Below are 288358 nucleotides of genomic sequence, written 5' to 3' on the forward strand. Positions count from 1 at the left end.
TTAATTTTATGTTAATAAATAAAGTTGCCCTGGGGTCAGAGCTATTAGAGCCATAGTAAGAGCGTGGTGGTTAGAAGAGCTAGGTAGATTTCTGTGTGTTCAGGGATACAGCCAGTATTGGAGACATACGCCTTTAAGACCTGGAGGGCGGTACTTACAGGCAGTGATGAGGCAGTCATGTGGTTGGGTTTACAACCAATGAGAAGGCAGAACAGAAAGATTATTTAAACAGGGACACAGGAAGTACCTCCCTCTCTCGGGGAAGCTAGGAGCACTGCAGGAGGTAAGATTTTATCTCTGAGCTCTGACCTCTCGGCTTTTCTCTTTTACCTTGGCTCTGTGTTTCTTATTTTAAAAAGACGATTGGTTACATCAACATCTCCCTGGCTTGTGTTGATCTAGTACTTGTCACACATTCATTTTACTTTTTCTGCTTTCCCTGAGTCCAGAATTTTCTAGCCTTTGTGAGTACCTGCATGTGGACATTGTATTGAATGTTGAATGTATGTTTCATTGGAAAAGTCACCTTTTCCCTTAGGACTCCAGTAGGGTGGTTTGAGTGTCCAGAATGAGAACTGAGGAGATGAGAGCTGAGGATGGGCTCCATGTTGGGACATCTGCTCTGTTCCCTTCTAGTAACAGTCTTGTCAGGTGTTTAGTCTTCCTCTGCCTGTTTGTGAGTTTTGGGGATAGTTTCTTTTTCTTTTGGGTATTTTCTTCATGCTGGATATTAAATTATCATTGCTCATTAGAGTTTTATGGGGATTAGAATAATAAATATAGGAATCCTATCACATTTACAGCAGAGGTTGACACCATGAAAGTCTCAACTTGAGTTTGGTGGGGTTATTGCAGTGAGACGAAATCAGCTGCTGACGGCCTTGCATTCATGCCACAAGTGCTTAAGCTCACTCTTTGTATGTACTACACATGGTTTGAGCAATCTAGATGTCCTCTCTTTACCCAACTCCATGCAGTAGCTGCACAAACAGGTAGCATAGTCCAGCTTCATTCTCCAAGCTCAACTCGCTTCAGATCTATGGCTTCACTCCGTCTTTTCCTTTTGTCAGACTCTAGTCAGAAAGCCCTATATTCAGGATCATAGGCCTTATGGATTCTTTGAGACTTCTCCTCAGAGCTGACCCAGAGACAGAGAGAGACAGAGAGAGAGACACACACACACAGAGAGAGACAGACAGCACAAACAGACACAGACAGACAGACAGACACAGACAGAGAGATAGTCAGAGGCAGACAGACACACACAGAGATAGATAGAGAGACAGAGAGAGAGAGTAAGGAAGAAGAAGAAGAGGAGGGAGAGTTTCAGAACTTAGATCATGACTGCGAAAAGAGGGAAGGAGGAGGAGGAGGAGGAGAGGAGAAAAAACCCCTCTCATTTTGCAGTTTGATATAAGGCTGCACTCAAGTGCCTTGCGATTAAGGCTGTCAGTTGAAACTCCATTCCTGTTATGTAGCAGTCTGCTTACCAAAGCTAGACCTCCGCTGGAAAGAGCCTGGCATGGTGACTTAGGACCCCTAAGCATGCAAAGAACAGGACTCTGGAGGAAGTAAAGAGAACAAGTGGTGACCTGTAAAAAGAAGAAAACAACTGGAGAGGTGGCTCAGAAGTTAGGAGCACTGGCTGCTCTTCCTGAGGTTCTGGGTTCAGTTCCCAGCACCCACATAGGGGCCCGTGACCGTCTGTAACTCCAGTTTCAGAGCATCTGATGCCCTCGTCTGGCCTCTGCAGGCACACGGCACACATGTACACAGACATACACTTAGGCGAAATATCCATACACATAAAATAAAATAAAACAACAGGCAAATAAACATCTCAAATTACTGTCAGGCACAACTAATCCAAATTTGCAAATTCTTAAATTATGTGAAGAAAAGATAAAATTTAAGGGAAAAATAGACATAGCATCTGATTTTAATACATCGTTCAGTGTGGCTGATCTTGACAGTGATCATTTTTTTATAATACTGTGAAGATTATATAAAATTACGGGCTGGTTCGAAAAATAAAAAAGACAATGCATAATAAGGATTAGAAAGAGGAATGGAATGACTCTATTCATCTATTGTTATTGCTAGATCAACCATACAATCTATTAATTTATCAGAACTTTAGTACTTATGTGAGTGCTCATGTGTGTGCAGGTGCACTGTGTGTGTTGGTGCATGTGTGTAAATGTGTATGTAGAAGTAAGAGGACAACTTTGATTGTTGTGATGGTTTAAATGAGAATGGATGCCATAGGCTCATATGTTTGGATGCTTGGTTCTCAGTTGGTTAGACTGTTTTGGAAGGATTAGGGGTTGTGGCCTTGTTAGAGGAAGTGTGTCACTGGGTTGGCTTTAAGGTTTCAAAAGCCCACACAATTTCCTGTTAGCTTTCTCTACCTGTGTTTATGGATTAGGATGTAAACTCCCAGCTATTATTCTAACATCATGTCTGTCTTCTTGTTGCCATGTTTCTGGCATGATGGCCATGGATTCACCCTCTGAAACTGCAAGCAAGTCCCCAATAAACTCTTTATTTTATAAATTGCTTTGCCCATGGTGTCTTTATAGCAGTAAAGAAAGTAACTAAAACAATTGTGATTCCTCAGATATCATCACATATGTTGAAAGAACTTGTGTGTGTGTGTGTGTGTGTGTGTGTGTGTGTGTGTGTGTGTGTGTAGGCTTTCTCCACAGCCCAATTTATTTGAATTTTATATAGAGTTAATACACAATAGAATTGTTTGTCTGTAAGCAAAAGATAGATAATTCAAAAAGCACATCCCCAAAAGTATATTTAAAAGGGAAAACAATAAAACATTTAGGCATAAATATAATAAAAATATTTATAAGAAAATGACACAAAAACGCATAGAAACTGTGTCTAGACTGGTCATAGGCTCTAGGGAAGAGCCTACCTCTGTTATTCTGCTAAATGCACATAGCATGAAACCGACTCCTAATGACTTACTACATCTATAGATCAATACATCTCTCATCCCACATCAGAGAAGCACAGGTCATGGAGGAATGCTGCTTACTGACTTGTACCCTATGGCTTGTTCAACTTCCCTTCTTATACAACCAAGGATTTATTGCCCAAGAGTGGCACTGCCCACAGTGGGTTGGGCCATCCCATGTCAACCATTAATCAAGAAAATTCCTCCCAGACATGCCAACAGGCCAATTGACTCTGATGGAGTCAATTTCTCAGTCGAGGTTTCCTCTTTCTAGACGACCCTAATTTGTGTCGCGTTGACAAAAACTAACCTGTACAGATAGTTAATGTAGAAACTCATGGCTGGTCAAAGTGCTGAGAGAAGTGATTGCTGACTGCACGACCCTCAACAAAACATCCATCTTACTCCTTTCAAAGGTTAGCAACCATGGCAGCAAACGAGAAATAAAGAGTGTAAGAACCATAAAATGGGGAGCAGAGCTGTGAAACATTGTCTTATAAGTCTGACGAATCTGCCGAACTCATGAACACACAGAGATTACCTGTCCAAGACTGGACCATCAACATCCAGTCATGAATGAGGGTGTGGCTCACAGGTCAGATCTCCTCCCAGGAGGGCTATTGGCAGTTGATGACAGCTGGAAGCAGAAAGGGCTGTCATCGTCCTCCAAGGTCTGTCCATAGATGAGTTAGCCAGGCTCTAGTGGACAGCTGCACACCCCTACTATGTGGACATGCCTGGTTAAAATCGGTGGGTTAAAAACTTAAAATAAAACAAGGCAAAAAGATATGATAGCTGGAGGGGAAAACTGTTGGGAAGAATGAAGGGCTTGATGTAGGAGAAGAATAAGAGAAAATGGGTGTTGAATGGAACCAGAATGTCTTATGTGCAAGTATGAAATTATCAAAGAATAAACAAATGAAAACAAGTAAATGAACAAAAACTAAGTCATAAAAAGTAATACGTGGTGTCCTGTGCTTGTAATCCTGGTTCAGAGATGGCAGAGACAAGCAGACTCCAGAGGGTCTCTGGCCAGCCTGTCTGGAATAATCAGTGAGTTTCAAGCCAGTGAACCAGTGAAAGACCTTGTTCTCCAAAAAACAATGTGGACATTTCCTGAAGAACCACATCTGAGTTGGACCTTTGGCCTCCACAAGCACATTTACATAAGTGCACGTGTGCCTTCCTCCTCTCTCTCACACACACACTTCTAAAACAACTGTCAACGAGCCTGATTCTCCATCTATTTTGTGTGCTTTGCTAGTCTGTATTTTATATTTTCATTCTTTCACATGCTGTTTATTCAGAGCCATTATATTGTGAATAGTGATCTGAAGATCCCCACTGAAGAGCTGTTCTGTAGTTCGCTACAGCCATACAACTCCTTACCATGTCACACAGGATAATAAACTGTCTTTTGGGGCACTGAGACTATTACTGCTGAGTTGTTACTGACTAAGGTGTCTAGACAGGTCCTAGACCCTGGGGAGAACCGTCTACTACTTATTCTGATAAATGATGCAGTATTTAAAAACTCCTAATATCTTACTGTTATACCCATAGATCATGCACATCTCAACGTTCCTCAGAGACGTTTCTTTTAGCAGTACATGGTGATTAACACAGAGACCAACAACTGGTTAATGTGCAGGGAATAAGAGACTGCACAGCACGGAGTCCTAAATGAGACATTTATGTGACTCTTCCTCTTTCCACAACTCAGGGTTAGTCACAGAAGAAGACAGAGTGTGAAGTCATCCAGAGGAGGTGGATGACTACAACAAAACTGTTTTCCAGACATGTAGTGTATGACAAATTGCTAAACTGTCTTATTAATAAAAAAAAATCCAGAGCCAGATTGGGGTGAAAACTGAGATCAGAGGATTAGGGAAAGTCACAGCCAACCTCACCTCACCAACTCCTCAGCCTCCAGAGAGAACTACTTCCTGTATACTCACACCTGTATCCTTTCTGTCCCTGCCATCTCACTTCCTTTCTCTGCCCAGCTGCATCACTTTCTCTTTCTGCCCAGCTCTGTCACTTCCTATCTGTCTATACAGATCTCCAGACCTTCATGGTTAGATAGTGTTGGAATTTAAAGGCATATGCCACCATGCCTGGCTCTGTTTCCAGTGCGGCCTTGAACTCACAGAGATCCTGATGAATCTCTGCCTCCCAAATGCTAGGATTAAAGGCATGTGCTATCACTGCCTAGCTTCTATGTTTAATATAGTGGCTGGCTTTTTCCTCTGATATCCATGCAAGCTTTATTTATTAGAGCACAAATAAAACATCACCACAACATAGGGTAGTTGTATGTACTAACTCACAATGGTTTGATGGTACATACAAAATCTATGACAAATCCCAGCATGGAAGGGTGATGTGGCCATACAGTCCTACCCCTACAGGAGGATCTACTGGCAAATTATGGCTTGTGTGTGTGTGTGAAAGAGAATTCATTTTCTTCAAAGTAGTGGCACTTGAGAGGTTACCCATGCTCCAGGTGATACCCATGGGCATACTGGCAGTGCTGACAGTGGAATAAACAGAAAAACAAAAATCAAATGCATGAAGCTGGCAAGAAAATACAGTAGGGAGAGTGAGTGAGGAATTGGAGGGGAGAGAATACCATGGGTTGGATGCAACCAAAACATATATGTGTGTGTGTGTGTGTGTGTGTGTGTGTGTGTGTGTGTGTGTATACAAAAACTTCAGCAATAAAAAAAGACATTCGAATGTCTTCTGTTGCCATCCCTTTGTTCCAAATATTCTGGTTCTGCATGTTCTTTCTAACTGATCTCTCTCTCTCTCTCTCTCTCTCTCTCTCTCTCTCTCTCTCTCTCTCTCTCTCTGCTTACTCTTCGTTCTTTATTTCTCTGCTTTTGGTACTGGCACTGACTTTGAATACGACTTTATGACTAGTCTCATGAGATGAGCACAGCGATGTGTTCCCTCTACTCTTTTTAATTGCATCATTTTGGGGGTTTGAGATTTCAATAGCATTGACTTTAACTGAACTCTTTATCATGTGGCATTAACATTCTTAAAGATAATTGCTTTGCCTAATTCCAGTTGAAGAAAAGTAGCAAATTCAGAGGACTCTTAAGATAGTTACATTGGCTCAGCTTTTCAATGCACACGGGAAGCTAGTCCATTTGCTTGTGACAGGTGAGTCCTGAGCAGTTTATCAATTCCAGACAGGAAGGGCCAACAAGGGACACCACATCTTTTCCAGCTTGGTGATCCAGTGATTTTATTGGGGTTACTTCCAGGAGCATGAGTGACCTAAAGGTGTGGCTGAAGAGTCACACTCAGGGCAATTGTTCTCTCTCATATAACCTTGGGAGGCCAACTCCAGTCTCCTTGTCGTGTCTCCCATAACTGGGTAAGTCTAGTGAAGATCTTGGGAGGACTTTATGAGGGTCTTCTCAGTTCTCCAAACTTCACCCTTCTGTTCTCTCCATAAAGGGATGATAATAGTTCTGATCTTGAGTGTGTCAGGTGGTGACCACAGGTACTTCTGCTTCCAGATATCAATGGTTGTGTCCAAAGCAGAGAAAACAGCTTCATTACATGCTCTCTGGTGTAAGTAAAACTAGGCAAACACATCAGCACATTAGACAATGCAAAGAACAAAGACACACTAATGCAGATAAATTTGAGTTGTAAAGCCAATCATCACAGCCAGGAAGCAGTACAGAGCCAAAGCCGTGGCTGGTTGCAGGGTCTATCCTGGGTCCTCTGAGCACCAGTCTGTTTTTTTTTTTTTTTTTTTTTTTTCTGTGTGTGATTATAAAGGATGCAGAATGTCATATGTCCCCAAGCAGTGGTACTTCCAGGACTGCACAGGCCAGTAGTTCCCAGGCTTACTGACTGGTAACAGGAGCCATGCTGCTTATTCAGGGAACAACTCGATCTCATGAGTTTCCAGATGTCTTCCAATGTCCTGATCTTTAAAGCTTGAACACCCAGATGCTGGTATGTGCTGTCACTGAGAGAGGCAACCAGATCCAATCCTCCAGACTGACCTTTCAGGGGTACAGAGAGCCTTACTTAAAAGATAGATGTGGGGGTGGAGGTGGGGCTGAAGCTCTGTATGGTGGCTCACACCTGTGATCTCAGTACTTGAGTGTGTACGGAGGGGTGGGGCATGATTAGTCAGGAGGATCACCAAGAATTTAAGACCTAGCTGGATTTCAGGTCAGACTTAGCTATAGAGTGAGAGTATCTCAAAATAGAAAAAAGAACAACCAAAACCAACCAACCAACCAGGCATACAACAGAGCAACTTGATATAAAAACTATGCAAGTTGTCATAGTTTGGGTAAATATCTTTTAGGCCTGTCACAGAGGGAGAATGGAGGATGATGAACCTAGCAGAGGGAATATAATTTGCACCAATCAAAAGCCAGTAACCTGATGGCTCAAATGGAACCCTCTAGTCCATCATTTGGAGAGGAGTGCAAGCCCAGCCAGTGGACCAAAGGAATATAGAGCCTTCATGGGCCCAAAAACTGTAAGGAAAAAAAAATCTCTTTGGTCCTTTTCAGAACATCTCCAGAGAAACATACAGACTTGCATAAACACCAATTTTACACTATCCAATATGAAACCTGTTGCTTTTCATGAAATAAAGTCTGCTGCTCAGCAAATATAATTGCTTAATTTTAATCCTGTTGCTTTGCTTTCTCTTCATTCAAGGGCCTCTGACAGCTTGATGGGTTTTTGTAGAATTAGGATCAAGTGAGGCCACTAAATTAATTGAAAGGGCTGTTTCAGACCACATGTTTCTCAGCAGTCTTGGAGGTATGAGCATGTCAGGTAGTTGACTGGATTTAATTTGCCTCATTTCTTGACACCAAACCATCAATCACTGGTTGGAAATAGAGGGGAAATATATCATTTAAGGAGAAACCAAGTAAAGACACAGCTCGTGGTTTCTGGTGTGATTTCTTTTCTCTAGTGCTTAAAACAAGCCGTCAACCCAAGGGAAGCAGAAGTTCCAAGGAACATTATCAACAGCTTAGTCAAAACTCACCATGATGGCCTCTGTCTGAGTACAGTGAAATACCTTCCTCAGCATTTACAACCAGTACTGGAGAGTATTTGAGTATCTCTCACATATGCATTGATGGAGACCATTAGGAAATAAATATGAATGATGTCAGAGAGGCAGAGATATAGCAGTTACTAGGGACCAAAAGTCAGTTCTGCCATCCAGGCTGGACGGGCTTTCTCTTCCCATAGGACATGAACAGAGGCAGACACACTGGCTTTTCCAAGTGCCAGCAGTGCTGGTCCAGGAAGTGAGAGAATGTGAGCCAATTAGCTAAAGAATAATAGAAAGAAGAGAATGGCAGGGAGAGACAGTACCTGAGTGACTGATGCTTGAATTCGCCGATGTTTCACTGACATAGCACAGACTCCAGTGATACATTTCAAGGAAGAAAATGAAGGCATTGGTAAGTTCTCTCCTTCCTCCACTTCTGAGTTCTGTAGAGGACATGTTGGTTTTTAGAGGAACAGGGACTGGAACATGGATGGTGAACAATAAATGCTGGTTAAAGGAATAAAAGGAAGACTTCTCGGGGCTTGGGCTCTAGCTCAGATGGTAGAGTGCTGGCCGAGCATGCAAGAAGCCTTGGGTTTGATCACCGGCACCAAGCACCACCAAGCACCATCATTCCCAGAACTTGGGAGGTGAAGGCAGAGAAAGCACCAGAAGTTCAAGGTTGTCCTCAGCTACAAAGAGAACTTAGGCTAACTGGGACTACTTGACCTTGTCTCAAAAATTAATTAAAAAACAAAACAAAACAAAAACCCAGATTATTTCTTTAAGTAAAGCTAACATTCCAGCCACATATTCAAAAGCTCTACCTTCTGCTTGTTGGTAAAGTACACCCTGAAGATTTTGTCTGTCTTCTCTCCTTTCCACAAAGGTCACTTATACTTGCTATGTTTAACAATCACTAAAAACTGAAACTTGAAAACATACATTTGCAGGTAATAATTCTTTTATAGGCTGAGAATTGCTGTCTGAATTTAGACCATGGGGATTGTGGGACAGGGGTAGTCTTTGTGCTGCGGTTCCTAGGGTCTTCAAAGGGTAAATTCCTGAAAGCATTTCATACACATAATGCCTCATCACAGAGCTCAAGGACATGCTTCAGAGAGAGCACCATTAGGCGACACCTGAGATGATGCCACAACACCTTCAGGACAGGGTTCATTCCAAACAATGAAGAAGGAGTCCAGTTGAAAATGATCAGAACAAGAAATTAATGAGAATCTCATTTTTTAATGGATTTATTGTATGACATATAAAATAAAAGTGCTATCAGAAATGTATAATTCAGTGACAATTGTACTCGATCTTTATTGTATAAACATTGGTTCCAATAATTAAAATACCACCATATTCCTTTGCTTCTCTCCTGTCAAGTTGTCAATAACTTTGATTCTATTATATCCCACTGATGACTCATGAGATTTTAACTTGTGATTTTTTTAAAATGTGTTTTGTTTTCTTACTGAGTAAGATATTTCTCTACATGATATTTAGGCAGCTAGGCATTCTATTGCAATAATACAGATATAACAAAGTCATAAAATAGTAGTTCTTTGAGCAATAGAAAGGCTAAGTCTTGAAGTACAAAAAAAAGTAACAACAACAAATATCCTTCCTTTGGTGATGTTGGAGATATCAGTCATGCTATGACCTAAACTGCCTATCCAGTTTCCAGGGACATGAGAGTCAGTAGGGAGGCTGTTTTAGGAGCCCTGACATGGTACGAGGTAGAAGAAGTGGACATTGTAATTGGCAAATTGAGTTCATACTAAGACAATAGCATAGGTAGATCTGCTTTGTCTCATGTGCACATATTCTGCCTTTAGTGTTCAAAGCATGTGCATGTGTTGGAGGAGAATACCTCCTACTCTCTAGGAGTCATCTTAAAAATAGGTGATGATGTAATGATAAGGCTATTTATAGAAATCAGGAAGTGCCTCTCATAAAGATATTTTAAGAAAGAAAACAAATGTTCCCTTGACATGTTAAGTCTGAGTAGAAAATAGCGATTTGGAAGGGGACATTGGTAGACTGATGAGGCATGAATACTAATGGGACATACATTAGCATATTAGGAAATGTCTGCAGGGGACTAATTCTAGAAGAAAATGTCATAGAGTTACTTTCCTTGGCGATCCGCTCTGAATACAATTGAATTTCCAAGACACTACTCATGAGGCAACCAAACATGGCGCTAAAGGGGGAGTAGAAAGCTAGGCACAGTGGTGCATGCCCACAATCCCAGCGGTGGCAGCCAAGCCAGGATTGTTGAAAGTCCAAGGCCAATCTGGTCTATGTAAGAGTTCCAGGCCAGCCAGGGTTACAGAGTAAGACTCAGCTAAACAGGAGTAAACAAACCAAACCAAACCGAACCCCAGTGACAGATAAATGGTGTGTTAGGCAAATCCGGCCTTTTGTTGCATTATAGCATTTATCTTTCATATATCTTAAAACAAAACAACAAAAAACAAGAAGACCTGGGTCCAACCCCTGGAACTCAGAGAAAGGTAAAAGGAGAGGACCAAGTTCCCAAATGTGTTCTCTGAGCTTCAAACAAGGGTGGTGGCATGTGCTGCAGACAACAGCAAAAACAGCAAAGACTGTGAGAGAGGAACAATTTCAAACCACACAAGTACCAAAGCAAAGCTACCAAAACCCCCCCACATAGTTATAGAATATGGTCATTCAAAATCAGGATGCATTCACTGTCTCTAAACAAATGAAGATATGTGAGTTACATGACAAAGCATTAAAGAAAAACTATCTCAAAGATATGTAATGAAAAAGAGAGACAGGACAAACCAAAGTCCAGAGAAACAATATATACAAACCAAGTGATAAAATTACAAATATAAAGAAAGCATTTTTTAAAGAACTAAACAAAGATTCTGTATGACAAAAAATAACTAAAGAATTCAGTGAAAGTTTTCATCATGAAGCTTAAGAAGAGAAAAATTTAGCTAACTTGAGAATAGGTTCTTAATTGATGAGCAAAATTAAAAAAAAGCGAGAAAATTGGAAGAAATATACATGGCACGTTAAAAGCATCAATAGGTATGTGTTATGGGAGTCTTTAAAGGAAATGATAGAAAGTAACAAAAAGCTCATTTTAAAATAACAATGCCTTCAAACATCTAAGTCTGAGCAGGAAATGTGCACCATACTTCTTGACACCAAAAGCAGTTATCATCAAATTGTCAAATGTCAAAGATAGCAAAGATTAAAAGCAGCCATAGGGAAATAATTCTTTATATCCAGCAGGGTCCAGGTGGAACCAGCAGACTTCTCAATTAAGTCCCCCAAACAAAACACAATACAAGTGAAAAGCTAAGTCATTATGCAATGATTACTTCTCAGTAACAGAGAACAAGAATAAGTCTGTGGAAACATTAGTTATGAAAAGTAAATGATGATAGGACGGCAGGGGACAACACCAACCCAAACCAGGAGACAGAGTTCCTCAGCTTCCGGCAATTGCTTGCTAGAACTCTGAGACCAAATTAAAACCACTAAGTAGATAGCAGAAATGAAAACTATAATAAAAGAATACTATAGGACAGAAGTGTGTGTGTGTGTGTGTGTGTGTGTGTGTGTGTATGTGTATGTATACATATACTCTTCCATAAACAGCAGGTTATACACTGTTACAGAGATATAAAATACTTTCCAGCATGTATGAAATGACCAAAAGGAATCTTTTAGCAAACTTAAGGATGTTAAAGTCATCCTGTATCTTCATCATCATGGAGGTTGACAACAATCACAGAAGGAAAAGCTGATGTCTGTGTGGATATTATACATTGTACCTTTGAACAGGTAGGTCAGAGAAGAAATCAAAAGAGAACTAGAAAATAACTCAAGACAAGGATAGAAACACAACATATCAAAACTTATGTGATATAGTAAAAACAGAACAACACTAAAGATGACAAGCTATAGTAGAGAATACAAACAAAGATCTCAAGTAAACAACTTTTCACCTCAGAGGACCAGAAACAAAAAATGCAGTCCACATTTCACAAGGTAGTAAATGATGAAGATTAAAGCAGAATAAGCAAAACAGAGCAGAGGAAGAATGGAAAATTAATGAAAACTTCACACTTTTTGGAAAAAGGTTTAAAAATCAGCAAACGTTTTGCTTGACAAGAAAAAAAGGAGGAATATTTAAGTAAATATAACTAGAATTAAAAGGGACATTGCAATCAGTGTCTCACAAAAAGGAACACAGGAAACACATATATGATACATGTGATAATCTAGGATACTTGGATGAGTCGGTAGGAATATATAATCTTCCAGGACTGAATTGGGGAAGTACAGAAATTCTTTACAGAGTAATGATGATTAACAAGATGAATCCCATAGTCAAAAGTTTCCCATCAAAGCAGAGTCCAGGACCAATGGCTTTATGGTTCAAATGTACCCAAACATCTTCCATTATTACATTTAGTCAGCAATTTTATTTTCTGAAAGTCATTGTGTGAGTTTAAGCAGCGTGTGTGTGTGTGTGTGTGTGTGTGTGTGTGTGTGTGTGTGTGTGTGTAGGGGTGTGTGTGTGTGTGTGTGTGTGTGTAGGTGTGTGTGTGTGTATGTGTGTATGTGTGTGTGTGTGTATGTGTGTGTGTGTGTGTGTGTGTGTGTGTGTGTGTGTGTGTGTGTGTGTAGGTGTGTATGTATGTATAAAAGATAGAATGGCTCTGGTTTAAATTTTGGCCAAATGCTCTGAGCTATGTGTATAACTTGAACAGTAGAAGGAAAAGAAATCTATGTTCTCAACTAAAACTACTAAACTAAATTAAAATTCTGCAATTGGTATTTTAGAAGTGGGAACAGTTCTTGGTTTATTTCAGGAATGCCATTTCACCCTGACAGCAGAGCTAGATAGAGATAATGCAAGAAAAGTGACACCACAGGAAAAAATACTCCCAATGAACCTAAATCAAAATTCTCAACTATATGGCAGCAAAGAGAACCCAGCAGTGCATTCAAAAGTTTGGATACCATGACTAAATTACCTTTTCATGGAATGCAATGATGGTTCATCATATAAAACAATGCATCGAGAGATGCAGAAAAATTATTTTATAAAATTCAAATCCTTTTGTCAAAAAACCTCTAAACTAGGTTTAGAAAGTAGTACTTCATTATTTCATTTTTTTAATCTAGTAAATAGGCCTCTTAACATCCCCAAAATAACCTTTACAGAATAATGGGTGACAATCCCAACATTCGGGTGACTGAGGTACCAGGATCATGAAAATCAGGCCAACCTGGCTGAATGATGGGATCTTGTTTCATAAACCAAACAGAACAAAAGAAGAGCATGGGACAAAATGAGTTCTCCATTAAAACCTGGCAGAGAGGAGATGCCAGTAAGGACTGAAACCAGCCAACTCAGAAAACAAGCTGTAGACAGATTATTTATCCACTGAAATGTCAGCTGGAGAACATAAATTATATGTCTGTTTTAAAACAAACTTTTGTAGTGTTTTAAGATGTGAAGAGAGAAATTAATTCTTTAACAAGGAATAATATATAATGAATATGACAGGTATTTTGGTACAGGTGTGTGGAGGATTTCCATAAATTAAGACCTGGGAGATAGCTCAGTCAGTAAAGAGCTTGTCACACAAACATGGGGACCAGAGTTTAGACCTCCAGCATCCAGGCCAGAGACTGAGCTTCAAGGCAGTGTGTCTATTGCCTGACTGCTAGGTGTTGTGACAAAGTCAGAAGATCATTGAAGGTCATTGGTTGATCATCCTAGTCAACCAGTGAGCTCCAGGTTCAATGAGAGACGCTGTTTCCAGAAAAGGTGGAGAACAATCAAAAGAGACACCAGACATTGACCTCTGGCCTCTACACTTATGAGCACAAATGTGTACATGCATGTGCTTGCACACCATGCAAACACATACATATACCACACATATCTACACACACCAAAAAAAGAAGATATTTTTGTAATGTAAAGATATATCTCCATAATAATATAAAAAATGGTAAAAAAAAAAACAAAAACAAAAACTAAAACAACAACAACAACAAAAATAAAAACAGAGTGAATTACCTAAGGACCAGAAGGAAGTAAGAAGAAGTTTCTAAGGAAGTTGTATCAACTGCAATGGTTAAAATCTGAGAAAGATTAAGCATCATCTGAGGCAGAACAGAAAAACAAAACATTCATTTACTCTGGAAATTACCAGAGTGATATACATACACAGAGCTTGTAAGCCACAGGAATTTAAGCCACAAAAACTCATACTAACAAATCCCAGAGACTCTAGATCTGGATAAAGACAAAGAAACCCACATCTAGATATTTGATTGTGGATCAGCACAAACTCAATACAAGGAGAAGGCACCAGCAGCGGGTAAAAACAGTACGATTGTCTGAAGGTGGAAGAAAAGACAGCTAGTTTTTAAGCAGCAAAAATAGAAACTCAAAAACTGTCAGGAATGTCACGGAAGTGCTGAAAGAAGCCTTAAGTTGTTTAAAGAGCCTAAGATAAAGATGTGTCAGGAAAACAAAAATGAGTTTTCTTGGCAGACATCTTCATTAAAAAGCCTGCAGAATGAAAGAATCTCTAAGTGACTCCATGGTGCCAAAAGAATAAGGAGCAAAAGGAATCATGGGTAAATGTTAATAAGCCCTGGCAGTCAAGAGGGATGGTTTTAATATCTAATTTACAAGAGTAAAAAAATTCAAAAAGTATAGATTTTAATGTCTAACCCATATATTAGCTAAGAATAGCACAAGATAAAAGATGGAAGGCAGTGTGGAGGTAAAGTGTCTGGTGTTCTTGCATTGTTTGAGAAGAGTGTAGGAAAGGGATTTGAACATTTTTGAAGTCATAGGCTGTAGATTTTCAAAAGCGAATGCTGAAGGACTGCACCGCATATTTAAACTTTTGAACCCATTGAGGAAGGAACGTGGCAAAAGAAACCTCCATGAATTTAAAAAGATAAGAAACTATAAGAAATTGAAGAAAAAATTTAAAAAGGAAAAGGTGGGTACTCCTGTTGCCCCAGTAATAATAATCTCCTAAAGGGACCCGTTAAGGTGTTTAGATGGTCAGATTAAATGAGAATGCATTTCTATAGGCAGTATAGGGAAACACAATTGAGTTGTAAGCCAACAACCAAAACACTGTAGAAAAATAAAGGGAGATGTCACCTAGAGGGGGGCGATGGACTAAATGATCCTGGCATGTGTGCACTTCATGATACGCTAATTTTAGCACACAGGAGGTGAACATGGGAGGATCAGGAATTCAAAGTCATTCTCAGCTACATAGGAAGTTTGAAGCCAGGCTAAGGTAAAGATATGTCTCACATAAGGAAAGGATGGGCTGGGAATGCAGCTTGGTAGAGTGCTTGCCTAGCAAATGAGCACAAAGCCTCAGGTTCAATTCCCAGTAGGCATAAACTGTGCATGGTCATGCACACATGTAATATTAGCTTGTGAGGTAGTGACATGATGATCAGGAGTTCATAGTCATCCTTGGCTATGTAGGAAACTTAAAGAGATAGAGATACCAGAGACACTGTCTTAAAAAGAAAGAAAGAAAGAAAGAAAGAAAGAAAGAAAGAAAGAAAGAAAGAAAGAAAGAAAGAAAGAAGGAAGGAAGGAAGGAAGGAAGGAAGGAAGGAAGGAAGGAAGGAAAGAAAGAAAGAAAGAAAGAAAGAAAGAAAGAAAGAAAGAAAGAAAAAGAAAAGTCAAGCTGCATCATTGTGATAATTAGGAATTCACCAAATACAGCCAGTTTTGTTGTGGGATATTTGATTATACTGTATGAAGATATTGTCCTTTTTCACCTGCCTAAGGCACTTTCTGATTGGTTAAATAAAGAGCTATATGGCTAATAGGTAGGCAGGAAAGGATAGGTGGGACTTCCAGAGAGAGGGAGAAACTCAGGGCAGAGGATTCTGAGAAGTAGAGATTCGCCAGCCAGACATGGAGGAAGTGGGACATACTGCACTGAGGAAAGGCAACAAGAAACAGCACCAATATCCCTCAAACAATTCTCTGAAATAGAAAGAGAACAGATGTGTCCACACTCATCTACAATGCCAAATCTAGAAAAAGAGCAAAAAGCGAAAGCTATGAATATAAGTGCAAGAAACCTGAATTCATAACCCTAGAAAACTTACACTGTGATCAAGTTGATTTCATTCTGTGCATGCAAGGTTGGTTCAACATAATTTACTCAATAAACACCATACATGAAGAGGAGATTCAATAAACATGATACAATACATAAAGCAAAGGTAGAAATCACATGATAACTCTAACAACACTAAAGGACCCTTCTTCCTTCCTGTCTCACAGGAACATGCACAGCCACCATTAGGGAAAATTCCTAACCCCACTTAAAACTGAAGGCAAATGTTACAGCTTGAAGCCTGTCAGTCCCTGTGTGCTTTAAGGTGCCTTTTGTATAACTCTTTTTATTCAGTTTGTGAGTCTGTATATTTCTTGTACTGTGTGGGTGTGTCACAGTGTCAAGTTTTGTCTGATTTGTTCTTCCAAGTTCAGAATTTGACTTGGTCCCTAACATATAAACTAGCTCAATGATATGAATTCACAGAAGAACATATATATGACCTTATCAAAATCAGTCACATTTTGGTCTTATCAGAGTCACCATGCTTCCTAATGCTTGAATATGACTCTCTTGCAATGACAGGAAGTGGTTGTTCCTTGTTTTGTATCTTGTAGGCCACCTTCATGAAGGTTAGCCAGCTCATCTTGGTAAACACTCACAACAGAAGGGATGTGATCATATCACATAATAACTGAACCCCAGTGCATCTCTTAGAGACCTGCCAGTCAGGGAGGAGTCATAGGATGAAGCTTCAAGCTCCAGACAGTCTGACAGATGTAGACTCTTGTCTGCCTGTCACACTGGAGTCAAGGGCCTTGGGGTCTTGGCTGTGAGTCCTGCTGACTGATGTTCCTGCAATCAGCCCTACGGGCACCTGCTCAGATGTTTCATTCCAGGGCACATACAATACAACCGCACTTGGTTCTGAGATTGCATTCCATGTTTTCTTTATTTCTTTACAACAGTTGCAAACCTTTTATAGCTCTGAGTGTAAGGTTGTGGGAATTCAAAGCTGGCACTGTCTAAGTCAGGCATAAGCCCTGGAATGCGGTAGGCCATTTCTGAGGAGCTCTAGAGTTCTCTGGCATGAATCATTTGGTTGTTAAAGGCCCCATCCCTCTCAGGGGTGTATTTTCAGCTCTATCAGATACACTGACTCAGTCATCACTTTCTACATCTTTCTCAGCTTCCAAATTTAACTACAATGGCATTTTAACTCTCCATTATCCATCAAGTTTGTAAAGGAATTAAGAGCAGTGGCAACTACCTGCAATGTTTGGAGGGGTCTCTTGGAGACACCCCCCCCCGCCACCCAACAAACCTAAAGGAGGTACAACATGCTGGGCACTAGGCCTTTTGTTTGACAGCCAATGGCTTTGGGGGGACACTAACTCCCTATGGGGTAACTCTAATTAACTATATTTTTATCTATGTACTAACTAATAAAAAGTGCATAGTACAAGCCCTTCGCCAAATCCAAGTACTCAATGAAAGGTCGCTAATAAACCCTGGGTCACACAGGCTAATTTGTTTGCCATGATCTGCACAGCAAATTACACTTAGTGCGTCACATGATCACATTTGCTTTTAACAAAACACTCCAAACAGACACCAGACAAGGAAATTTCACTGAAAAATGTAAGACTGTGTCTGCTACTGAAACAACAAAATGCTACCCAGTAACCATTTACTCACCTCATTTTATGTTTTAAACTGAGCTGCTCAAATTTGAGCAATGCTCACAGAGAGCAATGCTCACAGAGAGAGCAATACCCTTTTATTTAGAGTGAGGGATTTCAGGGGCTCCTCTGAAAATATAAGGTATTGGGAATTCCATAAATGCCATCACAAAGACACTAAATGCAGCAGCAGCGATACTCAGCAGCCACTCTGGAAGATCTCTACAGGTTGTAAATAGGACTTACTATCCATGGGCTGCTGCTTAGACACATGATAAAATCTGTTGCCATGAATGGTTCCAATGTTACACTTTCTTTCCCATATGGAAAGCAAACAAAAACAAAACAACCATGGTTTTGTATAGAATAGTATTAATGACTCTAAAATGAACGCTAGGCAGTGGCAGCATTATCAGGCAAGAAAATGATAGAAATATCTATATTTCTCAGAAAGCTTATAAAATAGTAGCTTCCAGAGTTCATAGATTATTTATCCTCCCAACCCCGAGTTTACACTCCCGTCTGCTCTCCATTGCTTTACACATCCACCCAGCCCTTGCCCTTTGCCTTACCATCCATTCCCTAGTTAAGTCTCCTATAGCTCTTCCTGTCTCTACTTCCTTAGCCTTGAGATCACAGGCACATGCATGAACACCTGGTTTTAAAATTTTTTTTCTTTTATTTTTGAGATTATAATTACATTTCTCCCTTCCCTTTCCTACCTCCAAACCTACCCATATTCCTTTCCTTGTTCTCTTTCTAATTCATGTCTTTTTTATTAACTATTGTTATATATATATTTTTTCCCTCATTAACTATTGTTTATTATATATATATATATATATATATATATATATATATATATATATATATATATATATATATTTCCCTAAATACATAAATACAACCTGATCAGTCTGTGCAATGTTACTTAGATGCATATTTTCAGAGCTGACCATTTGACCCTGGATAGACAATAGGTGGATTCTTCCCCGGGGACGACTTTGTTTCATGCTGTCAGCGTTCCTTAGTTGCTTGAAATTCTTTTTGTAGGCCTGAGACTCACAACTGCCCCTTTACTAAACCAGTGTACTTCCAAGCATCTGGCTTTTTCTCATGGCTCCTGAGGATCATGCCTGTGCGGCAAGCACTTTCCTCACGGAGCTGCCTCTTCAACCCCATGTTAAATATTTCAATTCTCTTTTTGCCTCCTTTCTTGTTCCTGCTCATCCTCCCCTTCCTTCCTGCCCTTTTCTTCTTATAATACCTTGGCATGATTATAATAAAAACCTGATTGTGCAAAGAAGTTACTTAAGTCAACTTAAACCTAAAATCTATAAAGAGGCAGAGTGGTTTTAGCTGTTGTATCCTTGTGTTCTAAATGAAATGCTCCTCTAAGATGACTCTTTTCTTTCCTGTTCTTCTTACAGATCCCCAAATGTCTTTATCAAAAAGGATCACAGTGTGTTTCTATTTGAGGTTGTTGCTTCTTAGGGTGCACAGCTTTTACAGAACAGGCAGCTTATAATAGTTAGCAACAAGAAAGCCCAATATAGTTTCACTCTGGTTTGTGAAGAAAACCAAAGATGGCATGTACCATTTTCTTGGGAAAGAGAAATCACCGTGTTTTGGTTTCACTGTTTCTATGATACAGTCTAGTCTAATACCTTGATTTCGTTGGAAAGGCAAGGATTCTCACATTCCTGATTCTTTCTTTCATATCATACAATGGAGTGCACTGGTAGCCCAGCCTTCAGCAGCACTTCACAGACTTACTGATCTCTTTGGCAAGATGATGTAATAATTGTCTACATGAGTATACATCCAATGAAACAGGGGAAATGGAACATTCTCTGTCAACCTCGTTCTAATCAGTTTATTTAACATATATATGCATATATACATATATACAACATTTCAATACATATGCACATACATAAAATTTTATGTATGTCTACGAGTGCATGTAGGGAGAAAAATAGAGACAAAGTAATAAAAATAGTAACCAGGCATGATGGCACCTTTAATTCCAGCACTCTGGAGGCAGAGACAGGAAGATCTCTGTGAGTTCAGGGCTAGTCTGGTCTACATAGCAAGTCCCAGGAAGCAAGGTCTAGATAATGAAACTCTGTCTCAGAATTAAAACTGTAATGAACTGAGATGAACACCTATGAGAATATATATATTCATTGTCTCCCAAAATTTCACATATATAACCAAAATTAACCATGATTTTTATCAACATGACAAAAAAAAAAAACCTTATAGGAAATATCCCATTTATCTTCACAAGGACAGGGGGTAACACGGTAGACCTAAGGCAAACACACTGCTGTTGTCTTGTGTTCAGATGCGAACACTGCATAGAAGACAGCATTAGGTGGCTCATCTGAATATATAATGCAATATGTGCCTGTCTGAACTCTACGATCCAAATGTGCTCAGGAATTAAAGTCACCTCTTGTTCTCCTGATGCTGTCAAATGCCTATCACTCTTTTATTTTTAATGGGAGTGGGGAGAACTTAGTAGAAGGTATAATTTCAAACATTAAAACAGTCTATAACATTAGCTTGTGTGTGTGTGTGTGTGTGTGTGTGTGTGTGTGTGTGTGTGTGTGTGTGTGGTATTCAGGGGGCATACGATATTAAATCATGCTTCACATCATAAAAGTGTGTACTTGTAAAATCAGCCTTAGGGTATTTGAGCAAGAGATATGAGCAGCATTTTTTTTTATGTCTCAAAAGCAAACTTGTGGACAAGAGGATAACAAGGGTAAATCTTTTATGAATTCTGATATTCTTCCTCTGGATCATAAATGGAGTCTGCACTTTATAAACAGACCATGGCCTGTTTAGGCATTTATTTCTGTGCCTCTCATATTATCTGAGGTAGAAAACAGGCAGGAGAACTGCCCTTCCAAAGACCCTAACTAGAGGAGCTGGTGGCATGCACTGCAGGACCCAGAGCCATCGATGACACGGACTCCAGGTGCAGCAGAGCACAAAGGCTTTTGTTTGGGGTAGAGAAATAAAAATGGCCGTGGACGCAGAGTACAAAGGCAGGCCAGACTGGGACTGGGGAGCATTTGAAGGATTTTCTAAGTTTAGGAAAGGAACAAATCCAGGAGTTTTTCCATGAACAAGAGACAACCACCCCACTGCAGGGTTCCTTCAAAGAACAGGACCTAGGACAGGTAACAAGAGGACTATTCAGTGTAGATAGAAAGAATAGAGTGTAGAACCATGGCTGTGGCCTCGGAATCTGAGATCAAAATCCCCCATGATCAAGATTTGCACAGGTATAACTTCACCTGAGCTCTTCTCCTAAATAAAATTGTTAACAGCAGGATTCTGTCACTTGCCTAGTAAAGATGGAGGCTCCTGTTCATTCTTTCTTTTTGGTGCATGTACATTTGTAAATGAAGCTGTTCATACGCATGTGCACTCCTGTGCATATGGAGGTCATAGGGCAACTTCAGGTATCATTCCTTTGGATACTGCTAATGAGCCCCAGAAGTCTGCTTGTCTCTGCCTCCCTAGTGATGGGGTTGTAAGTGCCTTACTGGGCCTGTTTTTTTTTTCTTTTAATGTGGATGCCCAGAACTTATAAACGAGACTAAGATCTTCTAGAAGAGGAGCCATGAAGGACCTCAGACCTACTTTAGGTAACTTGATAAAGTGAAGGAATATGATGTTTTTCATAACTGAGATTGTGAAGCAAAATGTGTGGCAATGATAATATTTATTTTGCACCTAAGCAAATCTTCTGGAGTCATACTGAATTAGATACTTTTACTGAGGAGTTTTCAATGTGATAGAAGATTAAACTATCACACAAGAGTTACTAGGCCATTCATAAAACAGAAGTCAGTCCAAAGAAACATATGGTAAGGTGGGAATCAGTGAAGGGAAGTGATATGAAATGGATTTTGGAAAAGAACTAAATGAAGGCCAAATTCCATCTTGAGAATAAGAAGTACAAACCTGAGGGAAGCTGAAGATGATGAAGAATAGTTCATATAGGTGAGTATGTGGGCACTATCTTGAAAGACAGAAACTCAGCCCTTTAAAGATATTCTTAATACTGACCATGTCTCTGAGATGCTAAAGATAGACCAGCCATGCTCAGACAAAGCTCTTTACCATGCCTGGCCTTTTCCATCATCTGAAAATTGGGACTAGATACTCTTTTTAAAAGTCCCTGTCTAAAATGGATGGAACTAGAAAATATCATCCTGAGTGAGGTAACCCAAACCCAGAAAGACAGTTATGGTATGTACTCACTCATTGGTGGATTCTAGATATAAAATGAACAATCAGACCACAACCCATAGAACCATAGAGGCTATATATATATAGCATGGAGGTCCGTAGGACGACTGTGGCATATAATAAATTTCAGTTTTACTCAATTATTGAAAAATAAATAGCCAAATGAATGGAAACACATGAACTATGAACCAAAGACTGAGGGGCTCCCAGCTGGATCAGGCCCTCTGAATAGGTGAGACAGTTGATTGGCTTGATCAGTTTGGGAGGCAACTAGGCAGTGGGTCCAAGTCCTGTGCTCATTCCATGAGTTGGCTGTTTGAAACCAGGAACTTATGCAGGGACACTTGGCTCAGTCTGGGAGGAAGGGACTGGACCTCCCTGGACTGAGTCTACCAAGTCGATCACAGTCCTCGGGGGAGGACTTGTCCTGGAGGAGATGGGAATGGAGGGTGGGCTGGGGGTAAGGGGAGGGCGTGGGAGGGGGGAGAATAGGGGAACCCATGGCTGATATGTAGAACTGAATGGTATTGTAAAATAAAAAATATATATCACAAAAAAAAAAAAAAAGTCCCTGTCTACATGTGAAGGATCTGAACAAAGCTGTTAAATGTCTCAGGTAATGCAGGCTGGTGAGCGATCCTCCTGGGTCTGAGGGCCACCAGATTTGTCACTTAGCAGGACTCAGATGTGAATTATCAACCTTCACAGCAGTGTGATGAAGCTGAGGACAGCAAGACGATCTGGATGGCCCATTAGCATAAATACTCTACCCATGGCTTTCAGAGCCACCCTACAACAAGGATGGGGAGTCTTTATGCTCTTCTATTTCCCTAGCCCTCAGTGAACTCAGTAGCAATTGGAAGCCTATAAGAAACAAGAATCATTAGTTCTAACTCGATGCCTCTTCTCAGTCTTTTTGATGGAATCTGCTGGTTCTATGATGGAAGAGCAAAAGATGAAACATCAGCGTTATTTTTCCTGTCATTCACACTCAAAGTAATATAACTATTGGGGAAATAAGTATATGTAGTTACTAAGAGAAGTCCCTTAAAAAAGATAACGTGCTTAAGACATCAGGAGAAATAGAGTGAGTGAGACCTTTAGTCCTAAATGTTACCTATGAGCACATGGGCAAGGCACATGAAAAAAATCACTTCTTATTGCAAGTAAATCTTAACCAAAGTGGGCTGTTGCAGGTGATGATAGAGAGAGGACCCTGAAAAAACCCTTCTGCATTTCCATTTCTTTTCATTATGAAGTCTACCAATCTAAAGTCAGACACAAGTCCTCCAGGCTTAAAGCTTGTGCAGGGATAGGAGAAATGCTTGGTCTGGAGGAATAAGTAAGACCAGGCTGTAAATCACCTTGAGTGCCAGTTTTAAAAGTTGGTGATTTCTTTGATGGGGAAACAGCTTGAAGGATACAAGCAAGATAGTGGAAGTTTAGGACAGTAAAGTAAAGATGGGGAATGCTCCTTAGAAAGAATTTTCTTCAAGTTAGTATGGGAATAGGTGGCAGACCAGGGGAGTGTCTCTGAGTATCTGAAAGATGCAGAGAGTCTGACCATGGCAGAGACAGTGGCAATGGAAAAGAAGAGGTGTGGATTTCCAGAGATGATTGGGCTTTGACTGGCAGGTTGACAAGAAAGGATGTGTGAGAGTTAACTACAATGTTTCAACCTGCCACTCTGGGTGAACATCACCAGTAGAGAGAGGGTCATAAGAAATGAATAAGTATCTCAAAATAACAGCCATTGTATTACTTAGCATTTTTCTCATTGTGACTAAATCCCTGACAGGAATTAACTACAGAGGGAAAAGCCTATTTTGACTCACAGTCCATCATGGCAGGGAAGACAGGGAGTAGGAGCATGAGGCAGCCGGTCACATTGTGTCTGCAGGCAGAAAGCAGGGATAGCAGATAGGAAGTGTGTCCTGGACACAAAACCTCAAGGACAGCCTCTCCTCTCCCCCTCCCGCCCCCTCCCACGCTGTGACTCATTTCCTCCTCTACCTCTTACAGGTTCTACAATGTTCCAAAAGAGTGTCACCAGACACATGATTCTATGAGGAACATTTGACATCACACCCACCCTCCATCAAATGATCATTGGGTGCTAGCCAATGGATAAGTCATTTACAAGCTTACTTTAGTTCTCACAACAAGCTGGAAGGGGGTGAATCGAGCCTAAGTTTTACAGATAAAGGAATGAAATATGAGTAAGCTTGACTACCTTTCCTGAGGTCCTGTAGGTAGAGGCTTCAAACACAGAATTGCTGATTTTAATGGAGTTTTAATGTGAACACCAAAGAGTTATTTTGTTGAAAGTGTGGCTGATTCCTGACTTGTTATACCTGCTGCCCATTCATCTACTCACCTGTCACTCGGCAACAATTACTGAAAACACGTGACGTATGAACAAACTCTCTTATTCAGTCTGTCTCCCAGCTAGGGAAACTAGGTTCCTGCTCCATTGTGATTATTTTGCCTGAGGTTTATATTCATTAATGTGCTTCCCACTCTGGCCTGGAGGTCTATTACAAAGATAGGCTAGCTATTTCTAATAATAGTACAGGCTGAACAATCCTAACCTGAAAATTGAGATCAGCATTACACTCAAATTGCAGACCAATAAAGATTTTGAGTTTGAGGATTAGGAATGTTCATCTACAAACATCTATAACAAATATTTCAGAAATACAAAAGGCTGAAATTGGAAACAGTTATGGCTCTAAACATTTCAGATATGAGGTATTTAGCTGGTAAGAATAGAAGCAATTGTGACCAAAATAGACACCCAAAGACTTCTATGTTGGCTTGTGCTTAAAATTCCACACTTAAACTGAAAAATTATAGAAATTCAATCTTCTGGTCCAGAAATGGACATCAGAGTGAGGTTTTGTGCCTCTGAGAACCACGTACTAGATAGGACATGTCCACTACTCTTGAATGTATGTGTGATTGCATGCAGGGGTGTCTTTCACACACAGTTCCATTTTCAAGAGCATCTGGGCAAGAGTATCAGCAGGAGAAGATAAGACCTCACAGCTCCCACAGTCCACTATTCCATTTCACTGTCCTCTTCCTGAAACTACACCTCACTGTGACCATGTCTCACCAAAGGAAGAAGAGAGAGTGCTTTAAATTCTCAAAAAGTTGCATGTGGGTATCAATATAAAACCATATCTCTCACACCAAGAGGTGGGTAGACAGTTTATTCTGGAATCAAATATGAGGGACCATGGCCTAGGGACACTATTTTTGGTTTTTCCAATTCCATATTCCATTGTGAAAGTTATTAAATGAGGTTTTATTAGGTACAGAACAGAGAAAGTAGTTGGTCAAGGCATTTACCAAACCCATTAGTGCAGGTCACAGGTAGATGGTTACAGTGAAATGGAGAAAACTACTACAGGTGCTTCATGCTTTTGTACTGGTAGCCACTGATGGCCACTAAGACCAAATTTTAAAGTTTTGATAGCCACAAGAATGTTAGATCAGACATTGGTGTGGACAACAAATAGCTCTCACAGGTTCTAAAGTTGCTCATGATAATTTATCTGTGTTCTGCAATGTTTTAATTCAACATTATCTTGAATTTAGTCATTTGACCTTGTAGAATCTTTAATACAGGTTCAACCTGTCTGTCTTTCTCCCTCTCCCCCTTCCTCTCTCCTTCCCTCCCTTTCTTCATTCCTCTCTCCTTCCCTCCCTTTCTTCATTCCTTTTTTCCTTCCTTCCTTCCTTCCTTCCTTCCTTCCTTCCTTCCTTCCTTCCTTCCTTCCTTCCTTCCTTCCTTCCTTCCTTCCTTCCTGTCTTTCCCATTTGGGAACTTTAGTTCTCATGGGCTAAAAATGAGAAGCTCTGGCCTAAGTGTGAACCCCATAAAAGAGTAGAGTAATCTCTACAGCTTACCTGTAACTCAGGTAGCATGATAAATATTGATTAAACATATTTTCAAGTTGAACAAGATTGAGATTATAACTGGAATTCTCTGAATGTTTTTCAACTATGTGCCTTTGGGTTGGTATGAGGTTGTCAAGATGGCATGGGATAGACACCACACAGAGTGAATCCCTAGCCTGTTTGGGCCGCGACACAGCTCACGATTATTACTGATGGCAACAACCTCAACATAACCTGTTATGTCTGCTCTGTGTGATATTTTGAGGTTATAAATGAATAGTGGCTTGGCACTTCACAGAGGAAGAACTTCTGAAGGCTTTATCTCATGCCCTGGATGGAAAAATGCTTTTATCTCACAAGTCTGCCTGAATTCATGTTCCCATGGTAACACATCCTGAGATGAAAGGCTGTAACAAAAGAGTAAAAACATCTGGCCTAACATCTGGCCTTGCACAGAAAATAAATACACGACTTTAACTATACATATGTGCGTGTAGATTCATTGATCTGCGCACCCACCTGGACACCTTCCTTGCTTCCCTCCTCCTTCTCCTGAAGTTGTATATTCCTGAATTTTGCACTGTTGACCTTCATGACCATGACCCCTCCATTCATCCACCCATTCAATGAGCTTCTTTCAAGTGTCTCTTTGAAGCTTGTTAAATTTGCTTCTGGTGCCTGTCTTTTTAATTCTCCTCTCAAATAGCCTCCAAACCTGGAGGTCCTTGACCTTGCTCTTTCTGTTGACTCTAAAGTGGTACCTGCAGATAGGTGAGCTCCCGATAATGAGTTTTAGCTTAACGATTCCCCAGTTAATCAGACAGCCAGTCCATCTCATGGTTCCTGTAGGAATTCTTCACCCAGATGACTGAAGTTTAGTGCATGTGAAGCTCAGAGCTGGACTGTTTCAGATGGGTGTGGCTTGCATGCTATGATCTTGGAAAGCCCCACTTATGTGGTGAATGGGGATGATGATTCGCTTTAACAAGGTACTCTGAAAACCAAATGGTTCATAGCCTGATCACCTCTTAAAGGTTTCACTTCCTAATAGCATTATAATTATAGCTAAATTTCAGTCTCATTTTAGAGGGAAAATGTTCTCTCTGTACGTACCTGTCTATCCTCATGCCATGTTAAGATGCAGGGTTAAAGCTCTCAATGAATGCCACTGCCATGTTCTTGCCCCATAAATCAAATAAACTTCCACCATTTATTAAAGAAAAAAATATAGCTTGGGAATTAGTGACCTTTGTTTCTGGAGGTGGCAAACTAGGCAAATGCTCTTTCTGAAGACAATTAGAGTCTCTGGAAATGAAGCCTACTTGGAGATATCAAATTGATATCAATGTTAAGAAGTATTACCAGAAAAGAATACCGAGAGAAAGAAGAAACTGAGAGAGGAAAACACTGTTATTCCAGGCTTTCTCCCCAAAGTCTCGTGCAGAAATCAAAAGGGAACCAGACACAATACCGTCACAAGCTTGTAATCCCATACTCGGGAGGCAGAGGCAGGAGAAGGACTGGCTGCAAGCTTGAAGCCAGTCTTGGCTGCATAGAAAGTTCTGGGTCAGCCAGAGCTACAGAGAGAGAGAGGGGGGGGAGAGAGAGGGGGAGAGAGAGAGAGAGAGAGAGAGAGAGAGAGAGAGAGAGAGAGAGAGAGAGAGAGAGAGAGAGACTCACAGGATGGACTTTATCCATTTGTAAGTTCTTTTAAGCAAATTTGTAGCTGTGTTGAACTAGCTGGGTTATCTGCTGTGTGACTGAGAAGTTTGGGGCCAGATTGTTGAGTTTCTGCTCTGCTTTATGAAACTACAGAAAGGACAGTCCTAGTGTCCCTAGGGAGAGTTGTAGCAGACTAGGCTTTTACAAACTTAAGATGATTTTTAAGACAGGGATGGGGTAAAACCTAGCTCTGCCCTGGAGCTCCTAAAGATAACTGAGTAACATATCTTTGGCCATTTCTTTTCTGCATTTCTTTCCTTGGAATCATGGTGCACTGAATACAGAGATTGTGGCTGTAGCTTGTTGAAATGTGGGCCAGTGAACGTGTGAATGAGCAAGAGTTCCTTGGGGTGAATTTTGGACTATATATGAGTCGTTTCTTTTTCCATCTCTGTTTTCCCCTTCCTTTGAAAATGAAGCTAGGTAAAATGCAGAAGGTTTGGCAAAATGGACTAATGGAAGGCCAGGTTTTAGGTTGACCAGTCCCAGGCTATATAAGCATTAAGTGATAGAAACATTAGTTGTGAGTTTCCTTGCTGGTAGAATGCCTTCTTTGCTAATTCTGGAAAGACAGAGAGAAAAATCTTATTATAGGATTTACAAAATTATCTCATATTTTAAGGCAAGATTTTAATAGCCTAAAATGCTTTACATTGATGAATAAAATAATTCTAAGTGGTATCTATTAAAATTTTGTTTGATTATCAGTATGGGTTTGTTTAGCAGAAATATTCTTTACAGAGAAGCAATGCATATTGACTTTTATTAAATCTGTGACAGATAAAATGATGGATATGTATTTATATATATATATATGTATAATATATATGTGTGCTTGTTAAAGGCTTTCGTTAAATTTCCTTTTCAAAATAAAAGTTGAGTTGCTTTTTTGTTGCTGTGATAACATATCATGACCAAGACAACTTATAGAAGAAAGAATTTATTGGGCTTAAGGTTCTGAAGGGGTAAGAGTTGATCATGGCGGGGAATCACTACAGGAACCAGAAGCTGAGAGATCACATCAGGAAGCAGAGATGAAACTGGCAGTTGGGTAAAGTTTTAAAGTCTCAGTTCTCACTCCGCTGACATACCTGCCCCAGCAAGGATGCACCTCTCCATGACCACCAACAGCACTGCCAACAGGGGACCAAGTTTTCAAGTGCTTGAGCCCATGGGGGCCATTTTCACACAAATCACCATACCTGTTATTTTGAGGCTCTATGTTAGTTTACTCTGTGTACAATAAGGAGGCCTATTTCATTAAGTCTTACCAAAAAGAGAGAAACTAATGTCTTACACTGAAGGAGTGCTTCAAACTTTAAAATGAACTTTTATTCAATGGTCAAAAAATCTCTAAGCTGCTAGGCAAACAGTTTTTTTTTTCTTAAGGAATTGCTTCTATATAGACATACTTTTGTGTTATTTCTAGACCTTGATCTAGTCCCAAATGGAACTCACACACCTTGTTAATGTTAAAATGGGATAATTTTACTATTGGCTTATTCACTAATATATTCAATTGTAGAATTAAGTATCTTTATATCTAAATACATAAGCAGGCACCAGGTTTCTTTTGTCATACCTTACTTAGTCTTATTCATCGGGAATTTGGAAATGGACTCAATTAAGAACCCTCAAGGGTTATTTTTTTGATATTTAAGAAAGGAAAATTAAAACAGAAGGCAGGTCTGGCATGGCTGCCTGCAGCTGGACATTCTTCTGGATCAGGAGGAATATAATTGGTCAGTCAGTCCTCAGAGACCCCAGCTATGCCCTGGTCAGTTGGGCTGCTTGGCTCCACTGCCCTGAACACGCAACCTGTGTTGTTAGCTCCCTTCAGCCTGGCCGGGGCGGGGGGGGGGGAGTGGGGGGCGACAAACTGTTATCTCCCTCAAGCTGGTGGGGGTCTTGACAGCTGCTGAGTGAAAAAGGTAGGAGATCATTTATTTAATAAATTAAATTAAACAGCTAGGGTCAACATAAAAAGTATTATAAAGAGCTTGGGAAAAGGGGTGTTTTTCAGAGAGAGCTAATTTCAAGTGTAAGAGATTCTAGCCTGCATGCCCCCAAATTTTTTAAATATCAAATGCAAGCACTATAGGTGTTTACCAACATGCTTTGTTTGCTTTTATATTCTGTCCTCAATTATCAGAAATTTTAGATAATAGTTTTGAATTCTTCCTCTTCAACTTAACAACTTGACAACTTGCCTGGATAAAATTTGTGATTTATGGCTTTCCTACCTTGTAACCCTGACAGTGTCTATCTTGGGACATTCCTGTTCTTACACATGCAACTGGCATCGTAGTGACTGCTTCTGTGGCTTGGGTGCATTGGGTTTTCATTCACAGACTGGTTAGAAGTTGTACTCACATACAGCAAACCACTAAGGCTTTTGTTCTCAGCTAAGTGATCTATTTGCTTGTAGGTCTGGGATCACATTCAAATTTCAGGTCATTTCCAGTCCTCCCTGGCTTCCTATATCTACCCAGTACAAGGTAATGTGAACTAAAGATCCTAAGAGAAGCTGTGGTCCATTGGATCTTCTATAAATGTTGATAGATGAGAACACTAGATTGTAGAGATGTTGGAATGTTGCAGGCCCAGAACCTAATTACAATTATCTTGAGCTACCTTGGTACCTTGAGCTTCGTTGCTCACCTTTGTGTGTGACTGAACACCCTGTGGTTATCAGGTAGAATGCCCAAATGTATATTGAAAGATCAGTGAGAAAGACAACCAGACAAGGCGGTAGCTACTTCAGACAGTTTAGGCCTTTATTTGGGAAAAGCCTACAGAGTGGATGTAGGGGGTTGCTTGGAGAGCTCCACAGAGTTGGCTCAGGACATACCTAGAAATCAAGTTCTCAGCTCAAGGGAGATTTATTATCCTGGAGAGCAAGCATATGCACAGGGCCAGCAGGTGGAGATGGGGGGTAGGGGGTGCCTCTGGATCTGGCAAAGGCAGACAGCAAGCAGCAGGTGTTTTGTTTTGTTTTGTTTTGTTGCAAGAGTGGGTTTTTAAGGAGAAAGGGGGAAGTCTGTGCTAGGGTGAGTTGGTAGTCCTGATTGGGCAGGTTAGCCAGTGTAGCCAAATAACGAATTTTGTTTGCTGGATCTTGGTGTTTAGTCTCAGGAATAAGTCAGTGACCAAATAAGGGAATGGGCCTTTGTGGCTAGCTTTAGGAATGTAATCTAACATGTAATGGGTCTTTCTTTATATCACTAGCTTTCAAATAATGACATGGAGACTTTTTATTAATTAGGAAGTTTGGCCTTAGCTTAGGCTTGTTCCCAACTAGCTCTTAAAACTTAAATTAACCCATTTATATTAATCTATGCTCTGCCATGTGGCTTGTTACCTCTCCTCAGTAATGTACATCTGATTTTCTCAGAGTCTGGCTGGTGAATCTCCTGCCTCAGATTCTTTCCCAGAAATCTTGCTTATCCTCTCCTGCCTAGCTGTTGGCCATTCTGCTCTTTATTAAACCAATCAGGCAGGTGAGGTAAAATGGAGATACATCATCACACAGTACACCAAAAGATGATCCCAACATTAACATTTTAGCAAGGGAGAGGGAAGGGGGTGGGCAAGACCTGTCTTCAATGCTTGGACCTGTTAGAGAGCCCTTCATTCCCACCTTTTTGTTTTATTATTGGGTTGCTGGGTATTGGGTAAGTGGGTATCCTTCTCCCTGGCTGCTTCTGCTGACATTTTGCTTCTAATAATACAATTCTGATTTTGGTTCTCTTTTCTTTTCCTTTTGTTTAGCCTGGATAAGAGATTGTCTATCATATTTATCTTTTCAAAGAACCTATTCTACTTCCTTGATCCTTTTCAAAGTCTGTTTCCTTGCACTTTTCTTATTGATTATTGTTATCTTGGCCATGTTTCATTAATTGATACTTTGGTTTTTTATTATTTCTCTCCATCTACTGGTTTGATCCTATAATACAAGAACATGAAATTGGCCCTTTTCAAATATTTTCTGTACATTCTTTCATCTCCAAACAGAATTGTGTAGCTGGAACAATATGCCAATTATAATTTGATTTTCTGAACTAGACACAAATCACGAATTTCTCCCTCCCTCCCTCTCTCTCTCTCTCTCTCTCTCTCTCTCTCTCTCTCTCTCTCTCTCTCTCTGTGTGTGTGTGTGTGTGTGTGTGTGTGTGTGTGTGTGTGTGTGTGTGTCTTTCTCTATTTATCTCATTTTTTGAGATAGAGTCTCTCACTCAACTTGGAACTTGTTGATTTAGACAGACTAGTGAGCCACTCTGACATCCCCCAACCCCAGGCACCAGGATTATAAGAATGTGCTGTTCCATCCAGTGTTTTACAGAGGTGCTAGAAATCTGCACTCAGGGCCTCCTGCTTTCACATCAAGAACTTTACCCACTGAGCTGTCTTCCCATCCCTAGACCAGAAATCTTATGAAAAAAAATGTAGGGAATAATTTGACAACTGCCTTCCCTGCCACTCATGTGTGTCTTAGCATGTTACTTAGCCTCCCCCTGCCATGTCTACCTCTAGTTCCCAAGACCCAAGACCATGCCAGTCATGTATTAAACAATATCAACCTTGGAGATGTAGAAGAAAACCAGTGTATTTTTTGCTGACATTCCACAGAGCAGTAGTTGGAGCAGGGCTCAAGAAGGTAGTTCTCCTGTCTACAAAGTTGACTGAGTTCAAGAAAGTGTCTACATTTAGCCAAAAGCTCAGATTGGACCAGAATGCCCCAGATGGGCTCTGTCATTCAAGGTCTCTGCAAATGTTCTAAAACTTATTCCAGCTTGCCTTTCCTCAGACACGGGAGCAAATCTCCAAAGAAGAGGGAGCAGAAACTGCCTGAATTCATAGGGCCTGCCTCAGAAGTTCTGGACTGTCACTTCTTTCTAATGATCAAAGAAAGACAGAATGCTATAGCCCTTCTTTAAAAGGTGGCATTTACATCAGGATAAAAGAGATTTATTCTAAACTGTCTGGAGATTTTTCTATTTAAATATATACTCTAGAAGTATTGCCTTCATGAATCACTGTTGGCACACTTCCAAACAAAGTGCAAGTCTTTATCCTCAGGTTGTGTCCCAAGTTAATCTATTCATAGTATATTAATTTCCTAGGGCTTCTATAGCAACACAACACAAACTTGGCTGTTTATAAAAACATCACTTTATTCTCTAATAGTCTAGAGGCAGGAAATCTAGTCTCAAGCTGTTAGAAGATTAGCACTAAGGCTCTAAGGGAGAAGGTGTTTCATAATTGCCTTGAAATTCCTCAGCTGACAGACACATCTCTCCAAATTCTTCTCCATGTTCACATAGCTGTGTCCCCTCATCTCTGAATTTATACATCCTCCATTGGTTGGAGACACAGTCTTGTTAGACTGCAGTCTATCCTAATGACTTCATCTCATTTGGTACAAAGATGCTATTTCCAAGTTAGGGTCACATTCTGAGGTCTAGGAGTTATAATAATTTTTTTGGGGAGATCATAATTCAACTTGTTATGTATGTGACCAACGGATGTGGCATTAGGATGTGAGTATCATCTACATCTAAAAATGTTCTTGAACATGCACCCACCATGATCGCATTTTTTTTTCTTCTTTATAAAGTTGGTCTTCAGAATCAGGATTTAGGGATCTCATATCACATTTCAGATCATTTAGCTTGGTGCTAAACAAATTAGAAATACCTGGTTCTACCTCTCAAGTGCTTAGAAATTAGAAAGGAAAAATGTGCGGAGGTAGTTGTTTCTGATCAAGTGACTTCTGAGTTCCTATGTAACAAGAAGAATGGATCTGCCCAACCCTCACTGCAGAGATACATAAATGCACACTTGTAAAATTCTCCATTTTCTTGATTGATGATTAACGTAGGCTGGCCCAGCTCACTGTGATGGGTGCAACCTCTGGGCTGGTAGTCCTGAGTGCTACAAGAGGGCAGAGTGAGAAAGCCATGGGAATGGGGGTCAAGTCAGTAAGGAGCACTCATCCATGGTCTCTGTGTCAACTCATGTCTGCAGGTTCCTGTTCTGCTAGAGTTTCTGCCCTCACTGCTATTGATGATGGACTGTGAGATATGGAAGTGGGAGTGATATTAACCCTTTCCTCCCCAAAGTTGCTTATGGTCATGGTGTTTCATCACAGGACTAGAAACCCTAACTAGGACATTTTCTGAGATTATATCTCTCACTGGCCTACAACTCCCTAAGTAGGTGAAGTTGGCTGGCCAGCAAGCCCAAAAGATCCACCTCAGCCTGGCTCTCCATTTTTGGGGTTGCAAATGTGTGCCACCACATCTAGCTTTTCCACGTGGCTTTTGGGGGATTGGAGCATGTCCTGATGCTTCTATGACAAGTACTTTGCAGACTGAGCTGTCTTTCTGGCACCATAATGTCATATTTTTTAATTGGTACCATCAGCCTTTTTCTTTTTTCTTTTTTTTAATTAAGAGATCTTTCTATTCATTTTACATATCAACCACGAATTCCCCTGTCCTCCATCCTCCCACCCCCAGCCTTCCCCCCAACTCACTCCCCATTCCTACTTCCTCCAAGGCACTGTCTCCCCTGGGGAATCTGCAGACCCTGGTTCATTCAGTTGAGGCAGGTCTAAGCCCCTCCTCCCTGCACCAAGGCTGAGTAAAGTGTCTCACCATAGGCACTAGGTTCCAAAAAGCCAGCTCATGCACTAAGGACAGGTCCCGGTCTCACTGCCTGGGGGCCCCCTAAACAGTTCAATCTAAACAACTGTCTCACCTATCCAGAGGGCCTAGTCCAGTACTATGGGGGCTCCTCAGCTATTGGTTGACAGTTCATGTGTTTCCACTAGTTTGGCTAGTTGTCTCTGTACATTTTCCAATCATGGTCTCAATAACTCTTGCTCATAGAATCCCTCCTCTCTCTCATTGATTGGACTCCTGGAGCTCCGCCTGGGACTTGGCCATGGATCTCTGCATCCGTTTCCATCAGTCACTGGATGAGGGTTCTATCATGACAGTTAGGGTGTTTGGCCATCCGATCACCAGAGCAGGTCAGCGCAGGCACCCTCTCGACCTTTGCCAGTAGTCTATAGGTTTGCAAGCAAATGGATGGAACTAGAAAATAACATCATGAGTGAGATCACGCAGACTCAGAAGGACAAACATGGTATGTACTCACTCATAAGTGGATACCAGATGTAAAGCAAAAGATAACCAGACTGTACCTCACAGCTCCAGGGAGGCTAGCTAGTAAAGAGGACCCTAGGAAAGACAGAGGGATCAGCCAGCGATGGAGAAATGGATGAGATCTACATGAGCAGTAGATCTCATCACTGGGGGTGAGAGGGTGTAATGGAGGGCAAGGGTTGGGGGAAAGAGAGCTTCGGGGATCAGGAGGTCCTAGCTGGATCAGGAACAGAGTGGGAAAACAAGGAAAGAGTAACATGATAAATGAAGACACCATGGGAATAAGAAGAAGCTGAGTGCTAGCGAGGTCCCCAGGAATCCACAAAGATGACTCCACCATCAACCTTTCTTTTTTTTTGTTTTTTTTGAGACAGGGTTTCTCTGTGTAGCTTTGCGCCTTTCCTAGGACTCACTTGGTAGCCCAGGCTGGCCTCGAACTCACAGAGATCCGCCTGGCTCTGCCTCCCAAGTGCTGGGATTAAAGGCGTGCGCCACCACCGCCCGGCCAACCTTTTTCTTAAGAGTATAAAATCTACTTATTTTATTATTGATTCAATACTGATTTAAGAATCGCTTTTGTAAGAGCCTGTTAGTTTGAAAATATACAAAGACAAAAGCACAATCCTTGAATTATTAAACAGAATCTCTTGAGAATTAATAATTTAGTACATTTTCCAGTAGAAGGTGTTCCATTAGTACTCGAAAGATCTGAGTTTAGCCTGAGCCAATTTGACATTCAAATGGTCTGATATTTAGAAATTCCAGCTGTTTATCTTGACAAGTATGTATGTGAAAACACACACTGTTTAAAGTGATATAGTTATTTTCTGGTCTCCACAGACTTATTTCCCCATGCCACAACATATTAAAATGAGCTCAATGACCTTGGAGAAACAGCTATCCTCAAATCAGGCATTTGCACACTGATGAACCTCAATAAAATCAATTATGACCAGGCACTCGTTAATTCCAATGCCATTTGTAAATGTGTTCTTTTTTAAATTTTTTTTTTAAAAAATGTGTCCTTTTATTTCCATTTGAACAACAACATGACCTCTTCTTAATTACCTCCTAGTGGCTTAGAGTACAGAATAGGAGGTCATGTTTATTAAGAGTGGAAAGATGAAAGTGCCAGGTTCACCATCTCAGGCTTTTAGGTCCAGACTTACTGCAACTGGGAAAGGTGTACTGGGGAAAACCATGGTCTGAAGAAATAGGGTAGAACAAGGTTAATGTTCTTGACTTACTCCTGGAAGTGGTTCCCTAAGGTTCATTGAGGTAATCTCTGCAACATTTCCCTCCACAAGATCTGGCAAAGGTGGAAAGAATGAGGCTTTCAGTTGGATAGCCTGAGTAATTGGTGCATAACTGATTTTCCTGAGGTTGAGGATACATCGACCTATTTTGCAAGGCTGTAGTAGCAGGAGAAAAAAGTTGTACTTTTTCTAAGGAGGCAAGGTTTCAAATGTGGGCCTGAATCTTTTGAGCAGCGGTGAATGTTGATGAAGAATTTAGCTTGGCTCAGAGTGTTCTAGTCCTTATCTTGGGTAGAGACAGCACTTCCAAGGTCCCAAGGAGATGCACACTAGTCACTAGTTCCCAGAAAGCCTTGATCTCCTAACTTCATTCCTCACTCTTAGGGCATAGGAAGCATGTTTTTAAGACAATTTTTCAAGGCAGCATACAGAAAATCAGTTAATTCCATCCTGAAAACTCATCCAGGTCTCTTGTCCCTTGTCAGTAGCTCTCACTGCTGACTCCAAACACGTTTTATTATCACTGATTAGAACTGCCGTCCATCCCCGAGGTCTCAAAAGGCATTGAGGAAACCATATTTGGTGGCTGTCATATGTGAGACAGCAGATGTAAATATTGCCTTTACTTTGCATCCTTTTCAGGCTAGGCCATTGCACCTTGCTCTTCCTGTCCCTTCTGAATTCATTTATGCCTCTCTGTTTATTGTTAGCACCCAGACTCTCTGTGAGGGCAAGTGGAGCAAACAATAATTCCCAGACACGTATGAAATTATTGTGAGAAAGAGAATCTAGGTCACTTTCCTTGCTGTTCTAGTTTGGTTTCTGTCACTGTGATAAAATGCTGACCAAAAACATTGGAAGTGAAGTGTTCATTACATATTGCAGTTTACAGTTAGTTCATCCTTGAGTGAAGTTGGGACAAGAACTGAAGTACAAACTATGAATTCTGCTTACTGGCTTCCCCATGACTTACTCAATTTGCTTTCTTTGTAACCCAGGACTACCTGCCCAGGGGTGCCATTGAACACAGTGGACTGAGCCCTTGATATCAATTATCCATCAAGACATGCCTACATGCCAGTCAATGGAGAAAATTCCATAAGGGAAGTTGCCTCTTTCCAGGTGACTTCACTTTATGTCAAATTGACAAAAACTATCCACATGTCCACCTTTGTCCACAGCAGTAGTGTTTTGTTATTATTTTTTATTACATTTATTGATTTACTTGTGTGGCAGACAAAGGCTAACTTTCTGGATCTGTTCTCTTCCACCACGTAGGTCCTGGGCATTGAACTCAGGACCTCAGTCTTGGCTGCAAGAGTCTTTTATCTTCCTGCTTCAGGAATGGTGTTTTGTCACTGAAAAATGATACAAGGCCACTAAATGACAGGAAAAAGATACTGACATTGTTAAGAACAATACTACCAATATATGCTGGTTGCTATTAAATTTGAGGCATTTATAGGCTCCCAAACAAGGGTGATTGCTTAGACCTAACCTTTGATTACAGTATCGTTAGAAAAATAGGCTCATAAAACCATCACCAGTTGAGAGCTGAGAGTAAAGCAGCCTGCATCCTATGTCTGTGGGTGGAATCATACTGAGTCACACTCTATGTCTCTCAGAATCTTCTAGTTGAAGACCTTTTGATCAGTGTGTATGTGTGTGTGGGGAGGAGGGTTGTGTGCATGAATGGGGTGTATGTGTGCCATGATACACACTGAAGCCAGAGGACAAGCTCAGCTGTTTGTTCTCATCTTCTAATTCATTCTGAAATAGGACTCCCTGTTGTTTTTGCTTTGTATGCCAGGCTAGTTATCTTGAGCGCTTCTGGAAGACTCTCTTGACTCCATCCTCCATTGTGGCATAGGAGCTCTGGGATTACATGCTCTGCATCTGGATTTCCATGGCCTCTGAGGATCTGAACTTGGGTCCTCAAGGTTTCATGGGAAGATCTTTATCCACTGAGCTGTCTCCTCAGCTCCTCCATAGTTATTTCTGAGTCATCCAATCCATAGCCATTCTCTCTCTGAGTAAAAAAGAGAATCATTTCTTCTAAGCACATTTTTCAGTGTCTTGGAGACATAAGTGTACTCCCTACCCATCTTCCTGATGTCAATATATACCTCTTGGCATGGTCCATATAACTGTCAATCTCCAATGTTATATAACTTCACTGTTAACAATCCAGTGTTCTAACTGTAGGAAGCAACCATGGTTTTCTGATAATCCATACATTTTTTTGTAACTTTGATATGGTATTTTTAAACAATCTAGTTCAAAATCGGGTTAACCTATTTATTAACCTTTATCCTAAAAGAACTTACCATCAAAGACTGTATCTCAATTATCATGTTACATTTGACACCTATTGATGCCTTGAACTTGATCAAAATCAGCTATATCCATGGCGTTGCTCTTAGCAATATTCATTCTTTATTCTAGGCAGACACAATATGAGCCTTCCTATATCTTCATTCAGGTGCAACACACGATTGCTGGGATGGTCTTTCTGTATGCTGTGAATATAGGTTGCTATGTATGGTAAATGTCCTTGGGATTCTGATGATAGTTTCAATATACCTGGGAATGGACTTAGATTCTGACATTTTGGAATAACTAGTGCTGAGCACCATGCCTGGCAACATAGAATTATCTTAGTGAGGGCAGAGGATCACTGTTGTTCTATACCTGCTGCTACAAGTGACAGAAACTAGTTCCAAGATAGAGTCTCAGCCTGCAACTGCTGCCTTAGTAACTAAAAGTATATCAGAGTGTGGTCATGCCAGAAACCAAAGCTGTATGCTGATTTTAAGTTAATTAACCAATTAATTGATTTTTATTTTTGTGTACATGATTGTGTAGTGTTTGTGAATGCCTGTGTGTTCATATGTATGTATGCCAGTGATGCGTACACGCATACGTGTGTGTGTGTGTTTGTACATTTAGGCCAAAGGTCAAAGTTGGATGTCTTTTCTATCATTCTCTATTTTATTTTCTGAGACAAGGCTGTTCATTGAACATGACTTCCTCAAGACTAACTAGTGAGCTGCTGCGGATGTCTTTCTGTATGCTGTTAATGTGTTGCTCTGATTGGTTGGCCAGTAGCCAGGCAGGAAGTGTAGTATAGGCAGAATAAGCAGAGGAGAATTCTGGGAAGTGAAAGGCTGAGTCAGGAGACACTGCCAGCTGCTGCCACCATGAGAAGTAAGATGTAAAGTACCAGTAAGCCACAAGCCACATGGCAACATATAGATTAATAGAAATAGGTTAATTTAAGATATAAGAACTAGATAGCAAGAAGTCTGCCACAGCCATACACTTTATAAGTAATATAAGTCTCTGTGTGTTTACTTGGATCTGAGTGGCTACAGGTCCGAGCAGGACTGGAGAAAACTCCAGCTACAGTGAGCATCAGGGATATTCTGGCCCCTGTCTGCCCCTTGTCCCCAGGAGGAGGCTCATACAAGCAGCCATCATGCCCAACATTTTACATGGGTACTGGGGATCCAAACTCAGTTCCAGATGCTGTGTGTCAGGCACTTCATGATTGAGCCATCTCCCCAGCCCACTCTTCCTTTAGAAACAATAAAGACAAGGCACATTCAGATTGGCTCTGACTGAGACACAAGGGAAAAAAATCATACCTTATATACCTAAAGATACAAGATTAGTTAATTCAAGAAAGATACAAGATTAGTTAATTCAAGTCCCCAAAGAGCCCTACTGTCCTCTTGTTATGTTCGTGAGATGCAATTATCTTGCCAAGGAAGTGTTGATTATCATTGACTTGGACTAGAAAAGTGGGGTGGAGAGAGCAGGGGACACACAAAGGCTGCCAAGGTTCAAATGCAGCAAAGGCTATATTGACATACATCTTGCAATCCAGTAAGAGCAAGACAGGTATCTGCTAAACACACTAATTTATAAAGTACATCTTGTCTGACACAGAAGAATTTTCCAGGGCTTTAAAGACATGCATGGCTTCACTCAAGAACACAGAAATAAAATGAAAATTTCAATTTTGGGTGAGTGGCTTGTTTGTTCAGGCTCACAAAGTCCATTTTCTCCCCTGAGTGACCCTTTTTACAAGTAGAATCATCCCATGTTCCAGTGCAACTACCTAAATTGAATATGTGTAACTCACAGACATGGTTACATAGCAGAGACAGAAGTAGTGACTTTATCATCATTATAGGTGCTCAGCCTCCCCCACCAAGCATCCAGAGCTCATTTTTTTCTCATCAAGAAATAAAATTACTGACCACCTGTGAAACCGAAGTGTAAGGTATAAAAACTGAAGGGAGTGTAAAATATAGCTTGCAGGCATTCAAAAACAAGGTTTTCTAAATTTCACTAGCTGGGCTGCTCCCTTGTCATGCACTTGTTCTGCACACCTATGGCAGGGCCATGTTTCCAAGGCACCGTTCAGATTTATATGGTATAGGTCAGAAGTTGTTTTCCATTTTGTCTCACTGGGAGTGAATTGCAAAAATAGGATTTGAACTGGCTCCTAGGGAACTGGTTGGATTTGGGTGTGATGGGGTCATGGCAGTGATAATTCAAGGAAAGGGATACAGTGTGAACAGACAGGACAGGATGAATTTGGGAAACAGTGAGTAACCCTCCACTGTGGAGCCATAGAGTCCCACTAGTCAAGCTAATGCTATAAAAGATACAGGTGTAGTGATTTGCTTTCAGATATGTTTTAATGAGTGTGTGTGTGTGTGTGTGTGTGTGTGTGTGTGTGTGTGTGAGAGAGAGAGAGACAGAGAGACAGAGAGAGACAGAGACAGAGACAGAGAGACAGAGACAGAGTGTGAGCAAGTGCAGAGGGGTTCACTATTAATATGGAGAGAGATGATAGACAAAGATGATAAATATAGATAGATGAAAGATATATAGTTGATAAAAATAGCTGGTGGGCTGATGATAGATTTATGAAATATGAGATATGAGATGATATACAGGCAGATTATAGGTAGATGAGATAGACATAGGTGATATATCATAGCTAAGAAAATGACAGATACATAGACAGACAGACAGACAGACAGAGAGATGGAGAGGCAGACAGCTGAATTTAAAGCAGAAGGGGGGTGTGAGAAGGGCAAAAGGAAGAAGATGAAAATGAGGGATATTAGTTATTTTTCTGTTGTTGTGATGAAATGCCATGACCAAAAGCAACTTGTAGAATAGTTTATTGTGGCTTATAGCTCTGGAAGGCTATAATCCACAGTAGCTGGAAAGATGTGACACAGCATCAGGAGCAGGAAGCTGACTGGTCACATTTTCATCCTCACACATGAAGCAGAGTGAACAGAAAGTAGGTCCAGGCTATAAACACTCAAAAGCCAGTGATATTTCCTCCAACAATGCCATGTGTCCTGAAGGTTCCAATATCTTCTCAAATAGCATTACCAATTGGGGACCAAGTGTTCAAATCTATGGGCCTATGAGGGACGTTTCTCATTCAAACCACTACAGGAAGGGGGCAAATGATGCTTTAAAAGAGTTTAGGATTACATATATGCCCCTTTGCCTTTATCTGACTCTGACTTCTTCAGGTGACATAGGTAGTCAGGGTTATTAGAAATTTAGGATTATGTTGTTGGGGAAAAAAGACATTTTTGCATAATTTTCTTCCATAATTTCTAGTCAGTCTACCTTTGTAAATGCTTCAGAGTAAAGAGGGGGAAATATTGCAATACAGTAGAAAACATCATCCAATGTCATTTAATATACATGGATCTCAATCAAGTATTAGGGTTCTTGTAGAGGTTCTATCAACCAACAGCTCAGGATCACTCTGACCCCAACATCTTCTAAAGTTCTTTCTTTCTAAAGTCATAGCACATATCTGTGTCCATCTTCATTAACATCCAACTTTACCAACATCTTCTCCATTCTTGGTTTGACCAGCAGCAACTATGGTGGTCTTTCTGGCTGTGACAGTTAATACTGTCAACTCGATGGGAGTAGAGGCACCTAGGAGATACACTTCTGGTCATGTCTTTAGAATTTTCTAGGTTAGGTTAGTTGAGGTGAGAAGACTAACCCTAGATGTGGGTGGCATCATTGCATGAGATGGAATTCTGGACTGAATAAGAAAGAGAAAATGAGCCCAGCACAAGCATCCATCTCTCTCTGCTTCCTGATTGTGGATGCCATGTGGCCAGCCACCTTGTGCTCCTGATGGACTATATTCTTGCACTGTGAGACACAACAAGCCCATCCTTCTTTTACATGCTTTTGTCGGAATTTTTGTTACAACAAGAGGAATAGCAACCACTTCAGTGGCACACTTGGTGTTATCTACAGCCATTGATTCTCTTATACCTCTCACTGGATATTTGATTTCTTGATCTTTTCAGAACTGGCTTTCACCCCATAAAAGTCCCCTACTGGCATTGATATGATAGTAAGGAAATAGTCTTAAGAGATCTATGTCCATATGGATGATACTTTTGGTGAATGAACAAATCCCCGAATATAATATGTTATAAAATTTAGGAGCCACAGATAATTTAATAGAACTTTAGTTTCATAGGGTTGCTATTGGTGAAATTATTAAGGTCACTCCAAGTAGTTAAAAGGATATTTATTTAATGGCGTAATTTACAATTTAAGGGATAGGTAGGTTGCGGGGTCTGGAAAAGGTGTATTGCAGTCCAGCAGTGTTCTCTGGAGCTCTGCTTGGTCCACCTCCACCGTTCAGGGTCCTGGAACAGAGAGGGCACTGGCCCATCCTGATCTCGGGTCTCCAGGCGCCTCCCCTGGCCCCGCCTCATAGGCGTGACAGTTGCCAAAGTCTCAATGGGGGTTGGAACTTCCAGATCAAAGCTGGAATGGCTACCCACTACAGGTTGCCATTTCAAATGATCATAATACTCCTTCTGTGCACTTGCTAGAACCCTGTGTTAGTTACTGTTCTAGTCCCACACAGAGGCACGATGACCAAGGCACCTCTTATAAAAGAAAGTATTTAGTTGGGGGCTTGCTTACAGTTTTAAAAGGTTAGTCCATGACCATCAGGGTGGGAAGCAGACAGGCATGGCACTGGAGTAGTGACTGAGAGCTTTCTATCTTGCTGTTCAGGCAGGAGAGAGAGAAGGGGGGAGATTGGGCCTGGCAAAGGCTTTTGAAACCTAAAAGTCTACCCCCAGCAACACACTTTCTCCAACAAGTCCACACCTCATAGTCCTTTTAACACTTCTCAAATAGTTCCACTCCCTGGTGACTAAACATTCAAATATATTAGCCTATGGGGTCATCTTCATTCACAAACCTGGATGTCTCAAATCAGGGTATGTACAGGACATCCTTCCCTTCAGTTTCTAAAGGAAGGTTCTTTCTGTCTATTCCAGGGTGTGGAATCCTGAACCAGCTTGTAGAAACATTGCTTGGTTGCTCTACCTTTCTTCATAGTATCATATTACCAGCATACATTTGCTTGTCCTTTTCTAATAAGAATGCTTACATTAAAAACAACATTCTCATCTTGTTCTTTACATGAATTACTTATGCAGAAGTCATATTTTAAAATACAGCCACATCCTGAAGTTCTGGATAGATAATGACTTCTACAGGATACTACATATTCAGTGCAGTGCTCTGTTTAAAGGATTGGATCAATTATAGGATATGTGGGTCCAAAAGAAAACACCGGACCCAATGATTTTAATTCTAAATGATATCACATATTTAAGGAAAACAACATGATGCCATTTCTCTATAAATTCATCCAGAAAACATGGTCAGAGAGAAAATTTCCCAACTTATCCTATGAAGCCAGCCAATAAAGATGTTACATGAAAACTACAGACAAGTAGTTGTCACTGAAATGGATTCACCTGCTCATAATATAACATAACATTAGAAAATCAAATACAATAGGGTACACAAAAATTGTATACTGCTCTTAAACTTTGTTCAAGTATGTAATACTGGTTCAACATTTGAAGCTAATTGATGTAAACATCTCATCAACAATCTAAATAAGGAAAATCATAATATCACATTGAATGATGAAGAAAAACATTTTACAAAATTTAACAATTAATTTGTGAGAATGTTCTGAACTTTAAAATGAACTTGTACAATAATTTCTACAGCTGATGTTTTTATTGGTGGGAAGGAAATCTATATATTACCTATGATTAAGAATAATTCCACAATAGTTTTCCATTACACCAATTCCAAATGTGAACTCTCATGTAGTGTGATAAAATAAGCAAAGAAAGGAAATGTGCAACTACCAGAAATGAATACATGCAATCATATTTCCTTACAGATAGCATGATAATCTATTCCAGAAACTCAAACAAAAAGTCACTCCTGTAACTAATCAGCAAACATAGAAAGGTTGTAGGCTCTAAGGCAAATGCACAAAGTTCTTTGCTTCTCTACATAATAGGGACTATCAAGATTTGAAATGTACAGTATAAATGCCACTTACAACAGCATCACAAAATGACATGATTAGATATTAGCCCATCCGAATAGACTCAGGGTCTTTATGCATCAAACTGCAAACACTGTGAAAAGCAATCAAGGAAGATCTAAATGAACTGAGAGCTAGTCTGTGGTTTAGGGCTAGGAAAATGGTGTCACTTCTTCTAAAGTTGTCCTATAGGTTCAAAATAATTCCAATTAAAATTCCACAAATCTATTTTGTGAGTAATGAAAAGATCATGGAGTTAGACTAGTGCTTCCTAGGCAAACACATTGGGGTGGGCTCAGTTCAGATCCCCAGAACACCTGTAAAATTTGGGTGTGTTGAGATGTGTCTGTAACCCCAGTGTTGCAGGTAAGAGACAAGTGAATCCCAGGGGGCTCATTGGCTGGTAAGCTTAGGCAAATCAGTTAACTCCTAATTTCATGACAGACCCTGTATCAAAGAATAAGATGAGAGTGAGTGAGGAAGACACCTGATGACATGGGCATCCACACAAGCCTACATAAGCCAGCACACCTGCACACACACACACACACACACACACACACACACACACACACACACACACACGCTGGGTAGGATCTTATTTTTGAGAGGATGCATGACCATAAAAACACTGAAAGGTTTGAAAAGTCCTTTCAAAAGTAAATAAAGTAAAAGACAAAGCATGAACATCATCAAAATGAGTAGGGTTTTTTAGGTTTCTTTATTATGATATTTTATGGTGTCTCTCACAGTCCACTGAATAGCTTTAGTGGTCTTTGTTGTGGTTTGAATGAGAAATGTCCCAGATAGACTTGTATGTTTGCACACTTGGCCCCCAATCAGTGGCACAGTTGGGAAATTCATGGAAACTTCAGTAGGTGGAGCCTTGTTGCAGGAAATATGTCACTGGGGGTGGGCTTTGAGAGTGTATATATAGCCTTGCCCCACTTCCTGTGTGTGGATTAACAAGGGGTCAGCCAGCCTCCTGTTCTTGTTGCCATGCTTGCCTAGCTGGTTGCCATGGCTTCACCACCATGATGGACTCCATCCTGCTGGAACTGTCAGAGTAAACAAACCCTTTTTTGCCCTAAGTTTCTTTATGTCAGGTGTTTAATCACAACAACAGAGAAATGGCTAACACAACTTAAAAAACATTTCTTTTGTTCTTCCCTTGGTGTTCCTTTCCTCCTTACAAATTCTCCCAGGTATTCCTTACCCCTGGCTCTCTTTCAAGTTCATGGCCTCTTTGCCTTTAATTATTGTTTTTCACCTAAATACATAAATAGGACATGCTCAGTCTCTGTAATGTCACTTGTGTGTATGTGTTTCAGCTTTCATACTCACTCTGACCTCACTTCACACCTTTATCAACACTGGTCTTTTACTTACAACAGTCTTACTTAGTAGCAGTTGTAGGTAGAATATTTTGTCAGGACTGCTGTCTCGCCAATAACCACACAGAGACTTCTTATTAATTACAAATGTTCGGTCAATAGCTTAGGCTTGTTACTAACTAGCTCTTACAACTTGAATTAATTTTTTATTTAGGTACTACCACATGGCTTGGTACCTTTTCTGAGCATGTCAAATTTATCTCCTGCTTCCTCCGAGTCTTTTGGCAACTCTGCACTCCATCTTCCTAGCATTCTCTCAGTCTGGCTCTCTTACCTAACCACTTCCTGTCTAGCTATTGGCCAGTTGACTCTTAATTAAACCAATGTGAGCAACACACCTTCACGGTGTACAAAAGGGTTATTCCACAGCAAGCAATGAAGGAATCAAGATTTCCTATTAATACCAAATAAGAATGCTTCATTTTCTTCTATCCACTTGTTCATCATTTTTACATCCAGCCTTCCCAAGAGAACATAAAAATTCAGAGAAATTGTTAACATCTCTCTTAGTATTCATTACACAACATTTAGATCATTTTTGTGTATGTCTATACATGACTCTTTTTTTTTTTTTTTTTTACGATACTGGGGCTAAAACCCAAACTTCATACATGCTTGTCAGGTGCTCTTTCATTGAGCTACATCCCTATTCTTTTTTCCTAGAGAACTTTTAATATTTTTGTGTGTATATATGAATGCATCTGTGAGTACATGCACATATATTAAGTGCGAAGGTCAAAGGACTACCTAGAAGAGATACTTTTTTCTCTCCTTCTACTGTGTATGTTCCAGTGACCAGACTCAGGCCATCAGGCTTGGCAACAAGCATTGCTACTTCCTGACCCATCTCACCACACCTACATGCCCATTCTTTTTGTTTTATAAAATTTATGTATTTTTATTTCATGTGTATGAGTGGTTTGCCTGAAATGTGTGTGTGTGTGTGTGTGTGTGTGTGTGTGTGTGTGTGTGTGTGTGTGTGCATTGCATACATACCTGCTGCCTGCACAGGTCAGAAGAAACCATAAGACTTCCTAGAACTGGAGTAACAGACAATTGTGATAGATGGTTTAGATGGTAGGACTTGAAACTGGGTCTTCTGCAAAAGGACAAATGCTCTTAACCTCTGAGCCATCTCTCTAGCCCCATTTCTACACCAAAGACTGACTCATCTTTGTCTTTTATAAATCCTTGTAAAAATTCATTGTACCATTTGCAAATCCTTAAAAAGGTAAGTTATTTGATAGAGTCCATGCTCATTGTATGATGGAAAAGAAAAAAAACCCACACAGTTCAATTCCATTAAATTATTCAGACAGTCTCACTTGTATCTTAATTTCTAAGCCCATATGATAGCTAGACCCTGTGAGATTAATTTTACATGAGCGAGGCAATTGATGTCAAAGGAGGGGGAAAAAATCAACATGGACTTCACTTCTGATTTTGACACATGTATTTTTCTTGGGCCTGTGGGCATCAAAGCCTCCCTGGCAAGCTTTGATGCTCCACTTCCTCACTAATGAAGATCTTCAAACTCTGCTTGTTCACACATCCAATCTCTCTCAGAAGATGTGAACAAATGTCAATTGCTTTTTCTCCCAGTTCGTCACGCAAGATGTCTGACAGCATACGGTTTTAATGAACACCACGTGAGCTCCTGGGCCCAGGATCTCGGCTCTCTCCCTTTCTTGGCTCAGGGCCCAAATGAACATTGCCTGGATGGTGTGGATACAACAGAGCCTGTTGAGCAGATGTAATCACAGTCTACCCTCCATTTAGCAGTCAATCAATTTAGCTGACACCAAATCCTCTGGGCTAGATGTGCATGGAGGTGTGAGCATTCTTGACTGTCTGTGAAATTCCTTATCATATTGATCTGTTTTTCTAAACACATACAGGGCTTATGTTCCTGAGTTCACCACACAAATCTTCTGAAAAGTCCCACTACATATGAAAATCAAAGTCCATTTCATTCTGAATTTGCATTTTTCTGGGTAACAAGAAACACAAACTCAATCCCGTTGGTGGTTTCCATTTTCTGGGAATATTGTTGGGAATTATATGCATTTTCATGGGTTGGTAGTTTGGGTTGGTAGTGGGGCTGGGAGAGTTTTGTCTTCGATATAAAGTCATTTTATAAGGCTCTTAAATGCCCTTTGGAACTCAGGAATCACCTGTCAAATATGAATAGCTTCTCTTTGATTCCTCTCAAATGCACATCTATTGAGGTGACTCACAACTAGGGAGCTCTACATATTATGATTTATTAAGTTGGATGTAAAATAAAAATGAAGAGTAAAGCCTTGGTTCTAATTGATTAAGAATTTCATAGTGTGTGTGTGTGTGTGTGTGTGTGTGTGTGTGTGTGTGTGTGTGTGTGTAGAGATCGTTAAGAGTTCTTGCTGTGACATCATAGGGACTGATTGCCTACATAATAAGCTGAGTAATTTACTAATGCCTATTATTCCAGCTCTGAAGGACACAGTGCCCTTTTCTCTTTTCCCATAGGCACACAGGCACAGGCACCTCTCCACACACTTTCACATACACTCACACAAACAAAGACACACGTGAATAATTAAAAATTCTTTTTTTTAGAAAATAATTTCATAATGGGAAAGTTGGGGATATGACTTAGTGTATAAAGCATTTGATGTACAAGTATAAGGACCAGAGTCTGGATCCTCAGAACCCACTTAAATGTTTAGCAAACAGAGGGGTATCCCATTGAAAGAACCAAGCAGACACCATAACAGGTTGCTCAGTCTTCTCTCAGAGATCAGGCCTCAAGTTCAGTTTCCTGAGACTTGAGCAAGCAGTTTCTGGGGGGGCTATGACATAGTTCTTGCAGTAGCTCCCTTTCAGTACTCTGACTATTCAAAATTCTGTCAGTTATTTACTGTCTGGGACCCCTCACCAACTTAGAGCTATGTTCATGGGTCAATGTGAATGTGTGAGGCCAGCCAGCCTCCATGGCAGCTCAAGGACAAAGCCTGGGACTTGTCCAGGCCTGCTCAAAAATGATAACTGTAACCCCCAACCAGTAAATTCAAAGGTTACATACCCTCACCAAAACATATGATTCAAAGGCTTGTGCCACCCTGTTTGTGGTTTTTCCCTTTAAAAACCCCTCACCCCGAGAGCTCAGGGCCATCATCCTTCACCTGGCTAGCCAGTGTGTTGGACACCGACCAAACCTGGGCTTGCTTGTTATCAATAAACCCCTGTATGTTTTGCATCGGATATTGGCTCTGTGGTGGTTTTGCTTGGGAGTCACGAGATGTAGGCACAACATCATCTCTCATTCCAGTACCCAGGACGTAGAGATGGGGTGCATGGCCTACTTCTGGTCTGGGTGAGTCAGCTAGCAGTAGGTTCAAGGGAGAGACCCTGCCTCAATATACAAGGTGGGGAGTGACTGAAGAAGATATGTAACATCAACCTCTGGCCTCTACACCCATGCATACACCCTCACACAGGTGTTCCCCCACACATGTGAGCAGGCACACACATGCATGCATGTAACCCACACATACAATTGAAAAATAAATGCATAGAAATAAAAATACACAAACTAGAAGGAGTTTCATGATGAGAATGGTGTCTCTTTAAACTTAATGCAGCTCCATTTATACCCAGGACCGTGGACAGATTGTGTGACCTGGAAGTCTGCCCTGTGACTTCTCTGCTCACTGACAGTGTTCCTGTGAACCCCGAGAGTCTGTTCTCCATGGAAACTTGTCTCTGCAAACTATAAGATTAATGAGCTTGTCAACAATCAGTTGGTTGGGGGGGGGTCTTTTTCTATATCTAGATTGATATCATGGATAGGCAATGAGCCCTTGCAGTGCTGGGGCCTGCCATCTTTTGCTTCCCCCCATGTTTGGCAACAGTGAGATGCAGCAGCCATAGGCAGGTGGGAGCAGCGACAAAAGGCAGATCTAATGCCGCAGTCCTTGTGCAGGCCTGAGGTACTGGGACTCTTGGCTCTCTGCTGTGGCCAGTGTCACAGCTCTCAGCCTGAGGTCTGGGACCCCTTGGCTCTGATGACTTGGCAGCTTTCTGGAACTCCTCTGAGGATCAGGCCCTTCAGCTTCTCTTCTCTTGTTCTTACTGCCTTTTATTAACATCAGTATCTTGCTGTCTCTCCTAGCCTCTGCTTCTTTTTGCCCTGTCTTCTTGCCCTGACTGTTTTTTCAATGAACTCTGTTGGCCAACATTGTGTCTTTGGGGTGGGAAGGTGCTGCATTAGGAAACTGTGGTCTGAGTCCAGGCTTCATTGCTGCTTAGGAGCCAAGGTACCAGGTAGGCCTCAAGAATTGATGTGGTGATATTGTGTCCCACAAAATATTGTGCACCCTAATAAACTTATTTGGGGTCAGAGAACAGAAAAGCCACTAGATAAACATAGAGGCCAGAGAATGGTGGCACTCACGCCTTTAATCCTAGCCTTCTGGAGGCAGAGATCCATCCAGATCTCTGTGAGTTCAAAGCCACACTGGAAACAGCCAGGCATGGTGACACACGCCTTTAATCCCAGGAAGTGATGGCAGGAAGCAGAAAGGTATATAAAGCATGAGGACCAGGAACTAGAATCTGGTTAAGCTTTTAAGCTTTTAGCAGCAGTTCAGCTGAAATTCATTCCAGATGAGGAGTCAAAGGCTTCCAGTCTGAGGAAACAGGGTCAGCTGAGAAGTCGGCAAGGTGAGGTAGCTGTGGCTTGTTCTGCTTCTCTGATCTTCCAGCGTTCACCCCAATACCTGGCTCCGGGTTTGTTTTTATTAATAAGACTGTTTAGCAATTCACATTACAAATTGAGACTTGTGTAGGAGCACAAGACATCTGAGTCACCTATGGGTAGGTGGGGCCAGTGGGTAAATGGAAGAGATCAGTAGGCAGTTTATGGCTGTCACTCCACATTAGTAGGCAGGGTCAGTGCTGTGAGTGTGAATGGTAGGAGGGTCTATGGCCTTGAACACTTCTTGATCAGTAAAGCACTGTTGCTGATGCTCTGTGCTGGGATGTGCAACAAGTAGGGCTGTCAGAGAACCCAGAGTTCTGGAAAAGAAGCCATGCCGTTGTAATATGAGGGGGTCACAGCCCATGGGGTTTGCTGTGGAGACAGCAAGGCATGGGCATGAAAAACTCCATGCTGCTGAGCTTACTCCTTATGACGACTCCGGGTCTGCCCTTTGGGGCATAGGTGGTGCTAAAGAGACCCTCAGATGTTACTCTTCCTTCACCACAACAGCTGCAGCTAATAGTGTTAAGTGCTTTGCCCACACTACTGAAATATGAAAGCATAAAACGATGTGGGAGAAGCTTGTATGGGTCCTACTGTAACCCAGGGGGAATGACACAGGAAAGTGCCTCTATCCAGCCTGAGCTGGGGTTTGGGGGCCAACCACAGCCTTGCCAATTAGCACTAGTCACAAAGTCACTCCACAGGGGCAGTGCTCTTCTCTCTCTCTCTCTCTCTCTCTCTCTCTCTCTCTCTCTCTCTCTCTCTCTCTCTCTGTGTGTCTTTCTTTGGGTAACCAGGTAATGATTCAATGAGGCTCTGACTGCTGGTTAAATCTCTGTTTAAAACTGTTTCACACAGCCTTGCTTATGAGTGGACCTTCAGGATCATTGTATGGCTCTCTCATGGAATGTTCTAGAAGAGTAGTCCAACTGACTGTTAAATTCATAGTGTTTGACTCAAGGCATCCCAGGCAGCAATGACTGCTAATTAAGGGGTCAAATTGCTCTATCCCCGAGTCTTTGCTTGTTTTGAAGAAAATGCACACCAGAAGTCATGCTTATGCTATAACTAAAAAATACTTACCATAAACACTAGCAGTGACTTTAACAACCTTTTAAACAATGCTTAACATCAGCATGATGCCCAGGGAAAGATGACTCCTCTCATCTTTCCAAGCTAGAGATTTCTTTCCAGGCCATATGGACAGTTCTTCCTTTCTAGTCTCCGATAGTATCTGCACCTGCCTCCCACCTCCAGGACCATCTGTCATTTTGTCTTGTCAGGGGATATTGAGATGAATACTCCAAACTTTGTTCTGGATCTTAGGATTTTGCTGTTCAGAATGAGCACTGTCATGGGGAGGCATCACCTAAGAGCTTGCTAGAAATGAAGGTAGGTCCCTGTGTCCCAGACAGGTCCATTGAATCAGAATCCACCTTGTCACTAACTCAACACACCATGAAGGCTTCTTAGAGTATAGTGAGGTGGGTAACTAGAATCCATTGTGATGTCAAGACTAGAGAGAATGAAAATTAACCAGTAATGAGGTAACAGGAAGGCTGGGCGGTGGTGGCACATGCCTTTAATCCCAGCACTTGGGAGGCAGAGGCAGGCAGATTTTTGTGAGTTTGTGGCCAGCCTGGTCTACAGAGCAAGCTCCAGGAAAGGTGCAAAGCTACACAGAGAAACCCTGTCTCAAAATAAATAAATAAATAAATAAATAAATAAATAAATAAATAAATAAATAAATAAGGTAACAGGAAAATGGAGCAGAGCTGCAAATTGAAAATTTAGGAGGCCAAGATGATGACCTCAATGAAGGGAAGCTATTGTGGAGGTGGTGGGATGATGGCTCCATGGTTGTCTTGCAGCAGTCTTCTCATCCAGCCTTGCAGTGCAGCAGCAGGTGTTAATTTCGAAGATGGGTAGAGAAAGACCACTGACCCAAATCATCATAACCAAATTACTTTAAGCAAGCTTTGTTATTCATATACATGGGCTGCCTCCCTCTAAGGCAGGGTTTGAGAGCTTGGGGGTAGGGGGTTTCCAAATGGGGGATTTGGCAGGCAAATTAGGCAGGGTTAAGAGGAGCAGAATATAAGCAGAACAAGTTGGTCGTAATGGGCCCAAAACAAGAGGTGAGCCTGGTTGCAGGATAAGCATAATAAAGCAGTCATAACAAGGTAGTCATGGGTGGTTGTATAACCTTTTGAAACAAAGGTAGCGTTGCAAGATGGTTATCAAAATTTGAAACAGACATGGTTGTCATTTCCTGAAATGGACAGTACAGAACTATATGTAGCTAAGGTTACAGGTGGGGCATAGCCCAATCCTTGAGAAACAGAGGTTTAATCATAAACAGGAAAGAGTCTAGTTTGTCTTTATTATAAGATGGCTTTTAAGCCTAAAATAGAGGCAGGGTGGTTCATCACAGGTACCACTTTTGCATGAGTCTGAAGAGAAGACAAGGTTTAAATTTTGTGTTAAAAGCTCCAACAACTTTGAAAACTTTAGAAAGACTTAATCAAATAAAACGAGGGAGTTATCACTCATGAGAAGCTTTGTAATAAATGTTTGAGGTAAGAATTCAAAAGATAGAATATTTGAAAAGAGTTGAGTTGAAGTCAATTTTTTTTTGAGATGGGGGTCCCATGTAGTTCAGGTTAACCTTGAACTTACTAAACAGCCAAAAGCTGACCTGGAATTTCTAGTCCTGCTCTCCTTACCTCTGCCCCCCAAGTGTTGAGATTAAAAGTATGCACTGCCATATGTGATTTATGCAGTACTGGGGAATGAACCCAGAGCTCCAGCATGCTAGACAAGTGCTCTCTACAAAGCCAGCCCAAGAGTTGAATCTTAACCTCATCTCCTGAACCCTGATTATATGGCATCCTTTGCCGTTGGTGTTCTCATTCATCAAAACCTAACCCAAACTACTGCCACATGTGGGAGTTCCTGCAAACTCTACTGCTGGTGGAGAAATGAGCCATGAGAGGCAAGAAGGAAACCAGGCTCGGCAGGACTTAGGTAACCGGGTTGGTTCAAACTTTAGGAGTCTGCTCCCAAGCAGTTTAGTTTTGACATAGTTAAGGACAATATAACTTTGGGGGAAAAAGTTTCCTTGGGACAGTTATCACAACAAAGTTTTTAAATCTCTTTAGCCAAGCACCTGTAACCTCTTCCATTAGAATGGGCTCTATTGACTGAGAAACAATGCTCAGGATAAGGGTCTAGAAATGATGGCTTTGCAATAAGCATAATAGTAAATTCTTTTGCAAAGTACATGGGACCTCTTTCATAAGAAAGGATTCTAATGCCTGAGAAACAATGCTCAGGAGTCCGGGGGGGATTTGGTGAAGCCTGGCTCTACAGAATAGAAAGGATCACCTATTAACAGCATCCACTCAAGCCATCAATGAGATGAAATGGTCAGTGTGCTGGCTAATTTTGGTTGTCAACTTGACTACATGTTGAATCAACCAGAACCCAAGCAATGAAGCACACTTGTGTGAGATTTTCTTGACTGTTAAGAGGCACCACGACCAAGACAATTCTTATAAAGATAACTGAAGGCTTGCTTACAGTTTTAGAGGGTTAGTTAGTGATCATCCCGACAGGAAGCAGACAGGCATGGCACTGGAGCTTTATATATTGACCAGCAGGTTTCAGGGAGAGAGAGAGAGAGAGAGAGAGAGAGAGAGAGAGAGAGAGAGAGAGAGAGAGAGAGAGAGAGAGAGACTGAACCTTGAATAGGCTTTTGAAACCTTGAGGCCCACCACCAGCAACCCACCTCTGCCATACCTCATAACCAATCCAAACAGTTCATCACCTGGGGACTAGGCATGCAAACATATGACACTACAGGGGTGTGGGGTGGGCCGTCATCCTCATTCAAACCACCACCGATCATGTGAGGTGGGAAGACCCGCTAAATCTGGGCCACATCTTCTAGGGTCAGGCCATATATAAGAACATAGAAAGAAGAAGTTTTTGCTTTTGCCTGCTTGCCCTCACTCTTGCTGGCAAGTTTATCTGTCCTGATGGTGAGGCATTCCTTTGTTGGTGTTAGACTTACTTCTTTGGGATTCCAATGTGTAATGAAGACCAACAGCTCTTTAGGAATTCCCTGGGACTCCAGAACCATATTGGTACTGCTGAGACATACAGTCTCATAGACTTAACAACTCCCATATTCTTGGCCTTTCCACTAGGAAACAGCCATTGTTGGGCTACCTGGACCACAGCCTGTAAGCCATTCTAATTTAATATTTTATATATACATATATTTACACACACACACACATATATATATACATATATACACATACATACATATAAACACACATACACACACACACATATATATACATACATACATATGCACACAAACACACACACACACACACACACACACACACACACACACACACACACACACACATTCTGTCAGTTCTGTTCCTTTAGTGAACCCTAAAGTTAGTATCTGCAGAGAGCTCTGGGTTCCCTGGTTAAACATCAGTACAGTGTTCACAAAGGCTGTGATTATTCTCATCCCCATATCCAGTCCACACATTTAATTCTGTAGTTCATTCTACCAAGAAATGAAGACTGTTTTCCTATGTTCAGAGTCTGGCCTGGGCCCTGCCTTTTTCTATGGCAGACAGAATGTGCTAGATAGGACACTGAGGGCTGCTGCCTGTCCTGAGCCTTCCTCTTTGTGAATCCTGAGTTGTTACTGGGATAATAAGCCAGAGGGCTTCCTCTCTGAAGATGAAGATGCACATGGAGCAGCCACAGTCCACCCCAGTTCAGATCACTTGGGCCATCAGCCATTCAGGGGACCCAGCAGCTGCTCATGCAGATCCATGAGCTGGCCTGACTGATAGCACCTGGAGTGCAGCTGAGTTCTAGCCACACAGCTTGTGTTAGTGCTGTTCTGTTGCTTTGATAACATGTCTAGACAAAAGGCAGCTCAGGGAGAACGGGTTTGTTTTAGCTCACTGTTCTAGGTGACAGTCTATTATTGAGGGAAGTTAAGGTGAGGAGAATTTGAAGCACCTTGTCACAGTCACACCTAAGAGCAGAGAGGAACAATGCCTTGGTGCTTACTGCTTAGCCAGCTTTCTCTTAGTCAACTCAAAACCTCAAAGCAGGGAATGGTGCTGTCACTTTCTCTTAAGTTGGTCTTCCCACATCAACAGAGGCAATAAAGACAAACCTTCTGGGTCATTCCCACAGGCCAACCTGATCTAGACAACCTCCCACAGAGATTCTCTTCCAGGCTGATTCTAGGTTTTGTCAAGTTGACAAAACAGATCTGCCTGGAACCCAAACACTCATAAAACCTTTAAATGAGTCTTCATTAGCTTTTAATGAGCTTCCTCACTGTGTTGATAATTTCAGCTTGTTTGGAAACACCTAGTGCTGGTGCTCCACTTACTACTGACTCTTTTCATCCTATTCTAGTACCAGGTTCCCATGCAGAACATCTGCGTGCCTGTCTCCTGGGCTACTCTGCTCTGCCATCAGCTTCTTGCCTACCCCTTCAATTCTCTTTTCTCCTCTCTCTCTCTCTGACTTCACCAATTCCGTCTTTTCCCAAATATCTCTTTCTACCCATCCAATAGCTCTCAAGTGCAGATATTATATTCTGTTTCAATTCTTGACATCCATTTAATTTTTGTTCCAGGGCCCAGACTTCAGGGAATAGTCTTCACCTTGCCAGCCCCTTAAACAATCTACATTAGGCCAGTGACTCTGCTACAGCCCTTTGAGGGATGTGCAGGGGCAGGGGAGGGTGTCGTTGCCTAGATTGTTTACTTTGGCCATTGTAAACTTATCTATCAACACCTGTATATTAATTGTCTTTGGACTGACTTTTTCTCAATGTAATTTTTTTTCTTCTTTGCATCTCTTAGGATTTTTAATTTTTAAGCTGGCATTTTCAATTAAAAGTGTAGAGACTATTTCATTTCTTTTTCTCTCTGAGAGGATGTGGGACAAATTCATTTTGGAATGAATGAATACTGAGAGAGAGCACAGGACATCAGCATTCCAGTCAGACTCTCCTTAGGAGCCTTCCAAACCTACCCTCAAGGCATCTCAGCTAAAATGAGCCACTCTCCACATCTTGTGAGGTATGAGAATTTACAGTTTAATTATTTCTGAGGACTCGGGAAACTACCAAATGTAGGAAGGAGAGCTACACTGTGCTCAAGACCAACATCTTTCCGAGATAAGAAGATCTGAGCTCCAAATTGATTAACTTCCTTGGAATTGTGGAAATGGTACAGAAATGTCCAATTAACTTCACCAGTGGACATTTGGCGTCAGCAAGGGAAATGATCCAGACATCAGAGAAGCAGAGAAGGAACGTTTTTGGGTTAGAGGGCAGACTGGTCATTTATGTAGTGAGAGGATATGTGTTTTTCTTCCTTTCTTTTTTAAAAGCCAAACAAAGAAATGCTTCAAACTGTATATTAATTTTTCAGAAAATCCTTCATATGGCTCATTGGATTTGAGTTTGTGTTGTTTCCTATGATGTGTTTTATCTAGGTTGTAAAACTTGTATTGATAAATGTTAAAAAATATTATTTACAACAACAATAAACTAAAGTTGACATGTTCATGGATTTGTGATAACTGGTCATAAAGTTCCAACAGTACACCAATGAAGAGAAGGTTCTGGGAAGTCCAGCATTCACCTTATCAAATAAACCAGATCCTAAATTGAAAAGAAATATCACAGCGCGCGCACACACACACACACACACACACACACACACACACACACACACAGTTTTCTTTCTTAAATACAATTCTGCCTTAACCTGTTTTGCTTAAACATTCAAATACCAAAAGAAGTAGCCACTATCAGAAGCAGCATTTCTTCTAAAATAGGCAAAAATAAAATGATATGAAATAAAGTAAAAGTTGGGAGTGTCCATGGGTGAACCATCAGATCCCAACACCTTCTTCTTTTTAATCAACTATCCTGTTTACAAGAAGAGAAGTAGGCCATTTCTCAGAGCAGTCCACCATATTGAGGGGCAGGGGGCAAGGAAAAGCAATCTGTTTTGCTATGTGTATGTTAAAATACTGCACATGGGGTAACCAAGAGACGTTGCCTCCTGCAGAATTCCCTCAGGTCCCAACCAGCAACTGTCTCTGTTCTCATACTCTAGAAGGAGAATTCACACCAGTGCCAGGAAGTAATCAAGCTTTATTTCTGGCAGATGAGAAACCAATTACAGGGGACCCTCTAGAGCAGAGAATGGACAAAGCTAGGCCGCAGAAGCAAAGGGCTGCCTCTAGGGTCTGGACTCTTCTTCATCTACTATTTATCTCATCCCTGCCTTCCCTGGAGTAATCTGGGGTGTTCTCCTTACCAGACTAGGTGGAGGCTTTCTCAGACACTGTCTATACTGACAGTTCAGGTTGCTAGAGTGTTATATGTCTGCCAAAACGCTGTGGACAAAGGTTTAGCTGCCCATGAAGTGGGAAGTTGTTGGGGAAACACTTAAGAGGTTGAGATCCATGAGATCAAGGGCAGCCTGGGCTCCAGAGGGAGACCCTGTATCTAACAGAAGAGAAGGGCGGAGATGAGAGAGGAAAGAAGGGAGGGAAGGAGGAATGGAAGGAGAAAGGGAAGGGAAGGAGGGAGGGAGGGAGGAAGACAAGGAGGGCTGAACCACCAAGGTTGGGAAAGAACTGTTTAGAAAGAATTCAACCATCTGGATTTTGTAAAATTATTACTTTCACGTTCATTTCATGTTACTTTTTAACTTTCATATTTGTTTAACTCTTCTGTATATTAAAAAGCTCTCTGTATTCTTCATTCTTATCTCCTCAGGATTAATCACTGGCCTGGTATTCAATACTTATTCTCTCCATGCATATTTTAGTGCATATTTTAAAATATGTGCTATGTATCAATATTTATGAGCCATTTGTAGAGTTACTCTGAATGTTTTCAAATTTATACAAGTATCACATTTTAAATATTCATCTTCTAGTTGCGTGTTTCATCACAGACTCAGGTTTTTTTTGATAGTTTTCTGTGCTAGTTGCAATCGCAGCTTCTAGAAATCATTACTGTCTAATTGTATTTCATTGTGTGACTGTATTAATTTACCCATTTTCCTGCTAGGTGGCATTTAGGTTGGCTCATTCCCCCATTAAACATTCTTGCAAGCATGCTGCTACTCCCTCTTGCAAAATTCAATCAAGAAACTTTCCTGTAGGTGGGGTTGGCACATTTGGGTTGTGCTTATTTTGAACTTCATAAGTTATTGCCGTCTTTTCCCAAAGGGTAGTTCTAATTTATACCCCACCAATTCTGAATGATCCTCTATCATCTAGCATCCCCACCCAAAGTTTGTGTTGCCCAAATTATTTGTGGCTAATGTAAAGATCTGTCATTGAAAATTTGTCCTCTCCCTCAATATTGGTGACACCCCTCATCATATGGTTTCAGAGTCCTTTACAAGTCATGCTGAAATTTAATCTATGTAACCATGCTGACAGCTAGAGGTCCTCAGAGGTGGCAGCTCATAGGGACACAGCCCTAGGGCTTCATACTGTCACCCCAAGAGTGAGCTGCTTATCTCAGGAATGGGCTTGTAGTAAGGACTAGCCCTCCTTCCCTCTCTCCTGCCCACTCTCAGAACATGGATTGCATGCCTCCACAAGTCCATGACAGCAAGAAGACCCTTTTGTTGATTTGCCAATATCCTTTACATATGTTAATAGATATACTACATATATGAGCATTTGTGTGTATGTACATGTGTACATGCCGTAGCTCCTAATCACAATCTTCTTTTTATACCTTGCCATGGTGATATTTTATAAAGGAATTTTAAACTTCATGGTGATCAAAATTTATTAAATTTTTTTGTTTTACTCCTATCCTGTGTGTTCTCTAGAAAACTCAATATATACCCTGGGGTCATGAGTATAACATTTTATTGCTCTCCTGACACTTCATGGCTTTGCTTTTTTCATTTACAATTTACTCCACCTCAAGGTCATTTCCCGATACTTTATTTTTCACAGGGAATTTTTCAATATTGTTTCATTCCTTTGGGTAGGTAGTTTTATTTCTACAGTTTGAACTGAAACATTTTCATATGCATCTATTTCTAGATACTGTGGTTTATTTGTTTGGTTATATTACTTTGTTAATGTGTTGATACTGTGAAGCTTGTGTGTGTGTGTGTGTGTGTGTGTGTGTGTGTGTGTGTGTGTGTGTGTACATGAATGCTTCTAAGGATCAAACCAGAACTTTGCACATGTTAGGTCAATGCTCTACCAATAAGCTACACTCCACCCCTACCATATGATCTTAGAAAGTGTCTTTTATATTTAATAAAATAATTTCTTCCTCCCGTTTCTAAAAATTAATTTTCTTTGCTGATGACAATTTCTTATAAAGGTGAGGATACACTTTTAGAGTTTCTTGACAACACATCTCAAGTTATGATTTCAGCTATGCAGGCTCCAGCTGCTGCAATAAATATCAGTTACCAGTATCTGATATTTAAAATCTGAATATTCTGTGTCTGTGGCTATGCTTGACTTTTCATTTATTTTTAAGTATTGTTAACATTTCTTTTTCCATCAATTCCATCATAATTAAGATATTTTATTAACCTGTTCATTTAGCCCCAGTTTATCTTAAGAGACAGAAAAGATCCACTCTTCACTGAAGTTTGGCATTTCCTTTTACATATTATAGAGTCATGGTGTTCAAGTAGCTCTCTACCCTGGCATGTGTCTCCCAGAATTTGCTGTAGTGAAGTGTATTTATGTGACTGGTCCTCAGCAGTATAAGAAAGACTCAGAGACCATGATGATTGGCACGAAGAAGGAGGAAATTCACTTTACTGTGAGAGGGAGTCAATAGAGGAGGAATCAGGTAAGGGAATGGCTAGTTGGCATGGGTATGTTACAGAAGACCTGCAAAAGATACCTTCCATGGGCAGATCCTGGGGTGAGATATCACAGTGGCTAATGAAGATCATCATCATCAAGGTTGGGCTATTGAGAAGATATCACCATCAAAAGACCATCAGTGGCTGGCAGATGGCAGGATCAGTAGAGAGCTAGGTGTATCAGTGAACAAACTTAAGAATAGTGGTACTCTAGGATGATAGTACCAAGTGATGGTGCTTAGCTCCCAGAAGTTAATGGCCATAGGTGCTGCTGTGACAGGTATATGGGGGAGGCCCAGGACATTGTCTGATGGGAGACTTGAAAATGGTCATTAGAACATGATGTCTCTTGGAGAAAAATGGGTAGACCAACTAATATACCATTAGAAACAGCAAGAGTGTTCTAACGTTTGTCTTGTGGTTCTCCTTCATCCTCTGACTCTGAGATGAAATAGCTCTGTGATTCCTTCATTCCTTCTGATTAATCTTCATAGATAACTGTTCTCAAATAAACTACCAGGAAGTTCATTTTTCTTCCCAAGGAAGTGGCATTCTTCTCTCTAGTGCACATAAGCTGTATGTGGCTCATCATTTTTCCCTTTTGCTTTGGCTGCTGGGAAGTCTGGTGTTGGTGTTTGTTCTTAACAATTATCATAGCATTCCTCAACAAGAAAATTTTAATTTAGTTTATTTTTCATTCTAGGATTACCGTTAATGTTCATTTCTCTTAAGATGTATTTTTATTATGTGTGCATGAAGCAGGAACTGGAACAGATACATTGTAAAGGGAAGCTGCCGACTGGCTTGCTCCTCACGACTTGCTCAGCCTGCTTTCTTACACAACCCAGGACCACTTGCTCAGGGTGGCATCACCCATGGTGCTCTGGGTCCTCCCACATCAATCATTAATGAAGAAAATGCCCAAAAGACTTGCTAACAGGCCCAGCTGATGGAGGAATTTTCTCCATTGGTATTACCTTGTCTTAGATGACTATAGAATGTATCCATTGCCAAAATAACAAAACAAAGAACCGAAACTAACTAGCACAGTGCATGTGAAGATCTAGGATACTTAGGATTTCAGCTGTTGGGGAAAGGATGTGACAAAGAGAGATATGAAGGAATAGGTGTGTGTGTGCCTCTCCTCCATGTAGCAAGGAACAGTCAACAGTGACTAAAACAAATACATCACTACTGCCTATGAGAGCATTTAAATGAGATTGCACATAGACATAGTAGCCAATCAAAGTAGATATTATGTAAGACAACATGAATGCTCATGCTACATATTAGTGTTCATATGTATGCAGTCATGCCAGTGTATTCTACCATACCACCAATGCATAAATGCATAAATGCAGGCTCCACATCACCTTTTGCCTTTTCCTAGCATGGTCTGAAAGCTTTAGATTTTGCATTGAAAGCATAGATCATAGACATCTGAGTCTTCCAGAGACTAGTTGAGTGCTCCCTGATGTGACCAATCCCTGTGATTATTACATCAGGGAAGGAATGATGTTGTCTGAGTCAGGTAAATCTCCAAGGCAGATGACATTCAGGCCGCTAAGGCAATCAATCATAAAATGATCTTCTGGCAGACTCAGCTGCCAGGGTTTTCATCTATTTCCACTTAAACAACTGCTTTAAAAGCATCTCACTGTGTCTCCCTTAGGAAATTATTTCGTTGTATAATTGCCCTTGCTTCAAGTGAAATTTTCTTAATGTCCAATTTGAATGGCCTATTTTTTCAGTCTCAGGCCATTGCTCTCTATTACATTACTATTAAGCACCTTTAGTAATTCCTATTCCTTTTGGAGAGGGTGAAATTGGCTCCCACATCTCATTTGCAAATGTGGCCTCATGCTTCCAGACAAAAAATGGACAACATGGGAGAGTAACAGGGGATCATGCAGTCTTTGAGAAAGGCAGGTGATTTTCTTGCTTCTGAGTTTTCACCCACTTTTGAAAGCAATTTGTGGCAGTGCTGCAGAGAGCCAAGAGTATGCCTTGCACATGGCCTTTTTCTGAGTGTGCTGGAACAGCAAGGCAAACACCCTGAGCCTGTGTTAACCTCCACTCGTGTCCTTCGATGAAGGGAGGAAATGCAGCTCCAGGAACAGACCTGCCTACTGCTTTGCTTTCCCAGGGTGCAGGAGGACCAGCTGCAAAGGGAAACCAGAAACTAAGGTGGAGGGAGATGGGGAGTCTTTGGGCAGCACCATGGCAACCAAAGCTTGAGGACTTCAAAGCTTTTCCACATTCAAATTCTTCTGAGGCACACAGATTAAGCTGAATGTCACTTTGTCTTTTACACGTGTATAGATCTGTCACTTTGGGACACTTGAATGGTGTGTTGGAAGTAGAAACATGATTCTGAACTTAATAGCAAGCTGCCTTCTTTGCTATCTATCTATCTATCTATCTATCTATCTATCTATCTATCTATCTATCTATCCATCCATCCATCCATCCATCCATCCATCCATCCATCCATCCATCCATCCATCTATCTATCTATCTATCTATCTATCTATCTATTTATCTATTTTTTTGTGTGTAGTGTATATGAATGTGTGTAGTGCTTGTGTAGGTGCACTTGCCTGTATAGGAGGTCATGTGGATACCAGAGATTAACACTGGTATTTTCCTCAATTGCTTCTTTGTCTTTCGTTTTTGGACAGGGGTTCTCAGTGAGCCTGCAGTTCACTATTTAGGATAGTCTGGCCAGCTAGCAACCCTCAGCATCCTTTTGTTTCTTCCTCATTGCTTTGGAGTTAGAGGCACACACATGCTGTCATGCTTGACTTTGACATGGGAGTTGGGGATGCGAACTCAGGTCTTCATACTTCTGCAGCAAATGCTCTGCTCACTGAGATGTTTCCTCAGTCCCTCGCTACCTTACTCTTAGTTTTAGGACCTTTGTGAACCTGGCTCCCAGTTTCTCCCTCCCCATGTTCTCTGTGTTCTCAGTGTCTAAATGCCATCCCATCCCTACATGCACCCTCAGAAACTGAAAGGATGAGGCCTCCAGATGAAATAAGAAAATGTCACTTCTTGAAGGAGGTACAGTTCAGGAGTACAGGGCTTTCCCATTATGTGCAAGGCCCTGGGTTTGTGGTTCTTAGTACTGACAGTAAATAATAAACAAATAAAATGAATGAATAAGAGAATGAATTAACAAATTAATTAATTAATTAATAAACAAAGAAATAAAATGTGGTTCTGTTCTCAACCCAAGTAGCCTAGGCCTGTGCACAATCCATCTATGCATTCTTTAAGCACCCTATGAATCTGGGTTTGTTCCTAAGCTGCATGGCAGATGCAAATAAAATCCCCTCCTGATTGACAACTCCTGTCGGTTCCAAGTCTGACCTCTTTTCATCCTGAAGAGTAAAATTCAATAAAGACTTACAAAACAAATCAAGTAGCAAATGTAAACATCAGGGCCTTCTCCGTGCTGCTGTCCTCAGGGCTACTGGCGCATTGTCTCAGAGGGGTCCTCACAGAGCCCAGGAGAGTGATGAAGACGGCTTTGAGGAGGGATCTTCCTCTCCAAAAGGTGACCATCAGCTCTCCCACCTCCATGCAAGTCAATGCCAAAGAGCAACAGGGCACCAGCTCTTAGGGTTACGATTTTTGCCACTGATGACACATAAATAGTGGCAAGTCTTTCTATAGAAATTATTAGAGGTTTGGGACCTGGCTAGAAGTTGGTAGAGATTTAAATTGGAAACAAACATTAATAATAAGAACTATTGGAAAAGAATGCCAAACCTCTAGCAAAATAGCCCCTCCCAGTCGAGAAGGGTGTTAGGGGGTGAGGAGAGAGTGAAATGAAGCAAAAAGCTCTGATCTTACGTGGAAGAAGTTGTACCCATAGGAGTAAAGAGGCAAAATCCTGAGCCATGATGGGTAAGTGTTCTCATCATTTTCCAATACAGGATCACAGGAAGTAGCTGTCAGATTTCATTGTGTATCAGTAATAATCAAATTGTGCTGGAGGCTCCACAGCCTCCCATGATGTCTCCAGTACTGGCTCAGGCTGTCTCAGACTCTGACAACTTATGTTCTCTTTGCTCTGATATGCAGCCTAAGGTAGATTTTCTGTTGCAGTTCCCTCTGGGTCAGATGTGCTCTTTCCCATCTTGAATGAGAACAGCTGGAATCACAGGTATGGCAAGCTGGAGAGATCAGTCCTATCAACATTCCCATCGTGGAGGGGGTCAATGCCTTTGAGTCACCCACTCTCCTGTAAGTCACAGCAATAAACTCACTGGGTCATTAAGCTGGACTTGGATTGAATCTTTTCCATGGTCTGTCAGGGCTCTGGGCTCTGTTGGTGAACAGATATTGCTTTGTGTCTCTCTATGAAAAGTCAAGCAATTGTAGGGCATTTTCATGGGCTGATTCAGAAGGCTTCCAAGCCTGGAGATGAAATGCATTCTGGGTTGTTCCTTGATACCAGTAGTAGCCATGGCACAAAGGAAGACCTTAGCTGTTTATGTTCATCTGTGGTTTCTGAATGAAGACACCTTTCAAATGTATCCCTTCTTATCTTTGGAGGCATATATTCTTTTAGGAACCATGGGTGGTATTGTATTGCTTAGTGTTGGGAGATCTTGCTAAGGTGCCTGTTACCTGTTTATTCTGCCTGCCAGTCTTGGTCAGTCCAGCCAGAACCACTCTCCATTTCCCAGGATGCTCAGTTTTGCTCAGTCACCTCCCACTCCAAACACCCTAAATCTTATTTCATGTTTTCTTGTGTTTCCTTTCTCTACAGGCATTCCTCTAAGCTGGGCTTATGACACATCCACACCCATCTCTGCAAACCCAAATGCTACATGGTACAGGCTCATAGAACCACAGCTAAATAACTTGTCCCTTTCTTTGAATTGCTATTTTTATGTTATTCTTTGGATGAGTCCCATAGCTAATGTATTTTTATTTACTGAAACACTGGCACAATTTATTCTAAAGCTTTACAAGCTTCTTAAAGGTAGGGGCTCCATGAGCAGTAGCTCATGGTATTGAAATTATGGAGTAGCATCCCAGTTAGCTTTCTATTGCCATTACCAATACCATGACCAAAAGCAGTCTGGAAAGGATTTTTTTGCTTATACTTCCACATCACAGTCCATCTTTGAGGGAAGTAAGGGCCAGACTTCCAGCTGGAACCTAGAGGCAAAAACTGAAACCGAAACTTTGGAGGAACACTGCTTACTAGACTGCTCCTCATGGCTTGCTCAGCCTGTTTTCTTATAGCAGCCAGGACTACCTGCCCAGGGCTTGCACTAAGCAAAGTGAGCTGATATCTATCTCATATCAATCATTAACGAAGAATATTCTCCATAGAGAACTGGCCCATAGGCCAAGCTGATAGACATATTTCCTCAGTTTAGGACTCCCCTTTCCAGATAATTCTAGCTTGTGCCAAGTTGACAAAAGCTGACCAGGGCAGTGAGGATGCAGTAAGAACATGGTGAATAAATTGTAACATAAATCTCTGTCATTGCATTTGATCACATAGTGGGGGGAAGACTCATCAGAGACAACTATATTCATACACGTTATATATCTATGTGACCACGCACTCATAGATATAAATGTAGAGATAAAGTCCTTCAACATTAGGAATTCAAAAGTGACGATTCAGAAATATGACATTACAACATTTCCCTCCAGATTCATACTCCATCCTATGGTGCAAATGCAGCAACACCAAAAGCTGTCAGAAGTGGGTCATGGTTTTGCATTTAGACATAGAACATTGTTTCTACTGAAATTAAAGCAAGTTCTAAATAGGTTATTATTTTAGGATTTTCACATATGTAATATATGAATAGTATATATGCAAATATATAATAATAGATACAAATACGAATGATTTATCTCTATCTGAAACTATCTATACTTACCCATACATACATACATACATACATACATACATACATACATATGCAAGGTCTCACTATGTAGATTAGGTTGGACTTGAAGTCAGAGATCTGCTTGCCTCTGCCTCCTCCAGTGCTGGGTGTGAGCCACCATGCTGACTTGTAATGCACACACACACACACACACACACACACACACACACACACTTCTTTTAAAGGGAGGCCAGAAGAGAGCATGAGATTCCCTGGGATCAGAGTTACTGATGGTTGTGAGCTGCCATGTGGACTCTGGGACCTAAAACCAGATCCTCTGGAAGAGCAGCAGGCATGCTTAACTGCCGAGACATCTTTCCAGTTCCTTCCTATGTATTTTCTTAACTAGTTCCTCATAAAAGTAGTCTTTTGATAGAGTCTGTGACTGAAGGTGACTTTTTGGCAAATTTATGGAAATTATGGCTGCCTTTTGGAAATTCTTAGTATAAGTTAATATATTAAAGGTTTTCAGAAACCATGTAGCTTTAACAATATTAATTCACCTTTACTCCTTCCTCTCTCTAATTGCCCTAGACACTACCACATAACAGCTCTAAGTAGCGTGGAGCAAAAAAAAAAAAAATGTTCTGGGCTCAAGGAGATGCTCAGTGGTTGAAACATTTCCTGCACCAGTGTGAGGACCTGGGTTTTGGTCCACAGCACCCACACGGAGCTATATGTGGTGTTGCACATGTGTAATTGAGTCACTTGGACAGTTAGACCGCAAGGGTGGAGGTGGGCACAGGAGAGTGCTCAGGAGCTCTCAGGTCAGCTAGCCTGCCACTCTCAGCAAGGAGCTGGAGACCCGGGCTTGATACATAAGGCGAGGCCTGGCCCCTGAGGTTGCCCTCTGATCCCCACACATGTACCACAGTGCAAGTGCCCGTTTTATTATTTTAGAATTTATATAGATGTATGAGATTGGGTTGGGCTTGAACTCAGAGATCTGCTTGCTTCTGTCTCCACCAGTGCTTGGTTTGAGCCAACATGCGTCACTTGTTAAAACTGGGAGCATGTATGCATGCCCCTACCTCAAACATCACATGTACACAGATTAAAAAAAAACTGCTCAAGGAAAATATTTTAAGAAATAAGAAACTTACAATCTGCTTATTTAAAATATTGTGTCTACTACATTTTGAGAATCCCCAAAGATCTATTTAGCTTTACTTTGAAGGTGAGGCATTTCCAGTATTAACTTTGGTTTGTAAATGATCAAGGCATCTATGATATAAGTGCCAGGGAACAGGTGAATGGTGAAGCTGCAAACCGTATACACCTCATGGACCTGTGTGTGGTACGGATGGAGGAGGAGGGTGGAGTGCCCACATATCCATCACAATTTTACTGTTGTCAAAAGTGGGTTCAGAATCTAAATACACCCTCTATGAAAGCTCAAAACTCCATTTCTGTTGCTTCCCCCTCACTGTATTTGATTTTTCTAAGTCATTCTTTTAAAAATGTGTTTTTCACAAAGGACTAGCATTTTTAATGGTGATTTACAGCTCTATTTCAGTCTTCAAATTATATTCACAGTTATGTAATCTTATTTCTGTATTGCTGGCACACTCTCTCCTGCCCCACCTCATATCCTGCAGAAATATTAAAACAACAGCACCATAATATGCTCGTCAGAACATTTACTACCAACTATCAGAGCATAGTCAAGACAAAACCCACAAATGTAAGGCAAAGCACCTCAATGTGGTTGTGCTCCTGTTTTAAATGGTCCTGAATAACTAGGATGTAATCAACCATGTGATGAAAGTTTGCATAAGTCATCAGTGAGTCCTTTTACATTCACATAGAGGTGTAGGAGATCATTAGAGATGCCTTTAATTATCTATCCATGTGCTTATTTTTCTAAGTATCTGTATATTAATATCTCCACCTAAAACTTATAAACTGAATAATCTATAATTAAAATGTGATGATGATAAAATTATTAACCAAGCTGAAAAACATTTTGAATGTTCTCTTGACAATAAATTAGACTCTGAATATGCTTTACTTACAAAATCATTATCCTACATAGCCGATTTAAATATTCTAATGCAGGAAAATAGAGGCAAGGCATGGAGATACATCAAATTTAATGCCAGCAAAGAAGGCAGAAGCAGAGACAGAGGCAGGTAGAGCTCTGTGAGTTTGAGGCCAGCTGGTCTGCATAGTGAGTTCAAGGACAGCCAGAGCTACATAATAAAACTTGTCTCAAAAATAAAATTAGTGAAGACAGGAGGAAAGAATGTTTGGCATTAAACAATATTATAAAAAGAATAAATACAAAACCTGTCTATACTATTAGCATGTATAAGGTTTAAATCCACAGAACCACAGAGTCTCAGCAATTCTAAGAACCATAAAACAAAGGCCCAAATTTCCTAGAGTTGTATGGAATGAAGGTAAACATTCAGATTTTGGTAATGAAGGTAAAGATTCAGAATGAAGGTAAAAATTCAAATTTCCTAGAGTTGTATTGAATGAAGGTAAAAACCCAGAATGAGAGCATTGACATTTAGGATCAATGTGCAGGTCTGAAGGTTAAAGGAGATGTGTTTGCAAAATGAATCTGGGCTGGTGAGATGTTCAGATGTAAAGGTGGCTTGCTATCAAGGTGGGGGAGCTGAGGTCCATCCCCGGAACCCCCATGGTAGAAAGGGGGAAATGGCTCCTGCAAGAAGGTATGCTGTGGCTTTCACATGTGCACCATAGCATGTGTGTGCATGCGTGTATACACACACACACACATACACATACACACACACACACACACACACTCACACAGAGTAAATAAATAAATTTAATTAAAAAATGAATCCACATTGGTCAAGACCCTCCTTCCGTTAGGAAAAGAGATTAGCTGGGAAAATGTACTGTCCTCAGTGTGGTTATAGGTTCAAATAGCTCAATTTATATATATATAAATATAAAAAACACTTTCATGGTCAGGGATTAGCTTGATGAAAAAATAAGTAGACCCAGATATGGAAAAATGGAACAGACTTCATGATGAGTAAAATTAATTAGAATATCACAAAAGCTCCCTTTGAAAGGAAAAAGAAAACAACAATAGACAGAAAGAAATGGTAATCTTCTAAGTAGGGTTTTTAAGTGCTTCACTCTACCCACAGCTAAACAACATGAAAATGGAAAACCCAATGTAGAAAATGTGATCAAATAAAAACCAATGAGAATTTTCCTGATACCATTCCTATAACTCATTTTTTGGGCAGGAAATATAAACCATGAAACAATTATTATACAGTGGTATTAAGATGAAAGCTATGAGGTTTTATTCCCTCAAATAAACATTTTCCCAAGGGTCAATCCTCTGAGTCCAGAGTTCAGTTATTATTTTTGAAATGTTATCCTAACTCAATTGTTACCTCAAACCCCATAGGGAATTACACATTGATACAACATTAGCCATCTTGTATCTATATGCAGATGTTCTAGCCTTTGTGATTAAATCATTGCTACTGCTATGTACATTCTTTTTCAGTTACTAAGACAAATGTCAGCACCTTGGAGTTGTTGGCTTGCTGTCGAAACCAGTGGTAGTTTGGAGTGCACGGTCTAGTGGCTCTTCTATATTACTATAAACACATTGATCTTCCAGGTACATGGTCCAACTCCAGGAAAAACAGAACAAGACTAGGTGTAGAGTAGGCATTCTTACTAACATTTAGAATTTCCTAGTAGGTACAGTATATCTATACACCTCCAACATTCCTTTAATTAATTAAAAGTAATGATATGAATATCATCTTATATTCAAAACCCTTATAATAATCTCAAGATGAGGGACTATTGTTGGTAGGTAAAGTGTTTGCTGGTAGCATCTCTTGGAGAGACATCATTCAGCTGTACATGCCTGGGAGCCACTTTTTGCATTCAGCATTCATGAGATGATGCCCAGAAAGGACAATAATGACACTAATAAGACACAAGCTGATACTGAATGTTCAGGTGTAAATGAAACTTCTATATCATTCCTCTCAAAGCACAGTGAACACTACAGAGGAAGAGATGCAAGAATGGAAGAGTTGGAGTGTCCTGAGCACTGTCTTCCAGTCATAAAAGTGGGGCACAAATGATGCCACAGAAGCGATGATTACCTGCACAAAATGGGGCCTGTTGACATCCTATCACAGGAGAGGGAGGCTTATGAAACCCCGCCCCACCCCAGGAACTGTAGGAAGTTAATGGTTGATGGGAGGATGACTTTCCCCCTAGATGAGTAATGCATGCTCCTGTAAACAGTCCCCTCCCTATCTTTGCTTCTGTAAGAAGCTCTGATGAAACCCATTGATCCATTAAAAACAAACAAACAAGCAAGCAAAAAGTGCCATGGAAGTAGTGGAGCTGATTTAGAAGAGAGAGGGTATGAGAGTGTGAGGAATCACTGAGGTTAAACGCGATCAAACTGCATTCTCTACAAGTATGAAAATGTTACCATCAAGTTCAGTCTGTATAATTGACATCTGCTAATAAAAACATTCAACAAACAAGCAAATAGCATATTGAAAGAGACTGAAACAAACTGGTGGTAAAAACATGACCTTCCTCCACAAGGTCAAATAAGCTTTTATTTTGATTAAACACTACATACCATATATATCCATTTAAAAAAGAAAACTCTATAGTGTATATAAATTATTCCTTCCATTCCTTAGCTCTTTTCTTTTCCATTACAGCTTTGGTACAGTGTGATTTAGTTTATATATTTTTAAATACTTTAGCATCACAAACTCAACACAAAGTACAAAACTAATCCGAATCAGGGATATTGTAATCTACACAGTGGTATTCAGTGGTAGGAGAAAATCTTACCTTGATGAACTCATGTCACTAGCTAAGCTAGAAAGGCATACCTAGCAGACATGACAGAAATATGCACCATTAACCAGCTAATGTGTGTATTAGTCTTTGATTAGTTTGTACAGAACACCAGCAGCAATCATTTGAGTGTTGAGTGAATACAGAAGTCCTTGGCCAGTCGCCCTAGTCTCCTCTTCCTGTGAAGGCCATGAGTTAACATCTGATGAAGTGGACCACAGGCAGCCTGAGTTCTCAGAACTTGACCTGCCAACTCGCGTTGCTCATGCTTGCACAGTTTGTCCTGCAGCTAGCAGACATGACAGGGACCGTGCTGGAAGGGCAGTGTGGACCCATCAACCTTAGGTTGTTCTGAGGGCTTGGCGGCGTGACGTTACAGTACACAGGCATTCCGGTGGCTGGGAGTGACCCTTGGCCTGCCTGATTGGGCAGCATGATTGGCGGTTGGTATGTCTGCTGGGGCACTGCTTGAGAACCTTGGGTCATTGGCACCTGTGCAAGACACAAGCAACAACAAAAAAAGCTTCTTTGATGTCTTCAATGAAGGGTATGATGTCATAAATATTACTCAAGTGTTGGAGTTGGACATAACAGGTCCCTAATCCTATACTTACCATTTATCAGCTTTTTCACTTGGAGAAAGTCATTTGCCCTGCCTGACTGTACAACTTCTGATATTGTTGCATGGCGTCATGGCTTATGAATCATTGTGCTACATTTACAGGTATCCCAGGATGCAGGTCGCCTCTGGGCCATAGGTTACACATGCATGGATATCATTTGGATAAGTTCATCTCTGTCAACGAACCAAAGACCCACTGGAAGTATGGCAGAGACAGATCCCAAGATGCAGCAGATGTTTAGGTTCATGGACTCTGAGAGTCTCATTCCCTTCTCCCTCTCCTCCCATCTTCTGTCTTCTTCCTTTGCCCCAGGACAGCATCTGGATGCTCCTCTAGCTTTCTCTTAGTATGGAAACCATGCCCCTTTCTGGTTTCATGAGAAGTAGCTTAGAGCCTACTTTAGTAAGGAGAGGGTTTTGTCCAGGTAGATGGGTTGAGCTAGTTTCTTTAAAGCTAGAAGCACCCAGTACAGCTAAATTGAATGACTGAATCATTTTACTCACTCCTCATTTCTTCTTCTAGAAGGCTTCAGGTTACAAACTATGAAAGCATACATGATATGTGTTAAAGACTCAAATTGCTCTGATCTGGAGAATGGAACTGTGCCTGCATTATTGAGCTTCAAATGCATCTGAGATGCCATTTAAAAATCCATGATCACTTGAAACTATGGTAGAATAAAGTTTACTTGAGTGAATACAAAATATATTTGGTTTGCTACCAAGTATCATTTCAATAGAGTGCTCCAAGGGTCTTCCTGTGTAGAATATTAAAGCATTTTCTTTTATGAATAGAAAGTATATATGGAAGTAAATTCAGCATAGCATTTAAAAGCCCAGACATTTGGAATGGCACCTGAACACTATTTTCTCCTTCTAGTTCTCAATTCAAAGTCAACTAATGGTTGGGTGGGTCAAGCATCCATGGCCCTACTAACCACCTAACACAAGGAACTTCCTATAGTGTTTACTTGGAAAAATGTGGATTTGTGGCTGGGCTTTCCCTGTTGCTGGCACAAACCTGGTAAGAAGACATGGTTGGATAGGAGACCATCACACCCTGCACTGGGGCTCCTTGCTGGCTGCTCAACACACCCTGGCTGTGAGGTGACTGCTGCACTCCCATCAGGCCTTGGAAACCCTGCTGACCAGACAAGACTGGCTGGTAGCCTGTAAAGGAAAGAAAAAAAAAAGATCCTTCTGAATGGATTGTAAGAAGTTATAACAGAGAAAAACTGTGGCAATGCTTTGGGTGTGAGCACTTGTTTCAAAGTGATTCTCAGACGTCTCAGTCTCCATGCTGTGAATATGCTCTCCAGGTGTTTGCTTCCTAAGAATGAAAAGTTTTCTAAAAGGAATATTGAAGTATAGGCAATATTATGGTTTCAAAAGGTCTACTGACATTTCCATTGCTACATAAAACAGTCCAATAAAAATCTTCTGATATTTCTATTGTTACAAAGAATGGTCTAATGAAAATCCTCTGACATTTCAACTGCTGCATAGGATGCTAAAAAATATCTGACATTTCTATTGTTACACAGAATGGACTAAAGAAAAGTTGGTATTTCTACTGTCACACAGACTCATCCAATGAACATATGTGACTATGATTAATTCTTCACTACACAGAGGCCTCTTTTGACATCATAAATTATAGCTTTCATGTTTGGCTTCCTCAGTGGTCTCAATAATTTCAGATGATTACAGATGTTTTAGTTTAAATGACTGCTTTACTTATTTTCCCACTCTCCTGAACTAGCTTTATGTATGCAGGGACCACAAAACAGTTTATTTACATAGTATGGATTCTGCTTGGCCATGTCCTAGTGAACAAGATGACTCCCTATGCTGAGTAATTAAATATCCACTGGGGGAAATGTGTCAGCAGGAGAAAAGCGTTTTTTATTCTGTTCAACAATTAGCTCCTAAGAGAACATTCCAGTTAAATACTCAATAAATAGTCATGAACATATATTAGATAGTATAGAATACAGTATTTTTAAAATTTACACATTTTTATTCATTTGTTGGTTGGCCTCCTTTTCTTTCTTTTTCTGAAGTGATAGAGCAGATTTGATTCATTTATTTTTGTCCTCAAAACAAGCAGTTTAAAATGCATTGTAAAAATATATTGATAACTGTTCTTATAAATGTCAAAGAAAGTTACGACTTAGATAAGATGATACAGTAGTAAATAAACACTTCAGCCCCTGCTGTAAAACAAGGTGTGTCCAGAGCTTATATAATATACTGCTCGGAGAAATTGAGGAGAAGAGAAGGGAATCTTGCCACAGACACTGAGATAAGTTGTACAACCTGAGTCTAAAAATGCAACAACAATACAGGATGTGCACATTGTTAATAAACACCACATATTGAGTAGTTGTGAAAGCTGTGACTTCATAGTGAGGAAAAAGAAAGTGGTAGCTCTTCACAGAAGAAAACACTTGGCTGGATAAATATACCTCTTCATTGATATCAGAAATATCCTGGAAACATAGTCACAGAGAGTTACTGAGCTGTGTTCTCCAAGTCAGTTTGGAGCAAGTTGCTAGTATGGAAGGCAGCAGGTAGCAAGTCTGGGGACGGGCTAAGTGTGGAGGTCTGGCCAGTGGCTACAATTAGAGGCTGGAATCGGTGTCTAGTCTAAAGCTACCTTCTAACCTGTCTTGTATGTACTTTCAGGTTTTATTCCCATTGCACAGCCTGCTCACTATTACAAAGGTTTTTAATTTATTAGGTTATTTTAAATTCTTGTAAGGACACCTCATATAACCAATATAATTAAAGGCAATGGCTGCCTTTCTGCTCTGTCCTCACCACAATGCATGCTCAAAGCTCTCCTTAAAGTGCTCAGAGTCCCATGTAAGCCTCAGAGTCCCATGTAAGCCTCAGAGTCCCATATAAGTCGAGTTAGCATCTTGAAGGGCTCACAGCTATAGTGTGTGTAGTTTAAAGGCAAACCCACCTGACTTGGGTTAAGAAATACCACAAAGGCCTTGCCATTGTTAACACTACTTCTCAAAATGTTTTGGATGTAGAGGTGCTTGAATACATTTTCTTTTAAATGGTTTCTGTTGGTTGTTAGCATCTGCACTCTCCATTCTAATCCATACATTCATCCACCATGAAATTTCCATCACGAGGTTGGCAGGGGGAGGCAGGTGACTTAGCAAAGCACTTGCCTTGTAAGCATAAGGACCTGAGTTCAGTCCATAGAACTATTGTTTAAAACACACGAATCTGGCTGTGATGACACATGCTTGTAATCTCGGTGTTAGGGAGGCAGAGAAAGGCAGAGCCTAGGTGTTGCTGCCTTTCCAGCCTAGTCTAAGGGGTGATTTCCAGGCCAGTGAGGGATCCTAAATTAGAAAGAAAAGTGGTAACACCTGAAGAATCACACCCAAAGTTGTTTTTGTTCTCTCTACACACACACTCACACACACACACACACACACACACACACACACACACACACACACACACACACACACAGAAAGAGAGAGAGAGAGAGAGAGAGAGAGAGAGGAGAGAGAGAGAGAGAGAGAGAGAGAGAGAGAGAGAGAGAGAATCCACATACACAAAAGAAACGTATATCCTGAAAAGAAAATCTGAGACTATTTCACCATTTCATCTAAGTTCTTTGTAGCACGCACTGTTATGCACATAAGAAAATAACTTGATATGGTTGTGGGAGAGTTACAATCAATTACGAGCTGAATTCTCTCTTACCATTTGTTTTTGTAACAGAGAGCAGCAGGCAATGTGAACTCACTGTCAAGGTCACACCACTGGGAGTATTATAAGAGAAGAGTATTTATGCCTGAAACCTGAGGGCAATCTTTTAATATTTGGGATCTCAATGGATCTTTTACTGACTTCATGTAGCTGCTAGATCAGTGGTTCTCAACCTGTGGGTCATGACCCCTTTTGGGTATTGAACAACCCTTTCATAAGGGTAGCCTAAGACCATTGGAAAATACAGACATTTACATTACGATTCACAACAGTAGCAAAATTACAGTTATGAAGTAGCAATGAAAATAATTTTCTGGTTGGTGGTCACCACAACATGAGGAACTGTATTAAAGGGTCGCAGCATTGGGAAGGTTGAGAACCGCTGCTCTAGACAAATCAAATAAAAAATGAAGACGAAAGGAGAAGCAAAGAAGAGGTGAAGAGAGTAAGGGCGAAGGTGGCCTGATGTCTGAAGCTCATTTGCATATTTGCTGATGGAACACTCATCCTTCCATGGAGTCATTGTGTTAACAAAGTGGTATGGCTGAGAAGAAACTCATGTACCAGCACAATATCTAAACCAAACTAAGGTGAAGGAGAAAGAATAGAAGTATAAAGATGTTGAGAGAGAGAGAGAGAGAGAGAGAGAGAGACAGAGACAGAGACAGAGAGAGACAGAGACAGAGACAGAGAGACAGAGAAACGGAATTCCTTTGTAGAAAAATAAAGGCAATATTCAAGGCCAGGCAAAGCATGTGGGAACTGAGTTGCCTCATCTCCATGTAGGGCACAGCCTGCTGCAGAGCAATACATCCTTTCTGAGTGCCCAGGTGCAGGGACACACAGCCTCTCCCTCCCCAGGCCTCATCCCAGGGTTATTTGTGAGAGTTAGCATTTGGTTATGCAGAGCAATATGCTACCAGCTCTGCACCAGGACCCCACAGTAAACACACGCAAGGCAAATAAGGATTTATGAGGGGAGGGGGTGAATAGTCTTCAATTTCAAGATGAAAACTGAAGTGTAAGGGAGGCTCAATTTATATTCATGAATCCCATTCGTTTCTCAATTCCCTCTCCAGGCAAGAAATTTACATCTGGAATGGTTTAATTGGAGGTACCCATTTCTTTAAATTACGCCAGGGAAGGTGGGCTACAGAGGGGTCCCTGAGACAGGAGGCTGCTGGGAATGTGAGCTGAGCTCCCGTGCAGATGCAGAGAACTAAAAATAACATAGTGGTGACCCAAGAATGAACCAGCAGCTTCTGCCTGGGACAGCCTTTGTCTGAGGCAGAGATGGCACAGCCCCTGGCAGCCTGCTTATCTTGCCTGCTCAAATGAAAAATGTGTTCCAGTTTGTCAATTGGTAGCTGTGAAATGATCACTCTTTCATATTTATTGAGGATTAGTCAGCTATAATACATCTTACAAAATAGAAAAAAGCAACACCCTGCTGCCTGATGGGCTTGCTCAGGAAATGATGAAGACATTAGCTGTTTTTATTATTTTGTACTCAGTCAAGATTGATTCAATTTTCAAGTCACGTGTGCCATTTATTTTTCTGAAAGTGAAAAGGTTAAGGGTGGATGGATGCCTCCTGGCCACTAAAGAATCAACTCTACTAAGTGGAGACTTTACAGAATGTACAATGTCTAGTCCTTGTAAATCTGAGAAAGTCAGGCTTAAAGTACATGAAAGGTTGAATGCTGTGGGTAGTTTGAGGGACTTGGTTAATAGTCAATCAACAACAAAAGTTTGTCCTGATGCAATACAATGAAAACTCAGAATGTAAACCAATCTACGTGATAAATTGTTGCCACTGCTATTTTAACTCTAATTTAAAGGATCTGCTCCAGATAACACTTGGGAAAGACTGAGATGGCAACAGAAGCCATCAATTGGGGATTTCGGGTAAGCCTGCGCTGTTGGCTGTGGAAACTGAAAACCAGGGAGAGTGGCAAGAGAATGGATTTCTCACAAAGTTAGTTCTGGTTATCTTAACCTAACCGAGCAGTGTGATTTACATGTTAAGCTATTAGTGAAGCATTCTTAATGTGGTAGATGTCTTTTTCTACTACTAGTTAACAGTCTGTGCAATATAATGATTTTTCCTATCTGGGGTGATAGCTCAGCAAGTAGAGTGTTTGCCATGCAAGTGTGAGGACCAGGGTTCTGATCCCCAGAACCTACATAAATGCTGGGTAGGTGGTATTCTGCCTATAATTTCAGCATTGGGAAGGTAGACACAGGGCATCCCTGGAGCAAACTGGCTACTGAGACTAGCCATATCAATGAGCTCTGGGTTCAACTGAGAGGCCCTGCCTCAATGAATTGAGTAGAGATCAATTGAAAAAGACTGGCAATGTTGACCTTAGGCCTCTACATGTACACACACATAGACCTATACTCACACACATACTCATGCACATATACCACACAGTTATCCAGAGGAGCCAAGGTACATATATCGTGCATTCCCAAAGAATTACCTCTGGAATAGCTTGCTTCTGGATTCAAACTCTGCTCTTTCGTCTAAGGTATAAGGTAGGATCATGGCAGTTTCTGATTATGGCAGAGCTGGTTAGGAACATGAAGACTGATTGCTGATCCAGAACTGGCCCCTTCTTTTGTAAGTTACCATTATCTGCTGGTTTTTGGCTGTGATGGACTCTTCTAAGTCTTCCTGTGCTTAGAAATCATCCATGGTAAGCCAGCCTTACATGTTGATCACACACCTGGCTCAGACCCAGTGTGAATTAAGTGCTTTTGCATGATGCTGCAGAATGCAGAGAAGTAGTAACTATCATGAAACGCCTTTTATGGAAAATGATAGCTTTAAAGGGTGCAGTGAATCATTAAAGAGTCAAAGCTACTAGAAGAGACAACTAGAATTTATGCCACGCTTCTGACCCTGTAGCCTCTTGCTTTCTCTCTCTCTCTCGATGGAAATGCTATTTATTACACAGGCTTCCCCCTCTCTTGTACCTAATATAATCTCTCTCATGTGGCAGGTATTCAATGACCATTTAGTACATTAATTGTTTTCTCAATAGTTAAAATGGTTAGATGAAGAGGTGAAGAAATATGGCCCACAGTTTCTGAACAAGATCCTCTTCGTATGAAAGAAAGAAAATCAAAGCTGAAACATGATTGCCTCATGAAAGCCAACTCTTACCCCTTATAAGTGCCCTGAAGGACAGTTGTACAGATGATGGGAGAGCGGGTGGACCCTCAGGGTGTAGAACGAGGTTGGCTTACTCTCTGAAAACCTTGGAAGAGCAGGCAGGCCCATCTTCAGTTTCACTCTCTTGCACCCTTACCCTGACCAAAAGGAGTTTATAGAGCCAAGTTCTGTCCACCACTGAGGGGAAACTGAGGCAGAAACTCAGCAGCTAGTCACATAACACTCACAGTCAGAGCAAAGAGAAGTGAATGTGCCCATGCTGCCTGCTTGCTTTCTGCTTATGCTTAACTAGCTTTTGCATTCTTAACAGCCCATGAAAGGATACTGCCCATATTTAGGATGGGTCTACCTACATCAGGTAACAGTCAAGATGATCTCTCACAGACTCCCCACAGGCCGAACTGATCTAGGCATTCCTCAGTTGAGGCCCTCTTCTTAGGGAATTTTAGGTTGTGTCAAGTGGACAGTTCAGACAATCCCAGATAGCTCAATTCTATGTGATATCAACTCAGTCAGAACTCTCCTGCACAACTGGCTGACTCTGTGAAGAGCGCTTGGCTGTTGGAGATGGAGGCAGTATTCATAGTATACCATAGTGTACTATATAACATTCATAATATATTCATAGTATATTCATCTGGAAAGCAATCCAGGACCTCACAGGAAGGGCTGGGAAAAACAAAAGTCTCCCTATCCCAGGCCACTTGAAGAGCTCTGTGTTTGGAGCACATGCCGTTGTTATGTGTTCTCACTGGGTGGATACTGTGTGTTCCTTGGTTTCATTTCCCTGCAGTGGCTACCTCTCTAGGACATGAAGCTCTTGCCAACTTCAGCAACCTCAGCCTTTGTTGTTGCAGGGCTGTGGAGGAGGAGCGCAGGTATGGAGCTTTATATTGCAGCATCGCAATATAAAGTGGACTACCACCTTATGCTTCAGAGAGCAGCCTTTGGCACTTCACTGACAGACATCTCCACCTACATCCTGCAAGGAGGTCAGCAGCCCTGAGCTTCCCCCATGCACCTGATTTCACTGTTTTTGATGGCTCTGTACAACTCCAACACAAGCTCCAGATGGATGATCCCCAGTCTAGCAAGCTAGTCCAAGTGAAAAGCAAGGTTTGAGTTTCTCTAAGACATTTTGCTCCATGCCAGGCTGGTAGTGCACATGATTCAAAGCCCGTGCCTGGCCTTTAAGACAAGGAAGCAGAGTATACAAGACTGCCTTTTTCTTTTTTGTTGTGGAAGCCCATTAGGAGCGGTTTCTTCTTTGATGGAAATGCCCTCTTTCACCTTACTTATTGGTAGTCTCTGCATCCATTCCCTTCTTTTCCCTTGATATTTATTATTTAGTGGCTTTAATTCCTCAGGAAGGGGGGGGGCCTTGGCCTGGGAGGAGCCTGCATGGGAATGTGCGATGCTCAGCACACTCCTGCGCAGACCCACCCGTCCTAATGACTTTGAAGGGAGCCATGACAGGTCTAAGTGGAGCCAGACTTCCTGAAGAGTTGCTTCTCTCCTCACTTGCTCCTTTCCTCATTAGCTTTCATCCTTCACAGTGAGTAATTCTTAAAAGCCTCTTTACTGTCCCCCGAGAACAACCATGCACAGGTCATTGTCTGATGGCAGCACACATCAGAGGAGCCGTCCTATTACTGCCAGCCCGGGGGCCTCCTCACTGCAATTACACCACCCTGATCCGCGTTATCGCAAATACAAAGCTGCCTTCCTTTCTCTCTTTCCTTTCCTTTCTTTCTTTCTTTCTTTCTTTTTTTTTAAAATCAGGGCAAACATGAGAGACATTGTTAAATGACTAGAGGAGTGGATCATGTGCGGAATTTCAATGAAGGCTCTGAGGGAAGCAGAGCTGAATCCCATTTTAAATGGAAGAGGCTGTCATATTATTGAAGTAATTCTCTGAACTTTCCTGGCCCAGAGTGCTGTGCTGACAGCCGAAGATCTCCAACAATCTGGAGGGAGGAAGGCTGCCTGCAAGGCTCACCAACGTTTTACTTTCTTAATGAGGGTAGGGGCTCAGAGGACAACCTGGCATTCCTGTACCTCACCTGGCCCCGTTAATTTTATGATGCTGCAAACTCACCTGGTGGGTAGCAGGGCACTGAGCCAGACAGAAGGAGCATTTCCCCTAAACAAGCTGGAAGCAGGGCAAAGAGGGAGATGGAGGAGGCTATGGTGACTGTCTCTTGGTGCCTATTTCCACAGATTTAATCTATTTCACCAGGAGGCTGCAAGCCATGAAGTCAGCATTAGCAACCTTCTGCATGGCTACAGGGTGTAAGAGTGTAACCAAGCCTGGCCAGCCACCTCAAGATAATTATTGCAGTTGCAGGTTCAATCGTAGATAGCTATCTATGACTACAACTGAGAGACCTTTTCATAGGCAGCAGATAATGTCTCAAAAGTACCCTGTGGGGCTAAGAAGATGGCTCCGTTGATAAAGCTTTTTGTTCGCAAGTGTGAGAATCAGAGCTCAGATCCCCAGAACCCACATATAACCTGATATCCCAGCATTTAGGATTTGGAGGCAGGGAATTCTCTAGGCAAGCTGGCTAGTAAAGTCTACAGAAGCTACAGTCTCTGTGAGGGACCCTGCTTCAGCAGATAAAAGGGAAAAACAACCAAGAACGAAACTTGCCATCAATGTCCAGTCTCTACGTGCACATACACACACACACACACACACACACACACACACACACACACACACACACACACACACATGAACACATATACATACATACACAGGGACATCATTTGTGTGGAAGCACATATGCAAAAAAAAAAGGCCCCTTTGATATAAGGAATCTTTGTACATTGTTATTTGCAAGCAATCAAACAGACCATCTTGTTCATTTCCAGACTAGTAGGACTTGGTCCCAAATGCTGAACTTAGATTTAGCAATAACATTGGTTTAGTGTTACTGGGCAGCCCCAGCAATGAGCAAGGGTAGAGACAATTATGATATGAGCTAACGTAGAGCTGGCACTAATCAGAGAGGGGACACAGAGACACACTCAGGGAGTGTCTGATCAGGAACAGTCATCTGTGAGATCCATCATTGTTGTATGCTTGAGGAACACAGAAAAGGACTAACCGGCTTCATTTTAATCCTAATTACCAGCGGTCTTTAGGAAGTTCCCCCACCCACCCTGCCCCCTCTATCTTTCATATGCTGGTGATTGACTAAACACCTGGCCTTGAGCTTGCTAGGCAAGTGCTTTGCCACTGAACTAAATCCTCACTCCCAGCTGGAAAGCATCTGTGTGTTCAAGAAAGGGAAATCCCTGTGGACCACACTTGCCAATTTCTGTGGTGCAAATATTCTCACAGTTGCTGGTTTTAAACTACAAAGGCCTTAGAAACCAATTGGCACAATTTCTGATTATTTAAAAGATTATTATTTCTGAGCATATATACATATATTTGTATATGCATGCATGTCTGCATTCGTGGGTGGGGGATACATGTGCACAGCACACCTTATGTGTGTGAGCATGTGTGTGATGGATAGAGGACAACTTCAAGAGTAGTTCCTCAGGATCCATCCACCTTATATTTGAGGTAGGATTTTTCAAAGACCTGAAGTTCCTGAATAAGGCCACTCTGGTTGGCCACTGAATTCCTGGGATCTACTGATTTCTCTCTCCCCATGACTGCGATACCAAGCCTATGCTAAGACATCTGGCTTTCTGATCTGGGTTCTGGAAGCTTGAACTTGGGTCCCCATGCTTATGGAGTGAGCACTTTTTGAGCTCATGTGTCTCTTCAGCTGTACGGTCCCTTGTGTTTTAACAGTGGCTCTTTAAGCTGACAGGAGATACCCCTGGCTCATCCCTAAGCTAATAGTGAGTGTCCAGCAATCTCATCTGCCCTTCACTTTAATTTCTGCTCTTTTTATCTTCCTTCCTCAAATGTGTTCTTTGTTCTTTGCCATTTAACAACTGAGTGACCATAACAGCCATCCCAGGGCTTCTGTGCAGGCTGGAGGAGGCACTAATCAGACAGGGCAAGTGGGAAAGGGGAAAGGAAGACAAGTGGGAGCATGTCTTAGGCTCTGGGGAGCACGGAGGAAGAAACTGCTCTTTCAGGCATTTTTACTTCAAGCAGGGTGTGGGGACGGAAGGCAGTGAATGGAAGGCTTTCAGGTGATTCGTTGACAAGCCCTGATACATGGAGGCTTAAAACTGTTCCACTGGAAGGTCCTTCTCATCTGAATTTTTTCTCCAGACTTGACTCAGAACCTATAGGTATGTAGAGTCAGTACACCAAACATCTATTGATAACAAATCATAAATATAATTCTTTAAAATTATTCATTATGTAAACAACTTTAATGTGGATTACAGATGAGAGAAAACTTGCATATTGATGATATGGAGTGCTTGTTTATGAAAACAATTGAAAGATATTCTAATGCCATACCTGTAACCTGAGGAATGACAACAGAAAAACATTCAAAGTCTTTGTTTTCCATAATTAAAGCATCATATTTATAAAAAAAGCCAAAAACATTTTATATTTCGGCAAAACACTGCCACTCATAACATGCCATGGTCTAGAATTGGAGCCAAAGTGTAGCAGTGTGATTGGTGTTGGATGGGGTGATGGTGTTCACAGTGTGAAGTATAAATGTCATCCATTGACAAGCAAGGCTGCAGTGAAGTTGTGTGAGGCAACATGGGTGAGCATGCTCAGGAAACTCTTGGATTCACTCCATAGTTGATGTTGAGTTCACTTTTGTCCTCATGCACTCATCATTTTATTGCTGCTCATTATTTTCACAACCCACCCTCACAGTCACTCATGTGATGACATGATCCACAACTTAAGAAGCTTCCAATAGGAAGATGAGGAGATAATGCTAATGGTATGAGATGGGAAGAATCAGGATCCACATATGCAAAGGCCAGAGACGTGAGAGTAAGTTCAAAGGTAGTAAGATGGGGGCAGGGAGAGTAGAAGACGACAGAAGCGGAATCAGGATCAAACTGTAGGGTCTTAAATACTATCCTACAAAATGAGATGTAGCGCTGGAAGATCTGATCAGCTGCAAAGTGGTCATGCAGATACAAATGGAGTGATGGAATGATGGGCAGTTTTGTAAAGATACTCCCGAATTCATCAAAGATGCAGAGGTGAAGGTTGGGAGTCTGGGGACAACAACAACAGCCCAAGAGAAACAATGAAGACACAAGCTGAGCCAGGGTAGTGGTGGTAGGATAAGGGGCACATCCAAGAGATATTTAGAATGCCAGCTGTTGTAACCTACCATCCAGGGCAGAAAGCACATAGAGAAGGAATCCCAGCCCTAGAGTACATAAGGCTTGGCAGCTCCTTAGTTGGAGGCACAAGAAGGACCAGTGCATATTAGTTATCAGTAAACAAATGAGCAAAAGGCTCCAAAGTCATTTGTCATGCGACATAGATTCGGAAGTCACTAGGACACGACTGCTCTTGGAGATACTACATTTATGAGTCACTGCCACCCGAAACAGCAATTGAAATGACCTATAAGTCGTGGTCATACTCAAGCATTGAGTTGTGGAAATGAAAACTCAATAGAAGTGTGAGGAGAGGTAGAAAAGCTAGAGAACCAGAAGAGACTGAAATCCAGAAAGCAGAGCAGGAAGGGGGTGTGAGGACAGAGAACAGGGAAATGAAGAGAGCTGCAGAGCTACCATGAAAGAGAAGTGCCAAGCCTGAGTTCAGCAAATCTAGTGACCTGGATGGAAACAAAGGCAGCAGAAGACAACTGTTCCCATGAGAAGAATCGCAGTGAGGTCAAGTACAGGGCAGAGGGCCAGGCAGAGCTAGACACCAGGGCTTGTTTGGACTTTGAAGGTTTATTTTCCATGCTTTTGAAACATGGGATAAAGGTAAGGGTCTTTATATTTTGAAAAGGGGATACATGGGAAATGGTTAAAAATCAAGGAGAGAGTAGAATAGACCACACTCTTCTACGGGCTCTCTGTGATTACTGCACACTGAGGGCTCTATACAACCAAGAAGGTTGGGGGCTGGCAATAGAGAACCTTCATTTTTCTCTCTGAATGATCTGAACTCTCAGTCTCATCCTGTTACTATTATGGATCTCATTCAATCATGCAGGAGCTTTCCTGGTTCGTCCTTCTCTGCCAGGTTGGGTGAAGACACTAGACAACTCAAAAAGCTCACAAGGGGCACAAAACAGTGCTGCATGATAATTCTGGGAAGCCAACATAAAGCACCCAAGACAAGCCCTTGCAAGAATATGATGGAAAGGATGCTTTTTGTCTAATTTGGGGATATGATGAGTGTTCTTTGATTCATATGAAACTGAGATAACTTCCCAAATATTGGGCAGAGATCAACGAGAAGGTCAATTTTCAGATGAACTCTTCATTCAAAATCAATTGACAGGGCTTTTGACTTAATGGGACATTCTATAATTGCTATGAAGTTGGATAGTCCAGTTAATTTCCAAACAGAAACTGTAGAAAGAACTGGGAATATGTTTTCAGTTATGGCACAGACATTTTCTTTGAGTATGTATATGCAAAATACCCCATGCAAACTAGGATCTAGTTTCTTCTCATTTTTTTTTTGTCACGGTTCAGGGTGATAATTTTTTTCCCCACAGGTTCTGGAAGGTTTAACTCAGGTATGGCAAGCACTTTACCTCCTGAACTCTTTCCCCAAGCCAAGGCTAAACATTTTTAAAGTTGTCATTACAGTTACAGATGGGAACATGACTTCCGATTCCTCATGATTTTGTAATTACATCCGTATCCCAATAGACAGGACCCCAAAGCAAATGCTTCTGGACACCAGATGATGTCATACACTCAAACAATAGTCAGGAGACAACTTTTATTCTTCTGTATAACCACCTAACTCATAACCATCATTAATAGAACAGCAGTAACTGAGATCTTTCATCCTTCGGATGAGGAAGTGTTGTTTACAAATGTCGAGTTTTTATTTGGATCAAGGCAATCATCAGAAACCCACAGACTTGCTCACACATATACAAATTAGTTTGTCTTGGGCTGGTGAGATGGATCAGAGGGTAAATACACTTGCCATATAAGCTTGATGACTTGAGTTTGGTCCCTGGAGCCCAAAGTGGAAGGCGAGAACCATCAGATGAGTGTTGACCTCTGACCTCCATTCATGCATTGTAGCATGCAAGCACCAGCAACAAGCACACCCCCCCCCCCCCGCAGGACCTCTCTACTGCATACTGAGCAGCCTCCCTTTTTAATGGCCTGCTCCAGGGTAGGGAGAGAAACTGTTCTGATCAGTCACTTGTTAACTCTTGCTGTCACCCCAAGGCATTCAAGGCTAACACCAGCCTTCCATCATGGTTAAAAGTGATTTATAAGCTTCCAGCTGGAGCTTCTAAAGATGGCTGCAAGCTCATTGCCTGAAGTTTTCTTTTAGATCGCAGAGTACTTTCTCCACAAAGCACAGGCAGATCTATCAAATTTGAGGATAATAGAGGCAGCGTATCGGTCCAGATTCTTGCTCCATCAGCCTAGTGCAGCAATACAAACATGGGAGCGGGCAGCAGAAGCCGGCCCCTGCCTGATGGTCCATGACTCCACACCCAAAGGTATTCAGGTGAGGTTTACTGTGCTGGGCCCATCCATCCAGAGGCTTGAGACTGACTTCTCAAAGCAGTTCTTCATTTACTACCCAAGCCAGGCTCCCCATTTTGCTTCTGCCTCTCCTGGCTAGAACACTGCTTCACTTGAGTCAGTGGTCTGCAGGCTGGCCTATCTCTGTAGAACCTCAAATGCCTATTGAAGGGCAAACTGCAAAGCGCTGGACCTTAGTGATTCTAATACAGTCAGGTCATGGTACAGCCTGAAATGCGGTTTTTCAGAAGTTTATGTTGATCTTCAGATCTCATTGTGAGGGTTGGGGAAGATAGTTCAAAAACGCTGGCCCCACAAATGCAAGGACCCAAGTTTGAGGCCCCAAACCTACATTAAAAATGCTGAGCATGCTGGCCTGAGTTTGTAATCCCCATGCTGGGGCAATGTATACAGCAGGATGTCTGGGGCTCACTGGCCAGCCAGTCAAAGTGATTGTTGGGTTCCACACCAATGAGAGATCCTGCCTCCAAGGCATTTGATGGTGTTCATGACACCCAGGTTGTTCTCTGGCCTCTACATACATCTACATCTATGAACACTCATGTGCCTTAAAAAGAGAGAAAGAAGCAAAGAGATCTGATTTTGATATTCACTGAACCTTCGTGTAGTATATAGTTAGTAATTATCTGGGCTGAGAAAACAGTTAAGTTCCAATGCACACTTTTGCCTTGAATTCCTACTATTTATTACTTTTCTGAAAACAAAACAAAACAACCAAACAAACAGAACAGCTCAGTTCTCTCTAATTGTATCCCTTCTCTTTAATTTCATTTCACTTAATTGTAAAATAGGCCCAGTCTTTGTGTTGAGGAGATTGGGGTAGACTTACAGCCCTATTGTGAGGCAGGGGCCAATGGTGAACAGCAGTCAGTGGTCAACATACACCACTGCCTTGCTTTCCTTTCTGTATTCCCACTGTGCGTGGTCTTGAACCACTTTTTCACTTCCTTGGAGAAATATTCCTTCTTCCCAGGGATATGTTGGCCTTCTTAACAAAGAACTATATCCTTCCCTCCCTGCCTGGCCTTGCTTCTTCATTTAACATGATGGTTTACTGTTAATTGTCAACTTGACAGAATCAAGAATGACCTGGGAGATGGTCCTCTGGGCATGCCTGTTGGGTATTGGTTTTATTGCATTAATTAAGGTGGGAAAACTACCCACTGTGGGAAGCATCATTCCCTGGTTGGGAACCTGAATTGTGGAAGTTATTTGCCATCAGAAAATCTGAGGTGATCATATTGTAGGTGAGCAGAAGCCACACTTGGATATACTCTATGGGGGAAATTAAGCATTCTCCTTTCTGTATCCTGGTTGATGTGTATTCATGTGCCTTACCGCCCTCACTGGCTTACACAGTTTATGAAGTAGGCATGGTCATTTTTCTCATTTCACAGGAAATAAAAATGATGCAGATTAGGATGCTAAGGTCATGAAGAGATGAGTGGAGGACTCTACTAACAGTGACTTATTTCTCTCACCTCTGCACCCTGCCAGCCAACTGAAAGGCTAGAACAAAGTGAGAGCTGGAGGAAGGGCTGCCTGTGAGAACGAGCAGCATGCCACTACAAGAAGCTCTGCTGCCTTTCACTGTTCCTCTGCCCTTTGACCTCTGTCAGGGCATGCCCTAAACTAGCATGATTTACCTAGAAGAAGCCACATGGCAAAGTAAGCTGAGAGAGGCACTCCGTGAGGTTAGGGTAGAAGGAGGTATTGGGAAATGGGGTAACCACCACACTTGTTCCCTTCAGAAAGCACAAAAATGCCACATGGGGAAGTGTTTTCCAAGCTACTGGCCAGTCTGTACAAATGAAGATATTTAAAGTGAGTTGGGTCACACTTCTAATAGCATACCGTGTTTGCTTTCTTTTCTTTTTTTTTTTTAAATTAAAGATTAATTCATTTTATGTTGTGGGTGTTTTGCTTGTCTGTCTGTCTGTGTATCACATGCATGCCGATGCCCATAGAGGCTGGAAGTTGGATCCCCTGGAACTGGATGTATGGACAGTTTTGAGCCCCCATATGGGTGCTGGGAATTGAACCTGGGTTCTGCACTGTAACAAGTGCTCTTCACCTCTGAGCTCTCTCTCCGCACACTATTTCTTGGTTTTATAGACCTTTCCCTTTCTCAAAATCCATCATTTTTAATATCCAATAATATGTCAGACTGCACTTAGCATGACCGCTTCAGCAATTAAATAAATGTTAACTCTCAAATTTATGTGTCATTAGGCGTTAGGGTAGAATATTTGACTCCTTGCCCTAGAGCCTGCCTCTCCCTCTGGAAATGGCAACATTGGTAGAGAACTGACAAAAACATAGGGAGCATTATTAAGTAATGTCACTGTCTAAATATCCTAGGGGAAAGAGAAAAGAATATATTATGATTCAACTCAAGTTGCACCACTTGTTTTGTTAAATTTGACATTTTCTTTCACTTGCCGCAGAAGCAGAGGGCTGAGCAAATGTTAGCAGTGGGCGAGGTAAAGAAAGAATGGATCATGGTCTCTCTTTCTGCCAGCCTCCACCCATTCTTTCATTTCTGTATCTCTGCCTAAGAAGATGTTCTGTAACTTAGTCTTAAGCTTATAATACATTTAGCCAAAATTTGTTCCTTGTTTACTTATCTACTGGTGCTCGGGCTGGACGCCAGAGTCATGTGCTAAGCATGCTCTACCACCAGATTGCACTTCCAGTCCTGATTAACCACCAGCAAGGTGAGACTGTATGAAAGAACACTTGCATGCAGCGTGTTGACTCTGTCATCCAAGATAACGTGTTTACCATTGGAAAAAGTCACAGACTCCATAATTGGACAGGGGCTGCATGCCAGCACTTCTGCCCACTGCTTCACAATTCACAAGTTTTTTTTTTTTTTTCCCCTATAAACCAGAAGCAAATGATTCCCCAACCTCTACTTCCTGGGGCTTTCGTGAAACTCATGGTAGAATGCAGAGTACAGTAATTTCCTCAACACATGGCATTTACTCCACAGTGATGGGCCTTATCAAACGAATCTGTGGAGGTGCTTTTACTCACTGCATAATTACACTTTTAGTGAGAATCAAACTGAATATTGGGAGTATCCAGTGGGGGACCTCATCTTCCAAAAACAAACCAACCAACAAAAATCCTGTAAGTGTTCCTTCTAGCTTCCAGCATCCAGGTTTCAGCCCACAAAAACTCCATGGGACACCGAGCAGTGCCAACAGAAGGAAGGGGCTGTGACAGATTCAATGAATGTGCTGCTTTGCTTATGAATTATAAAGAACTTGTTAATCTCTAGGAGCCAAAGCAGCTTGGGTGGTGAACACTGGCTAAGCCTTTAGGTCATTGGGGAACAGAAGAACAAATTGGTTCTAGTTGGGAGCAGCCAGCCAGTGGGAATCACTTAGACTCGTTCAGCCCAGGCACCAAGTGCTGGTATAGACCCCATTTCTGGGCTGCGGTGTCATAACAACCAACTTCTGGGTTCCAAACAGGGTCAGGTTACCAGTATCAGCAAAGACCCAGAGAACTGGAGATTTCTTGCCAGCATAGACGAGACGAGACCAATCCAGTTTTCTGTCTTTTGTTTCCTAACCAGAGCTTGCCCATCCTATAGTTCTGCTTTTCCACAGCAAAGTGTTCTGGGAGAGGTGAAGCCACCTCACTTAGAGCCTTCTTAGGGAGGCCAGCTGGATTATTCAATGGGTCAAATGTTTGCAGTAGAGACTTCTCACAAGTTCATGGGTAGCTAGTCTGGCATAGTCAGTGGAAAACAAACAAGCAAACAAAACCAAAAGGGGATCCTAAGATGAAAGACGAAGACTGATGTATGAGGTCATCACCTGATCTCCACACATGCACACATGCCATGGTATGCCCACATTCACACATTAAATCACAGAGAGAGAGAGAGGGGGGGGGAGAGGGAGAGGGAGAGGGAGAGGGAGAGGGAGAGAGAGAGAGAGAGAGAGAGAGAGAGAGAGAGAGAGAGGGAGAGGGAGAGGGAGAGGGAGAGGGAGAGAGAGAGAGGGAGGGAGGGAGGGAGGGAGGGAGGGAGGGAGGGAGGGAGGGAGAGGGAGGGAGGGAGGGAGGGAGGGAGGGAGAGGGAGGGAGGGAGGGAGAGAGAGGGGGAGAGAGAGAGAGAGAGACTCTCAGATCTCAAAGATGATGAGCAGACTCCAGATGCAAGCAGATCAGACATCTTAAATATGTCCCTGGTGTCCAATTCAATGGAATCCCTCTCATCACTTCCAACACCCTCTCCTCAGCTTTTCCGGCAGCTGTGCTGGCCAAGGAGCCATCTCCAGCTTCTGCAATGCTTCTTGTCACTTAGCTTGCCAGAGAACTGGGTCAAGGTCAGACTTTCACTTCACAAGTCATTCCTATTCTAGTCCCTTTGTAAAGTTTTGTGTGAGAGGAATAATTAATCTTTAAAGAAAACATAATATTTTCAATTAACATGTTGTACATTCTCTTTTATTCTACTTGCAAATGCAGCATTAAATAATACTCATTATCTGCATGAACCAGATTTACTTTTTCACATCTAGCAAATGATCTGTGATGTTTTAATTTACTTATTTTTTTTAAAAAGTATCATGAAGCCTGAGCAGATATATTTTGAAATGTTGGCCTTGGGAACAGATGAATAATAAATGAAAATAAAGAACTTCGAAGAATAAAAATATGATTTTTTAAAAATCAGTTTTCTTGAGACATGATTTCACTATTTTCTTGGCTACTCTGAAATTCACTATGTGGCCCAGACTGGCCTTGAATTCACCCTGGTCCATGTACTTCAGTCTCCTGAGTGCTGGGATAAGAGCTGGAAGGGACAATACCAGCCCAAAACAAGGCACTTGGAAATGCTGTGCTCTGTGCATTAGAAAAGCCAACGGGTTGATTCTGATGGATTTGTGTTTTGTTCCTAATTCATAAGCGAAGATAAAAGGATCCATGCTGCTCAGTGCACTGTTCATGCCGCATTATGACTTAGAGACAGCCTTCACTCCTGCTAAAGAGAAGCCACATGGTTGTGTTACTGTTTTCCTCTCCTGAACTTCTTAAACATTTCTTTAATATTAATCATTATCCTCTGGTTTAATACATTAACAGATACATTACATAAAAGGGAGATTAGAATCTACATATCTTGGTTCTGGAGCTTTATTTAAATGACAGGTACATTTTTATAGAGTATCCCACATGTCCCTGTTAATGCTGATACTTTAATGTAATTATCAGTAGGCCCCTCCCCCCACCTCCCACCCCCGCCTTGGGGCTGGGAAGATGACTCGAAGTTTGCTGCTCTTGCAAACTCTTGCAAACTGAGGACCCAGATTCAGTTCCCAGCAACCAGATTGACAGTCCACAGCCACCCATAACACGAGTTCCAGGGATCCAATGCTCTCTTCTGGTCTCAAAGAGCACCAGGCACACATGTGGTACACAGACATACATGTAGGCAAACACACACACACACACACACACACACACACACACACACACACACACACAAAATAAAAATACGTCTTTTAAAACAGATTTGCAACTGTGTATAGTTCAGAGAATAAATTACAGTTACTATATAGCATGTAGACGCATCACACACACATGAATATACTTGCACATGCAAGTATATTTACATATATGCATACATATGCTTATATGAATATGATAAAAAATTCATTGAAACGTTATTCATTTGTGATTTTCATAAGTTACATTACAGTATTTGCTTCCCTTTATCCACTTATTTATTTGTGTTTCTGAGATGCAATCTCATTACACAGTCTAGACCAGTGGTTCTCAACCTGTGGGTCATGACCCCACAGGGGTTGCATATTAGATATTTATATTGCAATTTATAACAGTAACAAAATTACAGTAGAGATGAAATAATCTTATGGTTGGGGTCATCACAGCATGTATTAAAGGGTCACAGCATTAGAAAGGTTGAGAACCACTGGCCTACACTGATCTCATGATCCTTCTGCCTCAGCCAAGATTGCCATCATGTGACACTAGACTAAGCTCTCTTTCTATCTTTACTTTATTTAGTATGCCAAACAATATGTGGTGGGGGGAGATGGCTCAGTGGCTAAAATGTTTGCTGTGCCAGTAGGAGGACCTGCCTCTGAATCTCCTAAGCCTACCTACGAGCTAGGCGAACTAGGTAGTGCATGTCCTGTGAAGAGATGGAAGATGGAGACTGGAGGCCCCACAGACGCCTGTGGGGCAGCTAGTCTGTGCACCGGGCAGCAAACAACCCATTTCAAACAAGGTAGAAGATGAGGAGCAACAGCAGGAGTTATCCTTTGACCACTAGTGTGTGGCCTGGCAAGTGTGCATCTGTACTCACACTCAGGAATGTGTGTGCGCATACAGCATGCACATACACACGTACACACACTCACATATACATAGACACATTCAAACACACATATACACACACATACCCACATACAAATACACTTATGCACACACATACACACACTCACTCTTATACATACACACACATAAACACACACACTCACACACACACACACATGCACACATACACATGTACATGTTTGGTGGCTGATTAGGTGGCAAACAGTGCCAAGAAGGTTAAGTGGTTGAGTCAGTGCTGGCTCATCTGACTTCCATTTACTGGGCTGCTCACTAAGAACACATCTTCAAAGACAACGTTCTTGACTGTATGACGTTATACTAATTTAATGTGTTAATCCCCTTTAAATTGAACAGAAATTCTCAGCAAGCCTTAAGCATGGGACTGGTAATCACTGCCCAGTTTTCTCACTAATCTTTGAAAGAGAAGAATAGAGTAGTTAAACAACAGGTACCAGTGAGAAAGGGCAGAGCCTTGACATTGAATACTTAAGGAGGCACGTGGGGTGTCAGTGAGCTGTGGGAAGTGTCACCTTTCTCTATCAGTTGCACTCTGGATCCTATGCATGACGTTCCCCTGGCTTTGAGAACCCCACAAGTTCAGGTGTCAAAGTTGGAATGCAGAACATCTAATCTAAAAGGAAAGATGAGCAGTCCACATTTTGTACCTTTCAAATGTAGCATAATTCTTTTTTGAAAATTGTTATTTTAAACTGTTTTTTTATTTTATTGTTTACTGTACATACATAGAGAGAGGAGGCCACCTGGAGGCCACCTGACTTGGGGACTGGGAATACAACTTAGTTCCTCTGCAAGAGCAGTGCATGTCTTAATCACTGAGCCACCTCTCCAGCCCTTCGTTTAATCTTTCACAATCTCATTCATATGCATAGACTGCTCTTTGCCGTCTTTATCCTGTCTTACCATCACCCTCTCCCACCAGACCCCTTCTTCCCAAGTCATCCTACTTCCATGCTTATTTTTGTTGTGCTCTTTTGCATTTAACTGGCATTGCCTGCATAAGCAAGAGTGGTGTTTGTTTAAGGTTATTATTTATAACCTTAAATAAATTTATAATGAAGGTTATTATTTATAACCTTTAACTGCCTATAGCTCCTTAGGGAGGGGTGGGGACTTATGGCTCCCTCTCCTACCCGTGATGAATTATTGACTTGACTTGGCCCGAGTCTTGGGCAGGTCTCATACATGTAGCTACTGTGGCTGTGAGTTCTTGGATGCAGCAGCCATGTGAGGGGAAAGTAACATAATCCAATGGAGACTCCCACATCTAAATTTGAGCCCTTGCAAAATTCTTAGTGTTAGAATGGAGTGGGAAAGAGAGCATGAGGAGGAAGTGAGGAAAAAGAGTAAGGGATGGAGGTAAGGAGGGAGCCAAGGAGAACAGGAATACATTTGCAACCATGAAGAGCAACTCACTGTTACCAAAACGAGTTTTGGTATCTATGAGATTCAGGAGCAATAATAAATAAAGTGGATTAAATGTACATGGGGAGTTATCCTGAGAGAAAAATGTCTCAAAATACAAAATACATCACTTGACATTTTTTTCACATTTAGTAACATTTTCCGGCGTGTTTTTATTTTATTTTTTTAGAACTATCCCTTCTCCTAGAAGTCACTGTTATTAAATCTATAAGCACTTTTCCAGGAATGCTTTCTCTCTTCCTGAAGCTGCATTTACAAAGAATACATAATTGAGCAGTTAGGCTTTTATAGATTGCCATCAATCTGACCTACAGTGGAGACAGGATGCACACCCTGCCTTATGCCTGAAATCTTGGCTCTCAGGAAGTGGACACAGGAGGATTGGGATTTCAAGGCTAGTCTCAATTGCATAGAGAGTTTGATGCCATCTGGGCTATACATATTTTACTGGAGACATCAGAATCTTGAGCTAGACTTCTGCTTAGGGAACTGGGGGAATGGTCCAGTGGGTAAGAGAGTTTGCTTTGTCAAGCATGAGGACCTGGGTTCAGGTCCTTAGCACCCATTTAAAGCCAGACATGGCTGCATGTGCCTGTAACTTCATCACAGAAGAGTAGAGTATGTTCTGAAAGTTCCTTGGCCAGTTAGCCTCCCCCAAAAGTTGCACTTCCAGTCTAGTGAGAGACCCTGCCTCCAGGGAACAGCCTGGAGGGCCACAGAGGATATCCTGATCTAGCCTACCAGTGTGAGCACAAGCACTTACATATGGACACCACATATACATATACCATGTAACACTCAACATAGAGCGCGTGCGCGCACACACACACACACACACACACACACACACACACACACACACAAATTAACAAGAACATCTGTTTCACAGATACTGCCTTGGCAATGACTTGAGACAACACAAAGCTGCCTGTGTCCACATCTGAATAGATGTAGCCACAGACGAAGCATAATTACCTGTGTTTTTATCTTACTAAAACACATATAGTGGCTTCTTTTGAGAATCAAATTTTAATTAAGGAAAGCTGGTATTTCTGCAGGTGAGGCCCCTTGGAAGGCTCAGAAGATGAAATTTCATCAACAGCAACTCCTCAGTGGCCTGGCATTATTAACAGGACCGTGATGACGGTGGGGCAGTTTAAAAACAAATGCTGGCAGCAACAGCTTCCCCGCTGAGTAAGTGCAGCTACCTGACACTCAAGAGCCACCCACCATGGTGTGTCTAATGGTGTCCACCAGGACGCAAGCATCTCATGAACTGGCTGAAGCTTGTTGGGGGTTGGACGGCAAGCATAATTACTGTCTTTGGTTTGGTGGGTTTTTTTGTTTGTTTGTTTGTTTACCTTTTGAAGGCCCAAACTGTCCTTATGGGAGATAACATGTTAAAGACTCAGCCTTCCAAACAGATAACTTTCCTATCCTGAGGCAATGACTTACCACACTAGGCCAAATCTTTATTTCCATGATCTATACTCAGACAATTGATGGCCCCAATCTGATAGGGTCTGGTGAGAATCAACTAAGGTGGCACCCTTACCTGTACTATCAGCTATATGGAAAGTGCTTAATTTGCTTAGGATGTTTTAATTCTTTTTTAATGTGCTTCAGGGTTTGTCTACATGTATGTATGCACATGACATGCATGTACTACTTACAGATGCCAACAGAAGGCATATGATCCCCTGAAACTGGATTTACAGGTGGTTATGAGAGGTCACATGGGGGCTGAGAACAAACCCTGGGTCCTCTACAAGAGCAGCAAGTGCTCTTAACCCTGGAGCTGTTTCTTCATCCCTGCTAGATTTCTTCCCCCCCATGCTTTGAAACTAGGAATTTGATTGCAGCTAAGAGTGTACCATGGTCTGGCTCCATTCTGACTAATAGGTCTTATCTTTGAGGGGTTTGCTCCTTAGTTTGGTTTTACAGTGTCTCTCCCAGACTGCACTCAAACTGGTGATCCTCCTGTCTCTGCCTCCAGCTACCACCACAGCCAGTTGAGGGGATTTTCAAGGTACCATTTCAGTATCCCTAATAGTAAGCAGTGCTATGCTCATGGTGAGGACATGCCAAGAAAGCCAGAATCCTGTCTTAGCTAGCTTCAATAAAACCTCACATATTTATGAAGGGCAGATTGCTGTAGGCAAAACAATCGCAAACTAATTGATGCCAGCCTCAGTCACAGCACTCAAGTACTAGGAGGTCAGCCTACCAAGGTCCTGGCATGTGCCCTGCACCCTGAGACTGCTATCAATTCAGTAGTTTAGGAAAAGCCCGGACTGCTGTTTTCAGGTACCCAAAGATCTTTAATTAGCATGCATGTGGGAAGCCTGTGAGTGCTCTGTAGAAGATTGCCCACAGTAAACCGAATAACAAGAGGGGATTATTTCCTGGAGAGTGGGTGCACTGGACTAATACAAACACACTCTGGCTTTTGATTTTTTTTTTTTTTTGAGACAGTGGCTCTATAGCCAAGCCTGACATCAAACATCTGGCAATCCTCCTGCCTCAGCAACTGAGTGTTGTGGTTATAGGTTAGCATGGTTTTATAAAAGGCATGATATCAGTGATATGGTGAACTCTTTAATGGCCATGCAGGAAGGTGATGAATCCCCTATGAGTGAAGATATGCACCAAACTGCTGAAATTGCATCATTGAGCTGGCCACTCAGCAAATACCTGTCAACTGGAGTGTCATCTCACACCTGACTTAGGGGTATGTCTCTGTGTGGGTCTTTTTGGTAGATTTCCTCACCATCAATGGGATATAAATCCAAGTACCTGGGCCATGAATCAGTTTGGGATCATTTCTGATTAGAACTTCATAAAGTCCAAGCACAATAGCTTGGACAATTAGTTACTAATAAATTAGAATAGATTTCTTAGACTCTTAGAAGTCATTTTCCACTTAAGAATCTTTTTTTTTTGCTTACATCTAGGAATATATGCTGACATTTGATACATCAACAGATGCCCACCCCTTCCTTAATGCTAAAACTTAAACTTGTCAAATTCATCAAAGATCCCATTTGTGAATGGGAATAGATGACAGCCACCACCAAAACAAGGACTTTAATAATGATTTAAATAACATATACATTTGTTACCTACCTGAACAAAATTTGATATTAAGTCATTTTAAAAATGACATATCATGACATATTTTTTTCCTGATATAAACTGGATTTTCTTGGAATTTATTAAAGTTCATCTATATCAGTATCATTCATCAGATAAAAAACAAAGCAAAAAACTTTGATCTGAACTATATATAGCCTGGAGGAGATTAAAACATGTTTTACTAGTATTTGGCTATCTAATCATTTTTAGAAGTTTCTTGACCCTAATTTCCTTCCCATGTGGCTTCTTATTCCTGTTCCCTTTCTGTTTACCCATACCTGCCAAGTAGAATAAGACTGGCATAGAGCAGATGAATATAAATGTTTTTCCTTGCATAACAACAGTGTCCACAAATGAAGCAGAGTCCCTTCCTGAGCAGTAACTTCTTATCAAAGAGCAGAACCAGGTTGTAGCAGGTGGAGGGGGCAGAAGACGCCAGCATGCCTCTGAGCCAAGAAAACTGAACTGAAGGCCAGGGTAGGAAGAACTGCCATCCTCATGCCTCAGTTTCCTAACTTTGAAAATAATTTACAGCCCTATAATGTTACCAGACATCTTGGGGAGTACCAGTAGAATCACCATATATTATTGAGGAAATCAAGGGTCCTTCTGGAATTCTTAGTCTTGTTAATAAGGAAATTTAGGAATGAACTCAAAATGAAGCTCAAAGACAATTTTATTAATTTAAAAGAAATCCCCCTTCCCGCTCTAGGGCAGGCAAGCTGTAAATCTCAACACTCTCCAGAGGAGAAAGATGGTGGAGACAAAGAACCAAGCCTTTTGAGTTAAGTTTACACAGAGGTCAGCTACATGGGGGACAAGCAGCCACATGGTAGGGAGAGGAACTTTAGAGAAAGTAAAGAAGCCTAAAATATCTTAGACACAAGCCAGCATCCCAAATAAAAAGACAGAAGAGGAAAAAAACTGAAAAGTTATGTCTTTTTATTAGGACTCAGAAAAGACTGAATAGAACCTTTTGGTGACTCTTGAGCCACTGCATTGAGGGTAGAGATTCTGGATAGGAAAAGCATATTATCTCATTAAAGGGATACTTATTCCTCTCATCTCCTTAGCATGGCTTAATGTGAGCCTACTTTCCTGAGGGATGATCCCCTGATTAGGTGATTGACTGGTCCAACTGGATTAACTCTTAGGGGAGACAATGGTATACCTCCACCTAGGGGTGGATCCCAGTCTTTACTGTGACATTAAGAGAAAGTAAATGCTTAGTTTGGGCTATGCTAGGAAGCAAAGCATGAAATATTTAACTTGTATCCCAGATGAGTCATTTTTAGATGAGTGGTTTGTAACCCACTACATAGTCAAGAAGCTTTGTAGCCACTTTCAGATCTGCCTGGGGTTCTGATAAGTTTTACTAACTGGGGCAGCATGGGAACTTTGAGTGGTAAGTCATCAAAGCTTAGAATTTAAAACCTCTTCCTTGGGGTCTGCTGTGGGATGTTCTGTATGCTCTGAATGTGTTGCTCTGATTGGCTAATAAATAAAGTGCTGATTGGCCAGTAGCCAGGCAGGAAGTATAGGCAGGACAAAGAGAAAGGAGAATTCTGGGAAGTGAAAGGCAGAGGCAAGGAGATATTGCCAGCTGCCGCCATAACAAACAACATGTAAGATACTGGTAAGCCATGAGCTACGTGGCAAGGTATAGATTTATAGAAATAGGTTAATTTAAGATGTAAGATCTAGTTAGCAAGAAGCCTGAGCCATGAAGCCAAACAGTTTAAATAATATAAGCATCTGTGTGTTTATTTGGATCTGAGTGGCTGTGGGCCCAGGCAGGACTGGAGATTTCCCCAGCCACAGAGGTCACATTTCCAAGCATTCTCAAAAAACCTGTATGATTTTACTTTTGTGGTTAGAAGCCAATGTTTAATGTTTTTGAGTCAAACCACCATATATCCTTCTAGACAATTACTCAACTCTTACATTGTGCTTCTAGATCTAACTGCCTTTCTGTTTCTTAACAAGGCTTAGCTACAGGAATGTTCTCTTCTTGCTTGTAGCAAAGAGAGTTGGCCCAAAACTACAACAAGGAACCTGAAAGGATACATAGAGATAGTCTCAGCACCACCAGACCGTGACTACGAAGAAGAAAGTGACAGTCTGACAGCTGTCACTTATGTTAATGAGGGAAGGCATGAGGCCAGCCACAGAGTATGTGTGTCAGGGAAGGGTTTCTTCAAGATTATTGATCATTGTGGAGAAAAGGCTGTGACTCAAAGATCAGAATGCAAACAAGTCCCCAGTACAAAGCTGGTCCATACAACACCCCCAAACAAAAACCTTAAAGAGCAGAGCAGCAGAATGGCAAGAACAAGCAAACAAGTTACAATATGACATCCCAGAGCTGCTTTCATTTACATGCCAGGAATTACACGATGGGGAACTACATACACTTACAGCTTACCCAAATCAATCCAGTGCTCACTACAAATGAAGATTCCAGCAGTTTTTTTTTTCATGCCGTAGGTGGTTCTGCTGCTCATGATATGTTTGTTGCTCAGTGAAGTATACTATGTAAGTTTATTTATATTCTCCATTGATCTAAAAGGTGAATTCTTTTATTAACCACTCAGCCTTCTTCCGGTCCCAATTATCATTTCCCTCTATCTTCCATTTGGCTTAGAAGATATTGACATGCAAGAAACAAATTTTGTTATTTTATCCCTTTGGAATTTTACTTATAATATGTGATATTACTAAATCTTCAATAAACTTTCTTTCAAAATGAATTTAGGATTGGAAAATGCCATGCCAACAAAGTACATGCCAACAATTTGACAATAAGTAGTGTTTAATGATAAAAACTTTTTTGTAATAATACTATAATTTGTTTTTCACAAAAGGGCCACATGTACTGCCTCTAAATGATAACCATATTCGTCATGCCCAGTTAAACACTTACAAAATGTAGAACTCAGTATGCCCAAAAAACATTATTAGCAAAATAGTCATCCCTAGAAGTGTTAGGGATTGAACCTTGGGCATTCACAGCAAGCACTCTACCACTAATCTGCACCTTCAGCCCCTAAAGCCAAGTTTTGGATGGGATTCCTAATTGAAGACCATAATCCTCTATGAAGTAACCTCATTATTTTCAGTATATAGTTGTCACCCTTTACCCACAGGCTCCCTTTTTGTAGTTTCCATAGTTTCAATCATCCACAGTTAATTAAAATTCAAAACTGTTAAATGGAACAGTCCCAGGAATACATAATTCATGCATTTTAAGCTGAGTGGAGAGACACAGACTTACACTTCTGCATCCTGTCCCATGTCCAGCATGTCTGTCCGTCTCTTAGCTGAGTTCCTGTTGATCAGATCTAGTATTGTGGGGAATGGTGGTTCAGGATCTGTGATCAAGTGCTCTAGCTTTCTTTCTGTTGCTGTGATAAAATGCTGATGAAAACCAACTTGGGGAGCAAAGAGGTTACATACAGTTCATTACCTAGGAAGATAGGACAGGCACTCAGGCAGGATAGGATCTTGAAGCAGAAACCATGAAAGAATGCTGCTTATTATATTGTTGCAAGATTCATGTTCACCTACCCTTCAAGTATAACCTGAGACTCCCTGCTTAGGAATGGTACCACCTACAGTGGGCTTGGCCTTTCAGAATAAATTTAGCAAGCAAGAAATGGCTATAGGCCAATCTGATGGAGACAATTCCTCACTTGAGGTTCCCTCTCCCCATATGTCAAGTTGACAACCAAGATTACCATGACAGCCAGTGACCTGCATTTGACTAAGACATGTCCTCAAATGTAAGAGCAGTGAAGCCTGAGATTTAGACACACCAAACAGAAGCCATGGAGTGCTTCTTCCACATGAAATGAGCAAAGATCTAGACCCAATAAGAAAAGACAGTCATTATGCTGACATTGCTAAGATGTGTGTAAAAGGACTCTTCCATCCATGCTACTCTTAGAAAGGAAAAGGAAGCCCTTGCTGATTATACTGCACACCTCAACCTGCAGAAGGTACCCACTAGGATGCACAGCAAGTGCTTACTAGGAGGGGAAAGACATGATATCTGTGGGTGAGAGACATAAATAGAAGACATGTTCCTGTTACAAGCGCCTTGGGAGAAAGCATTTAGCTTAGAGAAGACTCCATCCAGAGGTCCCTGAAATGAGTGACAGCAATCCCTTTAGTGCGATGAAGCCATTCTGCACAGATTCAGAAAGAGGTTTTCAACTACTCACACTATAAAAATGGTTGCATAGGGTTTGTCTGTTGATGAAGCTGATGCTATGTTTCTGGCTGAGGTGATATGTTTAGCTAATTTACACATTAAGCTCTGTCACGGGTATGGGTCTAAGGCAGGGATACCAATTCTATGGGGTGAAGAATGATTTTGTCTATCTACTAGACATATTGCAATGAATCCTGCAAAGGTGGGCATAGGACATTCCTCTTTCTTCTCTTTCTTGCAAAGATAAATTCCTATTAAAATTAATGACACTACCATGAACTAAAATCAGTCCCCCCTTTCTCTCAATAGATATAAAATAGTGGTAATCCAAAAATAATTGGTTTATTGGGCAATGCCATGCTTTGTTATTTGTAATTAAAAACTGAAAACAATAATTCTTAATGTTTGGGATAGTTTTTTTATATTGAATAATTTCTAGAAAACAGGAAGTCAGCCCCTCCTCCTCATGGACAGGGACAGAAAAACAAGCAAGGTGAGGATTTGGGGAAAAGAGGAGATACAGCAGAAAAAGGTGGGGGGGTTCTCCATTTTCAGAACCTGTAGAGTCTGCATCCCCATCTCCACTGCACATCCCTGCTCCATCCTTCTAACCGCAGCATGCACACATGAGCACACACACACACACACACACACACACACACACACACACACACACACACCACCACCACCACCACCACCACCACCACCACCACCCTGCAGTCTGCAGGAGTGTGAGCTCTGTTTGACTTAGACCTCAGAGATAGAAGGCAGCTGAAAGAGCCAGAAACTCTCCAAAGAAGCAGAAGAAATGGGAAGACAGAAGTCACAGGACAATCCTGATTGTCCATGGAGCTGTGGTGCTGGCATTCATTGTCTAGCCATTTAAAGGTAAAAGCAGCACCCTGTCGGTCTCGAGGAATCCTGAGATGAGGCAGGGGAAGGCTTGTGAGGCTCTGAAGTTCTTCATAATGGTCACTGAGTGTTTTGATGTAAGAATAAACAACCACTGTATATTAAGATGTGTCAAGACCTGAAATTCTGTCAGGCCACATGAGTCCATCTCATTAATAAATGTAGAAAGAATTCGAAGTAATTCAAAACATATTATGACTGGAAATACTCTTATTTCTCCATCTCTTTCTGTTTCTGCCAATCTGTCTCTCTATCTCTTCCTCTCTCTCTGATTCTCCTTCTACTTCTACGTCTCTGTGTCTCTTGTTGTCTCTGTCTCTCTGTCTCTGTTACTCTCTATCTGTCTCTATTTCTCTGTCTCTCTATTTCTCTCTCTCTGCAGTGGTGGGGATTGATCTCAGGAGATAATGCATGCCAGTCAAGTCTCTAGCACTCTAGTCTCTTACACCGAGTGGCGTCTTCAGTAGTATAAAATAAACAAAACAAAAACAACAAAGACCAAACCAACAGAGCAAATGGCTTCAGAACAGATACAGCTGTTGCTCATTCTAAAAGCTAGTTTCTTTCATTTTCTCACAGTGAGCTATTGGTGCAATTACAGGCAAAAACACTTTCTTATCACGTACAAAGTGATGGCAGATTAGTTTACAGATACCAAGCAGCTTCCCAGTCAATCCAATAAAAAGAACAGACTTTATTGTCCATCATCCTGAATAGAGTCCCCAAACAATATCAAAAGTAGATTGCATTTTCCTTATTGGGAAGCTCAGACACTGTGTTGTTATGTAATACATTTATCTTCCCAATCAGTGATCTCAAAGATTCAAATCAGATGCATTCTGAATCTAAGTGTGGTGAATGGGAAAGGACTGAGAAATTCAGAGATGGTTCTAGATAACATCATGGGAAATAATTTGATTCTATAACTTGATTGATTGCAAAAGTTGTCTAACAGAACTGACAAGGGGTAAAAATATATTAAACCACAGTTTTCCAATCTCTCAACATAGCATATCTAAGTGAATTGTGTGTGTGTATACGCACACACACATACTCGTGCATGTGGTTACTAGGAGCTGATGATGGGTGCCTTCCTCAATCACTCTCCATTTTTTTTTCTGAGACAGGGTCTCTCACTGCACCCAGAGCTTAGTTGGCCAGTGAACATGAAGGATCCACTTGTCTCCACCTCCCCAGGGCCAGGGTTACAGGTATGCATGCCATATCTCACTCCTTATGTTGGTGGTAGGGATCTGATCCTAGATCCTCGCAGAAGGCAGAGCTCCAGAGAAGAACAGAGCTACTTCCCCATTTTCTAAGGGGAATGCTCCATGCTTCGTCCTCCTTGTTGGCTGTTTCCACAGAAACACTGGGGCAGTAAAGAGCCAGACAAAATTTAACCCCAGTTACAGGCATTTAATGTTCACATCACCATGGTAATAATAAAGAAACAAAATACTGCTATAAAACAAGCAGAATAAAGTGTTCTCTTCCTTCATTGACTCGGACATTATCTTTGGTGTACATTCTTCTGTGTTAAAAATACATACATCGTGAGCTTCTTAATTTCATTTTAGGAAATGGGTTATGATGCATTATAATTTACACAAATAAAAGTCTTGGAGAGCTTGTGTCTCCAAAGCATGAAGATAACTTATTGTCCTGCCAAATGATAAAGCTGCTTACACTGGCAGCAGTGATTTATTGAAGCAATTCAAACACACTTGGAAAGTATATTAGCTTTGCCTCTGCCCACAAAGGGCACATTTGAGTGGGGTAGGACACTCCTATGATAAATTACAGAGTAGAACCCCAAGTGAAAGCAATTGGCACATCGATGGCCTGGAGGCTCAAAATTCCAACAAGAATATATGTTCCATGGTGATCCCGCACAGGCAGAGACATCTAGGGCAGGCCAGGAAACAAATTAGTGCCTGATTGTGATTGTTTGATTTCATGACAGTGATGCTTCCTCTGCAATGGCAAAACTGCTCTTGTTTCCAGCCTTAACGAGACTGGCACCTCTGACAGTATTCAACATTATCTGAAGGCTACTATAACCCCAGCTAGTATACATATACATGTTAGTTCCAGGTGAAAACTTGGCAGAGCCATGGCTACATCTTATCCAGTGGATAAAACCTCAAAACATCTTCTTCAAAATATAGTTAAAACTCTAGTTCTATGACTAAACATTTAAATGACCATAAGTTAAATTTTTATTATCATTTTGTTTTTATATATATATATGTGTGTGTGTGTATGTTCATTTGTCTTCACAAATATGCAGCCAGATACTCATGTGTGAAGGTATGCGTGCTTATGTACATGCATGCTTGTGGAGGCCAAAAGTTAGTTCATAATGTGTTTCTAAGGTACCACCCATCTCTACCTTGCCACTTTTGATTTTTAAACATGGTCTCTCACTGGCCTGGAAATAAGCAAGCTAGGACTCTTGGCTGAGGAATCTACTACCCGAGTGTTGGGATTACAAATGTGTGCTTACATGCCTGGCTTTTTTTTTTTTTTAATGTGGGCTTTTGGGATAGATCTTAGGACCTTATGCTTTTTTGTCAGTGGATATTTATTTTTATAAGTAGGAAAGAGGGCCTTGGAAGGGGAGGTCTTCAGAATCCCTCTTTTTCTCTTCAACAGATGTTCTGGGGCATTTGGGGTTTCATTATTCTCTAGGCATTTCGCTCTCTATGTCAAGCACTATGTGCCAACAATTTAACTAAGCAATTCACTTGCATTATTGCATTTAAGCGCTGATGAGAGAATCTTAGGATCATCTCCTTTATGTGTAAGAACACTGAGGCAGAGTGAGATTAATTTCTTCAAGGTCACACTGTTGTACATGGCACAGGTTTGATCTCAGGTAATCTAATACCTTTGTTCTTAGCTTAACTATTCCATTACATAGGGTAAATAATTTATGTGTAGTAATTATTGAGGCCAACCTATCTAAAGGACATATTTTTGTCTTTCTCATTTTTTTATCTCAGTAGGAGGTAACTACTTACTTGCAATTTAATTTAATAAGCGTTGAAAGCACTTTGCTGAATTTGTACATTTGCATGTAACCTCTTTGCTTCTTGGAATGGTTGAATTTTGTTCCTTGGCAAGAAAGCATGAGTGAAGTTATATCCCAACTATACTCAACCAACAAGTTTTCCCCACTGACTTCAGTACACAGATGCCTGCTTTTGTGATAAACAAAAGAAGATCCAGTTAAGTGCATGTTACAGCACATCATACTGCCCCATGCCTTCTGCTCATAGCTAAACTTCCTAGCTATCACTCAGAACCTACCTCAGACACAGGTCTAACAGGCTTTGCCATGGCTCTCTCAACCCAAATTACAGTAGAAAGAAAGAGACAGATGGGAGATGATCCTGCTTGAGCATTTGACATCTGGACAGATGTAAACCAAGAAAAAAAAAAAAGAGTAGAGCATCAGGAAGGATTGGCGACTGACTTCTGAGCACAGAACAGGCCAAGTGGCAGAAGAAAGAGATGCCACAAGGATGCATGAGTGGGTAGCGTGGGTGCTTGTGCATGGGCACAGGTACCTGTGGGTGATGACTGCAAGTTTCAACTTTAAAGCTGACTCTTCTCCATTTGGAAGAAGCTCTTTGTTCTTTGAACATGCCGTGGAATCCTAGCCCATCTGACAGGATTCTTGGAGGAGTGGTGGGAATAGCTTCAGTTGTGGAATGACCCCTGGGGCTCTCTCTGCAACCATCATTGGATTCCTGCCTGGCACTATTTGGGGCTCAGTATAAAACTGGTGTTATGTTTTCATTTGGAAATAACACCCTCAGAAACAGGGGCCTGATGTGAACTTTTTACTTGGTGGGTGCACACCTTCAGGGGCCAGTCGCCATAGTTCTGACAGCTCTAGTCTTTCTTGGCTCTGAGCCTTAGAAATCCATTTTCCCATAGGTTTCTTTTGCTATCATCTAAGAATAAAGAACTTGATTGGTTCTTAAATCTACTGAGATTATTTTTCACTTGGGGTATAAAAATATGCCTCTTAAAGGTTGGGTAAGGAAAAAAAAAGCATCAGAGTGGAACCCAGCTTTGCTGCCCCCCTCGTTGAGGGTCCTCCACCAAGGAACCCAACCCAAGAAGCAGATGTGACAGGCAGTTCTTGGACTTCCTGCTGTGGTGATGCTGTATAAGGAAGTGCCCGGGAAGACTCGATAACTTATGAATGACTTGCATCTCAATAACACAAGCCTGCTACCAGGTCTCACTTCTTACTTACTTTGTACTTTGCTTCTACCGGACTGCCCACCTTCCTAGCCACCAATGTCTTTGAACACACTCCTAAAGCAAGAAGACAAATCAACATTTGCTGTATCAGATGATATTCTTGGCAACCCAAAGACGCTGTTGAAAGCGTGGGTGAAAATTCATGCTCAGTTTGATCCCCATGGCGTTCCTTTCAATGGGGGTTCCCTTTGAACATTTGAAAGGAAACAAAAATCAGAAGACTTTTCAAAGTCGATTTCCTTTAGGCCAGTGGTTCTTAAATATTAATGCCATATTAATTGCTGAAGAATGCATTTTAGAGAAACTGTGACCAGTGTGAGTTTTAGAATCCATTAATTTAAAGAGAAAGGAAGCTTTCGAAAAGAGTGAAATAATGCATCTGTCCCACCCAAACTAAATCATTTTTGGTTAGACACTGGTAATTGGGGGAATTTGGGATTCCCCAAATCCCCATTTGTTAATATTTCTCATAATCCTTCCACACACCAGTCTGAAAGCAGATGCAATGTTTTGAGGAGCAGTTATTTAGGAACCATCAGATAACATTTTTCTTATAGCTAATTTCTTTAATCATTGATGGACATGGGGTTACTGTAGTGGGGTTAGGGGAGTGAGGCTGTGTGTGTAAGCCTTCAGCTGGCTTGTTTGCCTTGCTCTGAAGGTCAGAGGACAACTTCTGGGGTTAGTCCTCACCTACTTTGAGACAGGAACTCTTGTTTGCTACTGTGTAAGACAGGGTACCTGACTCTCAGGCTTCTGGGTATTTTTTTTCTCTGTCTCCCATCTCACTGGAGGAGAACTGGGATTACAGATGAACTCTATCATTGCTGTCTTTATGTGGCTTCTCGGGATCTGAACAAGTCCTCATAGTCGTATGGCATGCACTTTACCAGCTGAGTTCTCTTCCCAGCCCTCTAATTTATTTGTTTGTTTGCTGGCACTGTGGATTGCAGCCAGAGCATTGCACATGCTAGGTGAACATTTTACTACTGAGCTCCATGCCCAGCTATGCCTTGGCTAATTGGTATTCCATTAATGGGCTCTGCCAGAGAATGAGTCTCCTGTCTGTAGGGTGGTGACACGCTCTTTCATTTCAAAGTCTTCATAGTTTTAATTTGATTCCACAAGGTCTCCAAATTCTTCCACGTACATAATATAGTTCCAGTCAATCATGAAGTTCATATCAAGTTCCTTTAGGACTAGCAGACATATAACTCCCAGCTGGTGTGTCTTTCTACTTCCTGCTTCTACTCCCACGCCTGTTAGCTCCTCAATAAAGCCATCTGTCGTGATTCCTCAGAGGCTCAGCCTCCCCACAGGCTTTCCAAATCCAACCCAGGCTTCTGCTACAAATATAACAGAAACAGCCACATGGCAGCTGTCCCTTTACAAGTGCTGCCTGTCACTCAGAGGCAAATGGAAAGAATTCAAGTAGACAAGTCTTTAGAACAATGCCACAAACCCTCGGGGCTGGAAGCTGAGGCAGGAGGATAGCTCTTGGTGATGCTGGGAGCTGGCATTACTAAACGACATAATTTATACCCAGTTACTGTCATGCAAGCCAATAATAAGGAGCAAAGGGAGGGGGCTTGGAGTCTTGTTATCCTGCTTCTCATAGTCTCTTTGACAAACCCTGACTTAGTATCTTTTTTTGTAGGCTTCTGAAATCTGCAGTATACAAGCTTGAAAGCAATTTAAAAAAACAAACAAACATCTAATTACTGAGGTGGAAGGTGATTCTTACAGTATTGCAGTGTTACTGACTAGGAGGGTACATGGACTCACTCTTTCTATTTGGTTAATTTAAGTTGTTGACATTTTAATCCAAAGAACAAGTGCTTGTTGACTACATTGGAAGGATACTTGGCCAAAATACATTGGTTTTCTACACTGAGTATCTTTCTTCATTCATAAAAAATGGGCCCACAGCAGCAAGTCGAGATACTCTGGAAGACACCAAATCTGACAGTAGACTCCGAGCCATGGCCTTGGAGCCTCAGAGTCTGAGAAAATAAATTTCAATTGTTTAATCCACATGCAAAGAAAGGTGGGGATGAGGAGAGAAAGAAAGAGAGGAAATGGCGATAACTAATTCTTTTTTTCATCTCTTTTTGTACTGAGAAGTTCATCCTGCAAAAGAGGCAATAGGTGTCAGCAAGCTCAAAGTCCTACAGTTCAACCTGAGCAGGTGGTAATTCCACCGAAGGGAGGGGGAGTGGGTTTATCACCTGTCTTAGTTAGGTCTTTTAATGCTGTGAAGAGACACCATGACCATGGCAACTCTTATAAATGAAAACATTTAATTGAGGGGGTTTGGTTATAGTTTCAGTGGTTCAGTCTATTATCATTACGGTGAGAGCATGGTGGCATGCAGGGCAGACTTGGTGCTAGAGTTGAGAGTCCTACATCTTGACTCAGAGGCAACAGGAAGTCTACTGACTCACTAGATGGTATCCTGAGCATAGGAAACCTCAAAGCCCACCCTGACAGTGACACATTTTTCTCCAACAAGGCCACACCCACTCCAAGGAAGCCACACCTTCTAATAGTGCCATTCCCTATGAGATTGTGGGGGCCAAATACATTCAAACTACTACATTCCACTCTTTGGTCCCCATAACCCCCCATAACAATATTATAATGAAAAGTGCATTTAATCCAACTCTAAAAGTCCCCTTAGTCTATTGCAGTCTCAACAGTGTTTAAAAGTCCAAAGTTCAAAGTCTCTTCTGAGATTCATGCAATCTCTTATTTATAATACCATATAAAATCAAATGAAAAAATAGATCACATACTTCCAACAATATAATGGCATAGAATCTACATTACCTTTCCAAAATGTAGGGAAGGGAGCATGGTGAGGAAATACTGGACCAAAGCAAGACAGAAAGCCAGCTGGGTAGACTCCAAAGTTTGCATTGAAATGCTCTTCAGGTCTCCAACTCTGTTCAGCTTTGTTGACTGCAGCACACTTCTCTCTCTTGGCCTGGTTTTAGTCCCTGTTAACAGCTCTCCATGGCAGGTATCCCGTGACTCTGGCATCTCTAACATCTTGGGGTCTCCAACACAATCCAGGCTTCAACTTCACAGCTCATGCAATGGCCTCTCTACTCAGCCTCCCTTCAGGGACACCCCTGACGTATGCCTGGCCCCAGTGCCATTCCTTAGGCACAGAGAAAATTCCATAACCTGTTTCTTCTGTCCTTAACTCTAAAACCAGAACCACGTGGCTGAAGCTGCCAAGTTCTGCTTCTTGCTGGGGCTGGAACATGGCCCCCTTGTTCAATTACATCGTCACCAGCTTTCTGTTTTCCACCTCACCACCTAAGCTTGGCTGTTATTGAACTTGCCCTGTAGACCAGACTGGCCTCAGTGTCAGAGATCCACCAGCCTCTGCTTTCCCAGTGCTGAGATTAAAGGTGTGTGTACCACCTCACCTTGCTCTAAGCCTTTCTTAAATTCCTTTTCACAAGTTGGACACTTAGCTGGATGACATCTGCTTGCCTCTGCCTCCTGAGTGCTGGGACTAAAGGTGTGCACCATCACACACAGCTCAAAGCTTTTCTTTAGTTTCTTTTCATTATAAATCTTCATTAAAGTTATCACCAAAGACCATAGGACAGAGTCTATACTAGGCTGTTTTGAGATTTTACTAGGCTGTTTTGAGATTTCTTCTGCCAATGAAATTAATCCAAAATTCTTCACTTTAACCTTGGGCTAACTTGTCAGACAAGGGCAAAAAGCTGTCACTTCCTTCACCAAAATATCATAAGAATGGTCTCTAGGCAACATACTAAGATTCTCCTCTGAAACCTCTTGAGGCGGCACCACAGTTCATCTGATCACACTCAGCACCACTGTCTCCCATGTTCCTACATGTATGGCCCATTAAGCAATGCTTAAAGCATTCCATTGCTTTTCTAAGCCAAAGTCCATTATCACTCCAAACAAAAGCATGGTCAGGCCTATCACAGCAATACCCACTCTTGGTACCAACTTCTGTCTTAGATTTTTATTGCCATGAAGAGACACCATGATCATGGCAACTCCTATAAATGAAAACATTTAATTGAGGGGGCTCACTTACAGTTTCAGAAGTTTAGTAGTTTATCATCATGGTGGGCAGTATGCAGACAGACTTGATGCTGGAGCTGAGAGTCTTACATTTTGACTCAGAGGCAAAAGAAAGTTGACTGACCTACTAGATAGTATCCTGAGCATAGGAAAACTCAAAGCCCCTCCTGACAGTGACACATTTTCTCCAGCAAGGCCATACCCACTCCAAGGAAGCCACACCTTCTAATAGTGTCACTTCCTATAAGCTTATGGAAGCCAAATACATTCAAGCTACCATACCACCTCCTTCTGTAACTGACAGGCTCCTCAGTGGGGTACCAGAGAAGTCAACAGCCTTGTGTGCACATCTTCTGAGGAAGGAAGCATTCAGTAAGAGGGATCAATATGCTGGAATGAAGTTGAACTTTAGCTCCAAATGATGTGGGTTTATTGATTTCCTGGTGTTCCCTGGGAGTTGAGCACTTGAGATCACTCCATTGATCTGCAAACTTGCTGTGTAGAATTGAAATTCAGTAGGTTCACCTTCTAAGAACGTTCCATGTCTATGTTTTCTATGTTTGTCTTACTGTATTTTATCTTTTTTTTTAACCATGTCTCCTGTATCCCAGGCTGACCTTAAACTCTCCACATAGCCAAGGATAGCCTCAAACTTCTGATTCCCCTGCCTCCACCTCTTGAGTGCCAGGATTATTGTATATCCACCATGCCTGGTTTATATGATGTTGGGGTTTGAACTCTGGATCTCACGCATGCAAAGCAAGCATTCTTCCAATAGAGCTACATTCCTAGAACCATATCTTGTCATTTTTAATAGGGAGAGACAAATGTGTAGAGCCCATTTAGAAGCATGCTTAATAAGTATGTTGTGAGCATTGGCAAATTAATTCATTATTTCCATAGCAGTCATCAAACATGCCACTGTATCCTGTCAGAGTCAAAAACATCTTTTATACAAATTTCAGGGTCTGAAAATAAATGTAAAAACAAATTTTATCTATCATTTAAAAGCAATCCATCTGGGCCATCACATTTAGATTTGTGCACACACAAACTTCACTGAGTCCAGTTTTTTCTCTATCTACTTAAACACTATAAAAGCCAAAGGCATTGATGAAAAATGCCAATTCCACCACTGACCTGTTTTCATCAAGGAACAAAGCAGAATCAGGGATGTGTAGGAGAGTCTTTCAGTTAGTGGCTAAGCCAAGGACCATGTAAGCAAGGGAAGTGTTGAGCTTGCTGAACAGAAGGGCATTATGAGGAGGTAGGCACACGTTTCTGTGCGCGCACGTGTGTGTACATTTCTGTGCCAAGAAAACCACCTTCCTGTAGCAGATGCACAGAGGCACTTGGAGTAGTGTGAGCATTGCAAATGCTACCATCCTAACAATAAAATGATTTTAAAAACAATAGCTTTTGACAGAACTAGAAAATTACCCTGTAACTTCCATGGAGTCCTCCCTGTCTGAGGGAGGCACCAATGACAACATTTTATGAAATATTTGCTCAAACTGGAAGCTGAAGAATCATAAACAAAATATTTCCAAGCTCAAGTATCTTCATACTGTGTGTAGTGGTATAAGAAACCAAAGGCCACCTGGAGAAGCATCTTACAGCAGGATTGCTTTCACTCCTTAAGATTATTGTGTGGAAGTCTGTGGAAGGTGGGGGGGTTCCCTTGAGTGGTCCTCATCTGAACAAGACCTTCCTGGACCACAAGTCAGAAAGACTATCACTAATCCTGCCAATAAAAGTATGCCAGCATCATAAATGGATTCAAAACCTTCCTATTTGTCACTAGTGCAAAAACAAAATATTGCTGATATTCACATATGGTCCTTGTGCTCTGCAACACTGTCAACTTATGCTTACTAGTTCCAGAAATTTATTTGTAGATTGCTTTGAATTTTTTTGCACAAACCTTGGTGGAATCATCAAATACAGTTTCATCTATTAAGTAGCTGAGTCAGAAACATTGGAAGAGTCAGTGCACATAAAGTATAAAATGTTGAGCAAAGAAATGCTGTATCAACAAGAAGTGACACATATCCATAATTAAATGACACAATCTATTGTTAAAAGCAGGTTCCGATCTATGGCATGCACACAGGCTCAAAGGCAGAAAGGAAGAGACAAGAAGTCCACAGCTCTGTTAAGACAGAGGTTTCTGTCCTTTACTAAAAGTGTTCTTTCTTCCTCACAATGTATAAAATGTTCTGTCCATCAACCAAAACACTACAGACAGTACCATCTGGCTCATCTCTCTCTCCTAATTCTTGCACAGTTTTAAGGGATACAGAGGTCTTATAATTTGCTTTTTGTCTTTGTATTGCTCTTCCTGACTCATCTCTACACACTCGAGGTTCAGGACAGCCAGGGCTGAACCTTTGTTTAGCAGGCAGAACTATCCGATCTCAGATAGGGTCTCCTTCTCACATCACTGGAGAAGAATCAAGCACTCAGAACTCAGAGGCCTGTCCTCTCACATGGCTGCACAGACTTTGAAGACTAGTTTAATGGCATGCCTTTAGAATTGGATTTCCTTAGGTAAGAAAAGAGAATGAAAAACCACATGGAAGCCAGGTTGCCCTGCCATGGGCATTCTTACCATGCTGCAAGACTTGGGCCTCTCTGAAGCACTGTGAATTTTGCAAAGTGGTTAGGGCTATACTCTGCCCCCTTCCTTCTGTACTTACTTTTTATTCCCAGAACAGTTATGATGTTATGGCTTATAACTCACATCTTTTATGAGCCGTGGATTGTTCTCTTTGGCTCATCTGCATCTCCCTAGGTCCAGGACAGCAAAGCTGAGGTTTTTCTAATGAGCAGAAACCAATGGCTCATAAAATGTTCCATGGTGCTAGAACAAAGAACTTAAAAAAAAAAAAAGCAAAGAGGTAGGAATATTTTGAAGCACTTTAAAAATCCATTTTTAATGGATCTCTAGGAACCTTTAAGGAAAATGTTTTGGAAGCCAAGGACAATGTGTCATCAGGACACGACTGACTGATGGGAATCTTTGGGCATCATAGTCATCCCTGAGGCCCCTGCAGAAGCCATGGAGAAAACCTTTTGAGGCTTCTGGTATCAAGCTTAAATGTGGAGGCTGTACAGGTTACCTTCCCCCCCCCCCCCCCCCGTGGGCAGGCAGGTAAGGGCTCTGGGTATGAACAATTCAGTTGGAACAATTCTCTTCTAGTGACCATATGGCCTGGGGCTCACCAGCTAAAGAGGGTGTGTGAGATAAGGTGTTTCTGTCAGTGACATACATGCAATTCTGTGGTCTCCCTGGGTGACAGTGACTGATAACTGTCTCTGCTGGTGTGGAAAGACAGCTATTCCACTTCCAACCTGGAAGGACTGGTTAACACTTGGGTGCCATTCTAATGGTCGAGAAGGAGCAAGCTGGGATGTGATAAATGAAGCGGGTCCTTTCTCACTGGTTTTGCTGAGGTGACATTTGTGTCCCTGCAGGGCACACTCACTACAGTGCACACTCCTCTGCAGTGCACACTCACCTGCCACCTCTGAAGACAGTGGGATGAAAAGCATTTTAAAGAAATGCATCTTTCAGAACTACTTAATTCTAAGGAACAGTCCTTTACATCTAGTGATTTGCATACTTGATACTCAAAGTGGGAAGACCCCCCATAATTTTAAGCAAAGTGAATTCAGTGGAAATGACAAACATAACCCTCTCCCCCAGATCTAACAGTTTTGTCATGGGTACCTGACACCTCTGAATGTAGGAGGAAAGATAAAACTCACCCCCCACATTTCATAACTGTGGCTCTCTAAATACAGTCACAAACACAAGGGCCACCTTTCAGCTGGCTCTAGGGATGGCCAGGCACTCAGAGCCAGTGTGAGAGAGCAGAATTCTCAAAGGGAGGGAGAGTATGCGGGCTCCAAAGGCACGTAGTCAAACGAGAGAGAGAGAGAGAGAGAGAGAGAGAGAGAGAGAGAGAGAGAGAGAGAGAGAGAGAGAGAGAGAGAGAGAGAGAGAGAGAGAGAGAGAGAGAGAGAGAGAGAGAGAGAGAGAGAGAGAGAGAGAGAGAGGAGATGATTAAGACATAATACAGAGAGTGTCTAGAGTTTCCAGTGAAAATCTTGCCTAATATAAAAAAGAGAGAGCGAAACTCTGGTGAACTGGTGCAGGTTTGGGTCGGGGAGGAAGTGATGATTATGAGGGATTTTTTTTTTGTTTGTTTGTTTGTTTGTTTTTGAGACAGGGTTTCTCTTGTGTAGCTTTGCGCCTTTCCTGGAACTCACTTGGTAGCCCAGGCTGGCCTCGAACTCACAGAGAGCCGCCTGCCTCTGCCTCCCGAGTGCTGGGATTAAAGGCGTGCGGCACCACCGCCCGGCTTATGAGGGATTTTTAAAAAGCTGTTTTGAGAGACCCTTGGGACTGAAAGTTCATAATGTAGGTAGTAACAGAGCCAAAGACATGGGCAAGAAACTGCCAAGAATCTAATAGGAGGAGGAAAAAGAAATAAACAGTCAGGCTGCACATGCTCAGAATAGCTTGTTTTCTCTTAAGTTCTTTCATTAAAGGCGTTAGTAAACCGGGTTCTTCAAACAAACACATGTCTACAAAGCCTTCAGAACTCACGCTAAAACACGTTTATTTTTCCCTTGCTGCATTTCCTTTCTTGTCGCCACAGCTCCTCCTGCCTTTGTTTCAAGAAGCTGCTGCTCTGCATTTTCTGTTGTGTAATTAAAAAGCAGAAACTGCATGGTTTGTCATCCTGTGCCCCCCCTACACACATACATATACCACACTCATGCACACAACACACACTCATATACACATACCACACTCACACACTCATATACACACATCACATACCACACTCACACACATAGCACACACACACACTAATATACACACATCACACTCACATACACATCACACATCACACACACACACACACACACACACACACACACACACACACACACACACACACACACAAATCAGGAAAACATCACCACACCCATGATAGGAAATGCTTAACAAATGAAAATATAGCATCTGAAAGATAAGACAAAGGCAGAGGGCTAAAACGGTTGTCACTTACCCAACAAAGTCCTTTCACTATAAACTCCTATTAGGGTACTGGGAACCCAGACATTTACATGTGGAAGCATGTAGGATTTTTTCATGCCTAAAAATAGCGATCCCTGTCATCAGCTCTGAGACCTGTTAACCTGTGCCCTATTCCCAATGTGATACTTCTCAACCCCATTCCTGCGAATCTAATAATTAGGGCAACTAATGAAAGAAACATGGGGATATTTCCATAGAAACCTTTCCAAACTATTATTTTTCGAACAGTATGATCCACAAGGATTTATCCATGTGACTCCCATGGCTGTTAATAGAAATCAGACAGACCATTAAACCCTCATGTTATTCTCTTGTCACTTATCTTTCTGCTTCTGATAGCACAAGGCAGGCACAAAAATCACACAGCATGTCCCCAGGGCTGTCAGGTGTGACAGCCTTCACATTGTTTCTCTGAGTGATTGTGAACATACTATTTTCTCAAATTAAATATATAATATGTATATACATAGATATAAATTGAGTTTTGAAAATTAAAATGTATAGAGATTATAGATAAAATAATTAAATAAATTCTGTTTAGAACCATCAAATCCCAGGGAGAGAAAATCAAAACAGGAAAATAAAATCCCAATGCCTGTACATCAAAGTATCATTTTCTTTGTCTTTTTCCTGTGTGTGTGCGCATGCGTGCACGCATACAAGGAGGCCCAAGGTTGACTTGGTGTATCTTCTTCGATTGTTTTCTGCCTTATTTTTGAGGCATGGTCTCTCACTGAGACTGAACCTCACCACTTTGTCTAGCCTGGCTGAACAGTGAGCCCCAGAGATTCTCCCATGGCAGGCTTTTTATGTGGGTTCTGGGGGTTGAATCTAGGTCAGCATGCATGGTAAGCATTGTATGACCATGCCAACTCGATAACTCCATAAATGATTGTATCTTGTTTATCACACCAGATCACACCCCCCTTCTGCTACTCTGTAGATCCCTCTTCTCTCTCTCCATTTCCATCCAACCCCAGGAGCAGAAAGCCCAGATATGAAATGCAATGAGTAAACAGAATGAGGAAAGAGATTTATTTAAAGGCAAAACCTTTCCTGAATGACATTGGCACCAGCTGCTAAATAAGTTAGATGGAACATACAGGATTTCTTGTCAGCCCTGGTTTAAGTAAGCACATAGATTCCATGATGATGTAATTTTCCCCAATTGCAAATGTGCTTCAGAACATTAGTGAGGCAGTAACAGTCTTATTAGGGCTGATAATACTAACAGTATGCCATTACAGTAGAATAACACACCTCAAGGAAGAGACCAATAAAGCTAAACACATCCTTATTTATAGAGCTTGCATGCAGGCCTATTGGGAAGGGGACTGTGGCTTTGGTCTATTTTCAAACATACTCATGCAACAGGTCATTGGATGTTCTTGCCAGAATTGCTACTAAGATGGTCCCATCCATTGTTCTCTTTCCCAAAGAACACAGAGTGATTGGAGGAGGAATGAGGGACCATGCAGTGACTGGATGGGTTCTCAAGACCCGGTCCACTTTCTATTGTCTCAACACTCCAAATTACTGCTCCATATTTTTTAGTTTCCTCAGTCTCCAGGCACTGCACCCCTGAAAAGGTCAGACGTTTAACAATGTGTGTATTTGCTTGTTGAAGGGAACTGATTTGCTCAGCTGTCATTCTTTTCCATTCAACAACATTTAATTACAGCGATGATCTTGTTATATCTGAATTGAATGGCTGAGTTGTTTTTAAATATTCATACTTTCTCCACCCACCCCACCCCCGACCAATCCCTCTGTAAGACACACGTACTCCCTGTACACACTAAAATGAACACAGATACACATAAGTGCTGCTATGCCTAATCTAATGGGCTATCTTTAAACTGGTATTTCCGACAGGCTGACTACCTCCTACTCTGCAATTCTTCCCTGAAGAACTCATTGCACACCAGTGGCTCCTCAGATGTGGGGCGGAGGTGTAATCTTTGAGATGTCCCCAAACTTCAGAGTGCCACCTGGAGATTTCTGTGTTATTCTATTATCATATTATTAGCTAGCAAGATCAACAGAATACGCATTCCCCGGCCTGGTTCTCCCTTCCCTCAAAATTTCTCTCGAGTCTGTTATTGACACAAGCCTAAGTCACATCTCCAAGGCACTGGGGATGTTATCCTACTCTCATTGGCTCCTCTCATCGCTTGTCTGCCTTCAGTGGTTTCCAGTTCACAGATTCAGGGACTTGGTCATACACAAGCCTGCATGGTTTTGGAAAGCTACATTTGATTTTCAGTCTGAAAGTACTGAAGTCTCAGGAGCTTCCCACCATCTCAGACCAGGAGGACTGCACTGGGCAGAAAGCTGATCTAGGCTCAGTGTCTTCACTGAGCACCATCAAATGTTCATGCTCTGCTTCTGTGCATACTAGTCCTGTGTCCTGATGACTCTTAGGCAGTGTGAATGGGAAAGTCCAAGGGAAATTTATCTCAAATTCAAGGAGGCTGAGGTAGAAAGATCGAGAGTTTAAGGCCAGGCCAGGCTATAGAGTGAGACTCAGCCAAGGGAGGAAGGGGGGGAGGTAAAGAAGGCCTTCACCATTGTCTTTGCAAGGGATTCCAATCCAACCTAAAGGAGTATTATTTATTCAACATAAAGTCTTAAAAACAAAGCAGAAATGCAGTAAATAAACACAAGGAATTCCAACAAATCTGCTTGGGTTTTGGAGTACAATATATTTTCTCCCTTTTAAAAAATTATTTGACAATTTCATACATTTTCTGAGCTTTGAATCTCCTATCCTCCTCACTCATCCCCCCCTGAGCTTTTTCTTCCCAGAAAGGCCCCTCCTATGTTGATATCTTTAAAAAATACATTTATTTATATTTTATGTGTATCCCTGCATGTGTGTATGTGCACCATGTGCATGAGGTTCCCACACAGGCCAGAAGAGGGCATCAGATCCCCTGGTACTGGAGTTGACAAGGGTTATATGGCACCATGTGGGTGCTGGGGATGGAGCCTAGGTCCTCTCCAAAAACACTAAGTACTCTTAACCTCTGAGACATCTCTCCAGCTCATTTTTCTTAACCTACTGAAACTGGTTATGGTTGTTTATATAAGTATAAGCCTAAGTGGGGAGATATTTACTGGATTTACCTTCATGTTTTACATCTTAACTATAATTTGAAAAAAAAAAGGCATTTTCATAGACAGATCTCAATCTGCAGGGTAGTTTTGGCCTCCAGAAAAGTCATTCAGCAAATAGTTGGTGATAAGGAAAGTGCACAAAGCAAATTTAAATATAAAATAAATTTACAGAACAGAGGTGAGAGCATGTGAGATGACTCACACCTAGAATTCAGCATTTGGGAGATGGAGACAAAAAGATTAGGAATTTATAATCATCTTCAGCTGTAGAGTGAGTTTGGAATCAGCCTAGGCTATAAATAATGTCTATCAATACTTCACATCTAAGGCTAGGGAGCATCAAGGAAAGTGAGGCATGAAAAGATATAAGAGCTAATGAATGAGGTGAAGGTCTGTAGGACCCTGTATAAAAACAAAATAAAAACCAGGCAGGCAGTATCTCCCAAGGGAGAAAGCTCAAGGGCTAAAAACATATAGTGCTTTTGTAGATGACACAGGTTCAGTCCCCAGCGTTCACATCAGGGAACTCAAAATAACACCCTTTACTGGCCTCCATAGAGAGCTGCTGTCACATGCAACATACTCCACACAGACAGATAATTAAAAATAACAAAAATAAACCTGAAAAAAAGAATCATTTCCATAGCTGTCAAAATCCAAGGGGAATCACCTGCAGTGGTTATTAACATAATCTAGGAATCTCTCAGGTTTTTGGGTTTTTTTTTTTTTTTTTTTTTTTTTTTCTCTTTCTGCTCTGCAACCAGGAAAGCCTGTGTTTCATCGAATGCAAGAATATAGGCTTTCCTGGTCTACTAGGTGGGCAGAACTGTGGACTGTCTGTTGTTGTCAGCTTTATTATTTTATCTAACCCTGAAGCATATGACTGCCATTAACCAACAGTGTGTAAAAGCCTATGACAGACTAGAGACTTGTTTTGCTAAGTGTTCATTCTGTCGGACTACCTTTTAAATATTTATGGTTGTGCCCATGGATTTGGGTTCCCCTTAGCTTCTGTTGGGGAAGCTTCTTTTTGCAGTAGACAGTATTTACTGTAGCAGCTCATAACAGTTGAAAGTACTGAGATTAAATCTCTGTAAGTACTCAGCTGTAGATCAATTATGTCTTTTAATACTTCCCGTTCGAGGCTCAGGGAGCACTGTGGAAGGAGTGGAAAGATGTGAGTGTTAATGACTGAGGTGGAGAGCTGTGCAATGCTGATTCCTGGGCATGGTGTGGCTGATTGACACATAAGTTCATAGCAGCAATGGGTGTCTGCAAAAGACCTGAACATGGCAATATGGATGGGCCCCGCAAAGGGTGAAGCACTATTAGCAGTCGACAGCTGAGGGAGCAGGGTCTCTCTCCTTTGGGGATGCCCATTGTTGATGGCCCCATACCTATTAGTATACGAGTATCAATTGGTTTCAGGGCTTCATGAATAAAAACAACAAAGATATTAACTTGGGAAGAACATGGGTATGAGGGAGAAAGGTGTTGGTGGTTGGATATGATCAAAATATGCTGTATAATTATTTTCAAAAGTCTGACACACATACAGAGAGTGAGACAGAGAGGGACAGAGAGACAGACAGAGACACACACAGAGAGAAAAAGAGACTAGTTTAAAAGAACTGCTCTCTCAAACCTCGCTGACCAGAGCCTTTCCCTTCCAGACTCCCTGGAATGTTCTCATGTTCTTTTTGAAGGGAATGAAGCACATCTCATTTGTTTGGGAAAGAAACCAGTTGACAGCAAGTCCTGTGTACCTTGAAGGCTTCTCCCCTGTGCTTGGATGCTGAGGATATAGGGTAGCCCTCCCCTGGAGGTTTATTTCAGATCTGTAGGAAGTTTTATGCCTGGTGTGATTCCACCTTTCAGGAACTGTCAGAACTAGCAAACACAACGCTAAGAAACACGAAACATGTGGGAGAGAGCACAACAGCAAAACAAGCCGGCAAGATCCAGATGTCATCTGTAGAACGTGGTACCTAAACATTGGCTATCCAGTTTCCCCGAGAGTTCACAGAGCATCATCAAGGCAGAGTATGGCAAACATAGCAAAGCCACCCCAAAATTCTAGCAGAACCAGAATCACACAAAATCTCCACCAAACTGTAATAGAATCAACCTACAACCAATAGCAGAAAGTCATGAAGGAACTCCAAACCCTTGCCATTAAATAATGACACAAAATAATGCATGGGTCAAAGAGGCAACACTAAAGAAACTTTAAAAATTTGTACAAGGCTAGAGGTACAGTTGGCTGATTAAATGCTTGTCTAGTATTCACAGGATCCTGGGTTTGATCCCAACAACATGCAAAAAGACTGAAACCAAATCAAACCATGAAAATGAAAATATAACTTATGAAAACAGGAACACAGAGGTAGTGCTTCACTGTGAGGGGAGCAGAGTACCTCATGCTTATAGTAAAAAGAATGAAATGTACCTAATTAGTTGAGTCTCCTGTCTCAAGAAAACAGAAAACAACATCAGAACAAACCTGGCATGAGCAGAGCAAAGAAACAGAGAGAGCAGAAATTGAAATGGTAAAATAATAGAGAAAGAAATCAATGGAACGATGACAAGTTCGGTAAATTTGGTAAACATAGAAAGAATATTCAAAAATAAAGAGAGGAGTTGGGAATGAGCAGAGCTATGAGAACAGTGAGAATGAGAGTGAGGATATAGCTCAGGGCTAGAGAGCTTGCTCAGCATGCTCATGACCCTGGATTCAATCCCTACTGCTGCAAACTATAATAATAATAATAATAATAATAATAATAATAATAATAATAATAATAATAATAATAGAATACAAATAACAATGTCAATTTTATGTTCCTGAATTCCATAGCTTTCAAGAAATGAGCTGATTCCTTGAGAATAAACTTCCCAAGTTCAAAATCAAGTGTGTAAAGTCTGAGTAGTTTGACAATCTGAGTGACCTTCTAATCACAAACAAATACAATTACAGAGCTGGAGAGATGACGCAGGAGTTAAGAGCACTTGCTGATCTTGCAGAGGACCTGGGTTTGGTTCCCAGAACCCACATCAGAGACTCACAACCACTCCAGCTTCGGGGATCTGACATCCTCTTATGGCGTCTGTGTGCACACACAATACACATACATACACTCAGGCATGCACACATATACATAAAATTTTTAAAAGAGATACAACTTGTAATTTAAATGCTCTGGAATTTCTCATAAAATTATTAGGAAAAGATAATGAAATGAGTTTTGAACCTGTAGACTGAGTTGACTTCACAGCAGAATTCTGTCAACATTTGAAGAAAACATAACACCAAACTCACACAGTCTCCTCAAAACAAACAAACAAACAAAGCCCCAAGCAAAGAAATAAACAAACAACAACAAAAACAGATGAGGAGGTTCAGTTCTCAATTCCTTTTAGCAGGTCAATGCTCCTCAAATGCCAAACTCAGATTCTTTTCAAATGCCCATTTTCAAACATGCACAAAACATATAATATTCCCATATGAGAGAGTCTATAATAAAGGTTTATAATTTCCAATATAAATAACTGTGAGATCCAAATGTCATTTGGCAAATACCCGCTTTGTCTTCTCCAAAACTGCTCACTATCCCTGGTCTGCATTTATCATAATGACCAGCCTGAGATTCTTCATAGTGCCTATCAACAGGGCAAAATGAGGGAAATAACCAAGAATAATCTTGTCCCCAGTGTGACTAATATCTGTGCACTCAGAGTCCTGCTCAGTCAGTTGTAAGGACTCCAGTTCTCTCTATAAGAATTCATTGCCTGTGTTAGGGAGATAACCCAGTGCAGAACACACCTGCCAGGCAAGCATTGGAACCAGAGTTCTGATCCCCAATTCTCCAGTAAATGCCATATAGGCCTGCCTGTAATTTCAGCATTGGCAGGTGGGGTCCAAAAGATGCTGGCTAGTAAGATTAGCCATATCTGAGAATAAGGCAAAAGAGTGATGAAGGATTCCCAACATCAACCTTGAGTCACTGCTTGCCACATGCACCTACACACCAGTTTGCCCACACACATGCATATGTGCACATATGAACACATGCATGTATGATACATACACATACACACACATAAATGGAAAAAGATAAAACAAATCACTACATGGAGTTTTATGGCCTAGGGAAGACATAGTAACTGTCAGGAGGATCCAAGAATGTGGAAGGGAGAGAGATGATTTTATTACAATTAAATACATATGAGTGGCAGAGTATCCGGAAGCAGAATGGGGATGAATCTCACTGGCCTTAATGAACCAAAATGTTCCATTATGCGAGTGCCCAGAAGACAGGAGGAAGGGTGAGGGAGAATGTCTGTAGAGCGGCCCTGGGTCAGAATCAGTCCAGAGTTTTCCTCCAAGATGGTGGGGGTGCGATGGGCGATGAGAGTCAGGGTGGCATTTCACAGCTCCTCCAGAAAACACAGCTGCCACAAACCATCTAAAGCAGTGGTTCTCAACCCTCCTAATGCTGGGACCCTTTAATACAGATCCTTGTGCGGTGTTTGATCACCAACCATAAAACTATAAATTATTTCATTGTCACTTTGTAACTAGTTTTGCTACTGTTAGGAATCATAATGTAAATATCTGATATGCAGGATACCTGATATGTGACCCCTGTGAAGGGGACACTCGACCCACAGGTTGAGAACTGCTGGTCTAAAGGTACTATGTCCAAATAATAGGATTGTTCCCACAAATAAACCAGCCACAGCAGGTGCGGCTCTGCTGGCTTCACGGGGCTCAGAATGCAGGACACACACGCTTCATCACAGAACAGCTGTGGGAGGCTCTGTGAGTCTGAGCTAACATCTGGCTGCCCCAGTCCACAGTACATTCAGCCTTGCAGGAAGCGCTGCTGCGATTATAGACCAGGTGTCAGGGGCAACCAATCATCAAACCTAGGAGCACAAAGATCTCGTTCTGCATCTGTGTGTTGTTGGTGGCCTTTTTGGGGACTACACCATTTTTGAATCATTTCCCTCTTCTTGCCTCTCACTCTCAGACCACAGTTACTGTCACCCATGCCCTGGATACCTAGAACCTGCCTGTCACCACTCTGAACATGAACTTTGCATTGGATTTGCTCTTTATTACACAGGGTCACCATCTCTCCTTAAAGATGGCATATCCATGGTGCTATTGGAAACCTGGGACAAGTCAAAGGCACCAGGTTACCAAGTTATGTGGTTAAAGACCATCTCCATGTATCTTCTAGAGATGCAGGAGCGAATTCTACATCTCTCAATATTCCCACTAGGCCTTACAAAAAAATGAAAAAGCTACAGCGACTTTCTCCTATGCTGTCAGTCATCAGAGCAGACAGTGGAGAAGAGGCACAGCCAAGGCATGACCAGTCACTGTTATAAACCTAATTCTGGGGCCCTGTTAGCACAGCACCTGACTCCCTGCCACCGGGACACAGACCCAAACTCTGCATTCAGCAGATTCCAACACGGTTGTAGCCACAATCCCTTTCTACCATGACACCCTATCATGGGACTAATATAATTTTTTAGAATCTGAAAGCCACACACTGACACCATGTTAGATAAACACGAGATCAATAGAATTAATGACCTGCATTGTGCCTCATCCAGATACATCCCTGACCCAAAGGCAACCTTCCCTGTGGTACCTTCTGAACTAAGCTCTGGGTGATTAAAGATAACTATGTGTGAATATGTGTTCTCACCTGAGGGAAAGTGCAGTGTGTGTGTAAGTGCCCATCCACGCACATGTGGAGGCTGGAGAACATCTTTTTTATTCCTCAGGTGCCATACACCTTGGTTTTTGAGACAGGGTCTCTCATTGGCTTGGTGTTTGCTGAGTAGACTACGCTGGCTGGCTAGTGAGCCTCCTGCATCTACCTGTCTCTATCTCTGCCTCTCCTGGGCTGGGATTACAAACTCAAGTCATCACACTACTTTCTTTATTTTTGACCTGGGTTCTGGGGATCAAATTCAGGTCCTTATGCTTGTATGGCAAGTATTTTAACAACCGAGCTTTCTCACAGCCCTAAAACATAATTTTAAACTAAACATTAGGAGACATTAGGAGACATTGATGGGAGAGTTCAGCATGCAAATGCACTGTCCTGCAGGATTGAGCAGGACAGACAGCACAGTCCCTACGTAACACTGGAGATTTCCTGGCAATTGCAAAATGCATGATCCAAGGCTTTCCCTTAAAAATAACTTCAAACTCTTTGGTTTTTACTTCTACAGAAGTACAAGGCCACTCAGAGGTCCCAAAGGAATACAGCATTTAAACAAAACCTGGCGGTTGTAGATTCCTCTAAGTTCTCTTCAAAGACTTTAAATAGGTCATAACATGAACTTAAGAACACATAGCCGTCCAAGGTGCAGAAGAGTTCTGTCTCCGAAAGCCGTAACATCATCAACATTGGAGATCTTGGGATGTTTGTGCCTGTGACTAATCCTTGTCAAGGATTATGAAGTTTGTTTTTTTTTTTTTAGCTTATAAAATGGCACATATCTTATCCATGTCACCCACACGTGTCTGTACGTATTACATATTTGTGTACCCATTTATCCAGTGCAGAAATCAGATCTCAGAGCAGGCATTCATGGAGCGAGGGAGCGCCACAGCAGGGGCCCTGCGCTTTAGTGTGACCTACTTACAGAGGCAGAGTCTCCAAGCAGGCATCCTCAGCATGACAATTAGCAGTTTCCCCCTGCAGTTTGGTCAGCAGGAATGACACAGAATTCTGCCTAGTGGCAATCCCCTCAGCCCTGCCAGGCGCCTGCTGCTCTCTGGATCACGGCCTTCCTTAGGCGTGCGACACAGCAGGGAAAGAGACCGGTTCACTGTGAGACCTGCTACTCACTCTCTTACAGTGCATCGGCCCCCCTTCCCGCTGCACAGTGGCTGCCGGGGCTCTGGGTGGCAGGCATGTGGCCATGGAGTCAGAGTTTCCGTCAACGCATGCTGCATACATAGTCAGGAGCTTTCTTCTAAAGACGGTGCTGAGTTTTAGGACAGTATCAAAACACCCTAATTTGGCTCGTTGAGAACTAGGGAAATACTCTCTTTAGATTGAAAAGGAAGCAAGAATGCACAGGCTGGGAAGATAGGGAAGCACTTGTCTTGCTGCTTGAAAATAAACTCAGAGGATGTAAGAATAGCTTGTGGGGAGTAACTGCGCATGCATCGGCAGGCATACACCTTGTCTCCTTCTCGTACCTGTTAATTTCCCACACAGTGAATCAATTGCTTTGTTAGCTTCCCTGGGTAGGAAAAACATGTGGCTTAAATTGTCTCTTTTGGGTACTCATCCAATGAGTACATCTATGAAATTCACCATCAAAAATAACCAAGCCAGAGAACAGAAAGGAAACAGATTTCACGTACCTGCCTGCTGTGCTGTCTGTGGTATTTGCTGACTCCGCTGAGCGCTGTACTGGACTGAGGCCAGGGGTCGGTACTGCTGTGTGGTTGAGGTAGGGTACTGACCAGATGGATAGTAATATACAGACATCTGTGGGAAGTGATGAGAGGAAAAGCAGAGATGAGAGCTGTGCACTGGAAACATATTTTTATCATAAAACCTACTTCTGCTATACAGTGTTATTTAATTGCGGCAGATGGTAAAGGTGGGCCATCATCTTCCTCTTTCACACCTGTTTCCATGTGCAGGCCCTTTCTCCCATGATGGGAGACAGCTTCTGTCTATGCTCTGGAAGCTGAGGAAACTCCATGACCTGCTTTGATCCTTGCCAAGAGGCAGACGTAAAGTCTGGGATTCCTAAGCCTGAACTTCAAGGAGGCTTGCAATCTGGCTGCTGGAGGAGAGATGTAGCCACCAGGGAAACACATATCTAACCTGCAGCAGGAAGAGGCCAGAGACTCCCCACTACTGGTGACCCTCAGTCTCTAGGGAATAGAAATGAGCTTCTTGGGAGGAGTCCTGGCCACTTGATGACTGTGTCATGAGCAGCAAAAGGCCACTTGATGTCTAGCAAAGGCTTCAAAGAGTGATTTACATAAAGCCCTTCTCAAAATATGCAGCATATATAACACAAATGGAACTTGTGTTAAGATATTGTTTATGTATCTTCTGCAAACTGATTTTTGGTAGTGGGCATTGAACTTAGGTCTCCATGCTTGCCAAGTAAGAGCCCTAGCAATCACCTAGCTATATCCCGGGCATCTTATAGGTGTGTATGTATACATACATGTTCATGTGTGTGAGCACGGGTGTAGAGGCCAGAGGTCAGCCTTAGGTGTCATTCCTTAGGCACTATTCATCTTTTTTGAGACAAGAGTCTCATTGACCTGAAACTCGCTGATTCATCGAGAGTGGCTGGCAAGAGGAATCCAGGGAACCTACCTCTCTCCACTTGCCCAGCTCTGAGATTCCAAAGTGAGTCACTATGTCTGGCTTTTTAATGTGGGTTTAGGGGATCAAACGCAGGCCTTCATGCTTGCATGGTAAGTGTTTTACTGACTGACTGATCTCCCCTGCTGTCCTCAGAGATCTTTATACTTTTCATTTTGAGAGAGTCTTAAATTAAGTTGCCCAGTCTTGGTTTCATTCTGTAGCCCGAACAGGCCTTGAATTCACAATTTTCCTGCCTTATTCCCTCAGAGGGTGGGGATATAGGTCTGTAACCCTAAGCCTGTCTACCTTCCGTACACCATTTAATGCCTGATAGCTAGTGGAAACATCCTAAATCTCCCCATTGGGATCAAATGTTCTCTGATATAGAAGACTTCTTTGCCTACCTATTAATGCTATGTAATGCTGTTTTCTTATGGATTTCAGCTAACCCCTTCTATCCCCAGGCCTTTGGCTTTTCTCTTATCATCTTCCTTAAAGGGAGAACAGTGGCCGACCACTTTACACCCAAGAGTTTACAAGCTGTGTATGTAGAATAAGATTATGAGCCAGATGGATCTCTGTGAGTTCGAGGCCAGCCTGGTCTACAGAGAGAGGTCAGGACAGGCTCCAAAACTACACAGAGAAACCCTGTCTTGGAAAACAACAACAACAACAACAACAAAAATGTTATGAACCAGTTGTTTCTTATCTCTGATGTTTATGGCTATTTTATTTTCTGATATGCTTATGGCAATGAGATATCAATTTTCCATCTTTGTGCTAGAGTGTGTCATATGTCCCCTATCTTTATCCCAGGGTAGAAGAAAAGAAAACACTGTAGGGCTGTGGTTCTGGAATGTCATGGAATCAACATGAAATTTATTCTCACTTTCTAGTATTGTAGATGACCAAAGGAAGGGGCTGGAAGAGCCTGGAACTATTCTGCCTCAGTGACCAAGCCACAATCAGCAACTTACTAATTGCGTGCATTGTGCATGGTGATTTAGTCTCTCTCTCTCTCTCTCTCTCTCTCTCTCTCTCTCTCTCTCTCTCTCTCTCTCTCTCCTCCTCCTCCTCCTCCTCCTCCTGCTCCTGCTCCTCCTCCTGCTCCTCCTTCTCCTCCCAGTCCTGCTCCTCCATCTATCCATCCACCACCCCCTCTGTGTGGGAGTATGGTAGTCGTGGTGGTGGGATGTATGTGGATGTGTGTGTGTGCACATGTGAATGGGAGTACCTGTGTATATGTGGAGACCAGAGTATGATGTTGGGTGTCTTCTTCAGCAGCTCCTTATTTTTTAAAAAGATATTTATTTTGCTCTTTGTATATGAGCATTTTGCCTGCATATGCACACCATGTTCGTGTCTTGTATCTGTGGAGATCAGAAGGGGGCATCACATCTCCTGGAAGTGGGATTGTGAATAGTGGTGAACCACCACGTGGGAGCTGGTAATGGAACCTGGGTCCTCTGCAGAAGCAGCAGGTGCTCTTAACCAGTGAGCCATTTCTCTAGTCCCTCCACCTTACTTTGACACAGGGTCTCTCACTAAACCCCAAGGTCAACAACTCGTATAAGTTGGGTAGCCAGTAAAGTCTAGGGATCCACTTGTTCCTGCCCTTGGCCTTTCCCCAGTTACTGTGTGACAGATCGCATAGCCACACCCATCTTTTACAGGTGATGGTAACCCCAACCAGGTCTTCACGCTGCCATGGCAAGCATGCTGTGAACTAAGCCATCTCCACAGCTGTTTGCTCTTTTTTATAAGGTAATTCAAAACAATAAAAACCTTAGGAATTCCTGAGAAAACTGATGCAGTTAAAAGTCACTGTCACATGTTACATATTACATAAATGCCCCACGATATTAAGAACAAGGGCAACACTATCTAACATATCCATCAGCATTGTACGTACCCATCTGTTGTTCTTCCATTTTTGTTTCTTTAGAAAAAAGATTGTGTTGTTTAAATATAAGCTCATGAATACAATTTCCATTCTTTAAAAACACTTATTATTACTGTGTATACATAAGTATGTTGTGTTTGCGGGAAAGTGGAGATAGATATGGGCATCTGCATGCCATGGCATGATGTGGAGACAAGAAGACAACTTGTGAGAGTCAGTTCTTCTCTCCCAGCATGTGAGTCTCCAGATCAAACTCAGTCTGGCTTGGTGGAAAGAACTTTTACCCCTTGAGCTATCTCGCCAGCCCGTGATATCTATTCTGTAGTCTTCTAGCATTCAATATGAAACAAAAACATTTTCAGAGATAAAGGGTAGAGTTCAAATGCTTGAAACATTCCCAATGAACACTCATAATCTGAAAATCGTTGAACTTCACATGTGTAATTTTTAGGAGCTACTCCTTTTTGGTTGTTGTTGTTTTTCCTCTCCCTCTTCTTATTCTCTGAACCTAGTGGAAGTTTGGACGGCTGTACCTAGCACTTCTCCATGGTGGGCAGATCATTGCTTACTTCTTAGGAATGGTGACATCAAACACGAGAAGCTAATGAGCACTTGGCCCCTCCTGATCCCTTCATTCTTGCAGAAGGAAAGTGAACTGAGCCCAGAGAAATATTTTGAAAGACCAGTATGAAAGTTTTGAAGGGAGAAAGGAATAAAGATGGCCTCAAGGGGTATAAATGTACATTTTGAACTGACCCGATTAAGATGTGGGGAATCCAAAAGTGGATAAAAATAGGAAAGAAATACATCTTAGGAAGAAGTGACCAGGAGTAACAAATTCTTCTTCCATGTCTGGTCCTTAGGTTGCTTTTAGCCTCACTCCTACATCTTGCTGAATCCTTCTGGTGGCATTAAGAAAGCATATACAGCCGGGCGGTGGTGGCGCACGCCTTTAATCCCAGCACTCAGGAGGCAGAGCCAGGCGGATCTCTGTGAGTTCGAGGCCAGCCTGGGCTACCAAGTGAGTCCCAGGAGAGGCGCAAAGCTACACAGAGAAACCCTGTCTCGAAAAACCAAAAAAAAAAAAAAAAAAAAAAAAAAAAAAAAAAAAAAAAAAAAAGAAAGCATATACAAGCCATAGGAAACAAACATTCAAAAGCTGTCCTCTGAAGAAACTGAACACATTTCCATAAACATCTGTAGACTGACTTGCTTGAATTCTCCCCAGTGTTGCGCAGTTGGCTAGCTAGACTTTAAAATATACCTCGGAAGTCACTATGGGTTGTGACCTACATCTCTATCTATGGGTCTGTTTGTTCCCGATAATAAAGCTTGAAATATTTAATTTATTAGTAAAATAATTAATATATTAATGAAATCATTTCTCCTATTACTTAAAATTGTTTTAAACATCACTCTAAATCCCACTAGGGAAGAAATATTCCTGAGATGGTGACTGGAGGTGCACTGTTAATTAACCACTCAAAATGAACAACTGAGGGAAAATCATTTTCTGGTGTAGGATTTTGTGTGGCTTGAAGAGAAAATAATTTATTCAAGACGTGAAGGCAGCGGAACAAACGGCACCACGGTGACATGCACTTTAAACAGCACCTCCCAGGCTATACTTCATAATTAGGACGGAAGCTGGTTGGGATGTGTATGCCTTGAAAATGGACCAGAAAATGCTGGTGTGCATTTTCCATCTTGACAGTAATCACTTCCAATATTCTGTAAGGGATACCCAGGAGAGCCCCAGAGATGTTTGGGGCTGAAAAGGAACATGTAATCAGTCTTAGAGAAGACAGTAAAAAGCAGTGATCTGTGGTGTCTTACATGCTCCAGTCAATTAAATATGATTAATGGCTACCTGTGAGATTGGGTATGGGCTCTGCCTCCCCTGGGGAAGAGGAAAGGACAGTGGGTATTGGCTTTCCTCTGTCCTTTGTACTCACAGAGACAGGCCTGTCTGCCGCTGAGATCCAGAAGATGGGTATGAATTGATGAGAAGGGAAAACAAATTTCTTGAGCAGCAAGGGAGAGAATTTAAAGTGTCCTGGTTCAGGATATTCCCTTCCTGGCTTCCCCCATGTAAACGACACCACATAGAACCCAATGTTCTCTCTCTCTCTCTCTCTCTCTCTCTCTCTCTCTCTCTGTGTGTGTGTGTGTGTGTGTGTGTGTGTGTGTGTGTGTATATACACATATACATGTAGAGGCCAGGAGCCAACTTCAAGTATCAGTTCTCAGGAGTCATCCAACTTACCTTTTTTGAGGTAGGGTCTCTAACTGGCCTGGAACTGGCTGATCTGTCTAGACTGGCTTGTTAGTAGGCCCCAGGGTTACACCTGCTTCTGCCTACTCAGGCCTGGAATTACAAGTGTGCCCCACCACACTCGTCTTTTTAATGTGGCTTCTGGGGATTGAACTCGGGTCCTCATCCTTGTGCATAAAGCCCTATTCTAAGTGAGCCATCTCCCTAACCCGAGTCAATTCTTTCCATGGCCTTAGGCCAGCAGAATGGGAAATGGGTCATCTCTGGGTTACACCCTCTGTGAGGTTCATTTGACCCACTTTCTGGACCCCAGGACTGCCTGTCTGGTGAGGTGGACAAAATATATTGGTGATGGTGACATTAGTCACCAAGATGGTAGGACAAGTGACAGATGTCAAAGGGCCACAAGCCATCTGTGGTGAAGAAGGGAAGGAGAGCCCACACCTACCTGTGCAGGTGCAGGCTGCTGTACAAATCCCTGGGGAGAGGGTGGGGCCTGAAGGACCTGCTGGGAGATCGGAGGGCCAGAGTCCGAGAAGCCCCCTGTGGAGAGCTGCTGGCCTGCAGAAGTAATGACGTAGCTGGGTGGCTGAGCTGGCTGTGGCATGAGGGAGCCGGGGTAGACTGTAGCAGAGGGAGGTTCAGGGGTGTCTCCGGAGGACTGCCTGCTCATGCTCAGCTGGCTGAACTGTGCGGCCACCTCTTCTCTCTGTGACCCAGGGAAATAAAGGAGCCGCTGGTGAGGTAAACTGAACCTGGCCGTGAGGAAAGCAAACTGGGACAGTCACACACTCACACTTGAGAGAAGAGGAAGGAGGAGGAAGCACACACTGAAAAAAAGAAACAAAAGAATTCCTCAGTCAGACATAACAAGAAAAATCATGCAAGAAATCAAGCTTTGTTCAGCTGGAGAGTCCAGAGATGGGAAGCAATTTGGCCAGAATCTTCTTCCTTCAATGGAAGGAAATTATTCCTTTATCCCTGAGGGGTCGGGCTCCAAAGAGGGGGCACTGCAGTGAGGGCTGGTCTGGCTGTCAGCTGGTCTCCCAGCGGCAAGCCTGGATCTGCCTGCTTGAGAGAAGACAAGCCCTCCTTCCGGAATGGGAATGGGATCCACATACCCATCTCACAGAACCTAACCTGATACATATGGACGTGTGCTGTCTCCACAAGGACTCACTGCTAGTCAGGGCAACATGTAAGGGAAATAGGGGCTGGGTTCCTAGGGAGACCAGCATCAGGAGCTGAGGGTAATGATGGCTGTATCCTGACTCAGAGTTTTAGATGACTCTGACAACTTGACAGCAAGATCGTATAACCTGTTTGCTAATGACCTCAAACTCTAAGGACAATGTAGGTGTGCTTAGCTAGTAAACTGTGTGTGTGTGTGTGTGTGTGTGTGTGTGTGTGTGTGTGTGTCCATGTTCATGTATGGCTATGGGTGCACATGTGTACATATGCATGAGAAATCAGAGGTCAATATTGGGTGTCTTTGTCTGACATACCTCCAGCTTATGATTTGAGACAGGGTCTCTTACTGAACCTGGAGCTTACCAGTTTGGCTAGACTGGCTGTCTAGGAAGCCAAAAGGGTCTTCCTAATTTTTGTCTTCACAGCGCCGGGCCTACAGGTACTCATCACATGCCTACCTTGCTGTATGGGTCTTGAGTATTTGGACTTGGTTCCTCATGCTCAGCAAGAATTTTACTGACTGGGTTGTTTCCACAGTAAACTTTAAAAAAGGGTATCAGATTGCAGAAGCATTTAACTTAGGGAAAACAGGTGAAAAAATAAAGAAAGTTGCTTGGAGGGAAGGACTGTCAGTCAGGCATGAGACATTTACACCTACTCAATGACTTCACAGTCAGCCCAGGCCATGCATCCAGTGTCATCTATAGCTGAACAGGAAAACCGCAGAACCCATGAAAATTCTGTGTGTGCACGTGTGTGTGTGTGGGTGTGCACGTGTGTGTGTGTGTGCACGTGTGTGTGCGTTATGCATATGATACAGTACCAGGGGGAAGTGCTGTGTTGGCGACACAGGCAGGAGATGCTGGGCAGGGAAAGAGACCGCTGGATACTGCACAGACTGAGAAGACGGCTGCAGGCCCTGGACAGACTGGAGGGAAGAAAACACTGGTCAGGAGACAGGAGAGTGCGGGCCAATAATGACACACTTAACAGCTTCTTTAGGATCACTCATTGCAGAGAGGCAAATCAACCACACAGGCAAGCCTAAGGCTATGTATGCCAGAGCCGGGTAGCCTTGGTCTCCAGGAAGCTCAAGAAAGCACGCCTTTACAAAATCAGTGCTGGGCACTTGATGTGTGTTAGATGCTCTGGACCTACATACCTTGTTCAAGGACTAAGAAGTAAAAGCATATAAAAAGGAGGCTCACCCAGGGAGCCTGCTCAGAACACCAGGTTCTGTTGTGCCTCCCTAGGGAAGGAGGCATCTCGGTACCTTTCTCAGGAGCCCAGGGATGAGAATCCAGGTCATTTGCAACTTGGCTGATCTGCTCTTCTCACTGAGGAAGAGCTCAGCACTGATTCTACAGACATGAACATTTGATCTGTGATGGGTAGGAATGAATTAACTCAAAGTCCAGGAAGGGATTATAAATTGCATCTGTAGCTTTACATCGGACCTAAAACACTGTCCATTCATTTTCCCTAGTACCTACTCTCACTCAGTAGACACTTGAACTGGGTATAAGCTCATAATATTGTGTCAACCAATGATTGTACTCTGGAAGATTTTCCCCCCAAAGCCTGATGGGTAGTGAGTCTCCACAAGACATCCTGTCTCCAAGATGGATTGCTGACCTGACGCCTAGGCAGCTCTCATCTTCCATCCCTTCTTCTCCCTCCTTCCAGCCAGCTCCTCACCTGAGTGACCAGTGGCCCTGCCATCTGGGGCTGTGATGGCTGGACCTGCTGCTGAGGCTGAGGTGATGGCTGCTGTGGGGGCTGCTGGGGCTGCCCACCAACAGTGCCACGCAGCGTCTGCTGACTTCCAGGAGGATTATATATTGCAGGAGTTCCATCCGGGTTCACAAAGGGCTGACCTGAAATGAAGCCGTACAGAGCCTGGCTCAGATGAGTGTCTCACTGCTTTTCCTGCAGATAAAAAAGCACTCTCCTAGACACCATTTTCTCTGCAGGAAAAAAAAAAAAAGCACTCTCCTAGATCTCTGAAAATACCCTAAAGTGAAAGAGTGTGCAATAGGAACTCAAGACATGGACCCTGCTCCAAGGACAATGAGTTACTGCTTGTGACCCAAACTAGTTTGAACTGGATGACTGGGTGAGAATGTAGTAATTTAAGAAGCCACAAATAAATTCACCTCATTCAGGGAGATTTGGCAAGGTAAGGAAAGTGTGGAAAGTGGAAGCCAGTAGAAAGCAGTCTTCATGCAGCTCCAGGGTTTGCCCCTGTGTCTCACAGCCATCAGGGAGATAATTTACACTGAGCAACAGCAGCTACTTTCCAGTTACACAACTCTGACTACATCCAGTCACAAGCTATCTGCCAAAACACTGATTTTGCTTCTTTCTACTCGGTCTGGCCACCGAACAAGAATTATTACAGTCCCACAAATGCATACACAAAGCAAGGGAATAAAACGATTCATCACTCACTTCTCTAAGCACACACAACCTGAGGTTCTTTGTTATTTTACTTAATTAGTCAATGAACAAGTTTCCCCATAGCATTTTCTTACATGCTTAGCTTTGACCGATCCCTCATCTCTCTTATGCTCATCCCCACTGTACCCTCCTATCCCCCTTAATCCCACCTCTAGTTACAAATTACATGCATTGTATTACCTCACCCACCTCCCTCTCTTAAAATATCATTTCTCACATCTCATGGGTCCTTTTCAGTTGCCAGACATCTACCCACACTTACTCCCACATAGATATGTACATATTACAAGTGAAAGCCAGGTCCACATGAGAGAAAATATGCAGCATTTATCCTTCTAAGCCTGGGGCTTTACTTAATATACTTTTTCCCTGTTCCATCCATTTTCCTATAGATTTTGTAATTTTGTTTTTCTTTATAAAGTTTTATACTTCTAAAGTGATGTGGTCCTAGCCTGGGAGACACAGTGTTACGACTTGTGACCAAAACTATCTCAGGCTGGATCCAAGCTCACAGAACCATCTTTTGAGATAATGGCATGTTCACTGTGATGGTGTTGGTTGCTTAGTGACTGTGTGGCTTTGAAGCTTAGGAGGCTCACAAGAAGGACATGGAAGTGAGAGTCATGCTGTGGAGAGTGGAAGGCAGGAGTTGAGAGAATGGGACATGACAGGTAAAGAGAGAACACATTTCCAGTGTGGCAGGCAGGAGCCTTGCACACAGATCTGTCAACAGCCCTGTGGATATGCGTTCTCATTTCCACCTCAGCAGAAATAAAGTTGGACTCAGAGAGACCAGGCAACTTATTTGGCAAAATCAACAACAACAACAACAACAACAAATAAACAGTAAGGGAAAAAGCCCTCAGGAGGTGCCTCTGAGTAGTGAAACTCCAAATCAGTTTACCTTCCCAATGTAACTGACTTATCAGAGTATACATGAAGTGTTCACAGCACAACCTGAACCATGACTGTAACAGTGAGAACTGAAAGACATCGCCAATGCACGAGCATCCAGGCAGGGAAGGTGGAAGCCATGGCAGCTGTACTGTCATGCAGGGTCACAGCAACATTGGCAAAACAGGAGGGGAAAGAAATGGTACAGGAGGAAAGCGACTGCTTCCCTTTCCCATACCCTTGCAGCCCCGTGGGGAAGAGAGAGCTGAGGTGTATGCTTCTCTATGAGATGGACTCAGAAGCACACTGCAAAAACCTAAGAAAAATGCCTAAAGGGAGAAAGACGCCCTGGACAAGTGCTGTGCTCTGGAGAGAAGCCCTCCCCACTGGGTGTTGGCAGACAGTGTGAGGAGAAAGTTGAGCTCCCCTGTAGCACATATCCCAAACCTGAGTCTGTGCATTTTACTGAGTACACAAGGCTTTCGGGAGCATGCTTATTCAGAACTAGAAGCATCATATACAGGAACCCTGCCTTGACAGTCTTACTCATATATAGGCAGAATAAGCTAGGATTGGCAGTCTCATGGGAGAGAATTTAGCCAACAAGAAGTGAGCAGGAGAGAGAGCAAGATAGATAGGAGAGGGGAGATAAAATTTAAAAACTGACTCAGAGGAAGCAGAGTATTCCAGGTGGGGAGTATACACATGACCCCCATAAGACAATGTACTGTTATGAAATAGGAGCAAACAAATTAACTTGGAAACTTGAATCATGGCATATTAACAAGTATACCTTGCAGGACTAAGGAAGTTATGACAGTAGTCTCATAATGAAACCACTGACTGCTACAGAGAATAAACCAGGAGTACACTCACAGAAAACATGCTGATTAAGTTGAGTGATTTCTTTTTGGGTTTGGAACAATGGGACATAGAATCTGTCCAAATTTCTGAATGCTAGGATTATAGAAATGCACCACCAGACTCACCTAACATTTTTTTAAGTTCTTAATGTTCCAGGAATCTGATTTTGTTGTGGAATATTTGTACACTGTATGAAGATGTATTACTGTGATTGGTGTAATAAAAAGCTGAATGGTCAATAGCTAGGCAGGAGGTATAGGCAGAACTTCCAGGCAGAGGGAGAAACTGGGAGGAAGAATCTAGGTGTGCAATTTCATCAGCAGAATCAGAGTAAATCAGATGTGCCTTACTAGCAAGAGGCAACCAAGCCACGTGTCAGAATGTAGATTACAAAAATGTATGTGTTAATTAAGTTATAAGAGCTTATTGGGGAAAAGTCTATGTTAAGACCAAGCCTTCATATCAATAAGTCTCCAGGTCATTACTTATGGGCTGAAGGTCCAAAGACAGTCTGCCAAGAAGGCTTACTGCATGATTCTTACTATTTCCATTTAGTTTTAGCTACATTTTGTTATTTGTTATGAATTTTTTTCTTAAAAACTAAGTTTTTTTTTCTAGATTCTAGACATGTAATCAATCCATTGTTCTCCAAAGCCAGCAATCTGGAAAAGGCTAAAAAATTACTTCAGTTTAAAAACATGTCTATCAGACTTTTGAGTGTTCTCACTCAGTTTTCTTGTAACCCCAATGCTGGGGAGGTGGAGTCAGGAGGATTCCTGGGGCTCCCTGGACAATGAGTTTAGGCCAGTCAGGTGAGCCTCAGGCCAATGAATGACCTTGTTTCAAAAAGGAAATGAATAGCCACTGAGGAAATATGCTTGCTGTTTACCTATGGTCTCATAGGACACACACACACACACACACACACACACACACACACACACACACACACTCACCCCCCCCACATTCACCCACACACATGGACCTACACCTGCACAAACATGTGTACCTATATGAACACTTACCCAAAGTACATATATATGAACATACACTAGCTCTCTCACACACACAGGTGAATGGATCCTTTTTTTATGACCTAGCTTTTAGCCACCATGTCTGAGACATATGAAAATCTACCTATAATTCCAGTTAGCATATGACCCCAAATGCTCAGATGTCCTTTGTGATAGATAAACTCTACAATCTCGGCTTAAAATGTGATCAGCGCACCATGGTGCAAAGAAAGAGAAGGCTCAGAATAGCTGCCTACGAGAGTCCTAATGATCCCTGAGATAGAGATGCCTGGGCCCAAGGGCAGGAGAAGTAAAGCACCAGTTCGGTGCCCACCCAGGAAAGGGGGCAGAGCTGAGGGAAAGCCACTGTGGTTGCCAGAGAAGAGAACCAAAGAAACTTCCCAAAGACACCTGGGCCAGACGGCTGTCGGCTTTCAAGTCAGGCGACAGTAACTCCTCTGTGTCTGACGAATTCCATCAATCTAGATACCAAAATTACACTGATACAAGCAATTAGTTTGAGTGACAGCTGCTGCAGACTGCAGGGGAAAGAAAAGCCCGGCTGGGCCTGAGCTTATTCAGTCTGATAGAAGCGACGGGGGCAGAAGCCTCAGGAGCAGGCCCAGTGGGCCACAGCATGCACATTGGGCACAGGGAGGAAATGCTTGATGTCGGAGATCGGCTGGAGTGCCTTTAGTTCAAAGCAGGGGAAGAGAAAGGGACTGGATGTAAAATACACATTTCTTTCAACCACATAATATCAGCAAGTTTTCCACAGTCCGCATCAACATATCAGCTACCATTTCAATATTAGGTAATTATTGGATAATTACATAAGGCAGAACACTTTGTTATTATTGCAGGAAAGCAAAAAATAAAAAAATACATTTAAAATAACTGACTATAGGGCAGTGAGCTGGCTCAGCAGGTAAAGGTTCTTGCCACCAAGCCTGATGATCTGAGTTCAGTCCTAAGGATCCCCACAGTGGAGGGAGAGACCTGACTCCCACGGGTTTTCCTCTGCCCTCCATAGGCACTGTGTGCCATACTTGTGTCCCCGAGTAAGTGTCAGGAAGTAAAACAACTGCAAATGCCCCTCCCTAGAAAGAGTTATAAATATCTTAGTAACAAGGGAACAAACACAAGGAAAGTCACATAAGAGAGAAAACTGTCATCAGCTCTTGAAACCAAGGCACGTCTGCTCTCCACTTCAAAGAACGGTAATGGGGCAGCTTTCGTTTTCCTACTGTGTAGAAGGCTATGTATGCAAATGTTGACAAATCCTGTAGGTAAGGATTAACTCAGCCCTTACAAGACATCTTGACAGACAGTGCACCAACATTTCAGGGCATGTTTGAGAACAATGCAGGAGCACTTTGGATAAACAGAAGCTGGGAATCCTGGTGAAATTCTAGGATTGTAGAAGCCCAGGAGGAGCATCTGAAAGAGGGTACTAAGAGCTTCTCCAGAGTGAGGACCTCCCCAAATGCTGCGCCCTTACACAGTCGTGGTTTTGCACACGATGAAGAGAAAGCAGTGTGACAACACATCAGCTGGAGTGTGAGTGAGGCTGCCTGTGGGTGTTTTCAGATCGCAGTGAAGCTTCTGCTAGACACACCCAAAGGAAGCTGGGGTCCAGGACAGCTGAAGGAAGATCACGGCAAAGATTCTGGACTTGCCTGGCAGAGACAGTCACTTTGTGGCTGCCCACTCATCTAGGTCCCTGAAAACAGCCAGGAGGAATCAAAAGGGCCCGAGTGAGGCCGAATGAAAGACGTCTGTGGTCAAGACAAAATTCAAATCTCTGGGGGCTCTGGGGGAGGGTTCAGTAGGTAAGAGTGCTTGCCAAACAAGTGTGAGGACATGAATTTGAACCCCTAGCACCCATTCAAAAAGCTGGGGTGGTTGCATGTTTGCATTTACATCAGTACTTTGGGAGGTAGAGACAGGAGGATTGCAGCAGCTTGCTGGCCCCTAGTCTAACCACAAGCTCAGGGAGAGAGAATGTCTCAAGGGAAAAAAGTGGAGATCAATAGAGTAGACATCTGACATCCCCCTCTGGCTTCTGTCCACCTGTGGGTACACACACCACACACATGTACCCTCCCACACACATACCACCTTGTACTCCCATATACACAGGAAATTCCTCTATAGCTGTGGCTGTCCTTGGGGAGCCAAAGGAACACACTGGAGAGTTCTTAGTATGCCTTATGTCTAAGACATGGCAAAAGTTTAGTCATTTATACAAGCAAAGGATGTTCTACTCTGTTTCATGCAGTAGACACATGAGTAGGACACACATGTACCACACATCCATCAGCAAATCAGACAATAACTTGTAGGAGTCAGTTCCTTCCCTTTGTATGAGTTCTAAGGATGAAACTCAGATGGTCAGGCTTGGAAGCAGGCACTTTTGCCCATTGACCCAATCTTGCAAGCTCAGCCAATTCTAATTTCATACATGGAGCACATTCTTAAATATATGGCATTGGGTGGGAAATCACTCTACTATCTAGATAAACACATGTGATGGCTGGTAGATATTATTTCACCAGTAACCATCCAGTACTTGTATTGTACCTAGAAGTCTGTCACTCATTCTAGGGATTTAAGAATTAATTAAATAAAAGTACAATCTTTCCCCCACAATCTGATTTCAAATATGCTAACAAGGGAACTTGCCAAGGGCATGGGAAACAAGGTACCATTGGTGCTTAACATGAAAATACTTGTGCCATGTGCTTGGGAAGGCATGAAGAGAGATTTCTCGCCCATGGTGACAGCAGCAAAGGATCGGTTTCAGCCCAGAAGACATGGAGTACAGTAGAGGCCATGAAAGAATCATATGGTATGTATTATTTATGTACTTACAGGCACACATATACATACCACCGAAAGGTGTGCAGTATGTATTACATACTTTAAACACATGCATGTATTTTGCTTTTATTAGTTTTCATGTGTATGTGTGCATGTGTGTGTGTGTGTGTACATGTGCCTACATGTGTATATGTGTGTGTGTGCCCACAGAAGTCAGAGATGTCAGATCCTGTGGAGGCAGATTTACAGATGTTTGTAAGTAACCTGACTTGAGTGCTAGAAACCAAACTTGAGTAGTCTGCAGGAGCAATGAGTGCTTCTAACCACTGAGCCATCTCCCCAACCCCGCATGTACATGTTTTCAATCAATGGAACTGAAGGCACTCTAGAAAGAAGAGATATAATTTCTTTTTTTTTATGTGTATGTGGTATGTGCATACTTATGTTTGCAGATATGTGGGCACAGATGTGTGTGCGCACACTCACGTGTGTGTAAGTACAAGTTCATGACTGCATGTGCTTGAGGAGGCCAAGGTGGATGTCAGGAGTATTCCTCAATCACTTGCCCCTTATTCAGTGAGACCAGATATCCCAGTTGAACTCAAAGACAGTTTGGCTAGTCTTGCTAGCCAGTGTGTTTCAGGCATCTCCTGTTTCCATTTTCCCAACTCTCAAAGTGCAGGCAAACTTCCACACCTTCCAGGCAATCACAGGCATTCTAGGGATCCTCACTCCTGTCCCTGGCTTGCAAAACTAGTACTTTAACCACTGAGTCATCTACCTCACTGGGAAACGTGATTTCTCACTGCCCATCACTCAGCTGTACTATAAAATACAATAACTGTGTATTTTCCTGAGGGATGTATCTGTCAGAGCAGACTAAGACCTGTAGAGAAGCCATTCAGCAATGCCTTTCCTCTAGTTGAAAGCCTTTCTCAAAGAGAGATGTTTTGATAACAGCATTAAGTGACTCCAGCCAATAAATAAGAATCAGAATTTGGCATCAGCAGAATTCTATGTCTTTGCTAAATAAGTGAGATTACATATGATAATATATACACAAATGTAAAGCCATGCTATCATTGCTAATAATATTCTACAAAACATACTGCTGTGTCTTTTTAAAGACACTCTGAAATTCTGCTTAAAACAAATCACACACACACACACACACACACACACACACACACACACACACACACACACACACACAAACCCTGAAAGTTCCGTTCCCATTCCTTTCTGCAAGCCCTTTATCTAATCAACAGCAAAAGCTATTCTCCAACAATCAGATCATCCTTCAGTCAGAGAGCAGAGTAGGGGATATGATATTGGTGTCCTTTAATTTCTCTTATGAAGCTTACAATAATCCCAAATAAAACCGGAGCCATTCAGAAATGCTCTTTAGAAGAAGCCAGTCAGAGGCTTTCAAGTGGCTTTTGATAAAATGATTATGGTTTCTGTTCTCTCATACTTACAGCACTTTCAGAATGTCTCCATCAAATCCCGTGCTCGGAGAACAGGCCATATGCTTTATGAGGACACGCAGTTACTCCAGAAGCTCTTTTACCATAGTTCTCATTTTGCACTGAGGGTCCTAATTGCCAGAACCACTCTCTGTGTGAGCAGACCCAGCCAGATAGATCACTCATGTGAGATGTTCAGCTGTTGTAGTTTCAAGCTTAGATAACTGAAGTAATACTCTACATACCAGAGCTAAACTGCAGACTCCTTTCCAGAGAATTCCATTCTCTTAATGTTAAGTGTGCCAGCATAGTTCCAATAATATTCTGGACTCCCAGCTCTCTGTGGTGGGGGAACTTTGGTCTGTTTCTTGGGGAGGCTGGCACACTTCAACCAAAAGAGTCCTTTTCCCTCCTGAGACCCTAAAGAGTGTTGACAATGAGGTCTTGGAGGGGACTTAGGCAGATTTCCTTCAGGCTTCTCTTCAGTTTATCTACTGAGGTTGGATCCTCAATGTCCTAGGTTTTTTATTGTTAACATGGAGCTATCTAGTCCCCTAGGGAAATTGGCTATTCATCATGGAATGAGCCATAATTATGGAAGGGACAGTTTCCCAGCCCTACTATAAGTAGACTGGGTCTATTTTCCCCACGAGGAGCTATTTAATGGCTTGTCATTATTCTCTTTATTTATGTGGGTTCTTCTAACTCTGCAGGAACTGGGTAAAGTTCTATAATCTTCTATAATCAGGGAGCTGGGGTGGATCCAAGGGATGCCTTGCATTCTTTAATGCCATTGAGTGAAAAAATATATCAGATATAATACTGAGCATTAAGTGTGAGAAACACCAAGTTTTTGGTGGTATGTCCTAGCTCAGGACACTGCTGACTCTGATCTTAGGTCCTCAGAATGGGATAAAACTCTCCATAGCCAAAGAAGAAGGGACCCAGAGAAGGGGATGCTGCCTCAGCTGCTGCCTGGTGTCCTCTTCTTCTCCTTCGTCCTCTCCTTCTCTCCTCCTCCATTTCCTCCTTCTCCTCTCCCTTTTCAGGGCTTGGAATTAAACCCAAGGCCTTAGTCATGTCAGGCATGTGATCTACCATGGAGCTCCAGCCCTAACCCTTGAGAAAGGGTCACTCTTGGGACGTCTCTGATTTATATGAATGTTGATGCATTTACACATATAGCTGTAATCCAGACATCCCCAAAGTCACCACTAAGTAGTCCCCACACTCTGTCCCCTACTCAAGAATTTTTCAGAAACCTTAATAGTAAATTTCAATTATCAAACAGAAGAACAAACCTTTAATAACTCATGTCCATAGTAGAGCAGGGGAGGACTGACCTGTGTGTGGATTAAGAAGGATGCTTCCAGGTGGGATACCAGTTGCAGTTTCAAGTGGAAGGAGGATGTAGCTGGTGCTGCTGGGAGTGACCTGGCCCCCCATTCCATTCTCTGAATAGGGCATACAGCCAGGAGAACCAGCTGCCACACTAGAGGTCAGGGCCGTGCTCTGCAGAGGCGGGTGAGTGCGGGACAACGATCCTGAGGAGCCTGCGCTGCTGGAAGACTCAGAACCTGGCAGAAAGAGAGGAATCAACAAAGCATTTGGTACCCAGAGAAGTAGAGAGATAATAGCCAGTCATCAAAAGGCTGATTGCTTCATAAAGGGACATTGGGGAGTTTGAGATATGTGCTGAAGGATAGGGTTAGCCAGTGTCTATTCCACATCTTGAGCTTGTATTTATGGAAATCTTTTTTTCCTATTTCTCAGATATGCCAATTTTTCTAGAGAAGGGTGGATTAAAGACAAACATCCCTTCAATATTTGCATGTACAGTCTAGAAGCTAAACTGGTACATGGGACTCAAGCTACGCCTACAAATTCCCATCTCTTGAGTATTTAATGCTATGTGAAATACTTCTCTTAGTGAGACTGATAGGAAACAGGGACAGGGTGGAGGACAAAGAGATGTCAGTTTGAGGGGTCTTAGGTCATGATATCCCATGCATGTTTCTGAAGTTCCATTTCTCAAGCCCCCATGCAGCTAAATTTGAAGGGGACTTTATAGAAACTGATATTTATCCCCATATAAGTAGAGAAGTGGACAATTTCTGTTGAGAGCGCAGCATTGCATGAGTTATTTTTATTGATGTTGGAGAGCGAATCCAGAAGAGCTGTAGCTCTGAACTAAACCTGTAGCCACAACAAATTAAAAATAAAATAGTATTTCCTATAAGGAAAGGGGTGACTTAGGAGAACAGGTACAGAATCGGGAGTTGAGGAGAAACAGCTACACGTGGATTCTAACATCTTTCCAACCTTCTGACTGGGAGCAACTTTCAATGTCATGGAAATAATCAGTTTCATGATGGACCATAGCTTCAGATTGTGAGTCCAAATATTTGTGCACAGCCATGAGGAAATAGACTGATACAAAATTAGCCACAAAGCCAGTGAGTGTTAGAAGCTCTTTAAGGTTAGCTTTATTGTTTGCTTGGGCCAGTTTGTGAGCCTTGGTCATCTGGAACAGGTACAGTGATAGTCTACACACATGCGCCATTGAAATACCTGACTAAAAATGAACATTCACAGGAATGATAAAAGCACAGGGTGAGAAGTGTTCCAAGGTTCAAATCATATTGAAATTGTTACTTAAAGACTTAAGAGTTTTAGGTTCCAAGAGTTTAAAATGGTTTTGGCTTCCTTTTTCCAGGGGCTTAAAGGAAGGTAGGGCAACTATTTAAACACTATGTTGGTGTGACAAACACCATGCTTAGCACTGTGAGTGTTCTAGTTTCTATAGAAATCTGGTGCTCGAAATCAGAATGGGTCCCAGGTTTGTCAGATACATTTTCCAGAGCCTGATTATTGTGTAGGAGTGATCTGAGTCCAAATGAGGCAACCTGACTTCCCATGCAGTCTAAGCTCTAAGCCTGCAGGCCACACATCCAGTTCACCAGTGTCGCTCAAGTGGCAGCCAGGTAGTGTTGGGCCCTGACCAAGCTTGGCCAAGTTCTAGAAGATGCTAGATACAAAGTTAGTCCCAGAGGGGTGCGTAGCAGCTTCCAGGAAGCAGGAGAGGGAACAGACAGCAGGACAGCTGGAAGAGAAACTCGGTGTACCCTCCCCTCCAGAGAGATTTGGAAGAAGAAAAGGGAAATCACAAAGCAAAGCAAAATGCAGAAGTAGGAGGTATGGGGCAGAAGGGTAAGCACAGGAAGAAGGGGCCTCAGCTCCAGTCTGCACTAACACACCCCAGCTCTCCAGGAAGTGCTTGTTGCTTCAACCTCAGAGCTCTCTGCTGCAAATCCTTCAGACTGTCTGGGAGCAAGATGGGGGAGATGGCATCGTTTCCCATACTTGACCAAGTTTCAGACAGACTTCTTTTTTTAAATCTCATTTTCAGAGTGTTTCTGTACCTTTAAGACGTAAATCCCAGTTTCTTCTTACTTTACAACACAGGTGGCCTTTCTTAGATGGGGGAGCCATTTTCACAAAACATTGCAAGTAAGTGAGGGGCTAGATCGGCAGGAACTGAAGGTTGGAATTTTACTCTACACAAAACAGGAAACATTTGGATGCTTTAAAATATTAGACTGACTTGAAGCTATTGTGCTTAAAAAGCTGAAAAAGTAGAAAAAAAGGAGGGGAGAAAGAAGAAGAAGGGAAAACATGGAGAGAAGGCAGAGGACAATGCAGAAGGAGAGAGAAGAAGTGACAGAGGAGGAAGATAAAGAAAAGAGAGTGGGTGGGAAGGAAGGAAGAAAAGGAGGTAGGAGGAGGAAGATTAACAAAGAGGAGGAGGAGAAATTGGAGGAGACAGAGGGAATGAAGTGCTCTAGCTGCTCAATGAAGGCAGACAAACAGATGGACACACACACACACACACACACACACACACACACACACACACATGAACATTTCCCCAGTGACCAACCTACAATATACAATGTAAAACTTCCTTTTAGTTCCATCAGGTTATTTTTGTCCACAGTTTTATTGACATGTATTTTATGTACCATACAGTTCATCTTTTATAGTGTGGAATCTCATATATTTTAGTATGTTGCTGAAGTAGTACAAACACCACTACTGTCCCATTTTAGAACATTCTCATTATCCTAAAGGAAGTCAATAGATTTTAGTAGTCACTAGTCAATTCCAAATCCTTATCCTAGCTCTACATACATAATGCCTGATCTAAAGCCTGCCTTTATAGGTTGCCTGTTTGGATATTTTTCATAAATACAATCGTAAAACATGTGTAGACATCTTCCTTGATGGAGTTAGAATAAGGCTCAAGGTACATATACACTGTATTATGCATCAAAACTTCATTTCTTTTCTTCATTCGGCTCTATTAAGGTCAGAGTGAAAAATTAAAATCATAGAGTAGATATATGTATGTATGGCATATACTGTGAGGCTGGTTCTGATACACTGTGAAATGATTAAATGTAAATAATTACCATAAAATGTTAGTCATCAAGAAAAATGGTATTCTCATACTTTAGCTGCAGGCCATGGAGAAGACAAATTGGAACTGAACTGGAGAGTCCCTTCCTGCCCGCCATCTTTTTATAGTATTAGAAGGCACTATACAGGATGCTAACAGAGAGAAGATATCGAGTGCCCTACCCAGTTCCTCATCCTGTGTGCTATACTACCAACACACCTGGCAAGATGTACCAACTTGTGTAACAGTGGCATGACTACCATGAAGTAACCAACCACTTTGTGGTTAGATTTGAGATTCACTCCACAGGAGGAAATTACTTCTGGTACTGCAGACATGGGCAAAAGCATGAATAAGTAAATAATAGTGTTCTAACTAATAGTGTTCTGTATCCAAAACTTCAAATCAAGGTGTAAGGGATGATAGAACTTACCTCAATTAGTACAAATTAATAATCACATCTCAGGGATGACCTCATCATAATGACCAACCTCCTCTCTATCATCATTGAGCACTTTCCTCCTCTCATCCCAAGTCACAAAAGTCTTGTTTCTTAATTAATAACTCTAGAAAATATTTCTAGATTCAAAGGGGGTCAGAGTTCAGCAGAATTATCTAAAACTTCTAAAATTATTAGGAGAAAGAAAATACCCAGGCTCTTCCTTGCAGTAACCAAAATAAAGAAGAGGAGGTGGTGGAAAGATGATGTATTTTGCATTTGAACTAGAAAAATCAAAAGTAGGCCATTAAAATTAATATAAGAATATCAGAAACAATTCTTGGAGGTTGACATGGAGTCAGCAGCAAAAGTGAATGACATCCAGAAAATAAAGTCATGCAGACACTCCAATTATAGAAGTGAAAGCATGTCTTATGTCTATAGAGAGGTTATTTCAAAGTACAGATGGCTGCATCAACTGTTACCTGGAAACTTGCTAAAAAGGCAAATTGCTGGGCTCCACTGGACACCTTGACACTTACTGACGCAAAAGCCTTGGAGGAGGCATGCTCTGTGATGTAACTAGTCTTTCTGTCTCGGATTATGCCGAAGCTGAGAACACCCATCGCTGTGGCACCCAACAATGGGGGAGAATGACGACCAGTGTGGTCTGTCAGAGGCAGAGCCAGAAGTGTATGCCTAAGCTCAACCATACTGCCAAGCCCAAGGGGACAACAAGGCTGCAGTGCAAGGGCCATCACAAGAATGCGCCCAGGGTCAGTGTGACAGCAGCATCCTCAACCCCCGTGGACTCGTGCTGGGCTTCTGGCAAACAGCTCCAGCCTCCAGCGACTCCCTGTTTGCACTCAGTAATTTGCTGTGTGCTGATGCAGGACAATGTCTCCAGCATGGAAAAAGTCTATCACCTAGAAAGAGCAGGAACCTACGCAAGGAGAAGAGCAACTTCAACATCCCATTTTCAGAAAGCACATTCGGTCTCTGAAAGACCTTAAAAGTTTTCAGCTCTGCTACAACAATGAGAAAATACATCGGAAACCTGTGCTGAAGCTGATCACAGCCAAACTGGCAGGTTTACTTCATCAAACCATCCTGGGAAGTTTTAAGATTGTTTTGACATCCTCTCTTGATCTCCTTAAAAAAAAAAATCCCTTTCTCCTCCCCATGCCTGCACCTTGACAAGCTTTCGAAAGCAGACACTTAAACTGAAAGAAGAAAAAAAATGTCTGAAGCTCTTATAATCGCTAATGGTTCTCCAAAGAGTGTGGCGCTTTAACATCCTTGAAGTGTCTTAAATGCTTCCGAAGAGCTACGCTTTGGAAGTGACAGGGGTTTGGTTCGTGGAAAATGGTGATTAATTTTAAAATGGTAAGAGCTCTTTTGGGGTGCTGGAATTTTTAAGTGCACCATTTAAGGCACTTGCTTTTTGCTTCTTAAGAACTAAAACTATTTAACCTTTCTTAGTTTACCAAAGTTCAAGTGCACCGCAGTGGTTTGTGTGGATTTCAGATGCTGTGATAGTGTGATAGGAGGGCAATTAATTAGAGTCAGAATCAAGAGCTTAACAGAGCTCTCAGGAAGAGGGCACCCACCCACCTGCGCTCTCCAAGGAACACCATGATATGTATATACTAACAGCTCTGAATAAACGCTATTAATTTGCCTTCTATGTAGGAAAACATGAGATAATTTCTTAGGAGGAATTTGTCAACAACGTAATTACGCTAAACTATCAGCATAAGGGACCCACATTTTGTGCAAACTCCTTCTCTCCTGCTCAGCATGAACCTGGAAAAGCAGTCAGTGCAAGGCAGCAATGTCTAAGTCTCAGCTGGGGTTCTCCATCCTCTGCCTAGATCTTCAACTCCTGGACCCCAGTCCTGATACCTCGGGCCTTTTGGAATCACAGTTCAAGTCCCAGTGACAGTTCAAGTGTCAGTGCTGTATTCCCCCCCCATCCTTGTGCCTGCACACATGTGCATGTACATGCGAGTGAGCATGCGCACACACACACACACACACACACACACACACACACACACACACACACACACACACACACTCTTTTTCTGAGTGTAAGAGTCAGAAATCAATATCTGTTATTATTCCTCAGGCATCATCCACCATCCTCCTGACACACAGTATCTCTGTCCTGGAGCTCACTAAGCAGGCTAGGCTGCCCAGCTACTGAGCCCCAGGGATCCACCTGTCTCTTTCTTCCCACTACTGAGATTACCAGCACAGGCCACTTTCTGGGTCTGAGAATCAAATTCCAGTTCTTACACTTGCACAGTAAGCAATTCACAGATGAAGCCAGTCTTCCCGGCTGAGAGTCTGCTCTTCTGGAGTGAAACAACTTGTGATTCTACACATTCTAAAGCTATGGTTCAAGTGAATTTTCTAGGTCACTCATCATCACTTCCAAAGCACTTTGCATGTTCCTTAAGTTGTCTATCTTAAAATATCACTGTTCCCCCAGAGGAAGAATAATGGAGAAATCATAAAGAAACAAAAAAAAATTACCTTCACTTCTCAGTGAAGTTTGGAAACACTAAACATTTCAGAGATTGGCCTTCCTCATCTGCAAATTAGGGACACAAACATCCCATGGCCATAATAAATGTAAATGAGCACTGATTGGGCACTTGGGCACTTGCAACATGCCAGTTACACAAATTGCTTTGCATATATTGAAGCTTTTTGTCTTCCTAATAACCATTAAATGTGGGGATGTTATCATTTATATACCTCAGAGGAGGAAATAGGTACATATTGTAAATAATAGCAGGTCCAGGATCAGAGGAACAGTGTGCTAATACAGGAACTGAATCTATTACTATTATAATGACCTTACAAGGCAGTTGCAATGGGTATGTCATAGCATTACATTTAAAAACAGTAGCTAATTTTTGTTAAATGGTTGTCATCTGTATTTGCTAAGGTAATCATTTTAAAAAATGGTGTCATTTAAACTTTAAATAAGTAAACTGGGTTCCAAGAACATCCTGTGATAACATGTGTTACCAGTAAGGAAATTAAGCAGTAAGCTTAATGATGTGTTTAACGTTTGTGGCTAGCTAGAAAGACACAGCAACCCACTTAAATACACCTTCTGATTCCTAGAATGGAATGGAATTCATAATCCTGCCACTAGTTAATTCAAAGTCAAAAGAAATGGAGAGCATATGGCCTGTGTAGAATCCAAGAAGCACCAGGGCAGGGGTCCGTTCGGTAATACCTACCTGTTTTGGATAGTTTCCCAGCACTCCTGGTACTGGATGTACTGTCGCCCCTGGTCAGCACCGTGATGCCCCCAAAACTTGCTGTCTTGGTCATGGTGGGCTTCAGATTGCGGTTGGAGCTGTCAGAATCTGTGCTGCTCCAGGCCCGCTGCTGGTCGGACCACCTGAGCTCGGTCTCTGAGCTGCTCTGCCGGCTCCCAGAAGTTCTTCCAGAACTGTCTCTGTTACCCCTGCACAGCCATCAGAGAGATTCATGGGGACAGAGTTATGCATCATGATGGGGTGGGTGGGCACAGGGGCCCTTAGTGGAATTGTCTCCTATATTCTTCTCGTTGACTCTTTAAACAGACCCCCCCCCATACACACACACCTTCAACAGTGTGACAATTACCTGAATGACATAAAGACACATACATATGACACATGGCACACATTATACATGGGAAAACCAAACCTAGAGACACCATGATCCCTCTGCCAGTGAAGGAGACACAGTTGAGGACAAGTGCTATAAAATATAATTGTTAGCTTCTCTCTCTGAGAGGAAAGTGGGTATGCTGCCCTGACTCGAATCAATAATGAATTCATATTCAGAAGTAATTATCATCTTACATAATTCTAAAAATAATTCCCAGGAAAGAAGGTTTTTTTTTTCTTCTTTAGCATTAGGTAATTGGCCTTGGAGAAAAGCTATTTATTAATTCATTTTCTAACTTTATGTTCTGTGTGATATCTTTGTTCAGCAAGATTTTGACAAAAGAGCTATCACAGAATTACCATATTAACACACACTAAGAATTTGCTTTGAGAGTTTGGCCATAGAAGTCTAAGGAAACAACTTGTTGCCCTTCTTGGGTAGAAAAGTTTATGAAAACACCAGAGCTGACACTACTTTGGCATGAGGTTTTCCAAGGGCATCAGCGGAAATTTCAAATGTCTCTTGAAGTGAAAGCATGCATTCATTCAAAATGCAGCTAATATAATGAAAGCTAACCAACAGCTAAAGCTGAATTTCGAGGACTCCAGAGTTTCTTCAAGGAATATGCAAATTGTCACATGTTTTGTGAGGAAATTTGTAGTTTCATTGGTTCCCAATCTCCTTAAGGAATACCTTTGTGCGTGTTTACAAAGTTTTTGCTTTTTTTTCCCCTGTGGAAATAATGCATCATTAAAGTACCCTGGAATTCTCCTGGGCCCTAAATGAGTGAAGGGGACATTAGTCACAGATAATAAGTGTAATTGTAACCTCACATCAGTATGGGATGTGATGCAATCAGTGCTTGAATCAAATCTCAATCCCCAGTCAGAAGCTCTGTTTAAAAACAGCCCTTTTAAGGCAACAATGTCCTGGGGAGCCACTAGCAGTGTGTGTAGATATCTGATAGAAATACTCTGGCCAATGAGCAGAAGCAGCACCCACGTTTTAGCTCCTGTTTCAACGTATGAAACTTTGGTTTGTGTCTGGTAAGATTAAGAAGGGAAATGGATTTGAGAATTAGTCAGGGCAAATAGGAGCTTTGAGAAGAAAGGGAGGGGTTGAATAGAGAAATCATAGAATATAAAGCATTTTCATGAGGCATTGGGGATGAAAATACCCCTCACCAATGTTTTCTTCCAATGTCTATTGTCAGGATCTTGGGAGTAGTTGGTTTCAGAAGTGACAGGCACCAAAGAGGAGACATAATATATAAAGGAAGTTGCTCACCAATGACCAGGTGCCTTTAATACATACACTCTTAGAAATGTAAGGAAGCTATTGGAGCTGTTGTACAGAAATTGGTTCTCCAGTCCAGTCTGTTCTTCAAAAATCCAAGTTCAACTATTCTTTTCTTGTATAATTCTGATTATGTTGACCCATCTTTGACAAAGTACAGCCAAACCATTCCTTAACAACTGTGAATGAACCAGGAATGGGACAATAACTTCTTCTGTAGATGATCTGGGAGATTCATTGTAGGGAAACATTGGCTTGAAACTCTGGGGTGCTGCACCTGATCCTCAACATGCTGAATGAGGCAGAAAGAAACCCTCCAGATGGGGGCGATCATTTGTTCCATCACTGACCCTTCTATTTGTGACTTCTGCACCTCCATGGCATGAATGTAGACTTGCAAGAGTGCCAGTGTGGCTGAGAGTGTCTTCTCAAAGGATGAGACGTTTATTTTTCCTGGATTGTAGTTGACACCCTTTGGCATGGCAGAGATGTTTCTAGCAACTCTATGAGCTCACCAGAGTTGAACTACATCCCCTCATTCACAAAGTGACCTAAGATACTCTTCTATGATACCAGCTCAACTCATCATCCTAAGCCAGGATCTATGCATTTTTTAGAGGGGGGAATTTAAGTTTCTGCTTCTAGGAGATCCCATAAATAGAACTCAAATTAAGATGCATAATTATTTATGGTTTCTAGATTACAAGTATAAATATAACTCTTATTTTTCTATCTATTGGCTATTTATCCCAATAATAGCAAACTGGGTTCTAAAATGAATTCTAAGTCTATTTGGAATCATAAACATTACAGAAGAGCACTTACTCAAATGCTTTCTCACTTTTTAAAGTTCAGCTTGGTCTTTTCTAACCAACCTCTAGGAAAATAATGGCCACTGAAGCTGGTCCTTTTGTAGATAACTAGTATTCTATTCCACAATAGTCATAAAGCAGATATACATTTTATATTCCGTTTCTCTGCTTATTGATAATTGCTTATATTTTCCTTCATTTGTGAAAATTATGTTTTTATTTTCTCCAAATGAGGGGTAATATGTACTCAGAATCACCTTTACAAGGCTCTATGTGTCCTGAGTTTCTTGGACTTAGTGACTGGGGTAAGTGATGGGTTCCATATTGCGATTGCTTCCCTGATTATACCACAGCTCTGCTACAAGGTAACTTGGGAGTTGTGTCAAAGGAATTGGCTTTTTAAAGGTTTGTGTCTAAGCTGTATTACAAGGTGTGTGAGCTCAGGGTTTGGGCTTCCAATGGAAAAATTCAAGGTCATTCTCTTAAACATTTAAAAATGAAAGGGGGGAATATCTAATAACGTGCAAGGAACTTGCTAGAGCAGTGTTCAGCCTAGGAAAGTTAGAACTGAGAAAACAAGGTCCCACTTCTCTTTTTCCACTAATGCTTGATGGAAAAAGAGACCTCCACTAATGATGAAGATCTCAGTTCAAACTCCTAACAAAAGGCTTAGCAGAAGCACACAGTTAGTCCACTTTTCTTCTTTTTTGAAATTGTTAGTAGTTTGTTTGGTGTTTCAGCTTTCTTCTAACAGAGTTGACCCCTGTATTTAGAAATGTGTCCATACATACACAATAGATACTGACTATTTGAAATGTTTTATTATAGTTGGTGTGTGTGCATGTACTAAGTCATGTGTGTGTGTGTGTGTGTGTGTGTGTGTGTGTGTGTGCATGTACCAAGTTCTGTGTATGTAACTCATCAGACAACATACAGGAGTTAGTTCCCTCTTTCTACCATGTGGGTCCTGGGGATTGTACTCAGGTCATCATGCTTAGTAGTAAGCACTTTTATTCCCTAAGTCATCTTGCAGGACCAGATAACGAATGTTTTTAATAACAGTTTACAGCTGTCCTTATAAAGCATGTCAGGCAGACATTTAATACAGTGGTGGAAAATGGGGATGGTTCGTCTGCTCTCACAGAGGTGTCAGCCTAACATAGAACACACATAAAAAAATAGTAATTAATTCCTTTCCCTCACTCCACAGATCTTGGTTTAAAGTGTCCATTATAATCGAAAGAAACCTCATAATTTCCTTTTAGAAATTAAGTAGGTGCTTAAGATAATATTTGAAAACCACCAGCCACCCTAACAGAGTTATCATCAATTTAGTTTCTGGTATTGGGAATGTACATATATTTGAAACCTTTCAGAGAAATTTTAACTCTGCTTAATATGTCAAAGTGGGTTTGAAAGTGTTCAACCAGTTTAAACATAGAATCATCCATGTGGAGATACTTCTGAGAAGAACCCAGAAGGAGGACACACAGAATTACAGCTCCCCAGTGCTACTTCTCACCCTGTCCAATTGTGTATCAAATGCTACGAGAAGAGAACTGAACAAATTTTATTCCATGAACAGAAATATTGCATACTAACACTTATATTTCACACGGATTCTGCCACATTATCTGAAAACACAGTTTACAAAAGGAAACCATACCAACCGAAAGAGTTGTCTTTTCTTATAGGTCTCATTGCATATGTGAACGCCTTCTTGGAGCCTACTGGGAATGAAAAACATGATGTTTATGACACGAAGACTAAAGGTATGCAATGCCCTGTGCGGAATGGGTGTGCACTTCACCGCAGCACACCTTGCTTGTAAATCAATCCCACATATTAGGATTTATCTGTGCGGTATTCAGGTTTGTATGAATGAATTCGTGGCAGCATGTAAGGCTGTCACCCCTATCCTATGCTAGATAGAGGGGTAAGGGAGAAGTGTGGACACAGAAAAGGGCATACGAGAGCCTGGTAGACCCAGGATAGAAATTTATTAGACACATTTGTTGAGATTTTCCTTAAGAAATCTATAAAATTATTTGTTAATCATTTGGATTCATGGGAAATACAAATATTCCAGAAGTAAGTGTCCAATATACAATTTATTTTTCCTGAAGGGACATTCAATTTGCTATTTCCTTCTTGGACTATCAGGACATGTTCATATAGGCAATGGACATATATGACCAGTTATTAGAATGTTGAATATGATCCAACTTGAATATCTAGGGCATTTAAGAATCTGTGACTAGGATTAGGGAATATTTTAGGGAAATGATCAGTTAGATGACTGAGAAATATGTTTCCATGGAAGTGTACTGTCTATACTCAGTGTCTCTGGTATGGATGTAAAATTTTGAAATGATTCAGGTCATCACCCAGGTAACCAAATTATGGACTCTCAGTTTTCCTAAAAATGGGAAATAGGTGGCTCAGATTGTTTTAATTTAGAATGAACATATTTTACCTTTTTTTTTTCCACCTGAAAGATGTGATTCTCTCAACATTGCCTGTGGTGGTATTGTGTTCCCCAAAATATTGTGCATCCTAATAAACTTATCTGGGGTCAGAGACAGAACAGCCACAATATTAAACATAGAAGTTAGGCAGTGGTAGCACACACCCTTAATCCTAGCATTCCAGAGGCAGAAATCCATCTGGGATCTCTGTGAGTTCAAGGCCACATTGGATACAGCCAAGCATGGTGACTCACGCCTTTAATCCCAGGGAGTGATGGTAGAAAGCAGAAAGGTATATAAGGCGTGAGGACCAGAAACTAGAAGCATTTGGCTGGTTAAGCTTTCAGGCCTCTAGCAGCAGTTCAGCTGAGACTCATTCTGGATGAGGACTCAGAGGCTTCCAGCCTGAGGAAACAGGATCAACTGAGGAACTGGCAAGGCGAGGAAGCTGTGGCTTTTTCTGCTTCTCTGATCTTCCAGCGTTCACCCCAATATCTGGCCTCAGGTTTGATATTATTAATAAGACCCATTAAGATTCCTGCTACAATTGCCAACTGCTAATACAGTGACTTTCTTCTTTTAGTTATTAGTTATCTCTAATGTCGGGTTTAAGTTCTGAATACTAGTATTTAATCAGCTTCAATTTTAATCAGTCTTATAGGGACATCCATTATGCTGACACCTGAAATCAAATTAACAGCTGCTTTATTTAGGAATCCTGTGTTTCTAAATCAAGTTCAGATTTTGATTAATGTTAAATGTGGTTAGTAAGCTCATGTCACTTCCTTCATTTGTCTGGAATCCACAAAATTGAATCATGGGGACATTTTAATATCTGTGACAGTTTTAAACTGTTTCAGAGGGGTACATTCTGAAAGGTTACATTTAAAATGTTTGCCCTTGACCTCAAGGGACTCTATAAACTCCATAACACTCTATTTATCAAACACCTCCCCGGCTAAGGCTTAAGCAAGCCTGACTGATAAATGTGAAAGTGCTTTAGATGAACTTTTCACATCAGCCCTTTCAGGGAGACAGGGAGACTTTTATAATTTGAAATTTAAAATCATAGTAATCTGTTTTTTTTTCTTTTTTTTTCCATAGCTATTTAAGGTGATAAGACATACAAAATGGCTGAACACACTTTCAGCAGCCTGGCCAGTAAGCCAAAGGAGCTGAATCCCTACATGGTCTCTGCTCTTATCTCTTTTCAAGGCTGCAGGGATTACATCTTCGGGAGAGCCAGAAACAGAGACTTTGATGGAAAATGCTTCCGTCTCTGTCTGGAAGTAACTGAGAAAACTTCTTCCCCATAATCAAACTGTTTTTAAACATGTCAAGTAACATATATGTGATATATATGCGTGTATACATAGATATATGCATGTTCTCATACATATATTCAAGTACACAATTATATATGCAATACATATGAACATGAGAATGTATAGGACACATGACAAACCATTCCTCTAAAGACACAAGAAACATAAATTTCTTTTTACCTGTTGTCCAAAAATAGGCTTTCCTGGGAGCAAACTGACTGAAAAATAAAAATAAAAAAAAGGCACCATGTCAGATGTGCTGGATTGGCCGAACTCTCTCAAATCCTTGCCTGATTTTACAACTACTTTCCCTTCCTAGGGGAAAAAGATTAAGGAAATTATGTACAAAGGATGAGTATTTTAAAGGAAGAAAAATAGGTTAGTGTTGTTGGCAGAGTAACCAGCTCTCAGCAGCACAGGGTATTTTCCCATCAGGAACTCTTCAAGAATGAACAGATTAAGTTCCAGGTCAGGATCAAGGTCAAAAGAGAAATGTGAGTGAAACAGCTGGAGAGACAGAAGACTGCTGAGTCCTGAGCAGCCATGCAGCATCATATACCAGTCAAGGGCACAGGTTCAAATCAAGACAGGAGAAGCAGATTCAACATGACCCTCCTAGGGACGGCAGAGCTGTGAAACCAAATCCTGAAATCCCTGTCTCAGTGTGATACATCCTCATGGAAGAGAGAGTCTACAAGTCTCTCAAAACTGAAGAAATGTCATCAGTTATTCTTCTGAATTAGAGGGAAGGAGCAGAACCGAAGACAAACACTGGCCAATAGAAACTAATTTAAAAAATGCTATCCAGTGTTTTTTTTCCTCTGTTTTTTCACAGAGAAAGCCAACAGCTTTCTCGTTTTATTTCCTTTACTGACCCAACTCTAGGGAAGATAAAGTTCTACCATCTTTATCTGCTGAGAAAAAATGAATCGGGTTAAATTTAAACAAAGAAGAGAAGTCTATGTAGAGTAGGGATGTGCTCACTTAACAGCACACTGTGCCTGGGAAATTCAGAGCTGTATTCAGTGTTAGGTGTTTATTTGTCTATGCATCATTTTCTGTGTGTAAAATGAATAGAAGGGATAAATAGGAACCCAAGAGATCTGTTGCACTACAGAAATAGCAATGACTCTTTGGCAACTCTTTGTGCATGTGTGCACATATCCATGTATGTCTGTGCATGTAAGTATGTGCATGTGTGGAAGCCAGAGGACAAGTTTAGGCATTGTTCCTCAGGGGCTGTCTATGTTGTATTCTCTTGGCTTATTGCTTAAAAACTATTTTGCATTTGTGTGTTTGTGTGTGTGTGTGTGTGTGTGTGTGTGTGTGTGAATTTTTGAGTATGTGTGCATGCCAATGTGGACATGTAGGGTTCAGAAGACAACTACCAGGAATCATTTCTTTCCTTTCTTCAGGTGTATATTTGGGCCTTGAACTCAGGTTGTCAGACTTGGTGACAAGTGCCTGCACCTGGGAGCCATCTCACAGATCTCCACCTTGATTTTTTGAAATAGGGTCTCTCATTGACCTAGAACTCACCAAGAAGTCTAGGTTAGTTGGCCGGAGACCCTTGGATGATCCACCTGTTTCTGCCCTGCCAGGGGGGTTATAAACATGTGATATCATGTCCCACAGTTTCTTGGTTGAGTTTGGGGGGTCAAACTCATGCCCCTGAGCTTTGCCCACTGAACCATCTCCCCAGTTCCTGTCAGCAATTCTTCCAATTAAACTTGCAGTTCATGAAGCCAGCACTCAGAGAGGCAAGCCAGATATTGTTTTCCACTTTCATTCTGACAGTGAAACCACTTTCTTCCACTAAGCCAAAGGTTATGTTTAGACATGATGTCTCCTCAATGGTTGGGAAGAAGTCAGTGGGCTTCGTAATGTTACCACTGGGCCCCGGAATTGGAGAATCAATCTATTTGAGGAAATTGATCAAAGACAGTCTGACATCTTCAGACTTTTTAACCACAAAGCGTTTGGGGAGGGGAAATTCAACTTCAACAACTTCAGTTCTTTGAGTGAAAAAGCAAGACACCAACAAATCAAAGATACTTGTCCCCAAAAACGTCCTTCAAGAGTCTGCATCTGAGTGTTTAGAAAGATCCTCAAAAGCAGCCTCCCCAGGGTCCTCACATTCTCATAAGTGAGACAGCTATGGGCTGTGACTCAGTGGCTGGTGGAAATAAACTTTGGAAAAGGGAGTATTAATAACTTGCACATTTAATGGCAGAGAAAGATGAAAGTGTCACAGTAATTAAGTACAACATTTAAAGCTGTCACTTATGTGCATACCCGAATATTTAAAAGACTTTTTTTTTTCAAAGAAGAAAATGCTTTTGCTTAATGGATTAGAGTTCTCCCCCACATCCCACCCCCACTGTGCTCACAGCCTGTGCCCTCCCTGCAGCTCTCAGAGGACAGACCCCACACTTGCTGGAGGGTCCAGCAGGAGCCTTCTGGGAGCCCTATCAACATACCAATGTCTTCAGCAAAATTCCTTCCAGGCAAGAGGTCTTTCTCAAATACCCTGCTTTGTTAACCAGTCTTCCCAAGGTTAGTAACATCAGGTGGAAAGGACCAGAAAAATGAGATTAAATTCTCACCAAAGAAATCATTGTATTTCAAATATTACTGACAACAGAGACATACTGCTTTATTATTTGAGAGCTAAATTTGTCTTTACATTTACAACTATTTGGCTCTCAGGTAGCAGTCTTATCTCAAGATACCAAACTTTGGAAACCATATTTGAAATTGTTTCTGGCAACATGCCTATTTTGTTCATGTGGCTGCATATATAAAAACACACACAGACACACATGCACACTGCTTCTCAAACACTCACACTCACATCCGAGGCACCAAGACACTTCCTCAAAACACTCGAGAACATTTCTAATTTTAAAATAAACTTGAGTTTTGCTAAAGTGTAAATAAGATGTCTGAATTATCTATTGTTAGCTCCGGAAAATGTACACACATATTCGATATTTGAGTAGCCACTATTTAAGTAATAATTGCTGAGAAAAACTAGTTTGTTCATTCTGCTTTTTGTTTCAGTTATAAGAAAATAAAATCAAAGAATAGTTGAAATAAAGATTAGACTTCTAAACCACAGGGTCCTTATGCTGGATCCTTTGTATTGGTTTAATAGTTGGCTTAATGTAAAGTAAATATTATTTTGTGAAAAATGATCTTTTTATTATGAAAAATGATCAACAGTCTGAGTGTGATAATGATCAGTCAGCTAGAGAACTGCAAATACATAGATAAGTGTCCCATGAAATGGGCTGTCAATGTGTGAGTGGTGAGGAAGATGTGTTAAGGTGTATATGTGTTCGAGAAAGTTCGTCTGGCCATGTTCCATCCTTGAAATCTGGAGTTGAGAGATGCTGTGACAGCATCTTGTGACTACTGAGTCAGTCACCTATTCTTCCTTGTTAACACTCACAGTCTTCCCACATTGGCCCGAGGTTGGTCTGTGTATCTGACAGTATACAGTGGGAGGGAAGATGGTCACCTCCAAGATGACATCGTAAGAGAGTGTGGCTTCTGTTTGCCTCATGACTCACAGTCTCTTGGGGAAGTGAATTGCCATTTTTGGAGACAGGCAGCAGTCTCCAGGGAAGCTCACCTCGAAGAAAATGGCCAACCATAGACTGGTCCCAGGGAACAAGGGTGCCCTGCCAATCACCATGTGAGTAGATCTGGAAGCAGCTGGCAGTCACTCAGTCAAACCTTCAGCTAAGAGCTGAAGAGGGAGACCTCTGTTACAGATTAGGTGTTATGACCACCTGCCGAGATGCACCTGATGCCTGACCCAGAGAGACAGTGGGGTCCTACGTAGTTATTGTTTGCTTTATGCTGCTAAATTTGGGATTAACTTGTCCTATTCAGTACTGAGGTAACCACAGAGTGCCAGACACAGGAATATCTCTGTGGGCTGAGGGAATGACAGTGGGCATGAGTTTTCCCCTTTTAGGCTGTGAAGGATCAAGTGAACTTATAGAAAGGTATTAAAGAATGGGAAGATTTTTTCCCTCTTAGAAACACAAAACATTTTACTAATGATATTAAGAGCGTCACTCAACTGTGTAGTATCTGTGAGTGTATTTGGACTGAAGGGCACTCATTTTAAAAGCCTGCCCTGCATTATCAGGTTGCAGGTAGTGCCAGAAACAGACTGGCAAATGATGTGGGTCGAGGGCTAGTGAGGGACCGGCAGTAGCTCTGCACTGAAGCTCTGTTGTACTTAGATCTACTTTTTAGTTGAAAAGAGTATCCATCCCTGTGGCCAGTGAAGCTTAATGTGGCCAGGAGTGCCTCAAATATTTTTCCTGGTCCTTCTCTCCCAATGAAAGAAAGCCATGTAGGCCCCTTTTCCCTGTGGCCATCTTCCTGTGGAGTTAAGAATCATGGGTTCATTCTTATTCCAGACAGGCATCTGAGATGGTGTTTCCTGGCACCTAGCTCCAACAATGGAGCATAACTTTATAAAATAATAACAAAAAAGATTGTTTATGCCATGTCTGTATGATGGACATTTGCGTCTCAATATATTGACACATTCTCAAAACCCTTGACTTGTCAGAAGCAGAGCGTGAGGGAAAACTGCTTGTATAAGGTAAGGACATGTAAAAGAGGAGAGAGTTAAAGACTAAAAGTCAAACGAACACTCTGGAGAACTTGTCTCTACGAAGGTCTTCAGAAGCAGATGGGCTGCCTCCCAGCTTACTACATTCTCTCGCCCTCTCATGACAAGGGCAAAACTTTCCATCATTTTATTTTCTCTTCCAGTGAGAATATGTCTCATGGTACATTCTAACCATAACAAGGATGTAAGTAGGCCACACATAGTTTCTAGACTTGCATCCACACCTCCAGCTATGCTAACCTTCATTTTCCTCTCTCATGCTCTCTTAATTTAAGAGCTCTGGACCAGAGTATGCAATCATTCAATTTCTATTTCAGTGTGTTCAAGAAGAGTAGGGATATAAAGGTGGGACCTAAATGGCAGATGTTGCCTCTTCTACAGCTTCAAGCTATAGAATTACCACAGGTAGGGGTTTTTTGCTGACACTTGCCCTGGTTTGAAGTGGTCTCCCCAAAGCTGAGGAGCAAAGGCCAAGTGTCCTGCTGGCTTGGTGTATCCTCCAGCAACAAGCCACAGCAACAGAGATTCGGCCTGACTGAGCATGCTGGAAGTGTTGACCACAGAGGACCACATTGGAGCATCCTCTACAGCCTGCAGAGATCGGGCTCCCTAACACCTGAGGAAGCTCCCAAGGGCTCCATAGAATAGAAAGCTGTGGCAGTTTCTCAGTGTTTTAACTTGTTTGCATTAAAATCCAGTTTTTAATTTTTATATTTTAATTTTTATCTAACTAAATTGTACTTGATCTTGAGCATTATGGGTAAAAACAATTTTTTAAATCTCAACCACATTTTCTTTGTTTTGAATTAAAAGACGTTGTTTTGTGATTTTTGTGATTATTCCCTTGACAAATTGTTCATAGATTTGATTTGATCTGAAATCAAGAGGGGGGGTGAACATTATCATCTAGCTCTTGCATAATGAAGTGTACATATTTGCTAAGAATTCAGAAGATACTCTGTATGTGCTCCTGAGCATACACACACAGGCATCTGTGCAGGCAAGCCTGTGTGGTATTTGCACATGTGTATGCCTGAGTCCTTGTGAGGAGACCAGAGATCCACAGATACTTTCTTCTATTGCTCTCTACCTTGCTATTTGTTGTCAGAGTCTCTCCATGAACCAGGAGCTTACAAATGAACTATACTGGTTGGCCGATGAGCTCTCAGGATTGACGTGTTTTTGCCTCCCTAGTGCTTGTGTTATAGAAGTCTGCCCCCATGCCTGCCTTTAACAGGGGTGCTGGGGATCCAAACTAAGGCTCTCTCATGTTTGCACAGTGAGCATTATACTCACTGAGCCATATCTGTGTCCCTAACATTGATTATTTTTTTTAATTCATTGGTAGGTGGTCTGTTGCCTACTATGGATGTAAAGGAATTTCAGAATTGACTGTCTCTTTCACTGACCCAAATCCCATCTCTATCCCGGGAGCACACGCTGACTCCTGTTTCCACCACATCCCTGAACCAGGTTCTTTCCCAGAAACGTTTGTGTTTTCTGCTTTGTGACTCTCTCCTTGGTCCCAGCCTCTTACTCCTTGCCAGCTTCCTGTCTGAGAAACGAGGGGCCTTTTTGCTAATGGAAGGACCATACTCAAGAGGCAATTAAAACAACTACTCACATCATGTGCAAATATTCTCTCCCTCACTCTCTGATATTCCTCTTCTCTCTCTTCAATTGATTTACTTCGTCTGTCATCTCTAAATGGATGCATTCTGTTTTGCTGAACAGAGAAAAGAAATCAGGAGGGTTACCCATGTTGAGCTGGTAAGCAACTGTCAACTGAGAATAATAAATGCTCATTTAGATAACTGGAGCCTGACAAGCCCCATGCCCTCTGCTCTCTGAGGAGGCTAGGCCAGGGGATATGAACTTACGTATGCATGTGTTTGTGTGAGTGTGTGTGTGTGTTTATGTGTGCCTGTATGTCTGTGTATGATATGTGTGTGTGTGCATGTGTGTGGTGTTTATATGTGTATGTATCTGTGTATGTGATGTTTGTATGGTGTGTATATGTGTGAGTGCATCTGTGTGTGTGACCTGTGTGCATGTGTGTATGCATGTATGTCTGTGTGGATGTGTGTGGATGTAGTATTTGTGTGACATGTTGACATAAGAAGGATGTGCTACTCCTGGTTAATCCTCTATGAAGGAAAGCAGAATGAATATTATAAAAATGAGCAGCCTTGCATATGCCTTGGGAATTGGTCCAGAGATGGGATGGCCAGGAATAGTCTTTTTTCCCTTTGCTGTATGTATCTGACCACAACAGGAGGCAAATTGTTGATGGAAAGAGTGAAGAGTGAGTTCAGGGGGCCTGAGGGATGAAGTGGCTGTGAATATTTGGGATCTCAAGAAAGAACAAGAAAATAGAGAAAGTGGGAATCTGAAAGGAACCTGTGGCTAGCCTCTAGCTCCTAAGGTTTCTTTGTTCATTCAGTGGCTGACCTGTGAATTGCCTGGGGAACATAAGCTTGGCCTAGAAAACCTGTTTGTTGATAATGGTTAATGCCAGTGCAAAGAAAGCTAAACTAACAATCCAAAGGACCCAGCATGAGAACTACGAGTCCTCACCCTCCCTGACCACTCCCTGCATCTCAGCTGCCCTCCCACCTATTCGCCATTCTGGACAAAATGCTCTCTGCACTAAGTGCATTCATCCATACATTCATCAGACACCCACAGAGTATACAACACAGGCATGTTTCAGAGTCAACAAGAGCCCCGGTGCAGCTCAGGGCTGGGGGCAGCAGTGGAGGGAGACAAGGAGGTACAAATGAGAAATAGACTTCTTATATATCTCTTTTTTAAAAAATCACATTCAGAGATACACACGCCGGCTCAGGGTGACTCACTTTGAGTAATTAATATGAGTTCTTGAGTAAGATACATATTGTCTTACCTTTATGAATTTTAAAGCAAAGGCATGTTTCAAAAATATCTCTTTGGATTGTCAGACACCAAGTATAATTGTCAGGGCACTCTCCTGACTTTCTGATGTTCTTATTGTCATTATTGTTTTCTTTTTTGATTCTGTCATTTACTTAGTCATCTTGCTTGTAACCTCCCTCCTTCCTACCCACGCAGAGGAGAGATCCAGTAAGGTCTCTTTACCTTTGCTCAAGGACCATGATTAGGGCTCTTGATAGATAGAATGACATAGTGTTTTGTCACAGGCAAAATACACAGGGATCAGTTTTTGCTACACTTCATGCAAACGAGCAAACACGTTACATAGACCATAAAACACGGGAAGAAGAGTGGGGGACTAGAACGTAAACTCGATGCTTTTCTGTGAAGACTTATTTTTAGGATAGTTGCAAAATCCTCCTGTCCTCACCATAACAAGGTATGTTCTTTACAGCTACAGCGGTGGCTCATCCGTCCTCATTGATAATCCAGCTCAAATTGTGCACAACGGAAAGACAGAGCTGTAGGGAGTGGAGCGACTGGCAGAGTTACACAGACATCTGGAAATGCAGCTGACAAGCTTATCCCCACAGCTCAGAGCTTGCGGCATCCCAACCCCCACCACAACATGCAGCAAAGACTGCGCCAAGCACCACCCATGCAGCCCAACACAGAGCTTCTGCTAAGCGACTGGGGCAATACCATGTGGCTGCCCACTGAATGCCAGAGGGGGAGGCAATGGAGGCCAGGGGTTGGAGAGAGGGCAGCAGTTGTCAGAGGCAGAGGGGAGGGGCTGGGAAGCAGGAGGGGACCACAGAGGGACAACAAGAACATCAATCAGCCCACCTTCAAAAACAACAACGTCAGCCACTCTCAAACTTGAGAACCAACCTGATTGTCTTCTTTATCAATACTAGAGTTATCTCGCTTCAAGATAAACCGCTTCTGGGATTCTTCACTTTTTTCATCTTTTAAATGTTCACAAAACCTTTGCTCTGGTCTGCCAGCAAAGTAAAACATATCAATAAAAAAAGTATTTTTCCCCCATCGGATTAAACTTAGTTCTTAGTGTGTTTTCCCCCACAGTGGCATTTAACTTAAAAGGAAGAGAGGGGAGGAGAGAGAGGATAGGGGTTTATACTTGGTTGTGAAATTGGAGTTGCTGGCAACATACAGGTAGGTCATAACATGTCACTTTACACGTGGGTTACAATACCTTTTGTTATTTCCAATTCAGAACCTTGCTTGCTGCATGCCCATCACCAGGGATGAACTTACAGAAACAGTAAAGCTCCCAACACATGCAGCACTTTGATGCTTTTCTTAGTTGTTTTGACCTTTGGTAGTTCTCCAACACATAGAATTTCCCCATGCATACCCTCAAGCAAATATGCAGTTATTTTTAGTGCTCCTATTTTCTGGTATTGGGGATTGAATCTAGAGACTCCAGCAGGGTCTCAAACGCTGAGCTGCATCGCCACCTTCTTTTTTTCCTTTTCATTTTGTGACCTGGTCTCACTGAGTTGCATAGAGTGGTCTTGAACTCACTTTGTAGCTCAAGTTGGTCTTGAGCCAGTGGTCTTCTGCCTCAGTCTCCTAAGTGGGTGGGATTACAGGTTGTGCCACCAGGGCCAGCTAACTACACAGACTTAAAACATAGCATCTGTCCTCTCACTCATATCTGGCCACTGCCTCTTAGCACATGCTGAGAGTCTTTGGGGTTCACTCAGAGTTTTGTTTACAGCTGTTCCAATTCTCCCGATAATGAATGCTCTGAAATTTGGCTTCTTTAGCTTCTGACCTTCTGGTCCATGTTTTCTAGATCAGGTCAGTAAGTAAGAAAGCTGACAACATTTTGTTTAAATAACTTATTTGTGATTGGTGTGCAGGGAAGGCTCTAAGTAGTTGCATACTACTGACTGGTCAAATGATTTTGCCAAATCTCTTAATTATTATGGGTTAGTTCCCCATGATTGGCACTTCACACACCCTACACCCAACAATTGAGTTGAGACTTGGGGGTCATCACAGATGTCTCAACCGACATCTCTGGGTTGAGAACAGCTGTCTCATGACTTCTGGAGTTCCTGCCTCTGCTGGGTTCCTAGTATCACAGAGGAAGCCACTTTATAGTGGCTACATTCTAAAATGGGTGACCAGCAATTAAGAAAATGTCTCCTCACAAACAGCACTTTGGTGACAAAAGGAATTAAGTGTCTATTTCAAGTCAGAATGAGAAGCACCTTCTCCTTGACACTGGTCCATACATTAGCACAGCAGTGATAAGCAGGCCAGGGGAGAAAAGCTCAGCTTGTGCCAGTTACAGTGCAGAAGATTTATGAAATACTGCCATCCTTATGTCCCATTGTGTTGGTAAAAGTGGAGTGCAGAAGGACATGGCCTTTTTAAGATGAGGAAAGCATCCCTCCGTGATTATTTTGATTCCATAACTATAGATTTGTCCATGAAACCACAGTCATCAAACTGTGTGGTTACATCCCCATGGACAAGGTGGTGCAGTCCCTCTGACTAGACAGTGCACAAGGGGCTGGAGGTGAGTTCTGGGGGGAGGTCTCACCCCTCAGCTTAAAGAACCAAGGAACCTCATCACATCATCTTGACAATCAATGTAAACATTTTCCATCAAACTTAAAATACAATAAAATATAACAAATGATCCGGAAGTGGAAATGGGACATTAGGAATGAACAAAGCTCATATAAGGTAGTCAATGTATGCATGGGTCCCTTACTGTACAGTGAAGTCTTATGATGGCAACATGTTCAGTTACAGTTTGGGGTAAATGACAACTTCCCCAAATGATTTACTGTCCTGGCATTTGCAACCAACATTTCTTGGGCTGTTCTATCACTTTCTCCCCCATAGCAATTGAAATGAGGATGTCAACTTAAATAAAGATGTTGATTACATCAATGTTAATTACATCATATCAATGTTAATTAGTCTCTTCTGATATCCTCAGGCACTAGTCTGTTAAGCCCTAATAAATGAAATTATTTACCTAAATCTACAGCTATCCTTTTTGTATTTGTTTCTAACAGCCTGCAAATATACACACACAAATGCGAGGACCTAAGAAGATGGACATTTTGAGGCATGGGCACAAGGTAAATTTGTTTAGTCTAATTTCTTCTTTCAAGATAAAATGTATTTGAGTGAGAATTCAGAATGCTAGCTGGTAGGTAGCTTATGTGGATTGGACACTGTTTCCTTACAAACCATAATCCTTAGTGGCCATATCCAAACCTGGTGCCAGGGAAACACTTGGCTGAATGAATGAATCAATCAATGTAAGGGCGAGAGACAATTTCGCTTAGCTGTGTACAAATCATTAAAGCTCAGGGACTGATCAAGAGTCACTCAGTCACATATGAAGTCACAATTTCTGTAATTATAGAACAGGACATTAAAGAGTTTGGTTCACTGGAGCATAAATTCAAATTGAAAACAGAAAGATCATTAAATATTGAATTTATGTTTATTAATCATTAAAATCTTCTTACAAAAGTCCGAGTTTCTTGGGTAGGGAAGGAATCTTAGTCCTCCTCATTTTTGGCTCCTTATTCCAAGAACATCTTAGTGTCAAGTGTGATAGAGTTCTATTTCAGCATTCCTTCTGAAATCTCATTTCATCGTAGTGCTGTTATTTATAGCAACATTTATCACATATATGTATGTTTGCATGAAAAATATTTGATAGCATGACAAAACTTAATCAGAAGGTGTGTTGTTATTCATAACAAATATGAAGAATATTTCAACTTTGATATATATTATACAAAATGCATTCTCAGTGATTGTTTTGAAAGTTATTTTCTTTAATTATAATTTCAAAAGTTAGAAAAATATTAGCTCCGTAAGTTTTCTTGAAAAATATTTTAAATGCTCATAAAGTAATTTTGAAATTTGTTTAAGAATAATTAAGCAAGTGTAGTAACTTTTTCCCAGGTTGGCTTTATGGAGAACTGTTCATGACCTTAGACCTAACCAAAGTATAAATTGAAATACTACAGTAATTGAATTAAAACTACTGACAATGGGCCATTGAATCACAGCTATTTAAAAAATCACTTTTACAACTAATTGAACAAGTATTATTTCTGAGTCATAGGATGAATGACACTAAAGTAATACATTTAGGGATGGTATTTCAAATGGTAATGAATTGCTTTTAGTCTGTGAATACAGGGATGCAATTCAAAAACAATTCTCAAAGCTACAGAAAAAAAAGGCCACGCATTTATTAAATGACGATAAGTGGACTTTGCTATGTCCCTCTTGAACATGTATCAATTTGTCTCTTTTTTTAGAATTTGCTTCACGAGATATCATGTCTACCTCTCTATATATCATTGCTAAAATGCATAGGAAATAGAATTAATGCTTAGTTTATATGAGTAATAGCTTCCTTATCACAAGGTAAAAAAAAAAAACCTTTTCCCACAATCTATAGCACATATGGCAGACCCCCTGCTCCTGTATAGTGAAGATGCCTTCATCTCTTGCCATCATCCTGGCCTCTCTGGGGAAAAAAAGTGAATATTTAAGTTGATTCTACATTGTTCCTCCTTTAGATGGAACCCATGGAAAAGAGGGTAGCTGGTGAAGATAATCAAATCTCTCTTCTACTCAATCAATTCCAATCTTAGTTAAACATTTTTCCCTAGAAGCTTTAAAAAGTGAACATTTATTATTACTCCTCTTTTGAATCTTATGCTTATCTTTAAGTATTTTAAACAGCTAAGCCTCACTATTAGGTCACTATTAGTGACCAAACTTGTCACTCTTCTTCCAAATAGTTCTGCTGAATCTTGCCCTCCCTGCACAGAAAGGAAGAACTGGACTCTCTTAAATGGGGGTGGGAGTGGGGGTGATAGTTGATAGTTTTGGGGGGGGGTGATAGTCAGTAGTCGGGGTAGGGTAACAGAGGCCTTGGCATGTCACCTAGCCTACAGGCAAAGTTGAGCTGGTCTGATAGGAGATATATCTCAATAAATACCATTGCACAGAGGGAGACATCAGCTGGACAGTGAAGTAAACAGTAAAGGATTTTCATTGAAAAATGTAAATAAACCTAAGAAAACTGTGAACATGTCCATTAAAATGTTCACAGGGGTGGATCTGTGACTGAAAATAAATAAACAAGTCCTGTGCCCTTATTGAATAAGTATATTTCACCATTTCTCATATCTGTCTGTCATTTTATTCCACTTCATTTCCTTTTGAATGATATTATATGCTATACTTTAGTACAGGGTGTGGAAGTGTTTTTAATTATATATATATATATATATATATATATATATATATATTGCACTTATTTACTATTTCCTTTGTGTGTACACGTGGGTACACACAATGCCTGTATGGAGCTCAGAGGACAGCTTGCTGGAGTCATTTCTCTCCTTTGACTATGTGAGATCTAGGGATCACACTATATGAGATCTAGGGATCACACTATATGAGATCTAGGGATCACACTCAGATCATTTACAGACTGAATCATTTTGCCAGCTTTTTGTACCTTTTAATATTAGAATTTTTCAAATTTGTGTTTAGAAGTTTGTATTTTTTGCAAAATAATTTTTTCTTTTGTACATATGTATAGTGTAGGCATATACATGTCTGTTTGTATTCATGTGTGACAGGTTACACATACACCTATGTACATGTTTTTGGAGGCGAGAGGTATACACTGGGTATCTCCCTCAATTGCTCACCACCTTATACTTTGAGACACCATCTCTTTCTGTGTCTAGCGCTCACTGATTTGGCTTATTAGCCAGCACATTCCAGGGGTCCTCCAGTCTCCTGCTCCCCAACACTGAGACTATTAGGTATGGAACCATTCATGTCTTTTTATTTGACTTCTGAAGATCCAAAGTGAGTTTCTCCTGCCTTTTGTAGATCAAACCATTTTGCTAGCCATTTTCTATCAAGTTCTTTTAGCGTGGTTAAGTGTTAACGGACATGCAGGCTAACAAGGTACCGTGGACTGCCACAAATGACACTTAGCAAACTACTCAAAGGTAACTGGGGTCTGTAAGACTCTTAAGTTGATGTTTTTGGTTTGGCAAAATTACTGGGCTATATGGATGAAGAAGCTTTAACATGCTAATTTGCCTTGATAGTGTGATTCTATTTCAAAGAAGGAATCCAAAGGAAATGGGTGTAAATGAACACCAAATTCCATTTTATAACAATAGAGGAGTGAAGATCTGTCCTGTACTGCATGAGGAACTTGAGGCCTGTTAGAGTAACATGAAGTCCTCTAAAACAATATCCAATTGGCCAGCAAGTAAAAACACTGTATAAAAACACAAATACAATTTGACTATGTTGATGTTAAAACTACAATACATGGCAACATGAATAACATTAGCAGAAGGCTTATCCATGGATGGTGAGCTGACAGGCAGCCTTCTAACCTTTCACAGATTTTTAATTATAATAATCATGTATTATTTTATAACAACAAAATAATGAAAGCTATTATCTCAGACAGATAGCAAAACAATTCAGCAACTTAATGGTGACTCAGACCAAATCATTGGATTATAAAAAGTTATTCTTATATTTTGAATATGTTACTATTTCATTAAATGTATTATTTAATAATCTGCTGAATTGGAGATTTAAATGGTTTGTTTTGTCAAATTATTTTTTAATCTTTCTATTGTAATGCAAGGTTTTAGAAATGTAAGATTAAACTTTGCTCTTTGCCCCAGTCAGATTTCTTACACTAAGATCCTCTAGAACATGAAAACTCATCTCATACTACCAAATTCCCATGCTTATTGGTATATTCTTCTTGATTTGTGTGAGTAGAAATTTTACCCATGACAAAATAACAAGCAAATGATAACAGTCACCAAGAAGATTGTGTGTGTGTGTGTGTGTGTGTGTGTGTGTGTGTGTTATAAAGATGTTATAAAGAAGACAAAACAATAATATGGGGAAAGACTTAAGGGGCTCAGAAGGACACAATAAAAATTTTAAAAAGTGAAATAAATCACATACAGTTAGGGCCTGATATGGTATTCTTAGTTTGTGTGGCTAGTTATTCATGAACTGTATTGAGCATGGAATTTCAAAGCTGCCAAATAGGGATACAATCAGACCACTGAGCTTAAGGACACTGGTATCATTCTTCAAGTTTATCTATAAATCAAGGGTTTGCACAAATAGGAAATAATATCTATAATACAGAAAGAAAAAGTCCTTCAAAAATGACACATGGATGATTTTACATGCAACGCCTATGAAGTATTGTCAACTACTATCTCCAGATACAAAGGCAACGTGCAATACACACTCAGGTTCTTGACACTATACAACCATTCCTATGCTTTTGTCCCGTAAGTACCAAAGACTCTGCAAAGATGACTTCTACTGGGAAAAATTGCCAGTTTCAGGGTCACTGTTGGTTCAGATTCAGGATTTGCTGAAGATAACTTCAGGATTCTTTTATTTCAAAACCCTCAGTGGTATTTTTTTTTAAGTAAACCTATGAAGCAATCGTGTAATGTCCACGGACACATGTGGTACACGCTTCAATCTACTTGTCTGTCCTCCCTCGCCAGCTTCTGCCCTGACATAAGACACCCTCTGCATGTGGCTTTGACATGCTTTTCCTCTCAACACTTCATTAATGAGACATTTTTTTGTTCAGTTCCATCATATTAATTTATCGAAAGTTTTCTAATTCTAAGCTTTTTCTCAGTGGTAATAGACCTATAAGATGCCTAGACCCTGGGTGTACCTTATCCATCCACTTCTGTCTTACATGAAGAATCTGGGAGAAGCAAAGGGGAAGAACTTGAGGTAAATATGATCAAATTACATTGTCTGAAATTTGTTCAAGTTAGAGTTTCTATTGCTGTACTGAAACACCATGGCCAAAAGCAATTTGGGGAGGAAAGGATTTACTTGGCTTGTACTTCCACATCATTGTTCATCATCAAAAGAAGTCAGAACAGGAGCTCAAACAGGGCAGGAATCTGGAGGCAGGAGCTGATGCAGAGGCCATGGAGGGGTGCTGCTTACTGGATTGCTCGTTCCTGCTTTCTTATAGAACCTAGGACCACCATACCAGGAGTGGTACCACCTAAAACAGACTGGACCCTCCCTGATCAATCACTAACTAAGAAAATGCCCTACAGGTTGGCCCTATAGGCTAATCTTAAAGAAGCATTTTCTCAACTGAGGTTCCCTGTCTCAGATGACTTTAGCTTGCATCAAGTTGACATAAAACTGGCCAGCACTAAATTCTCAAAGATTTAATAAATATATTTTAAAAATATTGTTATAGTAATATATCCAATGACTCTAACTTCCATTCCCTAAAACAAAATCCCAGTGCATTTCGGAAAATGCGCCAATGGCTGCATAAGAAATGATCATATATATTTACTGTAGGGCATTGTTAATATTAAAATGCTTTTACTGTACAGACAACACTGGAAAAAAAAAGCCTAACACATCCTGAGTCTTTTTAGTCGTGTATCTTATTGACTGTGTTATTATTATTTTTATTACTTGACAATTTAATACACTCTCCATAAAGGAGGAGTCTTGCTCATTTGCTTTGTTGCATAAATTGAAAAAATATAATACATACTTCGACATGCTCAGGAGGGACAAGTAGAAGCAAGCAATCCTGGTGAACCCTGAAGTGCTTTGCCCAGTACTAGTGAGGGTTAAAATACCAGTTTAGAAAATCTTATTATACTGTTTATATTTTATAAATATGCAAAATTAGTAGACATGTCAATCAATTATACTTTGAGTTTTACTACAGTTTATTTAGTGTGTGTGTGTGTGTGTGTGTGTGTGTGTGTGTGTATGTGTGTGTGTGTATGTGTGTGTGTACATGTGGGTGAAGGTCATAGGGCAACTTGTAGTAGTTGGTTTTCTCACTCCACTGTGTGGATCCTGGTGATTGCACTCAGGTTGTCAGGCATGTCAGCAAGTGTCATTATGCACTGAGATATCCCTTCAGTCCAGAGAACACCAAGAAATAGTTAATGCACATTCTCATTAGGGTTAGAGATAATATAAATTATGATAGATCCGATCTGTGTTGTGATATTTGAATAATGTTTGATTCATGAGTATCCAAATGGGCCAGTCAGGTGTTTATGAAAATAATTCTGTCTTTGAAAAGTGTGAAAAATAATTGGTGTTTCTTTAATGAAGGGCTTTTTGTTTGTACATTATAATGTTTGTGTGAATTAGCCCATTAAAACTTACAGGTAAATATTGTATTTGCACTAACGAAGAATTGGCATTGTGATTCAGTTGACAAAGAACTGCCATATTTCTTGTTTGCTTGCTTTTTGCACATACAAAGAAAAGCTATGGTTTTTCTTTTTCCTGATTTGAAGGAGAGGGCAGGGGAAATAGAGGTTGGTAAGTTTGGGGTTGTGCTCCTCTGCATTCATGGTGGGATCTGGAAGGGGCTGAGGTGAGAAGTCAGATCATGGGATTGAAGATATATTGTAAGCGTTCATTTCTTTTGGTTGACTCCAATTTGTTTGAAGAATCTCCTGAGCTTTACAGCATATTTAACCTCCACATCCATGACACACTTGTCTTTAAGTGTTCCCCAAAATCACTCAAGAAACAACTGTCAATGCTGTAGGCAAATCTAGAAGCCACAAGGTGAGCCCTCAGTATTGAGCCTATTCCTTCTGTCTGCAGTGAACATCTGTGCATTCTGAGACTCAAGTCAGAGCAATTTAGCTTCCTCAAGAACTATTACACAATTGGGCCAATATTATAAGTAGTGTGCATTGTGTGGTATCTTTTCTGTGGCTGTCCTGAACACCTAGTATGCATTATGCATTAAACCACACACACACATACAGTCTTGGATTAATGCCCTGTGGGTGTGCTTGCACACTTATACATTCAATCTTAATGAAGCTGACTTGCCACACATTGAACAGAAAATGAATAAGTACTTAGATTTTCAAAGTATGGTATTCACAGTACTGAAAACCTGGAAAGTAATTCTTTTCCTAACATTTTAAGGACATGAAGTCAGGCCTTAACTTATTAATAAGTATGCTAAGACAATTCATAGTTTTACCATCGACTTTATTGTTAACATTTTTTATTTTGGCTCCTTTAACATTTTTGTATGTATATTCAAGTGTGGTATGTATAGTGCATACATGTGTGTGTGGTGCATTTGCATGTGCATGTGTGTATGAAGATCAGAGGTTGACCTCAGATATCATTCCTCTGCACATGATCCATCTTGGAGTTTTGTTTTGTTTTGTTTTGTTTAATACAGGGTTTCTCACAGGCCTAAAGATTTCCATTTTGGCCAGGCTGGCTGTCTAGTGAACCTCAGTGAGCTTCCTGTCCATACCTCCCCAGTTTGGGGATAAAAGCATGCATCACCAAGCCTGGCTTTTTATGTGCATCCTGAGGATCAAACTCAGGTACTCATGCTTGTATAGCAAGCAATTTACTGACTGAGCCATTTCCAAATGCATCTATACAGCTTTAAAAATAATCAAATACAAATTAGGAGTTTGAAAGCGAACCAATGTCTAGCAGTGAAAGAATACTGCTTAATTACTCTCTTGCTTTTCAGCATAACTTGACATCAGTGACTCTATGAATGGTAATTCTTCTTCCCATAACCTTTGAAAGGTTAAGAGCTGAGAGCCAGGAGCTCCAGACCTTTGACCGTGCTATTCTGTGAACTGATCAGGTAAGACAGACTTGGGCTTTGGTTCCTCTCCTATGAGGTGGACTGGCTTGATATCCTACAATGCTGAGAGCTAAAGGAATAAATAGTCAAATAAATAAATAAATAAATAAATAAATAAATGCCTGGGATGCATCACCGTGTCATGTAAAATCTCCTTAAAATAATCATAATACAGATTCTGTCTGTATATAAGGTATGTGCTTGCTTTGTTTCCAAAATTCAATAGTAAACTCTAGCATACAATTGGAAAAGGGAACACAATAAACTTATTTTCCTCCTAGATTTCCAAGATCCCTCTCTCATGCACAGAGCCTTATACTCTCAGAGGAAAAAGCAAGACAATACTATGGAGACAACATAATGTTTTAAGGAGATGGCACAGAGTTGGACCAAGGTCAACAAACAGCTCTGAGTTTGAGTTTAAGAGATAATTAAGGACCTAGGAGTCTTCCCAAAGAAAGGGTAAAATGTTTAGGGAGATGAATATGTTAATGATTCTGATTCTATCATTAAACAATAGATACAAGTGTCCAAACAGCACAGCATCTCTGCCAATCATGTAAGGAAGAGGAAGTGGAATGTGTTCAGTCCACAAGCCTCAGGGTTTTACTGAGAGCAATGCAGTTTTAGGCATTTAATCTCTGGATTCTAGTCAGATGACTGGCAGTACCAACCCTACAAAAAGCTTAATAGTAGATTCACCATGTTTTGAAAGGGCAGGGTGCTAACCAATCACTCCAAGATGCACTTAAATAGACGGATGCTTGGTTTTCTGCAGAGGCCTCAAGTAAGTATGGACTCAGCATGCTGCCAGTGTGCTTACAGCACCCCTTACAGCTGTAAACCAAGGACGAGAACTCCATGAACATGAGAGGAAGGAAGCCCATGTCTGTTCTTTGTTTTGTTGTATTTCAGTGAAAACATAGTCACCTGGAGAGTATGAAATTCCCCAAAGTGGATATCCAAGAACCTCCATGTTAAGTCTCAGTGGTTCAGGGTACTCAGCAGAACATGTGGTCCTTCACCTGTGCCCAGACTCTCTGTCCTGGATCTGTGGCCTGAGAAGGTGGAAGACCCAGCATCCTGTGGCTAGGACTGTAATGACCTTTCTCTTCAGGGATCCTTAGCAAAGGCCCTTCATGTCATGTATGTCACCTTTTAGAGAAGCTTTCTCTAACTAGAACAGAGTTCATTGTTGTTGATTTCCTGAATAGATGTCTCAGTTAACTGTGTTTTCTGGAGTAGTCATCCCACATCCCACACCGCAAGAATCCTGGGGTTGAATCCTAAGCACTTAATTCTCTTTTGGTTTGTATTGCTTTGATTTGTTTTTGAGACAGGGGCTCAGTCTGCAGCCTAGGCTACCTTTAAACTCATCTTGTAGCCAGGCTGATCTGAAACTCACTATGCACCCCAGGCTGGTCTCAAGCTCATGGAAATCCTCCATTGATTTAGAGTATCCCTTGGACCACTACCCCTACCTCACAGTTTGTGGAGAGTGAAGTACAGTCCTCCAATGCATTTGCTACTGCCATGCTCTGCTCTGCACTCTTAAGGGTAGGGAATCTGAGGCAAGGAGAGTGGGTGGATGTGAAAGATGAAATGGAAATTGTTGAAGAGATGACAACCTTTTAACATGAAAATTATCAGAGACAAGTTAAAAGTTGATCTGCAGTATGCAAAGATACCCAGGCACGCATGGGTAATAATCACATTGTTTGTGGGAAATATTAGTGTAAGCAGATGGTTTCCAGTCTCCAAATGGTAAACTCCAGATCTACATTCTTTCTCTGGGATGAAGAAAAGAAGAAGGAGATAACAAAAGAGCAGGGGGAATCTCCAGAAAAAGAACAATGAACATCTTTGTGCTAAATGTAGAAAAATAATTGAAAGAGAAAATGGAGATCAGGGAGACAAAGAAAAGTACAAAACTTCTAATATAACAGGCACATACTTGTAACATAGAAAAACTTGACAAAATCACTTTCAGAGTTTTACTTTTCTGCCTAAATGTGTAGAAGGTAACATTAGTCCGGAATGAGTCTCACGCTTATGATTGCAGCTACATGGGAAACTGAGGCAGGAACTCACATACTCAAGCTCAGCTGGGGCCACACAGTGAGATCTTGTCTAAAGACAAAGATAATACTAGGAAGAGAGAAAGAGGCTGGAGACGGGGGCTACCATAGCCCAGGAGCGGAGCTCTTCTCTAGCAAACATGAGATTCTGCGTTCCACCTCAAATATCACAGAAGAATAAAAGCAGCATTATAGAGAACGAGCACATTATAAGTTCTTTGGTGGTAGTCAAGCAGCACAGACCCCAGGATCTGCATCACAGATGTTGTGTGGGTGACACTACTGAATCTGACAGTCCACCAGAAGTCCAACAGTGGGAAATACAAAGTGTTGCTGTCAAAATTCAGAGGGATGGGGCAATGGAACCAATTGAACATGAAAAAACCAAGGATAACAACAACTACAAAAATATAGGGCCTCATTTCAGACACAGAAATTGCTGTTTTAAGAAAAATCCAGACAATTATAACAGGAGGCCTCTCTGGAGACCCAGCTGATGTACCAAAAAGTGTGCCTAGAGGCAATTGGTCACATACTCTCACCTGTTCTTTCTTGGTTAGTTCTGAGGTCTAGAAAACCTGCAACACTACAGGCCAAGATTATTTGATAGTTCTCTAATATACATAGTTTTGCTCAGATGTCAGTGCCATCTTGGACTGTCTACCACAAGAACTCCATGATAACTCTCTGTTTTCCCTCGGCACCCTGACTCTAGCCCTACAACTTGGTGATGGGAACATTTGGCCAAGGCCTCCTATCCCTGTCACTATTCTTCTCTTGAACACATCCTACTTGTTCACACCACACTGACTTCCCTAAAGCATCAAGGTTGCCTATCAACACTCCTAAACCCTGAAGGGCTCTTCATCTTCAAGGTCCCCTTTATATAACATTCCAGGGGATCTCCCAGTGACATTCTGTGAAGCAAAGAATCATTGCAAAGTCCTCAGCCTGGAGGGCACATGATCAGAGCTGGACTCGTGATGGTCGTGGTTAATGCATAACCTTGGCTGATTCCCCCTCTCCCTCTCAGCAGATTTCCTCTCCATTCCAGGCACTAGTGTGATGTTTAAAATAGTCTTTTGTTAGATGGCTCTATGAGCTAGATGCCACCATCTCTGCAAAAAGCTCAGCTCTTTGCCACTGCTCAATAAATGAAAAGTATTAGCAGAAATTTGTTTAGATACACTAGATGAATCCTCTCTTGCCTGCATTTACTTGACTGTTGGTTCTTCTCAGTTTTGTCCACTGCTACAGGGCATGGAGAACACAACCTCTCTGCTACAAAGTCACAAGTTCTCTGGGGATCTCAAGAGTACTGAAAGTATTAATTCAAAACCTCTAGTGATGTGACTCCAACTCTCAACATCATGTTTTCTTGTTCCTCATGGAGCTGAGGCTCCTGGGCATCTAAAGAGAGTCTAGGGCTACTGATGGCAGAGGTTTTGTAAGAACACAATGAATAGATTATCTTCTATACTAACATTATTGATAAGCATAACTCATGGATGTTCTCCTTCAATAAGCCACACATGTCAGTAGTGACAAACCAGAACAAGATAGCCGGGACTATCAAATTAAAGAAGATTCTGATGTTTACTGATAGGAATAAGAAAGTCTTCAAAGTATCTTTAAAATAACAGCTTTTCAATACCTATTTGTTATCAGATGACAAAGGAATTAAACAGTTGGATCCCTACTTAATCCAGGCACACATCTTGAAGACTTCGCTCAAGAGTTAAGATGATTCAGCTTGAAAAATATCATCACACTATACACACTGGTTTAGATCTGAGTCCTGTTAATTATTCTTTCTCTGTAGGCCCCAAACTGAAATTCTCTTTGTAGGATTAGATGTGACGTGATAAATAAACCAAGAATTAAAGTGCAGGGTACAGTGAACACATAGTAATGTCATGATTCTAAGTAGGAGATGGTATCAGTTCACTCACTCGGGAGTGTGGCCTGAGACCAATTCTTTCCATCATGGGAGAGCTAATGGATGATAACTGAGGATATGACAGAGACTGGCAGACAGAGGCCATTCATTCTCCCACATGGTACTCAGGGATTGTACTTATGACCTAAGACGTCTGAATTTCACATAGAACTATTTTCTTTCTGTGAAAAGCTTAACAGTCTCAAGTCACTGTTTGCAACATTTTAAACCATGCCTCGTCCAGAAAACTAAGGCAGAAGGCAGCTGCTGGCTGTGTTTTCTCTCTGATACCATGGTGTGGTGATAATGTAGGCACCGATGTGACAGGGGCACCTTGCAAAACCGGAAGGACTCGCTAAAGAAAACAAGCAACAAACCAACACAAAGAAGGCTTTCTCTGGGTGGTGGTGGCAGCAGCAGCAGCACACGCCTTGAATCCCAGCACTCGGGGGCAGAGGCAGACAGATCTCTGTGAATTCGAGGCCAGCCTGATCTACAGAGTGAGATCCAGCCAAGGCTACACAAAGAAACCCTGTCTTTGGAAACAAATAAATAAATAAAAGCATATCTCTCCCTTAACTTTTTAACCCATTTCCATAATCCATCCAATCAGTCACATTCTAGACCTGTTCTCCTTAGCCATGATGATAATTAAACTGTTTGTTTTCAGGGATTTGCATGGGAGCTGCAGAAACCTGCACACATTAGAAAAATACTCCTTGAACACACCACTTACAGGGTACCATCCCAGCTCTCTCTCTTCTATGAGTCAATGTATTTGAATCCAAGAATGCTTCAGAATTAGCCTGGCTCTTATTGAATATCAGTTGCTCTGGTAGGGCAACTCTTCATGTTTGCAGAGAATCCAAATTTCTCCATCAAGGCACCTAGATTTTCAACACAGTGCAGTGAAGAGAACAGCCCATGTCTACCTTCAAACCCAGTAGACAGCTATAGCATACATACTCCCACGACAGTACCACTAACATGATGCATGTCTTGAAAACTGCAATATGCTACCTATTTGAAAGAGCCTTTATTTCATCCTCTTCCCTTTTTGTTCCTTTTCCAAGGAGGTAGCAGTTTACCCTCAAACTCTACCACTAGCCCCCTTCCCTCTAAGAGTCACTTAAATGACAGAGGGTTAGAAACATGGTGGCTGGGATGAAGCAAGAGAGTTTAATGCTCTGGCTAATGCCTAGAAACTCCACAGCTTACAGTGGGTTAGTCATGGCTTGACTCAGGGAAGGATCATGGACGGTGGAAGGGCAGATGGGCTTGTCAGACAGGATTTGTTGGTGCTGCCACCAAAGCAATCACCAACCCTCAAGAGGTGCTGTCCGCCCACACTCACTGTGCATTCTCCTGAAGGTGTAAACATGTACAGTCTATTTAACAACGCCCAGGACAAACCAAGCTGGGGGCTGGAGAGAGGGCTTAGCGGTTAACAGTGCTTGCTGCTTTAGCAGTGGACCCAGGTTCAGCTCCCAGCACCCATATCGGGCAGCTCACAACTGCCCACAACTCCTAATCAAGAGAGATCTGATGGCATTTCTGGACTCCGTGGCAACTGCATTCACGTGGTTCGTGTGAATTGATAGACACACACCTGTGCAAGCACACACACACACACAAGAAAACTTTCTAAAAGTGACTCAAGTTTGTGCTTCTCTGGAAGAGAAAAGATTTAGTGATAGGACTTCTGTTAGTCAGATAATGGAAGCCTTTAAGACAGCTTATATCCTGCAGTGGTGCTGGAGAACTTGAAGGAAACACAAGGATCTACTGAAGAGTTAAGAAGTTTCTGGAGTCATAGAAATGTTCTAGATGTGTTCTGACTCTGTAAGCAATTGAAATATGACTAACCTGATAAAGAAACTGAATTTTAAAATTCCAATTGTTTCTAAATTTAAATGTAAATGGTCATATGGAGCTACCACAGTGAAAAAGGTAACTTTGCTAAACAGCTATCAGGAGTATTCACAGAGGCTCAACATCACCAGCAACTAGTATATAAACATGGACTGATATTCATGATTATGAGACTGTAAAAGCATTGGAACTGTTCACAAACCCACTATCTGCAAGCTGTAAAGCTATCAGGCTGAATCTGCTCCATCTATGTACTAATCCACATTTCCCATGGCCTCAGAGGGAAATACAGCAGACCACTCAAAAGAGGAAGTCAATCACTTCTCTATTTTGTTCTCAGTGAGTCTGTCCCTGTTTTACGGTACCTGCAAGCCACAGAAAAGCTAGAATGGAGAGTGAAAAACATAGACAGTACACCAAAACCAGCGGGCACATCTGATGGAAAACAAAGATGTGGTGGCTTAAAGCAGAGTGACCTTTACTTTCCATGACAGTCAAAACGGGAGGCACTAGAGTCAACAATCAGATGAAGTGGAAAGTTGCTAAATTCTGAGATGTGTTTTGCCAGCGCAGTAGAAGGCAACTGCAGGACCCAACAATTCTGCAGTTTCAAGAGCCCTTAAACATTATCCACTTCAAACTGTTCTACAGATATATAAGCAATTTGAAACTCGGAGTAAAAAAGCAAAGCACTCAGTGTCCCTGAGATAATAGCCACTCTTGGTCTCAGCTCCTTACTCCGTCCTCCTCCTCTTGTCTTTCTGCCTCTGCTGAGCTCAGGCGGATCTCTGAGGGGATGAGGAGGCTTGAGGCCACCCCGCTTGCCCTAACCTGTGGTGAGCAGATAATAAAAATGGTTTAACCGTGAGAGCTCTGCTCAACACAAAAGTGCCCTGCACTAACATCCAGACACAAAGACCATGTGATTCACCACTCACCAAACACCTCAAAGGAAGAAAGTTAATTTTTTTAAAGATGATTTACTATTTTTTTGAGGATGTCACACCTTTGGTTAAAGAAGTGGCTTCAGCTCTATTCAAAAGCTACATGGGTTCAAAGGAGACAATTGCAAGTGTCGAGGCAAATGGCATCTCCTATTACTATGCTCTTGATGACTCGATGGGACGACGGGAAAAAATGCGAAGATGAAAGACTGCGATGATCTTGAGAAAAAGCAAGCATTGTCTTCTTAGGGCTAAAACTTAGATATCTGTCGAGCTTAAACCTCTCCCAGGTAGAGAAACCAAGGGGACAAACAGCAAATGCAGCAGGCTGCTTGGCCCAGTCAGCAGGACAAGGTTTCTGTATCCTGTTCAGAGCTTTTCCAGAACTCATGTCTCCGCATCAGAAAAAAGGGGAGGAAGAAAAGGACAAATGTCTCTGTGTCTCTGTATGTCACAGCTTTAAGAATCCTATCCCTACCTATCCCTTTCCCCTCCCTCTGCCCTCCCCTCCCCCTCCCTTCCTTTTTGACAGAATCACTCCAAGGTTCTGGGACTATCCCCAAACTCATGATCTTCCTGCCTCACTCTCCAGAGTGCTGGGACCACAGGCGATGCCACCCTGCCTGGCGTTGCAAGAAGGGTTTATTTATCTATTTACTTACTTAGGCTTTATCCATTTTCAGTGCTGGGAATCGAATGAACTTTGTGCGTGCTATCTATCAAGTCCTCTACCACTGAGCTACACTCCCAGCGCAATGCCTGTTATTTTCATCTGAATGCTATTTTTGAAATCAATCCCCACCATTTTTATGTGTAATTTCACAGAATGCTAATAGAAAGATGAAAATCATGAGCTTTGTAACAAACAAACAAACAAACAAACAAACAACAAACAAAAGCAGGAAATGAGTTTGCTTCATTGCCTAGAGTTTGCACACTTCCCTGGTTCTCATGCAGCTTTCTACTGATCTATGTCACCCCTCTGCTGCACGCACAGAAAGATAACCAGCGCTGCTGCAAATATTAAATGCCATATACTTTGAAATGTATACTGTGATCTTATGAACCAATCCCTGACAGAAAAAGAAAATTCCAAATAAACCCCCATATGGGACTTACATTCTGGTGCTGCTTGTCTTGTTGATGATGACAGACTTTCCAGTTTGATCCACGTTGTGGTCCAATCCGAAGTAGGCTGCCACCCGATGGACCAGCATTCTCTGATACGATGACATCTGCGGGAACTTTTTATAGTGGTTACTGGAACAGGATTACAGGAAGAGTGAAATCGGCATCTCCCTTGTATGTCTGTAGCACATTTTATAGGGTTTTACATGTCACTGTCTCCTTTCATCCAGAAACCCTGGCCGCCTTTCGTTTCAGCATCACCCGATGTTCTCTCCCACAGACAAATTTCTCCTATCATAGATTTATTGATCAAGCTGCACTAGGCCTGGCTGTTTTGCAGCCGCACAGTCGTCTCATCTGTTACAAAGTGTTCTGGTTTAGTTCATGATACCTTATCAACAGAGGCAGGCAGAGGACAGACTACATGACATAGGAGAGATTGTAGATGTCTATCTGGAGATGTGTCATTACCCAGTTGACACCAAATGAAGCACAATTATTTCCAGGCATAACTGACTGCAGCCAGCTGGAGCCCATTAAAAAACTATAACAAAAACGAAAAGGGTCGCTTCTTGTTACATCTCCTCCATGCTAATCAGTGTCCCCTGTTTATGGCCATTTTGTCACAAATTTAACAGGCAGGAGCACACATGATCCAAGCAATGACCACTCCAAAATGCAGTGACCTCTCCACTTAACATACCAAGAACCGTATGAACGTATGTTTTATCTCTCCACCACTCTCTCTGGCATGAATCATTAACTCAGATACTGAACTAAGACATGTCATCAAATTAGCTAGCATTGCCAATGAACATACTTGCTGTCACCAATGAAATCAATCATTTCCTGCTCCATTTTCAAGAGTATCATCCTGTCCCTGAAAAATAAACGTTCAAAGGATAGGTCTCATGTACTTTTCAATTTCCAAAGGGCAAATACAGTTCATCAAATGCAAGGGAAAAAAGGGAAGGCCAATGTCTATCTAATTCATCTTCAGACTATGTAGACTCCTTGTTTTACATACCATGACTTTGAACTTAAGATTTTGTTTTTAATCTCACTTGTTAAGTATTTGGAATTGTTAAATGTTATCATTTTAATGCTAATTATGACATCTAAATTTTTTAATTATAAAAATACAACTGATAAACACTTAAAGTCAAAAGAAACTGGAATGACGCAAAGCTGGAGTACTGCATATATGTGGATATGTGCCTGCACTGAGGCATGATTGATTGATGTGCTACTGAACATTTCTGTTATCTCCCTTTTCCTTCAATCTTTCCTTGGGTTTAGGGAGCTAGAACTGGCACACTCTAACTTAGGCAGTGAGTAACTATGAAACTATTAGGGCTAGCCATCCACAGGGAAAGTTCAGCAGAGCTATCAGGGAAGGCCGTCTGTGTTTTATGCTTGATTTCTTAGAGGTATTTTGATTGATCACTTTGTAACATTCTATCTGAATCTCCTGCCCCCAAACAAAGGGCCTGTGTCACCATTTACCTGGAGTTGTTCTTCAGAGTGTTAATCAGGAACTCGTGTAAGTCTATGCCGGTGGAATCCGTGTACTCTTGGCTGCAGTCTGAAACAGAGCAGGACAAAGTTGAGCTGTCAAGGTTGATGATGATGAGAATGCAGGGGTGGGTGGGAAAGCGTTTGCAACCTTTCTGATTTCCTTCCCACTTAGGTCAATTTTAAAGGAAGGCCCCTCGCCCCGCCCGGGTGTGAGAATCCCCACTACCTGGCAGGATAACCTCAGAATGAACATGAGACGTGGGGGTTGAGATGTTCTTGGCTGTGGGAAGACCCTGGTGTCAGAGGAGGGGAAGTATGCACGCTGGTGGTGGTGGAGTGTCAAACCCCACGTGTTCTCACTATGCTGAAAACCAGCGGGGCACTGCCTCCACAGGACAGGTACATCCAACCCACGGAGACCTCGAGACCTTTCCATCCGTGACAACCTTCTCTGTTCAAACAGAGCAGTTTAAAAAAATGAAGCTTCTATTATAAACTATTTAAAAATTAATCAGTACAAAATATGGCAGGGGATAAATATTTTCAAGTCTTTCTGGTCTCCAGGTGTTGAATAATTCCAGGTTTATACAGCCATTTTAGAAATTTTAACTTCTTTCTTCTTGTACACTATAAGCATGAGGTTTTTATCCAGACAAAAGCTAACCATCTGAAGCATTAAGTGTAGCTGCCATCCCTAGGCTGGTGGAATTCCCTGAGCTGTCTCTAGCCTGACTCTCTTCATTAAAGCTTGACTTACGTCTACTTTGTGCAATTAAAAGTGTATCAGCAGTCTCAAAGTAGGCCTGTGGCTTTAGAAGGAAGGGCTCTTTTTCAAATGGAAATATGATTCTTGTTTTCAAATGAAACAACACAAAATAGTATACAAATGCACAGATCAAAGTCATCTGTGTCAGGGAGTCTACTGACCTACACACCCATGTGTGGCTTACTGTAGGAAGGTGCTGAGGTCCTTGCTGTCTTTCTTTTGAGGTAAGAGTGAATAAAAATATAAAGCTGTGTATCACCGTTGTTCACTAATCTGAGTCAGTTGTCAATGAACCTGAATGCAAGAACGTATTTGAATTCCCTCTTTTGCCTCAGCTTGTCATGGAGAACAGGAGATTCAAGAGTGAATTCAAGGAAGTAAGTGATTCTAAAAATAACCTCTCCAGCTATACAAATAAGGGAGCAGAATTGAAAAGACAGTGAGGGTCACTTTTTTTTTTAAGCACACACAGGACCACTTGGAAAAATGAGGTGCAGAGTGCCTGGGGCTGTAAGACTTGTTCAGTTTGCAATGTCATCTGGCTATGCATGTGCCCAAATTAAGCAAGGTAAGGAAATGTTTTTCAAATTCACCTTTTGATAACATTCTGATCTTGGGTTTCTCAGATTTATCTCTGTTTTTATCCTTTTCTTTTTCTCTCTCAGAATCATCCTTCCTAGATTTATCCTCCTCTTGCAGGCTGGGGAAACTGGAAAGCTGTAAATGAATAGATTCCTGTTGGGGAAAAAATATAATAATTTAGGGCCAGATGTAATTCCCTCTGCCTGGCTTCCATTTTGCACAGAAGTTAGTAAGTATTGGAAAATGAGAGCCAGGTATGAATTCCTGTTTCTTAAGTGGTTAAAAACAATTAAGCTTGTCAGATAAAAAGAACACTTGCCCTTTAAGGTGAACTGAAATTTGGGAGTCAGCGGGAGGTCAGAAGGCACATCTGGTATTAAACTTTGCCTCATGAGTATTAACTTTAACTAAGCTAAACTCATGTAGATCACAACTCTTATTTTCTCTACAGGTGTATTTTTAAATGTGTAGGGGAAAAATTCCTCTATCTACTCACATCGGAGCCACTGTCTTGTCTAAAAAAGGCTTCTCCAATTTCCTTCCAGAGTTCCTTATAAGGAGAAACGTGCACACAGACAGACAGGTTCCAGGAGTCATAATTACAGGTAGAACCAAGAGAAAGAACACACCCAATAGCCAATTTACAGCAGAAATCCTATCATGGGAGCCAGGTCAGGAAGGATGCCCATGCTGTGGAAAACTGAACCCTGCAGCTGTGAGAATCCTAGGCCTGGGGTCATGGGAATTGCTTATGGATGCCATTAATATTTTGTTATGATTCAGTCACAAAAATCATTGCCTTTTAGAAAATGTGGTGAGTCCTGCTATGCTTTCATAAGTCATCTATAAATCTATGTTTGGGTCAATTTAGTTGCAGTTAATTCTTTCCCAAACAGATTCTCTGAAGCAGCTGCTTGATACAGATTGCAGTGTTGAGCTGGATCTACTTTTGTATTCCCTCATTTTATTATTTTTTTTTCTGGAATCCAATCCGCTTGTATTGATAACCACGCAGTAGCCATTACTTTGATTGCACATGTGCTTCTTTGAAGCACAGTGCGCCAAATGACATTTTGTTGGGGATTTTAGTTTCTGCAAAGCGTATGCTGACTGGAGTTACAGTGACTTAGGGAGGATGAGGCTAGGTTGTGCAGATGTGAGAGATCACACGGTGGCTCTGCTTCATGATGTGGGGCACGGGGTGGATAATGTTTCCAGTGAAGAAGAGTGTTTCTCACAGAAATTTTCCTGCAAGCTCACCTGACCTGTGACCTGTGACACTGGCCTTTAACTGTACCCAGGTTGGGATTCATAATGGCTCTGATCAAATCTGGCTAATTGAATAAGCACAAGGTAGCACTCCTCAAAGTGAGCTGTATGCTTTGGGAGGGACCTCATTGGAAATGATAACTGGAGGGAAGTCACCATGGTGGCCAGAGGAAAAAACAAACAAACAAACAAAAAAGATCTCTAACTTCCATAATAAAGAAGATGAGATAAAACATTCCACCATCATAAATTGTTAACTAAGCTGGGTTTTCTCACTCCCAGGAGTTTATTCTGTGGGGGAATATATACAAGATATGTAAAGCAGAGAGAGATTCTATTATGGTCATTCTTTGCATCATTAAGGACAGAACTACCGCAATCACTGAAGATTCAAGTAGGATCTAGGATTTTGATTTTACTTTTACTTTCTCAGGAAATCCCTGGGACATTTCCTGCTGAGATGTGTCTCAGGATGGGATGAGAAGAGTCAATCCATCAGTAGACTCAGAGAGAAGCAGAAAGCACGTGAGTCACAAGAGAATGGTCCCATTCTTTCTTCAGAACTGTTGGAACCATCCAACCCTCTCTAAGTTGGAATCTAAAAATCATCACGTAGGCAATATATTCTATACATAAAAACAGAGGCCAAAGACATCCACTGTAGAAAAATGTACAAATCGATGCTTTGTGTTGACAAATGCTACGTTCAGAATAAAAAAATATATTTTCTACACATAAATATACAGTATGGTGTAGAAAGAACACACAAAAAGTGTTGTAGAGTTGGTAAAAAACAATCTGTTATTTTTTAAATATTTTTATTGATATGCTCAATATTAAAATACAAGTGTTAATAAATACATTGGTACAGGATAAGTTTATACCCAACAACAGTAAAAGAATGATTCAAGTTGCAGTAACACACTGGTCAGTAAATAATATAACATTAGAAAAGCACGCTTCCTTTAACTCAAAGACAGACTGAACCATCCATCCGGTGTGGGTCTGAGATCAAGTAATACAGGGAACAAGAGTTTTCCCCACACAAGAAAATGAAGGCAGATTTCCAAATACTGTGAATATACAAACATGGGGGAAGCGATACATTCCATATACTGTATACTTCTCTGGGAGTCAGTCCATACACTTTCTAAGTGTCCAGTGGTATCCAGTGAAGGCATTGCATATAAACTCTAAGATGGGACCACTTGCTTATGCATGTATCCATTGGTTTTCTACCAACCCCTTATTCCCACCATCCTTTGGCTAGCCAACAGAAAGCTTGAGGACCCTAATTCTCTCCTCCAACACTAACCTTGTTTTCTGGGTTCAGAGCCAGCAGGAACAAAGCACCGTTTGCACCCACTGTGTGCGAGTACCTAGACCTGCCTCTGGAACGGGTGCTATGATACAGATGACCCTTACCAAAACTCTTGTTCCTTGTCAAAGGAGACAAAGAGCAGATGAAGTCTATAGAGGCTGGCCCCATCTGCCGGACCTTAAGAGTGAGAGACACCTGGGCCATTAATTCTCCCAGAGTCTGCCATTCTACTGGGTTTCACACAAATCATATGCCGTACATTAGAAGCCATCAATCCACATTGATAGTACAAGGCATAATATTCACATCATTTCACCTTTTCCATCTCCATTAAAAATAGTTGCACACATAAAATGCTGAAGAAAAGCCACATGTTTCTTAGAGCCCAAGGTTTTTTATTTTTTAAAAAGGCTGTATATGAAACACAGTAATGGCCACTGAATGACAGCTCACCTGTGCCTCTCCACATGAGTGGCGTGTTAAGAAAATGAGACTAGAAAAGAAAACACTCTTAGAACAAAACTCTATAAGGAATTTCTTTTTTGGTTCTTTTAAAGAAGGTGCTCGCCATGTTCTCTGTGTCAGTAAAGAGAATGTAGAGGCTTTCAATTAATGTGAAAAGGGAGGTGGAGATGAAAGAGAGGCAACAGATCCAAACAAAAACTAATGATTTTGTAATCAATTTTCCCTCCCTTGGGCTCAGGCAGATCATCTGACTTTTGTCTTGACTGCCTTTGGCCTCTGATAAAATAAGCAACATTTCTGCATCAAGACAGTGATTTTCAGAAGTAAATATGATGGTTAAAGGGGAAAAAAGGCTATGAAGGGCTTCATTTGGTCACGAAGCATTTTCCTGGACTTTTAATTTTGGGGTGCCTACTCATCTTGCTGAAAGGAGCAAAGATAAGGATGAAGATACGCAGCAACTCATCAATTTCCAACTCACCACCAGCTCAGGTGCTTTTCTGGACCATTTTTGCAGTATTCACCTCCCCCCCCCCAAAATTAAAAAAAAAAATCTCTTGCAAAGGCCATACGGGTATTTCTCCAAAGCTGAGGGCACCTTAGCCACTATTTCTTAAGTCTCATAGGAGCCAACAGTGGTGTGTTTTGTTTTTTGTTTTTATAGGCAGGTGCATTTGGGGAGCTGAGAGGTAAGTTGTCTCCCTAAAGACAGGGTGTTTGGGGTATATTTGGTTCAGCCTTATCAAGAGAGAGCCTTGGTGAACATCCAGCACTATGGTGCTTACTTATCTTTTTTTTTTTTTAAATTAAGTTTTAATCTAAATTCTTTTGAGTTCCTTTCCATTTGCAGTTTTCAGAGAGTCTGGAAAAGAAACAAATGCAATATCCTGTGTTATACATTTAAACTAGTTGTGTATGGGGGTGGGTGGGTGTATATGTGGGTGTGGGTATATTTGCATATTTGTGGGAGGCACACCAAGGTGTATGGGTACAGGTGCACGTGGAATCAGAAGACAACTGCTGCTGTTTCTCCTCTGGTGCCATCTACCATTCTTCTTTTTCTTTTTTTGAGACAGTCTCTCACTGGGACTTGGGACTCACTAGCTGGACCTCAGGCTGACTGGATCTTGAACCCCAGGAACCTATCTACTTGGCTCTATTTCCCCCATACTGAGAAGACAAACCATGCTTAGCTTAAGTACATTCTGGGAGTTGAACATTGGCCCAAATGTTTATGTGGCAAGCAGTTTACCTGCTAGGTTATATCCCAGCCCCAAATGTCTAACTATGCAGAATATCTCAGAAACAGGGGGTGAAGCAAGAAAATGCTATCTTTCTCTAATTCCCATTTTCTCCCCTAAAACGTCTTTTAATGTCAAAGTAGCGATTGGCCATTCACACCGAGATCTAGTCATGCAAGTCCTTCTCAAAGCAGACTTTATACCTGGTCTTGATGACTGTCCCCTCCAGGTCTAGCTGAAGACTCTTCGCAGACAGCCAGGCTTCGGGTCAACTTCCCTTTGCCTGCTCCTGACTGGAGATTGAGGGAGGTGGGTACAAAACAGAAAACATTCTCAGTCTGTCAAAGCATGGCCACCACATTTGCACAAACATTCCCAAACCAGATTTCTCAGGCCAGGATCTAAAGTGCTGCGTGATTCTGTGCGCAAAGGGCTAAGAAAGAACCAGAAAGCCCCATGCCAAAGGAGAAAACACAAACTTATGCGACAGTTTTTCACTATCTTGACCCATGTGCATGAAGGGTGAATGGATGTCACATTTGTGAAAATATCAGAAGAAACGCCCCACGATGAATTTCCATTAAAACTAAATTAGAAGATTCCACTAAGGAGTAGCTCCAAGCACTGAGCAACACTGCCCAGTTATTTCTAGGTAGAAATCACTTGGAAGATTGAAATGTCTACTCTAAAATTTTATCCAAAAACAAACAAACAAACAAACAAAAGTTCCAGTGGATATAAATTGTGTAAAGCACCACTGCACCTTTGGGTGTAAAAAACAGAGCAATTACAACACTACGGGTGTTGGGTTTGTGAACAAGAAGCACCCATATCAGAAGGAAAGGTTGAGGATCATCACAACCACACTGCAACAGGACAGCCAGGACCCACCCCAGCCTCTGGGCTGTGGGCACATCTGCAGCTCTGATGGGCAATGTGTGATTTATTATAACTGGTAGTGACTCCTGGAACCTGAAGATCCCTACCTTGGATTTTCTTCTCTCTTGGTTTTGAGCTGCCAGTCGCCGCTGCATGGTAGAAACAGAAGAAAACAAACAGTAAACTCCAGAGAGACAGAGAGAAAGCCGGAGAGGGATGCAGAAGAGTGGAGGAGAGAAAAGGAAAGGGGGGAGACATCATCATTGACCATGGACATCTCCTCAGTGGAAGCAAAGGTATTCTGACCACTAGGAAGGACACCCTCCTGGCCAAAGTCCCAGTGTTTTGACATATGTCATTGACATAGCCCTTTCTCCTTAGTGCAAACACAGGTGAGAAGAGAAGACAGCCTGGCTGATGGGGCATGATGGGATCACTGGCCTTGGACAAGACTGGATTGTGGAAAATAGTAACACATTTGTAAATCAGCTCAAGGAAAACCTGTAGCATTTTCAAGCTCATCTGGCCTTCCTTGGACCAATACTTTTTCTTTGTAATTCACTTCCATATTTAATCCTGTCTCTCTCCTGATTCTTCAAACTGCTGCCAGTACCCACCCCTCCCTCAGTCCTATTTAGTGTCCTGACTCTTCAGCTGGGGACTCTTGAGCTTAGACTGGTATAAGAAGATATGAACCTTAACATGTCTATGGTTAACAGAATACATGACTGATATTTCTCAGCTATGAGCTCTATCTCCATCTTTCCATGAGAAAGGGAATCTGTGTCAAGACTCCAAGAACCTCCAGACCCATCTGCAAAGGCCTTACATGCACAGCTTGCGATGGTCTAGCAAAGGATACTGGGCTCCTGTATGCAAATTCAGTAATTAAATACGCTCCTTTGATGATATTAGTTTTCATTTCTAAAGGCATTTTATGGCATCATTAAAACAACAATTGGATGAGGATTTTTCCATTGATCTCCTGGATCCTTAACTACCAAATTCCTAAAGCAGTTTTAGACACATCCTCGAGGTGAAGGGCCCAGCCAGGTCCCTCTGGCTTACCTGGAGTTCCAGCTTCTCTTCCTCATCCAGACTTTCCGATTTAAGGATGCCATTTTCTGGAGCAGACTCCGGCTCAGTCCGTCCTTCCTCCACTATGGCTGGGTTCAGTTCTCCTTGCTCAGACATTCTCCCAGATGCAAATTGAAATAATGAGGTTTTAGGCCCTAAAAGATTACAGTATCAGAAAACAATATCAGTGCAGGGAAGCGTTTCCAATTATCCTTGAGCTCTCTTGTGCCTCCCTGCGAATTCACAACCAGAGGTGCAGCCCAGCATCCCTGCCAACTTGACACACTCAGGAGGATAGAGCAAGACAACATCAAACAGCAAATGCACACACAGGATGCAGGTGCGTCACCTCAGCCTCAGCCCTTCCACGCACACACCGGCACATATGCATGCACCTTCTGTCAAAATGAATCAACTATCCTTAGCTGAGACACATTGCTCCCACCCAACGGTTAGTCCCCACATTCTGCTACAGAGTCAAAGAAAATGGGGATAGTCCCCCAGTGCTTCAACAGGTAACCCCTAACTTCTCAGTCAAGAGGTCTTACTGATGGAAGGTGGTACCTCACATATAATTCAGAAAATTGTTTTTAAGTTTCAGCTATGGAAAGAAACACTTCCCTAGCAGCAAGGGATAGAGTGCACCACATTCAGCGACAAATAGGTGGACAAAAGTCAGATGGAAAAGTTATGATTTGGTATAAACCTGGGATCTACTTTTAACCAAGAACTTTCCAGGGTCAGCACATTTAGGCTTCAAATGAACAACTAACAGAAGCAGCAGCAGCAGCAGCAGCAGCAGCAGCAGCAGTAGCAGCAGCAGCCACCCCCCTGTTTAGGTTCCTGCCAGGTACCCTTGCTGCAAGCTCCCAAGCTGCCTGCAAGGCAGTACTAAGGTCTGCTGCTGCTGCCCCCTGCCTCCACACTCACAGCACATTGCTCCTCAGACAGGAAGTGTTTTTTTAGACATTAATTCCATTATTGTTTCCCCCACCCTAAAAATCCCTGGCACTTCTTTCCCTCTGACGTGCTCACAAATCATTTATCGTTTGCTTATGCACTTCCTGCTCCTTTCTTTAACTATGAAAAAGTAGAGGGAAGGAAAGAGGAATAGAGGAAGGAAGGAAAAAGTGAGAGGGAGAGAAGGGAGGGAGGAAGGGAGGAGAGGGGCAGGGTTGGGGCAGAAGCAGCTCAGAAAGTCTTTTCTTTGCACACGTCGCCTCCATTCACTGTCCCATCCTAGCCATCACAGGTACCTGGCCTTGGACAGCCTAAGTTCTGATGTCTCTGAGGGGGGCTGCATTAGCACTTGCTCATTCAGTAACTTTAGTTTCTGCTAGAAGCAGAAGACAAATGAACACCGTAGCAAATTCATTGCTAATTTGCTAAAAACCTACCCTGCCAGAGCAGATGGCCTGTAACAAAAATTTTCAAGTACATGGACCTGTTTGGCAGAGGACTGTGGGATTATAGAAGGAAAAAGCTCCCTAAAGGAGGCAGAGGTTTGAGCTGGTTAGTTTGCTGGTTTTAAATTCGGGTAAGTTTTAGGGTTTGCCGCCTTTGGGTACTTTTCTTCTATCTCCGTGTCAGCCAGCGTGTGTGGCTAACAAAATAAAAGTTTCGTTTTCCCATTGGTGAATAGCTTGCTTTCTCTGAACAGCGTCTAGAGCAGGAGGACAGAGAATTCCTGTTGCTCTAACTCAATTTTCAGAGTGCTTCAATTAAAAAAAAGAAGAAGAAGAAAAGAAAAAAAATAAAACAGTGAGGAAACGGAGCTCCTATTTTCAAAACTACAAGCCCAATGACACCCCAGCAGACAGGTCCTGACTCTGAGGGCTGCATGTGGTGAACCAGTCTATGCAGGCAGGCATGGCAGTTCAAAGGGAGCAACAAGAAGATACGGAGCTGCAGCCCCACAAATGCTTTACCTTTCACGCAGAATTCCAGCTGTAGGTCTGGACTGGCGGCTTCTGTCGTTCTGCCCCAGGAGAATCCACACAAGTGATCAGAGGTGACCGCCGTCCCATGTCCCCATTAGCAGTTCAGAATGTCCATCTCCAGGCAGTTTCCTTACACGGTTTGACACATGGTCGACAACCTGAAAAAAGAGCAACAGTAAATCATCATGGCAACAGTTGTGGCGGTCGGGAGAAGCGTACAATAAGTAAGACTGGGTTTCTAACACTAATGACCAGCTTCCAGCAAATCCCTCTCCCAGCTTGCTCCAGCTCCACCTGTCCCAAGCTGCCGGCTTCTTCTCCAATGAAGGCTACAGCCGGCTGTTCAAGTCAGAGCGGCACCCACGCAAGGAGCTAAAATTAACAACTGAATTATGCACCGAAGATTACTCACTTCAATTTTAACCTTTTTTAGTGAAATCTCGCACTTTGTATTATAAAAAAAAAAAAAAACAAGTTTGTGTGTTTGCCTCAATGAGAATCAAAGTCACCTACATGCCAAAGGTTTGTCTTTTTTATTTCTAAACCAAAGCCTTTGTCTAAATTATAGGTGGATGTGATATGATTTAGTTCTTTGTCTATGACTCTTCTGTGAGAGGTATCTTCATGCAGTGTATGTATAGGCTTTGTTTTAAAGAGGCCTTGTCTGTAAAGTTTAAGAGAGAGAGAGAGAAGCAGAAAACGTTCTCACTGGCGCAGTTGAGAGAGCACTTTTCATTCCAGACAGTTTGCAAAGCATCCCTTACATCCCCCCTTCATGGCGAACAGCTCTCCACTTCCCTCCCTTCCCTCCCTACCGGGACAGCTCTGCCAGCTGAGCATTCCCTGTGACAGCAAAGAATCGCTGTCGCAGCAAGCAACAGATTGGCACACTCCAAGCCCCTTGCAAACAATCCACGCTCTAATGTACACTTTCTTTCCTAGTAACTCCTACAGGAGCAGCTACACAGACAGCTTGAATGCAAACAGAGAGTCGGGCTCCTGAAAGCATTTGCCAAAAGCAAACTGCAGCCCAAACTCAGCCTCCTGGTGGGGGTGGGGGGAAGGGGCACACCCGCTGAGTCCAGCAGCAGACACACCTCTTGAGTCCTATAGCCTGTGAAAACACAAGCTGCATCCAAACACTGCACCCCGAAGGTTAGATCCCCTCTCTCCTTGCCATCTCCTCCCCACCAGCTTAGACGAGCCTGGCTGGTTCCTTTCAGATGTGGCAGTGGCGCTGTTAATAGCGTATTGGGTTACAAAGACATTTGTTGTGCAGTGGGAAACAACTGTTGAAAATACAACCAAGCATCCCATCGGTGATTTCTGATTTATTCATCTTTTATACCAAATGGATATCTTGGTTTTAAAAATATACACCTTTCTGTTAGAAACCGTATAGCTGTTGGGATAGGCAAGCACACATCTCGCATAAAATAGATCACTAACTGAGAGTCAGTTTTTATTTTTCTGTTCTGACCTCCTGTGCCATGGCTACTATGACAGATGCCCAATTTTAATTAAATAAAAACCAAGAGATGATCGACTGCTTGCAAGCCCATTATCTAGAACAAACACTCCTGTTAGATAAAGTTACCATGTGTTTTTTGTGTGGTTTTCCTTTTCCCAAAGTGAATGAAGTTATTGTGAATTATCACAAGCCTTTGCCTCATTTTGCTGTCCCTCACAGCGTGCACAGGGCCATTTAAACCAGCAGGCAAATGACAATGGAGTTTTCAAGCTAAGCCTCAGATACCCACCCTGGCTTCAGTAGGAGGATGTAAGATATAATTTTTCCCAAGAAGACGGAACAAACTCCTGTTCACGTAACTACCCAAGTGCTAACAGCCTGGATCTCTGTGTGTGCGTGTAATTTCCAGGACGTGTTTTGAAATAGAACTGACTCTAAAGTCAGCGAGGTATTATTCTTACACGGCTGAATCATGAAGTCATCATCTCCCAAGATAAAAGAGAATATGGGCATATGGGAGTGAGCAGAGAGGAGCATATGGATCGCAAATATTTTTGTAACTGATTAAAACTGTTCTCTTTGCTGAGGAAGCAATGCCAGCAATCCAGACCTACTCCAGCTTCCTGCGGGCCAAACAACCCCACTCATGCATTGCCATTTCATGCGGATCAGGTCCAAGTGCTCTCATTTTTATCAAGAACCCAAACTATATTTAACAAATATATTTTTCTTGGCAAAATTTTGTTAATAAATTTTGTTATCAAATTTTAATTTATATAATAAAAGGACAGAAAAGGCTTTGTTATGTAATATGTAGTATATATGTATATATAATACCCAAAAGACAAGTTATTGGAGTTCTTTTATTGCCATTGTTATCATTATTTACATTGAATAACTTTTAGGCAAAGGTGTGTATATGGACATGCATGTTCCACAGCACCCCTGGGGCAGTCAGAGGACAACTCGTTGGCATTGAGTCCCTCCTTCCACTAGGTGTGAGCTGGGGACTGAACTCCGGTTGTCAGGATTGCCACAAGCACCTTTATCTGCTGAGTCATCTCAGCCCCAGAAATGCTATTTTAATCATGAGTTTGGAAGTATTCCTTAGCAGCACCCATCAGTGTAATGAATCTACAGGCAACTGATACAATGCTCTCAACTATTTTATAGAGAAAACATCAGATAAAACAATGATCATTTTCAATTGTCTTAATACTGCTTTCTTATGTCTCAAGCTTGCTTTATAAGAATTAAAAAAATGATAGAATTTGGGATACAAAGGGAGAGAAAAAGAGGTGGAGAAGAGAATAATATAATTCAAGGCATATGTATATTCTGTATTTTATCCCCACCAACAAATTGCATGTGTCCTGTTGTATGTATCTTTGTGTTACATACTCTGATCACTGCAGAACCACGTAGAATTTGATTTGAATTCCTGTAGGATCTTCCATGTCAGGGTCTATCTAAAGGGGAAATTAAAGTTGAATTCTGTCTACAATTTGCGATGCTCACTTCATTAGTCACTCCTTCCCAATATGTGACAAATTAACCCAGGGATGACTAACCTGAGGCTAAATTAGCGTAAGTGTTTCATGACAAGACAACACAGTCAAGTGGCACGAACGGTCCCTCCCACAGGCTCCGGTTCTCAGGGTCCCAGATCTGCAAATAAAAATGACGACTTGCATTTGGAAGTGACAGCAGGAACTCGCTGGTCTCCTTTGTAGGGTAGAAACATGGACTGACTGAAACACGGTCCAGTCTCCAAAGACTCACTTGGTTAAAGCTTATAAAGGATTTTTGGCATTTCAGATTAAGTTTAAAGATGATTAAATTTTGGAATGAAAGCCCTTCAAAATTGAAGCTGTTTATATATCAATATCTTCAGAAAGTCTGAAAAATCTTCCCAAAGTTGAAAGAAATGTGGAATTGTCCCATAAATTTAACAATTGTCCCATAAATTTAACTTCCCAATGATAGACCTAAGTTCTAATATGCGTGTGAGAGGCACTAGACCAGGAACGTGAGCCTTTGGTTAAATGGTTTTTGTTTGTTTTGTTTTTGTTTTTTGTTTGTTTGGTTTTGGTTTTGTTGTTGTTATTATTGAGCCAAAACACAACAAATATTTTAAGATGATTAAGCTTACACGCAAATGAGAAAATATTTTGGAAAATAAACTTAGGAGAATACCTCTTTTAAGAAAAGAAATGTTCCTGCTAGAAGTCTAGGAAATTGAAGTGTTCTACAAATATCCTTTTTGCAAGGACTTATTTCATGAACCTATTTTTATTAATTTTTTTCATACAACATCATATGTATAGATCTATGTCCATGTGTGGGTATGTTCACCTAAGAGAGAAAGGAGTGGATGCCAAAGCTTTGGAGACTAAAATGTAGCCCCATGAACACGTGGATGTCTTGAAAAAATAAGGAAGGTCTGTTGTCAATGAAAGCGTCTAGGGGGAGAAAAGTCAAGTATGGAGTGTTTACTTCTTCGCATCAAACAGGCCTTTATCAAGTTCCCACTATGTCTGCAGATAATCTTCAATAAGACCTGATATTCAGGTCAAATGATGAAGCTTCCTTTGGAAAAATTTTTGTTTCTTTTTGCTATGATATAGATAAACAATAAGCAAATTGCTATCCATCATGAAAGATCAAAGGCAGAAAACGCAAGCACAAGAGGGAAAGCTGCCGTCCTGCCTTTCAAAGTTCCCTCAGGCATCTGAGTGACAAACACGTATAAAACAGTTCTGTGGTGTAACCTGCCCTACTTGGGACTTGGAAAGTATATCATGCTCATTACCTTAGCTGCCTCATCCATGTGTTATGCTCCTTAGTTCTTTGTCAACTTGACCCAAGCTAGAGTTGCCTGGGAAGTGGGGATGTCAATTGTAGAATTGTCTCCATCAGATTGATCAGTAGGCAAGTCTATGAGGCATTTTCTTGATTAATGATTGACCCAGCCCACTGTAGACAGTGCCGCTCCCAGATAGGAGGTCCTGATTTGCATAGGAAAGCCAACTGAGCACGCCATCAAGAAAAGCCAGTGAGCAGTGGTCTCCATGCCTTCTGTGTCTGTTCCTGCCTCCAGGTTCTTTCCTTGAGCATCTGTCCTGCCTTCTCTTAATGATGGACTCTTCCCTGTAGGCTGAAACAAACCCTTTCCTTCCATGTTTGCTTTTGGCTAGTGTTGTATCACAGCAATAGAAAGCAAATTAGATTGTGTTCTTACCCACCCAGGGGACCAAGCACTACTCTGACAAAAAAGATAACTCTGCAGTTCCTTTCTCCTCCAAATCCAAGGGGTCTTGGTGTAGTGCAAACTGTCAGGAATGGCAAACAGAGCTGGGTGGGGTGAAGCAACGGATCGGTAGCTTTGTTATATCTGTGACCCAGGCTTTTTTTTAAATATAGTTTTTGTTTTAATTGCAGGCAAAAATTATTGAAACAAAACTGGAATGAATGGCCCTGCTATCAAGACTCTGGCGGCATTGAGGCTGGGTTCAGTTTGACTGACAGACTCATATCTAGCTCAAAGGTTTTTCAAATGGCCTCAGCTTTCATACTAGTTACTTCTGTTTTTTGTTTGTTCGTGTCTTTGTTTATATGTATGTGTTAAAGTACAGGCCATGCATCTGTGTGGAGGTCGGAGGACAGCCTTAGGGAATCAGCACTCCCTTCTCTATGCCTGCACTGTGAATCAAACTGAGGTCATCAGGCTGGGCAGCAAGCACCTTTGCAAGCTGAGCCGTCTCACTGGCCCAGTCACCCTGTATTTCTAACATCATTCTATCAAGAGTGTAAGCATAGCCGGATGGCGGTGCTGCACGCCTTTAATCCCAGCACTCAGGAGGCAGAGCCAGGTGGATCTCTGTGAATTCGAGGCCAGCCTGGGCTACCGAGTGAGTTCCAGGAAAAGGCGCAAAGCTACACAGAGAAACCCTGTATTGAAAAACAAAAAACAAAAAACAACAACAACAACAACAAAAAGAGTGTAAGCATGGCATATCCATAGATGCACTGGTGATTGACTTCCAAGCAAATGTAATCTTTCATTTATACAGAAAGTAATAGAGGCACTGCAAAGCACATCTAACAGACATCAAATCCAGGGCCTTAGACAGGACTCACCACCAAACAGTAACAGAACTGAGTAACATCAATCATTTGACCTGGGCTGTCAGAGATCTTTTCAATCACTCTTGTTCCTATACTGCCAGCTGCCCTGGCAATATAAGCCATATTTACTCAAGCAAAACAATTCACTCACAGGATATGGCAACAGAGGGCCTCACATATATTTTCCTTGTGGCATTATCTCCTACCTCATAAGTGAGCTACAACATCACATGGACACTGTACCTCAGCTCCTGACAATAGCAGTTTCTTCTGTTATTTTGTCCCGAGTTCACAGGTGTAGTTGGGCCAAACATTCTGCTCAGTCTCTTTCTGACTATCCTGGAAGCCATATGCCCCAGGCATCAGAATGTCTGTGTGTAAACCTGTCTACTTCCCTCTTCCATGTCCAGAGCCCACAACATCCTTCCTTCCTTCCTTCCTTCCTTCCTTCCTTCCTTCCTTCCTTCCTTCCTTCCTTCCTTCCTCCCTCCCTCCCTCCCTCCCTCCCTCCCTCCCTTCCTTCCTTCCTTCCTTCCTTCCTTTTTTCCTTCCTCTCCCTCCCTTTTTTCATTTCTTCATTCCCCTTTCTTCCTGTGGGTGTGTATATGATATGCACATGTAGTACATGTACATAATACATGCATACATATGTGAGTAAATACACGTGCTTATATATGTGTAGAAGCCAGAATAGAATAGTTGGCATTCCATTTTATCACTCTCCACCATTATTCTCCTGAGACAGGGTCTCTTACTGAACTTGGAGCTAGACTAGCAGCCAGCAAGTCTCAGCAATATTCCTTTCTCTGCCCTCAACACCACTGGGATTGCAGGCATGAACCTGGGCCACACACAGCTTTTGAAGTGGGTGCTGGGACTTGGAATTCAAGTCTTCATGCTTACATAGCAAACATCCTTACACAGTGAGTCATCTTTTGAACCCCAACACCATTTTCTCTAGAAGTCGTGTAGGAAATCATATGTCTACCTGATATCCAGATCAAGTAGGCACAGAGGTTTCAGGAAGACATGATCACTTTTCTAATGTAAACATTAAACTCTATATAGGCAGGCCATGTGCACCATTTAGAAACGAGTGTCAACCTAATCTTGAGGCAAAATGCTAGGACCTCAGACTTCTATGGCACCCTATTATTCTGAGTAAACATAAAACAAATTTCCTAAAAACTAATGCTATCACATGACCTTGCTTAAACATGTATTTTCTTAAACAGTAATCAGAGTCACTGTACTGTGATCTCCTGCACAAAGCATCAGTCACCTTAGGGATGGCAAGAGGTGATGAGGACCAGAAATGATGCTTCTGCTTAGGTCATAGACCTAAGTTCAGACCCATACAACATTTAAAATAACCCCCTTTATATAGAGGCTAAGAAAAAATGTTTTACTGTTACTTTTATTGGTGATACTTTATCTTGGAACAAAGATTTGTTATAAAATCTATGCTTTCCATCCTGGCTTAAAGAGTTCAAAATATGAAATTCATCATCACAAGAGGAAAGGCAGTTTAAAAGGAGAAGTATTAATTTTAACAATCATTAGCATGTTTGACATGAACTCTTTTCTCCTGCATTCCTACATAAGGTGCAAAGCACCTGTCATTTCAGAACAATGAAGCCTGGGACATGTGATGCTGCTCCAGAGAGAGCAGGCGGGGCGTTTGCAGTATGAAAAAGAAGAAAGGAAGAGAGACTTCTACAGCATGAGCAAAATCAAGAAAGCCACAATGAACTGTTATTTGTTGGAGGTTTGAAATGACAATAGTCCTGTTTTTTTTCCACATTTGTAAGTTAGAAGAAATAGGAGAACTCCATTAGCATGCAGTCATGTTTTCGCATTGGCAATACTTAGCATTCAGTATCACAAATGAGTTGTTTGTGCCTCAATGTTGCATTTTCAGAATTAGTATCAACAAACATGTCTTTGCTAAATATCATTGCAAAGAATCAATATGGGACTTTGAACCATGCACCCAAAACCTTTATCCCCAGCCCCACAGCAAAAATAATGAAGGTTCCCAAAAGCTAGGAAGTGAAAGGGCATCTTCGTGAAGTGAACAGATGCAGTGCAGGTCTAAAGGGACTCTCTGCTTATGGACACTCTCATGGTAGAGATGGGATCCACTCTCAGAGTAGGAAGGGGCAGGCAGAGAGTGAGAGTGCTGAGTGTAACAGAGGGATGCAGGGTACCATTCCACAAACAGCTATGAGACTTCTGGATGATCACATATGGTGCTCTTACTAAGTTTTTTGTTAGCATTTTGAAAGTCAATCAATTTTCTTTATTATATGTATGTTGCATGTGTACATGTACGTGTGTGTGTGTGTGTGTGTGTGTGTGTGTTTTGTGTGTGTTTGTATGTGTGCACGCACGCAGGTATGTATTCGTGTATGCATGTGTATGTGGAAAACCCATGGGGACAATATTCTTTGACTCTCTGATGCCTTATTCATTCAGGCAACATCTCTCATTCAATGTGAGAGGTCACCAATGTGGCTAGTCAGGCTAGCTAGGTAAGGCAGCTTGCTCTGTCTCTGCTTCCTGAGTATTAGAATTACAGAGGGACCAGGATGTCCACCTAGCATTAGAATGGATTTTAGGAATTGGAACTCTGGTCCTCACACTTGCATGGCAAATCTTTAACCACAGAACAATCTTCCAAGACAGATAGAAACTTCTTTGCAAACAATTCAGTATCAATACCAACAGAAGCAACTACCTTTGGTTTAGTGTTTACAACATGGTCAATTTTGACTGAGTTCACAATTAACTCAATTTATCCTGTATCAACCCATCTATTTTTGTCAGTCTCCATGAAGAAATGCCCTAGCTCTTTAGTGCTAATTCAAGATCCCCTCTGGGTTCCAATACACATGATCACTCTGTAGCAAATTTCAAAATTTGAACTCAGGCATAAACTCCTTCTCATCTCACTGTTATGTAAGCCGATAGTCATAGGGGTTTGTACCTGCTTTGTCTGCCTCTACATTAACCAAGGGGACAGTGCCTGGCACACTTTAGTAGTTGCTCTCCTAGTGAATAAAGCAAGGCTCCAAAGCATTCCTGGCAACATAGTCAGTGATGGTCAGGCAGATTTGGACCATGTTTGTGCTTCTTGAACCTATAAGTGAGGATCTCTGGTCACTCACTCTCAGACACCTGAGAAGCAACTTGATGAGTTTAACTAATACTGGAAGGTACTCAGAGACAAAGCCATGGCATACTCCTGGATCAATGGATGCATTATCTGGCAAACTCTGTAGTGCTGGGCACTGATTTAAAAGTTTATTTCATAGAAACCCACTGCATGGAGAATTATATGGCACTTGAAGAGGATACCAGAGAAAGGAAGAGACAGTGTACACTTGAAGGGGTCATTGAACAAATAAGAAAGCAATCTGGAGGGCTGAGGCAATAATTAGAGCACGGAAGACAAGAAACATCTTTCTTCTTTCTGTGTAATTTTTCCTTTATCTCTATACCACACAGTGCACCATTGCCTAAAATTCCATACTGATGATACTATATACATGGTCATTAAAATGCATAAGCCATTGTACTGGGATCAACATAAATTTTAGAAATAACTTAAGTACTAATAAATCATATTCAACAATCATTCCTTTTCTCAGACATCCTATAAGAAGGTGCAATTTGAAATTCAAGATACTTGGATGTACTTGTCATTGACTAGCTTTATATATTTAACTTTGTTCTGATGGGTAGCGGCCTATGTTGGGATTTTTCCATCACAGTTAAACCTCTATAAATCTACTCAGGTGGTAGCTGCAAGACAGTCATAAGAGAGCTAGCTCAGAATGGCTATGGATACACTAAAGAAAAAGGTTCAGTTAGAGACCTTGAGTTCTGGCGAAAAGGTTATGGGATGGTGTATGGGATATTTTTTTTTTGCCTGTCCTAGGAGATAGCTGGGCAGGAGAGTTTTGTATCTTCAGATGGAGGTCGTGATGTAGATGTTCTGGTGGGACACAGGCACATTTTGTGAAAACAGGTATACAGAAGAATTTCTCTAAGTCCTTATTTCTACGTCATTAAGTATTTAGCTTATGTTTGTATTGCTCTTTAAACATAAATGTTGTAATAAAATTTCCCAATGGCATATGTGGGCACTGGACTCTAAGTTCCTCAATCAGGAGGTTCTCTGGCCAGTGTATCCTTCAACTGTTGCTTCACACTGAGCAGGACCACAGCTGATACCAATTGTCTGAGAGGAAAATTAGATACAGCCCTATAAGGACACCTTTTCAAGAAATACGCAGCACATTCATAGAGAAGAATCAGGATCAGCATCATGTGCCCAAGGCCTAACCAAAAGGTATTTCCTACTTCAGGTGCTATGTGGTGTGTATTTATTGGGATTAATTAGTACTTGGATCCTGAAGCTGTCCTTGGAGATAATGCTAGGCTCCTAGATGCCCTGTTTAAAAAGTCACAAAAGAGAATTATTTGGTTTGTTATTTCCCAGTAAAGGTTGGTTTGTTTCCTGTCACTCTGTGCCAGAACCGTAATCACGTGGTCCAAGACTGAGTGTGGTGACATCATTCCCTCCCTTCTCCAAGCCTGAATTTATGTAATTCTCTTTAAGCAAATGTTCCTGCTTTAAGAGTTGGCATTCAAAGCTGATGTGCTTGCACGTGAAAATATGTGCACCACTTCCGAGCAGCTCCTTTATCCTGACAAGGTGTAGCCTAGGAAAATGGACGTTTGCTCTTCGCTCTTCTCCATGTCTCAAACTAAACACCGCACGTTAATGACCTTAGGAAATGACAGCTTGCACAAGCTCTGTAAGCTTTAAAACCCGATAGCATTACCTGTTACTAAAGACAAGGGAAAGCTGGCTCTCGTTTTGTTCTAGATGAAGGAACTGCCAAAAATCAGGACACCACCAGGAAGCACAATGTCAGCCTGGCCTTGGGCAACGGAAGAAGGTGCGTGACTCTGTAGTGTGTGTAGTGTGTAGCTTCCTTGAAATTAGGACTTTAAAAAAAAAATGTCATTTTCAGTTCCTGAGAAGAAATATCCCTCCAGGAGTAGAAACTGATCCCCCAAATCCCTCTAATCCTTGCTGCCACACCCAGAAACCACAAAGCCAGGGGTGGGAAGATGGCTCAGGGGATCGAATGCTTGTAGCACAAGCATGAAGACCTGAGTGCAGATCCTTGGCACACACATAACAGGCCTGGTGGAACATGTGTGTGACCCCAGCTCTGGGTCAGGAGTGCAGGGCACAGACATGCAGATCCTGGGGCCTTGCTGGCCAGCCAGGGTGCCAAATCCATGAGTTCTAGGTCTAGTGAGACACCCTGTCTCAGAACTAGAAAGTTGGAGAAGTGATTGAGAAAGCTAGCCAGGTCAACCTTTGGGCTCCATAACCACTTGAACTGGTGAGAGCGTTCAGCAACACATATCGCAGTAAATACTGGTTAATTCAGTTAATGAAATCACAAAACTAGAATTTCAATGTATGGTTTCCTTAGACTCCTGCTCACAGCCAGGCTGAACTGATTTTCTATGTATACTTTTTGGGTTACCTCCTGTAAACTTGTCTGAGTTTGGGAAGGTCAGGTTAGCTGCTCTCCAAGTTTGATCACACTGTGAATCAATTCATTTGTTTTCTTTTTATCAGATTTATTTTTATTCCTGTTGGGGGTGAGTGATAACAACCTGCTCAACAGAACCCAGTCAGGGCCCTCAAATTCAGGCCTTTTATTGGAGAGCTTGGTGTCAAGGTTATGGCTAAATGGTCTTAGGACTACTGATGGACAAGTTAAGATGTGTTCAGGGATTCTAGGGGTTTTCCTGATGATAAAGTTGAATATTTGAGGACATGTAATCACAGAGTTTACCATGCCCAAGCTAAAGGCTTGGTAAGAACTATTGCCCTTGCACACATGTGGCATAAATGAATTAAATAGTTATGATGTGTTGTTTTTTTCTTGAAGTCTTCAACTAAAGTAATCTGCTGATAAGATTCTGAAAACCAATATTTCAGGAAGAAATACATCTACTTGCCTCTCCTCTGTCTGTCTGTCTGTCTCTCTCTCTGCCATATCTCTAACGTGCCATCATGCCCTTACTCATCAAACGTGATGTGGAATCCCTGCCACAAGGCAAGGCATCCCAGCCTCTCCAGTAGAGGTTGAGCAACTGGCCCTCCATCATGGAGCAGTACATAAGACAGCACAATTTTGAAAGTTTGAAAGTCCTCATAGCCAGGCTACAGTAGTAGAAAGTTCCAGGGCTAGATTACCCAGATAGACACATCACAGAAATAAGTTATCTGTCAATCTTGAAGGATATACAAAGCTCAGTTTTTAGACTATGGGCTTATTTGTAAAACCTTTGAGATTTTAAGCATAGATCAAAAAAGAGAAGTCTCCAATCTATGGTTTTTCCAATGTGGAGCCGTTTTTGTGACTTACTAAATCCTAACTGAAAAGTCTGAACACAGGAAAGCCTATGTGATGAGGGAGAAAAATAACAATGAAATGAAGAAGGTGAAGGACACAAGGGAGGGAAAAAGAAGGGGAGCAGGAAGGGCAGCTGGCCCATTTACCCGGTAGAGTTCCTACAGAGAAGTAGAGCAAGGAGTATGTAGATGATGACTTTGTGATGGAACCTGTAACAAAGTTCACCTGAAATTCATCAAGCCAGGTAACTCTTTAATCCCAGCACAGAGGCAGGGGCAGAGGCAGAAGCAGGGGCAGAGGCAGAGGCAGAGGCAGAGGCAGAGGCAGAGGCAGAGGCAGAGGCAGAGGCAGAGGCAGAGGCAGAGGCAGAGGCAGAGGCAGAGGCAGAGAGAAGCAGAGAGAAGCAGAGGGAAGCAGAGGGAAGCAGAGGGAAGCAGAGGGAAAGGCAGAGGCAGATAGATCTCTATGAGTTCCAATCTACCTAGCGCTGCTTAGTGAAACCATGCCTCAAAAATTTTTATTCAACTTTTGTTAATAGTGTTAAATTTTGTTAGTCTTTGCTTAGTAGTGTGTGTGTGTGTGTTTATGTGTATTTGTGCATGTATTGGTGTGTATATGAGTCAGAGGTGAATATCTTCAGTATTCCATATGTTTCTTTTTGAGACAGGGTCCCTCACTGAACCTGTGGCTTGAATATTAAGCTGATTGTCTGGTCAGGGAGTTCTAGGGATCTGCCTGTCTCCACTTCCCAGCATTGAGGTTACCGTATGCACTACCACACGTGGCATTTTACAGGGATGCTAGAAGCGGAAGTTAAGTCCTCAGCTCATGTAGTACTTTACTGACAGAACATCTCCCCAGTCCCCAAATGTAATTTTTATGGAGATTTAAAATAATGACAACAAAGGAAGCCATCGGGCCTAATCACCACCACCCAGCAGAAAAGACACCGTTCACAATTATAGATAAGAAGCGAGGTAGGAACTTTGTTGCCACTGAGCTATTAAAACATAGGATACAGGAGCTTGTGTCCGGCACTTTAGATAATTCACTTATTACTAATGAAGAGATTGACGTGGGAGGGAAACAAAGAACATAATAGGATTCTCCATGACGACAAGGGAAGCAATTTGAATCTAAAAGTACTGAAGAATTTTAAGCTCCTTTACATAGATGACTACAGTTTGCCTCATAAGCCATTATTGGAATCCTAATTTAAAATATTTGGATTTGCATAAAATGTGGGTGAAATTTGAATCCTGTCTATTTTGCAAACCTAGATGTGTCAGACTTAAGGTATTTGGAATCTTGTGTCATCTAAAACTGTCCTCAGAGCTTGGCATGTCCTGGCTTCATTTGTGTGAATGGTAACTGTCATGGGTCACTGACTCTCCTCATTGTGGGACTTGGGCATACTCAATGGTATGAGGGTCAGCTCATACCAAGATTTCTCTCAACATCAGAGCCTCAGCAGGGCAAGAGGAATGAGGGCAGGTCACCAGAGGAGCACATCTGCTGCAGGTGCCACCAGAGGGCCACTGAGTTCCCAAGGCACCAAACTCAAGGTTACTTTGTGGAACTAAGAACAAATATGTGCAATGCCTGGTGTATCCTGCATCCACAAACCCATTAATGTTTACCAAAGAATTTTTAAAAAATACCCTCATTTAAACAAAATTCACTTTATAAAGTGCTTTCTCTTCATGGCCAGATGAACAGATGTGTTTTGCTTCTGAATTTTGCATCCTGAAGGGAAACTAGCTGGAAAATTAGGATGCTTCCTCTTATAAGGAATTATGATGCAACATTTGTGTGTGTGCAACATACATACCACACGGACACACACAGAGACACATACACACAGTCACACACAGAGTCACACACAGTCACACACAGAGACACACACAGAGTCACACAGACAGAGTCACACAGACAGAGTCAGTCACACACACACACACACACACACACACACACACACACACACACACACACAAGAGCCTAGAGAAAAATGTCTGATGTCTTGGGTCTTGCTCTGGTACTCTGCCTTATTCCCTTGAGAAAGGCTCACTCGTGAACCCTGATGCTAGTCTGGTGGTTAGCAAGCTGCATTGATCTTCCTGTCTCTGCCTCTCCCCTGCAACAAACAGCTCTAGGGCTGCAGGCACAGCGCAGCGGCAGCCCTGCTGGGTTGGCTTGTCAAGTGGGTGCTGAAGGTCTGAAGTCTGATCCTCAAGCTTGTACTGTAACTGCTCCGACCCACGGAGCCACCTCCCAAACCCTCTTTGCTTTTCTGAAATCAGCACATAGAAATCTGGAGTAACTTTACTGTTTGTTGATGTCCCCCCACTTTAAAACAATGGATTTTTTTCATTTGGCATCTCTCTGGTAGATTTTGAAAGATAATTGCCTGGCTGGTCTTTTCTTGAAATAACACCAGGGCAGAACTGAAGTAAGTTGTTGAAACAGTGTTCATCACCTTCGCCTGTCTAGCCTCTGGACATTTTAATATAGCCCTCCTTTTCAGATACCCGTCAACAAATCCTCACACCTGGGATCTAAATAAAGGCTGTACCAAATACAGTATTTTTAAGCAAGTGATGCGTTCGGTTTTCCTTGAACACAGATGTTTAGACTCATAGATTCCTTTTCTAAGAACATGTACCTCGGTATTTAAGTCACGGTCACTGAACAAGGTTGAAAACAAAGAGGGACATTTTAGGGAGGAGCATCATCAATCCCTTGAGAGAAGACTTTCTATTTTCCTTTGCTTGACTTCAAGGCTTCTTTAAGAAAGGAGTTGCTACAAGTGATATTTGCTTTGCCAGAGCTGATTCAGGTCCAGGTACTCGTACATTAAAGCCAGAAGCCCATCCTAGGAAGGCCTGTTTAGTATAGCTTTTGTTTGTTTTTAAGCCAGGGTGTGTTCATGTTGTCCAGAGGTGTGTGCCACAGTTAACTCTTGAAGTACATTGTTGGGTAGTCCTGTGATAATGCTATTCTGAAATGCCATTAGAAATGAAATTGTCAGGTAATATAAGCCTATTAAAGAAAAATCATGCTTTTTTTAAATTGACTGCAAGGCATTTCCCATGCTCCTCTCTCACTTTCATCCCCTACCTCTCCACAGGAGGCTGAAAGCAGAGCCGACCACAGATGGAGCCCAACTTCCAACAACCATAGCAAACTCCTCTGCTGTTTGTTCAGGATGACTTAGGCTATTTTCAAATAATTATCCCATGCTGATTGATTGCTTGGCTGATGGGCTGATTTTTGAGACACTATGTAGCCCAGGCTGTCCTGGAACTCACTATGTAGCCTAAGCTGGCCTAGAACTCACTATGTGGCCCAGGCTGGCCTCAAACTCCCACCTATGCTGGAATTATAGAATAAGCCACCACAACCAGCCATAAAGTCATTTTTAAAGCAAAGCCTACTCTTAATATTGTTGTTCTGAAGCAGATAACAGAGTACCTGACCTTCAGTAATGGCTGGTTAAGTTACTAAATGAATTAACAGGTAAAGTTCTCAATGAGATTATGAAGTTTAACCATAGATGATCCATTGCCATCTTATTTCCAAACCAATTGTCATTATCACCACCAAAACCACATCAGTAAATACACTGGCTTTATTTTGTGCAGTTTGATTCTTGACATAGGAATCAAGTTAAGTAGTAACAGTTAGTTGTTAGAGTGCTTGGCTTGCAAGCCCCAGATTCCATGAAAATAGTCCAGGTGTGATGGTGCACAATTGTATTCCCTGTGCCTGTGCTCATACACACCAGTGTACACACATATAAACACACACACACACACACCCCAAAACAAAGAAGAGAAATAAATTGAGCACAACATAAAAAAGCATTAATAGAGCTAAAGTGAAATATAAGTGCATGTAATCAAATGTTCAAGAAAAGAAATTTCGTTAATAGAAAGCAATGTTTTAAATAATTGTTAAAGGAAAACGCTTTATACACAAACTGAGTTATTTAATGAAATTCCCAAATAATATTCATAGTTATTAAATAATCACTTAAATTAACATAAAATATGTTTTTGTGCTTGGAATGAATATCCAAACCAGAACGATGCATGTACACTGAAGAAAAAGGCAGGGAGAGCTGCTATGAGTGTGACTGGCCAGTAATCTGAGTCTTTTAAGTTGACTTCCTTATGTAAGACACAGATGTAAGAACTGCAGAGAAAAACAAGCTCCTAGGAGTGCACATGGGGGCATGTTTAGAAGAGACACGTGGCACCTGTAACCACCTGAAGCTAAGGACTTTGGCGGGGGTAGGCATCACAGGCATGACTAGAATACAGCCTCTAGGAGTCTCTTCAAGTTGTATTAATTCTAGGAAGATGGGTTGGGTGGATTAAACACCTCTTCCTTGACAGAAGCATTTCTAACTGGGGGATGGGCCTGTGGACTTGTGGAGTCATCTCCAACAAAAGGCAGAGGGAATCTCAGACGTTTAATGTAACCCTTTCTCTCCAAATGAGGTAGATACCACATAAATCAACTTTAAGGCATGATGTCCAAAGATGTATTGACTGTTGCTGAGTGGAAACAATATGTGGAAGTGTGTCTAGGATTGTATGTTGAGTCTGTAGAGGTTTGTAGACATCCATGAATGGGATCTTTGCCTGGAGCTTGCCATTTACTTTAGTTTTTTAATTTTAAAAGCAACTTTTTGGAGACAGTGAGATGGCTCAGTGGGTAAAGGAGCTTGTAGATCTGGAAGGAGAGGGTCTAATCTGCAAGCCCTCTGACCTCCATATGTATCGTGGCACACAGTGCATGAGCACACACGTACACATGCACTTATATACATTTTAATGTAAGGCTTCATAATTACACATAAAAGAGTGACTACCTTATTATTGAAGTGGACACAAACCCTAATAGGAACAAAAGACAATGGGTCCTCCAGCCCTTCAGTCATAGGCTGTTCCTCACTACAGGAAAATCCTTTCTCATTAATAATGTGTGGAATGCACCATCACAGGAATGCTGGAATGCTGCTCGCTGTCTCTGTCCCTATCACAAAGATAAACCCCACCAGGTGCAGGGCAGAGGCATGACATCTCCAAGGACACACTTGCTGACTGATCTGTATCTTACATGAGGAAAATGCCAACCTTATGACTTACGGGAAAACCCCAGACCCAGAACCACTCCAGCAACCTGATGAAGCCAGCAAGGAAGGCTTCTATGTATGTATGCAAATGAGACGCTGAAGAAAAGGTGCTGAGAACATGGGGGATTGAGCAAAGGGACACGAGTGACAGAAAGGAGGAAGGAGACTAGGGAAAACGGAGGTGTACAAAGGAGGGGGAGTCTGGCAGAGAAGGGGAGGGTTGAGAATGAATGAAAACATATTTTGTTAGTTTCATGCCATGATGAAAGTTAATACTGTGTACAGCAGTTAAATGATTTAAAATAACTAAACATACACAATGGCCGGTCCCTTCTTCTGACCATACAGGCAGTCCAGCCTCTCTCTGCAGTGCTGACCTATGGTCCTCTCCCCTTTCCCATTACTCTTCTTCTAGAGCAGTGGTTTCTCAACATGTGGGTTACAACCCCTTTGGGGTCGAAGGACTCTTTCACAACCAGCTGGATCAGGAGCAGAGGGGGAGAACAGGGAGGGAGATACCGTGATGAATGAAGACCCCAGGGGAATAGGAAGAAGCGGAGTGCTAGAGAGGTCCCCAGAAATCCACAAAGATACCTCCACTGTGGACTACTGGCAATGGTCGAGAGAGTGCCTGAGCTGACCTGCTCTGGTGATCGGATGGCCGAACACCCTGGCTGTCATGATAGAACTCTCATCCAGTGTCTGATGGAAGCAGATGCAGAGATCCAAGGCCGAGCCCCAGGTGGAGTTCCAGGAGCCCAATCGTTGAGAGAGAGCAGGGATTGTATGAGCGAGAGAAGTCGAGACCATGATTGGAAAAAGCACAGGGACAACTAGCCAAACTAGTGGAAACGCATGAGCTGTGAACCAATGGCTGAGGAGCCCCCATGGAACTGGACCAGGCCCTCTGGATAAGTGAGACAATTGATGAGCTTGAACTGTTTGAGAGGCCCCCAGGCCTTGGTGTATGGGCTGGCTTTTTGGAGCCTGGGGCCTATGCTAGGACACTTTGCTCAGCTTTGGTGTAGGGAGGAGGGGACTGGACCTGCCTTGGCTGATTCTACCAGGCTGGGGCTGACCCCCCAGGAGAGACCTTGCGTTGGAGGAGGTGGGAATGGGAGGGTGGATTGGGGGAGAGGGATGGGGGGTGGGAGGAGAGAGGACAGGGGAATCTGTGGCTGATATGTGAAATCAAGTTAATTATAAAATATAATATAATATAATATAATATAATATAATATAATATAATTTAAAAAAAACCAGTGGTCTTGGCCCTTGAGACCAGGTCAGTGGCTAAAGGTGCTGGTCAGGCAAACCTGGCAACCTGTATTTGATTTTCAGAGTTCACATGAAGGTGTAAGGAAACAACTGTCTCCACAAAATTCTCTCTGGTCTCTACACATCTGCCTTGCCATGCCCACTGCCCATAACACACAATCATATTTTTCTTAAAAGAAAAAAAAAAAGCAGTATCATTGTCCAGAGTCACAGTCTCTTCTTCGTTACTGATGGCCCAGCTTTTTCCCAAGATGCTTTTGCTTGTATGGAGACAGACAAACAGAAGCTAAGCTGTGTGTGTGTGTGTGTGTGTGTGTGTGTGTGTGTGTGTGTGTGTGTGTTAAACTCACATGTTCTGGGTTAGGATGGAAGACTCAGTTTCTTCTTTATAAGCATCTTTTTAGGATGTGCAGACTCATTGGCCCCCACCAGCCTGGATGACCTTTCTGTTTTTCACTATCAGAAATTTCTCAAGAATTTGAATATTGAGAAGTGTCACTTAAGCTGCACACACACACACAGAACAGCTGGGTTAAGTCGCTTAAGTCATAGTATTCAAGTGACACTCCTCTGCTGCCCCTCCCCAAATGCCAGATCAGGCCACATGAAGGCCTGGAGCTGCTTCCGCTGCTCGGAGAACAGAGAAGCAGCTGCCGGGCTTGGCTGCTGAGCCTCAGCTGTACTCCTGGCCTCCTGCCTCCTCCAGGCACTCACTGGGGCACATGACCGAGGAAGCAGCTGAGCTCCCACCTTAAAGAGGAAATGCAACAGCCTTGCCCCCCGCCCCAGGCCACCTGCTCTAGAGGCGACCAACCAGCAGCAGCCTGTTCCCTTTTCGTGGGTACAGCAGCTGCTGGTTCCCTCAGAGGCATGCCTGGGCCCTTCACAGTGAGGACAGAGCTGGGCATGGGAGGTCAGCTCGAACACTTTGGCCAAACATCTGTGGATGTGAATTGTGGGGAATCAGAACTATGTGTTCAAGTGCTAGGGCTCACGTGAGATTCCAAACACTGCTCTCAATATTCCCTGCGGCTTTTCCATAACACGCTACACTCCTTTCCCTAGCGGAAATTTTCATTTTGGTTTTGTGCTGGGCTGAAAATCTGGCAGAAACATAGGGGGCTGTTCAAGTCACTTTTAGGTTCATCTGTTTCCAAAAGGAGGCCTCTCTACTATGCATCACAATCACACACACACACACACACACACACACACACACACACACACACACACTCACTCACGAGACTGGGGGAATAGCTCAGTTGGTAAAAAGCTTGCCTTGCAATGGTGGGGACCTGAATTCTTCCCTAGCAGCTATGTAAAAAGGTAGGCTTGGCAACACGGTCTTGAAATCCTGCTGCTGGGTGTCTGACACGAAGATGCCTTATGCTGGCTGGTCAGTCAGTCTATCCTAGTCAGTGACTTATTCGTCAGTGAGAAAGACTGTTTATAAAAAAGGGTTGACAGTTTCCTAGGAAGGACGCCCAAAGTTTGCCTCTGGCCTTCACACACATACCACACACACATGCACATGCACAGACAAGAACACATGCACACACAGACAAAATAAAACACACAGGGCGTCTTGTGCCTTTGTGCACTCTAAGACTCAGAGCATGATGTCTTGGGGGCCGCAGGACACTGAGGCAGCCTCAAGTGTCAGAGTCAGATCCACTCCCCAGGGCTCCTGTAGAGTCTGAACCTTGAAAACAAAAGCAGACAGCTTGCCCTGCCCAAGGGCTGTGTGGTAGACTTCCCAGTGCTTGGAAACATGGCTCCTACACCTTGACCCCTACTCAGGTCATCGCACCTAAGAGCCATGCCTGATTTCAGACTCTGGCAATGTTCTCCTTGCTCTGAAACCACACCCTGTGTGTCATTCAGCCAGCAACATGGTGGCTATGCTTGGTGCTGTTAAAAATAGGTCTAGAACAGAGAGAGGCAAAATACTGATACTCTGGTGTGCATACAGACATTCAGAATAGATAATCCTATTTTGTGCATGTGCTGACATTTTCCACAATAAAAGGTTTGATGTCTAAAATTTAATCTTTGAGATTAAATTATAGAGATGCATACTCCATGCTCAGTTGCAGGCCAGGTGGGAGGCCCTGTTCTGTAGGTGAGTGAGTATGCTGGGGGAAGTGTGAGAGTCTTGCGGACCTCTCATAGACAGGTGCTCTGGAAGCCTGCCATTCCCCAGTCAAGACTGTTCTTCCTAGTAACCATGTAAAGGAAGTGCTGCTTAACACTGGCTTGAGATATGCTTGTGCTCAGATGTCACCAAATACCTGGTGTTGGTTTTCACCTTTCTGGTGGAGTTCAGGTCAGAGACAGAACCCTCCCTTCTAGGACAAGTGTCCCTAGATGTGTGATCATGTGTGCCCTTGTGTGTGCCCCTGCGTGTGTATATGCATGTGAGTGAATGTATGTGTGATTACATATGTGAGTACATGTTTGTACATGTGTGATCGTATGTGGAGACCAGAGGTCAGCCTTGAGTTTCATTCTTCAGGTGCTGTTCACTTTTTTTTTTTTTTTTTTTTTTTTTGAGACAAGGTCACTAACTGGAGCTTGCCAATCAGGCTAGGTGAGTCCCAATGACATGCCTGTCTCCACCAGCCCAGTGCTGGGATTCCAAATGCATACCACAGTGCCGACTCTTCCTTACTTGGTTCTGGGGGTTCAACTGCCCAGGCTGCTTGTGTGGGACCTTGCACAGCAGCTCTTTCCTGAGCTGTGTCTGTTGAAAGAGCTGCTACAACGCTGAGTCAGCTCACCACAAGCCAACTTTTCCTCTGTTGTCAGCTTGATTGGATTGAGAATCACCTAGGAGACACCTCTGTGAGAGGCTTTCCACAAAGGTTTGCCTGACTGGGGAAGACCCATCCTGAATGTTAGCAGTTCCGTCCCGTGGACTGGAGTCTTGGCCCGAATTAAAGGCAGAAAATGATACTAAGCATGGCAGCCGTCTCTCTCTGCTTCCTGACTATGGATGTAGTGAAGTCAGCTGTCTCCTGAGCCTGCCACCACACCTTCTCTGCCTGGGTGGACTACACCTTCAACAGTGAACCAACTGAATCCTTCCTTCCTTAAGTTGCTGTTGTTATAGCAATGAGAAAAATAACTAATCCAGTAGTGAGTACCAGAGACTGGGAATCCACAGTCCAGAGGCCATTTTAGCTCCATATCCTCCTGTGGGCCTGGAAGAGGTCATGTTCTTCGTATTAACTCTGCAGCTTTCACTCTTTCCAGCTCGTTCTCCTCTCAGCCCCTTGACCATGTTTATCTCCAGAATGTTCCTTGGTAAACAACTGCACACTGAACTCCATTTCAGAATCTGCTCCAAAGACCCTATCTATGGTCACTCAAAACACCCTCCCAAAGACTCTTCAGTAATTATAAAATGCAGGAATTGTACACTGCCCATAAGGGTCCCAAAAGGAACACTGAAGGCTCCTGTTCGCCTGTTATAAGTTCTGGTTCTTGGTTCTCAGGTGACCACATATTTAATTCTAAACAAACTGACAAGCAAACACATAGAAAATATGGTTTCCTTCAATGGTATGAATTCTTATCTACATATGCAAAATTATTCTGTTTTTTTGTTTGTGTGTGTGTTTGTTTTGTTTTCACCTTAACATTCAGAGGGTATTTAATCCCCTAACTATAAATCTAAACCCTGCTTTTTCAGAGGTCTCAAAAATTACACTCCCAATTCCAAACTGCCAGCAGATAATACTCCATTAAAAACATAACATGATTGAGAGGAATAAGAATGACATGAGTTAGTGCCTTTTGGGGAGCATGACAGTTAACATTATCACTGTGGTCAGAGGTTCCCACACAAACAGCCCTTACAGAAGAAAGGTATATTTCAGCTCACAGTTTTGGTGAACTCAGTTCTTCCCGGCAGAGAGTGTGGTAGCCTTGCTCAGTTCACCACATGTCTGCCCAGGAAGCAGAGAGAAGAGAGTTCCCACAGTTAGCTAGCTTTCTCATTTTTTTATTTTTCTGTTCACTCTGATCTCCCCAGTTCATGGATGGTATATCACCTACATTCAGGACAGTCTTTGTCTCTCAGTTAATAAATGTTCCTACAGACATAACCAAGGGCTCTCTCAATCTCTCAGGTGATTCTAATCCAAGTCAACATTTATGAAGAACCATCAATACTCCAAAGCAGTGATTCTCAACCTTCCTAACGCTGCAATGCTTTAATACAGTTCCTCATGCTGTGATGACCCCAATCATAAAATTATTTTCATTGCTACTTTGTAACTGTAATTTCCCTAATGTTCTGAGTTGTAATGTAAATATTTTTGGAGGTAGAGATTTGCAAAAGAGGTTGCAACCCACATGTTGAGAACCACTGCTCTAAATGATCATTGGCTTATAGAATTATTTCATTTAGTCTCTCTAGTGCTTTAATTTTCCATTCTACATGAGTCCACCCAAATACTGCCAGGCCCAATACCTTTCCCAACAAAAGTCCGACAAGTTTGAAGCACCCTTTCTCTGGAGACACCAGTGTTATTACCAGGAAGAAACAGGGTATACAAACGTAGAGTTGAATATTGTTGATTTTTTTTAAATATGTAATGGATAATTTGACATTAGTGTATTACTTTTCCCTCTATTCTGTCTGCATTTCCAAGTTTCAGTATTCCATGAAAAATATGCACAGAACCACTCCAGAGTTCCCCCAGGAGAAATGGCCTAAGTAATTCTAATAGCATCTACTATGCCATGTTCCTGGGTGCTGAGCAGAACTGACATTCAGATCATGACACTGTTGCTAAGGACCTGGAGTCTCTTTCTCTCTCCACGTTTGTGTTTTACCACTCATTGCTACCCTTCTCTGTGTGGCTCCCACTAGGGGTGTGGAAGCTTTAGCACCCAGTTTAGTCATCTTGCTCAGCCCCACAGTTCAATGACTGATGTCCTGAACATGGCAAAGAACTCACAGAAAAATAAGTCGGAGGCAGTATTTGGTATTTTACAAGGCCGAGAAGGTTCACATTTAGACTGGATTGAGAAGGACCTGGCTTTAACTGTCAGGGCACTCCATGTGCCCATCGGTAAGTATGTAGACAGACTCCAATAATATGGGGAGCAGTGAAAAGTGACTGTGAGATCAGCTCCTAGTGGGTGTCCCACAAGTTGTAAGGAGCATGCTTTCTTTAAGAAATTTGCACTCGGGACTGGAGAGATGGCTCAGTAGTGGTTAAGAACACTGGGTTTGCTTCTCTGCACTCACATGGCAACTCACAACTCTCTGTAACTCCAGTTCCAGAGAATTCTAATGTCCTCTTCTGGCCACCCGAGGCACTAGGCACATACATGTACATGTGTACATGCAGGCAAAGTACTTATACACATTAAAAAAATGAGTCATTTTTCAAAAGTAAAATCAGCTTAAAACAATTACACAACTTTGCTCATACTAATTTTGTTTTTAATAAGTATTGTAGAAAAAATTATAAATAAATCCTTAACACACACACACACACACACACACACACACACACACACACACACACACACACACACAGTTCCTAACATTCAAGGAAAACAGACAAACAGACTAATCCATGATTCAAATAAACAAAAACAGAATCTCTCTTACATCTAATAGCATGAACAGTTTACTCAGCACCCTTAGTCGGGGGTTAGTAATTCTTTTTTGGAATCCCACCAAGAAAGAGAATTTGAAAATGGTGTGACCTGTGCTGAATAGTTGGTGGTGTCCATCCTCCTACCCCCTACACCTAGTCCAAGTGTGACTCTCCTGCCCCAGCCCTTTCTTTAGAGATGGTGTGGCCGCCCTGTGGTGAGGGCACAGGCTGCATGCAGTGTCTGAGATGGCTTTAAAGAGGAAAAAGGAGGTCAGAGCTGGCACTCAAACTTAGGGTCTGCGGGAGAGAATCAGTCAGAGCTCAGGCTGCTGGCTTCCAGAAAGACGATGCCAGCAGCAAGGTGAAGCCAAGAGCAGGAGGTCCTCTGGTGACCTGCCACCTGTTACAGATGTCACCATGCTCCGTTTTCAGAGGTGCGAATTGACTAGTGTCCCGTGTCCCCTGGAGAAAATGAAAACAACCATTTCCATGCAAATGTTTCACAGAATCTTTGTTCATGTGGGAGCGATGCATCACGATCGCCTCTGAAAATATCTCTGAAAAGACTGTGTCTAGGGAAGAAAGTCCAGAGCCCGAGTCTGGGAGAATGAAGCCAGGAAGGCCTGTCCCGGCAGGAACTCTGTTCTTCCCCTGGCAATGAGTCTCTTGCTTTCCTGTGCCAGCAGATGGAGCAATACACACCTGTCATAAAGCAATCTTGTTTTATTACAAGACCTTGCATGAGTGAGTCTCTATATACCCAGACATCCTTGTGCTCCCCGCCACCCCCCCCCCCCCCGTGTCCCCCTGTCCCCCAGAGTGTCCCGACTGAGCTGCCCCTGGAGGGTACAGCCTTTGGGGAAAAGCACCGAGTCTCTGTGCCAGGTAGAACTGTACCCCATCCATCTCCAACCTCCAGTTTGCCCTTCTCTAATAAATCAATCCCACTGTTTGTGACAGATGGCTGTTCTGAACCTATGCTAACCCACAGAGTGACTCAGGAGTCACCTCCGGAACAAATTCCCTGCCTGTCCCTGGGTTCACCCTAATGTCTCTACCAAGCTTCACATTTCTACTTCACTTCAGAGACAGGGTTCTAGAGTCATCGGGGAAGTCATAGCCTTCCCAAGGCCAGTAACCAGGCTTTCTTATATCTTCTTAGGTGCCAAGGACCTAAGAAGAATCTGGACTCTAATAGGAAATTAATGTTTCTAAAAATTAAGGTTTTGCATTTGTTTACCTTTTGGCTATTTGTAATTTTTGCTGTCACATAGTAAGACGGAATTTAAAGAGATAAACTAATCTGAGCTTGATGCTGTGACTGAAGAACAGAATTAGAAGCATGAAATATATTTCAGGCATGTGTGGACCCACTCACACAAGAAATCCTTTACTGCACCCAAATTTTCCCAAATAGGTCCTGCTAAGTCTCATCAATAAATACTGATTGAGTGACTAGGTGTGACTTTTGTCTTTAAAGACTGATGTTCACTCCCTGAGAAAATAACAATTCTGATCAAGACTAAGATCCTCTTCTGATCAGATTAGTTCTATTCTGAAAACTGTGGGAGACCAGAGGGACCCTGAGCAAACGCATGTGTAGGTCACTGTGCTTCAGTTAGGTGTGGCTGTGAACATGCCATGAAGATTGGCTGTTACCTAATTATGTTTTAATTTGCATCCCTGCTTTCTCTCTCTCTCACTCACTTAAAAAAAAAAAAAACAGGTTTCACATATCCCATAACAGCTTTAAACCCGAGGTTGAGGTTGATGTAGTATTTTGGATCTTCCTACCTCCATCTTCCAAGTTCTGGGACTGCTGTGCCCTGTTTATTGGGTGCTTGGGGTAAATCCCAGAGCGGGGATTCTTTCATGGCATCTACCAACTGAGCTACATCCCCAGCTGGGTATTTACAATGAAGTAAATAGAAACCACAGATGGATATAGAGGGAGTCTGACCACAGAATGAGAGAGAGAGTATGTTAACCTATGCTAAGGTTGTGAGTCATAGGGTTTTGATTCACATACGTGTGTCCAAGTATGTGTGTGTGTGTGTGTGTGTGTGTGTGTGTGTGTGTGTGTGTGTGTGTGTGTGTGTGTGCCAGGATTCCAAATGAAGGATTTGTTTTTAACGGATGTGTCCGGAAAGAGTTTTCGCTGTGGATCTCAGCATGTTTCCCTTTCTGTTTGAGATGAAGGCAAATTGATGGAAGATATATGTGCACATTGTGTGTTGATTTCCAGAGTCATCAAGAGAAAATGCGAGCTATGTTGGGGTTCCCACCGTGAAATCCAAACACTATTGTGAGATTCAAAGGCCTTATCATTAAACTATGAGGCTGGATGCTGCTGATGAAGGCAGAGCATCTTAGTGAAAACAAACAGATGATTATCTTGGACAGCAGCATCAACAAGACCCTAATTCACGAAGCTGCTAATTGCTCTTCCCAGCTGCAGAAGATTGGCTGGGTATTCTCTCAGCACGTACACTGCGACCAACATTTGCAGAGTCCTGAACATCAGCACAGAACACATGAGCAGTGCGTACTAGAGTCACAGCCAAGGATGGTTTCAAACCAGACCACATTTTAGATGTTCTCAGCCTTCAGAGATAGATATGTGTTTACCTCTATGGAAGTCTTGGAATTAAGCTCGACTAGGTCACTTCTGTTCCTCACCAGACTCATTGATGTGCTTGCTCCAAGGAAAAGAAACCTAGGTCCATTCTTCCTACATAAGAGAAAAGGATGCTGTACATCCGTAACAAAGTGAGCCACAGTGTCAGGTCAGTGTTTCGATGGTGGTGATCACAACCCCCATAACTGTTCATATTTGCTTCACCTTCAGCACAGAAGCCTTTACACATCCCGTAAAAATAACAGCTATTGTGGCTTCATTTATATTTCATGTGCCAAGTGCCCAAAGGATCATTTTATATATGATGTTTTTAGTGCTTGGTACAACTTACTTATACATAATAAAGAAAGGAAAATGGAAAAGGGGCAAGAAAAAAAAAGAAAACAAAAAGAGGGCTGACCAGATGACTCAATGGGTGGAGATGCTTGCGGCCAAGCCCAATGATCCACGTTCCATCCTGAGGAAGCACATGCGGGAAGGACAGAACTGACTCCTGAGAATTGTCCTCTGACCTCCTCATGACGCATGGCATGCATAGGTTATGCCACACACAGATCAATTAATTGGTTAATGAGTGAATGAATGAATGAATGAATGAATGTAATTTAAGACAAAGAAAGGGGTAGAAAGGAAAGAAATGTGTAGAGAGGGTAGGAAGAAGAAATCAGAAAGGAGGAGAAGGGAGTGAGGGAGGTGAGGGAGAAATGGAGGTAGGGAAAGGAGAGAAAAGGAAGGAGTCGTTGAGATTACAAAGTAAGAGTCCTTGTCCAAGGTCAAAAGAAACTGACATCACCCACTGTGGTCTGGAAACCCATGCTCTGTCCACTGCTTTCCACCACCTCCTTCCATGTACACACCTGGGTTGTGTTTTCTCAAAATGAATGCAACGGCCACACACACAGCCATCATTACGTACTGCAGAAAGAGGAAGCCACTCACAATGCATCTTATCTTATTAACCAGTGTCATTTCTGCAACCCAAAGAGACACACAATTGCTTCTGCGAGTGAGGCTCTCTCACACACACACCTGAAGCACACATCTGTGTCTTCTGTAGAAGGACTAACAATAAGAAGCTGTCAGTCACAAACACCTGCTACTATTAAACGCATGCAGAGCCTCTAGGCTGAAACGCAACCATGTTTAGGGGAAGATTTTCTAAGGTTCAACATGTCTTACCTTGATCACTAAGCTTGACGATTTCTTTGAAGAGTTAGACCCTAAGATGGAGCTGACCTCAGTCCATAGCCATCCCCAAGGATTGGGTTGACCGAAGCTGTGTCTGATGAACAGGCTTCTGTGGGACCGTAAGAGAAACCACTGGCTTGCTTTGAGCCTAAAGAAACTGTCTGACACTAACATCTGGATAGCTGCCTCATTTCCTTCTTGCTGTTCCACCAGATGTGTCAGAGGGAGTGAAGAGCTGGGCCTTCTTGTCTCGTGTCTTCAGGTCCCACCTGATCACTAATTGTGAAGTGGAAGACGCAGCCTCACAGGTCTCTTGCCCAGCTTCCTCTAGGATGCACTCTTTACTCTGTCATGGTGCGTCTGCTGTGGCTGGCAGAGAGTGCCCTGGTGGTTATACAAGACAGAGCATCCCAGGACATCCTGTAGCGTCTGCTCCTCCACCATGGAGGCCCCTCATTACCGGGTGTTTCCTTCTGTCACAGCTGTAGCTGTGGCCACACAGGTGCATGCATGGACAGACCCACTTTGTCCACCAGCTTCCTGTGTGATAGGTTCAAACAAGAGTGTCTGAAAATTCTCCCTGGGTGTCAACAAGGTCAGTTCTGGACAAGGGCTTACAGGTGCCATCAGATCTGATGGACTGTGTGGGAACTGGAAGGGAGCATTAACAAGGATATCAGTCTTAAGTCGCAGGAGAAGAATGCAGAGAACGTGTATTGTATGTCAATTTCAAACCTCAAGTGAGACATCCAGGACCGGAAGCCTAACTCCAACTCTGACTTAGCAGTTGTCCTCTGTGCCTCAACTTGCTCATCTGAAAATAGGAACCCTGAGTTCCTATCTCACCTGGGTAGCACCGCATACGGCTTAGCCACAGCCTGTGTTTCACCGAGAAAACTGCATGCATCCATTCAGCAGTTGTGTGTCCCCATTCTGTAATTACAGCTTTGGTTACAATGGACTTCAAACCCTTCCAGAGACCCTACCTTCTAGGGATTTCTAGAAATCCCAGTGGCTTCATATACAGTTATTTCACAAGGGCATTAGCTTCCTTTGGAAAGTGTCTTTTGAATGTTCCTGGGTTTGCAGGCATGAGCTACCATGCCAGGCTAGAAGCTGGTCTGTTTCTGAGGTTTTTACATTAATTCTTTAAGTTTTCAGGCCCTGAAGTTATAGGATTCCATGGAATATGCAAACTCTGCATTCTGTGAAGAAACTTCAAGTCTTAAATAACTTGTTCTCAACTTGTAATTCCTGGACCAGTAACACTAGCATCCTTTGGGATCCTGTTAGAAGCTCAGCTCTGAGTCCCGCCCAACCTACTGAGATAGAATGCCCTGTATTTTATAAAGCCCCTCGTGTCTGCTGACGTCTGTGCAGGTTTGAGAAACACCGTTTCTGGCAAGAACTCTTGCGAGTGTGACAAAAGATGAAGTGTTGCAGTCCGAGTTTTCCCCTGGAGACAACGTAAGGAAACACACGTGGGTCCATTGCACTAGGACTCACTTAAGGAAAAGCATAGCTCACAGGCGCTAAACTATGCCCCCACATCAGCAGTGAGCATAAAAGACAGAACAGTATTCACGTTGGTCACTGGGGTTGGGGACGTAAAATCAAGCATGGCATGTGGGCATATCCTGAAGCTGCTCTGTGAAATTTCCCACCTTCTGTTTGGTTCTCCACTTTACTGGGCTGAGGATTTGGAACATGCGAACTCTCTACCCTCCTTGATTCTGTTCTGTGACCTTCCTCTTAATGGGCTATTATTTATTAGTCGTCACATAAATAAATGCAAAAGGAACTGAAAATCAGTGAGCTCTATACCACAGACTCTAGAATAGCAGAGATTAATATGTCCATAATATAATGAAGCTTAAAATGTAAACATGTATATAAATAAATTCCAATTTGTAGTTTATATGCAATTTACATATCTACACGTGTGTGTAGATATCAACATATGTGTGTTTATCGGTTTATGTATATCTATTGTTTTTTCTCTTCTCCCTTCAAAAAGAGTTTCTTTACTTTAAAATTAAACTAACTCTTCATATTGGGTTGATGCTTATGTGAGTAGTGTTAGCCAAGATGAAACAGACAAATGAAAAATTTTGAAGCAATGTGTTATCTGTATATCTTATTAAGTATATTGGAGAAAATAAATCTGTTTACCCTTAATGAATATTTCTACAGTTCTGTATTTCTTCAGCTTAGCTAAGTGGGAAAAATAAATAAGATTATTTGAGTTGTTCCTTTGCTTCAGGTCATGAAATAAGATTTAACATCTCATTAGCAAAAATTAAGCACTGTCTTTGAATTTCCCTGTTAGAATATTTTAATAACACTGCCTTTTGCAAATACTTGATAAACAGGCTCACCATACCCATTACACTTAACTTTTACTTCAGGGCCATGCTGTGACTTCTGTTAGCCTCACCACTTCCTTTGTCTGAGAAACTGACTCCTGAGGGTTGAAAGGGAGAGGAAAATACCACATTGACCCTGAACATCTGCAGAGTAACCGTCACCGGGTGCCAAACACAGGCAGAAGGCCGATGCTCTGTGGAAGCACAGGTGCGTGCCAGGTGTTGGGGAGTTTGCTTGGCAGTAAGCACACTGAGGACCAACAACATCTGACAGAGGATCGTGCTGGTTAATTCTCCATTAAATGTCCTGGAGGATAATGTTGGGAGAAGGAGGTCATCTAAAATAGGTAACTTCATCCCCAGTATCAATAAAATGCATCCATACATGCTGATACCCAGAAAAAAAAAATCTTCAACCTGCTAATCATAGCTCTTCTGTAGGGGACAGAAGGCAGGTCAGAGATCAACAGTCCAGTTCTTTTTTCTGACTAGAGGGAGGGATTGTTTGGAATGTATATCTCCAGGCTCAGGTAACATGCCTTCACTGGCAAGAACCAAAATGTGGTACCTCAAGGCATGAACTTGAAAGTCTTAAGTGTGAGAACCCTTTAGGGAGAACAATTGAAAAGGTCATTTTTCTTTAAATATTACTCTTTACTTAATACAAATCTACAAAACCATTTATTTTCAAATTTTGCTCATTTCCCCCCTGAAAAGTTAATGTTTTTCTATAATTCCTTATTCTGTGGGCATTTATTTGTTCCTAAGTACAAACTTATATCCCTAAACCAGCAGCCTGAGTCAAGTTAGTATTTAGGGCAACTTCAAATGTTGATTTGGAGTGTAAGCATCTTTTTCCTCTCCTTTGTTGTTGTTGTTATTGCAATTATGTAATATAGTGCTAACACTTTTCAGAAACAAGGCTCTGACCACTCCTTTAGTTCACTTCTGTTTTTCACTTATCCATGGACAGATAACTGCATAGCATTCTCAAACTATAACTTTATAGCATTTAAAACAATAAAACATCACATTGTTCTCTGAGTTCTCAGATCTTCTAGTTTATTTTTTCTCCTCTTTTGTGTGGTGCTGGGGTAGGAATCCAAGGTGGCCTTAAACATGCTCAGCAAGTGGAGCTACATGCTGCTCTACTTTCACTGACAGTCAGTCCATGAGTAGTAAAACCAAACAGGAGCTTGTAATCCTAATTACGTGGGAAATATTTATACACAAAACTTCTGAAAGGACCCACAAGCTCCCTGTGGCCATCTTGGGCAGGTGAGGAAAAGGAGGGGCTGAGATTCAAATCCAGATGAGCACATTACCTGTCCACAAGCTCAGGAGAAACCATGGCAGAAGGACAGGTGAAACTAGCAGCCAATGGCACAGGACAGTACACACGTCCAGGCTGGCAGCCACCCCAGGCAAAGGCAACCCACTTGTACCTGTTTTCTTTGCTTTCTTTCTGTACCAAAATTCTGTTACATAACCTTCCTTGACCCTGAGATTTTCAATGTCTCTCTTCTAGATTATAACACATAAGTGTGTGTGTGTGTGTGTGTGTGTGTGTGTGTGTTTAATGACAGTTATATAATACAGTATAGTTCCTATCACAAAGAAAGATCATTAAAGGAATAAAACAAGGTTTTGTCTTATTTACCTCAAAAAAAATATATCACACCAGAGATACTAGCATTTTGTGATCCCAAAAGAAGGCAGGGCAGCTATGACATCTACCCCCCGCCCCCACACACACCAGAGTCTTGAACACAGAACAACAGAGGCAATGATTGATGCCAAGAGATGACTCTGTAAAAAGATCTGATCACAAATGACTAAAAAGCAAATTCAGAATCAATACAAAAACACAGAATTTTACTTATCTTTGTCCATGTGGCCTTAGTAAGCAATTTGAACAGCCTATAGACATTTTTTGGTTCTCCACATTGGCAAGATTTTTTGCCTGGAGCAATAAGGTAATTTAGAGCACAGAGGCAAGGCGTTCCCACAGAGCAGAACAAATGCTTCTAATGAGAGAGTCAATGCAGAGGTAAGCGCCATTGCCACTGCAAATGGCCACAGGCAGCTCCTCTAACCAGCCCAGCAAAACACCACATTCTTCCTTTTCTTTTCCTTCTTCTTCTCTTTTTTAAATCTTCCCCAGTGTTCATCCATGAACTTCACAGGCTTTCTGTTGATTCCGTACTCTAAGTGTAAGTTCATGTAGACACAGGAAAATACATCCTGAGACCCAGGTCTGCAGGTCGGGGTCTGTCTCTCCATGCTGCACACATACCAGCAAAGCAAGCAAACTGACTGATCCGTGAGCAATGAAAAAGGCAATCGTTTCTCATCTTAAGACATCAGAACATCTCTTTGCACAGTGAGGTCAACACAATGACGTCATGTTTTCTAGTGATTTTAGGAAAATATAAATTTAGAGCTCTCTTGTCTGGCTAAATCCAATGGATGAATCTGATTTTACAAACAACTTGTGCTAGATAGATTCATGGGTTTTCTCTGCCATGGCATGAGTCACAAACCTATGGCCTGTTTAATTTGAGATCATTTCCAGTTCTTAGATAGTAACTCAAATCACTCCTGGAAGGGTACTAGAATTGAACTCAATGTTATCACAAGATGTGTCTGGGAGGAAGCCTGGTTAACTTCCTTTGTAAATTAACAAAAAGACATGGTCTCACCTCCGATGAGTCAGGTTAGCAGGTAATGAAATGCTGCGTGGAATTCTGTGTGGGTCGGGAATTCTGAATCATCCTCACCCGGATCTCTTTTTCAAGATGTCTCTGTCGAGCTGGCTTTAAAAGGATGCCATCCACTCGAGGGGGTGTCTGCTAGAAAGATGACTTGGACCTCAGGTGGCCACAGAAGACAGACTCCTGAGCCCCGAACATGTGAGTGTGGCTGTACTAAAAATGGATTCCAGCTAGGCATGACCAAAGCACCCAAGCAAAGCACAAAAATATGAGGACCAGGAAAGAAATAAGTAAGCCCATCACTGGGACAAACACTATGTAGTTAATTCTCACAGCAATCCCACTCTAGAAGTGATGTAGCCAATGCAGAATGCTTAAGAAATGAACAAGTAACTTGCAGAGTTGGACCTGAGCCCAGTTCTTGGGACTTCACCTCCCGATTTCTTTGCTGACTTATCTTGATAACGGTACTACCTAAACTCTTACTCCCATTTCCCAGCACTGTGCTTGCTTTCAATCCTAAAGGGGAAAACTATAATAAAAATTCATAAACAATACAATATAAAAACAGACCCACACTTATTACAATAAGAAGTGGCATTGAGTCACAGAAATGATAAACTAAAAGAGATCTTAGAAATCACAAAGCACTTTATAGGTACTTCTCAAAATAGGTGCGTGGTTTGTATGTTTGTTTGTTTTTTTCTCTTTGGCGTAATGTTCTGCAATAAGGAGTTGGACATGAACCAAGCTAGAACAGTGAATCAAGATGCCATTTCCTGTGAGGACATCTGAGACTCTCATTCCCAGGTTTTGTTTTGGTCACTACTTTTACTTGATCCTATGAGCCTCATATCAATAAAGCATCACCCTAAAGTTCTACCCAGAGAATGAGTTCACAAAGGGGACTCCTGCTTGGATGTTTTCTCTCTACCTATGGAAAGAACTGCATTAAAGAAAAAGAGGAAGGAGGAGGGGAGGAGAGGGAGGAGGGGGAGAGGGAAGAGACGGAGGGATAGGAGGAGAGGGAGGGGGAGGAGGAGAGGGGGGAGAGGGAGGGGAGAAGGAAAGGAAGGGAAGGAGGGGAGGAAGGAGGAGAGGGAGGAGGAGGGAAGGGAGGGGGAGGAGGAGGAAAAGAGGGAGGAGGAGGAAAAGAGGGAGGAGGAGGAAAAGAGGGAGGAGGAGGAGAGGGAGGGGAGGATGATGACTAGGACAACAACTATGAGGACAACTGGGAGGAGGGGGTCTGGGGGAGCTGCTGCATAGTGGATCAGCTGGTCAAGTACTTGCTGCTTAAGCATGAGGACCTTCGTGAGGTAAGGTGAGACAAACAGGAAATCAGATGCCAGTGAAAAGCTGGGCATGGTGGCAGGTACCTGTAACTCCACTGCTGGGTTAGACAGACTGGCAGGTCCCAGGAGCTGGCTGGCCAGCCAATCTAGTTGAATCAGGGAGCTCGAGGCTCAGCGTGAGAGACAGAGACCCTGTCTCAAAACATCAGCCATCCCAGTGCCAATCTCTGTTCCACCACATACCAGCATACACATGTGCACACATAGGAACACATACACAAAAACTAAAACGAATAATGTCAAATACACACATTGTAGTACAAAATGCAATGCAATCATCTGATGTGACTGCTGTGCTTGGCAGGTAACCTGCAGGTTAGACCATTCCTTCCTCTGGATTCCTGGGATTCCCTACAGAATTGTATCTAAATTCTACCTCCTTTTAACTACAGACAGCAAGCTGCTGTCTATTGAGAGCAGTTAGATGATTTTTTGGTGGACCCATTTTTTCCAATGTCTGTTCTCAAACACATGGACATAAAAACTTGCAACAATTTTTTTTTTTTTTTTTTTTTTGGTTTTTCGAGACAGGGTTTCTCTGCGTAGCTTTGCGCCTTTCCTGGAGCTCACTTGGTAGCCCAGGCTGGCCTCGAACTCACAGCGATCCGCCTGGCTCTGCCTCCCGAGTGCTGGGATTAAAGGCGTGCGCCACCACCGCCCGGCCTAACTTGCAACAATTTTAAAGAATGAGCTCTCTTAGAGCAACCTACAGTTTAATTTAAAATAGTCTCATATATATACATATACATACATATGTATGTATACATGTACATATGTGTGTGTATTATATATAAGCATGCATTATATATAAATATGCGATCATTTATATCTATCATCTGTGTATCTATATATCTATGCAGCTATCTAATCTATCACATATGTATCTATCTGCCTTCTCTGTATTTCTCTATCTCAAGATCACCCTTACAGCTGAGAATAAAGCAGTCATCAGTGGTCCTGGGAGGATTAATACATCCCTTGGCATTCAAGCCAGGTGAACTCTATCCAGATCAGCTCTGCTGTGGTTTAGAAAAGGTGGTCCTGCCTGTGGAAGCCCTGGTGGGCTAAAGCTCTCTGTTCTCTGCCATTGAACTTGCCTTCTGCTATGCGGTTGCCTACTTGCCCAGTCCTTGGGACTGACCCTTCCCCTAGAAGCCAGACTTAATCCCTTCCTAAGCACACATCCGAGAAAGGCCTGATGTCTCCAGCGCTGTGAGCCAAGAATTCAAACGGTGTGCTTGTCTTTGCCTCACAATCTCCCAGTACTTGGTAACTGAGTATTAACTGTAGCCTTCTCCCATGCAGGAACTCATTGGGTTCAAACATGCTGACACTGGAGGGCCTTATGATTGCCACAGAATTCCTGCTTGTTTGAAAAGGCAAGAGGAAATCTCTAGTGTGGCTACATGTTACATTTAAGGATATCGTTGTGTTCTTTTACAGAAAGATGGCTGTCAGATCTGCTAGGGCTGAAATTCCATGAAGGAAATACAATTAAAACTTCATGTGGGACTGATTAGAAAGCCCCAAATATGAGCTGCAATCAATAATAACAAAGGTCCAATTCAGTTTAATTCAGTAAGCTTTGGTTGAGTAACTACCATCTAGAATCACTATACTAGCCTGGAACTGCTTAGGACTATGAAAAAAATATTTGAGGGAGTTAGCTTTTGGGGGTTAAGTGTGTTTTGTTGATTTTAACACACACTCTCTGTATTTGTATGCCTCTATGCATCCATGTATTTCTTTTATTTGTTTCACAGCAAATCTTGTAATAGGAAAGGTTTGTAAGCATACCCTCAGGCTTCCGAGAATTTTCACTGGACAGCAGATCATATTATTTCCCCAGGAAAATGTAAGATATCCAAATTTCAATAGAAAATACAGTGCAGTTATCAGATGCATTTGCTGCTCTGTGCGGCCCTCATTCTTCTATCCTGAGTGCTGCTTGCGGTTCTCTGCTTCCTGTTAGGGGAACTAAGTGGGAACCCCATCATGACAGCAGCGTCCTTCCTACTCTGGCTGTATTCGCAGGCCCAGTGCTGACTCACTGAGCAAAATTATCCACAGCCGCTTTGGGATCAGAGGCCATCTCAGCTGCTCTGTCCAAACAGCGTTGGGACAGGAAGCCAGAGTCTGAGAGAATGACAGAAGCTGCTTACAAACCCCCATAGTCTACTCTCTTTGTCCTAGGTTAGAAACTCGTTTTTATCTCCCATGCCACCTGAACTCTGCTGAGTTCGCTCCCCCTACCTAGGATTGACTGCGAAGCTATGCCTTCATGGGGTCATCCCAGCCACCAACCTGCTCAGAGATTTGAGAATTGGGCCGTCTGTTTGAGTTGTTAGAAACTGCACAAGTAAAATGCCCTGAACAAATGATAGGTTTGGGAACTCTCAGGCAGACATCCCTCCCCTTGGGAGCTGATCAATGATAGGACCTTAGGAAAGACTGTGCTCGTTCACAATCAACACACTGGGATTTAGTTACTAACTTGGCTTCGATGAGCCATAGACAGAAGTATTAAGCTGCTCATTAATTTCAACCACCAAAATTGGTGTTCACATTTGGCAGCTGGGCATGGTGGCGTGTGTGCAATTCCAGCATCTGGGAGTCATGAGGATCATGAGTTCTAGGCTAGCTTGTAATGCATACCAAGAGCCTGTCTGAAAAACCAAATATGTAAGAGAGAGAGAGAGAGAGAGAGACAGAGAGAGAGCTATTAATGGAAAGGTTCTGAATCCTAACTTCCTTTTAAAGCATTTTTAAAGGGGGTGTGTTAGATCAAGAGCACTGGTTGCTCTACCAGAGAACCTAGGTACAATTCTCAGCACACATGTGGCAGCTCACAGTTCCAGGGGACGTGAAACCCTCTTCTGTCCTCTGCAGAATGATACTTGCAGGCAAAGCATACACATAAAACATAAAATAAATAAGAGAGCTGTGTTTCATTTATGAAATGAAATGAATCTGTCTAGTGTTCTTATGTGAAAGGATAAAGGTTTCCTTTTAGTGGATTCCGCTTCCTGTCAGGACGGTTAATCCCAGGAGGCGAGCCTGGGAGGAGGGCAGTCTCATTCCACTTTCTAAATGGGGAACGGAAGCAGTTAGTAGCCAACTAAATTGCTAGTTACTTAACTAGTGGACTAACATCAGAGAGCTAGTGCACGGGTTAGCTACTAAGCTAGGGTCCCATAATTTGTTCCTTATTCTGAAGCCAGTTATCTAGACCAAATCCCAATTCAGGTGATCAACTCCATTTCTGGAGGTGAGGTGGAGAACTCACCTGCAGGTGTTCAGAAGGCAGGCTTTATCTCACTGAACCTTTGACTGTAATGCAAATTCTGTTTACAGACTCTGAGGTAGGCCACAAACACTTCCTGGGGAGCTATTTCTGCTCTTGTCACAGGAGGCCCTGCCTACCTGTGAGCACATCCTCTCCACTAGTCCTAACCTGGATTCTAATCCCAAACTCCACTAAAGTCATAATATATTTGCTTCTAACTTACACACTGATGTAGAAAACATTTGTAGAAGGATAATTATATCAAGGCCCTAGAAGATGTGTAGTTTTTAAAAATGTTTACATTCTTTGTTGTAGTATGTTGTATATGTGTGTTCACATGCCACCATGTGTGAGTGGCCTTCAGGAGCCATCTTGCAGGAGTCAGTTCTCTCCTTCCACGTGTAGGTCCCAGGGATCGAACTCAGGCTGTCAGTCTTGGAGGCAGGGACCTGCACTAGCTGAGTCATCTCACTGAGCCTAACATTTTTGTGACACGTGAACTGGTACATCATGTCTACTCCCCGACTGCCTGATGCTGAAAAGAATTCCTAAGCAGAAGTTATTTATAGTTCTGGGAGAAAGCAACAATTGTGAGACTACACATGCATTCCTTACAATACACATGACATTCTGGGGCGAGCAGGTTTCTACAGCAAGCTCCTGCAGCTTGATAAACACTGCATTCCCGAATGTTTCCAGAACATTCGTAGTGAATATGTGAAAACCTCAAGACTGAAAAGGATTTCAGTCCTTATAAAATAAATGTGTTAAGGGAAATATTAAAGGAGTCAGGAAATGAATAAAATAAGAGGTCATTAGATCAACTCTGTGCAGCGGAGTTTTGGATGGAACTCCTAAAATTTTCCAACACCAGTACAGTTAAATAAATTTATAATAAATAAAACATAAACATGTAAATCTATGAAGCTATGCAGTGTGAGTGTGTTAGCTTAGCCATTCCCCCTCATAATTCTCACAACTCATTTGGGAGAATTCAACACCAGTTTTGACTTTGTACCATAAGGAGTCATGATCTGACAATAAACTGTGTAGACTCATTTCCTAAAAATAAATAAATCAAAGTGTAAAGTGTACCATTTCCAGCTACAAAGTTGCTTAACATGAATTTAAGAATTTGTTTCAGAGAAGCAGTGTGTAGCTTAGGCAAGTGCTGCAGAAATGTTCATTCTGCGGCGGACGGAATCGGCTTGTTTTCTCCTCAGCTGACGATGCCATTAAGTCATCCCCCCAGCAGCCAGCTGCACTGGAATTCCCACCGAAGTTACACATAGTGACAAGCAAAACATGAAGCGAAGACATCATTCATTGTGTTTTCTTATAAATAAATGCTAGCACTTCTTGTGAGAATTTTGTCTGTAGTTTTAGAAACATGAACATCATTGACAGTTTTTAACTTTCCCATTGAGCTTATTATAGGCAAATTCAAAATGAAAGAACCAAGACTAACCTCTGAATGTCAACTAGTTGACCTGCCCCTCCTTTAAATTCTGTGGTCCAGGTCTAGATTTTTCTAAACTGCTGTAACATTGAGGAAATCTTCTGAAAGCAGCTTGAAATGTTGAGAATATGGGTGGTCTCTGTACTTATCAAAAGATAATTTATTTAAACTGGGAGAAACAAAAGCATTTAGAAATTGATGTTCCATGTTGTAGTTTAAAGACATTGAAATATTTTATCTCATATATGTTGATTCCTTTTCCATAGTTTTAAATTACTGTCAAATTTATTTACTTTGTACGTATGAGTGTTTTGCCTGTATGTATTATGTATGTATATATGCATGTATGTGCGCTACAAGCATGCCTGTGGGTTGTGGGCCGCCATGTGGCTACTGGCAACAGATCTCAGATCCTCTGTGAGACCAGCAAGTGCTCTTAGCCACTGAGCCATCTCTCCAGCACCTTCTTTATGGTGATTCTTAATCTAAATCAAAATGCCAGGATGAATGAGCTCATTTTCCTCTTCCTGTAAAGATCTCGTGTTCTGGAATGTTCTGAAGTAAGGGTTGTTATCTAGGCAATATGAAGGGAATCTGCTACGTGTCAGAAAACCCACCGTCCTGGCTTGTTTTCAGGTTATGCTTTCTGCTTCTATATCCTGTATTTAGTATATAATAAACAAGCAACCAGTGACCTGGAAATAAAAGAATGCAGATTATTAAGAACACCAACACTAAATTGGATGATGAGGGCAACAAACAAGAAATCAATCTAGACTAATTTAGGCAGATAAACTTTGTGAATTTGTCTCTAGGAAACAGCTATAAAGAGAAGATTTGCTATTTCAACACATTATGTGTTTCTGCATCAAAATATAACCCACAATATGTCCAGTAAACCTCTACAAAATTTGCTAAAATATTTGAAATTTATAATGATGTCACTGTTGTCTTCCTAAAAGTCTTGAGTCCTCTCTTTAAAATAGAACTAAATTTTGCATGATTTTACCTTTAAATGAATGCCACTTAAGGGGTTGTAGACTTTAACATTAGCAGAACTGTAATAATTTGTATATTGGACCCAATTATTTTTAATTTAATAACTGCATATATCATCTTGAAGTCTTATGAAAATAGAGAATGTGCTAGAAGCCTGTTTATAAAAGAGACAATTTGTGTCTCACCTTTCCTGAAGAAAAAGCTAATGATTATCTGTTGTTAAATAAAAGGAGTGGTGGTAATGTTTTTAAATATGATGTGAATTTATGGATAGGTAACAATTATGAATATATACTTTGAATGAGACTCCTAGATTAAGTGATCGTCAGCATTTCAATAAGTTGCAATAGCCATTTGATCCTCATTTTGATTTTACAGAGCATAAACACCTTGTAAGTTTGTCATATTGTTATATGCATTAAGTTGTGGTTATAAACACTTCAGGGAGAGATTTTCATGTAAAAAATGAATAGATGGAATTTAAAGCATCAATCTATTGTGACCACAGATGATGGTTAACTTTCTCCTCTCTCCACCTGGCAGTGCCAGGAGATATGCTGGCAGTTAGAAAAGAAAAAAGAAGAAGAAGGAGAAGAAGAAGAAGAAGAAGAAGAAGAAGAAGAAGAAGAAGAAGAAGAAGAAGAAGAAGAAGAAGAAGAAGAAGAAACAGCAGCAGCAGCAGCAGCAGCATTGTATAAAGCTAAGGATCCAGTCTGAAGACAGAAAGCCAATACCATATAGTCAAGACAACACCGGTTTCTGTTTTTATTGCCTCTTCGAGTGTTTTGTGTAACTATTTCAATTCACTTTCTGCCTTGCTTCCATTGCTCTTTTGTTCTGTCACACAAATATGCCCCAGCAATGACACATTCAAGATGCTATGCATATGTTTTATGTACTAAGAAAATATCCCCAGACAGAAAAGGATTGGGGACCGTAGCATAACAATCTTGTCAACATTAAAAACTGTTGCATGAGCTTGATACTTAAGGAATTTACTCTTTACCAAGCTTAGTAAATACATGGTGACTTATGTCATATCTCATTTTATATTGGATCTTTATAGATATGAGATGTCTGTGATGTAAATATACATAATCAACACTTCAATATCTACAGCCAACAATAATGTAACATGATCCAAATTAATCTAAGACTGGAGTATGGAAAAAAAATCTATTTTTAAGAACTTACCATGAAAACATCTTAAAAGAAACTCAGAACTTAGAAGCAAAGATGCAAATAAATTCAATCACATAGTCTTGTTTGTGTTGCCTCTGTGTGTATGTGTGTGTTTTTCACATTACACAATCTTTTAGTATATATACTATAATTGTGCTTAAAATGTGTTCTTCAAATTTAATGTGAATTATAGAGGTGAACAATACAAAAAGTAAAGCTCACAGGAACATGGAACCTCTGAATTAAGCAATTCTTAAAATACAAAGATCTTTTGTCTTAAGGAAAGAGACAGATGTTTTACAAATACAACATCATCAATTTAAGTTATGTTGGAAACTTCCCAGGTGACCCGATGCATTGCTATGGAAGCCAGATCCTTCTGTGATCAGGAGAGTCACAGATTCCTAAATGCACAACCCCATTCAAATGATGTCAGTACTTACCCCTGGAGAAATGGCTTCCCATGTCAACTACAATTCTAGGTCTCCCATTCTTGCCTAATCTTGACACAGACCAGATTCAAATTAAACTGACTGATGAACAAATAGTTAACTTGCAGTGTTCAGCTCTATGGGCTTCACATTGTCCTCCTTGCCCTAAAAGAATTCTCCATCATATCCATGCCTGGCTACCATCTACATTGTGTCTTCAGAAGCTGATTCATGTTAAGCTCTTCTCAAATAGCTTATCATTATCTTGTCAAAAGACAAAATGCACTTTGAATTCGGATTTGAATGCCCTTGGAGTTGAGAAGCTTGAGAAAGGCACCAGTACTCCGGAGCAAAAGGCAGAGACCCGAGGGAAATATTAACAGCCAATGTGGTAGTTTCCCCCTCTAGAAATACCAGTTGGAAGACAAATGAACAAAAACGAACAAAAATTTCAATATCTTCATGCAAAGTATTATTCTTAGTTGTTTATTTTATTTCAAACTTAGTCACAGTCATATTGACTTTTTAAATTCTCATAGAGCCATTAACACAAAATGATATGACTTAGCCCCCTATTTCATATAGACTGCACAATTCTCTTGTGTTTATTAATTTTGAAACTACTTAAGTGTTTTGTCTAATGAGTTTCACTTGGAAGAAAAAATGAGTGACCTGATGATTGCTTGCTGTTAATGCTAAAACGGGCAAGACACCTTTCTGATTGAACATCCCCACTTGGTACCTTCAGACAGGTGTACCATAGAGGCAACAGCAGTGCAGACAGACGGCTTCTTGTATCTTACATGCTATCATGTGAAGACGCTTTGCCCCCAAGGATACCATTCTAAAGGTGATCAATGCTGCCTCTGAGATGCACATTTTAAAATATGCAGTTTTAGAAAAATAAGTGTGGGTTGTTTACCTCAAACTTAAAGGGAGGAAACAACCCAAATATTCTATCACACCCATCTAAAACTCCCCGATTCCCTTAGTTGTCATAATTTTGGAGCAAAGTTTCAAGTCCATGACAAAAAATTAAACAATTCCCATGGCAGAAATTCAGATTACCACCCGCAATCTGAAGATAATGGTAGTTCTTTGAATCTCAGAATGTTTCATAAGGTCCAACCCATCTGCCACAGCAGAACAATGATTCAGGAATTTGAAATTATTTCTGCATTCATTACCCAACATTCTCACAGTCTGTATTAAAAATAGTAGACACACAGGAAGTCCCCAGTTAGCATCTCCTTCAAGTTTTAAGGAACTCAAATTATTGAGTCTTCTTTCTAAGAACCAGTGCAGAAGTCAAAGCAAGACCTATCCAGCCATTCAGAGAGAATTCTCTCACCCAGACCAATGGATTCCCATTCATAAGATATGAGGACTGGATTCAAACGACCACCTCTGTAGCCTGTCTTTACCTTTCCTTTTCCCTCTGCTCTGCAGTCTTCACAGCCTCACAGGGCTCTGCCTTTTCTCATGCTTCTTTCATCGCAGAGTGAGCTGCCTGTTCCTTCATTAAACAGCATTAAAAACAGACTGCAAAGAACTCCCCAGTGCAGCATGCTCCAACAGGGCGATTGCTACAGTTCGCAAGGTAACCACACTCAACTGGGATCTACTACAACAGTCTCTGGGAAATTGGCAATTTGCAAGTCTAATAAAACACACACACACACACACACACACACACACACACACACACAAAGCCGCACACACTTACTTGTCTGGGTCAGAACTGAATATCACCAAAAAGAAATGTAGTGAAATTAAATCACCGAGAAAGCTAAAGGCATTCCTCAGAGCTGGGTAAGTTTCTTTAAATATGCCTCAACCAAACAAAGTACTGTTAAAAAAGCATTCACAGAGAGTAATAGTTACTTTATCATTCTGATGACAAAATCATACCCAGAGAGGAACTAAGATATGTATAACATAATAGTGTAAAACAATGTCTTTAACATTACATTAAAACCAAATCATAATAATACAGGCAAGCACAGACAGCAAGAGATTATCTTTTCCAATCTTTGTAATGAAACCAAAGTGTATCTATCACCTTAAAATGCATTTAGACTTATTCTCTAGAAACATAAAAATAACCTGCCAGTCAAAGCAATTAAAAAGTAAAAGAAGATGAAGACAAAGGAAATTGAGAATTAAACATAAGCAGTTACATACCTTGAAGAGCTACATAACCCTGAAAAGACAGGGTCTCTTACAGGCAGCCCCACGTTAAGATCACTCCGCTGTTTGAACGACGCATAACCAGAGCATGTGCCTTCCAAATGACTGTTTTTTTTTTTCCATGAAAATAACATTAGCTAAAATGCTATTCAGACATCCCCGCCCTATGGCAACATAATACTGAAGAAGAAAGGAGAGAGTCTACGCTTGCTGAAGTGTGTATCAAAGGCTTTCTGACTTTTACAGAATTAAAAAAGAATGGATGTCTCCCTGTCATGTCTCCTTCCTGCTTACTTGGAGCAGTAACAGCAGACTTGATCTCTAAGGCAGACGAGGAAGGGGTGGGCACAGTTCAGATTTATTCTGCATTGGAGCAAAAATTTAAAAAAAATACAGATTCATTTCAATTTTGGAGACTGTCATTCTTGCCCGCAGAGCTGAGTACATTGAGAAGTCAGACAGTGAAATGATTGTCTCCATCTGTAACTCATTCTCAGGGAGATCATTCCTAGCAGCCTTGCCTTGCACCTCCCAGCTCACCATCCCCGGGACTTTCCTCTTTGCTTTTCCTCTAAACTGACACGCTGGCCTTATTCTGTATCTGCAGAAGGCGACCAAGATTTGAACTTAACACGTCCGAGGCATAAATACCAAGTCATAATTTCTCTTCCCAAGAAACTTTTTTAAACGCTAGCCTAATTCAAAGCCAATCCTATTGCCACGTTTATCACCTGAGACTTCTAACTTTAAATTGGAGGCTGCAATGAAAATGATTTCAAGATTTTAAAACTAAAACAAAAATATTATTACCCCCCCCCCCCCCCCCCACACCTCTTGTGACCTAGGACCTCTGCGGTGAAAGAAGAAAGTGAAAACTTTCCATTTTCTCTGCAGCTCTTTTTCAGCTGAACTAAGAGAATTTCCAAACTTGGCACTACAAAACCCACATAAAATCATTCGAAACTTCTGTTACAGAAAGCATCCCCCCTTTCAATCCCCTTCTCAGCTTTCAATTTCTGCCTGATCTGGGGGAAGGGAAGTCCACCCATGCCTTCGGGGAGACATGGAAACAGAAGAGAAACAACCCAGAGACAAACAGTTCCACAGGAAAGCACACGTAGATGGTAGAAAGAAGGGGAGGGGGGCAGTGGAAACAGAAAGCCCCGACAGTGAGACACAAAAGGGGTGCGATGTTCACGTCGCAAGCAAGAGTTGGCGTTTTACCTGAAGGAACAGAGTGGAGTTACCCAGCGTCCCGGTGCCTTGACTGACTGGATTTCGTTTGGGGCTTTTGTGAATAATTATTGTTTCTCAGTGAATGCTTTGGGTCAGTTTGGTTTGTGGCTCGCCTCTGTTGTTTGGTCGATTTATTTAACTGCTAGCGAAGGGAGCCCTCGGCTTGGAGGTAGGGGTCCTCGCGCAGCCCAGACACAGCACTGGTGGGCACCGAGTGGCTGCAGCTGGCGGACTGTCTCCGCTCCGGACGCTTGGAGGTCGTCGCTGCTAGAGAGCTTGCACGCCAATCCAGGCTGCTGAGCTCCCGACTGTCGGTTTGCCTGTCTGTCAGTCTGTCTGCACCAGGAAGGGTGTGTGTCAGGGGGTGTCCCGGCTTTGCTCCGCTCGCGCTCGCTCCTCTCTCTCGGGAGTAGCCACTGCCTCCGGTTGCCAGTCCGTGCGCTGATCTGTCTGTCCCTCCACGTCCTGCGGTCCCACCAGCAATGCGGGGACCAGGTTCCTATCGTCGGAACCCGCAGCGTCTCCGCTACTTTGCGCTCCGGCCACTTCTTGGGGTTGGGTGGGCGGAGGTGACTGCAGGGAGCGTGTGTGCGGAGCTGGCTGTCCTTTCCCTCCCTCTCCCTCTCTCTGCCCACTGAGTGCTCCCTGTCTTCTCTCTCTCTCTCTCTCTCTCTCTCTCTCTCTCTCTCTCTCTCTCTCTCTCTCTCTCTCTCTCTCTCTCTCTCTCTCTCTCTCTCTCTCTCTCTCTCTCCCTCTCTCCCTTCCTTGTTTCTTCTTCCTCTCTTCCTTGCTCACTCGGTCTCTCTCGGGCTGTGTGAGTGCGTCCACCTGCCTGTCGCTCTCACAGTCCCGCTGGAGTCAGCAGCCTCGCTGGGCCCTCCTGACCGCCCCGCCCGGCAGTGCCCTCCCACGCGACTGGCACTGCTCCCAGGCGGCGCCCATCTCCTCCCCGCCAGCCGAGAACGTGTCCGGCCGGGCACCGAGAGCACTGCACGTGGCCCCTCAACTGCCCCAGTCCTAGACCCGTGTCCCTGACCCCTCCGCGAAGGGAGGTGACCCTGCGGGGATGCTTGGCGATGCCTGGCCGCTGTGCCACCACGCGAGGCTGAGGTTCGAGCGCTTGAGCACTGCCGGCACCTGCTCGATGCGCTGGGCGCTGCCATCCCCATCGCTCTCGCCACCCCTGAGCTGGAGACAAAGCGCATGAGCCACGCGCGCGGAAGCGCGAGCATCATTAATCAGAGAGGAAACTGGCGCGCTGCCCCGGCCCCGCCACCCCGCCTCTCCTTCCCAGCCATCGGGCGCGCCCCGGCTCCCAGCCCTTGCCTACCTTGCCGGGGTACCACCTCCAGTCCCAGGGATGGTTGGCCAGAGCTTCTGGCGCTCCGGGAACCCGCGCTCACTCTCCTGGGCCAAGTGCAGAGAACAGCCCTGGGCAGCAACACTTCACCCCACCCACGAAATGGTTCCCAGCCTTGAGCTCTTAGAGATGCCTGGGCTTTGGAACTGAGAGAGACCACAAGTCCAGCTGCTCAGCGAGGCTGGTCTTCTGGATGCAAGACCGCCCAGATCACTGCCGCCCGCCTGCTGAGTGAGCACTGGTGCTCTGACTGAGAGAAACCCAGCCCTGCAGAGCCCTGAGGGGTAGGGCTGGGGCAGGGAGCAGAGTTGACACCTGAAGAAATAAAAGCGCTGGTTTACCCATTTGTTTGGAGACATGTACTATTTTTATTATCTGCAATTCATTTTTTTTTTTTATTGTCTAAGGGCACACCACCAAAAGGAGAAAAAAGTACAGTGAAGAGAGTGAATACATTTCCGGAATACCGCCCACCCCTGAGCTATACATCCTACTTTCCCGACAGTATAGGTCACCAGCCAAGACAGACCATTTTAGCTTTCTACCCCCAACTGAGAGCAAGGCATTGGATTCCAGGCTTCTTGACTAGGTTGTTATTAATGGGTAGCAAAATTATAGTTGTGCACTTCTGCATGGAATTACCAAAGATCATTTTGACAATACCCAACACTCAAGCCAGAGCTTCTGAAATCCAGAGTGTGTTTAACCATAGATCTACTGCAATACACAATACATTGAAAAAGAAAAAAAAAAAAAGACAAAAACAAAAAAGACAAAAACAAAAAAGCAACTCTTATCAGTGGCCATTAGCAACCCCATAAACAGACCACAAATATATAACTACCATAAACTATGCCGTGAAAAGTCTCATTTTTTGACTTCTATGATACCTGCCTCTAATGGTAGACTTTAAAGAAACAAACAAACAAACAAAAACCAGGCTTATAAAAACACGTGACTTCCTTGGAGTTCTAGCAGAGTGATTTGCACCATAAGATCATGCTCCCAGGTACTAAGATACAGATTATAGAGCTCCAACTGTGTGTGTGTATGCGTGTGTGTGTGTGTGTGTGTGTGTGTGTGTGTGTGTGTGTGTTTCTAGAAAGTGCTATGGTGTAGAAGGTTGGGCTGGCCCTTGAAGAATAGATAATTATTCTCCAGCTGTTAGATTCTGCCCCTGGGGTTCCACTTCTTCTGGCAGAGTGAATCCACAGCAGAAATTTTCAGACAAAAGGAGACTAAAGGTTTCAGGATGTCCACTTTGAGCCGTAACTCCATCTTTCCTACTCAGGCCTCCCAAAATACCGTGGTAAGTGTTTTCCAGCCATTTGGGATGTAACAGAAAAAATAAAAAATAAAATGTTTCTTATCACATCCCTGGTCTTTAAATTAAGTGACTTCCTAACAACAAAACACTGTGTTTCTTCTTGGGAAATTGTATTAAATTGTGTTGTCATATACCTGTCTAATTGAAACCATATTTAAAGAAGGGTAGTCAGAATGGGTAATCTCTCCTAGACTGGAACACCCCCCACCCCAGACATACACACATACCCACCCACCCACATCCAGAATTCAATTCTGTAAACCAGAGTGGAAATTACAGCCTTTGAAAAGGGGAGGGCAATTCTGTGAGATTCTTCTTTAAAAAAAAAAATCCAGCATTTAGAACAATGAAAAAGATTCTAAATCTTAAGAATATATGAACAAAGTGGACGATGAAACTGAATGCAAAATCTCTTATGGACTTTTAAGCTCTGTTTGTGAATAAGAAGCACACTTGGAATTAAAACATTAAAACTCAATTCCATTTTCTATTATTTCTTATAATATTTTTGCCAACAAATCAGTGGCCTGAGAAAGCTCAAGTTTATTTGAGGCCATGTTGCTAATTGGTATTCAGATATCCAATTTTAAAAATTTGTGTTCCAGTGTGGGATTGGAATATTCTATTGGGACTATTAGGCAGGTAGTGAGCAATGTTATTATTGTAGGCTCAGAAAGTGTGCACGTTTCCTTAAATGATCTGAATGGTTCCTAACAGTTTAAGCCCTTGGCCTGACAGTTAACAAATCTTGAAGTCTCTAAAACAGTGTCTTCTGTTTTGGAGCTCTGGGTCCCAGTGGCAGTGATATCCTCAATTTTGAGATGTCATGTGAAGGAGGCAGGATGTACTGTTACTCCTGGTCTGAGGGCCCTTGAGTGTTCATTGGCATTGCGTTTGAAATGAGGGAGCATGCTTGTAACCAGGTAACCTCAGCTTAGGGAGTTGAGCTCACCTACACACTGGCAAACATCTAAGACTGTTGACAAGCTCCTTTAAACACATATTCCCTGAAGACGCTAAATTAGTGCCCTTTAATGAAGCTCTCAAATTGGATTTTCAAAATAAGGCGAATTGCTAGAATAACCCAGCTACCTTTATGAGCACCTTTTCAGCTGAAGCGAGAAGTAGGATTTCCGTGCTGTTGAACTTGCAACATTTCTCAACAATTAGGCTGTGAGGAACTCCACTTAAGGGCATACACCCCCACCACCATCAAGGCCCACATATTCCCTGGAGAGACTTCTCATCTGTCCTCTCTCCAGCAAAACTGGCTAGGGTCTATTAAATATCAGTCTTGAGTTTGAGTTTCAAGCCTTAGAAATATACATGAGGAAGAAAGGTAAGGAGAAAGATGGGGAGGGGCAAAGGGTGGGGGATGGCAAGATTAACATTTCAACCAGAAAAGTTGAAAGGCCCATTCTTATTTTGTACTAAGCCAAAATAACTCTAAAAACACATTTCAGAACATCAACAAAGAATGTTACATCATGTATGCATCTGAGCGTGAAGAAATGTCACGATCAAAAACAAAGAGGACTTGGGAGATTAGAAACCAAATGTTCGGATGGCACGCATCCCTTGGTGCCAGCTCTGTCTCCTCTGCAGTAGGTTGTGTGCATGTGAGAAAATTACCCCTGTGAGCAGGCAGACCACAAATGACACCTGACCTGCACACCCATGAAGTGATGCTCTGTTGCCAAAGCTGCTCAAGACATTTCTTAAAAATAAATGCGTTTGGGGGCTTTCATGGAGCTTCCTCTCAATCAGAGGAGGGGAAGTGGAGAGGCACAGGAGGAATCTGCTAAAGGGAGGTTTGGAAAACCTGTCACAGAAAGATCTGAGCAACAATAGACCAGGAAGGCTGCTGAATAAGTTACGTGTTTCTTTTCAGCATCCCTTGGCCAGATACATGCCACTCAAAACATACCTGCTTTTTTTTTTTTTTTTTTTTTTTAATTCATCCTGGCAAGCAGAATGCTCATCAGCATCCCGAGAAGCCCCAGCTCTTATGGGGCTCTGGCACGGAGACAGAGGCAGGAAGACATTCTCTCTGCAGAACAGGGGTAGGATGCCCTTGTCGCCTACTATTCTCCAACCATTTCTTCTAGAAATAGAGTCCCCCAGGGAACCCACTACAGGCATTTCTGTTTTCCATTTTGCTTATAAGTGTGCGGTGTGTGTGAGTATGCATTTTTACATGTGTGTGGGTACACACGTACCTGAAGTTCACATGAACTACTGTATGTACATGTGTGTGGAGGCCAGAGATTGATATTGGTGTCTTCCTCCATCGGTCTCCACATTTATTTATTAAAGTAGGGTCTCCTGCTGAAACCAGAGCTCACCAATAAGGCTAGTCTAATTGGCCAGCTTGCCCAGGGCATCTTGCCTTCCACACCTGTGGGTTCTGGGGATCTGAACTCTGATTCCCAAGTTTGCACAGTGAGCGCTTTCATCCACTGAACCATTTCCCCAGCTGAAGATGCTATTGATTTAAAAACAAAAATAAAAACAAAGCTTAGCCTAAAAATGGACATAGAGAAAAAGCAGAAGCTCTAGGAGACAATGTGAGAAAAGAGAGATCAATATCATACCCAGGAAGGACACAGAAGAGTACCTAACCTGGGCCTAGCCAGGTCTGTGACCTGCCTCTTTTATAGTCTTTTCTGAGGTCACAGATCCCCAGGATGGACATTGGTTCCTTCCTCACACAGAAACAGAGAAGGGACAGTTATTTAGAACTCAGAATCAAGTATTTGGCTTCTTGACCATGAGATAAGGCTATCAATTAGGTGTTACAAAAATAGCTTCAACCCACCTCTAACGAGATGCAGGACTTCTGAATTTGAAAACTGTTCTCCAAATCTGCAAGTCAGATGTGTGTGTGTGTGTGTGTGTGTGTGTGCGCGCGCGCGCGCGCACGCGCATGTGTGTATGTCTGTCTGTACAGTTGATACTTAAGAAAACACACACACACAACACTTAAGTCTTACTGAAACCCTAGCTGTTGTCTCTTAGCCAACATCTCCAGAAGAACAACATCACAGAGAGTTCTCTGCATAAATGTACAATTTGTTCTCCAAAGTCACTCTTTAAAGAACATCTCCCCTATCTTTTCAAAATAAAATTTATATTTATGCAATGTATAGAGGCATTGGGGGGAGAAGAGGATATCAAAATCAAAGGGAACAGAATAAATAAATTTCCCAGAATACAACCACCCAAACTGCCACGGCTTTTTTGCTTAGCTTATCTCTATGCATATGTATTCATAAATGGATCTGTTTCGCACATATGGATTATAGAATATGTGCTATTTTATAATCCACTCCCCTCTTCCCTGCTCCCCTCTCTACTCTAGAATGAGACATTAGAGTTCTTTATATGGCTTCGACTATATTGATATGTTAATGATAACACTATAGTCCATTAAATCCTTGAATATACCTACATTATAAGTAATAGAATGCATGAGCTCCAACTTGGGAAATTTTTCTCTTTAAAGCAAGTGAATTTACCTCCCTGAGATTTTCTGTAGCCCAGGCTTACCTCAAAATCACCATGCAGTTGAGGATAGCCTTGGATTGACCCTCCTGCTTCGACATCTTATGTACTTAGATTGTAGGTTTGTGCCACCACACGCAGCATACACAATGCTGCTGATTAGATGGGGAGCATACTACATGCAAGGCAAGCATTCTTACAACTTGAGCTCTTCATCCAAAAAATGTACCTATATCTTATGTTCCATAAAATCCTAAATTAAAGTTATTATACTAGCTTCTAAATATAATCTGCTTTTATTATTAATATTTATTATAGAGTAGTTTGTTGGTCTTTTGTTGTTGGTATTGATTATATAGAATTAAATGAAAGCATACCACAAAAATATTTAAATACATTTTATGCATGAATTGGATCTTCAAGATATTTTTAATTACTTTTATCTTGTGTGTGTATGTCAAGAAGACAGCATGTGAGAGTCCATTCCCTCCTTCCACCACGTGGGTCTCTGAGATTGAACTCTGGTCATCAGGGCTTCTCAGCAAGCACCTTACCTGCTGAGCCATCTCACTGGGACACATTGTTTTAAATCAAGATAAAATCATTTTTATGCAGTAAACAAAAGAAATCATATGAGTTTACTAATGCTCATTTTCTCTTTAGTAAACACTTTTAAATCAAACTGAACACTTTCAGACCAAGAAGTGAGGATTTGGTGGACCAGAGATCTGCCCTCTTCTCCTTCAGAAATACACCGAATCCTGAGGAACCATGCACAGGTTTCTAAAGTTATCATTTCTTTTTCCTATGGCTGTAGTCATTCAGAGTCAAAGCACTGATTTGATTTACATTATACGCATTCTCAGCTCCTCAGAATACCCTAGAGAAAAGGAAGGCTCAATGAGAACAATCTTAGGCGAGAGTCTGTAGTTGCCTTCCCTGCTTCCTGAAATCATAACACAGGCTCCCCCAGATCCACCTTCGCTCTTTTCCTGCATGTATCTCTCTCACAAACCCCAGCCTTCTCACAGCCTGATGAGGTCATGACAAATGGACTGATAAAATACCATGGGAATGGTTTGTATCACACTCTGACAAATGACACTTTTCTGTGGTGTTCTAGGTTCTTCTTCATCCTCCGTAATGACACATAGGTTAGACATACAGAGAATCTAGACTTGGGATTATGAGATCTTCATGAACTTGTTGGGTCTCTGAGGAACCAGCGTCAATGGTGACCCAATCAGACACAAAAGTTAGCAAGGACTAATACTGTAGTTTAAGCCACTGAGACCTGGTACTTGCTACAAAGTCCATGCAGATTGTCATGATTTATAAACTATTGATCACACAACATGAAACAGACACATGCACTGCAGTAAACAGAGCCAGGAGTAGGATTCTCAAAGCCAGAATATTACTATAGAATCTGTCACCAAATCACCAAGAGACTCAAACAAGTCATTTTTATCTGTGAACCTCCATTGTGTCCATTATTTATGTATATAATTTCTGAAGTACAAGGAAGAGACTGTTTTCATCAAAACAATCCCATGCTGCTCTATGGACACTGTACAGTAAGGTTTGGCACCTGCCCAGAAGGAGCTCATTCTTAGCATATGTTAACATTACTCCAGAAATATAATCACATTACTTTTTTCCTTGTTTGAATTCTAGAACTCGCTTAAAAAGTCTCATAAGCTATCTTAAAGGTGTTTATGTTAGAACTGAGTCGAAGGGGAGTAAATGCTGAGAGCTGGTGCCAGTTTTTGTTGTCTTTCTAAATGTAAAATCTGAATTAGCTTCCCTGCTTTTGTTTATGGTGAGGGTTTTCAGTGTCTGTCACTACTCATCCCTGTTACTTCTGTTCATAATCTCCTTCATTTCCAGATTTAGTTGTTAAACCTCTGACCTATTTTTACTAATATTATCAGAGTTTTTGATAATAGTTCTCCATCTAGCCCAGTTGTTACATAAAACACTATTTACTATTTTATTTTTCATTTTAACATTTTAGGGATTGTTTAATTATCATTGTAACCACTTAAGAAGTAAACTTAGCTCATTAAATTTGCATGTTTTCCCTGTTGAATACACTTAAAATATATACCTAGACTCAACTTAGCACGAATTTACTGCAAACCAAGGTTGCTAACCATTGAAATTTTATTAACATTTTTTGTTACACCATAATTTGCATTATAAATCATTTTCATCCCATGGCAACTTAGAAATATTTTACCACTTACATTTAACATAGAATGACTTGTTTTTAAAGGCTGCCTTTCCCTTCACCACAGAGACTTACTTTTGCTTTATTTCAGTCAGTGGCTTTGGTTAGATGAGCTGTCTCCTAGCCTCTGTGTAATTTCCTTTAATAGTTCATGTGTTAGCACACAACATATGCCCCTTAGCACAGAGTTCTGTGTAAAGCCTTTAGTTCACTTACACAAGAGTATAGCATTTGCACTATTTAGAAAAAGCTTCTGATGATCCCTTAGTTCTATTACATTGGTCTTGTGCCTCTGAATAAAAAATGCTGCCGTGCGGTGGTGGAACACGCCTTTAATTCCAACACTCTGGAGGCAAGAGGCAGGCAGATCTCTGTGAGTTCCAGGCCAGCCTGGTCTACAGAGCGAGATCCAGGATAGGCGCAAAGCTACACAGAGAAACCCTGTCTCGAAAAATCACACACACAAAAGGGAAAGAAATGAAAAATGCTAACCTGCTCTCTTATTCCTAGAAGCTATTTTTTCCTGTACAAATATTGTGATTTTTTGGTTTCTTTCACTCTGAATATGCTTTATGAGACAAAACATTAAATTATGTGTTTTTCTGCTAGTTTTTAATAATCATTAATTATGCATTTTTTAACTTTTTTTTTAGTCTATTTTGCCTGTCATTAATGTAGTCAGGAAAGTTTTCTTTTGACCTGCATGTCTTGACATATACAACATTCATTTCACATCTTCAGTACTGTTACGACTATACAATCTGTACTGTGGTTATATTTCACTAAAAGTAGACAACCGTTGGTCTTTAAAAAATACAACATGGGGATTAATCTGATAGATCCGTCTTCATTTACACACTACCACATGTGTTATATACTCTGTTGCTTTCAATGTGAAATCTCTTCTTGATTTAGTTCTGAAAAATTTTCTCTTGACTATGCTTCTTCATTCCCCCCCTGCAGGCTTATATCAGATATGAATTGTGGGCTTATATTACTAAAAATTGTCTCATTTTTCTGTATGTGTTTCTTTATGGCTTTCTTGTGTCTTACTTTGATATTTTTCTTATACTTTTCAATCTGTGATTTAAATCACTTAAATAATTTTTATTATAATTTCATTTATACACATTTTAGAAGTTCCACTTTAGGATGTTATTTTCTAATGTTCTAGTCCATGTTCTAGAATGGTCTATTAGTGCTCTTCTATGGACTACCCTAGCATTAGAGGACCAGGTAGAATCATTTAAACTGCTAACTTCCCATCTTTCTTGATCTTCTATGTAAATATAATGTGAATATATGCAAATATAGTGAGTCACCCTTATCTTAAATCTTGATCTTGAGAGGCTGGAGAGATGGCTCAGCAGGTAGGAGCACTTGCTGCTCTTCCAGAGGACACAACTTTGGTTGCCATCATAGGTCAGGCAGCTCATAACCACCTGTAACTTCAGTCCAAGAGAATCCAATACCTCTGGCCTCTGTGGGCACCTGCACTCATGCACACAAATACACATGCAAGCATACATATCTACACACAATTAAAACATAATAAAAATAAAGCTTTAACCTGTGCTTGATAGATTTTTAAAAGTAAAGGATCAGTTTCATTTCAATATCTTCATATATTAATGTTTCCTAGTTATTTGTGTACTGTTTTTAACTTTATGTATCTCAAAATAATTGACTTTCATTTGCATATTCACCCTATTAGAATATAGATGTTCGGTTTTTTTTTTTTTCTTGAAAATATAGCAAACAACTGAACTGCCACTCTGCATACTTTTAAATATCTCTCCTTGGGTTGCCTGCCTTAGTTCCTTTTCCATTGGTGTGACGAAATGCCCCAACAAAAGCAACTGAAGGAAAAGGAAGGGGCTGTTGGCTTGTAATTCCAGAGGAATCTAGTCCATCATGGCAAGGAAACTTGGGTGCAGTCAGGGATGCCATGGCAGCAGGAAGCTAGTCGGTCACATTGCTCAGTACTCTGGAAGCAGAGAGGAAGCAGGAAGTGGGTCCAGGTTGTAAAGCCTTCAGTCCTGCCCCCAGTGACCCACTTCTTCCTGAAAGGCTCTGCTGTCTACAGGTTCAGATACCTGTCCAAACAGCTACATTAGCTGAGAACCAAGGGGTCAAAATGAGCACCTAGGAAGACACTTTGCATTCAAACCAAAACACTGACAGTATTTGGGAATAAATAGAGAGTGTCCCACAAAAGTCCATCTTCCCATGACTACTAAAACACTGACTACTAAGGGTTGCACCCTCTGTTTTGAATCTGTGTGGGACTCTTTACTGCTATTTTAGGAGGACCTGGATGGTTTCCTCAATCTAATTTACTTTTCAATATATACTTCCTTTCTTATAATTACTAAGACTCCAAGGATGCTCTTTCTTCTGTGAATTTGCCATTTTTATGAACTTGACTAGAAAAGATGCATCAGTATGAACTGAGCAGGCCATAGAAAAATGAACTAAATACTTATTCCAAAAGAAATGTTGTTATATTAGTATGTCTTATTCTTTTTTAATTTAATAAACCATCAACTCCAATTCATGATATTTATACACTTTTTGGTGTAGAACGTAACTGATCTACTGGAGTCAGAACCTTAAATAAAGTAACTCTCCTGCCTCAGAAGCTGTCAACTGTCCATAGCCCCTGTTGGTTGACAAACTAGAAGATATAACACTTTTCATAGATTGTCCTTAGAAAACAATAATGCAAGGCTGGTTTATAGCATTAAGTCAAAAATTTTATATAAACCAATGTTTTCACACATGTATACTCTTACATATAGGCTTATAGACTAAATTGCCTGTGTATATATTATAGCATATTGTATAGTACAATATATTATATAGTATATTATGGCATGAAGCATATATAATATAGAGGAAGACTTTTCAATGGGTTTGTATGATAGATTCAAACACTCATATCCAACTTCATAATTGTCTTCTTGGTTGTGCTAATGTGCTTCCTAAAAAATTCATTGGTCAGTATGTAAGATGCATACATAGTATATTGTACAACACAATATAACAAATATTGTACACAGTATATGTTGTTATACTATATATGTCTATATAGTGTTTTATGTGTTAGGTTTGAAGTTTTTAGATTTTTTTTATTTCATGTGCATGAGTATTTTGTCTTCATGTATGGATGCAAGCCACATGCATGTCTGGTGTCTACAGAGCTCAGAAGAGGGTATTGGGTCACCTGGAGCTGAAGAGACAAGTAATTGTGAGCTCCCATGAGTGTGTTGGGAGCTGGATTGGGGTCCTCTGTAAGAGCAGCATGTGCTCTTAAGCATTAAGCTATCTCTCTAGCACCAGTTCATAAATTATGTTGTTTTAAATGCCTGTCTATTTAACAAATGAATGTTCAAAAAGTATTTATTGCATTATGATATGTAACAGAGATCATACATGTATAGCATATATATATAGTATATGTAATAATTATATAGACACATTCACATGTATACACATACATGAAAATTTGTGACTATTTTTTATTGGCTGGAAAGTTTATTTCATCTATGAGTTTAGTAGTATTGCCACTTTCATACCTTATATATTATTTAAAAAATATTTCTTTCAGTTTCTGAGATTGTATCGCAATTACATCATTTCCCTCTTCTTCCTTTTCCTCCCTCAAAACCCTACCAGGTACCCCTCCTTGCTTCCTTGCTCTCTTTAAAATTTGTGGCCTTAAAAATATTAATTGTAGTCACATGTGTAAGTGTACGTGTGTGTGTGTGTGTGTGTGTGTGTGTACATGTATGCCTAAATGTATTAATGCAACCTTTTCAGTCTGTATAACATACTTGTATGTATGTTTTAAGGGCTGGCAATTTGGTACTGGGTAGCCAATTGTGGTTTTCTCTGGGAGAAAACTGTTTCATCTGCTGTCAGTATTCCTTGTAGAAGAGGCGCTCAAAAGATTCTAAGAGCCTTGTATATTCTCTAACCTTTTAGGAACTATACATATTCTCCTCAGCCTCAGAACAGCTGTAATTTAAAAATTTAGATGTTTTCAGTTTAGAATTAATTTTGTTGTTTCCCAACATCTATTTCTTTTCTCACATTTCTTATCTTTTCATTCATTTAAAATATATTTTCATTGCTCTCATTTGATTTAATTATGATAACTGCTTTAAAGTTATTAGTTACTAATTCTAAATCAAAACTATCTGAAGGTCAGCCTACATGTCATTTTACAATTACTAGTTAAGAATTAGTACTATTTTGCAATAAATTATAAACTGACTGAATGTCATACCTAGTTTTTTTTTCTTTTGTGGTCCAGTGACTGGTGTGGATATTTTTGCTTTAGGAGACACTTAACATAACTGGGCTCAAGTTTCCTACTCAATAACTGACAATTCAGATCATTTATCTTTCTCTTCTATAGCAATGTCTGCATTCTGTGCAGTGTACACAGGATCTGGATCACTTGAGATTTCAGATGGGGTGGACGAATGTGGGCTCCTCCATACAAACAGCTCCTTTTAGAAATCGTCCACTACTCTCCATGAATCACATGATCAAACCTATTTGATTTTGAGTAGGGTTTTAGCTTTCACCTAGAGCTCACTTCAGATGGTTGGCCAACTGTAAACCATAAAAATGTTTAACTTCTTATCTGATGTTCTTCTGATTCAAGGATCAGTTTCCTTCAAACATCTATTGACTTTTATTCCCCAAAGTTGACTATTAGCATTGCAGAAAGGTGTTGGTTTGTTGGGGGCTTGCTTAACCACACCAGAAAGGGAACTCAAGAAGATCTTGGGTCCAAAAAGGTAGAAAGGCAAACTAAATGACACAACAAAAATGCGTGCACCTACGTCTTTAATGCTGGAGACAGGAGAGGTGACATCTGCAGGGTCTCCTAATATCTGCTGTCCCAGAACCATACCCATGTATAAAGGGGCCTAAATTAGATACATGGTGCCCTTTCTATGTTCCCCAGTAAATATGAGGGACAGAGACAGACAATTGTTGTCTTATCTACCACCTCCTTTTTGATTTCTAAATTTGTCTCCTGCATCATATTTCTTCAGAAATCTGAAAAAAGAATCTTCCTCTGAAGCACAAGCATGTATTGATTCACCCCATAAAGTTTGATGAGGAGAGAAGAGACACATCCAGGTAGCTAACTGGCATATTTTATAGTAAAAGCACTTGAAAAATCTCACACTAAATATTTATAACAGAAAAAGTTCTTTTCAGGGCTTTTGAGAAAAAAAAATTAACATCTTCCTGTTGGATCTTGTTCTTAATTCAAGGAAGATTAAAAAGCTAATCTGGTTTTTCTGCTCAATTTGTTAGACATGCTACTTAGGTACCATCATTTTGGAATTGCTTTTAAAATACATTAAATTTGATGTATTCTTCTCCTGGTCATTGCCATTCAAATTCCTTACATATCAATAGGCTTAACTGAACAGAAAGCATAGAGGGAAATTTGGAGAGATGGCTAGCAGTTAAGAACACTGGCTTCTTTAGCAGAAGACCCAGGTTTGCTTCCTAGTACCCATGGGTGGTTCACAGCTGACATTAAGTCCAGTTTCAGGGGATCTGATGCCCTCTTCTGGCCTTCATGGGCACCACACACACATGGTACACATACTAACAAGCAGACAGAATATTCATACACATAAATTAAAAATGGATTTTTAGAAATTGGTGTATGCCTCATCCTGTGCATTACTGGCATATCATGCAAGAATGTTTTGTGGGAGTTTGTCTCATTTACTACAGGACACAAGTCCCTTGCCTAAGCAGAGGGGTTGTTCAATAAAGTGAAGTGAGGAACACAAGGTTGCCACCAGACAGCAGATATTTGGTATCAATATTATTAAGGAGAGATGTGGAACACTAATAACAAATTGAACATTATATAAATAGATATATTGTTCCTCATGTGAGCTGTGGTTGAAGAAAGGCCATAATTAGAAGAATCAATGAGGATAGGTAACTTGAACAGAACCAACAGACCTCCAAGGAGAGGAAGGGATGTACTCAGGCAAAGAGCTTCATAGAATTGCTAAGTTGAACCATTTTGGAATGTTATTTAGGTGGAAATCATGACAGAGAGCAGTGCAGAGAGATCATTCAAGGGTTGAGTATTCAGTTATGTGTATGTTAAGATTCCAATGTTGGTCTTAAATCTAGCACAAAGGAAAGATGACACAGCCACTTTTGATGCTACCAAAGTTTCCTTTGTCTGGAAGAATCTCAATATACCCTGATATCCACTTCACCATTTAAGAGTTGGGAAATTCTACCTCTATCTAGCTCCAAGCTTCAGGAGAAATGAGTTGACAAAGAAAATTGGAGCCAGTTTCAAATGTGGTATATTGGAAATTCTTGATTTCAAAAGAATGGACATACAAAAATTCAGAAATATGATGGACATACTCCACATGGTCTGACTCTCCAAAAGAAAAGGCTACCTACTAAGGATGTTTGGACTGAGCTGGGAAGATGGTTCTGTGGGTAAAGTTCTTTCTTCACATAAAGGGACACAGTTTCATTCCCCAAACCTGGCATATCGACATATTGGGAATGCAGGGGCAAGCAGGTACCGGGATTTATTGATCAGCCTGTCTAGCCTACTTAAGAGTTCCAGGCCTGTGAAAGACCCATTCTCAAAAACAGGGTAAATGGTATTTGAGGAGTCACATTTAAAGCTGTCTGCTGACCTCCACATGTGCAGGCATGTACATTCTTACACACACACACACACACACACACACACACACACACACACACGCACGCACACGCACAGACACACACACACAGGGACACTCACATGGACATGCATAGGCATATGACATATGGAATGATCCAAAGAATAGAAACAACTTTAAATTATTGCATTGATAAATAGAAGATGGTAGAGATTAGTGGACACCAAACAGCTGTCCCACAGAGTCCAATTCTAGAAGATCACGAGTTAAAACTGGGAGAGAATGTGAGCTGATCTGAGGTACAGCAGCCAGCACAGCTGTTCATAAGCTATTTAAAGGGAGGGGTGCCCCAGTACATGACACCTGGTGATATTGAATACAGCCCCTGCTGTGGTAAGTCCTAGAGTTGGTTGTGAGCTGTCAACAAAATATCAGACATTGATTATTTTTTTCTCTCATTTTCAATGTCATTGAAGACTGCTCAGTACGTGTCTCTGGTACCCCATCTTCAGTGGTTGCAATGGAAGGTCAGTCCCTTGTACATATAGAAGAACTATGCTTTGATAATTCTTCCTGGCCAGGAAAACACAGCTGACATTTAACCCCAAAGCTCAGAGGCTGTGGCTTTTTTTCCTGATGTATTTCTGATATGTGGGGGAATGAGGGAGATTTTGCAGCACCTGTATGTAATGAGGAAAATGAAAGTTTGTAATAGAAATCTCCATACTTTCAGTGCCAGTACCTGAGAGATTAGTATAGGGAGGCAGAGCCTTCAGGAGATGACTATATATCATGTAAGAGGAGGCTGCATGAGTGAATTTGGTACTCTGATGCAAGAGACCCCAGGGAGCTTTCTTGTCTTCTTTTTGCTCTGTGAGAATGTGGAGAGAACTTGGCAGTTGAGGGGCTGAGAAGATGGTTCAGTGGCTAAAATGATTACCATGCAAACATGAGGAACTGAATTTGGATCCTCTGAATCCATATAAATCTGGGTTGTGTTCATGGTAGTTCACTTATAACTCTAAACTTAGAAGGAAGAGCCAGGGCATCTCAAGTGCAAGCTGGCTTGCAAAGACCAGCTACATTTGTGAGATCTGGATTTGATCTAGAGTCCCTGCCTGAGTGAATGTGGAGGTAAAGCCATCAAGGACGATCCCCAACATCAAGCTCAGGCTTCTGCATGAATGCACACACAAATATGTGCTCATACACACCATGTGTTCCTCCACATATGCAAAATATACAGACACATCTACACACAAGCAAAAAAACAAACAAATTAAATTTTCAGTCTATAACCTGGCCTGGAAGACAGCCCTTACCAAAGCTCACCGTGTCAGGTTCCTAATCTCAGACTTTCCATCTCCAGATATCTGAGAAACAAAGTTAAACTGTTTTTTAGTCTATCTGATCTGTGGTATTTTTGTTATGGCATCAGGAAGAATCTAAGACATTAGCATCCTCATGTACAAAATCCTCCAAGATATCAACTCAGACATGGCTGCTGTTTGACTCTTCCGTACTCAACACTATACACAAATTTAATGTTCTAGGCTTTGCGAGTTTTCTTTCTCTTTCATTCTTTAGCCATCAAAAGTTTGTGTTAAGCTTATTACTTCATGGATTTCTTGACCCAGTTAGCTACTACATAGCCAAAGAGGAGGACCTTGGACTTCTTATCTTCCTTCCACCATCTCCCAAGCACTGGGAAGCTGACCCATAGCCTTGTATACACTAAGCAATCACTCTACCAGAGTGTCATTCAATGCCCCTGAATAAAAGTACTTGCTGTGTAGAAAATAACTTACAAAATTGGCATGAATTTTAATATGACATATCCACGACCCAGTGAACATCCAGAAAAGTCCCTAAAATCTTATTGTAGGTGTTGAAATGTAGCAGGTTTTTTTTGGACTGCTAGCTCCCAAATCATGATACAAAGATGTATTATTAATTATGAAACCTTGGCCTTAGCCTAGGCTTATTTTTAACTAGTTCTTACAATTTAAATTAACCCATATTTTAAAATCTACATTGTATTATGTGGCTCCGTCAGCTTTACTTTGTACTGGCCACCTTGCTTCTACTGTGTCTGGCTGGTGACTCCTTTCTTCTTCCCAGAGCTTTTTGTCCCTAGAAGTTCCACCTAACCTCTTCCTGCCTAGCTAATGGCCATTCAGCTTTTTATTAAACCAATCACAGTGCCACTTCTTCACACAGTGTAAAGGAACATTCCACAACATTGAAATCTATGTCTGGAATTCTCTGAATCTCATCCCATCACTTCTCCATCAAATTTCATCCCTGTCTTTGTTTTCCTTTCTGTCTCCTCTTCAGCGGTGTAAGTCTCTGTGTGCATGTTTCTCAGAATTATATGCTGTCGCCTTGCCTCTTATGAAAAGTCAGGCAATGCACATAAACTATATGTCATTTCTCAAATACATTCTTTTGTGGCCAGAATCACATTTCTGTGATACATCTGTTTTCATATGCAGAAGGAAGGGACTCACTCCTTACCTGTTATGTGATACTCCGTTGTGTGTAATTACTTTTTTCCTGTGGAGGGCATTGATTTGTTTCTGGTTTTGGCTATTTTCAGCAGCAAGTTCTGCCTGCACCACTCTACATCTCAGGGACTGACTCCTCAGCAAGTTCTTCAGGAACAGATGTGTGGCATTCATTGATGGTTAGTTCATACCTGTGACTATGACTGTGAGGGCGTTGTCTCGATTCATGGCTGGTGTGGGATGTCACAGCCTACAGTGGACAGTGCCAGCTCTAAGCAAGTGGACCTGATCTGTATACAAAAGCTAGATGAGCAAGCCAAAGGGACCAAGACAGTTTTCAGCATTGCTCTGTGGTCTTCTCTCTCAGCTCCTGCCTCAAAGTTCCTAACTTGAGCTGCTTCCCTGACTCCCCATGATGATGAACTGTAAACTTGAAGACATAAGGAACTCTTTCCTTCCTCAATTTGAGTTTGGTTGTGATTTTTATGACAGCAACAGAAAGCAAACCAGAACAGTCTAAACATCATTACAGATGCTTAGTGTTTTTTGTTTTGTTTGTTTGTTTTACAAACTCTGACTTAATTTAATTTCATCCACTTAATCTTTGTTTTTCTTTGGTATGATACTGAGGATGATCATGAGGTATTAGTCCTGTATGAGCTAAGCTCTAAATGAAACTTAGATTTAGTTTATGGTAGCTAGGATACATAACATTAATCATATTTATCTACAAACGTCACGATACTTTTTTGACCTTCTAACAGGCATTTTCTAAATTTATCTGTCAGTCAAGTAGTGGGGAGGTCATTTGACCTGGTTGTAACTATAAGGCAGATAAAGAAGCTGACTGGGAAAATTCTGAAGAGACTTTTATGCTGAAAGAAACTTAGAGAAGAATTTGAGAAGAGAGAAAATACCACCACTCACATGTGAAATTTCCAAGAATTGGCGCAAGGTGGAACACAGTGTAGCTATATACTGGACTTTACCATATCATAGTCTCTTTAGAAATGCTACAGGGACAGCCTCAGCAAGATATTCTTTGCAGTCTTATGTTAGCATGGTAAAGCAATTTTAGGAAATATCTGTTCTTCACTTGTTATTTTTAACAGAATATGCAATCCACAGAAATACAGCCTATAATTCCTTCTCTCCAGACCCATCTACATCGTTCAGAAACAGCTTCCTTATCATACCACTCACTTTCAGATTTTTCCTTATTTTTGCTCCTCATCCTAACATCCATTCTTTTTATTCTCTGCACGAATTTCTAAAGCCTTTGATTTGGTATGGTGTGGTCCAGGCTGGCCTGGAGTGTAAGGCAAATGAATGCTTTAATATATACCGGGAATTGCTTTATGACCCAGTATGTGGGGCATCTTGGTCAGTTTTTCGTATATACTCATAAAGAAGATGTGTTAACCGAGGCCAAGTTTTCCACTTCCTTCCTTACTTGGCCACCTTCTATTCTTTCAACTATCAAGAAGAGGGTCTTGAAATTTGATTATATTACAACTCTTTCAGTTTTACCATTTTCTATTTCTAAATATATGTATAATAATAATATAATAACATAATATTTTACTAAATATATTTATGATGAAGCTTCATTTATGGACACATAAATGTTTCACATTGTCTTCTCCCTGATGGGCCCCCTTTATTCCTTTTTATTACTGCATTTGTGTGCTGACTCTGTTTCATGTAGAATGAATACTCATTCTAGGTTTTAAAAACCACAGTAGTTTGGGTAGAGTTAAGTGGTTAGAGATGTTTGCTTCTAAGTGTGACAATCTGATTTGAGTTCATCCTGGGAATACAGATAGTAGGAGAAAACTGATTCCCACTGGATTTCTTCTGACTTCCAGACATGCCACACAGACACAGACACACACACAAAGACACACACACACATACACACGAATGAAAAAGATTAGTAAAAAATGAAAAAAAGCCTATGGTAGCTTGTTTGGCAACTTTCATGTGGTTTTTCAGTGTTCACTAACATCATTCACATTTTGTAATGGTCACGCTTTCTCCACCTTTGTCTCTATCCACCCTGACAGGCACAGATGATACCTCACCATGGCTTTAATTTCCTTTTCTCTGCTTAGCAGTGTCAAGTAGTTCCACATCCATCTTTTGGCCATTTGTCTGTCTCTTTCTGAGAAATGTTTATTCAAGTCCTTTGTCCACTTTTTAAGAAAATAACGTGTGTTTTTTTCCCTTAATATCGAGCGTCATGCATTCTTGTATATTTTACACACTCACACTTTGTCCTATTGAGCATCATGGATTCTTGTATATTTTACACACTCACACCTTGTCTGGTCCTATAGGCTTATCTCTTTGCAGATCTTTCTTTGCCATACAGAGGTAATGCAACTTGAAAAAAAAAACATTGTTACTTGTGCATTCAAGGTCTTAACCAAGCAGACTGTACTCAGGTCTGGTTGATGAAGATTCCTCCTATGTTTTCTTCTAGAAGTTTCAGTTCAGTTTTTGAAATAGAAGCCCTTAATTCATTTGAGCTGAGATCTACAGATGATGAGCTACGTGGGGCTCATTTCAGCCTGCATATGAATATTGGCTTCCCCCAACATCATTTATTAGAGTCTGTACTTTCTTCATAATATCTCCTAGGCCATTCACGAAAACAAGTTACTAAAGAGCAAATACTTTCTTCCTATTGTTATGTGTGACCATTGTTAATACAGAATCATGCAATAGACTAGAATAATTTAATGCTATGTTTTGGAGCCAGGCAGTATGATGCTTCCAGGCTTGTTTTTATTATTTGGATTTTTGTGGTTTTTACTTTCATGGTTTCACATGGATTTTAAGATTATTATTTACTTATTTATTTATTTTTACTTCTTTGAAAAAAATTTTTGGTGTGTGTTGTGGAGAAGCATGCAGTGCTGAACTTCACTGATATTTTTATAGAGATGTTATTTGATTTCTAGATAACTGTCTTAGATACTATTCTATTACTATGAAGAGACACCATAGCCCAGGTAATTTATAAAAGAAAGCATTTAAATGGGGCTTACCTTTGGGGGTTAGTTCAGGACCATCATTGTGGGGAGCATTGTGGCAGGCAGGCAGGCATGGCACTGGAGCAGTAGCTAAGACCTTACATCCTGACTTGCAAGCAGCAGGCAGATGAGAGAGACAGAGAGAGACAGAGAGACAGAGAAGACAGGGAGACAGAGACAGACAGAGACAGAGAGACTGGCTCTGGAGTGGGCTTACCCCAGTGACATACCTCCTCTAACATGGCCATACTTCCTAATCCTTCCAAAACAGTTCCACTAACTGAGGGACAAACATTCAAATACATGAGCCTATGGGAACCATTCTCATTCAGACTATCACAATAACTATATTTAGACTAGGTATTTTAACAGTATTAACTTTTTCAGTCCACAAAACGGTGTATTATCCCATTCATTTGTGTCTTTTTCCACCTTGTTCATCAGTGATTCATGATTGTCACTGTGTTCCCTCATCATCTTATTTGTTAAATTTACTCCTAAGACATTTTTATACTCACTCTAAGTGGGATCATTTCCTTGATTTGTATTTCAGATGATTTTCCATTAGCAAATCTACACACTACTGATTTTTCCTATTGATTTTGTATCCTGCAACTTTATTGAATTTGTTCATTAGTTCTAACAGGTTTTCACTGACAGCTTTGTGATATTTTATTTAGATAACCATTTTATCCACAAGCAGCAATTTTACTGCTTTCTTTACAATTTATGTGCTTTATTTCTCTTACCTATCATTTTGTCTAGAACTTTGAAAACTATGTTGAACAGAAATGGTGAAAGTTGGCAACTTTGTAGATGTAAGTCTTATTAAATAAGAAACACAGAGCCAAATGCAGAGTTAAAAGCCCAAGAGGTCAGAGTAGTAGCTAAGAGCTGATACTAAAAACCCTTTCTTACCCTTCCCTGCTGCTGTCATCCTTCCCCTCAGAAAAATGACCTATTTCCTGTGTATCTGTCTTCTCATTGACTTTCTGTTCTGCCTTCTCATTGGTTGTAAACCCAACCACATGACCTCCTCATCACTGCCTGTCTATACATATTTCCAGGTCTTCTATGGTTGGTATTGAGATTAAAGGCGTGTGTCTTCATGCTGGCTCTATCCTTGAACACACAGAGATCTGCCTGTCATGTGATTGGGATTAAAGGTGTGCGCCACCACTGCCCAGCTTCTGCTATGGCTTGCTATTAGCTCTGACCCCCAGGCAACTTTATTTATTAATATACAAATAAAATCACATTTCAGTACAAATAAAATATCACCATATTCCCCCTTTCTATTTTAATAAAAAGAAAAAGGAAAAATGTTATAACTAATATAAGAAAAAGTATATATAAAAGTACAATAACTATATACCACATATACAAGCAACAAATACCTAAACAATGTCTAGTCCATTTGTATTGACAAATTCAGAGAAAATAATTCCATTATCTATCCTATTTTGCTAAGTCCAAAATGTACCTGATTCACTTTCTATCCTAACTTATATTACTAACAGAACTATCTTATAATGTCTTTCAAATTTATACACTTACTCTTTAGTGAGTTTCTTTTCTAAAATTCTTAACAAGAAAAACTATAACTATCTAAATTTAACTATAACTATCTAATCTTCAAGTCTAACTAACTCATCTTCAATTCCCTCAGAGACCCAAGAAGGAAATAATATTACCTAATAAAAAATAAAAACAGGAAGTGCACGCAAGCAGCTCCTCCCCCCTCAAAAAAAAATATGAGTTGACAGAAACAGCCAGCTGCCTGGGCAGTCACCCGAGGTTTCTCTGGAGTATTGGGGCATCATCTTCAGCCTATATAGGCTTAATGTACCTGACAGACTCATTTGTGAAGTAGGATGTACACAAGGTCAACATTCGACCTCACATTTGGTGAGAGCAGTCCATGTACTAGAAACACCTCAATTCCACCAGTGTCCTGTCATGATTCAGGATTTTAATTTCTGGAAATTGTTGATGTTTTTTGAATTCAGCTGTCCATTCTTATTGGCTGTGTATATATGGCTTCATCTCAGCATCCCCTTCTTCTCCATATCCCTCTATTAAATGCCAGTCTACTATTGAGAGGTGTGAACTTAGTTACTCTTCAAGAATAACTGTTTCAGCTGCTGTTCCACTGCACATCAGAAGCCATTGGCCCACTTCCTGTTCAGTTGCCTTTGGAGAAAATGGCACTGTACCTTTTCTAAATTGCAAAGGCCACTTCAGGGATGGTGCCATATTGTCCTGGCCTCAGAAGATGCCTTTTGTTAAAGCCACAACCACACTTGTTTTGGCAAGAATTGGTAGTCCTTTGTTTCATGTCCTGTCTGTCCATTTTGTCCTATTTGTTAGCAGTTGATTTGAGGATACATTGTTGTCCAGTGGTTAACTTTTGCCACAATGAAAGTTAACTCCATATGCAGTTTCTTCAATGTCAATATTTTCTCTGAAATAGATTGGTACTGCCAGGAGCTGACATGTCTCATAGTCATAACAAAAAAGAAAAATTTTCTAAGTTATTAAAACATTTGAGGTATTATGTTTATGTAACTCATTTAGATGGTAATGGATAATTAAGAAATACAGATTAATAATTAGTCTTCTATGATAGTCAAACTTGTAGTGATGTTAGTTAAGTTTTCTAGGTATACATAGATATATTTCAGATAGATAGGTAATCTTCAAACACTTCAAAGACCTACAGAATATGGCATATAAAATGTTTTAAAAATTTAGACTTTCTGGACAGTGAGACATGTCTGCTCCTGGCAACACTGATTTACTTCAGAGAGGAGGATGGGCATCAAAGACACTCCATATGGAGTTTATTTTCACCTTGGCAAAAATAGCCATTTGGTCAAGAAACTGTTCTTGCCTGGACTGCTTGATCAACTGGACATGTAGGACTCATAGGAAGGTGGCCACTGAACTTTGCTTGGCGAAATGGTCCTTCAGGTTCCTGCTTCACAGAAGAAGCTGCCAGATATTCTACAGGACATAGAGAGAAGTGACTGAGAGACTATAGGCCTGTGGGCTGAAGACAGATACCCCAACTTTACAAAAGAACTTTGGATGACTCTCCAGGCTGCCAGCTGTCTCTGTCCACTCTTGCAAGACTCCCGAAAGTTATTTGCATCCTTTTACCATTTCTCAGGTAATATTATATCTTTCTGAGGTCTTTGATGTAATTGAAGACTAGATAGTTATAATTTTCCTTAGTTATGATAAAAGCTAAGTTAGATATGAAACCTTAGACTCACAAATATAAGATAGATAGGATATCTTCTTTAATTTTGCCAAATACAAATAGACTAGACATTGTAACTGTAATTCTTGCTAGATAATTATTTTGTTATATGTAATTTTACTATGTGGAAGATAAAACCTTCCTTTTTGAAAAAAAGAAAAGGGGAAGTGCTGTGGGATGTTCTGTGTGTTAAATGTGTTGCTCTGATTGGTAAGTAAATAAAACACTGATTGGCCAGTAGCCAGGCAGGAATTAGAGGCAGGACAAGGAGAGAGGAGAATTCTGGGAAGTGGAAGGCTGAGGCAGAGTGATGCTGCCAGCCACCACCATGAGAAGATGTTAAGATACCAGTAAGCCACGAGCCACATGGCAACTTATAGATTAATATAAATGGGTTAATTTAAGATATAAGAACAGTTTGCAAGAAGCCTGTCATGGACATACAGTTTATAAACAATGTAAGTCTCTGTGTGTTTACTTGGTTGGGTCTGAGTGGCTGTGGGACTGGCTGGTGAGAGAGATTTGTCCTGACTGTGGGCCAGGCAGGAAAACTCTAGCTACACAACTTTGTCCTCTTCTGGATCATAGAGGAAATTCTTATTTAGTATGACATTAACTGTAAGTTGGTAAACATGGCCTTTCCTGTGTTGGGTCTTTCTGTTCCTAATTTGTTGAGCATTTTATCCCTCAAAGAAATGATGAATTTTGTTAAATGTTTTTCTATTTTTATTGAAATGATATAGTTACGTCTTTATGTCCCAGTCCTTAGGATGATGGGCAGTACTTCAGAACACAGGAAACGTGTTCAGTTGTATTTATTGTCTATGTGTGCTGAACTGTCTGTGCATTCCTGAGATGATTCCTACTCACTTAATTTGAATAGTCTTGTAATGTGGATTTAGTTTGTTAGTATTCAGTTGAGGATGTTTGCATACATGTTCTTCAAAGACCTCCTGAAGTTTTTCTTCCTTCCTTCATCCTTCCCTCCATCCTTCCCCCTCACTTTCTCTCTTCTTCAGTGCTCTCTTCCTTCCCTATATGTCTCCTTTTTCATCCCTTTCTTCATCCCCCTTTTCTCCCCTTTCTCCTGTCTTCTGCTTCCTCCCCTCCCCCTCCCTCCCTTCCCACCCTCTCTTCCCCTCTTTTTATTTCTCATTTCTTCATTCTTTCTTTTCCTTCCTTCCTTTCTCCTTCACACTTTTCTCTCTCTTCTCTGCCCTTTCCTCCCTTTCCCTGCTTGCTCTTCATTTCTTTCCTTCTTCCTCTCACTCTTTCCTCCCCATGTCAATTCTGGTCTGTTCCTAGGGTAGCTCGGAATTCAGAATCATACTGGAAACATCTCCTCTCCTGCAAGGACTTCCAGCACTTGGATTGGAATTGGCATTTGTTCTTCTTTAAGATATCTGGTAGAATGGTTGAATTTAGCAAGGATGTCACTTTGTTACTGGATTTGCTTTGACAGGGCATTTTAAGCCTCTTTTTTTCCCATGTAGAATAGTGCTGAGTTCTTCCCTGCTTAGTTAAGGGGCTCTGCTATCTGCACTGTTGTGGTTTCAACAGGGTCCCTGGCTGCAGTTGGTTGAAGTTGTATTGTACTAACTCAGAAATGCCTTGGCCCCAACAAGGCACTCAGAGATCCTTCTCGCAGTTCACAGAACAAAGCTTGTAGCATCAAAAGCAATTTTAGAGGAAATGGGAAGCTTTGGGACAAATACATAGTTTTTACATGAAGATGGAACATATGTGTTCTCTGGGTCGCAGACTTTACAGCAAGCAGAATTTTGTTAACTCATGCATTTGAATCCCCATACAGTTAGCAAAGACTCTAAGAGCCCATGCAGAGTCAGGGACTTATTGCAGACAGGTATGAGTCACACCCCACATGCACGAGGGTGACTAACACCATTCCAGGTCCCATGCAAGAGCCTGTCCCAGGACTTTTGCCCTATGACCTAGATATAAAGAACAGCTATGTTCATGCATCCTGAGAATGTCAGATTTGCTGAACATGACAGTGGGGGGTGCTTCAGAGTGCAGGCAGGATCTGAGCCATGGATGCACCTCTGTAAGAGAAGAGGGGACTTCTTGCAGGTCAGATGTATTTACCCTGGGTATGAATGCATGGCTTTGGACACACGCTGATCCATTTTCCAGAGTTGACCAGTGTCTGTTTTATTGATGTTCCTGTTTGTTTTCATCCAAGCAGTAACTCCTTAGGTGTTTACCTGCATGTATCATTGTGTTAATTGACATGATTATAGTATTAAAAATTCCAGATACCACTGGGAGAAAGAATATGCAATATTCATTTTTCTGCCCCCATTATCTTTTCATATTCCCTCTTCCCTTTTCTATCCCTTCTCTCATTTCCTCAACCCTCAGTAAGTAGTTCCTTTCTGATTTCACATACTTATGTAAAATCTAGATTTTATATATATATATATATATATATATCAACATATTTAAGGGTTAAATTATACCCAGTTTTACATCTAAAAACTGATTTGAGTCATACGAATATTATAATACAAATTATTTAAATGCTTTATTTTCTTTATTTTTTTTACTTATAGATTTTAATACCAAATTATGAATACTTTGGGAGAGAAAATGACAATCCTGAGGACACACACTCATATTTTTGAATTTTGTGCACTTATTTCATTTTTTAATTTATTGTACTTTACATGTGTCTGTACTGTATATTTTAATTACATTTAATTTAATTACCACATTAAGGCAAACTGAAAATCTCACAAAACAAGAAATTGTGGACTTTACCTAAAGAAAGGGCAAGAAAAGCAAATCTTATACACTGACATATAAAATATTGTCTTTACATTGTGACCCGCTTAATTAAACTTCAGTCTTCAACATCACCTATAAATGCAAGCAGTAATCATTAGGTTAAGTTGTGGATGCTTTTTGATTCTCAGTCAAGTAACTAAAGTTTTTCTACCACTAGTCAGCATTTATCATCTCATTTCTTCTTAAAAATTACTCACTCTCTTGTTTCATGGGACTGCCTTCACCAACAGGCAGTTATTTCAAAGTCTGTGACCCCAGTAACATGTAGCAGTCACTTCATCAAGACAAGAAAGAGATCTAGATATAGTTCCAAGAATGTGTGTGTTAGAAGAGGGTGTCTCTCCCCTGAGAACCTGCCTTTGGAGGCAGTTGTTGGGCAGAGAGCAAATACCACAATACACACTTGCACCTGCAAGGAGGATAACAGGTGGTAGCCAACAGTTACAGGCTACAGGAGTTCTCAGACTCCTATGCTCTTTGGGGCTGATGTTCTTAATGCTTGACCCCCTAAGTGTTACAGACTACTGTAGCTTTGAAAATCCTATGTCACTGATTCATTGGCAGTAGTCCTACTCATCCCAGATCATCCCAAACAATTCCAAGCCCAGGATATCCTGCTTAGAATATTTAGTAGATACAGACCTTCCTTCCTATGAAACATCTCAGTATGTTTTCCAGCTTGATAATTTATCAATATGTTTACAAGCAGCACATGGGGCCACTAGACATTTTTTTTGTCAGTGACAACACCCTCCCAATAATTAGAGATATATAGACTATGGGTCAGCTGGCTTACTTCTTCCTAGTAATGTTTATAATATCTATTAACAAAGTAGAACTTGTATTCATTACGGCCTGTAACTATAATTGGTTAATTAGATTTGGATGGATTCCATTTGCCATGGTTATTAATATAGGATTGTTCATTTTGATTTATTTCTTGGTTGTTTGGATTCTGTCACATAGTTATTTCTAAAAGGTCACAAAGATATATTGATATTTCTATATTTAACAGTGTTGGGCAAAACAACTTGTTTTGACCAATATATTAGTTAAGAAAACACAGATTTGATGCTTCTATCCCAACATGCTAGACAATTAGTTTTACTTTCTTTTCTTGACTCAGTGATGTTTTAAGGGGGGAGGCAAAAAGGCTTTACTTGAAGGGCACCCTGTGATCAGTCAGTAGAGATGTGTTGGATCAGTGTGTTCCAAAGAGCATCTGGGCTCTGTGGGGAGGAAGACTGTCATCAATTAGTGATCTCTGGCAAAGGCCCAGGAGGGAAGAGAGATGATGAACACACCTTCTCCAGACTAGTTGGAAATATCACCTTTTTCAGGGCAGCTGGCATTTCAACAGAGAATGAAGGCACGTTTGGATACAAATGAATCCATGCCTAAGGATGAAATGTAACTGCAAAAGAGAGTTGCAAAAATGTCATACGTGTGGAAACACACACATACCTGAAATGGAAGAATTCATGAGAGAAACTGGTAGATAAAAAGGAAATGTGGCAAAGATACTGAGGTTAAGTGTCAAAAATAACAAGTATGACCAAACGGCTTTAGAAACTGTTTTATGACCTCAAAGGAAAAACATCTACATTCTTCTGAAGCACCTGAAGCATTACACATACAGATACTACATTAGGAAATATGGAATTAGCTCTAATTTAGAAGAGATTCAGACTGTCTGCTAACCTTGATGAAATCAAATTAGAAGTCAATAATGTATTCATGGCTAATGCCCTCCAAAATATGTGGATATTATGTTGCATGTTTTTAATGATTAACTGACTGAAAATATAACCATAGAAAATATCAGACCACTTCAAGTCTGTGAGAATTAGCTCTAGCCAGACTCAGAGAGGCCTTACAAGCATAAATATCCAAGTTCAATCACTGAAAGAGCACCTGGCACTCGCTCCCACAAATGGAAAGTACTGCATAGTGTCAGTGAGGTGAGCTGAAATGCTGATCCAGGGCAGCGTAAGCCTGTGCCACTCCCTATCTGTCATGAGGCCCAGAACTGCGATCACCCTTTGGAGTTCTTCCTATCGAGTCGAGATGTCTAGGCCTCTATAATCCCACAGCCATCTGTCATCAAGTATGGTCAATCTCAGGTGTGGCTATGACCTTGTACGAGATGATTCTTGGCCACCAAACCAAGCCAGAAGGCTGGCAAAGGAAGACTTTCTACTGACAGCCTTCCTAGTAGCAGGAACAAGTCCACTTCCTTGTATTCAACTCTGGGCACGATGCCCACACATGCACTACAAAACCCACACTTCTAAAGCATGACAGCAGAGACTTCAACATAAGGGTTTGATTATAGGCTCCAACGCTTTCCCAATGTATCACAGCTGTCCCTTTGGGGTTGGTCCTTGCCCCAGATGACTCATATGAGGGAGAAATTGGTGCAATGAGAACCAAAGAGAAGAATTTGATCTGAGTTCTTCTAAGAATCAAGCTGCACTATGACTTGGGGTATGACCACCACTGGAACTAACACTTACTCAGTACTTATGTACCAACGACCACCTTAACTGTTTTGCATGCATTTAACCACGTGAGACTTTGTCTTCCTGATTGTAGGTAATAATACCTACTGAGCAGTTTTGCAATGTGTGTTCAATGAACTAACATATTTGCTAATTCTCTTTGCGTGCAGTGGGCTCTATACCCATGGGAACTCCTCCCTCCTTCTCCCTCATCATGTGTGAATAATTCTAGATCTCCAAATACACAGCATGCTCCATCAGCCTTGATATATGATAACAATAATGTTTATAATGATAGTTATTATAGCTCTCCTTTATTGAGGGCTTACCATTTTCCAGTCAGTGTACTAAGCTCTTGATGTATATAGATAGATTCATTGTGTCCCCAGAATACCCCTGTGTGGCAGAAACACGAGACTCCTGATTTTATGCTGTCCCCCAAAGAAAACCCAGGATAAAACATTTCCCTTCTCAAGCAACCACTTATTTATCATGCCCTTTCTTTCTTTGTGTATGTGTGCATGCATGCACATGCACAGTGCACACCTCCATATACACACACTCACACATGCTCATGCACTCACATAGGTGTGCAAGTGCAAACAATTTCCTTCGGCTTAATTATTTTTTAACTGCTTTCATTTTTTTAATCTTTTCTTCCATTTCAAGCCATATTTAATTTCTTCCTTTTGTTTTGCATTCAGAATTATTTCATGCTCAAAAAAAAAAATTACAGTCCTGTAGAGGAAGCCAACACCCGTTCCCTCTGCAGAGCTCAGCACGAGTGGGAATCCTGCCATTGAGCAGTCTGTCCTCGTTCAATTTTAGCATCCTATAATTTCCTGCATAATTGTTTAAATGTCCTCATTCTCATCCCTGTCTCTCTCCCCAAACTTTGCTATTTTTTAAAGAAGGCACCCAAGCTGCGTGTCGGCTTCAGCAGGGAACTTCACAGGCTTCATGCCAAACAGCACCATACACCTTGAGTTACCATGGTACCTCAGCAAGCTTGCTGAGCATCCGCCATGGAAGCCCTCCAACCTGTCCCTGCCTGGGTCACCTTCCCCCTCTGCCAGCCGCCTAGAGGCCAGGCATGCGGAAATTCCTTATGTGTTGATGACATTCGATTCCCAAATATCACATAACCAAAAATATTAAAATAAACTGCTCATAACATTTTCCTGAATGCCATCTGGGCCCCACTGGAAGCTGACACCATCCGTCAGACCCAAGATAACCACATTTTCCCCTCCTTTGTATGTGTTAATGTTGTCATAATGGATTTCACTTTAATGTCCCAATTACATTTATGACATTCTTTCATCCAAGTGGCACTAATGACTTTCATTATTATTTATGCTCCTCCCTAATTATAAGACCCTCACCTCTCTCATTACACACACGCCTTCATCACCCCCTCACTGGCACACATGCTCTCTGGTATGAAGCTAATGTTCCTTTGATTCCCATTGTCACAAACACAATGATTAATTACTCCTGTTAAACCATCCCACCCCAGGGTGATCAGACTGGTGAAACAGGAAGGGCCAGATTGCTGCTCTAGAGGATTTCTGGGGACACCTGTCAGAAAGGAGAGAAGAAGAGGAGCCCCTACCCTCCAAATAAATAAATGCCTGGCAGTTCTTGCAAGTTTTAGCATTGGGATTCATCACTAGGAGAAGCAATTTTAAGTCAAGATAAAATAGGTCGCCAGCTCCAACTGTCTTGCTTTGTAGATGATGACAGCATGACCCAGGGAGGTGCGTAGAAACCATAGATGCCATGGGTCACACAGCTTTGTCAATTAGTGTCAGCTTCAGAGAGACCTGACCTGCTATGATATGTGGCAAAATTTTACCAATTGTAAGTGTTCTTATGTTAAGAGGAAGATTTTCACTTGGCCCATTCAGCCTAGACAGGGCTTATGATGTGACTGAAACAAAAGGATAAGGTAGAGGTGGTTTTATATTTTATTGTACAAATTTCCGCCCCCCCAGGGTGACATAAGCAATGTCTTCCCTTTCCCTACAGCCCCAACAACAAACCAAAGTACATCTCATCCACATTTACCCTGGAGCACAAATGAGATCATTGGGTTAACTTAGTGCAGCGGTGAAGAACCACTTACAGGTGTGTGGTGACCCCACAAAAGTTGTACCATTGGAAACCTTCACCATAGCATAGATGATGGTTTTCTCATAGCTGTATAGATAGTTACCAATTAGAAAAATCAGAAAAAAAAACAGGACCTAATTAGAAAAATTAGAAAAGAACTTCAGCTGCTTTCTGCTTACATATCCAAGTGTCTCCTAAGATTAGGAAACCATGAGCAATTAGGTAGAATTGCACACAAATGTCTGAAAGGCAGAGGAGGGAGTGGTGGGAATCTCCCATGAGGATCCAATTACCCTACCCAGTCACTCCTTCTCTGAGTGAACATCGACAGTCAACAGGCCTAATAGAGATGATCTTTTGCAAGAAGGTGTAGCTAATGATCAAGATGACAGCTATTTTGCTCAAGGACCAAATTCTATAGCATATTTGTCCCAACTCCAGACCTCAAGGGATCTAACAGCCTCTATTCTGCTTTCTTGGTACCCTCATCATTTCCATGGGAACAAACCCAGGGTCTCCATGTGGATAGGGGCCCAGATGTTCCATGCAGCCCTATTGACTTCCCAGCTGATTGGAGATGTAGGAGCAAGGCCAGCCAAGATTATCCAAACCATAGCAACCAGCCAGCTGCATCCAGTCCAAATTGCCAATCTGCAGATGCAGGCACTCAGGAGATGGCAGTGACTGTCAACGTTTGGGGGATGGCTCATTAACAATACAAGGTGATGGATGTACTCATCAGGGGGAACACATTTTGGCATGGGGACTGTTGTGAAAGTTAAGAAAAGCAATCCTGAAAGAAATTCACTTAGCTCCAGGTACGAAGTAGTTCTCTTAGTTCTTGTTTTAGCTGTCAACTTGACACAGCTCGAGTTAATGGGGGGGTATCAGTTAGAAGACTTTTTTCATATCAGCTTGGCCTGTAGCTATGTCTGTGTGGCATCATCTTGATTGCTAATTGATGTGGGAAGGCCCAAGCCACTGTGCATGGGATATTGCTAGGGAGGTTAGACTGGGCTGTATAGAAACTCTGGCTGTCAGGCTAGAGAGATGACTCATTGGTTAAGAGTGCTGGATGCTCTTCTGGAGGACCTGGGTTTGATTCTAAGAATCCACATGGCAACTCAAAACTCTGTAACTTGAGTGACATGGGATCCAGCACACCCCTTTAGTCTCTGAGGGCACTGGGCATGCATGTGGTACACAAATATACCTACTGGCAGAACATTCATACAGGCAAAATGAGAGTGAAAGAAAAAAATAGAAAGAAGAACTCTAGATGAGTATAACAAATAAGGTAGAAGAGAGAGAGAGATAGGGAGATAGAGGGAGAGAGAGGGAGAGAGAGAGAGATAGAAGGAGAGAGAGCTAGATGGAGAGAGAGGGAGAGAGAGGGAGAGATAGATAGGGAGATAGGGGAGAGAGAGAGCTAGGGAGAGAGAGAAAGGAGAGAGAGAGAGAGAGAGAGAGAGAGAGAGAGAGAGAGAGAGAGAGAGAGAGAGAAGTAAGCAGCATTCCTTTATCATTCCTGTTATGAGGTCCCACCCAGACTCCCTTCAAAGATGGACTGTGACCTAGAGGTGTAAGATGAAACCAACCTTTCCTCCACGTTTTGCTCATGGCGGTGTTTGTCACAGCAGCAGAGAGGAAACCAGGACAACAGTGAACTCAGCACTCTGAAAGGGAGACGGTGTCATCTTTGTCATTGTGAAAAGGAGGAAACCCAGACTTCTGGGTGCCACAAACTAAACTGCATTAGACAGGGCTAGCAACAAGTAGCCTGGAGCAGGGCAGAGAGCAGACAGCCAGGTCTCTTTCATTCTCTCTTGTGATATTTAGTATTGTTTACCACCTCCATAGAACCTGAATCACCTGGGAGACATGCCTCCATGCACACCTGGGATTACTTGATCAGGTTAGCCTCTGAGTATGTCCATGGGAGACTATCTTCATTAGGTTAATGGAAGTTACAAGATGCACTGTTGTCTGGGTTGAGATCCTCTGGACTGTACAAAAGGAATAAAGTGAGTGGAGCATAAACTCTCTTTCCTTCCTCACTGTGGATACAACTTGACCCCGCTGCTTCATGCTCCCATTGCCATGATGAACTGTACCCCTGAACTCTGAGCTAAAATCAGTTCTCTCACCATCAAGGTATGTATGCCAAGGGAATATGTCATAGCAACAGGAAAGATAACCAAGGCATCCTCATTAGGTAGTAGAGTTGGCCCTGTCATACCCCCTTCACCAGAGCTCCTGGATTGGGAAGAGGTGGAGGAAGCAGCTTAAACAATAGCCAGCTCATATGCACACAGGGCAAGAAATGCTGAGCAAGGCTACATTATATGAAAGTGTGTAAAATACTTTTGTTAATAATTATGAGTCAAGGGCTGAAGAGACAGCTCCATCGTTGTCTTAGTTACTTAGTTATTGATATGATGAAACACCATGATCAAGGCAACTTATAAAAGGAAGCTTGATTTGGGGCTTGCTTACAGTTTCAGAGGGTTACTCCCTGATCATCATGGTGTGGGGGCAAGGCAGCAAGAAGGCAGGAATGATGCTGGAGGAAATGTAGGCAGAAACAAGGCCTGGGCTTGAGTAAAAGCCCATCCTTAATGACACACTTCCCCCAGTAAGGCCACACTTGCTCCAACAAGACCCTGAAGTCTCCTCCCCAAGTGACAGTTCTCATAATGTTGGAATGGCTTGTAAAAGCTACTAATGGAGAACAGTTAGCCAACAATCTAACCCAGCTGTAGTGACTGAGGACCACAACACTAGGACAGGCAAGAGATCCTCAACAGTGAAATAGTGAAACTTTTATCTTGGGGGTCTAAAGCCTACTCAATTGGAAGGAACTCATTCCTGTAAACCTAGCTAAGAACCCATTACTTGAAGACCATAGGCCCTGGAAAAGAAACTACTGCTGTCATATTACTAAAGTAATAGCTTCCAATTGCCTTTTAAGTATTGATCTTTATACACAAAGATATTGGTATACAAATCTCAGTTATCATCAAAGAAACTTCTTTCTGCATGAGACAGGGCTATTATGGAGATCCAGAATCAATCAGAAATGCAGAGAAAATGTGAAGTTGGTGTGTCCAGCCCCCAAAGGGACACCTATAGCACCATACTACACCTAAGGCTCAGGAAGCATTACAGAGGAGGGAGTTGAAGGCTGTGAAAGCCAGAGGCTGGGATAATTGCTGCATGATAGTTTTTACCTGAACAGGACAGGGATGTTGTCTCCATGAATTCCCACAAGTACGATGTGTGAAGAGCCACAAAGACCACTCCAATAGATATGTCAACATTGATGGAGAAAAACATCCCAAGGCTCTACCGTTATTTGAAGAAATATGGACAGTCCATGTTTGCTGAGGGAGAAGGAACCAGGGACAAGACCCTGAGCCTAAGGGGCCAGTCGCTATCGGATGCAAACAAGAGCAACATTAACTGACCTAAGCAGGCTGTATATATACATACAATATGTATATTCATACATAGGAAAAAGGTATAGCAGAAGAGGTCACAAATTAGAGACAAGATGAGGAGTTGGATAGGGAAGAGAGAATGTGGAAAATATGTAAATACATCATGGTTGTGTATGAAACCTTGAAATAAAAAATGAAATAATTATGGAATAGCCCATTCTAAGATCCTTTGAAGTCCCTAAAATGAATTATTTTATAATCAAAGGCATACCTTCTTTGCCTCCTTGATGCATTTTTTTAAAATTTAAATATTATGAAGTTAAAATATGCATATTGATCTTTTCCAAGAGACTTTCAGAAAGCAGTTTTAATATTCAGGCCAAGTCTCTTGGCAGATTCTTCTTGGCAGATGTTTACATATGGAAAGATAATTGAATGAAGATATCAATAAGGCTTCCATCAACTTTCCTATTGGAGGTTGTGGTCACATGATAATGTATAGGAATGGACTTTGAGCAGAAATCTATAAAATGAGGCTAGTAGGAATGTACATAGATAACTCAAACTATGTTGATAGATTTCATAAACAATTTCCCACACATATGGTCATCTCATCCCTGTAGTAATAAGTCAAATAACAGACCTGTTTTCCTCTGCACAGAACATGAAGTTCTAAGTTCCAAGATTTTATATGATACAACATTACCAGAGCCAGAATTACAGTTCCAAATCCCAAGGCCCTTATAAAATCAGCTGGGAGGTCTAACAAAGGTTTTGATCTAACCTTCTATCCCAGAAAATTTTATTTTATTAATTATGCAGTGGGATCCAGGTTGTTAACAGCACGCTTCTAGCAAGATCCCAATGCTTTGAGATTCATTGTTCTGCAGGTTACTTGACATGAGGGAAAAAAGAGCTGAAACGTGGGCTGGTGAGATGCGCAGTAGTCATGAGCACTTTCTGTGCAACCATGAGGATGGAGTTCTGCTTCCAGCACCCACATCACAAGCTAGGTATTGTGAGCACAACTATAGCCATGGCTCCAAGGAGGAGCAGGGACCAGACAATTGCTGACTGCAAGCCTCGATGAGGAAATGGGAGCCACAGCTGCAAGGAGAGATCCAGCCTCAGAAGACTAGGAAGAATGTGATAGAGGAGGGTATCTGACACCCTCTTCGGGTCTCTGCACATGCACAGGTACTGGAGTTCACACAGGTGTGCGCGCGTGTGTGCACGCGCGCGCACGCGCGCGCGCGCGCACACAGACACACACACACACACAAATAAACAAGCAAATCCAGAATGAGGGTTAGGGAGATAGCTCATGTTCAGATACCTAGCACCCACATGAAAGTTGGGCACAGAAACACATGTCTCTAAGACCGGTATTCTTACAGTGAGATGGTAGGCAGAGAGATAGCCTGGAGATCACAGTAAGTGTCTCCGTCTCAAATAAGGTAGATGTAGATGGGAAGGACTCATATTTGAGGCTGTCCTCTTACCTCCACATGTGTTCCTCCTTGGCATGGATATGCCTGCACACACACACACACACACACACACACACACACACACACACACACACACCATGATTAAGAGGAAAAAACATGGCCAATGCTGTGCCCAGTCTCTGATTTTTATTGCTAAAGGAACATGGACAACAGCTATGGCACAGTAGGAGATGACATGAAGCTTGGGTTGTTGTGACAACTCTTACCACATAGCCTCAGATCGTGGCTTAACTTCTCTGCATATCCTGGCTATCAGTTTCCTTGCCTGTAAGAAGTGGGTTTAGAGAAGAGAATGATTTCCCCTTTCTTTTGTCATGTGACTGCCTGAGGAGCTTCTGGGATCAGGGCAGGTACAAGTGTGAGCTAAAGTTGATCAGAACATGTTATACTAGGGCTTCTCAAGTCCAACACTCACTTCTGATTTGTTTACAGTATCCAATGGGATTGTGTCTGAAGAAATTCTCTAGTGGCAACAGTCTGGACATGATATCTCCAATCCTGGCTCTGCTGCTCAGTGGTTCTGTACAAACAGCCATTAAAGAGAATTACCCCAGAAACAGCTCACTTGAGAGAGATGGCTGATAACACAGGCAGGCAGGCCCTCTGTTGTGGAGCAGTCAACAGCAGCTCCATCAGAAGCTTTCAGCAGTGATTTCCCAGTGATTTATGTGGCTATCAGAATGAATGACTGGAGCAGAGGAAACAAGCCGACAATCATGATTAGAACTCAATAATTGTTACCCATGACTTACCATGCTATACATGTGTTGCTAGATCAGGCAGAGCACTACCCATGGCTGCTGGACAATGATATCTCATCTCTCATAGCTCCTGTAGCACTCAGAGATGGACAGCTTTGGGAGATGGAAAACCCTCCTACTGATCCTTGATTTTGCCTCTTGAAACCATTTTGATCTCATCCATCTCACTCAGGAAGAATGTGTCACCCACAAGCCCGAGTTTTCACTGTATCTGATGATAATCATAAATAAAAATGATGATTAATGAATGTAATTTCCTCTCTGGGTCAGGTTTCCTTCCTTATCCTGAAGAATCACTCACATTTTACTCAAATAATAACTGGGCCCATGATCACTTCCCCTTGAACCCATCCTTCTCTGCCATCAGACTGAGCACACAGCTAAGCTGAGCAATCTTCTTGCATGGAAGAATGGATGGAGCTTCTGTGTGTGTTTTTTCCCTTCTTTCCATTCCATTGTGGAATACTAGTCCACAAATCGAGAATACAAATGCTGATTTAGTCACTAGGCTGTGATTTCACCAGAACGAAAGGCCCTGACATATGCCAAGGCAGTGACTCACACTCTAGATACTTGGAACCCCACAGAGAGGCACATAAACTTCCAGAATCAACAGCTGGTGCCAGTGCTGATGGGGTATTGAGGAGTTGAACTTCTTGCTTTCTGTGTCTACCTCAGAACCCCTCTCCTTCAGAATCCATGACTCAACACTCTTTTTGTACTTATCTCTTTTAAAAGTAATTTTATTGTTTGACAGTTTCCATAAACATATACAATGAATTCTGACTTCTCTCTCCACACACTCTTTGGTGTTGGCAAAGATGACATCTTTGCCAACACTCCTCACCCCACCAATCCTTTGCCATGTTCATGACTTTGGCTCCATTTTGTGAGCCATTTAGTTTAACCAGGGCTCTCCATGTGACCATCTGATTGGACATATCTGTTTCCTTCCAGCTATTTTGGTGCTCAAGGCTCCTAAAAACCTGTGAGCTCTCTAAGATGTTTTTGCTGCAGAACCACTTGCAGAGCAAGCCTCAGTAACCTCCACTAGAAGGTGTTGTTCCTGGAAGATTCAAAGCATGGATGGAGACAGCAGAAGTACTGAGAAATACTTGATTGGCATAGTGGCTGTCATCATAAAGCTATCTTTGTTTACAATGTTAAAATTATTTTAACTAAAAAAGCATTGTTGCAATTCCTAGCATAAACTGGAAGAAGTGTGACTTTGGACAGTCCACTTTAATGTCTACAACTCAGTGTGTGTGTCTGTGTCTGTGTCCGTGTCCGTGTCCGTGTCCATGTCCGTGTGTGTGTGTGGGTTTGTCCATGTCCCAAGCCAAGCACAGTAGCAGGCTGCTGAACTATGCCATTTTGAGTTTTTTATTCTATGTATATAGGTTTTTTGCCTGCATATATGCCTATGTCTGCCTGGTGCCCAAAGTGGTCAGAGAAGTTGTTGAATCCCAAGTGGATTTAGAGATGGTTTTGAGCCACAGTGTTCATGCTGGGACCCAAACGCAGGTCCTCAGCAAGAATGGTGAAATCATCTCAACTGCTGAGCCATCTCTCTTCTTGCCTGCATCACCTTTATTTCTCTTCTCATTTTCCCTCTCAGTGTGAATTGCTGCCGTGTCTGTCAAGGGGTGGTTTGTTGACCACCCACACATCTCTGTTTTGATAATGTTGCATGTTTGTCAAAGTTGGATTCCTTTAATTATTGCATAAGCAGAGAGATAGAACCTGGAAAGCATGGGTGGTATCTTCTGGTCAGCAACTCTGTGCATCATCAGAGAAGTGCAAAGTAGGAAGATCAGGAAGAAAAAGGAAGAAGAAGTTGCAAGATCTAAAAGTTAAATCAGCTTCATGGAATTACCTAGGAAATGATGGAAATCCCAGAGGATGTGAAATTTATATCAAAGGTAATCTCAGAATGGAGTTGTGAGAAACATAGGATTGTGGCTTCATGACTTCAAAACACAGTGTTGTTTAGGAGCTGACAAAAAGCTGTCGGTAAAATTCTGCTTTGAAGATCACTGTAAAAACACTGTGCTGCACACATTGGATGGTTATTGGCATCATGTGGATGGTTTGGATGAGAACGGGTCTCTCTCCCTTCTCTCCTCATCTGGCTTTTCTGTCTAAGGAGATGTACCATCCAGGAAACCTACATGGCAATGTGAGTTTCCATGGCTCCTCTGACTTGGATGGTGGGGTCCCTACACTGAATGGCTTGCTATATCTCCTTTCTTCTTCTTTTACTTTGTTTTGTTTTCTCTCACTGTAGTTTATTTAAGTTATTTTTTCTAATAATGCTAATGAAAATTTAATTTCTGAGTCCATACTGAATTTTTCTCTTAGCTTTTAGGGTTTTTTTGAATATATAAATTATTCTCTTTTTTCTTTTTTGACAAAGATACTCATGGGCATTTTTTTCTAGTGCAAACAACTGATCGTTGATAAAATTAATGTAATGCCACTAAAGTTACTTTTCTGAAGTCTCCTTGCTTGTCTGTCTTTGTAATTTGATATTTCTTTATTCCTCAGATATTTTTGGATATTTTTTCTTTAAAAAAATATTATATTCTTACAGGGATGGAGTCATGACTCAATGATTTAGAGCATCTGCTGTTCTTGTAGAAGACCTAGATTTCATTCCCAATACTCAAATTAATTGGCTCACCGTACCAGGGAATCTGATGTCCTTTTCTGATCACCACAGGTTCCTTCATGCATGTGGTGTGTATACATACACATAAGCCCTTACAAATATACACTTAAAATAAATCTTTAAAAATATTCGCTGAAATACACACACACACACACACACACACACACACACACACACACACACACACACTTTATTTTGGTTATTTTCAACCCCACTATTCTCTCTTGTTCTTCTCCCACTTTCTTCTTCTTACCAACAGGGGAGGAAGTAAAAAAATCTTCCTCCTACTTTCATATCTTAAAAAAACAAACAACAAAACCCACCTACAAACTACTAGGACTCTTTCTGGCAAAAACTAAGGAAGTTCAAGACCATCAAGACAGCTCAGCAGTTGATACTGAATGGAATATTTTACACTCAGAAAAAACAAAGAGTCTTTAACACAAAAGCCCAAGAAAGAACAGATTTCATGGGAGAAAAAGGAGATGAGAGGACAGCTTAGGGAAGCAATCCATATATTAAACACAGTAAATCAGCAAACCTTAACATTAACAGGAGACAAAGAATAAATAATCAATCAACAAGGAAACAACCAAAACATTTACAGAAATTAGTTATTATCTCTCAATAATGACCTTAAAAATAATAACCTATCTCAATAATGACCTTATATGGCCTCAACTTATCAATTAAGTGATAAAGATGGACTGACTGGGTTAAGGAAAACTGGATCCAACTGCTTGTGGTCTCCAAGAAACACACCTCACTGGAAAAGACACCACAGACTGTTCATCAAAAAATACAAGATAATATTCAGGCAAATGAGATCCAATAATAACTCAATGTAGCTATTATAGTTTCTGATGAAGTAGACTTCAAATCAAAATTAGTTAGAAGAAGTAAAGAAGGCCATTACATAGTAATAAAGGGAAAAATTCATCTATAGGGTATAATAATTATAAGTGTATATGCATCAAACACTGTATCACCCAACTTAGTAAAATAAATACTAATAGACATAAAGTATCAGAAGAGTCCAGAAATAACCTTTACATACATCCAAATTTAAAATCAATAAAGAAGCCTAATAATTAAACTATAATATAGATTAAATGGAATGAACACTGTCTTGGGTAAAACACCATGACCAAAAGCATCTTGTGTGTGTGTTGGGGGTGGGGAGTTATTTCACTTCCTTTTCTACTCACAGTCCATCACTGAAGGAAGGGCAGGAACTCAAAGGCAGTAACTTGGAGGAAGAAACTGAAGCAGAAGCCATGGAGGAATGATGCTTATGTGGCTTGTTCAGTCTACTTTCATATACAACTCAGGGCCACCTGCCTGGTGGTAGCAACATCTACAATCATAGGGCTCTCCCTTACCAAGGAAATACCTTGCAGACATTCTCACAGGCCGATCTGGTGGGACATTTTTCTTTCTTTCTTTCTTTCTTTCTTTCTTTCTTTCTTTCTTTCTTTCTTTCTTTCTTTCTTTCTTTCTTTCTTTCCTTTTTTTTTTCTCAAGACAGGGTTTCTATGTGTAGCTTTGTGCCTTTCCTAGAACTCACTTTGTAGACCAGGCTGACCTTGAACTCACAGAGATCTGCCTGCCTCTGTCCCCCGAGTGCTGGGATTAAATGTGTGCACCACCACCACCCAACTGGCACATTTTTTTTTCAATTGAAATTCCCTCTTTGCAAATGACTCTAACTTGTGTTGTGCCAAATTGTCAAAAAACTAACTAGGACACACACACACACACACACACACACACACACACACACACACACACACCTCTCAAAGAGTACAGAATATATAATATCATAGTTCATAGAGCATTCTTTAAAATAGAACATATATATGCAGCAAGTTATATATGTATATATATATGCATATATATGTAGCTAAAATCCCTTATCAAATACAAATAATCTTAATAACTGGTTGTGTCTTTTCAGGCCACAGATGAATGACACTAGAGATCAATAGTGACAAAAACTATAGAAACTCCATAAATACACAGAGACTATATGAGCTTTTGCAGGAACTGGGGAAGAGATTTGAAATTCAACAGAAATGAAATCATAGCTAACCAGTCTCTTTGGGATATGCAATGCAGTTTTAAGAGGAGAGTTTATAGTTTTGAGTGCCCACCCTAACAATTAAGAAAAATATCAAAGAAATAACCTAATGGTATATCTCAAGGTCCTATAAAAACAAGAACAATCCAAACTCAAGTGCAGAGGACAGCAAGAAGTGATAATACTCAGGGTAGAAAATCATAATGGTTAAGAATATGATGCATAGATTCAGTAAATTAGAGTTGGATCTCTGAAAATTTAACAAGATTGGAAAAGCCCTTAAATATACTCAAGCAAAAGAAAAAGAAGAACCAAATTAATAAAATTGAAGATGGAAAGAGGACATTACTGCCTATTCCATTGACTTTCAGGAAATCATCAGGAAATACTTTGAAAACATTTCAGAAAATGGAGGGAGAGTAAGCATGGGGAAGGGCAGTGTGCAGGGAAATTTGACAAAAGCACAGTAACACATATGTGTGAAACTACCATCATGAAATCATTACTCTTCCACTAATTAACAACAAAACAATAAAAGAAAGAACGATGCAGGCATGGAACCATGGCTTGCTCATTAGGAAAGCTGATTTTAGCAGATGGCCCCTGTACTGTTTTTTTTTTTTGTGTGATGGAGAGGAGGGCTTGAGGACAAGGCTAACAGTTTACACACAGTTGCATGGAATATAAGTAGTAGGCACTTAGGACTGCAGGGTGTTTCCAATGATTATTTATTTATTGATGAGAACAGAGCTACTCTTCCTTCCTAGCCCACTCCTCTGCAAGCAGTGATAAATGATGAAGAAAAGCTACATGCCAAGCATGTGGTGGCATCAATATGATTTCAAGTCTGATTTATCAGACATTGATAGAGCAATGTCAACTTGTTTTCAGCTGCTATTGACTACAGAGAAGCATAAAGGGGTCTCTGCTATGGATTCAGAATGTATGGAACACAGTATGGTCCATCTGGGATTTAGCTTAGGCAATTTGTATGCTGTCCTTAATCTTTAGTATTTGTGTAATCAAATAATATAGCTTATTTGAGAGTGTCTTGTCTATGTTTTTACATCTCGGTGTCCTATTTCTCAGGTTTAAAGGACTGCATCCCAACAATAAAGATGTTCAAGCCTGGCACTTTTCTTTTTTCTTTTTATAGGATGTATCTATAAATGGAAGATTTGGGCACAGGACAAAGAAAAATAGTCAACTCTGTGAGCAATAGCACCTATTTCATTTTCCCATAGTTGACACAGGTGTTACTGAAAATGACCCACTTATTTCTCAGAAGAAAAACATAAAAAGACTGGTTGTAGGGATCTGATTTTTACAAAGTTCCCATTTGGGAGACTGCTAGCTAGCGGACAGACTCTATCTTTAACCACTAGATGATTTTAAATGGGAAAACAACAATCCTTCATAAAAAACAATCATAACGCTGTCTTCTTCACAGAAACCCCACCATGCCTAATTTTTATACATCCATTTGAACCACTCATTCATATCATTTGGCCACCTGAGCATTGGACTCACCCATTGATGAGTGTAGAGAAGTATTAAATGCCCCAGCTTTGGAATCAGACTGCCAGGAATACAACACACTCCATCCAGGACTTTAGGTAAATATGTGGTACTCAACCCATTTATCTGTCTGCATAACTGAATAACATAACTCCTTTGAATTGTTGTGCATATAATTGTTACCACAATGTCTAGTGCAGGCTCTCCATAATAGTCACTATGTGCTGCATTGGTTCCCACTGTAATTACAAGCAGATGCTCTGGATCCAAATCATCAACACTTCTACCCTTCTCTGATACTGGAAGTTATTCACCCTTGTTCTTCATTGCACACTAATTGGTCCAAAATGCGATCTAATCTAGATCCACCTCACATTTCAGGTCAATTCTACCAATGTTTTTAGTGTTTAAAATTTGTTTCTCTCATATATGCTTCCTTGATGAGGAGGGAAAGTAGATGCTATCAAAGATCACCAGTTCTTATTTTATCAGACTATCTTTGATACTATTTATTATTATCTTTATTATCTTACTTAGTGCAATGACTAATGTTTCTAAATCCCTTCTAATGGTCTATTTTTTTTTTGTAGATCAAAATATCATTTCATGATTCTTAGCTTACTGGAATATTACTTGGATTTAATGTTGAGTAGATAATATACTAGTATAAATCAATTTTTTTCTGTTACTTTTTCTGAAAATTGTGTAATCTAATGGCATATCCTTAATCAAAAAGCAGTAGAGGATTTGATAGTTTTAAAAATGGTGGACTTTGTCTATGATGTTCACGAGCCATAGCAATGACCAATGTGGCAAGCTAACCCCAAGGATGAAGTAGTTGCATTCCTACCTCGGCAGTAACCAACAGCTCTCTAGTTGGACTCAAGACCTGCTCAGTAAGAGAAAAGGGAAGTAATGCCTGGTACTAGAAACAGAGCCAACTCTTCAGTACTGGTGAAGTTATGAAATCTTATAGGAGAATCTATAACCACCACTTTACTAAACCAGCATTATTCCTAACCTCATTCCAAATATTCATCCTTAGACCCACAGGCAAGTGTAGTCCTCACCCCTCATCAAGGAAACTTTGCTTTGCAACAAACCTAAAACTTTACAAAACCACAACCAATCAAAATGTAGAGCTGTGGAGCTCAGTCTCAATAGATATATCTATAAAACAACTCCTGCACCTGAGGCTCAGAAAACCTTTTGAAAGGGGGCAGAGAAAGGTTGCAACAGCCAGAGGATCAGGGAGTCCTATATGTGATTGTGTCTCTTAGTAAAATCAGAAGCTACACCCATAAAGTCTCAGCAACAAGACTGTCTAAAGGACAACGGTAATAGTCATGCCAAAGTGGACAGGAAAAAGACCATGAGGCCACAACTCAGCACAAAGAACACAGGCAACTAAGGAATGTCCGGAGTGGGAGAAATAGTCTTCCCCAGAGAAGAGCATACCAATAGGTTACCCAGCCTCAATGGTCAGCCATAAAAACATGTCCAAGTAATGTCACACAGATTGAGAAAGTTATATTTAGGAATATATATGTATATACATACATACATACACACACACACACACACATATATGTAATAACAATTAATGAAAAAAGAGGTCATGGATTTGAAAGAGAGCAAGGAGGGTTATATGGGAGATCTTGAAAGGAGGAAAAGGAAGGAAAATTGTGTAATTTATATTATAATATCAAAAATAAAAGAAAATGGTGGGTTTATAAGACTCTATTGCTGAAAATACGATATACTTAGGTCACAGGACTTGGAGAAGTCAAGCTGGCCCTGACCTGAAGCTCCCACCATACTGGCTAGCTTCCTTAGTGCTGGAAGGTGAAGGTGCGATTCAGGCTGCTGGGGGAGAAAAGTCGCTAACTGTCTTAAACAATGCTGAGCACTGCAATGGCGGGCCTGGCAGGGTGTCCGCATGGATGTATTCATGAAATGAATACTATGGGTGTGGTTAACTGTTCTCTGACTGGATTAAGGTCTGCACCACAGGAAGAAATTCATGCCTGGTATTAAAAAATCTGACTAAGAACCCATGGCTAGGGTATTTATATGTCCTAAGGCAGAACCTACTTTTAGTTTGCCAAGTAGACAAGAGTACCAAACTGGTTCTAAGTGTTTTTCTCTTTACCTGCAGGTTAGTGCATGTCTTGGTCTCACCCGAGGAACTTTGTGCAGCCATGGTAGTTACATAGCATCACAATTGGTCCAAATGCAGAGAACACATGTCTCTGGATTGCTCAGCCATAAATGACACAACATTTTTTTTTTTTTTTTTTTTTTTTTTTTTTTACAAATTCTCATCCCCAAGGCTCAGAACACCTTGCAGAAGAGGGAGCCAAATGGTTGTAAGAGCTGGAGGTTGGTGGGGACTAGGGCAAAACTGTTTTGTGGACAAGATTGGGCTGTTGCATTCAAGAACTCATAGCAGCTGTGGTTGCCTGCACCAGACTAGCATGAGATCAAGGCAGTTAACATTCCACCAGGGATGGAGGAGGGGGACATTAACTCTCACCTGTAACTGAAGTGCTATTGATATTTGACTGATAGTGGGGAAAGAGAGTCAGTAACTTCTAGAGCTTTGATCTCGTATAGGTTGACGATGCTCTAGTGGATGAGTGGTTTCTTATGCAAGCATATATTGACAACACTAAATTGGATTCGATGGGCTAAAAAATAAATGAATTAATAAATACATAAATAAGTAAACAAAAGAGGACATGAAGTTGAGATGGAGACATGAGGGTGTGGGGAAAGTTGGAGGGGAGGGGCAATGAAATGATCAAAGTGCATTGTATGCATATATGGGATTATTAAAGAAAACAAAAATATCATATATGTTTAAAAGTTTGCTTCAAATTGAAGGGTGCTTTTAGTGGAATGAAATGAGGCTGGAAGTCATGAGGGTTTCCTAGGTCTTTTACAAATGTCTGGAAGTCTAATGCCTCATTAATGGCATGGAATAAGCCTTGCAACCAAGTCAGTAACTATAGAGTATTCCATGTTACTTTCAAGGTGGTGACTTTCAAAGTAATTTCTGACTCCTCATACTGTGCATAAAATCAGACATTATGTCCCCAAATAACCTTTCATTTAATAAAGGAAAAAGTAGACCCCAGTGAATTCACTTGCTGTTGTATTTTGCTACATTCTACTGGATTGTTTTAAGATAAGAATGATTTGATTAGACTTGGGATGGCAGTCTAGTTCCTAATGTTTCGGGGTCACTACAGTGTCAAGTCCTCAACATGATTTGTAATAATTCAGAACACAATGAAAACACAATGATTCCTTGAAATTGGGCTAATGACAAAGAAAAAATATAATATGAGCAGTATTTCAGATGATAAAGATGATGTCCTTGTTTTACTAGTACATTACAGACGTGTTCTGGTGTCTATTCCTCAACTACCCTCTCCCATCAGCTCCAGCTGCCTTCTCCTGCAATGCATGCTAGCCGCAGGAAAGTGTTCACAGACTGATCTCATTGTGAATTTATGATGTGAAGATTCCAGGAACATTCGTAAACATTTGGTAGTGTAATGACTTAGACCTCAGGCTCCAGATAGATCATGTATCTTGAGTTTACATCCTGTTTCTGGTAGTAAATAGGCAGATGACTTTGAGATAGTGACTTAATTTCTTTATGTCTCAGTTCCCTGCTTTGTAAACTAATAATTAGAATTAGAATTTTTATGAAGGAAGAAATAAAAGTGTCTGTTTGAAGACAATATTATTACTTACACACAAAATTCGAAAGAATAATAATAATAATAAAAATCTCCCTAAACTATTGTGATTATGGAAAGGTTGCCTAACACAGGGTAAACTGATCTTATATATTGTAAATTGTTTTCCTATTTCTTAGCAAAGAATCAAGTGGGATTTGAAATTAGAATACAATGTAATTTATATTATTATCAAAAGGAGAAAAGTTGGGAACATGCTGAAAGCAAATAATAAAATGTGGCGAGATTACCCTATGTTTATGCAAAGTGCATGCTCACTGTCAAGTTCTTCCTAAACCCCTCTCCACTTTCAATTCAGTCCCAATCTAACTCCCAGTGAATTATTTTGTGGATCCAACAAATTGACTCTAAAACTGATATGAAGTGTTAAAATACAGAATAGACAATGGTACTAAAGGAGAAAACTAAAGTCAAAGGATAGATGATAGACACTGTAATACTTTAAGATCCACTGTAACTATAATATTTAGGGCAGTGTGGTGGAAGAAAAGATAAATTGATTCTTGGAACATATAACAGAAACCAGATACAGACATACATAAATACACCCAACTGTTTAGTTTTAGATGGAATCTCATCACATTGCTTAAGTTGGTCTTGAACTCCTGAGCTCAAGCACCATGCTGCCTCAGATCCTGGAGTAGCTGGTACTACATGTGTGCACTACCAGCCCAGCTTAGTCAATTGATCTTTTACGATGAATCAGGCTCCAGAATGGCACAGACACAACCTCTTCAACCAATGGAGTGGGAACAACTGAAATTCCACACAAACAAAGAGATCTAATCAGTCCTCAAGTTCTTCACTAAAACTGAGTGAAATCTGGTCACTGACATAAATATCATAGGCAAAGCTATGCATGTTGTAGGAGATAGCAGAGGACATAACGTAAATGATCTTGGGTACAGCAATGATTTCCAGATGAAGTTCCAAAAGCATGATCAATGCAAGAAGTAATTGAAAAGCAGTAATTCATAAACAATTCTTAAGCTTTGGTGGCCAAGGCAATAGCTCTTTCAGTAAAGTATTTGCTATGCCAGCATGAAGACACAAATTCAACCCTCATTGTCCCCTCAGGCCAAGAGTGGAGGTGTGTGCTTGTACTTTCAGCATTAGGGAGGTGAAGAAAGGTAGACTGCTGGGGTGTGAAAACAGCCCATCCTGGCCTGGAAATTTCAGGTCTTGGTGGGAAACCCTGTTGCTGGGGGATGGTCTGTATGTCAAATTACTCTAATTAGTCAATAAATAAAACACTGATTGGCCAGTGGCTAGGCAGGAAGTATAGGTGGGACTAACAGAGTGGAGAAAAGAAAGAACAGGAAGGCAGAACGAGACACTGCCAGCCACGGCCATGACCAGCAGCATGTGAAGATGCCTGTAAGCCACAAGCCATGTGGCAAGGTATAGCTTTATGGAAATGGATTAATTAAAGCTGTAAGAACAGTTAGCAAGAAGCCTGCCATGGCCATACAGTTTATAAGCAATATAAGTCTCTGTGTTTACTTGGTTGGGTCTGAGCAGCTGTGGGACTGGCTGGTGACAGAGATTTGGTCAAGGATTAATTGCTTAAGCATTTATGCTAATGCTGGAGAGATGTCTCAGTGGTTAAGAGCACTTACAATCCTTGAAAAAGACCTGGGTTTGGTTCCCAACACCCACATGGTAGCTCATGACACTCTCTAACTCCAGTCCCAGGGATTGAACACTTTCTTCTGAATTCTGTGGACACCAGGCA

At 41.5% G+C, this 288358-nt stretch overlaps 1 protein-coding gene across 17 annotated transcripts; it reads right to left on the reverse strand.

Annotated features, from left to right (window-relative positions):
- Positions 1-71141: 71141 nt before the first annotated feature.
- On the reverse strand, positions 71142-240358 carry Arpp21 (cAMP regulated phosphoprotein 21). 17 transcript variants are annotated; one of them, XM_042281824.2, is made up of 21 exons: positions 239499-240352; positions 194371-194540; positions 192434-192597; positions 191473-191514; positions 190690-190779; positions 186202-186343; positions 184831-184909; positions 184145-184204; positions 183316-183456; positions 165508-165616; positions 163328-163429; positions 157227-157264; positions 154924-154980; positions 150728-150957; positions 143913-144146; positions 134748-134926; positions 133873-133977; positions 132307-132567; positions 126711-126837; positions 73080-73228; positions 71142-71928 (listed from the first exon to the last, which is right to left on the reverse strand). In XM_042281824.2, exons 3-21 carry the CDS (start codon positions 192557-192559, stop codon positions 71671-71673), a joined length of 2529 nt encoding a protein of 842 aa, XP_042137758.1. In that variant the 5' UTR covers positions 192560-192597; positions 194371-194540; positions 239499-240352; the 3' UTR covers positions 71142-71670. The 17 variants fall into 17 exon arrangements, 16 of the variants coding, with proteins under 16 accessions (XP_042137758.1, XP_042137749.1, XP_042137750.1 ...); XM_042281815.2 differs by having other exon boundaries at positions 154924-154983; XM_042281816.2 differs by lacking the exon at positions 239499-240352 and adding an exon at positions 238269-238498 and having other exon boundaries at positions 154924-154983.
- Between the last annotated feature and the right edge of the window lie 48000 nt (positions 240359-288358).

This window comes from Peromyscus maniculatus, chromosome 7 (assembly GCF_049852395.1).
Source record: "Peromyscus maniculatus bairdii isolate BWxNUB_F1_BW_parent chromosome 7, HU_Pman_BW_mat_3.1, whole genome shotgun sequence".
NCBI lineage: Eukaryota > Metazoa > Chordata > Mammalia > Rodentia > Cricetidae > Peromyscus > Peromyscus maniculatus.

Excerpts from the sequence above, each read along its gene's own strand:
- Arpp21 (XM_042281815.2), bottom strand. The coding sequence starts at position 192,559 with ATGTCTGAGCAAGGAGAACTGAACCCAGCCATAGTGGAGGAAGGACGG. Across the intron at positions 133,978-134,747 it reads CAGGGCCACTGGTCACTCAG|TCTGTCCAGGGCCTGCAGCC; the intron begins GTGAGGAGCTGG and ends TCTTCCCTCCAG. Across the intron at positions 126,838-132,306 it reads AGCAGCCTGCACCTGCACAG|ATGTCTGTATATTACTATCC; the intron begins GTAGGTGTGGGC and ends CACTTCCCACAG.